This window comes from Diorhabda sublineata, chromosome 3, assembly GCF_026230105.1.
Source record: "Diorhabda sublineata isolate icDioSubl1.1 chromosome 3, icDioSubl1.1, whole genome shotgun sequence".
NCBI lineage: Eukaryota > Metazoa > Arthropoda > Insecta > Coleoptera > Chrysomelidae > Diorhabda > Diorhabda sublineata.
This window is the reverse complement of record NC_079476.1, coordinates 25,018,228-25,272,977: the sequence shown is the minus strand read 5'-3', so window position 1 is coordinate 25,272,977 and position 254,750 is coordinate 25,018,228. Positions and strand designations below refer to the sequence as shown.

Below are 254,750 nucleotides of genomic sequence, written 5' to 3'. Positions count from 1 at the left end.
AAGATAAATCATGATTTTTTTTTCGAAAAAGGGAGTTCCCATGGGAAAAAGGTGATTTATTTTTCAAAAACAGAGCTTCCACAAAGATAATTCATGGTTTGTTTTCGAAAAAGGGAGTTCCTGTAGAAAAAAATGATTAATTTTCCAAAAACAGAGTTTTCACAAAAATATATCATGGTTTGTTTTCGAAAAAGGGAGTTCTCATGGTAAAAAGTTGATTTATTTTCCAAAAACACATCTTCCACAAAGATAATTCATGGTTTGTTTTCCGAAAACAAAGTTTCTACAAAGATAAATCATGATTTTTTTTTTCGAAAAAGGGAGCTCCCATGGGAAAAAGGTGATTTATTTTTCAAAAACAGAGCTTCCACAAAGATAATTCATGGTTTGTTTTCGAAAAAGGGAGTTCCTGTAGAAAAAAATGGTTAATTTTCCAAAAACAGAGTTTTCACAAAAATATATCATGGTTTGTTTTCGAAAAAGGGAGTTCTCATGGTAAAAAGTTGATTTATTTTCCAAAAACACATCTTCCACAAAGATAATTCATGGTTTGTTTTCCGAAAACAAAGTTTCTACAAAGATAAATCATGATTTTTTTTTTCGAAAAAAGGAGTTCCTATAGAAAAAAAGATGGTTAACTTTAAAAACAGAGTTTTCACAACAATATATAATGGTTTGTTTTCGAAAAAGGGAGTTCCCATGTGAAAAAGGTGATTTATTTTTCAAAAACAGATCTTACACAAAGATAATTCATGGTTTGTTTCCAAAAACAAAGTTTCCACAAAGATATATCATAGTTTTCTTATGAAAACGCAGGTATCCAAAGACAAGTGATGATTTTTTGCCCAGAAAAGAAAGTTTTCACAAAGACGAAAGGGAGTTTCCATGGAAAAAAGATGGTTTGTTTGCCAAAAACAAAATTTCCACAAAGAAATATCATAGTGGTTTTTTGAAAGCGACAGTTTTTTTCGAAAAAGGAAGTTCTCATAGAAAAAATATTGTTAATTTTCTTAAAAACAGTTTCCACAAAGATTTTCTTTTGAAAACTTGGGTTTCAATGACAAATGATGGTTTGTTTTCTCAAAAACAAAGTTCTCACAAAGATATATCATAGTTTGTTTCCGAAAAAGGCAGTTCCCAAAGAAAAAAAGGTGGTTTGCTCTTTAAAATATTTCACAGTTTTAAATGAAGGTTTGTCCTCGAAAAACAGTTGCCATTGAGAAACAATTTCTTATAATTTGGTTGGTTTGTTTGTGATTAAGACTTTCTAAAGTTATATATTTTCAAAGCACATTGGAATTTATTGTGGGGCAGTAGAAAACAGTATATTTCGATTTCAAACCCCAAAAAATTCAAAAAAAATTAGTTTGGAAATAATGAAATTGCTTCTAAATTCATCTATTATTGTTTGGTCTTATTTCCTTATAAACTTCTTGATACATTCTCAGTCCGTTCCTGCAAGATCTTTTGTTACTTTCAGAATTTCTGCAAGCATGAATTTCTGGATTGAATGAGTGAATTGTTGGAGGCTAAATTGACAGAGACTGATTGTATTATGGTTCTTTTTTCTAAAATATATAGTTTGATACACATTTTCCACAACTTGTTACTTATAAAATACTTTTTTTAATAAATATCAAGAAGCTTTCAAATGAATTTGACACGTATAACCTTTTACTGGAATTATTTTTCGTTCATGGATCATAATCGCTATAGCCACAAGAGAAAAAAAAACCATAAAAGTTTATCGGATTTATTCAACATCAACAGAACGTTTCGCATGCATTCGTTTTGTTTTTCTTGAGGCTTACATTCAAATCTAACTGTCTTCAATTTCTTTGCTCGCCAGCCTATTTATATAAAACGCCATCTACATAATTCTTTTCTTCTGTTGGGGTTCCTATAAAACAGGGATAAGTCACACTTCATAAAAACAAAATCCAAAAATATTTTTTCAATACATTAGATGCTAAAGAATGAATTTTCAATTATTATTTTGAGAAGAATATTGATTTAAATATTCATTATTAGAATAATCAAATATGAAGCAGTTTAAGAGCTGTGTGCATGACTCTAACACAAGATGGAAGATTGGAATAAGAGATAATTGAGCAGCTGGAAGATTATTCAATGCAATTATAATGAGAGATGTCAATTTTAGATTTGGGAATACAGTTCTGCATGGAGCAATAACTAAGTGCGCTACACTAGTTTCAAATTTATCATGCCTTTTATAGATACCTATATTTGTAAGGTGCTTTACGTGATTTTTCAGTAAGAATTCGGTTTCTTCCATAACCTGAGCTTTATCAGAAACTAGTTGAAGCGATCTGTATTTTCATCTCGACTGTCTTAAAAGCATAAAACAAATGAATGGTCCTCGTATGTGATTTTAAAGTACGTATTAATCATGAGTAATTATACACTTTGACGGTCACCTGGTTTTTTTGCTCTAGAAAATCGAAAAATGGATGGATTTTAATGATCTTGGTCTCAAAATGTTCCATTTTACGGCGGATTTATAAAAAAAATTAGTAGAAATAGCTGGAATGAAAATTTCTCATAGTTTTACTGTTTTAAATCGTAAAAAACGGTTTTGCAAAATAATCCTTTACAAAAAATTATGGGAATTATACACTTTCGCGGTCACCTGGTTTTTTGGTTAGGTTAGGTTAGGTTAGGTTAGGTTAGGGTAGGTTGGCTCTAGAAAATCGAAAAATGGATGGATTTTAATGATCTTGGTTTCAAAATGTTCCATTTTACGGCAGATTTATAAAAAAAATAGTAGAAATAGCTGGAATGAAAATTTCTCATAGTTTTACTGTTTTAAATCGTAAAAAACGGTTTTGCAAAATAATCCTTTACAAAAAATTATCTCATTAAAAAAAATCCAAAAAGAATGATTTTTTTCAGTTTTCATAGCTTAAAATGAAATCGATGAAAAACAATCAATTTTCGTGAATAGTTTCGTACTATATTCTTATTCTTATAGTTTTTGGACCATTAATAATCGAAAAATAGATAAATTTTACAATTTTGGTCTCAAAATGTTCCATTTTACGTCGAATTTATGAAAAACACGGGGGTAGTGGCTGAATTTGCGGTTTTTAATAGTTTTAAACCTTAAATAGTAGAAAAACTTTTTTTTTCAAAATATTCATTTTTTTATGTAAATTGCGAAAAAAAATATACGAACTTGATTCCACGACGTCAGAAACAGTTACGAAGGATTATATGTAGAAAGTCATTTTTTTTGCATTTAAAGTCATTTATTATACACTTATTTTTTTTAATTTTCGTATTTTTTTATAAATCCGCTGTAAAATGGAACATTTTGACACCAAGATCATTAAAATCCATCCATTTTTCGATTTTCTAGAGCCAACCTACCCTAACCTAACCTAACCAAAAAACCAGGTGACCGCGAAAGTGTATAATTCCCATAATTTTTTGTGAGGGATTATTTTGCAAACCGTTTTTTTTTACGATTTAAAACAGTAAAACTATGAGAAATTTTCATTCCAGCTATTTCTACTAATTTTTTTTATAAATCCGCCGTAAAATGGAACATTTTGAGACCAAGATCATTAAAATCCATCCATTTTTCGATTTTCTAGAGCCAAAAGACCAGGTGACCGTGAAAGTGTATAATTACCTAAACATGAAACTAATTTCTTTGGACTATACCAGGAAAGAACATATATTCATTTAATTCTGAAATGTATTAATAACAAATAATAATTGAGAGGTTCAGATCTTTTATGATATCATGATGTTAAATCTGTTTTGATTTCAATACCATTCTCGAATTGAATTAGATCAACTTCTTGAGACAAAATTTTTGTATAATTTTCTGATATTTTCACAGCCCTATTCAATTTATTCAAATGTCAACTATCGTAAATGGTCGGTACATTTTTTATTTTCATTCTAATATTTGGTGTACGTGCTAGCGCTCATCAAAATCTATTTTTTGTTGTATAAAGTGACTTGTTCATCAGATATCAAGTTATATATTCACTCACCATCAAAAATAATCTTTTAATACAATATTTGATTCGAAAAACTTTGATTATGTATATACAATCTAATATTTGGCGGACGATCTAGCGCGTCCACCAAAATTTGAACTGAAAAACCAAACAGTAATTTTTTGTAAGAATTTGGAGTTTATTGAAATATTTGAAATGATAGGATGACTTATTATAATCAAGTTTTCCTGAAAAAAATCATTTACTTCTCTAGTAAGGATGTCTTAACCCCTATAACAGCTTAAACCTAAACTAACGCTTTTTGCGTTGTTGCAAAGTAGAAAAATGTGGCAGATTTGGGAGGTATTTCAAACAAAAACGATTTTCTTTACAGCTCCCTAATACTAAGGTCCCTTTATTTTTTGTAATTCATGAGAGAGGTGCTTGTTTTTATTGTTATCAACATTTTTTACGGAAACAAAACGAAAATTTTTTTGTTAAATGTAGATACTTCAATAAAACAACCAGCAAATCCCAAAATAAATACGCTTTATCAGAATATTTCTAATCATACTTTAAGTCTTTTCCATCTACATTCCTTATTTGAAGTTATAATCTGTGAGCCGATGGAAAAATGATCTCAAATAAAGTTTATTCTTTGAATTGTATCATTTTTATTTCATAATATTATCATGATTTCAAAACAGAATCGTCAAGCTCCTCATAATCTTTTTCATTTTTGTGATCTTAGATTTTCCGTCTTTTTGTTCCTTAATTACTCGTTGCTTTATGACCTTCTTCTTTCTGTCTCCTTCTTTGGTCACCACTTCTGTGACTTGTACTTTAGGCACAGTCTCTTCAGGTGCCTTAAGCTCTTCCACAGTAACTGTTGTCTCTGGTTTCTTGCCTTCGACAGTAACAATTTCTGTCTTTTCTTGTTTTCCGTCTTTCTGTTTCTTGATGACGCGTTTTTTCATGACCTTCTTCTTTTTTTCTCCTTCTTTGGTAACCACTTCTGTGACTTGTACTTCCTCTGGAAGTTCTTCAACTACATAAGCTGGTTGTTCAGCCACAGTCCCTTCAGGAACCTCAAGCTCTTCGACAGGAACTGCTGTCTCTGGTTTCTTGACTTTTTTTTGACAGTAACAATTTCGGTATTTTCTTATTTTCCGTTTTTCTGTTTCTTGATGTCGCGTTTCTTCGTTACCTTCTTCTTTCTGTCTCCTTCCTTGGTCACCACTTCTGTGATTTGTACTTCCTCTGGAAGTTCTCAAACAACGTAAGCCGGCTGTTCAGGCACAGTTTCTTCAGGATCCTCGAACTCTTCGACAGTAACTGTTGTCTCTGGTTTCTTGCCTTCTTCTTCGACAGTAACAATTTCTGTCTTTTCTTGTTTTCCGTCTTTCTGTTTCTTGATGACGCGTTTCTTCGTTACCTTCTTCTTTCTGTCTCCTTCTGTGGTCACCACTTCTGTGATTTGTACTTCCTCTGGAAGTTCTCAAACAACGTATGCCGGCTGTTCAGGCACAGCCTCTTCAGGAACCTCAAGCTCTTCGACAGGAATTGCTGTCTCTGGTTTCTTGCCTTCGACAGTAACAATTTCTGTCTTTTCTTGTTTTCCGTCTTTCTGTTTCTTGATGACGCGTTTTTTCATGACCTTCTTCTTTTTTTCTCCTTCTTTGGTAACCACTTCTGTGATTTGTACTTCCTCTGGAAGTTCTCAAACAACGTATGCCGGCTGTTCAGGCACAGCCTCTTCAGGAACCTCAAGCTCTTCGACAGGAATTGCTGTCTCTGGTTTCTTGCCTTCGACAGTAACAATTTCTGTCTTTTCTTGTTTTCCGTCTTTCTGTTTCTTGATGACGCGTTTTTTCATGACCTTCTTCTTTTTTTCTCCTTCTTTGGTAACCACTTCTGTGACTTGTACTTCCTCTGGAAGTTCTTCAACTACATAAGCTGGTTGTTCAGCCACAGTCCCTTCAGGAACCTCAAGCTCTTCGACAGGAATTGCTGTCTCTGGTTTCTTGACTTTTTTTTTGACAGTAACAATTTCGGTATTTTCTTGTTTTCCGTCTTTCTGTTTCTTCATAATACGATTCTTCCCCTTCTTCTCACCAGCTTTCGTATCTTCAGATATGTCAGTATCACTGTTTTTTGGAGCAACTGATTGCTTGAAATGAAGAAACAAAAAAAGACGGAAAATCTAAGACCACCGGGGGGTTGGATCTGGCGCATAGGATGGATGATATAGCAATTCAAACTTTAATTTATCAATTTTGGTCATTGCAATAAGGTCTTGATGAAATGCGGCCGTTTATACTTGATTTCTTCGCTGAAAGTTCGCATAAAACTTGCCGTTGATAATTTTTTCTTTTCCAAGATAGTCAATGAAAATTATCACAAGCGAGTGAAACATTCAATAGAAACATCTTTCTGGAATGTCTTCTATGTATGCTAGTTCGCGTATTTTCAATCGACGATCATCCACCACCGATTTGTGGATACTTCTGGAACCATCCTCTTACTATAATTACTTACTATATTTAAAAAACAACTTTTAAAATGTCAATGGACATAAATATTAAGTTATATTTTGTTGATTTCTTTTGCTTTTGAAATAAAAATTCATTAAGATTAAGTTAGGTTAGATCATTACGAATGACGTTAAATTTTGATGGAATCTGTTATTCAAAAAAGTAAAAGATACGCATTGATCATTTTTTTATTAATATACTGATCATTCTGATATTTTTGGTGATTGTTTGTTATTCATAGTAGAATCGCTATGGGTCTAGAACCTCTTCTTGCTGAAGTTAAAAGTGTTGTATTACCGCTAGATGGCGTCAACTAAATGTCAAGCTAAACAATAAAAACAAATATTTAAAGAAACCATGAAAAATATCTGACTTCTGGATAAGGCAGCAGTTTCAATTTCTGCAATTGAAATACTTCGTGTTGGTTGTCATATTCTTGCAATCATATCATTTCTTATCGTGAATCCATAGGCCCCACAAAGAAAAATCTAAGTAAGTTAGGTCTGGAGATATGAATGGCCATACTTACAAGTAGTATATTTGGAATAATGTGCCGGGCAATCATCATTTTTTAAGATATATCGGAACAGAAAAAACATATTGACATGCCGTTACCCCTATTTTGATTTTATTTTAACTTACTTTTCATACATATACTTAAACTTTTATTTAAATTTGTGAAGAGAAATCACAATATCTAAAATATATGAAGCAACGGCCCTCTAGCATTCACTTTGCTAATTAAATTACATCGAATTTGTTCATTTTGTATTGTTGATTAAAAATTCTTTCATAAAACATCAAGTTTATGAAAATCAATTGAACAGAACCAGACTTACAGACATTTTTTCATATGACCGACGACATTTCTTAGTTACCAAGCTGGTACATCATAACGTGATTTTTTCTCTGCATATTTCTTTTCGTGCTTGATTTTTCTTTCATTTCCAACTATAAATAGAGACAAAAATATAAGGAATTTTCACACCCCAGGAAGTGGAAACAAGTCAGACGATGATAGGGAATAAGAATAAAGGAAATATGCAGTAATGACGATAAAATTCAATATAAAGGAAGAAAATTGAAGAAATTTGGTTAGACATCAGAAATAATTTACGACTAAATATACTGAAACAACTATTGTACACAAATAAAGGTGAAAAAATAAAGTACAACATTGAATGCAAATCAACAACTACATTTCGTCGTACGAAATTTGGTTGCATAGACACTCCATTTTTTTTATTTATCCATTGTAATTTATATTCATGGGATGAAGTGGTCTGCTAAAGTGATAGAGTGCAGCTTGCTAGGTTGGCGGCGTGATGATATACAGGATACGCCGTTAGAACCGCCGTTTTGTTGTATGAACGCTAGTCACGTCTAATTTTTCTCTACCCTTTTTATGAGAACGTTCCTCAAAGTAGCAGAACAGAACTAGGAAAAACCAGTTGTTAGTTCCTTGTATTCGGACCTAATTGCGAGGGTTCATCAAGTATGAACCGAAAATTCCCTATAAAAGTTTTCATATCATTTAAGTTACAGAGCTTAAATTTCTTACAGTTTTTATAAATAATCTCCCTCACCCTATACACACTCCAAACACCTTTCAGGAAGCTTTTTTTCGTAAAAATCTACATAACTTATCGAGTTCAAAGTATTTAATTCTTCGAATCGCAGTCTATGGTGGTTGTTAACCCCAAAGGTCATAAAAATTTGAACATAAGCAAAGTACAAGGTTAATAGAAATTATAAAACATCTAAAAGGTAGTTATTGTACAGTTAGGAATTTAGATAAACATAAATATAAAACGCAATCTCCGTAATTAAACAAAACGCGTCAGAATTATAAACGCGGTTTGAACGCGTGTTGGAATTTTGAAAATTATCAACGTTTCGGAGCCATCAACAAGCGAAGGGTGGGGATAGAGTGTTTTTTCGTTTATTTTCGTCTTTTTGATCTGTAGACAGACTCTTCTCATGTCCCAAACTAAGGTACCAATAGAATCAGTACAAATCATATTAAAAATATAATAAAAATTAATGGGGGTTGTATAACATGAGAAATATTTGATATAAGAACTGTAGATGAAGGATGTTATATTATAAAACCGTTCTCCTTTAGTAGGGATCATTCTCTTCCAGTTTATTTTATAATTGTCATAAATATAGGATTCAAATTTAACTTTCAACATTAATTCATTTATATTTCAATTAATTCTAATTCTAATTAATTTCAAATGCATAATTTACGCTTCAGGATATTACTTTATACGTAATATCCGCAAAAACCATTGTGTTATTTTGCTTTTAATTCATCATATAACAAACAAAGTCTCTTTTGGTTCGCTCACTCATTCCCACAGCTTTTATTCTTTTGAGTTGTCCGTTGCCTTTTAATTCCCTTGAAACGCCAACCTCTTTCCATTGTTGTGTATTCTCTCACCCTCATCTATGTAGCATCGGTGGTCGTAGAATGAAATCTAACGAATGCATCCTATAAACGAACGAAGGTCAAAGTTTATATCACTAGCTTTCTAACCAACTGTGTAGTGTAATTAACATTTTGTCTGTTAACTCAACAAAAAGAAGGATTTTAATTTGGGTCGAAAATTTAGCTTCGGCGAGGTTTATTTTCTAGATATACTGACATGTGAGAATTAGACGAACGGTAATAATAGTATATCAGAATACAAGTTACAGAAGGATTTTCATTCCGGCAAAAGTTCCAAACGAATAGGAAAATGATTGGAAATATACATTAGGGAAATTACACTGTAACGTGGGGGGTCAGTTGGTAGCACTGATTTATGGTTGACAGTTGACTTTGGAAATATTATTTGATGTACCACCATAAGTCTTTGGAGTAATAATTATTTCAATATATTAGAAATTTTTTCACTGCAGATTTGTTTGTTTTGTCAATATTTCATTACTACATTCACTTTGTCTCTAACTTATTATAATTTATTGTAAATATTATTTCAATATTTATATAACCTCACTCATGACCGAAAATGCATCGTCCTGTCAACGTCAAAATGAAACTGTTATTCAGGGACACCAACCCATTACAAAAAATTATCAAAGATCGTTTAAGAATGGAGAGAATTCTCACACGTAAATGTCAGTCTCACTGACTTACTGATGGATTTTTATCTACACTAAGACACTACTTTATACTTGAGACTTTTAACTTAATTTAGTTGAAATATATTTGCGAAGACGAAGAATGAAATGTCTATGTGGCGTCAAGCAATCACCATCTTCATTTTCACAAAATAATGATTCTCGTTAAAATTATCGGGTATGTAAGTACTGGAGTTAATTTTTTACAGACGTTGTTATACAATACCAAATAATTAAGTTTAAAACCTGAACGATTATATTCTAGCGGTGGATAAGAAAATTTATCCTCGAGATCCTTCAGAGATTCCCGACGAAAAACTTTTGATTGATATTAATTGAAATCAAATATCATCTTAAGTATTCTCGTTCAGTACAAAGAAACTTTTTAACGAGTCTGTATGCTGTCTAATATCAAATTGTAATAGGCGTAACAAGACAAGCAGAATATTTTCATTGTTTTCAACTTTCTAATCAAGTTTCCTTCGTATTTGAATTGTAAACATGAAAACAAAGTTGGGTTTTCAAGTGAAATTAATTTGATTACATTTTATACCATCAGAATGATGTTTCTGCTTCGTTTTTACTAAAATATTGATTATGAGGTTTCGTAATAAAGTTTTTGGATATATTTCGTTGGGGTTGTTGCGAACTTATTAAAAGCAATGTTCTTTCCATATTATTTTATGAATAAAGATCATCAAATCTCCGAAAAAATTCCAATAAGTTTCCGTGTGAAAAAGCCACATTGAACTCTCAAACACCATGAATATTTGGTAACCATCTTTATATTCAATTCAAGATATCGAGATATCGAGACACTCTTAGAAATATAAGCTCAATAAAGACCTTGTTTATGAGCGTTGTACTACCTACTTTTATATATAGAAGCGGTATTTAGGCCTTAAGAATAGTTTCTGGAAAAACCTGCTATTTCTTCAAACGCCAACATCAACTTATGTTATTAGAAGCGAAGTCCGGCTCTGTTAAATGAGCTGCTTTATAATCTCTAGGATCAAAACCCCCATAAAGCACCAATTGAAGGACCCTTCTTACAACTTTTATCAAAAATATAATTGGGTTGAACAAATTTTATCTCAAAACCTCCAGAAAAAAAAAAGATTTTTTTTTCTACATACGAGGATGATCCCAGAAGTACCTGGTCCAACAAAAAAAATATTTTTGATATAAACCCTTCATTGTTGGAAAATATTTGTCAACTTCAAACTAGAATCATATACTGTATAGATTAAGTGCTTTTTGATACAGTGGTATTTTTCAAACAACTAACGCCATCTCTATGTCAAGCCTGGTATTTCTGGGACAATCCTCGTACACCCAAAAACATATATTCGAAAAATTAAATAAAAATATAATAATTGAAATATTTATCTCAAAACAAAGCAACGTAAATTATATAATAAGGACAGATTCGGGCTCTTAAGTGCCAGAAGATTAAGAAGTAAACACCCTCAAACAATAAAATCTTTTAGAAATGACGATAAACTTTTGATTCAAATCCGCCCCCTTTCTAACAAGATACTTACAAGGGAAATATAACAACGAAGGCGGTTTGCAACCCTTCATAGTGTAATTTAGATTTCATATTTTGTTTCTTATCTTTATTATATAGAGCAGGACCGTTTCTTGACATAAACATTCATTTACAGAAAATTTAAAGATAACGTTGCAGGGGAGTTTCACATACTAGTTAAGGCCATATTTAACATAATCCCTCTCCGCCTTTTATCAAAGTAGCACTATAAATAAACGGTCTGGTTCATTTCTATTGAACTTTATTAATATACACGCGCATCATCGACTTCCAATACAAATCAATATAATACCGAAACTAATTATTCCTTTCAACCACATCCACCCTATGTAATGGCGAGTCGTTTGATAAAGAGAATGACATAGTTACTCAAATGTACGAATTCTCTTCCACTGATAGCAAAGTTAGGAAGTTAGGGCGAATTCCACGAAGTTAGGACTGAAATAATCACGCCAAATTCGTAGTAACTTCATTTATGTTGAAGTGACAAAGAATTGAATTAACTAGAGATAGAAAAGGTGGCATGAATTGGATTATTTGGAAAAACTGTAGAAGTGTTTTCGTTAACGTTGTTACTAAAACATCTACTACAATTTTCAAATTAAGAAACATCGATATTTGTGTGCTAAAGATCGATAGAAAAAGAACAAGCTAAAAATATATTATTTTATTGTGCCTACTGACATAAACCGTCAAGTCGGCTCTGTTCAATTATATTAAAAAATGATAAAATTTGTTGAGTGCGTTCCGTTGTATTTGTTTTCACAAGTTGTTTACATTATATTTTAATCGATTTTTTAGAGACAAATCCTTTTTATTTGTTTACGGCATTCCAGAGCCCGAATTATTCCGTAAATAGTGAACACACCGAGATAGTAAAAAGGACACAAAACGCTTAATTTAAATCAATTGTTTACTGATAAATTAGTGAATAGTTATTGGATAATTTAGTGAGTAGTGGATGGTTTAGTGGGGGTTATCTAAAAGTGACAAAACTAAAAGCCGAAATGGAAAATCGCTGATTGGAAACGTCCGGTAAGAAGAGTGAATCAGTAAAAAGACGGGTTTGATCCAGAAATATTTCTTTCTACAGTTTAATCTCGTCAATTTCTACTAATACGAGATTTTTAGAATCAATTTTTGGGTAGACTTTCTGAATAATGATTTGACAGAACTATAAAATGTGGATAGTGCAAATTACTTGTGATTATTACAAAGTTATTCTGCTACAAAGCTATCAGATATCTTCTAGGCTTCTGCCCTTAATGATGATATTAAAAGGGAGCTTAATACATCGATCAGAAGTATTGATTATGATCTAATTCTTCGTTATATCTGAAACAATTAATTAACATCGTACAAATTTTGTTAAAAACATTTTTTTATATATCTGAGTTCCAGAATCCACGCGGGAGACTGAGATTGATAATCCAATTCAAAAAATTTATCTCAATTATTATAAATAAAATAGTTTTGATTAGTTTGTAACCCATTTTCGAACAACCTAAATTATACGTGATGCGTGTTCAAACATGTACCACAAATGTCCTCGTCATAATTTATTAGAAGTCAGATAATAGCTTCATTGTTATTTGTCGTTTGGAAATAGAGGAACAGACCATTCAAACATCGCATAAACTAGGACCGGAATTATGATACCAAATATACAAATTGATTTCTTCAAATATTCTCTTTAAAATTTTATTCGAAGTTCTCTTATTTAGAACCTCATAAAGGAAGGATTAATTTGATGTATCGTGTATCGAGTTCATGCAAACAAAATAGCCGACAAAGTAGAAATGAATGGAGAAGGAATTAGAAGAAGAGGCAGACCAGAAAAGAAATGAAAAGAGGAAGTTACATCAGTTCTGGAAAATAAATTACTCCAAAACTACTCGATCGAATACTGAGCCGAAAGAAATATAAAACGAGCCTAATATCACAATCCTAGTCAAAGCCTAAAGTGTGAGTAAAAATGAAAGGAGAATGAATTAGAAGAAGAATAAGAAGACACCAGAAAAGAAATGGAAAGAGAAGGTTACATCAGATTTGGAAAAGAAATTGTTTCAAAAAATACCGAAAGAATGAAAATGGATAACAATTAATAAAGATCGAATGTATGCGGATAGAGAAAGTAAAAATGGAAGAGGGAATCAGAAGAAGAGTGAGACCAGAAAAGAAACGGATAGAACACTAGAAATAACTTTGTGTAGAGAAAGAACAGATGATGAAAACGAATTGGTAGTAGTAGGTATAAGAGAAGTAAAAAGTTTATAGGAACTAAAAAACAGAATTTGAAAAATCTAAATATACTCAAGGCAATAAAATGTTGTTACTTTATGAGGACAATTCGAAAAATTGGTATCATCAAAAAAAAAACTACATTTAATCTTTCATTTGATTTCATCAATTTATCAATCAGTTGTAATACATTTTATTAATTATTTTTGACAAATGTGTCTCAGATCTTTATCATCAGTTAACCGCTGTTCTTAGTACGGGGATGTAAGGAGGACATTGAAATATATCCCATTCAAGTGATTTTGCATCAATTTCTACGGTAAACAGTAACGATTTGAGTTAATTAAGAACTTGTAGGAAATAAGTGAATACTGTCCTGGAATAGAATGAACGAAAGCTCAAATATTGGACCTATCGCTTGACGTATCCTAACGGACATGTGGTTAAAGCAATTTTATCTCTTAAATCAATGTCATGCATCGTAATTTAGTGAATGCAAACGTTAAATGCTTTTTGGCACGTAAGCCCAATGGTAATTTGTATACACAAGAGGAATGTATCAATGTAAAATAGTCATAATAATAGGCTTGGATATTGTCGTGTCGGCCCTATGTACCACAATAATATGATTATAATGATTTTTTTATTCGTACACCGAATATAAAACAATTTCTAATTGAGTTTAACATTCCCCGATTCCGAGTTATCGGGGTTATTTCGTTGACAGATGCGCTCTCCTATTTTAAAAAAATACGAATCCAAAAAATTAACAATACTATTTAAAAGTTCCTAAATTGACAAAAAATCAGTTGTCTTTCATTTCTTTTGATATGTTCAAGCTTGATTTTGGGTCTTTTCTGTTTTAAAATTAATTTCTTAAAGACATTTGAAAAAAACTAATTTTAAATCAGAAAAGACCCAAAATCAAGAACATCTAAAAGTATAAAATCAGTTTTTTGACATATGTCACTGTATAATAAAAAACTAAATGAAATAAACATTATTATGTACCTGAAACAAGTCGATTTTTATTATTTAAATTGACAATTTACTGTATAAAAATATTATTCCACTGCAGCACCTCCTCTGAATTATAAGCACCCCCTCGAAAATTTTAAATAAGAAAAAGGGTCGCGATGCACTGTTCAGTGATATGAAGTTTTTGGAGTTTACTCCTTAAGAATCGATTTGCATATATAAGGGGCCCGGTATGAGAAAAATGTGAGGAGTAAAATCTATCGATGAATGACCTCGTTACGTTTTTGGTGCGCAACTTTCTAATTTGTCAGTGTCAACATACTTATATTACTGTCATTGTGAAGTTTTATTATCATTGTGTTCCGCTAAAGTGAACTGAAAGTATTTTCAAATAACTATGGCAGAAAGAGGTGTAGATGATATTGCCGGAACATCTAACAAATACGTGGTTGCAAGGTACGTTATAATTCATGTATTATATGTATGAGCATGTGCAGTTTGTATTTATTAAATATTTTAATAATTATCGATGTAGTTCATATAAATATATATTTGAAAACAACACATAAAATTAGATAATCAACCCAATATGAATTATCGAGCGCATCCACATAAAATAGAAAATTTCTAACCTAACCAAAAATTAATTTTTTTGTCGATGTCTATAAATTCCTCCACGTTATTATGATTGATTTTATAAATAATTGTTAAATATTAACAACTGTAGTCAATAATTCGATAATATTATCAGAAAAATCGACAATGTTTTTTCATTATAATAATGTTTTTATATAATTTTCTTTCGAAAAGTTATTTTTTAGCTTATTTAAATAATTTTCATGTACTATTTATTATTGTATGTAAAAGATTTAGTGACATAATTATCTTTTTATAACAATTTTTGTTAATTATTAAGATAATATATTTTAAATAAAAAATTAATTATAATAATTTAAAAAAAATGTTCATAAAAACCTTTTTTTATCAATTTTCTTAAAGTCGGTTAAAATTTTTATAATTATGCATTTATAAATTTGACAGCGAGCATACAGATTTAAAAAAAAATGAATGAAGGAAGCCTAAAATATTCTGGCAATCAACCAATCTTTGATGCAATCATAACCGTGAATTTAGTCCAGAACTTCTCCATGGAGGCTTCTCCAGAATTAGCAAAACATGTGTAGGAATCTCAGTAGTCAAGTAGCTCTTATTCAGCTACCACATGTATATTCTGAATATTTTTCGTCCGTGACTCTTTTGGAATTTTTGAATTGTTCCTTATAAACTTATTTTTCAACTAGATTGGTGAAAAACCAGTTATGTTTCCATTGGAATTGTATGAAGATTTGGCTAGTCTATTAACTGACTATCTTCTATCCTCTGGAACATCAAATCGCAGCGATCTCAATAAACTTTTACTTACAAGTATCCACAGCTTTTGGAATATCCAAATGCGAAGCTGATTCAATGTCCTCTATCATCTGAAATTTGAAGATGATGATTTGGTAACTATCCAATTGTACTTTAAACCAAAGTCATTTACGCAAATCTCCAATGTAATGACCAGTTTTTCAATGGAGAACCTACCAGAAATTCATAGTTATTGGCAGTTTCTTCATATTCTTTAGAAAGATGGAGTGGCCACCAAAACAGTAAAAATTGAAACTACAGTCAAAAGAAAATAAACTTTCTACGTTTGTAAGATGATTCAATAAGAAAAAAGAAAATATCGAGAGTTTTAAACTGTGCTCAATTATTGAGTAATACTTTATCTGAGAGATACGATATTGGTACGATATAGAACATTTTCTAAATGCAGTTGATTGATGCTTTTCCCTTAGATTCATAATATGGCTGCCAAACAAGTGAAACAAAAAGGAAAGAAAAGTGAGTAAAATGAATAGATGAATACAAAAAGGATATTTAATGCAAAGATTTGAACTACAGCCATTATTAGCGATGACATCTAACATACAATTCCCGTGAAATTTCGTCCTTTTTTCAATTAAAGTAGCCTGACATCGAAAATGTTATAAATACAGAAGGAATTTCGAACTTATTCCATCCAAATTGGATATTAAAATATATATGAAGAAATGATTTTGAAAATCAGTCACTTGGACATCGAAATATGTGGCGACATTGATTAAATATGTCCAAAGGATTAATCCTGATTATCTGATAGAACGCCGCTGCTCGGAAAATTTGTATAAAGGAACTACTTTAATTTATCCTAGAGATATTTAGTTTACAGGAATTTTTATATTGCTTCGGATTTCTGAGGAATTTCTTAAAGAATATTTCCCTATACCTCTTTTATGAAATTATTATTATGATGTTTTAGAATTTTTTATAAAAGCAAAACTTATGTCGAAAGTTCAAAAATAGTTCGGTAAGGCTTAAAAGGAAACTAGCATATTTTTACTAATTCCTTATTCTTTTAAGAAAATATTCTACTTCGTCGAAATATAATTTGACATTGATAGTTATATTAATCAAAATATAGGACAGACATCTCAGTATTTACAAAATAGATTGAAAACTCATTAATTGAAATTCTTGAAAAAAAATCAAATATAAGAAAAAAAGAATTCTTAAAACTTTGAAAGTTGCTACTTATTTGTGAGAAATGACAACTGGTGATAAATAAAATCATTTGGTGCGATTATTCGCGAAAACTACGAAGTGGGTGGCATCTGTTGATGTTCTTTCAAACTTCAATAGTTGTGAACAATACAACCAGAATACGAACTAGTTTTGTTGTTTTCTAAACAACAGAAAGTGTTATTTGAAATTTTAATCTAAATAGTGAAATAATATACTTGTTTAAAGGGCTTTTCTGAAATAAAAACAACCACACATCCATAAGGTGCACTCGAAAAATAATAAAAACGTAGTAAAAGTAAAAGATTTGTCCTGGAAATTCTGTAACCGCCTAAATTTATGAAAAATAGTGTGATAGATCTAGATCAATGCAGATATGGCAACTGCTCATTACGCAAAGAACTAATACGCTCGGATACATCTTAACATAACTTCACCATACTTTAGGCTTCTCTCTGCGGTTCAAGTATTTCATAATTTCACGTATAAGGAATTGTTGAATAGAAAATTTATTTCCTAGTTGAAAATTATAGGAGTCATATTCAATAATTCGTAAAAATAGATGAAAATATTTTTAATCCGTCTCTGGTTGAGTGGAAATATTCCACTCATGATCAGATATATGGAAGGACAAATGACATTTCCCTCACCCCGTGTGGCTATTCGAGAAATATTACTACCGAACAGGGTTGAGGAAATTGAAGAAATTTTCTTACTCATTCAGAGAAATGTTCGATTTTATTGACAGAAGGTCAAACGGCATCACAAATTGGCAAAAGCCCTTGACTAATTGTAAAACGTTTGAAAATTTATATAGGTGGTTATTTTAGTTAAAAATCAGTATCTTCTTTTATATGAACTTCGAATCATTGATTCTTTAGTTTTTTTAATGCGTATTCGGGAAGATCGGTCTGCTAATATACAAAAAAACATGGATTTTATAGATTAACACAAAAAACACTTAATGACTGCCTCTGGGATTTGTTTATAGTCAAAACAAAATCAAGTCGTACTGGAAACTGCAGTCGTTTAAACTCAAATCATACGTCAATCGGAATCATGGAATGGAATAAATAATTTAGAGCAAAACTTTCAGCTTTTGATTCAGATAACTGACAAGAACTTTCAGGAAAGGTCATGCAGCCAATCAGTATGTTTATAGGAAATTTCCCATTACCAATATCAACAAGTTACTTAGAGAATTCGTCTCTAGATTGACATTTTACTTGACACGCATATTCTTGCTCAAATGTAATATCTTGACATGTTTTCGCAAATTAGAAGACTTTAAACATGCATTCAGCTCATCAGCTAGCGTTGAATGTGGAAACTCTGGCCGAAAATGTCGTGCTAATAAAATCAGTCACCAAATTGGTTAGTTTTCCCTGTACCACCAGACCAGGATCGTCCAAGAAGTAAATGCCTCCAGTTTCATTATTCATACCTTTTTTTTTCGCGCAATAGTGGAAGATTTATTCTCTCAAAGTATTTAGATCATACAATTTTTCATGTTGTAGCTCTTTTCAAAACCGACGTTCACCGTAATTGGTGTCTATAAGATGACGTTCAAATTTAGCAAACCAATAACAAATGGTGCTTTTCGATGAGACATTTTTGAAGCCGATGCTGAACTTATGAAGATTTGACAATGACAGCGCCATCTGTGTGTCAGTCACCCGACCTATCGATATTTTTCTTAAATCAAGTGGGAAATGATTTCTAGATCAGTTTTTCCATTAAATTTCATTCAAAATCGTTCCGTATGAAATTTTCTAAATAAATAATCGGCAGAATCGATTTCGATGGCGTTGTAGATTCGAGAGCCCGCTAATGTATTTCAATATAAAGGAAAGGCAAGGTAAGCAAAAAAAAGCGACGTGCTGGGTTAAATTGTGCGTTCCAGATAGACGGAAAATGGTGAAAAAATGGGAAAACCGCTTTGTCGTTACTCTCATAAACCATCCAACTATCTGTTAAAACGACATTTTTTTTTCTGCAGCAACTGACATTTTTCTACCGATAGGGATAATCTGACGCCGTTATAAATTATTTTATCGTTAACTTCAAAACCACTCGTATATTATAGAAATGAATAAAATGGTTTACTTTGCGTGCCGATTTCATAAGAGACGCCGTTGGGTTATCTAGTTAAAAAATTAATTAAATTTCAGGATTTTGTCATAAATAATTTAAAAATGCAAACAAAACTCCTGCATTTGAATTTTCTTCATCACTTTACATGCAGCTTTGCACTCATTCAATATGAATAACACAAATTTTGTTATGGAATAGTTTTTTTACAAATATCAGTTTCATAATCTAACGATATCCCTTTATTTAAATCAAACAAACGTTATATTTTCTTAATTCTAACTTATACACACATAAATAATTATCATACATTATTCACTACAAAAGTCACTACACTATTCATTACACTATTCACTACACTATTCACTACACTATTCACTACACTATTCACTACACTATTCACTACACTATTCACTACACTATTCACTGCACTATTCACTACACTATTCACTACACTATTCACTACATCAAGTTAGTTGGTAATAGACGTTTGAATTAAAAAGTGATTCTTAAAAATTCCCTACTTGAAATATTCTATGACGAAGCTTTTGCTCCTTTTCAGTTTTCGAGCCCTTATCATACAATTTTCTACTGAGCATCGCTCAAAATTCCTCAATATAGTGGCGTGAGGATTATCTTCTTTCGGTACAAATGGTAAATCGTGAGTACCTTGTCCCGTGATTCCCAAACCACGGGAGACTCTACGAATATCAAGGATAAACGATGGATCTCCTGTCATTGTCAGCGTTATCGCCAGTTTACAAGCAATCTTAAATGAATTATACCAGAGGTAACTGCAAATCACTGTTTTATCCACCAGCAACATCTAGTAGTGAAAAATTTGAGTGATAGATTTAATTTCGTTCACAGTTTTCAAACTTGTCGCAGGTAGAATGTCTGATGAAGATAGTCAGACATACATTCAATATTTGAAGGCTGTGCTTGATGATTTTGAAATCAGGTCAAACAATAATTGTCTAGAAGAATCCTTGTTCGACATTTAGCAGATATTCCTGTCCTATCCGGATTCAATACAAAAAATAATCAACGGGAAATCACAGTTAGAAAATGAAAATAATGGCAACCCACTCAAGCAATAATAGACAGTAAAACCATTAATTTAACGCATCCAATGGTATTGACTATGGATCCAGCTGAATAACATCCAAATATAATGAATCCACAACCTTCTACTTTTGACTTATCTAATCTCTATACATGGATACCCTTTATGGAGTGCCAAAAAAGAAGGAAAACTTCGACTTCAAATTCAGCTGCGGTTCATAAAGTCCTTGTACCTGAACTTTAAGTAATTCCTAGTAACAAAATAAATATTGGAATTGACATAATCAGGTATGGAGACGTAGAAGATAAATCTCCAATTGGAACACGTAGTAGAGGTTGATCACGAAATTATAATCTAGAGTCTGGATGAAGAAGAAGAAGAAAATGAATAATTGAATCGTTTCTGAACAAAAAAACACGGGAAAATATTTATAAAAGCAACGAATGAAGATTTCTTTCACCTCGCAACTTGTTTCATCAAATCCCTTGGAAGCAAGCTGCCTCCATTTGTAGCTTTTAGAACAGCCTGATCTTCAAGAATTCTTTGTAACAGGAGTAGAATATGAAGAAGAAACTTTTAGCTCCACGATCTTGGTAATAGATTGCCTCAACTACCACAGAATCATTAAAAGAAGCTGATCAATTAAAATAATTAAAAAAAGTGAAATAAATAAAAGCTCCTTATATAAAAGACTATTTCTCAAAATCGTCGCCTTCTATCACGTTTTGTTGTTGTTGTTCAGCCATTAAAGTCCGATGAAAATTGTTTTCCACCTTCAGGTCAATCGATTCCTTTTATACTTTGTATTCATTCATATTAATCATGAAAAGGGTCCTGAATAGTGTTTTTTATACGCTGCAAATAACACGGAAATGCTTTCAGGACGTTTTGTTATACTAACTAAAATTGAAGGAGGTGATACACATTTCGAGGAGTTATATGCAATGTTTGATTAAATTAGTTAAACATTCCTCATCATTATTTAATTATAATAAAATGAGAACAACAATTAAAAGACAAAATAAGGGATAAATATCATTTCATGCTTCAACTGATGGTATATTTAGATATAATTCATTATAAATCAGTATGTAAGGTGGTAAGGGTTTATTCAGAATTAGAGGAATCATGTTTATTTAAGAAAAGTCACATGGTCATATGCTATCTCCATATTGAAAGTCCGATATCAACCTTCATTGCTTCGTAAGGTTATGAAAGAAACAACTGCGTTAGAAAAAAGAGAAACATTCCACGTTTTTTTTTGTTCGCTTGAATTCTTTTTTTCTATCGAAATATCTGTTTATCCTGATGAGATTCGACAGGATTTATGGTTATAAGCACGTTTTTTTAAACTATAACTTATATCAAAGTAATATATCTATTGAACTTGTCCTTTTGCAAAGATAACCCGATTAAAACATCAGGATGTAATTTTCTTTCGCTGAAACAAGAATATACTAAGAAAGAAATATGGCTACTGATTATGCGATGGCGTGACGATGATAATTTTATTTCAAGATGGCGTGATAAGACACAAAAATGAGAGAAACCAACACACGGTTATCTTACTAATAGTAGATTTTGATAGTTTATAGACACGTCAACTAGTTATTTGTTAATTATATTTATTATTTGATTATTTGAAATGTGCGTCAAGATTCATACTGTAGAACGAGTTCATAGGCCATGGAGTCATCTGAAGTTTCTCTAGGATTATTTCGTCTTTTGAATGCCAAAACCATAACCAAAAATCGACAATCATTCCAACGCTTCTCTAACTTCTCGATGCCGTGCTTGTAGAAAGATTTGTTTTGCCTCCGTTTCAGCAATTGCTTCTTCATTTGATCTGAATTTCTTACCAGCGATCATTTTCTTGAGATCAGCGAATATCCAGTTGCTATTTCCATGGGCATCTCAAAATACCTTCCCAGCTGTCTATTGGACGTGGTTCACCGGCTGCAGTTCATTTAGATGATGTTAGTTTTGACTGTGAGTAAACGCGACACCCACTTTGAAAAAGCTTCCTCATCATAAAATTTTGATACATAATTATAAACACGCAGCCTTCTTATATCTTTTCGGCCTAAGCTATCTCACGAAATTTCACTTTTTTGATGTTTTCTGAAGCAACCACCTCAATTGGACAACCAGAACGTTCACCATCATCAGAGTCTATACGACTGCGTTTAAATTCAACAAACCAAAAATAAATAATTCTTTTCGATGGAGCAGAGTCTGGATAACATATTTGAGCTTGTGCAGTACTTTCTTCATCAGGAAGCAATGATATTTGACATCGTTTTGAATCTATTGTTTAAAAAGAAACAAAAGTAGTTTCACTTAAATGGCTGTCACTGTTTTCTGACTAATCGTACACGTAGTCTTTTGAAAGTTGGTACTTTATAAACGTCATTTGGATTTGACAATGGCAGCGCCATCTATCTGTCAGTCAGACGACTTATTGATGTAATACTTTACTAGTTTCTTGGTAACATTTGATTAAAACTATTACGATTGGGAAAAAATTGTTTTTTGTTAGATTCGATGTGAAACTGTAAATTTTTTCGGTTATCTTCTTAAGAGACCTTCTTCAGAAGCGCAAATTCTAAAATACGTTATATAATTACATTAATACCACTACAAAAAATGTGGAGAGCAATATTTTCGAAATATGTGGTTCGTAAAGTAACATTCTTCACATCCCTACTTCAATTTTCATCATATGTTAAGAGCTATTACCCTTAAAACGTTGTCGGATGAATATTGAAACCCTTTATATGATTTCAGTGGAAATGAAATATTTGTTTTCGAGCTTTATTAGCATTTACCTTAATAAAGGTGGTTCTAGTATATTTATGTAACTAATTATATTTCTCTTCTGATATTAATATTCCATTAACGTTATCTCATTTTCCATAGAACTAATATTGATTCAAACATCAGTCTCAACCGGGTTTTTTAACTTTAAATATTATACTGTATGTAATTATAATACAAATATATTTTCAATTGCTGTGTTAGCTCCTGCAAACACAAATCAAAAACCGACTAACGAAATTGATAGAATTGAAAGACAGATGTCTCAAATACCAGTTTAGTTAGTCACTATTGATGCAGCACTGTCAGTATTACAAAGAAATTCAAAATTTTCGACTAAGAACATCTCTAAATAACTTATTAATTGAGTATCTAGTTCTAGAAGACAAGGAAACAGTTGGTGTGAGCTCAAGAGGTTCTTAGGATTCTTCACTAGACTCAACTTTGTTGAAAATCAATGTCAATAAGAACTTGGAGCGGATCAATATATGGATGGAGGCTAATGGCTACCCACAAAACTGAAGAACGCTGGTAAGAGGCAACAAGAACAGGAATGCTAGTAGACAACAGACCAAAAATATATAGCACATAAAGCAGATGAGAAGATGTCAAACTAAACGGTACTGGATGAGGTATCTTTTAGAAACAATGAATGAGATAAATCTGGAAGAATTTCTAGAAGACTTCTTTATATTGGATGGTCCGAATGGCAGATATTGTGGGTATTATTTCTTACCCAATTACAACAAATTTTCCTTTGGAAACGTGGCTATGTTTTGGTATTTTTCAGCATCGAGCAAATGCTCTGCAGTCTAGAAGGTTTGAAAGTTTCAAATAAGCAAAAATTTCGTCTTTTCTCCAAATCCATCCGTTTCGTGAATAAACTATAGATACTTCCGCACCTTAACTTTTATTTTCCGGATCTGCTGCATTAGTAGCTTCGTGAGGCACATCTTCAAGAACCATTCAATATTTTTACTCACTTAGATTGCCATAATAATTCGTTATTCGTATTTCACTTTCCAGACTAGCCTATATTAGAATTACAAGGTTTCAAATTTGCAAACAAAAATATAGAATTTATCTATTATTTCTGATCTATTACAATTTGATACGCCCCGGTAATTCAAATTCTGATGTATAAAGCATAATCCTTCAAATAAAAACCTTGTTTCTAACAACTGTATGGAAATTTTCTTTCGGAATATATGAAACAAGTTTGCCAATATGAAAACAAACTTATGGCCCATCAAAATTGCAAAAGATCTTGTACAATCCAGCAAAGAACGAGATGCATGGGAAATTCGCATGAAAAATTAATAGTAGTCACGTGTGCATGGATAGTACGGTTAATTTTTTTTTCTCATTTACCAGTGGAATTTTTGTATTGAGAGAAAAAATGAACTTCTGTTTAAAATTTTTTAACAGTAGTCATTTTCTTTCCGGATAACGTCATCTACCATTCGATTTGAAGAGCTTTTATTTAGTTTTTTTTATGCAACAAATGAAGCTCGAAGTCATCAAAAACGTGCCCGTTGTTTCGTTTAAACTTAATAACAACATCCATTATTTTGACAGGAGGAAATTGTGATTTTCATCGATCGTCAATATCGTACCTTGTTTGTTTAGTACGGGAGATTAGGCAACATTTCTATTTTCAACTAATTCACGAAACGAAAGTTGATATCCACCAAGAAACACCGAAAGGTTCTCATTGACATATAAAATTCTCGAAATCATTTTCCGAACATCATTATAATATCATTTAATTTTTTTAAACATATTTGTCTTTATAAAGAATATCAATACTGCCACCCAACTATAAAATGGGCTTCTAAGAAATTCGATTTATTCTCATTCTGATTTCGGCGTTACGTCAAGCAAAGAAACCTTCATAGTCGAAAATATTGAATGCTGGAAAAGTAGGTAATTCAGATAACGAATTAAATCTAATAGAAAAGATTTTTCCTTCAAAAATTGCCTGAAATGCGTCATAATACTAGACGATATTATTATATTATTGGGGTATATTTCAATATATCTTTATACTACTAGGGCTGCTCGCTAAAATCACGTGAATAACGCGGGGTTCCGCCATCTTGTTGTATTAAGATACTATCATTTGAATCCGGTCAATTTAGACATTCGAAGTTACATAAATTCCCATCAAGCTGAAAATCAGTAAAATTGTTTAAAATTCAATTGAACATAGAATTTGAATGTTATCCATCATTTTTGATGATGGAAAAATTTTATTCAAGGTCAAAGGTCAAAAAAAACGAGTTTTTCGGAATTTTCAGTAAGTTTTATCATAAAAATACTTCAGCCAAAAATTATAGATCATAAAATTATCTACAAAAAACGACTCGATACTTTTTTCCTACAAGCCACCGTTTCTGAGATATAACGAATCAAAAAGTTGTATTTAATGGTTTCGTCATTTTCAGCAGTAAACTTTTTTTACAACATTGAAATGAACCGAGACTTGTGAGTATTTGTAAGAAATTTCTGTTGACTAATAGCTCATCAAATGAATTATCAATTGACTGAGATGTTTTGGTATTTATCGTGCAATCATTATAGCCATTAAATACGACAGTAAATTTGAAACATTATAACTTTTACAACTTTTTGAATCATTATATCTCAGAAACGGTAGCTCGTAAGAAAAAAAGTATTGATACATTTTCTGTAGATAATTTCATAATCTACAATTTTTTTCCAAAGTATTTTCATGATAAAACTTACTGTTTTGCTGTTAATGGCGAAAAACTCATTTTTTTGACATTTGACCTTGAATAAAATTTTTTGGGGAACATTCAAATTTTATTTTCAATTAAGCAATTTCACTGATTTTCAGCTTGATGGGAATTTATGTAACTTTTTGGTCTAATTTAACCGGACTAATTTGGTAAGTTGGCATTTGGTAAGGCTTGTAAGACGCTGCACACGCTAGGAACGCAGTCAGGTGGAATTTGACGAAGCTACCGTGTAGCTTGACTCTTTTTCTTCCAGTTTCCGTCCAGACGAACTGTCTACAACGTTCTTTCTTATCTTGATAGTCAAGAAAGATGGAGCTTCCGTTTGATTCTAAAGTGCCAGAGGTTCGTTCTAAATTTACAAAAAACGTTACTCCGCTCGATCCTGAAAATGCTGACAACAAATGACAACGTGTGAAAGCGGCCCAATGATCACCACCTCTTTCACAATCGACAAAGAGCTGGAAGAAAAGGTTTTAAGTTACCTTCTTAGCGCAGTGTCTAATCTGTATTATTCTATCAATAAACGTGTTTTTCATTGTGAAAATTCGATGACAACCTTATTTTATTGACAAGCCTTGTATTGGCAGAGAGTTTGATAGTAAAGGAACAGATTCAATTAAATAACCACATAACAAATCAGCGGAAAGGTTAATTGGTTTGAACAAAATCACGACTTAATCCTGGTGGCACTGTCAAACTGCTATTCGCCCTAAAAGGCAGTACTATTCGAGGCGACAAGCGAATATGCCGAGGTATGTGACTTGGGGTCGCGAAGCGACTTCCTCAGGTCGTATTAACGACTGTCCTCTGCCTCGATTTCTTTTTTATTGAAAATTTTTCGCTGTGAATAGAATTCGAAGAGAGTATTTGTTAAAAAAAAAACGAAAAATACTAAATATATTGTTTCAGACGTAGACTCTGAACATATTTTATGCTTGATTTAGTTTTGTATATTAATGTCAAGTTTTGTCTGGCGTTAATTAAACAAATAACCAACTATGTAGAATTCTTTGATTTCATTTACGATTGCAGAAATTTCTTGCGTAAGAATTTTGATAATGTTGAGTCATTTAAGAATCTCGAGCTTAATCACAAATTCTAATTTGTTTATCCAAATAGTACAAAACTGTATCGTTGAGCTCTTGATGTAACTGAAAATAATTTCATGATTTATTGTATGATTGTAAAAAGAAAGTATCCAGTTATTGTGATATCCCAACATATTTTTGATGCATTTTTCTTGACTAAGGAATAGTTTTTATATAAAAAAAACTGATATGAAAGGAAATGAAAGAGATGGGGAATGTCATTTTATTTATCTTTTATCTATCTAGTCTCTCAGCAAATCGAACTTACGATCCACATTATTGACTTGATATATTTGCTCTAATAAATTGGTAAATATTTCTCTAGAGAATATCCAGGATCGGACTTGGAGAAAATTATTAAATAGCTCTAAACATGGTAACCTTTTTAAGTTCAAACTAAAATTCTTGTTAGTATAATAATTTGTTCAAAATAAACTTTTGTAATTGTAAAATGACGATATCAAAAATTGTTTTTTAAACATAAATATGAGCACAGCAGATTTTCTGTGTATCCATGCTAAGAAATTAGTCTATTGATACATAGATGACGCTACTAGTATCAAATCAATATGATTTTCAGTTAGCCCTAACCTTCAAAAGACACGTGTTTTAAATTTGACAGCTGTCATACTATTATTTAGTTAATTATGGAATTTTGAGTAAAACAACTTTTGATATTTTGAAAAAACGACCAAAAAGGAGTTTCATGTTTTAATAAAGCATTGCTTTTTTGCATGAAATACTATTAAAACCAAAATATGTCTTGATAAACATCATTCCGACTTCATCCTTGGTAAATCAAAGAAATTTCGATAAAGTGAAGCTCATTGAGATAGCTGGGACCCAAAAAGCTTTGACAGAAACGTGTTAGGCATATTTAGAATTAATATTTTTGGATGTGAACAATTTATATACCTATCTGTAGATGAAATATAGTATTTAACTCGTGCATAACGGCTACCACCCACTCAAATATTACAATTTCATTTTCGTGGGTGATAACCGTTGAATAATACACTATTAGTCTTGTTATAAACTTAGATAGTCGAGATTTGCGGTCCCAATTCGGTTTCATATTAATGAACTGTCTGTATACATGCTTAGTACATTCAATAAATAATATGGCTGTCGTATACCGGACAGTTAACAATGAGCTATGACTAACAGCTGCAGCTATAATTATATGATATATGCAGTTCTAAGATATCTCCTTTAACAGGGTGGTTGTAGGTAACAAGCTAATTAGTGACATAACCTCAAACACAATATTTTTTTCATTTAACATCATGTAACATATAATTATAATTAAGTCTATTTACGAGGGTACTTATTTTGGTACTGTAAATTAAATTTGTGTTGTTGGGTTCATCTTTAACCGAAGACACTAGAAGATTTATTTCTATGATGGAATTGGGCACGTACCACGCGGCATTTACACTTCTAAGTTACTTAGAGTACCCCAGAGTTGAATTCCAAAGGTCTTAATGGATTTCAAAAGTCTTATAAAGAAGTAGTTTATTTTCAATGCTTAAATCTCAGCCTATGTCAATTAACCAGTGCATTTCTTTAGATTTAACACCCAACTGTGTCCTGTTTGTGAAGATGTGCTTGTTAATCTCCAATCTAAGTACATATCCAGATATTTTCTTATCTTAAACAATGTTGTTTAGTGTCACTGTAACTTTGCGTAAAGTAAATGTTACTTAAGTTGACTTATTTCTATTGAGCTCGAATTTCCTGTTGTTCATCCAGATTTAAATGATATTTAAGCTCACTTGTGAAAACTTCGATTCGGTTTGAGGATTTGGAAGTCTTGCAAGACTGTTGAAAGGGTGTAATCCCGTATGGAATCTTGACATTTGACATCTAATTGTCTATCCTAACCTAACCTAACCTTCGTGTCAAACATCACACTTATTTCGATGTAATCGTGAATCTAATTAAGACAGAAACGTACCAGTGTATAACTAGATTGTCATCGTTAAAATTAACTAGCAACATATTACGTTAAAAAAATGTGGTTGAAACAAATACTATGTGTCCAATTTTCAATGTATTTCTCTCGTTTCCTTCACAAATTTTTGTGGAGAATTTCCATTCGGCCATCCAGATATAAACGATATTTAAGCTCACTTGTGAAAACTTCGATTCGGTTTGAGGATTTGGAAGTCTTGCAAGACTGTTGAAAGGGTGTAATCCCGTATGGAATCTTGACATTTGACATCTAATTGTCTATCCTAACCTAACCTAACCTTCGTGTCAAACATCACACTTATTTCGATGTAATCATGAAGCTAATTAAGACAGAAACGTCCCAGAGTAACTAGATTGTCATCGTTAAAACATATTACGTTGAAGAAATGAGATTGAAACAAATAATAATTTTCTTCGCACATTTTTGTGGATACGATCACCCTGTTATATCGAGAGATTCCTACTTTATAGCATCAGAATATAATAGAGAGTACGTTAGGTGTGGCAGTGTAACTGCTTGTATTTATTGGAAAACGTGGGCGGCATTTTCAAATGCCTAATTCATAGAAACGACCTTAATTAATTGTCTACGTGCATTAATACCAGAAATATGCTGAGGATAAGAAAAGTATAATTCGAAAACGGTCATATTAGGAAATAAATTGATTTAATTGAGAATTATTATAGTATGGCGCAGTCAATGGGATTATTCTTACCACTAGAAATATTTCTTGACTAAATTAATTTTTATTTAATTGTTAACAAAATAAGTTTTAATATAGATTTTTATTTGATCAAATTGAGTAATATACGTGGTGTATACAAAAAATATATTATTAATAATGAAGTAAAAACTGAATTTAACTCAATATTTAACATAAAAGATTGAATATGTGCGTTTTTTCCGGGCTAATTGCCAAGAATTTTTCTTTCATTATAGTTTAAAGTTTACAGTTTTGCCTTTATCTCTGATGTGAACAGTGTATTGTAGATTGTATTTTTCTAACAATCCAACCAACTAAATAAATTCATTCAAATATACAAAAATCCCGAGATGAAAATTGAAAAAAAACTAGCAAATCAACCGTCGTTTTCAACATCCATGGATTCTCGTACCGTATACCGAGACACGCTGTCCTCGTATAATAAAGATGTATTATACGGTCCTTCGGGCTTGGAACGTCCGTTGGACATAATTGAGAGTTAGAAGTCAGTTTATTACTGAATTCCATTCGCCTTCGCAATAGTAATGTGGTCGAATGAAATGTCGAGCTTACTTTGGGTTATTACCATGAAGAGAAGGACTCAATTGTTGTTATATATACTTTAAATAATCGATCTTTCCTCTATAAACATTCGCTTTTATCCAAACAGTAATGATACTTCTGGAAAACAATTTTTTTATCTTTATATCCATATAACATCGCTAGGGGATAGATTTTATTGATTATAAACTAAAAAAGTTTTCAAAATCTTGTTAAAAATAAGAACAATACAATTTATTTCTCCAATTCCGCAGACCTGGGAAGAAAATTGCATACGAAATAATTCTCCAAAGTTGGAATGAGTTGTATGTAGTTTTCCGAAACGTCTGTCCTATTTTCGACCATGATATATTGAAAGTTTTCCTACAGTTGGATAGAGTAAATGGCCCTCTCTATTATCTACGGTTTGTGCTTTGTTATACTATTTCCTCGGGCAAATTTCTTGTTGTGGCATACATTTACAATTCCGTATACAAACTACTGAATTATTGTGCAATTTCAACGTCGATTTTCCACTAAATAAAAGTTTATTTACTGATCATATAATAACTATAATAATAATAATTTACACACATTTCTTTGTCTATAACCACCATGGAAATAAAAAACGCAAGAATGGACAAGAAGCTCCAAAAAGGAGACAAAACATGTCCCACAACGTCGAAGTAAAAAAAATAAATTAGGGAACAAAGAAGAGAAAATAAAACTAAGGATAGAAACGTGAAATGAAAAGTGTTGACACTGGAAATATATAGATAAAAGAGGATAGTTCCAGAAGTATCTGGCATGACCTCAAGATGGTGGTAATTGCTTGAAAAATACCACTGTTTGAAGTTTGAAAACGCCATGTTGTTTGGCGTTGATTGGTAATTGTTATGTCTCTTTGTGAATGAGATAGCAGTGACAGAAAAATCACTACACAAAGAACGTATGGTTCAAACGTAGATCACCATCGGTCTGATGAAAAGTTTTGTAAAAACTATGCCTGAAGATGACAGTAGATTCTTCCAACTGAAAGAGAAATTTCCCAAACTCAGCGAGGCATAAATTAGAGAGGAAATATTCGTTAGTGCACAAATACGGAAAATAATAAATGATACAAACTTCGAAGGAAAGCTGAATGATCTGGAAAAAGACTCCTGGAAAAAGACTCCTGGAAAAAGACTCCTGGAAATGTTGTACAAAATTTTCTAGGAAACCATAAAATTACAATCAACGAGCTTGTAATTTGTTCTTTGACAACATTTCACCAGGACATTTCCGTGGTAGAAGACCGCTATCAAAGGAAATAAAGTCCAGGAACAGATTACTGTTGGTGACTTGACCAAAAACCAAACAATCACGAAAATCATAACTTTTTATTGTACATGTTAGTGATGTTTATACTTTTTATAAAAATATATGACTTTTTGTCAAAAAGAAACCTGGTGTGTCAATTTTTTTTCATTGGTATATTGTTGTTTGTCGACTATAGTACATTCAAAATTTCATATAAGCTATCGTCTGACGAATAAAATTTGACCACTATAGTTATATCTAAAAACCTTTTATTTATTTGATTTATTTCTCACTCTAATGTAAATTTACTGAGTTTTTACTCGATTTCAATCACATAGGGTTTTGCAAAACTTTCGCAGATATATCACTGTATTAAGCGGAAAAAAATCGATTGAAAATCACATGTCTATAACTCATAGATTATTAATCGCAAATTAACAAAAAGAAACGTTTAAGTTCCTCCCTATCGAGCGGTCGAAAGAGTCATACCGCATTTTTGAACTTTGCGCTATAGACATGTGATCGTTTGGTGATTTTTAATCGATTTTTTCCGCTTAATGCATTGATATAACTCGCATGCGAACATTTTGAAGGACCCTGTATTCACTAAATAATAAATTGATTTGAATTCCATTTCTTGTTTCCAGTCGTTGATTGGCCGATTGGCTCGACGATCCTTTACAACCCATCGACTCAATTAATTGTATTTCGGATGTAAAACTCCAACAACCTCGTGCCTGGAGATAACATTGATTAATCATGATATTCAGCACACGACTGACATTTTGCGGTAATGTGTTAAATCTACGGGATGTAACTTTCTATTAATTCGACCATGTTCACAGGATCCCGTTTATTCATATACTACTATCACTTAATCTATGGTTTACTATGAGAATATTGATAGGTATTGACAGTTATTATCCTTGTCAATTGAATAATATTGACAAATCAACGATGTTATTCATACTACGAGGGATGTAAGATGTTAATAACGTTTATTACATCCATGAGTGAGTAAATGACATGAAAATGCTGTTGCGTTGAAAAATTTACTCATACGACAGCTCGTTTTTGAGTTATAAACGTTTAAAGTTGCGAAATCGTTGAAATTCTGATGAAAATTATCATAAATTGTAATTATTTATTGAAAATACTTTTTAATAGAGTACAATCAAATATTTCTAGTTGAACTACATAGAAAAAACTTGTCAAGATCGATGAAGGATACCTAAGAAGGTTAAAGAGAGGGAAAAAAGGCAATATAATGTCAGTGATAATGACCTTGACATTGAACAGGTCGTGGAAGGAAGGTTGAAGAGAAATGAGAGATATATCCTTTGTTTGTGGCTGAAACTTTATGAATATAAGATATTTTTTAGTAAATAAGATGTTTTATATGGCATAAAATATCCATTCAAGGGCAATCGATATCTTTTTTTTCGTGTCCTTCGAAACAGAGTCCAAATGAATTGTTAGAAATATAAGGAGAAGAAAAATTAGATTATTCAATCTTCACGTTATAAAACACATTAAATAATTAAAGTTTTTTGTACTGGTAACATTCACACAAGTTTTTTTTTTCGGCAAGCTATGATCTATAAAAATCACTGCCGATTTTTCCTGCGATCAAAATATCGTTCTCCACACGTTCCCTTAGTGAAAAGCCTACTTTCAGAACAGACCCCGTATAGTTTATCACTTGAGTTAGAATTGTCTTCTCGAAAATATGACCTCGAACACATCGGAATTCCAAGATTTGCGCGATTCAACCTCTAGACACATATAATTCTAAAGAATGAGAACGAACGTTTTTAGTTCTATAATTCTGTGACACACTGTATAACGAATTGCTTCTCTAACTAATGTGCATATTTAGGTAGAGAGATTAGAGTCAAAAATATGAGTCTCGATTTTCAGGTCGTTTTAAATACATTCAGTTTATCCTGAAACGAATTTAAATAAATGGGATGTGATGGAAAAGAAGAAAGCTCATTTTGACCTCGGGTCATCACGAAAATGATGCATTATTTATATGTTATTTGCATTGAAACTCGCGACGGTATTCAAGAAAATGAAATATGTTTGTTGTTATGATAATCGGCGAAATATATTTAAAATTTGGTGGGTGCTTCATCAGCGCGCGCCAATTTTTGAGATAAAATTTCTTCAGTTTACAGTATTATATATGTAAGATGATTTTCAAATTAATTGAAATAAACACATGTGTTGCTCTAGAAAACAGATTTTATTTTTATGACAAATACACTACATAAGTGATAACTTTTTCTTAAATAAGCAATTTTTCTTAACCTACATTAATTAACCTCTATTATCTTATTCTAATCAATAAAAATTGACATTTGTGACAGTGACATTTGTGACAGTGACATTTGTGACAGTGACATTTGTGACATCCATGACAGATCTATCATAGACATCATAACCCACAGATGAGTAAAGTGAACCATATTAAAACTAAAGAAAAGCTATTTCTTTACATATATATTCATATAGAAATTAACATTTTTACAAGAATTTATGCAACTGGAAGCCACCACAAATCTCAATTAATTATTTCCCAGACGACGAATACATAAGTATTCGAAAGCTCGGAAAATACATCAAAATTAGTCTACTTCGGAGTTTAATTGCCACGTTCCCAATAAGAAAACGCTCACTCAGAACTTTCAGAACCATAGCATGGAAGTGATTCCCTCCTACTGTTTCCCATTTTTTGCTTTCGTTCTGAATTTCTCTTTCTTGGGTCTTCCATCTTCTCTGGGTACCATCTATTCCTTGGTCTTCCTTTTTTCTTGTTCCTCCTTGTTCTATGCCCATAATTTTTTTTGTTGATCTAAAATCTGACATTCTCTTTATTCTCCTTTCTTCATTGACTCGTAGATTCACTGTCTTTACCATTTCTATGAAGGCTCTGAGAGTTTCCTCAAGCTAGTTTTCCGATGTTGAAACATCCTCTGCGTGTGCCAGTAGCTGCCTTGTTTTTAGTTCTGTTCAAACCGATTTCACGTACTTTCCATTCTAATACTACATCCAACAGCGTAGTGGATAAGAATCTCCCTTTTTTTGGTCCTGTGTTGGTCTGGAAACATTTTGATATTCTTTGATTTACCTTTGCCTTCGTTTTTGTATGTTCATCGTTCATAATGTTGTAAGCTGTTTGGAAATCTATGAAGACTGAGTAAATTGGTAGATCGTATTCATAATTTTTTATTTGACATTTTGGTTTTTCTGGAGCTTCACGTGCTATTTTAAACTCGCCAAAACATGTGATTTGAACGGACCAATCGCTTCTTTAGGCGTAGAAAAACGTTGATGTGGATCTGCGAGATTGAGGAGAAATCACTGGGTGTCAAACAAGGACTATACAAAGGAAGGCCCATCAATACAATGTTTTTACTGTTCAAAAACGTTTTCGTTTGAATTGATGCGCGAGAACTTGCGTTGTTGTGCTTGAGAATGATTCGTCTTCTGCGATTGGTTTCACTGATTGTTTACTGTCTAACAAATATAATGATACCATTCAGAATTGAATGAGTATCCGTAAACAACTCAACTAGCACTAGTATAACAACACGTTCTGGGTACGTTCACCATTAAAAATGTCAAACTTCACGAAGACATATTCAGTGCTGCCATATGTCAAAACTCAAAAGTACCAGCCTCCGTATATTGAAAGATGCATTTTTTATTTATATTAGACTAAGAACTTATAGACCGCATTGCGTATTTAATATTTTTGTGTCAAATATTCATGAGAGAGAGATGGAAATTCTTAATTGTTGAAAAATTGTTACAATTTGGAGTCAAAAGCTTGGAAAAACTCAAAAACTTAATTATGGAAATGTCAGATTTGACATATTCATATCAGTGTTGCCATAAACTTAAGTAGCAGCCCTCATATACGTTTTTTTATAAACTATAAATAATTTTGAAAGTGATATAACTAGGTTTATACTTCGAAGGTGATAGATCCGATATTTTTTGTGTTTTCTAGTGAATTGATTGCGAAAGGACATTCGTATCTCCCGATTGAAATCGTTAATTAATTTGTGGGTGGAAGCGGTGAAGCTTGTTTAGCCAAAGTCAATCCTTCACATGGTTTGTCAATTTGAAGCGACCGCAAATTCTCCAAGTAGCCAGTTTCCTGATCCGCTAATCCTGAACCCTACTATCCCATAAACCATCCAACTATTCACTAACCGCCGTTTTTCTGATACAAGTGATGCAGAATTGATTGAAATGCGATATAAAATTATGACTGCGATTTTTTTTTTTCTAATAAACCATCATCATTATACTTCAACAAATTTCATTTCATCTAATGCTTTTCTCATGAAAACCGCACGTTTTCTCGAGGAAATTTATCAACTTTATATCTGAAATTTGCAACACACTCTAGCGATAGGCTTTCTAAATTAAACAGACGCCCTTTTAAACATCTGTCTTAGTTTCTGCGTTTTCAGATTTAAGCAGATGTTCTCCATTCCGACAACTTCTTCGTGGGGCGTGTTTGCAAAAAATTATGCCGCTTTCTATTCCATTAATGTCCCTTTTGGTTACAAATTTACATAAAATCCAATTTATCAAATTTCTGTCTTTCTTAGGTACATATATATTAAAAAAATCATCGTATACGGTCTCTAGTAGGCAAATGGTGATATTTTTCAAAATCGTTTTTCTCATAGCCATATTAACAACAATTACTATTGTAATGCAACAGTTTCAGACACACAGAATGTTTCAAAATTAGTTAAACAAATAAAACATACGATTTTAAAAATGGAAATTCCTATAATTGATAACATTTTTTAATTTCGAATGAGGTTTCAAGTACCTAGTCTGTATAACCCATTTTCCCACGTGAGACTATAAGAAAGAGAAGCCATTTTAAAATATCGCATCAATCAACGGTTTGGGACATTCAAAATAATTCTTTTGGGACACCACGAAGCATTGGAAATAGTTTCTATGTTATTTGATGTCCCAAAATGATTCGCTAAATCAAACGGGTCAGCAGAAATTTATGCGGATTCTATTTTTGAACCAAAAATAGGCACTTAAAAAATACTTTTTTAGACGATGCCATCTGAAAGTTGCGTTTTGAGTGTTCCATGTAGTGAAAGTGACAGTTCCGTACTGCAAAACACTTTGGAGTCACTCTGAAGTGACTCCAGCCACTTCAATGTTGACAGTTGACAGTTTCACTTCGATGATTTTGCTTAACCTCAAATATTTAATTTTCTGAAACTATTTGTTTTATCCGAAGTTTTGTGTAAATTAATGAATAACAATGAATGATGATGAATAAGAAAACAATTAATATTGACATTGCAAATATCATTAACTACATTATATTGTTCAATAAATAAAATGTTTATAATTCTCTATTATTCATTTTCTTTCCTCGGTGTAAAGTTTTGGATCTTATGCGTCGTTTAAAAAAAGTTGTGTAAGCCGTGGCTGAAATACTACTTTGTTGGATTCGCAATTTTCAGACTCGTCCAACAAAGTAGCACTTTCAGTCCTTGACATACAAATAACTATTTTTCCGACACGTTGGTAAAGTTAGGTTAGGTTTTTTGATTTTTTTTTTGTAGAATAAATCCCACTAAGTTAAAATAACTTGAAATAATGTACCTAAAACTGTTTGAAAATGGATAAACTCTATTTTATTAAAAAACGACGAGGATTTAATTTCTTATTTTTTTCATTAACATTAACATTCTAACCTAGCATAATACCTTTTTACTTATCTGTCATCTGTCGAACATGGTACTATTTGAATAAAACAACTTGTGGAAGTGGTTGACACATGACAGATGTCTGTGTCTTTAGAACAGAAGTCGTGAAATATATGTTCTGTGCTCCATTCTGTATAAACTAATCGATTCGATTCATAGATTTTATGTTTAATACTAGTTTCCAGTGTTTGAAGTTGCATATGCAAAGCACCCGCGGCGAAATCAGCCCAGCTTCAAACCAGTACAACAGTTTCACTGTGTGGTTTATCATTTTAATTTATTCAAATTTATAAATGAATAAAGTTGAAATGGGATTTAGATGAATCCGTAGGAACGCATAGGGAAATTTTATTCTAATTTCCGACGAGGTTTTGTTTCGATATTGTTAAATGAACAATTTGAATTTCTATTTGATAGAATTATACAATTAAGAAACTTTTTTGAGCTTCTGTAACTCATTTTAATTAGTTATTTCTACTATGCAACATCAAAAAATTCACGATATCCCGAGTGGTGCTTCATATTAGGTACTCGTATATTTAGTAAACAACATAAAACAAATTTATTATCAAATATCACGTCTCAAAACATGAATAACGAAACTTTTAATTTATTTACTTTTCGTAATACTTTGTCGAGGGTAGTTATAAAATTTTATTATTCATATTACTCGCAAGTCATAAACCACGTGTTTGTGGTAATTCGCCACGCGTGTTTTGTTATATTCTCGTTAAGGACCTTACTTCGAATTTTCCAACCAAGACAAATCGTGGGTGTCGAAAGTATTTACTAACCATCAATTTGGATTTTTAAGTAACACAAATGTCCAAATGATGCTAGTTTCTCCCACCTTAATAATGTGTACTATAGCCTAAACAGCTATCACTTCACTACAATAACTTTTTGTGATTTTTCTAAGGCTTTCGATTGTGTTAATTATTAACAATTAAAAAATTGCAGCGAATGATCTCTCGCATGGTTTAAATCATACCTTACCAACAGAAGTAAGCTTGTAAGAGTTGATGCAAATCAATAGAATGTGGCCCTATTTTGTTTCTTCTGTTTATAAACCACACCGTCTATTTAGAAATTAGTCAGGAGTTTCTCTTGGAGCAACCCTGACGTCAGGACACTTCATAGGACCATATCTAGTGACCTAAATCATGGTGCGATTCTAATAAAAATATATTACAGCCTTTTTTATCGAATAACACCACAATTGACGTCGTTGAATCTGTAAAATTCTTGGGGCTAGTTGTTGTTATCTAAGAAAATAAGTTCCACCTGTTTTGCTCTGAGAACAGTTTCCAAAGAACTGAACTTATCCACCCCCTTAACAGTTTATTAAGCCCTTATTGAGTCGCATCTCTCTCCGATATACCTTTCCCTTCTGGGGTACGTTCATCTTTGAATCCGTTTGCCTAATTCGTAAGCCTGCTTTACCAATTTCAGAAAGATTAAGAACGAGGTGCACGAGCTTTATCCGCCTACTCCACATTCAGAATTAGTTAAGGGCTCAATATTTTACAATGCGAAAAAATGCACAATCACTTGCCAATTGGAATCATCTTCTCCCGCATTTCGCAATAATTTGAGGGCGTATTTACTGGAAAGAAAGTGCCTTCTACTCTGTAAATGACTTATTCTAATTGGAATATTTAATTCCGGGCATGCATTGAGATTTTTTTATGTATATTGAAATTTTATTTTATTTGTATCATTATTTAGTGATTTTTATGGATTTTTTTATTTTTTCAAGTTTTTCTCAACAATTTTTTTAAAATAAAACATTTCCATCTGTCTCAAGAATATTTGACACAGAAATATTAAATACGATCCATGAGTTCTAAGTCTAACATGGGATGAAGGATATAAATAAAAAAATGTGATTATCTTTCAATATACGGCGGTTGGTACTTTTGAGTTTTGACATATGGCAACACTGAAATGTCAAATCTGACATTGTCATCGGTTGATATTTTTAATGATGAACGTACCTAACCTGTTGTTATATGAGTGCTATTTGAGTTGTTTACAGATACTTAAAACGTTCATCTTGATCAAAAGAGGGGTCCCCTCGTTTTTCAGCTCTAGAAAATGCAGTTCATATATTTTGTTTTTGGTAATCTACACAAAAAAACGAACATTTTGAAAAAAAACATTGAAAAATGTTTCTTTATAACCTTCAAAAATCCATAACTCCACATTGAATGTCCGCGCCTAGCTCCTCTCCAACTCAACCGATTTAAGTGCTCAAAAACTCAAAAGAAAGAAGGTGTTTCAGCGAGTGTTCTTAAATCAAAACGAACTATGTAGCTATATAAGAACTTGAGATATAGATCTTTGAATGTAGAAAAATTGCCAAAAACCTACAAAAATCCATAACTCCACATTGAATGTCCGCACCTAGCTCCTCTCCAACTCAACCGATTTAAGTGCTCAAAAACTCAAAAGAAAGAAGGTGTTTCAGCGAGTGTTCTTAAACCAAAACGAACTCTGTAGCTATATTAGAACCTGAGATATAGATCTTTGAATGTAGAAAAATTTCCAAAAACCTACAAAATCCATAACTCCACATTGAATGTCCGCGCCTAGCTCCTCTCCAACTCAACCGATTCAAGTGTTCAAAAACTCAAAAGAAAGAAGGTGTTTTAGCGAGTGTTCTTAAACCAAAACGAACTCTGTAGCTATATTAGAACTTGAGATATAGATCTTTGAAAGTAGGAAAATTGCCAAAAATCCATAACTCCACATTGAATGTCCGCACCTAGCTCCTCTCCAACTCAACCGATTTAAGTGCTCAAAAACTCAAAAGAAAGAAGGTGTTTTAGCGAGTGTTCTTAAACCAAAACGAACTCTGTAGCTATATAAGAACTTGAGATATAGATCTTTGAATGTAGAAAAATTGCCAAAAACCTACAAAAATCCATAACTCCACATTGAATGTCCGCGCCTAGCTCCTCTCCAACTCAACCGATTTAAGTGTTCAACAACGCAAAAGAAAAAACGTGTTTCAGCGAGTGTTCTTAAATCAAAACGAACTCTGTAGCTATATTAGAACTTGAGATATAGATCTTTGAATGTAGAAAAATTGCCAAAAACCTACAAAAATCCATAACTCCACATTGAGTGTCCATACCTAGCTCTTCTCCAATTCAACCGATTTAAGTGTTCAAAAACCCAAAAGAAAGAAGGTGTTTCAGCGAGTGTCTTGAATAGAACCTGATATATTGAGGATAGAACGTGTGTATGTGAAAAGCTCCCATAGGTAATGTACAGGGGGAAATCGCATTTGAGTATAACTTGAGAATGGTGAAAATTAGATGAAATCCGATGGTTGATGACTGATCTGTGCATCAATACCTTTCATTGAAAAAAAAAATTAAGCAAATCGGTTGGGTAGAACGCCTGAACGGACTCGGAATGGAAATCATCAATTTTTTTAATATATAAGATTGTTGTAAAAACATCATGATTCAACATTTTTTTATAAATTTTTTTCTCAATTTTTTCGTTTTTTTTTGTGTAGATTATGAAAAAAAATATAACACCTTAATTTGATTATTCGGAAAAAAGTTATCAACAATTATACGTGAATATAAGTTTTCATATTTTTTTATTTCCATAATATTTTTCGTAAATCCGCAGTAAAAACGAAGATTAAAAAAAATTTATCGAAATCGGATGATTTTTCGATTTTTTCAAGCCAGAAAACGAGGAGACCGCGAAAGTTCAAAATTACCAAAAGTGGAAATGAACATACGAAGGTCTTGGCCATATCGAGCAACTTATAACGATGGGAATGTAGAAAATGCTTCCAAAAATCGTTCAAATGCTTCTAAAGGGTATTTATCTTAATGGAGAATACAATTATAAAAATTTTTAAATAGTGTTAATGTGATTAATCATAATCAACTACTGTTAATATTTCGCTACATTGGAAAATCTACAAAAACTCGCATTCTCTTTTTTATACGATCGCAATTTCAATATCTAATTACCCGTCCTGAACTATTCTTCTGTTTAATCATTTAGCACACTTATTAACCTTTCATTATTTGGCTGTTTCATCGGACCAAATCTAGTATTAGTTGGTAAAAAAGTTTAATCAAAATCGTTCAATAAAAACTCATATATTGGAAAAACTAAATCCACTAATTTCGAGATTACATCAATACGAAATAAGGTTCGTTTTGAACTAGGAGATGATGAAATTCAAACTAACAAATATTTTGTAATCAATATCTTTTAAGGCCGCTTGACATGATGCAATACAACGTGCGATGCAATGCGAGTCGCAATATTTCTTGATAAAAACCGTGCGCAGAAATCTAGCTCATCGTTTCATGCAATATATCGCACTTGCAAAATTATCGATTCTATTGTAATTCTAGGGAAAAGTCTGGTAAATTTTCGCGTAACAACTATTCTGTCAATCGGGCTCCAAAAGCTAGACAGCGGCCTGACCATTTTTTTCTTATTAATTTCATTTTTTTTTCATTATTAAACTACCAAAAAATGTTAAATAAAGTTTGAGGTTAGGGATCTGCTTAATTTCCTTACGGAAGCTATAGTCCAGTGTTAAGAGATTGACATAATGTCAAACGACGCGACGTGAAATATTAATCTACGAAAGATTTTGACTTTTGGACCTAACCTAACATCTACACTGCATTCAGTTTTAGATAACTGCATGGGTATTGTCTTCATATTATTTGTAGCTAAAGTTCGAATTCTCTCACTGATGTTTGATTTTCTTTGTTCTACTGAGTTTTAAAAACAACCCATTGTTTTTTTTTTGTAAGTTTTTGTTATAACAACGAATCTAATCAGAGCCGGATTAAGATTGATAAGGCCCGGTGCTAAAATAATGACGGGCCCCCTTAAAGAATTCGAAAACCCGGAAAAATTCACAAAATAATATCAAGACGTTAGATTTGTGGTATCAACACATCAAAAAATACAGAATGATTTCCAAATGATGGGGCCCTCTTGGACCTGGGTCCCGGGGCTATAGCCCCCCAAGTCCCTAGCTTAATCCGGCCCTGAATCTAATTCAATAGGGAATATTGTGATATGTTTTCTTGCATGTTTGGAAGCAAATTAGGCCTTTAGTCAATAAATATTTTTCACATAAATCACTATTTCATAACAAATCGTTATATTTACTGAAAGAGAATTATTTATAATAAGAAATTGCTTGTGAAACAAGGAGAATTATGTGTGATTAATCATTTTTCCTCAACACACATTCCAATATTTTTTCTAAAGAGTTTTTTCGTCGTTAATCAATCATACTCTATTGTCTGCACATCTATTGACTACAATAAACAATTTACTGTAAAACTGAAGTGAATCCATATCCATTTTCGAGAAAAAAAAACTAGAGTCATTATTATAAAAGGAAAATAAAAAAAGTATAAGTTGAGATTATGAATTATGAGTTTGAAACGCTAGATAAAATTTTTTGTTTATTGTTCAAGTGTATTTTTGAAATCAAACAACTAGACTAACGTTAAATCCTCTATTTCTGATTGTGTTTTCGCTGGAAAGAGTCTATTTCAATAAAAAGAAGCGATTTTGTATTAAGGAGAAGAAACTAGAGACATACACTAAATACATTTTAGTCAAATAAAACTGAAACCGAAAACGGATATTTGTTAAATTAAGTTAATGATCAAGATCTGTCTCAAGCTTGTAATACTGTATTCAGGTCCTAAAATCTCAGATATTGTTCCGAGTGGTGATTTGATGATGACTTTTATAGTCAATTTGTAATTGTAGGTTCAGATTAGCATCAAATAAGTTGTGTGCGGCCTAGACGGAGACGCGTTAGAACGATTTTTTGGTAGCACTAGCCATGGTTTCACGGAGTCTTCTACGTGGACGTTGACCATTTGTTCCATTGAGCATTTTACGTTTCCATTAGAAAGTTCAAGCACTTCCTACATCGTTATTCACAGCTTCTTTTCTACCTCTTCGTTTCCTTTTATTCCAATATGTGAAGGGATTTGATAAAATGCAGTTTTTTTGTTGTCACGAGGATGTATTGATATCTTGTTAGCCTAGACCAGTTCCATGCATAAACAAAATATTGCGTTAACATAGCAACGAACAATAACTTATTAGAAGTGTCAGTGTAAAGTTTGACGTCAAAAAAGTAACCCAGAGTTAAGCAATAAATTAAAAAAAAAGAAGTTCACCGAAATTGTGAAAATCGAAAAATTGGAGTATCGAGCCAACATCAAAAAACCTGTATTTAAAAGGGCAAGAGATAAGCAAATTTACGAAGATATGTTTAATATCCTTGGTGATCAATGTCCTTCGTATGCGATCATGAAAAATTGGACTGCAAGCTTCAAAAGAGGTAAATTTTCCATCGAAGATAATGACCGATCGTGAAGACCAGTTTCTGTGTCTGTCCCTGAAAATATCGATGTAGTTCATGACATGATTTTATCAGACCGTCGAATTGGGCTAAAGCGGATATCTGAAGCACTGAATATTTCATACGAACGCGTTCATCATACATTTCACGCAATTTGGACATGAGAAAAACTGCTGCAAAATGGATCCCCAAATCAAAAACGTGCAAGGGTAGAAGCATAGCGTTCGATCTGTGCTCGATTTGAAAACGATGTAGACTTTTTAAACAGAATTGTTACTATGGATGAGACTTGGGTACATTTCTACGATCTAGAAACAAAGCAACAATCGTTGGAATAGCGATACTCTGATTCTACAAGACCTAAGAAGTTTCGTGTCCAAAAATCTGCTGGAAAAGTTTTTGCTTCAGTTTTTTGAGATTGCCATGCAGTAATCCTTTTTGATTTTTTGGATAAGGGTAGGACAATAACTGGAGATTACTATTCGACATTACTGACCACTCCACGGGAGAAAATTAAAGAGAAAAGATGCGGGAAGTTTTACAAAGGTGTTTTGTTTTTGCAGGACAACGCTCCTGCACACAAATCTCATGTTACCATGCAAATAATTCGTGATTTAGGATTTGAATTACTAGATTCGTCTCCGTCCGACTACCATCTCTTTCCTTAAATGAAAAAAAGTTTAAAAGGTCGTAAATTTTCTTCCAACGAGGAGGTAATAAAAGCTGTGGAGGTCTGGTTTGCAGAGCAAAAAGAAACACTTTTTTTGAAAGGTCTAGAGACGTGGCAGGGTCTCTGTAATAAATTTATCCAATTAAGAGGAGAATATGTTGAGTAATAAAATATTTTGAGATTGAAATTTTGTTTGGTTGTATAGTAGGTTAAGAATTTTTCAATATATCCTCGTATCTTGTTCGAACGGTTTTATCGAAGGTGGTTTATTAACTTTTAAATCTACTCGTTCCGGGTAATAACATAACAACATTAATGCTGATGTTTTTACAAAATAATAGATCTTCTTCCTCGGAAATTACCATAATAGTAATGAATATTGCAAGTTCCATTCCGGTTCTGTCTTCTTTTTGTTTTCTTCATAAAGATATTAAAAAAATATGGAATTGATGGTATTGCAGAAAATGGTGAAAACATGATGGTTACATCTCGATTATATCATTGGGAACTAAACCCGATTGAACTGATTTAAGCACAGATAAAGTTCCAGAAATTCCAATAAAAAATAATTCTTTCAAAATGGGTGATGTTGAACAGTTGTTTTTGGAAAGTCTGTTAAAGCAGTTAATCGTACGATTAAATGAGAAGAGAAAATTTGAAAATTGGAATTTGAAGTTTTGAGATGCGTTTGAACAGATTGTTGAAGCATTTTTTCCATTTCGTTTGAGGTACATTCAAACCATGGGATTGAATGCATTAAGTGTAGAGAAAACGTTGATCTTGCAGTTTACTTTTGATCTGCGGAAATAAGAAGAAATCATTATTGCTAAGGACGGGGGGTAATCCCTGAATTCAATGTTTTGATTGTTCAACAACGTTTTTGTTTGAACTGATGTGTGAGAGCTCGTATTGTCGTAGTGGAGATCGATTCGTCTTCCGCGATTGGTTTCTCTGATTTTTTGTCAAATAAATGTGTACCAATCAAAATAGACCGTTATAGAGCTACTAACCAATGGTGAGTCCAGTTATTCTAAAAAACGACCATTTGATTTGAAATGCTTATGTTTTTCTTGATTTTACGTCTCTTTCATATGAAATCCATTTTTTTCTAATCCAAAGATACCTAACGAATAACCTTTGAATATTTCTTAACTATATTAATTTATCTGTAACAATTTTTTTATATTTGCTACTTTTACTTCAGGAATGATCTCCCAAATTTGTAATTTGCATAGAAATGCAGTGATAACTTGTGGTGAATAAGCTCAGGCGTTCAAAAGCACTTTAACAATCAATATATAAAATAATCAGATCGCATAAAGACAATTAACAATTACCTTAGTATATTTTTCAGCATGGAGATTTGTCATTAAGATAAAATGAGTCAAAATGTACTTGTTGGTTCAGATGAATATTTTATCAAATGTTTTTGACTAAAAAAAGGTTCATTCAAGCGATTACTACTTTCATTTTTGTTATATAAAAGGACTCTCAAGTATTTCAGATTGATTTTTTATCTTTTTTAATTACAAAAAGTGGAAAATTCGGTCTAAATTAATAAAATATGCTTTTCAATAGAAAATATTCGAGTCAAATCAACACAGTTCACTTATTTTTGTCTCACTACTGTTTCCAATTGAGATTTCATACGATCCAATCCTCTATTCATTGTCAAGCTTTTGTTCTGTGTAACATAGTAGACAGAAGACCATTATTCTGCCTCGGTGGTTCTATTTGCATTTTCTCAGTTTAGTTACTCGTATGTTAACCAATAATGAGCATTTAGGGCGCTTCTGTTCCGAGAAGACGAAATCTTGATATGATTAATAATTTGAAATTTTCTTCTCGGTCATCAAGGCATATATTTATCATGACAAATTTGTTTCCACATGCTTAAACAATTTGAGTTTTGATCTGAAATTTCAGGAGGATATTTAAGAAAGTTGACTGTATGAATAAAAAAATCAGACCGTTTGTTGTCTTCTTAGTATTGAGAAGAAGATGGTTCAAATTGTTCAATTTTTTTTGACAAACACATGCGTGTTTGGAAATTTCCTCACGCTCAAATAATTTAGGTTTTGAGCTGAAATTTCAGGAGGATATTTAAGAAAGTTGACTGTATGAATAAATAAATCAGAACGTTGGTTGTCTTTTTAATATCAAGAAGACGATGGTTTAAACTTGTTCAATTTTTTATGATAAACACGTGCGTGTTTGGAAATTTCCTCACGCTCAAATAATTTAGGTTTTGAGCTGAAATTTCAGGAGGATATTTAAGAAAGTTGACTGTATGAATAAATAAATCAGAACGTTGGTTGTCTTTTTAATATCAAGAAGACGATGGTTTAAACTTGTTCAATTTTTTATGATAAACACATGCGTGTTTGGAAATTTCCTCACGATCAATTAATTTAGGTTTTGAACTGAAATTTCAGGAGGATATTTAAGAAAGTTGACTGTATGAATAAATAAATCAGAACGTTGGTTGTCTTTTTAATATTAAGAAGACGATGGTTTAAACTTGTTCAATTTTTTATGATAAACACATGCGTGTTTGGAAATTTCCTCACGCTCAATTAATTTAGGTTTTGAGCTGAAATATCAGGAGAATATTTAAGAAAGTTGACTGTATGAATAAAAAAAATCAGAACGTTGGTTGTCTTTTTAATATTGAGAAGACGATGGTTCAAACTTGTTCAATTTTTTATGACAAACACGTGCGTGTTTGGAAATTTCCTCACGCTCAAATAATTTAGGTTTTGAGCTGAAATTTCAGGAGGATATTTAAGAAAGTTGACTGTATGAATAAATAAATCAGAACGTTGGTTGTCTTTTTAATATCAAGAAGACGATGGTTTAAACTTGTTCAATTTTTTATGATAAACACATGCGTGTTTGGAAATTTCCTCACGATCAATTAATTTAGGTTTTGAGCTGAAATTTCAGGAGGATATTTAAGAAAGTTGACTGTATGAATAAAAAAAATCAGAACGTTGGTTGTCTTTTTAATATTGAGAAGACGATGGTTCAAACTTGTTCAATTTTTTATGACAAACACGTGCGTGTTTGGAAATTTCCTCACGCTCAAATAATTTAGGTTTTGAGCTGAAATTTCAGGAGGATATTTAAGAAAGTTGACTGTATGAATAAATAAATCAGAACGTTGGTTGTCTTTTTAATATCAAGAAGACGATGGCTTAAACTTGTTCAATTTTTTATGACAAACACGTGCGTGTTTGGAAATTTCCTCACGATCAATTAATTTGGGTTTTGAGCTGAAATTTCAGGAGGATATTTAAGAAAGTTGACTGTATGAATAAATAAATCAGAACGTTGGTTGTCTTTTTAATATCAAGAAGACGATGGTTTAAACTTGTTCAATTTTTTATGATAAACACATGCGTGTTTGGAAATTTCCTCACGATCAATTAATTTAGGTTTTGAGCTGAAATTTCAGGAGGATATTTAAGAAAGTTGACTGTATGAATAAAAAAAATCAGAACGTTGGTTGTCTTTTTAATATTGAGAAGACGATGGTTCAAACTTGTTCAATTTTTTATGACAAACACGTGCGTGTTTGGAAATTTCCTCACGCTCAAATAATTTAGGTTTTGAGCTGAAATTTCAGGAGGATATTTAAGAAAGTTGACTGTATGAATAAATAAATCAGAACGTTGGTTGTCTTTTTAATATCAAGAAGACGATGGTTCAAACTTGTTCAATTTTTTATGACAAACACGTGCGTGTTTGGAAATTTCCTCACGCTCAAATAATTTAGGTTTTGAGCTGAAATTTCAGGAGGATATTTAAGAAAGTTGACTGTATGAATAAATAAATCAGAACGTTGGTTGTCTTTTTAATATCAAGAAGACGATGGTTTAAACTTGTTCAATTTTTTATGATAAACACGTGCGTGTTTGGAAATTTCCTCACGCTCAAATAATTTAGGTTTTGAGCTGAAATTTCAGGAGGATATTTAAGAAAGTTGACTGTATGAATAAATAAATCAGAACGTTGGTTGTCTTTTTAATATCAAGAAGACGATGGTTTAAACTTGTTCAATTTTTTATGATAAACACATGCGTGTTTGGAAATTTCCTCACGATCAATTAATTTAGGTTTTGAACTGAAATTTCAGGAGGATATTTAAGAAAGTTGACTGTATGAATAAATAAATCAGAACGTTGGTTGTCTTTTTAATATTAAGAAGACGATGGTTTAAACTTGTTCAATTTTTTATGATAAACACATGCGTGTTTGGAAATTTCCTCACGCTCAATTAATTTAGGTTTTGAGCTGAAATATCAGGAGAATATTTAAGAAAGTTGACTGTATGAATAAAAAAAATCAGAACGTTGGTTGTCTTTTTAATATTGAGAAGACGATGGTTCAAACTTGTTCAATTTTTTATGACAAACACGTGCGTGTTTGGAAATTTCCTCACGCTCAAATAATTTAGGTTTTGAGCTGAAATTTCAGGAGGATATTTAAGAAAGTTGACTGTATGAATAAATAAATCAGAACGTTGGTTGTCTTTTTAATATCAAGAAGACGATGGTTTAAACTTGTTCAATTTTTTATGATAAACACATGCGTGTTTGGAAATTTCCTCACGATCAATTAATTTAGGTTTTGAGCTGAAATTTCAGGAGGATATTTAAGAAAGTTGACTGTATGAATAAAAAAAATCAGAACGTTGGTTGTCTTTTTAATATTGAGAAGACGATGGTTCAAACTTGTTCAATTTTTTATGACAAACACGTGCGTGTTTGGAAATTTCCTCACGCTCAAATAATTTAGGTTTTGAGCTGAAATTTCAGGAGGATATTTAAGAAAGTTGACTGTATGAATAAATAAATCAGAACGTTGGTTGTCTTTTTAATATCAAGAAGACGATGGCTTAAACTTGTTCAATTTTTTATGACAAACACGTGCGTGTTTGGAAATTTCCTCACGATCAATTAATTTGGGTTTTGAGCTGAAATTTCAGGAGGATATTTAAGAAAGTTGACTGTATGAATAAATAAATCAGAACGTTGGTTGTCTTTTTAATATCAAGAAGACGATGGTTTAAACTTGTTCAATTTTTTATGATAAACACATGCGTGTTTGGAAATTTCCTCACGATCAATTAATTTAGGTTTTGAGCTGAAATTTCAGGAGGATATTTAAGAAAGTTGACTGTATGAATAAAAAAAATCAGAACGTTGGTTGTCTTTTTAATATTGAGAAGACGATGGTTCAAACTTGTTCAATTTTTTATGACAAACACGTGCGTGTTTGGAAATTTCCTCACGCTCAAATAATTTAGGTTTTGAGCTGAAATTTCAGGAGGATATTTAAGAAAGTTGACTGTATGAATAAATAAATCAGAACGTTGGTTGTCTTTTTAATATCAAGAAGACGATGGTTTAAACTTGTTCAATTTTTTATGATAAACACATGCGTGTTTGGAAATTTCCTCACGATCAATTAATTTAGGTTTTGAACTGAAATTTCAGGAGGATATTTAAGAAAGTTGACTGTATGAATAAATAAATCAGAACGTTGGTTGTCTTTTTAATATTAAGAAGACGATGGTTTAAACTTGTTCAATTTTTTATGATAAACACATGCGTGTTTGGAAATTTCCTCACGCTCAATTAATTTAGGTTTTGAGCTGAAATATCAGGAGAATATTTAAGAAAGTTGACTGTATGAATAAAAAAAATCAGAACGTTGGTTGTCTTTTTAATATTGAGAAGACGATGGTTCAAACTTGTTCAATTTTTTATGACAAACACGTGCGTGTTTGGAAATTTCCTCACGCTCAAATAATTTAGGTTTTGAGCTGAAATTTCAGGAGGATATTTAAGAAAGTTGACTGTATGAATAAATAAATCAGAACGTTGGTTGTCTTTTTAATATCAAGAAGACGATGGTTTAAACTTGTTCAATTTTTTATGATAAACACATGCGTGTTTGGAAATTTCCTCACGATCAATTAATTTAGGTTTTGAGCTGAAATTTCAGGAGGATATTTAAGAAAGTTGACTGTATGAATAAAAAAAATCAGAACGTTGGTTGTCTTTTTAATATTGAGAAGACGATGGTTTAAACTTGTTCAATTTTTTATGACAAACACGTGCGTGTTTGGAAATTTCCTCACGCTCAAATAATTTAAGCTTTGAGCTGAAATTTCAAGAGGATATTTAAGAAAGTTGACTGTATGAATAAAAAAATCAGAACGTTGGTTGTCTTTTTAATATTGAGAAGACGATGGTTTAAACTTGTTCAATTTTTTATGACAAACACGTGCGTGGTTGGAAATTTCCTCACGCTCAAATAATTTAAGCTTTGAGCTGAAATTTCAGGAGGATATTTAAGAAAGTTGACTGTATGAATAAAAAAATCAGAACGTTGGTTGTCTTTTTAATATTGAGAAGACGATGGTTCAAACTTGTTCAATTTTTTATGACAAACACGTGCGTGTTTGGAAATTTCCTCACGTTCAAATAATTTAGGTTTTGAGCTGAAATTTCAGGAGGATATTTAAGAAAGTTGACTGTATGAATAAATAAATTAGAACGTTTGTTGTCTTCTTAGTATTGAGAAGACGATGGTTTAAACTTGTTCAATTTTTTATGACAAACACATGGGTGTTTGGAAATTTCGTCACGCTCAAATAATTTAGGTTTTGAGCTGAAATTTCTGGATGATCTGTATGTGGAAATAATTCAGGATGTTGGTTGGCTACTCAGTATTAAAAGTACCAGGCAAAAAACATCTAAAGTCATGTGTTATTATGAATGTTTCATTGTTAACGAAGCACGGTCCCACGAGAAAATTTGGATTGTTCATAAAACCAAAACTACTAGCAATCAAAAAAAAAAAATTGTAGATTCTTGCCCCATGTCTAGCACTTGACTAATTGTCCTGCAAAAAAGTTTGGATAGTCCAAAGACCCTGTGGATTAAAAATTATAGGAAGAATATTAAGTATCCATCGTGGTTCTTTGAGAAAAGAACTGTTTTTACAAATATTTAATACGAAAATACCTCCAGTATTATTTTAAAAAAAATTTAACCGTTTACTAAAAAGGTGATACGCCTCTAGTTACGAATGCTTCATCATTTTATTACTCCCTACTATTAAAGAAAAGACGATATAACAGATAGAGGTGATTTGTGAGTACACAAATTCTGAACTCATTGCTGTTGTCAGAATAAATTAACACAAAAATGACAATATAAAAAATCATTTTGACATTTAGAAGATCTACGATCTTTAAATGGTAAAGAAGAAGAAGTGTTAGGTAAGCAGAGGTGATTTGGGATAATTTATGACTGCCTTGTCTTCGTTTTTCTTGGTATTGTCATTTTAATCGAACTCGCTGGGGTGAAATCTTCTCAACCAATCGTTTAGAATATTTGCATCTACTAAAAGAAGTGATACGCCTCTGGATTACGAATGCTTCATCATTTTATTACTCTCTACTATTAAATAAAAGACCATATAACAGATAGAGTACACAAATTCTGAACTCATTGCTGTTGTCAGAATAAATTAACACAAAAATGACAATATGAAAAGTAATTTTGACGTTAAGAAGATCTACGATCTTTAAATGGTAAAGAAGAAGAAGTGTTAGGTAAGCAGAGGTGATTTGGGATAATTTATGACTGCCTTGTCTTCGTTTTTCTTGGTATTGTCATTTTAATCGAACTCGCTGATGTGACAATTTTCCAACCAATCGTTTAGAATATTTGCATCTACTAAAAGAAGTGATACGCCTCTGGATTACGAATGCTTCATCATTTTATTACTCTCTACTATTAAATAAAAGACCATATAACAGATAGAGTACACAAATTCTGAACTCATTGCTGTTGTCAGAATAAATTAACACAAAAATGACAATATAAAAAATCATTTTGACATTTAGAAGATCTACGATCTTTAAATGGTAAAGGAGAAGAAGTGTTAGGTAAGCAGAGGTGATTTGGGACAATTTATGACTGCCTTGTCTTCGTTTTTCTTGGTATTGTCATTTTAATCGAACTCGCTGGGGTGAAATCTTTTCAACCAATCGTTTAGAATATTTGCATTAACTAAAAGAAGTGATACGCCTCTGGATTACGAATACTTTATCATTTTATTACCCTCTACTATTAAAGAAAAGACGATATAACAGATAGAGTACACGAATTCTGAACTCATTGCTGTTGTTAGAATAAATTAACACAAAAATGACAATATAAAAAGTCATTTTGACGTTAAGAAGATCTACGATATTTAAATGGTAAAGAAGAAGAAGTGTTAGGTAAGCAGAGGTGATTTGGGACAATTTATGACTGCCTTGTCTTTGTTTTTCTTGGTATTATCATTTTAATCGCTCTCGCTGGGGTGAAAACTTCTCAACCAATCGTTTAGAATATTTCCATCAACTAAAAGAAGTGATACGTCTATGAATAACGAATGCTTTAGTATTTTAATACTCTCTTATTCTTATAAATAGACTATAATGCCTCTCCATCCCCAAATAAAATTTTTCGAAGGCAGATTGAAAAGATGCGGTCAAAAACTTTGGAACTATCTTCAATTAGATTTGATTGTTCAATTCTCATTTCGTTCAATTTGATTTCAGGTTTTACTTTTTGGAATAATCTATATTTCTCTTGATGAACAATATGTTAATGGTTTCGCATATCACGTAAAATATTTATTTTAGTAAAATAACAAACGGAGAACGCCGCTGAAGTTGTGTGCAGCATTAAATTGGAAATTACTAGTCAAACAGATTAATATCGCAACTTAAAAGCACGATTGACCTCACCGGAGTCCTCTAAACAGCACCTGCTGACACATGCAATTTCCATTTAGAGAATGAAAACTGCGAGTATGTTATGAGAAAGTCTATCTAGAAGGTAGTTATAGCTTCTGACAAGTATCAACAGAAATCAATCACGATGATTTAGGGGTTGTTTCGAAGTAAAAGGTAATTTCAGGAAATGATGAACTGCAATTTATTGATAATGGATTGAACGACGGATTGTTTTGGTGTTAGGAATAATCCCTGTAGGGTAAAAGCATGGAAAATATGAGAAATTTTTACCTTGCGTGGGATATTGAAGGTGCAGATGAAGTAGTACAAACAGTAAGTACTTAGTACCACTCCCTTGGACCTTCTAAAGATATTATATACATCGTGATATTACCATTTAAAATCATTAGTTGAGATCTATAAATGATTTAGAATAGTGCAACATGAATTAACTGAGATTCAATAATAATTAAAATATCGGGTAGCGGAAATTAAGCTAGGATTTACGATCTGCAAGGACCAGCATCGCAGTTATTAACTAAATGAGGTGACGACGCTAGAAATTTTGAACAAAATCCGCTGGATGATCGTCAAGCTAGCAGACATACTAGGCATTTGAAAAAACGCAGTAAACGCATATCAACTGATAGCTGTATGCAAAATGGGTGACGCGTTTCGAAACAAACAAACAATTAAAACAATGGATTGGAAAGGAAGAACCGGCTCCCAAGAAGGCGTCGGTTTTTTGATATGCAAGTGGGATAATTTTGATGGATCAACTTGAAAAAGGAAAAACTATCAATTACGCAAACTTGGTAGTATGTGATGAAGCTTAAACAGCCGCATTTGGTTAAGAAGAAAGTGTTGTTTCATCGAGACAATACACCAGGTTACACATCTGTTATTGAAATGGTCAAAATTAATTAATTAAAGTTTGAATTGATACCTCATGCACCCTATTCTACAGATTTAACCTCCTCGGACTATTTTCTGCTCTCAGACTTGAAAAAATTACTTGGTGGTCAAAGATTTTACAACAATGAAGGGGGGATATCGGAATGTAATAGCTAGTTTAAGGAACTTGACGATTCTTATTATACAACTGGTATCGAAAGAAAATTTTTGTGTTTTCTTTCGATACTAGTCATCAAATTACTATTTACTAAGAGCCATGGCGAAAATTTTGCGTAGGAAAAAGAGCAAACAACGATATAAGTTGTCATTATGACATTTCGTATCTATAAACACCATACATAATGTCAAAATCAAATCAATATAATATTTTGTACGTATGATAAATAAAAATAAAATTATCAAAATATCGTTTTTATTATACAATGGAAGTTCTGACAACTTATACAGGAGAAGAAGAACAGTTAGTATCGTCGGCACTGAAGAAGAAAGAAGAAAAAATCTACACGAATCGTGTTTTAGAAAAGCATTTCATTCTTCGTAATACGTCGATTCAGTATTATTTTCTACGGCTGTCGGTAGAAAGCAAACGAAAACTTATTATAAAATTTGTGAAACGACTCAACTCTCCTGCAAGTCTTTATCAAATATTTAGCGTCATGTCTTTGGGTCACGCCAAAATGGACGTCTACTCGATAGTAGATCCCGAAACCAATTTCGTATACGATAAATTAATCCTGGATCATAACAGAATGTTGGGAGAGAAAACTTTGGAGGAAACCATCGAAAATGATTTGGAATGGTTCGAAACTTTAGACGACTATCAACAAATTAACCTTACCTTAGGATTGATAAGGATATCAGGAGGAAATGTTAAAAGAAATTTGTACATACCTCTGTACAGGATCTACATAAAATCAATATGTAAGTGTGTGAGGAAATATTGGAAACGCAGACTCATTTAATTTCCGTAGGTGAGTTGCATTGTAAACAATTCCCGAAGAGTGGTAAATCAACGGTTGTACTCGAGGAACCACCACAAGAAAATTCCCAAATTTACGATCCCAAACACCCAGACACCATCGAAGTGGAAAAACAAAGAAAAAAATGGTTCGATTTAATACAAAAATATAAACAAGAAGTTATGCAAGAAACAAGCAAGAAAAAAAATAAAGACAAGAAAAAAACGAAGGAAAAGAAAAAGAAAGCTACAAAGTCCAGTAAAAAAGAAAAAGATAAAGGGAAAGGTACAGTATGTGTGATAAAATATCTATAAAAAAAAATAAAACTGTTATTTTTTAGCAAAAAAATTCGTGGATGATATTGTTACCTTCAAACAAATAGATCTAATCCAGCTTCTACCAATTTGGATTGTTAAAAAAATTTTCGGTTACATCGATACCAAAATTCTAGTTAAACTAAAGCAGGTCAACAGTTACTGGGCTTTCGTGATATCCGAATTGATTAAAGAAAAAAATGCTAGGCAAAAACTCGATGCCGCTCTGGATAAAATGAAAGCTGCTATGGACCCAGAAGTTTTCGAAAGAGCCGAACAACAACCCGAAGAACAACAATCCAAACCTATTGGAAAAAAAGTTTTCTACGAATTGGGAGCTATAGATAAAAAAATAGTTCCTAAAAACCTCAAAGGATTAGTCGACGCTGGTATAGATACAGATGCAGCTAAAGCACGCGTTGATGAATATAATATGATTACGGGAGAATGGGTGCATTTTCCAAGGTTCATAAAGGAAGATTTGGAATTGTATAGATTTAGACCTGGATTTTTGCAAGACGTTGGTGTTGAGTTCGACATTGTGAATGAAATTGAAAGGCAAAAATCCTTTCTCACTTACTCGTTATCGAAATCTGTTTGCAGTTTGAAGATTTCTATAAAACCTGAGATGCTAGATGAATGGTAATACTGGTATGCTTTTCATTTTACGTTAAATTAACATAATAGCGTCTTATACTTTTTTCCTAAGTTTAAAAAAATGAAAAAAGGTTTTCCATGAAAATTTTCTATTTTGTTTAATGGAAAAATCATTAAAGAACTTCTGAACAAAAATTTGAGATATAATTTTAATAGGTTAAGATAGATGATGATTAGAAATACAGAAGACATCCTCAGCACAAATTTTTCGCCTTGTTCCAAGTGTTTTCTTTCGTGGTAGGTGTTATTGGTTATTTGGATCGCCTTGTGGTATCTCTTCCATAGAGTCTTGAGGGTGAAAAATAATGTTTGCTCTCGCTGGTTCATTGCCAGTTCTTATTACATATCGCTCATTTTTATACAGATACTTGAATAATAATTAGCCGGATGGACACTAAAGTACTACGTGCAATGCTAAGCTACACGTAGAATAGATAGGGCCGAAAACATTGAAGTATCTTCAAATTCGGCGAGAACCACGAAATCATCTCAAAAACTGCTAAATTTGTAACTTAAAATCGTGCTAAATGTCGGTATGCAAGTTGTAGATACGAGGACGATTTCCGTAGCGACAAGAAAAGCTATATCATTTTGTAAATCCGTCCAAAATAAGTCAAAAATGAAGTTTTTCGATATCTCGCTTCGGTTTCGAAATATCTATACTTAAAGTCAGAAAAACCTAGCAAAAACTGCTAAATTTGTAACTAAAAATAGTGCTAAATGTCGGTATACAAGTTGTAGACATGAGGACGATTTCCATAGCGACAAGAAAAGCTATATCATTTTGTAAATCCGTCCAAAATAAGTCAAAAATGAAGTTTTTCGATATTTCGCTTCGGTTTCGAAATATCTATACTTAAAGTCAGAAAAACCTAGCAAAAACTGCTAAATTTGTAACTAAAAATAGTGCTAAATGGCGGTATGCAAGTTGTAGACACGAGGACGATTTCCATAGCGACAAGAAAAGCTATATCATTTTGTAAATCCGTCCAAAATAAGTCAAAAATGAAGTTTTTCGATATTTCGCTTCGGTTTCGAAATATCTATACTTAAAGTCAGAAAAACCTAGCAAAAACTGCTAAATTTGTAACTAAAAATAGTGCTAAATGTCGGTATACAAGTTGTAGACATGAGGACGATTTCCATAGCGACAAGAAAAGCTATATCATTTTGTAAATCCGTCCAAAATAAGTCAAAAATGAAGTTTTTCGATATTTCGCTTCGGTTTCGAAATATCTATACTTAAAATCAGAAAAACCTAGCAAAAACTGCTAAATTTGTAACTAAAAATAGTGCTAAATGTCGGTATGCAAGTTGTGGACACGAGGACGATTTCCCTAGCGACAGGTAAAGCTATATCATTTTGTAAATCCGTCCAAAATAAGTCAAAAATGAAGTTTTTCGATATTTCGCTTCGGTTTCGAAATATCTATACTTAAAGTCAGAAAAACCTAGCAAAAACTGCTAAATTTGTAACTAAAAATAGTGCTAAATGGCGGTATGCAAGTTGTAGACACGAGGACGATTTCCGTAGCGACAAGAAAAGCTATATCATTTTGTAAATCCGTCCAAAATAAGTCAAAAATGAAGTTTTTCGATATTTCGCTTCGGTTTCGAAATATCTATACTTAAAGTCAGAAAAACCTAGCAAAAACTGCTAAATTTGTAACTAAAAATAGTGCTAAATGTCGGTATACAAGTTGTAGACATGAGGACGATTTCCATAGCGACAAGAAAAGCTATATCATTTTGTAAATCCGTCCAAAATAAGTCAAAAATGAAGTTTTTCGATATTTCGCTTCGGTTTCGAAATATCTATACTTAAAATCAGAAAAACCTAGCAAAAACTGCTAAATTTGTAACTAAAAATAGTGCTAAATGTCGGTATGCAAGTTGTGGACACGAGGACGATTTCCCTAGCGACAGGTAAAGCTATATCATTTTGTAAATCCGTCCAAAATAAGTCAAAAATGAAGTTTTTCGATATTTCGCTTCGGTTTCGAAATATCTATACTTAAAGTCAGAAAAACCTAGCAAAAACTGCTAAATTTGTAACTAAAAATCGTGCTAAATGTCGGTATACAAGTTGTAGACACGAGGACGATTTCCATAGCGACAAGAAAAGCTATATCATTTTGTAAATCCGTCCAAAATAAGTCAAAAATGAAGTTTTTCGATATTTCGCTTCGGTTTCGAAATATCTATACTTAAAGTCAGAAAAACCTAGCAAAAACTGCTAAATTTGTAACTAAAAATAGTGCTAAATGTCGGTATACAAGTTGTAGACATGAGGACGATTTCCATAGCGACAAGAAAAGCTATATCATTTTGTAAATCCGTCCAAAATAAGTCAAAAATGAAGTTTTTCGATATTTCGCTTCGGTTTCGAAATATCTATACTTAAAGTCAGAAAAACCTAGCAAAAACTGCTAATTTTGTAACTAAAAATAGTGCTAAATGGCGGTATGCAAGTTGTAGACACGAGGACGATTTCCATAGCGACAAGAAAAGCTATATCATTTTGTAAATCCGTCCAAAATAAGTCAAAAATGAAGTTTTTCGATATTTCGCTTCGGTTTCGAAATATCTATACTTAAAGTCAGAAAAACCTAGCAAAAACTGCTAAATTTGTAACTAAAAATAGTGCTAAATGTCGGTATACAAGTTGTAGACATGAGGACGATTTCCATAGCGACAAGAAAAGCTATATCATTTTGTAAATCCGTCCAAAATAAGTCAAAAATGAAGTTTTTCGATATTTCGCTTCGGTTTCGAAATATCTATACTTAAAATCAGAAAAACCTAGCAAAAACTGCTAAATTTGTAACTAAAAATAGTGCTAAATGTCGGTATGCAAGTTGTGGACACGAGGACGATTTCCCTAGCGACAGGTAAAGCTATATCATTTTGTAAATCCGTCCAAAATAAGTCAAAAATGAAGTTTTTCGATATTTCGCTTCGGTTTCGAAATATCTATACTTAAAGTCAGAAAAACCTAGCAAAAACTGCTAAATTTGTAACTAAAAATCGTGCTAAATGTCGGTATACAAGTTGTAGACACGAGGACGATTTCCATAGCGACAAGAAAAGCTATATCATTTTGTAAATCCGTCCAAAATAAGTCAAAAATGAAGTTTTTCGATATTTCGCTTCGGTTTCGAAATATCTATACTTAAAGTCAGAAAAACCTAGCAAAAACTGCTAAATTTGTAACTAAAAATAGTGCTAAATGTCGGTATACAAGTTGTAGACATGAGGACGATTTCCATAGCGACAAGAAAAGCTATATCATTTTGTAAATCCGTCCAAAATAAGTCAAAAATGAAGTTTTTCGATATTTCGCTTCGGTTTCGAAATATCTATACTTAAAGTCAGAAAAACCTAGCAAAAACTGCTAAATTTGTAACTAAAAATAGTGCTAAATGGCGGTATGCAAGTTGTAGACACGAGGACGATTTCCATAGCGACAAGAAAAGCTATATCATTTTGTAAATCCGTCCAAAATAAGTCAAAAATGAAGTTTTTCGATATTTCGCTTCGGTTTCGAAATATCTATACTTAAAGTCAGAAAAACCTAGCAAAAACTGCTAAATTTGTAACTAAAAATAGTGCTAAATGTCGGTATACAAGTTGTAGACATGAGGACGATTTCCATAGCGACAAGAAAAGCTATATCATTTTGTAAATCCGTCCAAAATAAGTCAAAAATGAAGTTTTTCGATATTTCGCTTCGGTTTCGAAATATCTATACTTAAAATCAGAAAAACCTAGCAAAAACTGCTAAATTTGTAACTAAAAATAGTGCTAAATGTCGGTATGCAAGTTGTGGACACGAGGACGATTTCCCTAGCGACAGGTAAAGCTATATCATTTTGTAAATCCGTCCAAAATAAGTCAAAAATGAAGTTTTTCGATATTTCGCTTCGGTTTCGAAATATCTATACTTAAAGTCAGAAAAACCTAGCAAAAACTGCTAAATTTGTAACTAAAAATAGTGCTAAATGTCGGTATACAAGTTGTAGACATGAGGACGATTTCCATAGCGACAAGAAAAGCTATATCATTTTGTAAATCCGTTTAAAATAAGTCAAAAATGAAGTTTTTCGATATTTCGCTTCGGTTTCGAAATATCTATACTTAAAGTCAGAAAAACCTAGCAAAAACTGCTAAATTTGTAACTAAAAATAGTGCTAAATGTCGGTATGCAAGTTGTGGACACGAGGACGATTTCCCTAGCGACAAGAAAAGCTATATCATTTTGTAAATCCGTTTAAAATAAGTCAAAAATGAAGTTTTTCGATATCTCAGTTCGGTTTCGAAGTATCTATACATGAAGTCAGAAAAACCTAACTTAATCACATGGGGCTTCGCATTCGGAGCTTACTTCTGGTTTGCTAAGCTCTAAATAGCATAGTTTTACATTTAATTATCAATGAAATCTTCAAATTATCGCTAAATATTTCAAAAAACAGACAGATATAGAGTCTGGAAAAAAATATAGTCCAGTACTCATGGTACCTCGTGACAAAATTATCCTTCCACCATTAAATACAAAATTTCTTCTAAGTTTGTTAAATCCCTTGATAAACGTGAGAACTGCTTATCTCACCAATTTGCCAAACATTTCCTCAGCTACAACTAATATTTCTTCGGCAACAGATGTTCAAAATATGTAGTTTCTTCCAGTATTTATGTTTAACACTTTTTTTATCCCCCCATATATTTTCGTCGTATGAAAACACAGTAAAATCGATTCTGATTAAAGCGAATTCAAGTTCACTGATGAAATAAGTGCATTTTGAGTTGCATAATTGATAAATTTGAGAGAAATTACTTTCCAACAAGACAAACAAAATCACAACGAAAATTTTTCGAAAACGAAATTTTCCAATGTCTTTTCATTACCGGAATTAAAGGACTACCAACGATTAATTAAAAAGTTTCATCTCGCAAATCTCGGAAGAAATATTAGGAAGCCCCAAAGTTCTTTTCATGTTCGTTTATTACTTTTCGCAGTGCTAGGAGTTTAATAACCAGTTAGTTCTTTGAAAAATTTAATTAATAGGCTAATGACGTAATTTAAATGTAGTTTTTGGGCGCTCGTTATTTTAATATGCTTTCAAATTCAAATTAGTGTTAAGACTGAAATCTAAGCAGTTGACAACCATTGGATGGAGGAGTTATATATATTTATTGCACCGAAAACCAATAAGGAGTTATACATGTTGAAACTGAAAACTATCCCGAAGAAGCAGACGTCGTAATATTTTTTTAGACGACGCCATTTAAAAGTTGTTCGTTCTGTATACATTTACATACCGAAAGTTGCGTTTTGAGTGTTCCATGTAGTGAAAGTGACAGTTCCGTACTGCAAAACACTTTCGGGACGCTCTGGAATAGACAACTTTAACTTCATTAAATGTGACTCTAGCCACTTCAATATTGACAGTTGACAGTATCACGTCGATGATTTTGCATAACCTTAAATTCTACTCAATAAAATGCCCATGGATGATGAAATATTTGGCTTTAAAACAATTGGAAAGTGAATGAATTAATTCTTAAGACTTTTTTATTGAAAAATAAATATTGAGTCAAACCGTTCTCGTATCTCCTATCATAAAAAACAAAAATTATACTTATATGAGTTATTGGTAAATAATTATCGACACTTTCCATTTCGATTATCGATCTCCATTTCATTTGAATCATTTTAGGTTTATTCTCCAATACAAAATTCATATAACGACTTGCAATATTTTCTGTGCATGTACAAACTATTTATATATCTCTAATTAGCGTTTTTAGGCCAGTTGGTGGTATGTTTTTAAAGATTTTATGTGTTTTTAAATTCGAATTTATAAATTCTGTGAAAACACTAAGAAATAAGTGGATTTTTCAAACAAAAACGAAGCAATATTAAACTATTAATGATTGTAGTATTGTATTTCTTTTACAACAATGATAGGTAGCACAAAATACAAGTAACATTTTTCTTTTCCTTTATATATATATATATATATATATATATATATATATATATATATATAATCAGTGCTCTAAACTACGCTCGATACAAAAATTCAAAAAAATTTTTTTTGGTCATTAACTGGCCTAAAATTAATTCAGTGCATATTCAAGAAGCCTTTGTAATTTACGAAAAGCCCCGCATGCTTGCAATCATTATAAAAGCTTTGAAACCACCACACCTAGCAGCACTCCATAACGCGCCTAATAGCCTATGCAACCAATACATCATCGTCTTCCCATCTTAGATCACACACATACACACACAGTATAATATTGCGAAACACACGAACTTAACCAGTCTTCATCTGTTTGTTATGTGAGACGGTATTGCGCGATAAACTACGAATAGTAAAACATAACCTATAAATCGGCGTTTTTAAGTGTATAATGTACAAATTTGACTGTTATAATTCGCAGTTTTTTGTGAGTGGTTTGTAAAATAAGTTTGTGTGTGGTATTTAAACTGTTATTTCAAGATGAAGACGATTTTATTTGTATTTGGTGTATTATTCGTCCTTAAAACACGTAAGTTTTTATTTTTAGACGTGTAATTTGTTTTGCCAAATATTCGGATTGTCAACAGCAATGGTAATTGTGGTTTTTTTGATTCGTCTATTATGAAATATTCACACCTGTTTATTTTTATAACACCGAAATTTAAAAAAAATCCAGTGATATTGGTATAAATAGTTTAACCATTACGTGAAAAAATCAATAACGACTTTGAATTGTATGATTTGTGTGTGTGTGTGAATTCGTCTATTGAATTTTTTATTATTTTTAGGTTTTCAATGATAACATTATTTAATGTTATTCATTCGAATTAATCATGTTTATGATGTATAAGCAGTTTAATTTGGGTTTTAAAATTTCAAAAAAAAAATAAATGATAAGTGGGTGTTATTGTTATAATAAATCGGCAAAATTTATTTATCTCAGATTATTTTTAGGCCTGGTTTTAGACAATAACCGCCATATTTTGTGTCAATATAAATTGTCTATTATTATTGGGTGTAGTATCGATAAAAAGTGTTATTTACTATCAAAATTTATTATTATAGAAATTAAATAATCAAAAAAAATTAACCCCATAATTTGTTATAAATAAAAATATAAACTGGAATTTACAGATTTCTATATCATTCTTGAATTAAAACAAAATGGGTACGAAATTAAAAACTCTGAATTTATAAAGCACAGTTGAAGTCAAATAAATTTGCTGATGAAGGAAAAATATTATCAAGTGAATATGAACCGTTAACTTTTAGCAAACTTGCAAAAAACTTTACATAAACTTAATTAGAATAGCTAAGGGATTTTTTGCAGGTGTACGAGGCTTACGTCAGAATTATTTGAATACATAATTAACTAAAATTGTTTAAGTATTATTGAAATAGTTATTTTTCATTTTAATTATTAATTTGAGGATTTTTTCACTGTTTCGTTGTAAAACCCAAGGCGCATCCAATCTATTATATTTACTTCAACAAGCTGCTACTTACCCTTAACTTCAATTGAGTAATGCTTCATAATATTGATATTCTGGTGAATACACTTAATCTCTTTCAAAATCGACCGATAAATTCCCTTCGTAGTCCAGAAAATTCTACACAATCTCCTGTAATTTCGAACTAGACTGAGACTCACGATGGATAATAAATTTCTTTGGAACAAACACGAAAAAGAGATAATCACCAAATCCACAAAAGCCCTGATGGTGTACAGGGAGGAATCGGGGCTGTAACCCAAAGATCCTACGGTTGATGTACATGGCAATTGTTACATCAATCATCACATATGGGACTGTGGTTTGAGGTACTAGAACCTCGAGGTTGCTTGCTTATGTGCGACTTGTGCCATTAAACCTTGCCCAACAGCTGCACTAGAAGTGCTTCCAAATCTCCCATCTCTCCACAATTAAATCATCAAAGAAAACCCGTTCTTAAATAATGATCAACTCTGGGACATGCTTCTGGATGTTGCAACGAAAACTTCACCTTAATAATAAACTGTAAAAGCAAGTGAGGTCACACCAGACAAGAAATGAACAGAAATGCCATTAAATTGTGTACGGATGGATCAAAAACAGCAAACAGAACTGGAATAGGAGTGTACGGGTCCAGAACCAAACATTCTGAAAGCCAGGGCAGCCCACGGCATTTTTCAAACAGAAATTTGTCTTCCAATATCATAAAATCCAAACTCATTTGGGATTGCTTTGATAAGACAAATAAAATTACCCTAAACTAGCTGATAAGTCCGCTAAAGCGGGGATATACAAGCCCTTCATGGGATCTGAACCCTTCTGGGGTATCAGCTACAGATCAATGGAAAAAGCACTGGAAAATAAGGTAGATACGAACAAAACCACTTATTGGGCAAAGGCAAAGACTCTTCTGGGAAACTATAACCAGAATAGATCTGCCGAATGTATTTAAACAATCTACGATTATTAACAAGAGTTCTATCGAGGCACTGTCGCCTCAACAAACACCTGAAGACCATAGAGATAGCAGATAATGCGATGTGCAGATTTTGTTGTACAGAGGACGAAACCTCTATCCACATTCTCTGTGAAACACTAAGTAACTTCAGAGCACTACACCTGGGTGCGTATGAAATAGAAAACTATGATCTCTGGCAATTAAAACCATACTACATTCTAGATTTTTTGAAAGGAGTGGGATTGAAGGATCAGCTGTAAACACTGGGTTCTCCTGCAAGACACGATGGATCCTTTGGATCGCAGTGTATACGAGACCCAAAATTAATACATGCATACAACTATTGCTTAATCAAATCATCAATTTCATAAGTCTTGTATGTAGGTATATGTACACGTCTGTTCATTGAATTAACATCAAAGTCTTGGGACAGATTTTTATCTGTGTCAATTTACTTGACAGTTGCCATGTTTACCAATATTATCGCTTTTTCACTATGACTACCATACTCGCATTAAAACCTAGTTGAGTTTACAATCTTCTGATAGACCAGCTATCTTCCAATTTGTCCATAATGGCAGTTTTTTTAAATTTCTGTTAACTAAGGAGGTATTAAGTACACTTTTACTTCAACTGAACTGAAATTAATTATTTATCTGTCATTGACAATGACAGTGACATTAAGTTGGAACCCTGATTTACGCAGGCAAAATTTAAGTGTATTCATTTTCAGTTGACAGGAAGTGTATTTGTATGACTGCGTATTAAGAATCGAAGTCCATTATTTCGACTGCATTTTTCCTTTGGGATGTAATGATTGAATCAACTCACTTTCAAAGATCGAAATATTCTCCGACGTACAAGGCTATAGATTTTATCAACAAATCTGAAATGTGAAATTTTGACAGATGACATTAGACACGTGGCGGAAATTAACAGTATAAATACCAAAGCGAATGTCTAAACGTTTCTGTATGATGAGAAAGTTTTAAAAAAATATGTAATATGACAATTTGTGACATTATCAATTATATATTAACTATGATAAGAAGTAACATATTATATGGTAGCAAACAGAAAATTTAACATGATAACCTAAAAAAACCGTTTCAATTGTAATCTCATCCATCATAACCATAATAACCATCATAAAGTATATCGATGAAATTAATAGAAAATGAAGACAATTTCTAATGAAAACTTTGTGTTCTATTTATTTATGAACTGTATAACTTGAACGATGGATATCATGTTGTGTATTTTATAATTTTAACTACCTCGTAAAAGTTTGTTTTTAACTTTTATCTGAATTCTTTATTCAAATGTCACGTTTTGTCCTCGATATATATCTACGGATTATTTCTCTCGTGCCAAAAAATTCGATAAAAAGCTAAACATGTCCAGCCAAGGTGTCAAATTTATATGCTAACAAACAAGGTTTACGTTTACAGCTAAAAATTACGGAGATATGGGTCATTCCGTATCAAGTGATTAAATGCCAATTACCTCACTATTTTTTATGTATATTACTTAAGTGAAAAAAAGTTATTCTTAAAAGTTCTGCATGGTCCAAATGTTAAAATGCAACCATCAGATATTAATTTTTTAAAGTAGTATACGAGGTTTGTCAAAAAATGTGTATTTTGTGCAAGTATCTTTATTTTTCACAATTCAGAAAAATGTTATAAGTTGTTCTGTCCTACAGCTTCGACATATCCACCTTCTCTTTGTAAACATTCAATTATTTTTTTGTCAAACTCTTGTATTACTTTCCTTATCATATTTGGACTAGTATTTTGGCATTCTTCAAAAATAATCCTCTCCAAATGGTCCTCGCTGATAAACCTGCTGTTTCAAGTAACAAAAAAAGTCAAGGTGAGTCAAATCAGCAGACCTAGAAGGCCAATAAAATGAATACCTGTGAATCACCTTCCCATTAGACATATTTTCAAGGAGTACTAATAAAATTGTTTAAACTTAAGTAGACACACTGTATATATCGAAATCGATCAAACCAATTCACACGATTCTTTATTATCAACATGGGTTGTCAGATTCGTGATATACATTCTCGCTTCATTTGGTTTTGTTCTTGCAGGTTTAATATTTGAATGAGAGAGGCGAATCGCATTGAAATAGCCTCATTTTCTTAAACTACCGTACTTCCGCATTGTTGAATGTTGTTTTTAAATTATCTATATACTTTATATAGGACGTCTCGTAACGAGAAACATATAAATCAAAACTAACAGAACGTTTACTGTAGATATTTAAACAACTAAAAAAAATTCACTTGTCTATTCAAATGACGTTAATAAATGACGTCATAACTATACAGAGTGTCCCACATACGAACCGGTACAAATCAAATTTATTTCTATACGAAGTTAGATAGCTGAAGAGGTTAGATAGGGCTCAAAATTGTTGAAGGCATTAAATAATGGTAAGTAGAAGACGATTGAACCATTCAGGGGGTTTTTTCTTCTTCTTTTAATCACTTAATGACTTTAACAATGTCATACAGTATTTTTAAGACAAAGGATTGTAGAGAATTGAATGTTTTTCAAAATTTTGGACTCTACTTTAAGACCCTATAACTATTCGAGGTTTTATTTTGGTATAGAGGTAAATTGCTCCCAATTGTCGTATTATATTGTACCCTTTATCGGTCTGTTTAATATTTAAAATAAAAAAAATGAGGTTATGTTATTCGGTTAGAAATAATTAAACTCCGGCTGTATAATTATACAAAAATTAAACACATTACAAGGATTAAAATCAGACATTGAACCTCGAGATTTATGCAATTAAACAAACGGTTTACAAGAATTTTATTTTGTGCTTTTTAATTCATATCTACTCAGTGTATAATTTCGTTGCTATAAATAATGGCAGATGATGATGCCATACGTTGAAATTTTAATAATTTTGCAGTTGTTTCATTTTCATTGAATAAATTTCGATTCATCCAATCATTAGAATATATTAAAATATAAATTAGTATCAATTAGTATAATGAATTGCTAAATACATGCGGTTTACGTAAACAGTAATGAAAAAATGTCGCATCAACTTCTTTCAAAATTAGTTCGATGGAAAAAATCCAATCGAACAAAGCAAATATGAGTGCTTAATCAAACGGTAAATTACCATACCCAAAATTAATACTAACCTCAATATTTTAAAAAATCGATGCTCCAATTAAACTGATTGAAATCTTTGAAATAACTAACAAAATCGCAATATCGTATAATTTAAACCTACTAAATTCATTTTTGATCTCAAATGATTTATGAATACAATTCGGCCTATCGTCTAATTCAAATCAAGACTGACAAAGTATAAAACTGATAAATACATACGATTCGAAATTTCGCCGCTAAATAAAACGTCACCGCCATTTTGTACTCAGTTTTTGTTGCTGTCACTCACGGTCTTACATACGAGGATTGTCTCAGAAGTATTTTTCGAAGACGTCACGAAAAAATGACGTTTTCCGTGTTTTCTCAGCGGAATTAGGAAAAAGACATTTATTTCGTAACGTGTCCAAAAAATCGATCTATCCTGCAGAATTTAATTAGATTATTCAGACCCTAATAATAGAATAATGTTGGAAAAACTCGGAAAAACTTATTTCTTTTACGACGTCTCTGAAAACCAAATTTTTTAATGAGGCCCCTCAAAACTCGAAAAAAGTTATTTCTTTTGTGACGCCTATTGATTTTGCACTATTAACCTACGGCAATTACAAATTTTCTAATAATTTTCTACATTTTTTTATTAAATTGGATAAATTTGCTTTACAAAGAGCTTCCATTCGTCAAAATATTCATAGAGATTATAAATTGTTTTACCTTTGGAGTCACATTCGTAACCAAAAGCATTTTTTTTAGTTCAGCGAATATCCAGTATTCATTGTGGGCCAGATCTGGTTTATACGGTGGATGAAAGTTGGTATTTCGTAAACGTCTTATGGATTTGACAATAGCTGCGCCATCTGTGTGTCAGGCGCCTTTACTAGCAACAAATTAACATCGAAATTTCTTCTTTAAGTACCATCTCGACTTGATGAAGTTTGACGATAATTAAATGATGATGTGTCCAATCGCGACCAGGTCCACGTTTTCCGTCTATTATTAATTTCAGTCAATCATACGTCTAAGCACTTCATCGTTAGGTATATATTGAGTCCATGATATTATTAGTAGTCTACGGAAGATCCACATTTCAAAAACCACGAGTTTGTTCATGGTATCCACTTTTAATGTCCATGTTTCTGCTCCATACAAAAGAACTGAGTGCCCGTACGCTTTTACAAAACTGTTATTTTAAGTTCAAGTTCAAGGTTCGAATTATTTCAATAACTATATTAGTATAAGACATAAACACTAAATTAAAATCTAAAACACCAAAAAACAAACTAAGTAATATTATATATCAAGTGCCTTGTACTAATTGTGACGCTGTCTATATGGGACAGACATCACAGTATTTAGAAAATAGACTAACGAATCCTGAAATATCAAAAAAAAACATGAGATTATAAAATGGAGTCACATTCGTAACCAAAAGCATTTTTTTGAGTTCAGCGAATGTCCAGTATTCATTGTGGGCCAGATCTGGTTTATACGGTGGATGAAAGTTGGTATTTCGTAAACGTCATATGGATTTGACAATAGCTGCGCCATCTGTGTGTCAGGCGCCTTTAGTAGCAACAAATTAACAACGAAATATCTCGAGACTACGTCCTATTTTTCATTTATTCCTTTCTACACAGGCTCTAGTTAACCTAATTCCGTATTAGTTGCTGATTTGTTGGAAAGTAGGTGACGTGTTTAAAACAACAAAATATTCCGCCAAGATGATTTCGATAATTGCTTTTAATCCTATACGACAACTGGAATAAAATCAATTATTTAGCAGCTAATTATAATCCTATTTTCTAATTTACTTCCCAAAAGTGTTACCGCAACTTAATATGTTTCAAGAATGTTTTATAATCAGTTTTAGGGTCACCAATTTCCTTTATTATATGCTATAGTTTCTAAAAATAACTTCTCTGCATTTTTTTGTTCAATAAAAATGAACGTTGTAAATATCTGCAAGCATAAAAATGTCTGTATCAGCACTGTGTATAGTTTAATAATGTAGACAAACGAAATTCCTAACATTCCTCAAATAGGATGTATCTACTAATTTCGTACAAATATTTATATGCTATAAATATTAGCGGTTTGTATGAGAGAAAAAAAACATCCACAACAAATTTTGCGAAGTTTGCATGTTAAGATTTATGTGGTTTTAAAAGTTGTTCACGTGTAAGAAATAATACAAAATGTAGATACAAATTTAACTAAAATATTCTATTTTTCTTCTGGTTTAATGCCCTCATATATTGAATTTGGTTTTTATTTTTGTTGTATTGAAAATTAAAATATTATAAAATAAAAGAGACTATGGCAATCAAACACAAAAGTTTACTCTTTAATATTTATTCCCCGCATTCGAATAACTACGTATTCATCATCAGGGAATTATCTTATCGAAACAACGTACTTTGAATATGAAAATGAAATATATGAAAAAATTGATGGTTGTGCTATGGGGCTTCCATTTCAAGTGTTATAGCACAATTGGTAATGGAAGATCTTGAGGAAACTAAGCAAATATTCCATTCATGATTCCAATACTGCCGTAACAAAGAATCAAATTGAAAAACATAAATAAAAAATTAAATTCGTATGATGTAAAACTTCAGTTCAATCGAACAAAATAATAAAATCAATTTTCTTGATGTCACATTATATAAAATTAACACAATGTATATGAAACTAACTTGATCCTCAAGATATTTGAACTTCAATTCCTAAATTTAGATGTTTAGCTATTCAAAAAGTAAAAACTACGTTGAAAGAAAATAATTATTAGGAAAAAATGGTAAGCAACGTATTCAAGAGACAGATACTATAAACAATTAAAAAGCAAAACAGAAACGAAACAATTTCTTCTTTAAGTACCATTTCGACTTGATGAAGTTTGGCGACAATTGAATGATGTGTCTAATCGCGACCAGGTCCACGTTTTCCGTCTATTATTAATTTCAGTCAATCATACGTCTAAGCACTTCATCGTTAGATATATATTTAGTCCATGATATTATTAGTAGTCTACGGAAGATCCACATTTCAAAAACCACGAGTTTGTTCATGGTATCCACTTTTAATGTCCATGTTTCTGCTCCATACAAGAGAACTGAATGCCCGTACGCTTTTACAAAACTGTTATTTTAAGTTCAAGTTCAAGGTTGCGTTACATAATAGATTTTTCACCTTAAGAAATACGGCTCTAGCTTGTTCTGTACGTGATTTTACTTCGACTTTCCCAAAAACGATCGAATTATTCCAATAACTATATTAGTATAAGACCTAAACACTAAATTAAAATCTAAAAAACCAAAAAACAAACTAAGTAATATTATATAGACGCTGTCTATATGGGACAGACATCACAGTATTTAGAAAATAAACTAACGAATCATGAAATATCAAAAAAAAAACATGAATTCAATTAAAAATATTCAAAAATTCTCTAAAGAGGTTCATATTCATAAGAACGAAAAAGCTAGAAATGATTAAAAAGACCCAAACAATTTAAGTAAAGTCGAAACGTCAATTTTCATCAAAAATTATTAAGAAAAAACTAATTTTAAAACAGAAGAGACCTAAAATCAGGAAGATATAGTATCAGAAATAAGAAATTAAAAACAAATATTTATAATTGGATATGTTTATTGTTTTCCAAAACATCATTGTTGCCATATCTCAAAAATTAAGTAGCAACCCTCGTATAGAAAATGTGAATTCCTATAATTTTATATTCTAGCAAAATATTTGAATGTATCAATTATTTTCTCGTCCCCATCTTTTCAAAATTTATCACATAATAAAACTTCTTATTAACTACCATTTCAACTAAGTTCTTAAGTTCATTATAACAAAACAATTAAATTGGAATTTAGAAACAGACGACATGAAAAAAATTTTTTTTGTATATACCAATAAATTGTTTTGATACATTTTCTTAACAGTTCGTTATAAATTATTTTCATTACAACAATACCAAACGCAAATTATTTTTAACATTACGTGCATTATATAAACTGTGTCGTCCGACACGTGACGCCAAACACGTTCAATGACCATGGACTTAACAAGAATTCTAATTAAAATAGTAGACTCACACCTTGGATTACCAATGTTTACATTATATTGTTATTATTATTATTTTATTTGAACGTTTAATTAAACCACGGTTTCGTAATTTGGCATCAGAAAATATATAACAGTAAGCTCTAGGATAGAGTTTGTGCTAGGAAATCTTCTTTTTAGCTCATCCCATAAATGTTCTATCGGATTTAGGTCAGAACTGTATGTTGGCCACTCCATAACCCTTAAATCGATGTAATCTTGCACGAATCTGGTGGTGAGCTGTATTGCATTGTCTTGCATAATGTTCCTAAAGAAATTGCACTCCAGATCCACCACGACCTTAAGCACAATGCTCTTCAAAGCAACGATCTTCAAATTGCTCTCTTGAGATTATGAAAACCATTTTTTCGAAGCTCTGGAATCGAGTTTGTGCTAGGAAATCTTCTTTTTAGCTCATCCGATAAATCGGATTTAGGTCAGAACTGTATGTTGGCCACTCCATAACCCTAAAACCGATGTAATCTTGCACGATTCTGGTGGTGAGCTGTATTGCATGGTCATGCATAATGTTCCTAAAGAAATTGCACTCCAGATCCACCACGTCCTTAAGCACAATGCTCTTCAAAGCAACGATCTTCAAATTGCTTTCTTGAGATTATGAAAACTATTTTTTCGAAGCTCTGGGATCGAGTTTGTGATAGGAAATCTTCTTTTTAGCTCATCCCATAAATCGGATTTAGGTCAGAACTGTATGTTGGCCACTCCATAACCCTAAAACCGATGTAATCTTGCACGATTCTGGTGGTGAGCTGTATTGCATGGTCATGCATAATGTTCCTAAAGAAATTGCACTCCAGATCCACCACGTCCTTAAGCACAATGCTCTTCAAAGCAACGATCTTCAAATTGCTCTCTTGAGATTATGAAAACCATTTTTTCGAAGCTCTGGAATCGAGTTTGTGCTAGGAAATCTTCTTTTTAGCTCATCCCATAAATGTTTTATAGGATTTAGGTCAGAACTGCATGTGGGCCACTCCATAACCCTAAAACCGATCTAATCTTGCACGATTCTGGTGGTCAGCTGTATTGCATTGTCATGCATAATGTTCCTAAAGAAATTGCACTCCAGATCCACCACGTTCTTAAGCACAATGCTCTTCAAAGCAACGATCTTCAAATTGCTCTCTTGAGATTATGAAAAACATTTTTTCGAAGCTCTGGGATCGAGTTTGTGCTAGGAAATCTTCTTTTTAGCTCATCCCATAAATGTTTTATAGGATTTAGGTCAGAACTGCATGTGGGCCACTCCATAACCCTAAAACCGATCTAATCTTGCACGATTCTGGTGGTGAGCTGTATTGCATGGTCATGCATAATGTTCCTAAAGAAATTGCACTCCAGATCCACCACGTCCTTAAGCACAATGCTCTTCAAAGCAACGATCTTCAAATTGCTCTCTTGAGATTATGAAAACCATTTTTTCGAAGCTCTGGGATCGAGTTTGTGCTAGGAAATCTTCTTTTTAGCTCATCCCATAAATGTTTTATAGGATTTAGGTCAGAACTGCATGTGGGCCACTCCATAACCCTTAAATCGATGTAATCTTGCACGAATCTGGTGGTGAGCTGTATTGCATTGTCTTGCATAATGTTCCTAAAGAAATTGCACTCCAGATCCACCACGACCTTAAGCACAATGCTCTTCAAAGCAACGATCTTCAAATTGCTCTCTTGAGATTATGAAAACCATTTTTTCGAAGCTCTGGGATCGAGTTTGTGATAGGAAATCTTCTTTTTAGCTCATCCCATAAATGTTCTATCGGATTTAGTTCAGAACTGTATGTTGGCCACTCCATAACCCTTAAATCGATGTAATCTTGCACGAATCTGGTGGTGAGCTGTATTGCATTGTCTTGCATAATGTTCCTAAAGAAATTGCACTCCAGATCCACCACGACCTTAAGCACAATGCTCTTCAAAGCAACGATCTTCAAATTGCTTTCTTGAGATTATGAAAACTATTTTTTCGAAGCTCTGGGATCGAGTTTGTGATAGGAAATCTTCTTTTTAGCTCATCCCATAAATGTTCTATCGGATTTAGTTCAGAACTGTATGTTGGCCACTCCATAACCCTTAAATCGATGTAATCTTGCACGAATCTGGTGGTGAGCTGTATTGCATGGTCATGCATAATGTTCCTAAAGAAATTGCACTCCAGATCCACCACGACCTTAAGCACAATGCTCTTCAAAGCAACGATCTTCAAATTGCTTTCTTGAGATTATGAAAACTATTTTTTCGAAGCTCTGGGATCGAGTTTGTGATAGGAAATCTTCTTTTTAGCTCATCCGATAAATCGGATTTAGGTCAGAACTGTATGTTGGCCACTCCATAACCCTTAAATCGATGTAATCTTGCACGATTCTGGTGGTCAGCTGTATTGCATTGTCATGCATAATGTTCCTAAAGAAATTGCACTCCAGATCCACCACGACCTTAAGCACAATGCTCTTCAAAGCAACGATCTTCAAATTGCTTTCTTGAGATTATGAAAACTATTTTTTCGAAGCTCTGGGATCGAGTTTGTGATAGGAAATCTTCTTTTTAGCTCATCCGATAAATCGGATTTAGGTCAGAACTGTATGTTGGCCACTCCATAACCCTAAAACCGATGTAATCTTGCACGATTCTGGTGGTGAGCTGTATTGCATGGTCATGCATAATGTTCCTAAAGAAATTGCACTCCAGATCCACCACGACCTTAAGCACAATGCTCTTCAAAGCAACGATCTTCAAATTGCTTTCTTGAGATTATGAAAACTATTTTTTCGAAGCTCTGGGATCGAGTTTGTGATAGGAAATCTTCTTTTTAGCTCATCCGATAAATCGGATTTAGGTCAGAACTGTATGTTGGCCACTCCATAACCCTTAAATCGATGTAATCTTGCACGATTCTGGTGGTCAGCTGTATTGCATTGTCATGCATAATGTTCCTAAAGAAATTGCACTCCAGATCCACCACGACCTTAAGCACAATGCTCTTCAAAGCAACGATCTTCAAATTGCTTTCTTGAGATTATGAAAACTATTTTTTCGAAGCTCTGGGATCGAGTTTGTGATAGGAAATCTTCTTTTTAGCTCATCCGATAAATCGGATTTAGGTCAGAACTGTATGTTGGCCACTCCATAACCCTAAAACCGATGTAATCTTGCACGATTCTGGTGGTGAGCTGTATTGCATGGTCATGCATAATGTTCCTAAAGAAATTGCACTCCAGATCCACCACGTCCTTAAGCACAATGCTCTTCAAAGCAACGATCTTCAAATTGCTCTCTTGAGATTATGAAAACCATTTTTTCGAAGCTCTGGAATCGAGTTTGTGCTAGGAAATCTTCTTTTTAGCTCATCCGATAAATCGGATTTAGGTCAGAACTGTATGTTGGCCACTCCATAACCCTAAAACCGATGTAATCTTGCACGATTCTGGTGGTGAGCTGTATTGCATGGTCATGCATAATGTTCCTAAAGAAATTGCACTCCAGATCCACCACGTCCTTAAGCACAATGCTCTTCAAAGCAACGATCTTCAAATTGCTTTCTTGAGATTATGAAAACTATTTTTTCGAAGCTCTGGGATCGAGTTTGTGCTAGGAAATCTTCTTTTTAGCTCATCCCATAAATGTTTTATAGGATTTAGGTCAGAACTGCATGTGGGCCACTCCATAACCCTTAAATCGATGTAATCTTGCACGATTCTGGTGGTGAGCTGTATTGCATGGTCATGCATAATGTTCCTAAAGAAATTGCACTCCAGATCCACCACGTCCTTAAGCACAATGCTCTTCAAAGCAACGATCTTCAAATTGCTCTCTTGAGATTATGAAAACCATTTTTTCGAAGCTCTGGAATCGAGTTTGTGCTAGGAAATCTTCTTTTTAGCTCATCCGATAAATCGGATTTAGGTCAGAACTGTATGTTGGCCACTCCATAACCCTAAAACCGATGTAATCTTGCACGATTCTGGTGGTGAGCTGTATTGCATGGTCATGCATAATGTTCCTAAAGAAATTGCACTCCAGATCCACCACGTCCTTAAGCACAATGCTCTTCAAAGCAACGATCTTCAAATTGCTTTCTTGAGATTATGAAAACTATTTTTTCGAAGCTCTGGGATCGAGTTTGTGATAGGAAATCTTCTTTTTAGCTCATCCCATAAATCGGATTTAGGTCAGAACTGTATGTTGGCCACTCCATAACCCTAAAACCGATGTAATCTTGCACGATTCTGGTGGTGAGCTGTATTGCATGGTCATGCATAATGTTCCTAAAGAAATTGCACTCCAGATCCACCACGTCCTTAAGCACAATGCTCTTCAAAGCAACGATCTTCAAATTGCTTTCTTGAGATTATGAAAACTATTTTTTCGAAGCTCTGGGATCGAGTTTGTGATAGGAAATCTTCTTTTTAGCTCATCCGATAAATCGGATTTAGGTCAGAACTGTATGTTGGCCACTCCATAACCCTAAAACCGATGTAATCTTGCACGATTCTGGTGGTGAGCTGTATTGCATGGTCATGCATAATGTTCCTAAAGAAATGGCACTCCAGATCCACCACGTCCTTAAGCACAATGCTCTTCAAAGCAACGATCTTCAAATTGCTCTCTTGAGATTATGAAAACCATTTTTTCGAAGCTCTGGGATCGAGTTTGTGCTAGGAAATCTTCTTTTTAGCTCATCCCATAAATGTTTTATAGGATTTAGGTCAGAACTGCATGTGGGCCACTCCATAACCCTTAAATCGATGTAATCTTGCACGAATCTGGTGGTGAGCTGTATTGCATTGTCTTGCATAATGTTCCTAAAGAAATTGCACTCCAGATCCACCACGTCCTTAAGCACAATGCTCTTCAAAGCAACGATCTTCAAATTGCTCTCTTGAGATTATGAAAACCATTTTTTCGAAGCTCTGGAATCGAGTTTGTGCTAGGAAATCTTCTTTTTAGCTCATCCCATAAATGTTTTATAGGATTTAGGTCAGAACTGCATGTGGGCCACTCCATAACCCTAAAACCGATCTAATCTTGCACGATTCTGGTGGTCAGCTGTATTGCATTGTCATGCATAATGTTCCTAAAGAAATTGCACTCCAGATCCACCACGTTCTTAAGCACAATGCTCTTCAAAGCAACGATCTTCAAATTGCTCTCTTGAGATTATGAAAAACATTTTTTCGAAGCTCTGGGATCGAGTTTGTGCTAGGAAATCTTCTTTTTAGCTCATCCTATAAGTCTTTTATCAGATTTGCACTCCAGATCCACCACGTCCTTAAGCACAATGCTCTTCAAAGCAACGATCTTCAAATTGTTCTCTGGAGAATATAAAAAGCAATTTTTTCGATCTGATGAATGATTTAAAAAAAGTTTACAGTGGGCTGTTTTCTATGCACGTAATTTCCACATATATTAGCTTGGATTAACAGAAAAATAGTCTAATTGAGTATTTTTATTAAAGTATACGGATGCAACGTATATTAATCTTTTATTATCGTTTGATTCAATCCAGAAATTACATTTTTTAGATTCGTTATCACAACAAAACCTTATTCAAACTTCCTCTCCTATGTTTACATCAAATTAATCATTCGATGTTTATAATGCAACAATTGTTTATGGGACTAATTACCCTATTTTATGATTTTCCTTTTCATTTTACGTGGCTTTCATTCGAGCTGTCACTTCGCGATTTACAATTTCCTTTTTGCACTTAACCTCATAGTATACAAATGCGTTTTGAATTATCTGCGTACAGTTTATAATGTAATTAATCTCGTAGTGGGTTTGTGGAACAAAAAAAAACACTGGCGCATTTAATTGTATCTGTAGATCGCCCTCTACCCTGTTAACTTTGTTACGAAATGAAATATATACAGGATGGGTAACTTTCTTTTTTTTGCAAGTTAGGTTATGTCATAAATCAAGTAATCAAATCACCGTTTTTGAAAGCCAAACACTTTTTTCATATTTCATTAATATATTAATAATTATATATATATAATATAATATAATATATTAATAATTTAAAAAATTTCTTAATGGACTTATTTGGAAACTTCAGTTAAGAAACACTATTCAAGCGTGAACGAAGTTGATGTAGCTGGAGAAGAAGAAATTGAAGTTTCTAATCCATCACTTGATGACAATCATGATATGATTACTTGTAAGGCATCTAAAAATGATAAACTAATTGATATGTTAAAGAAAAAAATTGTAATGTATGAGGCAACTTTTTTTAATGAGTTGCGACAGATTTAGACTTCTTTCAAAACTGGTGATTTTCTGGCTACTCTGTTGCCAGACGGCGACTGGTTGAGTGGTTGTATGGTCTAATAAGTGCCTTATTAGGCCAGGTATTCAACCATTTACCTTCAGAATTCTTTAATGCAGCACCGATTTATTTGAAATTTTGCGAATTCTACATGGACGCCACCCCTTTTCGGGAGCGGAAAATTTTTCGCCCAAAATAACCCCAGAAATCGGAAGATCAGCAAATTTAAAGTAAAAAATGTCATATAATTTTTTTTCGCCTGATCAATGGTTTTTGAGTCATTTGCAATTAAAAAGTACCGTATTTTTCAATAGTTTTTTACGTATAACTCTGTAATGATGCATTTTATCGAAAAAAGTGCAATGAACAAAAATGAAGCTTATAAAAAAACAAAGAAAGTAAGCTATGTTTTAAGATATTAATGTTCTACCTAAGTTATAGATACTTGACAGCTTTTGTTTTACGTAATTGAGCATTTAACCTAAAATAACGGGAAAAGGGTACATTTTTCAACAAAAAGTCTTAGAATACTTTTTAAAGAGCTTAAAAAAACCTTTCAAATGACCATTGATAAAAATTGTTTCGACTGAAATTTCAATGACATATGATATAAAATAGTTAAAGCTAAAAAAATGCACTAAAATTAATGCCATTTCATTGAAAATCAAAATTAAACTTATTCCTTGTACCAAATACTTTATTTAGATGTTATTTACATGTTATCTGAAAGTTTGGCTGATAAGAAATCCATAATTTTGAAAAAAAGAGAATTAAATAACTTTTTTTTTATTTAAAAAAAAATTTTTGCTCATTTTTCTCGATAACTATAAGAGATAAAAAAACAAATAAACAGTCAAATTAAACATCTTTTATGACGATTATCTTCATTTTTTTATATTTTTTTGTACCGTAAAAATTGACGGAGTTATAACTAAATTAACCTGTCACTATAGTGCGAGGATTGCAAGGGACCCTTGGACCCTTTATTAATAAAATGTGGAGGGTCTCAAGCCCTTCTAACATACATAGGCTTGTAGCCCTGAAAATTACCTTTAAAATGGTTTTTTGTATGATGAGATAGCTTAAAAATTAATGGAGTTACATAAAAAATAAGAATTTGAAATTTTTTTTGTGAATTATAGGATATGAAAAAGTTTCTAATTCTGACGCACGGATTTTTTTCTGTTGATTTTCACCCCTTATCAACAATGTGCACACCATTTAAATTTTTATATAGAGAGAAAGATGAACTTGATTCTAAATTTTTAGGAAAATCGGAGCTGCTTTAAAGAATTCGGAGGTTTGACACCATTTTGACCCTTTTGAATACCTGCACCTATCAAACTGTGGGTGGAGTGTGTATCATACACACGGGTATGTAGAGGTCAAGTTCTTTCTTGGTTGCTACGACGATCAAAACTCGAAAAAATGTTATGACTCTCGTTAAATTTGAAACTTTCCACATTGGTGTTTTTATGTTGTAAACCGTCAATTTTTGAGCTAATGATTTAGCGGTTTGAGGTTAACATAATTCACGTTGTGGAAATTCGTTTGATCGAACTTTTAGGAAAAATAAAAAACAAAACCCAGATTGCGGAATACTGAAAAGCTGATGGTCGTGAAAATTATAATTTCGGTGTCGCTTGGTATGTTAATATAAATATTCCGATAAAATCTTCAAGTGAATATAAATATCTGTTCAACCACTGTGAGTTTAATTCAACGCAAGTATGCGAGTAAAATTAATTATAGTACATGAATCGAAATTTCTAAATTATCCGTAATTGGATTTTCACCTAATAAATTATTTGAACTATACAAACGCGTTGTTTGGGAAAACTAAGAGACAAACGAGAAAATTGTTAGCAAGTTTTCCCTTTTTCCTACCGTCTTGAAAAGAAAATGATTGTCTTGGAAATTGAAAGATTTCGAGGGGATTTTATAGAGCCCCTGAAAAGTTGTGTATTATTAATTATTATTGTACGGGTGTTCCGACAAAATATTTTTAAAAAGATCTTTAACAAAATCTGGAACAAGGAAATATAAGTTGACATAAGACCAGTATAATGAGTTGGGTATTATGGCTAGAGCAAGTTTATGGTGCTTTTAGCCTTTTATCATTTATGAATCATCATCATCAAGCCTTTCAATCCCATGTGGATTATGGCTATCGCTTTTGGCGCTTCAAATCCTTTTTCTTTGAGGTGAATTACTCCTCGTTTTCTAATTTTTATTTTCTTCATAATGTGTCGTTCGCTTTTGCCGCTTTTGTTGTTATTTTTCATTCTTTTCGGTTTCGGCATTTTACTTTCCAAGTTTTTCTCTTCTCTTGGCCACAATGGTATCCATTGCGTTATTCTTTTGATCATGTCGAGGTTGACCGCGTGTTTGATTCATAACAGAAAAATACTGAAAAAAAAAGTGGAAAAATATATGCTAAAGAATAGGAATTCTATAAGTGAAGCTGTGTCTTTCTATAATAATTGAAAGCACTGTGGAAATCTGCATATTTGGTGGTAACTTTTAATTTTCATGAAAGATAACCTCAAAAATGAAATGCGAGATTTGTAAACAAATCAAAGTTAAAAATAAGGACCTTTTTGATTGTGATGGATGTAGAGATGCAATATGCAAAGATTGTGGAGGGCTTACAGCATCAGAAGTAAAAGTTTTACAGCTTTCTTCTCGAGTAATGAAATTATACTGTCAAAAATGTAATAATGGAAAATCCTTGGAGTTATTCAATAAGTTATTATTGAGTAAGGAAACAATAATAGATGATAAAACAACAATAATTAACCTTCTACAAGAAGAAATTGATGAATTAAAAAAGAAGTTAGCTAATGGACAAGGTGATTACAGTCTGGCAGTGAAAAAACAGAAGGAAGAAGTCATAATAGTAAAACCAAAGGATAGTGCCCAAACAAGTGAATCTACAAAAAAGACAATAGAAGAAAAAATTAATCCCAGTGGACTTGGAATTGGTGTATCAAAAATTAAGTACATACGAGATGGAGGAGTGGCAATAAAGTGCAATGAGAATGGAAAAGAAAAGGTACAGAATGTGTGCGAAAGCATTAAAACTTCTTTGGGTCATTCATATAAAGTAAATATACCCGAAAAGAAAAATCCTAGGATAATAGTATTTAATGTAGATCCAAAAGAGTTAGAAGATGAGGACAGTCTCATAGAGAAAATTATTTTACAGAATTTGATAAATACTGAGCTAGAGAAGAGAGAATTAAAGATAGTGCATAAAATTAAAACATACAGAGGAAACATGAATCTCATTCTGCAAATGGATGTACATACATACGAATACATTGAGAATAGGAGAAAACTACATATAGGATGGAAAAGTTGTTTTTTCAATGACAGTCTAAATGTAAAGCAGTGCTATATAACTGCTGGAAGTTTGGACATCTCGCGAAAGAATGCAAAAAGGAAACACCTACATGTCAAATATGTGCAGGAGAACATAAAGCAACTGAATGTAACTCAAGAGATATATGTTGCACAAATTGTAAATATGCAGCAGAAATATTAAAAATACCACACATTGATAGTAAACATAAGGCATATGAAAAAACCTGCGAAGCGTATAAAAGAGTAGTAGAACAGTTACAAGAAAAAATAAAGTATCCTGAAATACATAGAAGAAACAACGTAATATAGCAACCAGGACCAAGTATCTTATATTTAAATATACAGGGATTAAATACACACAAAACAGAGCTAACGTGGATTGCAAATCAAAATAAACCAAATATTATATGTCTCTCAGAAACTCACGTTACTCAAGATTTTACCTCAAATGAAATAGAGATTATAGGATATAACTCGGTAATTAGTTTTTCTACAAGTGCTCATACAGGAGGAACAATAATATACATAAAAAAAGGATATAGGTATAAAGAAATTCTTAATATAAGTGATAATAGAAATGTATGGATAACAGGAATTGAAATTGTCTTGGAAAAACAAAAATATTATCTATATTCTTTATATCACTCACCGAGCACAAGTGATGCAGAGTTCTTAAATAAACTTGATAACTTCATGGAAAACCTGAACCAGGATGCAATTATTATAATATTGGGTGATTTCAATATAGATCTAGCAAGTAATCACTTTTATAGTATTAAACTTAATGATCTAATCGCAAAGCATGGTATCTACCAGCTGATTGATAAGTATACTCGAGTAACAAGGATATCATCCACAAAAATTGATCTTCTTCTCACAAACCAAAAGAATATTAACTACGAAGTACTAACAACCCCTAAAATTACCGATCATTCAATTATTACAGTAGATCTTAAAAGTAAATATATTGAAAAACGTAAAGAAAAAAGTTATAGAAACTACAAATCTATGGATGTAATGGGATTCCAACTTAAACTTATGGACATGGCATGGCCTCAGTCACAAGACACAAACAAATTAGCTGAATGTTTAATCGATAATCTACTATGTGCACTAAATCAGTTTGCTCCAGAAAGAACAGTGGTATATACGGAAAAATTTGGAGATAAGAAGTGGTGGAATGAAGAGATAAGTAATGAAATTAAACTAAGAGATCATCTATATCAAAGAGCCATAGTAACAAAAGTTGATGAGGACTGGAACAATTATAGACAACAAAGAAACAAAGTTGTATCAATGATCAGAAATACGAAAACTAATTATTTCAATGATAAGATTGACTTGTTGAAGGACGACCCCACAGAAATGTGGAAAACAATAAAAAAAACTTATAAATTCCAAAACAAATGAGGGACCTAAACCCGAAATAATATTTGATAATAAACGAATCACAGGTAAAGAAATAAGTGAACAATTTAACATATTTTTCCTAGACAGTATTAAAGAAATAGTGAAAAATAATAATCAAAATGAAATTGTAAGTAATATAGAAGTTAAATGCGTAATGGAAAAATTTTAGAAATGACAGATCTACGAAAAATAGTAAAAAAGATGAAAAATAAAGAAAGTAATACAGATGGTATCACGGTACAAATATTAAAATACGGGTTTGAAGCAATAGGAGACAAATTTCTTAAAATAATTAACAGCAGCCTAGAGAAGGGAATTTTTCGTAATGGAAAAATTTTAGAAATGACAGATCTACGAAAAATAGTAAAAAAGATGAAAAATAAAGAAAGTAATACAGATGGTATCACGGTACAAATATTAAAATACGGGTTTGAAGCAATAGGAGACAAATTTCTTAAAATAATTAACAGCAGCCTAGAGAAGGGAATTTTTCCAAGCTCTTGGAAGAACAGTATGGTCATCCCAGTTGAAAAAGTTAAGGATACTATTAAATGTGAGGAGTTCAGGCCTATCAATATGGTACCACCATATGAAAAACTCCTTGAAATATGTGTTAATGATCAAATAGTGAAATATATTGAAGATAATAAAATCTTTACTGACTATCAGACAGGTTTTAGGCATAAAAATTCGTGTGAAAGCGCTTTACAAACTGTGATGTTTAATTGGAAAGAGGCATTGGAAGAGGGTCATCTTGTCGGTGTAGTTTTCTTAGATTTTAAGCGTGCCTTTGAGACAATCTCCAGGCAGCTACTACTATTACACAAAATGGAAAAATATGGGTTTGGATCATCCGTTCTCAAGTGGTTTCAAGATTACTTAACTGATCGGACTCAAGTAACTAAGTATAATAATATTTCAGCAGCTGCTCAAACCACTTATGGTGTACCACAGGGAACGGTGTTGGGACCCACTCTATTTATTCTATACATAAATGACATTGTTAAGGCTATAAAAAAGTGTAGAATCCAGCTGTTTGCTGATGACACTATGATATATACTGTGGGTGATAATGTTGATGAAATAATACAAACACTAAATGAAGAACTCAGTAATTTATTTGAATGGTTGAATATCAACTCTCTCAGACTTAATATAAATAAAACTAAATTGATGATTCTGAAAAATAAAAATAAGGTATTGACTCTCAATACAAACAGTGTAGTTAAAATAGACAATGAAATGGTTGAAAGGGTAGTACAATATAAATACCTAGGTTGTATAATAGACGAAAATTTATCGTTTTCTGAGCATTATAAATTTATAACAAATAAAATTGCTAAAAAAAGTAATGTATTAGGACGTACGTCACAAAACTTGAGTTGCTGGTCTAAGTTAACTATTTATAAAACTATCATTGCTCCACATTTTTATTTTTGTTCCACATTGTTATTTTTGATGAATAATACCCAGATAGATATTTTACAGAAAAAACAAAATAAGGCATTACGTATGATTTTGAACTGTGACAGATATGCTAGAATAACTGATATGCTAAAAACAACAAATTCTTTTAAGTGTAAGGCAAATTATAACTTATAACACTATGATATTTATTAACAAGTTGTTGAATGATTTAGTACCTAAACACCTACTCCAAAACTGTAAATTTGTAAGAGATATACATAAATATGATACACGGTCACAAAATAATTTTTATATAAATAGGGTATCTACTAATTTCAGCCAGAATAGCTTATTTTACAAAGGCTTAAAGCAATACAATAAACTGCCTGAAAGCGTCAGGCATTCGGGTAGTCTGTCGCAGTTCAAGAATTTGTGCAAAACATTTATAAGAGAGAATATTGCTATATAAGTGGTAGCTATTTATCTGGAAGTACTGTATTTGATTTATTTATCTTCTTTCTGTGTGAATATGGAATTTTGTATATGTATATGTTCTAGCCAAGTGCTATTAATAAAGATTATTATTATTATTTCAATTGGTTTTCTTCTCATTATGTGCCCGGCACAGTTGAGCTTTTGTGCTTTCGTGTATCTCACTTTATTCTCCTTCCCCGGTTCTCTCCCTATTTCTCCGTTTTTCTTTGTTCTTTTTTCTTCTTCCTGTGTTATGTTTCTTTCGGTTATTTTCTTCTTCTCTTTTATTTATTACTGTTGTTTCCATCGCATACCTAATTACTGGTCTTATTAGTATTTTGAACATTTTTATTTTGTTTTGTTTGGTTATGTTTTTTAGTATGTTTTTGTTTCTTCCATAGGCTTGATAACCTTTTTGTATTCTTTCCTTTATCCTGTATCTGATTGTTTGTCCCATCGTTATTCCTAGATGGTTAAAGATAGATACTGTTTCAAAATTGTATTTGCTAGTTTTCAATTGGTTCCTGTTCTGGTTTTCCTCCTATTTTCATATATTTTGTTTTCTTTGCGTTTATTTCCAGTCCGTCATTTATGCATGTTGGTAGTACTCCGGATATTGTCATCAAAGCACTCACGATTTTAATTAACACTCGAAAAATATCGACCAGGACTGATAATAGTTTAAACGGTCTTGTTGTTTTGTTTTTCTACCCGATATATTAATTATATTTAAACAAATATTATGTTATAGTAAAAGAAGTTATTCTTATTTTTCTCAGTAAAAAGTTTCGCCATGGATCAGAATAAACAATAATCTAACGATGTTAGATCCAGACTAAATGCTGGAATTCAAAAATACTAAGTTTGTCGATCTTTTTCCGCGAAACTTTCGCAGTACGAAGATGGTTCCAGAAATACGTGGCCCAATAAAAAAACACAAAAATTTTCGTTTGATACCCGTTGTACAATAAGCTCAAACTGAACAAAGACAAATATACCTGCAGAGTATGTTGAGGTTTACAAATCAGATCGAAAAAAACCAAAGCCGTTGGCAATTATTTTTTCATTAAAAAGTTTTCTGTTAATTTATAGTTTTTATTTGAAATTTTTCTAAATAGAACAACTACTATCTTATTTTTTGTACTGTAAAAACAACTCAGAATGAGTTAGCAGGTTTAAACTCTTTCTTAGAAAAATGTGCAATTACACATTTTTGTTAATAAAAATGACTAGAAAAAGTTTTCCGCTCCGATTGACTAATTCTCAAAATCCCCAATTCGGCGTCCCTACTACAATGGAGATCGAAAATAAATATTATCTTCAGACTGTAACGGTGTTTTTTTGATCTCAAATATGTCAGCTGGCAACTCAGCTTGTTAGATACAGACAAAAGATTTTCTTCATTTTCTTTACATAACAATGAAATCTGATCATTTATTATCGACATCTTGCATTCGTTGCAGTCACAGTTTTACTCCAATTATTAGGAAACTACGTTTTTATAAAAGACTGACTCAAACAATCTACACAGTAAAAAATACGAACTATATTTGTAATTTATTGGATTGGATTTCAAAACTACATTCAACGAATTGTGTCAGTTGAAGAGAATCAAATCAGCTAACTTCCTATAATAATGGCGGATAAACCCTTCATAGTTCCTGAACCCTTTCTTGGTAAAATCACTTTCTGGGACAATCCACAGGGACTGGGATAGACAAAGATATTCCTGGTAAACGTTAACCACGTATGATCTGTAGGAATCTATGAAAGAATGATTTACGAATATTAACTGTAGTCTTGTCGGATAAACTACAGATTCTGTTACGTAAAGAACGAATCCACATTATCTCGAAGTATGAAAGGCTAAGGAATCCAGAGTCGTATTAAATAGAAGACAAAAATCTGTGGCAGCTCGAGTCATTCCACATAGGTATTTACTGGGTTTTTTCACAATGGACTTGCGCAGAAACTGATCTTCAGGCAACTGATTCTAGTCTGTATCCTGTCTTCGCTTTAGGTTGAGTGGCCCTTCGAAAACTGTCTTTGGTTTTCGAAACATGATGACTACAATCAGTATTTACCTTCTATCAATCCAGCGCGGATTCTGGTTGGAAAGAGCCAAAATTTAGAAGCGCGGATGTTGAGTGGTGATCCCTATTTAAACAAAAACTGTTTTGTGTCTTTTGTTTCCATTCCATATTGAAAATTTAATCATCAAAAATTCCATAAGAGACTACTAGAAATGTTGGATCTCATTCAAAAAATTTTCGATGGTTAAATTATTCTTAACAGGAATATCTTGGACTTAAAGAGAAATCCTGTTTGAATGGATTATTGCTGAGGCCATTTGATGAGAATGTGCTCGGTGGAATGTCAAAAACCTAACCCAACAAAATTAAGGAATGGAATCGATTTTAAATATGCTTAAAAACCACCAATTTATGATAAATTTTTCACTCGGGCCAGCCAATTTTATAAGGGTTTCAAAAAAGTATACTACTAATTGAATCTTTGTATTTTGAGGTGGAATTTTTGCAGTGTATATGCAGCTGTTCTTCTAGCAATTTTTCCTGTAATCTTGTTCGAATTTGGTCGTAACGCGCCAGTGAAACTGTCTATACTGCCATTTTCCGGTTAATTGTAAGTTCGGATACTCTTAGAGGTGGAAAAAAAGGATTTGATCACGGCAATCAAAGATTTACGAGGTTTTACACGTGCACCACGTTGAAAATCGATCCAATGAAACTCGGCGATAATACGGATAAAAGGAATATGTTTATTTTTAGTGGAATTTTACAAAATACAGCAATTTTTCAACTATTTTCTAATCAGAAATAAATGAAATGAGTTTCAGTAGATCAAAACATTTAAATAATGCATGACACGTAGATGAAACTTCCAAATTTTACCCTGTATAAATTATAAAAACCCTTGCCCACAATATTGTTTGATCTACCATAGGCGTAGGTACCTCATTTTATAAATTTATTATTTTTATAAATACTTTCCCAGCGTCTGCCAAGTCCTTAACCACTAAATATTGTGACATCATCAGCAATCATCAATACTTAATGTTAACATAGATCAACCGGGGATTTCCTGATTAATATCATCAACGTATGGACTGAATCTATAGAGAAATATGGAAAATCTAGAGGAATCATGTTAACAGGTTTTGCATTCCAAACTTAGATCGTACGGTTTGTAGTCCTCACTTCTAGACTAACTTTGTAGCTTTCTTAAAGACCGATTCATCCTCTTTACTTCAACGATATACTCTACAAAGTTCAATATTGATCTTAAAAACATTCTGGAATGAATGGAAAGCAATCTAATTGAGTTTGATGTTGCAAACACTCAAGCTGGTGTTTTTACTCAGGATTTGGTCGTGTCTAAAAATAAAATATCACCCCCAAATTCGTTTTTTGGGTGTTGGGAGAGTTATGTCGTAGCATTGTCACGTGGACCAATTAACTTGGAGCCCTTTTTAAGACTAAAAAGATACAGCCTCTTATCGTATACAATTCGTCAATCTTTGAAGTATTGCTAGGCGATCCAGAGAAAAACTGGAGCAAATAAGAAAGTTCACTAACTTGTCTCTAGTCTAGCGATACTACCACGGCTGATACTCTTCCGAGCTGTCCAATCTAATCCCACTTAGAGCAGTATTTTCAACTCAACAAGCAGACTTTTTTCTTTGGAGATGTACAAGCATGTGGAAACAGCTACCAAAGCACGTCTTTCCCAAATACTAGATTGCACAAAAGTTCCAGATCGATATCGATAGGCTAGAATAACATTAAGCAGGTTTTGACTTGGATAAACTAACAAGCTTGTACTGATAGAAAGGATTATCCGGAAGAGGAAAATTAAGTTATACAGATAAGCACGAAACCATGGAAATAGAAAAGAAAGGGAACTTGCACAACAGATCTAGATGCAAGCAAGCTCCTTAGAAATAATTATTATATAACTTTCTTTGTTTCTTTGAAACTTCGAGCTTCTCTCTTCGGTTCAAGTGCTTGTTACCTCATTTTAAACTTTCGTGTACGAAATTTCAGTTGAGACAACTGAAATAAAATTAAATTCGGGGTAAAGAGTTGAATCGATCTGGGCATGTAAAGAGAAAGTAATCAAGTTAAAGAAGAAGGTGAATCAATTAAAAAGTGAAGAAGAAAATCAAACGAACACTGGGTTAACCAGTTAGAGTATAGAGGGTTTAAATAGTAGTAGTATAATTCAAGCTTAAAATCGACCGAAACCGAAAATTCTTCCGTTGATCCAATAGTTTCTGAGATATTTTGAAAAAATAACTTTTTTCAAAATATACATGTTCCAAACCATTCAAACTTTTGGAACGTGTTGTTAGGGCTTAAACAAAGATAATTTTACGGATTAATTTTAATTTTACCGCACATGGTGTCAAATTTACCCACATTTTTTTTAAAATTCGAGTTACTTAACTTATTTTCGTTATAACTCGCTTAATTTTCATGCTACACGGTTTTATAAAAGCTCATTCTAAGGGTCTGAAAAAGTACTTTAAAAATGTTTATTACATTTTTTTATAAAAAATTGATCGTTTTTCCGTTATTTGAGCTTAAACCTCTGCATAAATTTACGAAATAGAAAAAATTGGCTTTCAGTGACTCACTTTGCTTTTTTATAAGCTTCAATTTTGATAGGAATAATTTTTTCCACAAAATGCGTAGTTTTCGAGTTTTTCGTGAAAAAATGTTGAAAAACGTATTTTTTTTTAATATTCAATCGCGAACAAATCAGAAATTATTGAGTTAAATAAAAAACTTCATTCTACATTTTCTTCATAAAATTCAATGCTCTATCGATTCCGGTTTTATTTTGAAATTTTAAATTTCTACCCCCGAGTAAGGGTAGAAGCATACATTGGCATCAAATTAGGTTTGTTATTTGCTTCATTTTTGAACTTCTGTCAAAATTTTAAACTAATCCACGAAGGTCTTTAAAATTTCGAGATGTTTTGCTTGGTTCACTGTACTATAGTTACTTGTGCATATTATATTAATGCACAACAGCATTTCATTAGTGTGAAAATTCCATGGAAACACATATTTTCTCCTGGAAATACAATTTTCAATTAAATAAAATATATAATACAGTAATATATCAAATTGATATCTGTACAATATATATTTGTAACACACCGAACCCTATCAATCATAAAAGACAACAAACATATCTGAATAACGGTAAAATAATGTGTAAACAACAATCAGCAAACAAAAAATTAAACGAGTACAAAATGGCGTTTCCGGCTACTGATATTAACGAAGGTCAAAACTTCAAAAATGTTTATAAACGTGTATCAAAATTTAGATACTTCACGTGGTGATCTATCATAGTTACGTCGATGTTGATAATATTTGTTTTTCTACATATCGATTCCATAAGTTATCACAATCATTTTCACATTTTATTTCGTTTTTTGTTTCATTACTAAGCTGGAATTTCTAGAATTCTTGGTTATATTCATACTGAACACACTGTTGCAGATAAACTTAGTAATTTGTAAGTATTGGTGTAGTAGTACGGGGACGGTTCCAGAAGTACTCGGCTTGACCTAGAGATGGCGGTAGTTGCTTGAAAACTACCACTGTATTAAAAAGTACACGGTCCGAGATATTCAGATCTACGAATTTTCAAAACAATGTTAAGACTAATGAAAAGAATTTTTGAAGGAAAGCAGACAGAGCTAGGATGATAGAATGGACGAAGACAGGCTCTTAAAACGTGTTGCATAGAAGATAGACCAAAAAACGGTGGAGGGAAACGGTGGAAAAAAGCAAGGAATCAAGAAATTATGGACCTAAATGGTATCCAGAAAGTACACATATCTGTACATCAATAGTGAACGTTTACACTGAATATAGAAAAAAGTTGATCTAGATTCTGTTCTTGGTGAGATTGTTCCTTCGCTATCAACAGTGAAATATTAGGTAGCAGTGTTTAAACGAGACCGTACGATCTACGAAGACAACGGCAGTGGTTAAACAAATGAGGTGACGACTCCAGAAATGTTGAAGAAAATCTACAAATCGAGTTATCAGACATAGTAGGCATTTCGAAAAGTGCGTTACATCGCTTTTTAACTGAAAATTTGGACATGAGAAAACTATGCGCAAGATTGGTGACGCGTTTATTTACAAAAACATCAAAACAATGGACTGAAAATGTAGAACCGGCTCCAAAGAAGGCAATAATATAATAATCTCGTATTTTACAACTCGAATTGTTTAGAATATTACCCAAAGTCTTTTGGTCTGAGAAACGAGCTAGGCAACGACAAGAATAAATATAACAGTAGAAGAAGAGTAAGCAACGAAGAAACTTGATGATCTTTTTCCTTAAAGTTTGCATGATTGTTCAAAGGAGGGTCGAGTGTGTTTTATAACAAATTTTGATTCCCTCTTATCAGGACACCGTTTAAATAATCAATCACCGAGATTGCGAAGAAAACTATAATAAAAATAACGATTACAAACATCATTCGAATAGGTCATATCGAATATGGTAATCTATATATTAAAATCTACGTTTTATCGTCATTCACAGATAATGATCCGTGGAAATTGTTGGGTAATAAATTCTCGTGATTAGTCTAACCACGGCGAGATAGCGAGAATAAAAAGTAGGTGATGGATAGATGAAATAATTATTAATGACTCTATAACTAACTATGCGTTATTAAATAACTGATTTTGTACGTCGATAATAAATTAAATTGACTGATCGATCGATTTTTTTTGTTTAGAATTCCAAATGTGTATGAGGTTCAATTAATACTTCAATACTATAAAAGGAACCTTTTCTGCTGGTTTAACTATTACTTGCTTCTGTTCTGTTCTAAAAATAAAGTCACTACAAATTTAAATTATGATTTGACATTCTTTAACGTGAAAATCCGTTTAAATACCTTTCGAAATAGTTGCAGGTGGAAGATATTCGGTTTTCTTCCACTTGATCACTTGCTATGAATAAGTTTTTCTTTTTGTCTGATATATGTCTTCCCAAGGTCCAAAAGAAGAGCTTCTAGTATTGCTACCGCTCTTGGAACAAACTAGAGGGGAAGATATAGCGAATGCCGTGCAAAATTAGTTCAAAAGGAACTGATGAAGCTAGGAGAAAATAATAATACGAGGTCTGGCTATTAAATAACGAGACTGTGCGTTGGGTATCTAGATATCTAGTCTATGCACGTTCCAAAACACGTTTCCGTCACTAATATAGTATTTGTGCAGTCTCGGATTGAAACGAACGTGTTTTTTTCTCGTGGAGCAACGTATCAATCTCAAATTTCTCGTTGAATCGAAAAAAACTTCTCCTGAGTGCAATAAATTGTTGCAATAAACCAATAGGGACAATTCTCTATCTTGTACGCGTGTTTTTGAGTGGTGTAAGCGCTTTAAGGAGGGCCGAGAAAGCACTGAAGATGACCAGCGCCCAGAACGCCCTGTGACTGTTTCAACTCCGGAAACAGTGACCAAAATCAACCAAATTGTGCGTGCAGATCGTAGAATGAGCATCCGGATGATTGTCGAAGAAGAAAAAGTAATTTAGAAGATTGAAGGTTCATAAATTATATTCGTCGCACGGAATAGTCTCCCAGATTGCGTGGTGAAGAAGTTGGTTTTTGGAGTGCTGGTAACTTCGGAAAAATTATGTTTGAAATTGCTCCCATTGAATTTGAGTGCCGCCCTATTATTCATACAAGGCTACAGAACATAACAATTATTATATTTATAATGACATTTTCACCGATGTAACCCCATTTTGCTTTTATTATTTCGATGTACAATTTTGGCATCCCCTATAACAATATTTTTGGTTCTATTCATTTTTCATGATATTCCAAAATGGGAAGTGGATTTTCTGACTTTCCTGTTCGATTTGTCCCACAAGTCAATCGAGTTGAGATCTGCGACAGACGGTTAAATAATTTCTTTCCAAATACTCTTTGCACAACTTCGAGGAATGCTTGGGATCGTTGCCATGCTGTTAAATGTTGAGTTAAATTTTCTGCTGGTAGCTTTCTTTTATAGAAAACATCCACAAACCATTATCGCACCTCCGCCGTATCCTTTTTCCTTTAACATTCTTTTCTTAGACCCAAAAACCTCAAACTTGGAGTGTCCACTCCTAAAAACTCTCCCCCATTCTTCATGTGTCCATTATTTTGACGTATTTAGAGGTTTCTTCCAAAAAGGCCAGATTCTCAAATGCCCTAAACGTTTTCTTTTGCCTAAACTCCTGGTGGATGCGTATTGTTTACGTTGTAGTCCACGGTCCAGGTACGATACTTACTTGGTTTCACCCATAAATCAGACAAATCTGAATTTGCGAGAATGAAAATTCGTATACGAACAAAATCACAACACGTTCTTGCGTCTCACAGAGACTAAACTGCAATCATAAACACCAAACACTTGAATTTTTGACCGATAGTGTATATTAAATATGGTTTCTGCTATGTAATCGTTTTTATTGGAACATCCGGTATAACATTGATTGTTTTTCTGTCAATAGAAAAAAAATTTTCTGGTTATACAAAGAAAATTAGAAAAAACATTGAGTGAGTTGTAGAAATAAAAATATTTTTCTTACAATATTCATCAAACGCGCCAAGAAATGTATAACCTCAAAACCCTTTTCAAAACAAGAATATTTTTTGAAAAACTTTTTCTTACTTAACAAAACATTAAAAGTAACAGTGACAGTTAAAAGTGAGTTTTGTGAATCGAATTTATTTTGCCTGATTCACTTATAGGTGACTCAACCATTTAAATAGAATACTTCCATCCTAAATAAACATTCACTTAATTTTATAATAACACTCTTTGTTTTTTCTTTGGGGTTTTGAATTATTAGTGTTTATATTCATATATTTATGAGCATCAACGAAATGACGAGAACTTGATTGTTTGTTTTAACCGTTTTTGGAGATTGCTGTTGACGCCAAAAACGTATTAACAAATAAAAGTGTGTGTGTGTGTGTGATACATCGAGAAAAAACATTTACACAATAAATTATCAACTACATAATAATATATTATCTATTTTTTAACAAAATTAAACTAATTGTATGAGATGCAAAATGGATATTAGAATTTTTTTAATCAAACATAAAATACGTCGCTGGGGACATGGTAACTACGCACTTTTTAAGCTCATACACTTAATCCACCCCCTTTTAAACAATATTCGTCGTTTTTGACGTTCTGATGAAAATTTAAGGTTATGAGACATAAAAAACATCGCTGGGGGCAAAAACAGTTACCATCATAATAAGTCTTGGAAAATGGGCAGTCCCCGATACGGTAACTACGCTCTTTTTAAGCTCATACACTTGATCCACCCCCTTTTAAACAATATTCGTCGTTTTTGACGTTCTGATGAAAATTTAAGGTTATAAGACATAAAAAACATCGCTGGGGGCAAAAACAGTCGCCATCATAATAAGTCTTGGAAAATGGGCAGTCCCCGACATGGTAATTACGCAGTTTTTAAGCTCATACACTTAATCCACCCCCTTACGGTAACTATGCACTTTTTAAGCTCATACACTTAATCCACCCGCTTTTAAACAATATTCGTCGTTCTTGACGTTCTGATGAAACTTAAAGGTTATGAGACATAAAAAACATCGCTGAGGGCAAACACAGTTACCATCATAATAAGTCTTGGAAAATGGGCAGTCCCCGATACGGTAACTACGCACTTTTTAAGCTCATACACTTAATCCACCTGCTTTTAAACAATATTCGTTGTTCTTGACGTTCTGATGAAACTTAAAGGTTATGAGACATAAAAAACATCGCTGGGGGCAAACACAGTTACCATCATAATAAGTCTTGGAAAATGGGCAGTCCCCGATACGCTAACTATGCACTTTTTAAGCTCATACACTTAATCCACCCCCTTTTAAACAATATTCGTCATTTTTGACGTTCTGATGAAAATTTAAGCTTATGAGACATAAAAAACATCGCTGGGGGCAAGCACAGTCACCATCATAATAAGTCTTGGAAAATGGGCAGTCCCCGATACGGTAACTATGCACTTTTTAAGCTCATACACTTAATCCACCCCCTTTTAAACAATATTCGTCGTTCTTGACGTTCTGATGAAGCTTTAAGGTTATGAGACATAAAAAACATCGCTGGGGGCAAACACAGTCACCATCATAATAAGTCTTGGAAAATGGGCAGTCCCTGATACGGTAACTACGCACTTTTTAAACTCATACACTTAATCCACCCCCTTTTAAACAATATTCGTCGTTCTTGACGTTCTGATGAAGCTTTAAGGTTATGAGACATAAAAAACATCGCTGGGGGCAAACACAGTCACCATCATAATAAGTCTTGGAAAATGGGCAGTCCCTGATACGGTAACTACGCACTTTTTAAACTCATACACTTAATCCACCCCCTTTTAAACAATATTCGTCGTTCTTGACGTTCTGATGAAACTTTAAGGTTATGAGACATAAAAACGTCACTGGGGGCAAACACAGTCACCATCATAATAAGTCTTGGAAAATGGGCAGTCCCCGATACGGTAACTATGCACTTTTTAAGCTCATACACTTAATCCACCCCCTTTTAAACAATATTCGTCGTTTTTGACGTTCTGATGAAACTTTAAGGTTATGAGACATAAAAAACATCGCTGGGGGCAAATACAGTCACCATCATAATAAGTCTTGGAAAATGGGCAGTCCCTGATACGGTAACTACGCACTTTTTAAACTCATACACTTAATCCACCCCCTTTTAAACAATATTCGTCGTTCTTGACGTTCTGATGAAACTTTAAGGTTATGAGACATAAAAAACATCGCTGGGGGCAAACACAGTCACCATCATAATAAGTCTTGGAAAATGGGCAGTCCCTGATACGGTAACTACGCACTTTTTAAACTCATACACTTAATCCACCCCCTTTTAAACAATATTCGTCGTTCTTGACGTTCTGATGAAACTTTAAGGTTATGAGACATAAAAAACATCGCTGAGGGCAAACACAGTTACCATCATAATAAGTCTTGGAAAATGGGCAGTCCCCGATACGGTAACTACGCACTTTTTAAGCTCATACACTTAATCCACCCGCTTTTAAACAATATTCGTTGTTCTTGACGTTCTGATGAAACTTAAAGGTTATGAGACATAAAAAACATCGCTGGGGGCAAACACAGTTACCATCATAATAAGTCTTGGAAAATGGGCAGTCCCCGATACGCTAACTATGCACTTTTTAAGCTCATACACTTAATCCACCCCCTTTTAAACAATATTCGTCATTTTTGACGTTCTGATGAAAATTTAAGCTTATGAGACATAAAAAACATCGCTGGGGGCAAACACAGTCACCATCATAATAAGTCTTGGAAAATGGGCAGTCCCCGATACGGTAACTATGCACTTTTTAAGCTCATACACTTAATCCACCCCCTTTTAAACAATATTCGTCGTTCTTGACGTTCTGATGAAGCTTTAAGGTTATGAGACATAAAAAACATCGCTGGGGGCAAACACAGTCACCATCATAATAAGTCTTGGAAAATGGGCAGTCCCTGATACGGTAACTACGCACTTTTTAAACTCATACACTTAATCCACCCCCTTTTAAACAATATTCGTCGTTCTTGACGTTCTGATGAAGCTTTAAGGTTATGAGACATAAAAAACATCGCTGGGGGCAAACACAGTCACCATCATAATAAGTCTTGGAAAATGGGCAGTCCCTGATACGGTAACTACGCACTTTTTAAACTCATACACTTAATCCACCCCCTTTTAAACAATATTCGTCGTTCTTGACGTTCTGATGAAACTTTAAGGTTATGAGACATAAAAACGTCACTGGGGGCAAACACAGTCACCATCATAATAAGTCTTGGAAAATGGGCAGTCCCCGATACGGTAACTATGCACTTTTTAAGCTCATACACTTAATCCACCCCCTTTTAAACAATATTCGTCGTTTTTGACGTTCTGATGAAACTTTAAGGTTATGAGACATAAAAAACATCGCTGGGGGCAAATACAGTCACCATCATAATAAGTCTTGGAAAATGGGCAGTCCCTGATACGGTAACTACGCACTTTTTAAACTCATACACTTAATCCACCCGCTTTTAAACAATATTCGTCGTTCTTGACGTTCTGATGAAACTTAAAGGTTATGAGACATAAAAAACATCGCTGAGGGCAAACACAGTTACCATCATAATAAGTCTTGGAAAATGGGCAGTCCCCGATACGGTAACTATGCACTTTTTAAGCTCATACACTTAATCCACCCCCTTTTAAACAATATTCGTCGTTTTTGACGTTCTGATGAAAATTTAAGGTTATGAGACATAAAAAACATCGCTGTGGGCAAAAACAGTCGCCATCATAATAAGTCTTGGAAAATGGGCAGTCCCCGATACGGTAACTACGCACTTTTTAAACTCATACACTTAATCCACCCCCTTTTAAACAATATTCGTCGTTCTTGACGTTCTGATGAAACTTTAAGGTTATGAGACATAAAAACGTCACTGGGGGCAAAAACAGCTGTAAAGAAGGTTGAAAAGGGTTCATCGAAGCAGTGTTAAGACGCCCAGACAACCAAGAAGACAACTATAGAACTCAGTGTAGATGAAGGAGTCTACTCGCGAAACTGCGAGGCGTACGCCGATGAAGATCTGACGAAAGGACAGAAGAGGGTGGAATGTCCTTCTTCGCATCTACTCGTGGATTTATCCGGGAGTGGATGCTTTCTCACGTGCGCATATGACAGAAGAAAATATTGTCAACATTAACACTAGCAGTGGGTCTTCAGCAGAAGGCACCAAGAACAATGTTGTGTATTAGTTTTAGACTTTTTAACGGATATTTAGATACAACAACCATAGTCACGTTTTTAGCCTTTGAGAGCTCTATAAACTCTTAGCGGTGTAGTTTCGTTGGAGTCCCATTGATGTTGGCTGAAGGCTTTAATTGTGTTCAACCTCTTAGGCAAATGCATGCAAATACATCGTGAATATGGTGAGCCGGATCCAATGTAAAACATTCGAAGATCAAAACAAAAAATTGAAAGCGATATTTAAAAAAAAATGAATAGTTACTTTAAACCCGTATGCACATGAGAATTCCATCGTTATAAATTATAATTCATTGATAAATGTATCAATTATGAATAATTCATAAGGACAACACCAAACCGTACATCTCAATTACAATTGAAAAATGATGACGAAAAGATTGATTACAATGTCGTCTCGATTAATTGATATGGTTATACCAAGAGATCTTATCAAAAATAGATCGTCCCATAGATGGCGAAAAGATGGCCAAAATTAAGATAATTAATAGTCGAGGGTTTTCGGGGGTATTTGATTACAAATTAGGCAATGGTTTTTCGAAAAAAAAAATTACGAAATTGATTATTTTATTAAGTTATAGATTCTGTCCACAAATAAAGTAAATTTGTACCTACAACTTTAACAATCGCTCTAATTCTTCACCGATGATTTCTCAATAATAAGTTTCTCAGAAACCTAATTTTCGACGATGTTTAACATGACTACTTCATCATTTATATGTGTCTTCAGTAAGGCAAACAACCACTTTCTAAAAACTTTCGGTTATTTGTATAATTCAATAGAATTTCTTGATGAAATGTGTTGAAATAACACCATAAACCGAACTAAACGGGCCGTTATTTTTGACATCTTGGCACACTCAAGATTTCAAGATTGCAAATTGACGCACTAAATTCTTCGATTCGGCTGTAGAAAAAATAATGTGTACAACATGTGCACTAAGTCTTTTTAAGACTATTTTTCTGGCAAATTTACTGGTATTAAATAAATGTACTCATGAGTGTTTGGGTAGAAAAAGCATTCTTTCAGATAGTCGCGGCCTTCAAGGTCCTGAAATCAAACTACCGGGCAATGAGAAAACTGACAGATTTCCAAAAAAAAGGAGCAATTTAAGACCAGTGCCCTACTGTGGCTTCATGAGGTGACACCTCAATTATGTAATTAACGAATAGCTAAAGAATCAAAATTAACAATTCAGATCTAAGACAGTACAAAATTTCCATAACTATATCAACTAAGAAGTCTGAGGAACTTTACGTGTTGACCAAAAACGACATTAAATTGGTGGTAGGACTTCTAAAAGGTTACTGAACATCTTAAGGCGATAGGCATGTCATAGAACGACGACTACAGATTCAGCTAGTTATAGAAACAGCAGATATCTAATCTGCAAATGTTCTGTCCAAGATTAAGTACTTAAAGTGGCTAAAAAACCTTCCCAAACAATTAACAAGAAATTGAAAGATTTATTATTATACTCATAGATAAAGTATCTATCGTAACATTTTAAAAACCTCTATTTACTTTATTTATCTCTATGTATCGAATGAAAGTTTAAAATTAACTTTGAACTATTCGCTTCCGCCTCGCCAAAATTCGTACGGTAACCATTATAATATGAAATGTCATACTGTACAATTTTGTTTTAAAGGTCACACACTGTTAATTACTTTATTGATTGGAATCAGCCTCGTATACCACACCATCTAAGAATAAAAAAAACGATAAATTTTCTCGACAGACATTCATCGTTGGCAGGAACGTTGTGCTGTCAATAAATAACATAATAGAGATGTACGATAATGAGTAACGGTTATTTTGAAATCACGTTCAAGTGAGAAGATTTTCTATGATTCTTTTTGATCTTTATATATTAAAATATGGAAGTGTTTTACTACAGATTTCATCTCCGTACATTGATATGTTTTTAATATTGTTGAGAATTGATCAAATTGACAGCTGACACTATTTTGTTTTATGCAGAGTCAAAGTTGGTAACCATGTTGATGTCAATTTTTAATTTCATTAAGTTGGCAGCACTTTTTGATATGTTCACGTGACAGCTCCAATTTGTAATATCGAGAATTGTTAAGTATTGTGCTAAATTTGACGATTGTTTAGCAAGAGTTTTGTTAATCAAAACAACTATTGTCAAACGATTCAAAAGGTATGTCATTTCGTATCAAATTAAGCTTAATTTTTTTATTAAAATCTTGTCACCAAAACTTTCTTCATTAATTTTCTTTCACAGAATTGTAAACAAACAAACAAGTTGCTTTTATTTAAAGTCCTGAATATTTTTCTTATAAAATTGTAAAAGTTAAATAGTGATTGACATTGACAGGTGCCTTTAGAAACTCTGCTTAATAATCTGAACATTTTGTCCACTTTGGACTTCATCATCTCTCAACAAAGAACCGAAACCCACTGAAAATAACAACAAATATGTAGAAACGTCAATTTTATTAAGAATGATTTTTTTATCTTCGTATTCAGTATCATCTGGACCTCCCACATCCTTCCAGAATTGGTAATTATATGTAAATACAACCAAATAATATATAAAAATAATTTTGTACTACCATAATGTATTGGTACGACATGAAGGTAATTAAAATTAATTGATTTACACCTTGTATATAACCGTAAGATTTTTAATACCCTACCCACGCTCGTGAACTGATTTAACCGATTCAATTGTTGTGATCCGCAAAAAGAATCTCGAAATCATTCTGAACTTTCACCTTTTCTCTCTAGGAATGTGAGATTAAGAACGATACTTAGAGATGCTTGTATTAGCTATTTTGGTATATTTTTTTGTTGACGTGACGTAACTATATTTTGACATAAAAATCATGATGTGACAGCTGACATGTGTCAGAAGCATGGTTTGAGGTTATACGTATTTGCAGCTGATGATCTGAACTTTCTATCAAATTTTCATTCAAAGCAATTACTTTGAAGATTAGGAATATTCATACCCAAAATATTTTGAATAGTGTTGAAATCTCTGGGATTCTTTAAAATTAGTCAAAAGAAAACACTCGCACTACCAAAATATTGTAGCCATCATTTTTTTAGTATTTTTCGAGATCTTTCTCTATTCTCTATTCTGTTTTTTATTTGTGTTGGAGTTAATTCTTCTTTAGTTAAAAATTTCATAACATTTTACAATAAAAATTCGACCTCTACTATAATGAAATGGATCCAAGCAGCAAGTGTAAACTTAGTATAAAGCTTCCTGAGACTTGTCACCTAGGGAACAGCATTAGCATTAGCTTTTACATAGAATATTAGTAAATACCAACGTTCCCTGGTACTTAATTAAACTATTAGACACTTAGAAATAATGTGGCGCTTGGGAGCAGAAACTCAAAACAACAATGACATCTCAATCACACTGATTTAGATCCGAAACTCCTTCTGCTACTGAAATTTTTAAATTTTTGTCTTGACCTTCAACGATGAGTCTTTTGGAGTCATAATTAGCCTAAATGCACGTTCGTTCATCTGCGTGGCGATTCCCGCAGTTACCCTGCGAAAAGACAATCTACGATTTCACAAAAAAGTTTTCAAAAATAGCTTTCGTACTAGACAATCACCTCCAGTTTCCTTATAATGAATCTATAATACTCAGTGATCCTAAAAAACATTTAGCTTTGAAAACCGGTAAAATAACGGGAATTTAACAAAGCCGGGAAAATTCAGTAATTTTGAATGAGCCAACAAGGCATAGCAAATTGGTCTTGGTATAGATGAAAAACCTTCTGACTGATCTCGAAAATCGCATCATCCAATCCAAATAACATGTTGAATCTTCCTCGTAACTGCACTCTTACGTGCTCACGGCTGCCTAATTTGTCCTTCCAGACGAGGAAGGTTCTTAATCATTACTGGTTGGTCTGAGTTCCATCTGAAATTCTGTTTAGTACGTTGGTTAGTCACTATATCATGTGAAAGTTTTGAAACGGTGAAAAAGTCTTTGAATAAGAACTAATATTCGCTGAACTAGCATTCTTCTAGTCCTCATGCGAAGAACTAGAGTCATTCCTTAAAAGTAATTGACCCCTAACTCCCAATTCTTTATGAACACCTGATTTCGGATCTGAAAAACTTGATGGAGAGGTTCATTGCAGGCGAAATTCTTCAAAGCACTCCAATTGATACCAATGATTTTTTCTGCAACCTCAAAAAAGTGCAGTATGTCAATTTAGCAAGAAAAAATTCCTTGGAGTCAAAGATAGGGACATCTACAAGGATTGTAGAAACTGTTTGATGTATACGGTTTCAAAACTTTTGGAAAAACGCCCCTTCAAGCATTCAAATTAACTGAAACAATTAGTTTCCCCAATCTCAATAGGACTGGTAGAACAATCTGTGCCAAGCATTTGACATTTCTTTGATTGCAATACCACTACATTGGAAAAAGGCTTTTAGACATATTCCGACTAATCAAATCACTCTAAATAAGATGGAAAACTATTCCAGACGTACTCGTAGTAGTGACTTCACGAAATTTGAACCGGGAAAACGTGAAAACTAATCTGGAAAGACGTGAATTTGATTTCCAAGTTTTGCTAGAACGATTCAAAGTTATTCCATAATTAATATTCTTATTATAAGTTAATATTTTCATTTAAATAATCGAGAATAAGACTTTCGTTGAAAAAAATAAACAGTCAACAAATTGCAATTTATTCTAATTTTACATGTAAGACATCCGATATATCATACGCCAGTCACGTATTCCAGTGCGAAATAAGCAGGTTTCTCGTATTTCTCGAAACTTGAAACCAATCTTTTTCAAACACTTTGTCAACCCGTTTGCATAACACAGATATTACGTATGTTGCTTACAAATTTTCTAAAGTGTCTTGTCATCAATAATCGTTAAAATATTCATTTTCCAACCACAATTCCTTTAGACCTGGAAATAAGTGGAAGACATTCCATGGATGTCGTACCAAATCTAATCATGAACAACGTACTACCTACTTACTCCACGCTCAGAATTAGTTAAGGGCTCAATATTTTACAATGCAAAAAAATGCACAATCATTTGCCAATTTAAATCAAATCGATATAATCTTTTCACACATTCCGCAATAATTTGAGGTTATATTTACTGGAAAGTGTCTTAGCATTGAGCAGGTGGGGAAGGGTCATGGAAAAGGCTACGTGCAAGGAGGTAGGGTTCCTAAAAGAACTACGATATAATCACGTGATTCATGGACGCTCCCAAACAAGTATACTCCGAGCAAAACAAACATAAAATATGAGTCGTTGGTAGATTTTTTTATACATTAAATTCGGATCTGGTAAAAACTTTGCTAAATCATTTAACAAACATAGTGATGTTTGGTATTTCAAAAAAATAATTCCCAATATCATAAAATAATAAAAGAAGGGGTATTATTAGTCCTCGGATCCATTAAGTTATCAAAGATCCTCAGTTTGAAAGTCTCTTATCTGTCAATGGAAAAGCTGCGTGAAAATCATTTAAAAAATTGACGTTTTGTAATTACCGGTGGTGTGGCTGGTGCATTGAGGAAATGATACCGCAGACCACGTATTCTGTGAGTCTAATGACATCAAAGGGCTCAACCCAATCGCTTCGTAAAAGACATCTGCCTTTGGTAGCGTCAAATGGGGCACGACGGTCCTATTTATATACTCAACGGCCCCTTGGTTGCAACCTTGAACTATGAAGATGTGGATTGTATATGTGATTGAAGATTAATTTTCTTAATTTACATTTGACTTTTCATAGTAGCTGTACACGAAACTATGTGGTCAAGATCAATTAGTCTAGTTTCATCTTTGGTAAATATATACATTACTTAGTTGTTTTTCCACACTGTATATAGTTGGAAATATTATATAGTAGAAGTTTAGGAAAGAAAGATATTTTTTTATCCACATGTTACAACATGATAATTCACAGATAGAAAGATAGATATGTATATAACGGTCTTGGTTAGATACATGTAACTAGGTCACGGTTTTGTTAGGTCTACTTATTCAAAATGTAAAATGATATCATCACAATAATAAAAGATAACAGATTTATCGAATACATTGAAAAACGTATACTTTCATTTGTGTAGTTAGAAGAAAATTTAATGGAGATGGGAGGTATCTAAGTTAAAGTATTCCTAAACGTATGATATATATTGAATGTCCCATAGAAAATGGACAGAAAAAACTTCATTTGAATGTTCAGAAACGGAATTACCAAAGGAACAACCGTCCCTAAATAATGACCAAACTCTAGGACATGCTTGGATCGGAAAATTTAGTTTTGAAAATAAATTTACCTCAATACTAAGCTTTAGAAATAAATGAGATCAAAACACCAGACAGAACAACAGACAAACAGCGATTGAAGGTTTTAGCTGCAACATCAATCAAAACTCGTTTGGATTCATGGACACACCGGAGTGAACGAAAATTAAGTAGCTGAAGCAAGGGCAGACAAGCCTTTAATTGGACCTGAACCCTTCTTTGGTATCAGCTTCGGAACTAGTACTATTTAACAGATATGAATAGATAAAATAATATTTTTAACTTGTTTAATTTCGATTTTTTCGTATATAGCGTTCACCATGTCGAATCAAGACAATAAAACTGTACAATTACATAACACTCATTCTCTTTATGACCGTAAATCACAGTTTGAAACGATCGTCGAGGTTGAATTTTAAAACGACGATAATTATAAAAGATAAAAGTCGATTGATCTTAGCCGTAGCAGTTCGAATAAAACATTCCTTCCACGAAATTATCGGCGGTTGTTGATAAATAATTATTTGACCAATTCTTTGTCTAATAGCGAAGTTTCAGTTAGGAGTGTGACGTTTTATATTAAACAAGTTAATAGGGAAATTCTTTGTCTTTAATTTTTTATCAATTTCATCTGTAATTAGGAAGTTATTTACAAGGGCATCGTCTTTTCTTATATACGAGGATGAACCCAGAAGTACCTAACCAAAAAAAAAAAGAAAACAAAAATGTTTAATAACTTCGATACCCTTTTTATAATAAGAATTGTGAAGCTCCTCAAAATAGTCATTAACTGATGACATTACTTCTTTATTGTTGGAACATCTTTGACCATCGAACCATTTTTTCAAGTATGCGAACAAAAAATAATACTTTGGAGCTAAATCTGGCGAATAGAGTTCATCAGGTAGCAGCTCAAACTTTAATTTGTTAATTTTGGCCATTGCAATAAGCTGATGCATTATCTTGATGAAACAACACGTTCTTCCCAGCCAAATGCGCACCTTCAGCTTTTTTTCTTCGCTCAAACGTTGCAATTATCTCACATAATATAATTTTTTCTTTGTCAAGATAGTTAATGAAAATTGTCCCACGCGTATCCCAAAAAAAGCCGACGCCATGACCTTGTCTGCAGATGGAACGATCTTTGCCTTCTTGGGGATCCATAGTTCTGATTGTTCTTTTGTTTCGGATGTAAAGTGATGGACTCACGTTCCTTCTTTGGCTTTATTTCTGTGAAACATTCCCAAACACTCGATGCAAACGTCTTCACAACGCTATTTTTAGTCAATTGTGAGTCAACGCGGCACACAGCTTTCTCATGTCCAAATTTTTGGTTAATATGCGATATACCACACTTTTTTAAATGCCTACTATGTCGCACACTTTCAATCGACGATCATCCAATGGATTTTCTTCAATATTTGGTCGCCCACTACGATTCTGGTCTTCGCAGGTCGTGTGGTATTTTTCAAGAAACTACCGCCATCTCTAGATCAAGCCAGATACTTCTGGAACCATCCTCGTGGTTGTGTTGGGTGCAGATAACATAACTCGAATAGTTTTCCTCTCTTTAATTAATTTACGACAATTAAATTAATTTATGCAATACGTATATAATCAATTATCAATAACGTGTCATTATAATATGATTAATTACACGTTTTGAATCAATTTAATATAAAATGATTATCTGATAACTATTATTTAAAATGTAAGTTATCGTATGAGATGAGCGAATTTTCACTGAATGAAATATCTCAATTAGAAAATAAAAACCACAAATTTAGTGATGTCCTTGATGCAACAAGGCCAGACCTTCAAAAATATGTTGATCGGAATGATACAATTTGTAAATATTCTTTCTAAACTCAACCCTTTCGTATCAAGACAATTCCATCATTGAGATTTCCATGAGGTATAAGTCTTGACGGCTCTAAAGTTTTACGAGGTGAGGGCGAGGCTGCATGCTGACAGGGATTTGACGATCATCTCATTTTTTGTCAGTTAATGAATTATGAGGAAGACCAAGTAATCAGACGCAGTATCCAACAATAATTTATGTCTTTTCTTAAAGTGAAAAGGCGGCAATCATCTAGAAAGTTTTCTCAGCTATATTATAATACTATAATGTCAAGTAAGGCCACGGCTATACTGATTTAGAGTAGAGAGAGGAACTGCATTTTCAATAGAAGGAGGTACGACAAGTATTTAATCGTTTGACAAGGGAAACGACAAAAATGGATAAAAAAGTTTGATAAACTTGTTTGTTGAAACAGACTATTTTCTAGTTTTTTATCCGCTTCATTTACCAGATTTGGTATCATGTAACTTCTTGTTTACAAAAACGGAATGAGTACGATGAAAAAAACGACATAGAAGATGAAAAATAATAACCAAAGATTCATCATTAGGATAAGTCCGTTGCTGACGCGTTTTTTAACGATTCCCAGTAAATCAAAAAGCTTTAACGCATCTACGTTTTGAAAATAATTTTGGGTTCTTTTACAAGAAATTTAGAAAGATATTTTCAAAATAATCGGATTCTTTTGAAGCTATCCAGATCAATAATTGAATGTTTAACGTTCGTTATCTAATTATATGGATTTCATCTTTTCTACCAGCCCATGAAGCTAAAAGAAAATAACGCAATTTGTTATTGGTTACGCGTGATTGACGAAAGTAGAATGCAATTCGCATAACTTATTATATCCCACATAAACATTTTAAAATTCCGTACAAATCGGTCAAGTTTTTTTTGGGTCGATCATCAATTTATTCGGAATGCTATTTATCAGCGTCGTTTAGAAGTGTTCTTTCGCTATTTTTAGAAATTTCATCTTAATTACTCATTGATTGTATTTAACGAGAAAAGTAATTGTATATAAAAGTTGGCAAGCTGAACGGTTTAATCTCTATCTAAAGACGACAAAAAAATTTAATTAAGTATTAAAGAAATTTCTATCGATTTAAATACTGAGCTCAATTTTTTTTGGTGATTTTTCCTGATTAATTTGATATAAAAACTGTACGAAAAATAATTTTACATGTTTTAAAAGATTGTGATTATTCACGACGCTTTCAGTGATAATTGAACAATTTTTCAAAATTGGAATCACTTTTTAGTTTATTTTTTTCTGAAAATTTAGTTTCTCAATATTTTTGTGAAATTATGGATTTTTTTATTTCAATTTTGATGAATTTCTAACGATTTGGAAAATCCAAGCAATTACTCGAAAAACTAATGATACTATTGACGTTCTGGAAAATTTATCCAAATCCTCTGAATTGTAAGTATAATTTTGGATTTTTTTTTTCAAATTTAAACGATATTTTCAAAAATTGAAATTGATTTCCAAAGATTATTAAAATTTCTAGAAATATTGATTATTATTTCCGCGTAATTTAAGCATTTTTTGAAAATTGCAATAAAATTTTTAATACTTTCCGGAAACCTGAAGCACTGAATCAAATGTTAAATGAATTTCCAAAATTCAAGTGATATCCCAAAAATTAGATGATATTCTGGATATTTTTGAAAAGTTTGAGAAAATTTTTCTATATTTAATTGACCTATTGACATTTTTTTGAAAAACTGATACAATTTGGGCAACCTCTCGAAAAACTGATCATGTTCTGGATAATTCTGAAAAATGCGGACCATCTTTTGAAAATTCAAAGCGATTTTCTCTCTTTTCAGAACATCTAGTCAAATTTTTAAGAATTTTTCACAAATTTCGAGAAATTTCAAAAAACCGGTATTAGACTAGATATTTTTGGTAAAATCCTGATATTTCACTAAATTATTGACTATTTTCAAAAAATTCGTGCAATTTCTACTGTAGATTTTGGAGAATTGTATCCATTTTTTTTTAAATTCAAAAGTAGTTTTGTTTCTTTTCATAACATTACATCAAATTTTTCGACAAATTTGACATTAACAGCAAAATTTTGGTAAAATCATGAAATTCGAGCCATTTTTCAAAGAACTGATGATTTTCTGAAAAATTTTGAAAAGTTCAAGTCATTTTTTGTTAAATTGAAAGCGATTTGATCACTTTTCAAAACATCCAATTTTGATAAACGTCGAGAAATCGAAAAATCGATAACAAGTTTTGTCTCAATTTTTGATCATTTTTGAGTAAATATGAGATACTTCTGATTTTTTGAATTATTTAGTTCATTTTTTGAAAAATTTTATAAATTTCCACTAAATCCAACAAAATTTTGGAAAACCTTCGATCAATTTCAAGAAAAGCAAAAAATTTCCTGTAATTTTTCAGATTCATAATAAAGCCTTCCCACTTTCTAGAAAGTTTGGTAATAATTTTGATCTTTCTGAAGAAAACAAAAAATTTTTAGAAATTTTGTTGCATTTTGTCTAAATTTTTGTAAAATTCTTGAAATTTCACTGAATCTGTAACTTTTTCTTAAATATTCATGCAATTTCTCAAAAAATGGTATCTTGATAAATCGTTATACATATATTTTGTTAAAGACTGAAATAGGTCGAAACTTCAGCTTTTTGAAACTAATTTTCTATCAAAAAAGACCAAAAATCAAGTTGATTTATTAAAAGACATATATAAAAATATTTAAGAAGTAAAAAGTTGAAAGTCAGATTTTGAAATTTTAATAAATTCTTGAATTTCCAGGCGTAGATGATTACTTCTGGAAACAACAACAAAAATTTTGAGCAATTCTAGAAATTTCTGGAAAATTAGAGAGAAGAATTCCAGAAATTTGTTGAAAGTTTGGTAATTTTCTGGTTTTCCATGCAAAATTCATACAATTTTCGAAAAAAATTCCAAAATTTTTATTTCGAACTAAAGCAATGTCTCGAAAAGGTTCTAGATATTTGTGAAAACAGTTTTTCGAAATCTTATTAAATGATTTATTTCAAGAAATTTTTTGGAAATCTGATAACTTTATGAGTTTCTTTAAAAAAATCAAAGAATTTTCGAAAAAAAATTGTATTACACTGCAAATTATCGAAAATATTTTAAATATAATATTTCAATTTGGATCTCAATAAAGGTCTCGAAACGCTGTTTATATTATAAATATTTCTGGAAATGCGAAGAAATTTACTGGAAATCTTTGAATTTTCTGGGCTTTTATGAAAAATTCAATCAAATTTCGAAAAAAATTTGTATTTTTGAAAAACTTAAACAATGTCTTGAAACGCTGCTAATTTTTCTAATAATCTGAACGGTTTTTTGAAATTTTAGTCAATTTTGTTTTATTTTTTATAATCCAAGATATTTGTCAGAAATCTGATAATTGCCTGTGCATTTGAAATTTTAATTTGGTTCTCAAACAATGTCTTCAAACTTCAAAATATAATGAATGTTTTGAAAACGCAAGGTTTTTCGAAATTATAGACAACTTTGAGTTTTTTTTTTAAATTTTCTAGAAATCTGGTGATTTTTTGGGCTTTTCTAAAAAATGCAACCAAATTTCGAGATAATAAATATTATACAGCTAATTTTTCGAAAACTACAACATTTTTATCAAATTTTCATCTTCAACTCAAACAAAGTCTAAAAAAACTGCTAATATTCCACATATTTCTGAAAATTTGAGCAGTTTTTCGAAAGTTCAATAAATTTCTGATTCAGTGAAAATATTTTTAGTATTCGGAAAAATTCTATGAATACTTCAAAAGATTAATGCATACTTAGAACAACTGGAATTTCCATATAAAGTATTTAAAAAAAACCTGCATCCTTTAGCATTCAAGGAACCGTTCTAGAAACTAATTTTTAGAACTGCTAATTATTATATATATTTATTTCTCTATAAATAAACGGAGGTGAACATCCTTTACCATTTTGAAGAATTATCATTTTGTTCGCAGAATAAAAACATCATATCTTATTTTTTTTTGTAAACACTCGATGAATTATTGACACTAATAACGAAGCACCTCACGTAATCTGTCTGATAATAAATTACTATACAATTTCGAGTTGAAGAAATACGGGGGTTGTTTGAACAATTTCCAACCTTCTATTATCTTCAGAGATGTTTTTTCAACCCTATTTCCGCTCAAAATAAGCGTTTACGTCAGCAACTGATTAAAATGTGTGAACCTCTCGAGCTCGAATGATCTCCACTATTATAGCGCCTTCTATTGGTGAAATTTTGAAGTTTGAATAAAAAATTCTATATCATTCAGTTTCAAATAAAAATTAAGCTAATTAATTCGTAATTATCGTTAAATATTTCATCAATTTTTTTCATTGAATCATATATTGTCATAAAAAGTAAAAAAAAATATGAAATTTCACGTCAATAGTTGAAAATATCTAATTTTAATACCTACTCGCAAATTTCAAACAAAATACGAATTTATTAGACTTACCTCATCTCCTAACGAAGCTGCTGGAAGTATCAGTTAATTTTCCTAATTACCCCTACCGGCTCTCGACGTTAATTAGACGTGTAACAATATACTGAGTGTATACTAACTGGGTTAAGTAAAACCATCAGCAACGTGATATCCCTCATAATTGGGAGAATCCATATTTATGAAGGAAAAAGGGTTGAAAGGGTTATCCAAATACATACACTTAATTTTTAACGACGGTAGAAAATTTTTAGAGGACGCACTATATACAGTAAGAACTTTATTCTACGAGGGTTATCTGAAACGTTTCAAACTTAATAAAGACACAAAGACATTTTTTCCTGCATTCTTTTTATATACGTATCGTCTATTGGAGTTCCAACCTTTTAAATCCTTCCGAATAACATCTTCGTTTAGTTAAAATTTCTTTTATGCAAGTGAAGCTTTAAGTTTAGGAAACAGAGAGTCAGATCTGGTGATGACGATGGATGGTCAACCAATTCGTGAATTTCTTTAAAGTCAATCACCTAAGTGTAAGAAGGTGCGTTGTTCTGATGGAAAATCACTTTCGTTTTCTTCAAATTCTGTCGTTTTTGTTGCAATTTCTTCCTTCACTTCTCCAAACTCTTCTCAATTCTTTTCTATTCGTTACTTTTGACTTCAATTCGTTCCATTCAATGTTTTTTGGTCTGCCGGCTCCTTAACTGTTTACCTCGGCATTTCTTTTCGTTTATTCCTTCCTTTTTCAATTTCTGCCATTCCTTTAATATGCCATCTGGACCGCGCTTCTTCTATCTTATTTTCTAAGGGTTTAATTCTTAGATTTTTTCCTGTATGTTTTATTTCTAATCCTTTCTGTATATTATTTCCTTGGCTTCATGTTGTGGTCCACGTTTCTACCCTTAAAGTTAATGTTTTTATTGATTTTGGTGTATCTTCCTTTTCCAAATAGTCTTCCTGCTATTCCCTCCGATATTCCAATCACGATTCTTTCGTAATTTTCCATCCTAGATATTTAAAACCGTTTCGATCTTCTCATTCATCTTCAAATTGATTTTCTCAAATATTCTCATAAATATTTCTTCAGAACTCTTTCTTTTTTAAAGATTAGTACCAAATCTTCACGAATCTTTAATGTCTTTCATTGTCTCACTTGTAATATGTTGATTGTTTTTATTCTTTTATCAAAAACGACCAAGAAAAGCACTGGACTTGGTCTACATCCCAATTTTACTTTTCGCGTTCTCATGAATGTTTTTGACATTTTTTATAGCATACTAATTTTTAATTTACGTTTATTTCCTATTTCAAAGAAAAAAAATTAAATTGAATCTACTAAAATTTTCATAACATCGATGACTTTGATTTGTTGATTTTTTCTCTATCCTGAACCAAAGTTTGCTTCTAAAACAACCACCTAGAGGTTCACAAAAAACGATTTATGCAAATTACCTCCGGCCAAAGGCCGTGTATTCAGTGCATTCTCTCTCTGTTACCGGAAATTCGAAATGAAACAGCTTTTGTCTAATTAAAAAACTAACTCCTTTGAAATAAAACGAAACTAACGGTGCAAAATCGTATTAAGCACGTCACACACGACCCGGTAAATTCGTGTCCGTGAAGCACACTTTGTTGTGACACGAAAACAACGAATTTCATTTAAAATTAAAGATGTATCCACAAATTCTGTCTCTATCGTCCTGTTAAATTTATAAATATGTGCATAAATTACATTTTACTTATTACTAGATATTATCTAGTTCATTTTCGCTATCACTACTATCTTGAGAATCAACTAAACTATTTATAATTTCGTACATACATGTTTATAATAATTTTTTTCAATGCAGTTTTTGAATGCAGTTTCTCCAGTTTTCAGAGGTTACATTTTTAATTTTCGTCTTTGTTATTTCTATTACACTACTGTTTAAAGTAAGCGTATTTTTATGATTTTATGACATTAAACTTTAATACATTCCGTATCAACTTGATCGGATTCTTTTGGAACAAAAAATACGGCGGATTAAGTCTTCTTGAAAGAAATTAATACACTTTGGTACACCATTGTCTTTTCGTGTTTTTTTAGAAGCTATCGGATTATTTAAGTTATACAGTTTAGACGAGACCGTACGACTTGCGAAGACCAGCATCGCAGTGGTCGAACAAATGAGATAACGGTTCCAGAAATCCACGAATCATTACTGAATGATCGTCGACTGAAATTGCGCGAGCTTGCAGACACAGTAGACATTTTAAAAAGTGCTGTACATCTCATATCAACTGAGAATTTGGACATGGAGAGCTGTGCGCAAATTGGGTGCCCCGTTTCGAAATAAAAAATCAAAACATTGGACTGGAAAGGAAGAACCGGCTCCAAAGAAGGCAAAGACCGTTCCATTTGCAGGCGTCGGTTATTTGAGATGCGCTTGGGATAATTTTGATGGATCAATTTGAAAAAGGATAAACTATCAATTACGCAAACTTATTGCGAAGGAATCAAGCTAAAACAGCCGCATTTGGTTAAGAAAAAAGTGTTGTTTCATCAAGACAATGCATCTGCTCACACATCAGTTATTGCAATTGCCAAAATTAATGAAATGAAGGTCGAATTGATACCTCATGCTCCATATTCGCCAGATTTAACCTCCTCGGCTATCGAATTATTTAAGTTGCACAGTTTAGACGAGACTGTACGACCTGCATCGCTGTGGTAAAACAAATGAGATGACGGTTCCAGAAATACATTATTGCAATGGCGAAATTTTATGAATTAAAGTTTGAATTACTATCTCATATATTAACTGGACACTAGTCATTTCCTTATATCGTGAATAATTCTATATATTACTGTTGTTATTGAAACGCTGAAACGTCGTCAACTGAAATATTTCAGTTAAGTGTAGAATCACTATAATTGTTCGTAACTCTCGTTTATGTGGCTTCGTTAAACACAATTGAAATAAAACCTCAGTTTTAAAATAACATAAAGGAAGCTTCGGTAATATAAATAAAACAGTTACGTTAGAAACAATTAAGTCTGTTATGTAGAAATTATCTCATAAAATATTCATCTTTTTATTACTTTAGAAACAGTTTACCTTTTTCTAAATTATAACCACCAACAGGTTTTTGTTGTAAAGTTCGTCTGTCTGACGCGCTTTTCGATAACCGAGTTATCGTCTTCAGAGACTGAAGAAGGTAAACTCTTTACCTCCAGAGCACAAATCCTTGTTATATCTTCAGAAGATCAAAATAAATAAGAGCCGATACAAATTGGTCTAGACGTCTAGAGTTAAGGACTTAAAACGACTTGAATTTCAAACTCATTTTTTCGACTAACTGCTTGAATATTAATTTTTATCTTGAAACGTCCTCCAAAGCTTTACGTCTTCCAAAATTTGATCAGTTATGTATATACACTGAATGGAAAACAAATAGAATTGGTGCAAAAATACAAGTATCTTGGCTCAGATCAAGATCAGAATTGAAATAGGCATTTGTCAAGTTTTACTCAATGTTTGCAAACAGAAATCTAAACCTCCACGTCAGAATAGGATTCATGGAATGTCAGTACTGATGTACGGAGTGGAAACCTGGACCTTAAAAGCTCATATGATCAAAAAACTTGAAGTATTTGAGATGTGACTCCATAGACGCGTCCTGGAAGTACTAAGTCGCAAAAGAAAGCTGTTGACTATTATTAAGATAAGAAAAACATCTTACAATCAACAAAAGAAAGGCATCGACAAGAAGAAGAAATACTGGCTCCGTAACATAAGTAAATGGACAAATCTCAGCGTTGGAGAATTGTTTCATGTTGCGCTTTGCATATTTTCGTCGCTCTATTCACTTGAAATATCCCTCTAACTTAAATGCTTTGTTAGTACATATAGAAACGGTTTTCTCAATCACCACCAACCCCAATTAACTTCCCAATGGGGTGGTAAATACCCCTTGGTCCTCAGGTTATAGTAAGGGATATGAGAAAACATATATCTCTGTCCTTTTATAACGCATGAGGATTTTTGAAAAGATCTCAAAAATTCCGGAATGGTCTAGATACACATTCTGAAATGTGTCTACTAATATAATCGATGTAGAAAGTTCTAATAATTTGATATGGAAAGTTCTAAATTGGGTTCAAACTATTTTAATCGATTTAGAATATTCTAGAAAGTTCTAGAAATTTCTCGAATGATCTGGAAACTTCCAAAATCAGTGCAATTTATTATGATCTATATTAAAAAAAATTTTCTTGTAAATTTTCTATAATATAAAATTTGCCATGTATTCTAACCCAAGCAACGCCGGATTTCGCTGCTAATATTTATATAAAAATTAAAAATATGAATACAGTGTTTTGTGGACTTCATCTACAACTTTTTCAATACATTAATCCATTTGAAATTATTGATTAGTTATACAGACGTGTAATTCTTTTTCTGTGTTTAGTGTCTAGTATGTCTGAATCAATTCTCACTCCTACAAGACATCACTCAAATCAACGGTTTTGACGTAAAGAACTCTCGAGCTAATTTGCATAAAAATGTTCGAAATAGGAATAACCGGTATGTTCATATTACGCAACGGCTATTGAAGTTTTTTTAGTGAATAAATATTGATAGAAAAAACAAGTTTAATGTTGAAAAAAAACTTGTTGGCGCCATATTTATATAATATTTTAAATCCTTATAGCTTGATTATTTATTTTAGATGGCCAAGAAAAAACAATTCTTGTGTCTTTTTAATACAATTGAAATTAAACAGCCATTTTCTTTAATTGATCTTAATTTTGCTCGACGCTTTGCATTATATTCGTAACATCCTTAGCATACACTTTTCCACTTAAAATCACCCAAAACTCTTCAATATGACGAGCCTCCAACCAATTTCTGATTATACGTTCATACAGGTGAACTATGAAGCATTCCAACAATTTCATCTATTGAAAATGTATTTACCGATCACCCGATCGTCCTACCAACCTCTAACATCCCAAAAAATAATAGTTACTATCATCTGGTTACCTTCCCTGGGAATGGACCGGGATAAAAGAAGCAGGACAGTTATTTAGACCAGCTCAAAATAGAGAGAGTTTTGCCATGCTGATCTCAAATTTCAAGGGGACTTGATACGGTAACCAATTGGCAAAAAGTGCTTTAATTCATACCATCATCGACAAACAAAACCAGAATAACGTGATGATTCTTCGCCCTCAGCCAAATAACTTCGCAAGCCTCTCCAGACAAGATCTAACCATTTTAAGAAGTATAAGAATCGGCCATTCAAGACACCCATGGATATCTAATGTTTTCTACCGCCAGACCCATTTGTAAGATTATAAGCTCATCAAAGATCATCAACTCAGGTCTAATTACATCGTGAAGAAAATTTCTTTCACTTTATTATATTCATTTATATTCTCTTCACTACGATGTTATAGTTGAATAATCTTAATATCGTTTGTTATAAAATAATAACGGTGATAAAAGACATGAAAAAAATTTTGACAATTTCAATCGCGATAAAGACTAAATGACATTTATTATCATTCAAAATTCTATTACTATAATCGGATTATCCTTATAATCCAAATTGTAATGTAATCGGCTTGGAAACTCGATAAAAAAATTAATACATATATGAATTTAATGTGTACGTCGAGTTGAAATGACAAAGAAAAACAACGTTTTTATCTTGATTTGATTTTTAACTAATTTAATAAAGTTAATAATCAAATTTTTCACAATTAGTATTAAAGGTGGATAATATTCAACGTAAACTATTTAATATTAATTTCATTCATTCAATATTTAGTTCCTGATCTTCGCTTTGACTCCTGAAGGATAAGAATTACGTCGGTTAAAAGTTTTTACCGCCCTGGAAGCGAAGTGAAAAGTCGCTTTCAATGTACTGGTGGAATGGATCGAGAAGAAGAGATAAGGAGACACTATGAAGACTTATCAAAGCCTTTGAGTGCAGTAAAAAGCAATGCTGGCGCAGTCGACATACCCACACTTTTTGGAGACAATTTTGGAGTCTTTTTACCCCAAAAACCGAATCACCACTTTCCTAGACGGGATATCAAACGCGCGTTAAAAGCAGCTGTCAACAGGATTGTTCCTGGATGTATATAACGCATATCTTCCTGGCATGAAGAGGCAGATGGTTCTAGAAAAATGAAAGAAGACACTGGACTAACCAAAATCTTACTACTGTATTTTAATTTTTGATTTATTGATGTAACTCTCTTTTGCTTTTATTATTTTGTCATTCTCTGGAACAATTTTGATAAAAAATCGTTTTCTGTTTGGTTCAATTCGTTTTTCAAGATATTCCAAAGATCTTTCTGACTTCCCTGTCCAAATTGATCCACAACTCAATCGAGTTGGGCTCAAGTGACTGTGTGAGCCAAAACATCACTTTCAGTACATCCTTTCTTTCCAATTCTTTCAAAAACTCTTTGCACAGCTTCGAGGAATACTTGGGACCGTTACAAGGTTCTGGCCAGAACGTACTATATTCTATTTTAATATTTTTCCTTCTTTCTTCAAAATATTTTCAATTTTTACCAGGTCTTTGATCGCCGTTCTTCTAAAACATCATCGAACCTCCGGCGTGTGTAAAAATCAGGATTTCACATCTCTCTTTCACTGTAGAAGGCAGATTTCTAGATAGACTAAAACAATTCGAATACGGACTTCAAGAAAATATGTTTTGGTTCTAAAATTATAAATCACAGCACGTTTTTGCGTCTCACGAGGCTTACTAGGACTAAACTACAGTCATAAACACCAAAGAAATAATTCACAGATAAATAATAATAAACAAATCAGCCGGTTACTTGCAATCGAATCGATAGAGGATGTGAATCGATCTTTTTATCTACTTTTAAATGCGTACGCAGTCAACTATTGAAGAAACTTGATTTCTCATTTAAAAAAGGCGAAATTAATAACATTGGAACTGCAAAAAGCACGATAATTTCCAATAAATTCACTTCTTATATGGAAATTATAAATAGGTGTATCTGCCACTTACTAATGATCTTATAAATACCTTATTGCGAACGATCTTATCTACTTGAATTAATCTGTAGCATCAATTAAATGATAAACAAAAAATGTTAACTCAATCTACATCAATTATAATTTTTTTTTTATTGAACTATAATAAAACGACATTTTACATATCAATTCCCGAATGAGGAACGGATTTTTTCAGTTCCACCCGTATGTTTATATGTTTTTCGCACATCCTGATTAATTTATCCAAGATATTTATAAATTTCTTGTAGTATCCTTTGCATGAGACTAAGTAAGCGTGCAGTCCAAAACTTACAAAATTGAGATGCAGCCATCAACAGATATTGAAGACGGGTATAAAATAGAATCAGTTTTTTGATGATTTTAGCGAATTTTCAAGGTCGCAGAAGGGTTCCATTTAAATGATTTGCATTCGCGCATTTCTGCTTATTCGTTATCTTCATCATTTGCCATGTCAGGTGTTTCCATTTCTCTACGATCATGGTATCATTTTTAATTTTTTACTTTATTCTGCAGTTTCTTTATTTCTACGTGGTGATTTCTGATTGTTTTTCTTGTTTTTTCCTTCTGAGCAATAATCTGGAATAGTACTTCAGTCTTTTTTCAATGGCTGTTGTTGATTTTTTGAGGATTTCGTTCGAACGATTTGTATTGACACGATTTGTTAGTTCTCTGCCTTTTTATTGATTTGTCGATCTCTAAAAAATCGAAAACAAGTGAAGGAGATCAAAATATAAGTCACATATTCGTTTCGGAGTTGATCCATCCGGTATAGTATTGCATTTCTCTTTGCAAGATGAAATCGTCATTTTTTAACAAACGTAGGTATATTTTTTTCTGTTTAACCATCTTCGTTTATCAGAAATCAATAGTTCCTTTCAATAATGCTTTACCTCAATCTCAGTCTCAAATATTTGCTCGCTGCAAATAACAAACGTATTGTTTCAAGATTTTTTCACCTCGAGACAATAGCGGAATCACCTTTGTCTTGTTGTTGATAAAAATCGTCGTTGAATAGGAATTTGCTTTTAGGTAACGGTACTTTTGAAAAATAATGTTAGACTAGTTTAATGGCGCTATATAAAATCCAAGTTTTGCATTTTTAGCGTCAATTCCACAATTATATACCAAAAAACTCCATAATTTTCCATAAATAAAAACTGCCTTTATTAAAACAGTCTATGATATCGTAGTTTTGGTCCACTCTATAGTTTACTCATATTTAGTTTGAACCGATATCCCGCTTTGAGCTTACGACATTGTGAAATTGGCGCAGTCAATAGGAAATATTTTTATCCATATGACGTATGTCAGTATATTTTGATTAGGACTATATTATGACTGATTCATATCTGATTGGTAAGACCCTATATTTTGTTACTACTGTGATAAAATGGAGGCTGTAATTGTTTTCTTCGAATCTTTTTTACACAATGTTTCAACTTATTTCCTTAAGAAGGTAATATGTGTGCTCTGTGCCGACTTTTATTATAATTTATGGCGAAATAAAGAGTTTAAGATGAAAATAGTGAAGTAATAGAATACAACGTTGATGTGGTAGTGAAATACTCCCGAGACGGACGCGCTGAACCGGAAAATACCGAAGATTAGTGTCTCCGCTGAATTTTTCTATTTCTACTATCACAACGTAATGTTATTCGTAAATAAAACGTTTTATATCTTTTGAATCCCCATTTTCTAATAGGATAATACGTGGAAATCACCATTTTCTCGAAACAAGTTACATATTCTTCAATTGACGTTTGGACTGAAATTTGAAAGTGGAGATATCATTTTTTATGACTTTTATATCTATATATTTGATGTAATATTTAAAACTTTGGTGTTTTATCGTCATAAAACAATTTAGTTTGAAAAATCTATTTCGTATTATTACTTCCAATATAATCTTCAAACTTCCAAGTTACATTTAACAATATTATGATTAGCTTCCATCAGCCATCCATTTAGCAATCTGTATATATGTTATCCTTCACTCTATTCTTCTGTTTCTTGTCGATTTTATTAAATTCTGAATCCATGTCATCTACAACTTAGAATATTTTGTCTATAATGTCTTTCAAATGCGTTAGTTCCTTCTTCAAAGTTAATTAAAGATGTTGTCTAACATCTCTTATAGTGATTTCAAATCTACCAAGTAGAAATATTTATTAATATTTTCTTTAACGTCTTCTTCTCTTTTAGCACCATCTTTATTATCTCCTGATTTACGCCTTTTCGTTTGCTTTTCTGTGGTATTTTAATTATTCGTTCACTAAAGTTGTGATGGGGTGTATTTTGGTTTCCCTGTAGCTCATCAAGGAAAATCTTGGAGTTCCATTATTTGTTGCATAACCTGTGTTTAAGTGATTCTTTTATTTTCTTACACGAATTCCAAACTTTTTTGTCTTTTCTAGATCCACCGCTCCATTTATAACTCTTGAATGATCAAATTTAGAAAATCATGGTAATTAGTGATGACGTACGTATCGTTTATGAGAAATAATCTACAAAAAATGCTCCTGTAATTACCTAAATTTAAATATGACCCACACGCGCTCTACATGAATGCGATTACCATGAATTTCATTAAAATTCCAAATATATGATTCAGAGATACGAAAAAAAAATAATAATAAAAACCAAGATAAAATCGACATTAATAGTTCGATTTGAAAATAAACAAGCAACTTTGTTTGGGTAATTAATAATTCTAATCGAAATATTCAATGTTTAATTGGTATTTCGCTTTTGTTTGAACGTTTTCCATTATTAACTTTTTAATTTTACGTAACTCACCTTTGAATTGTTCGTTGGAAAACGAAATATCCATTTTCGAACTTTTTACAAAATATTGTTGATAAAATTACCATATTTAATATATAATATAATATATTTATAGAATTAATATCCCCGAACCGAATTGGCATATTCTTATCTCAACGAATTAAAAATTGTCTCGAGTTGTATTATGCACTTGGACTACCTTTTCGTTTACCTGAAATTTCCCCGTTCCGAGTTGGCGCCCCACAGATTTCACAGTGATCAGAAAAATGTCTCAACGATACTAAATTTTTCTCGAAATAACAAATAACGATCAAAATGGTTCCCACATTTATCAAATAACTTGTACGTACGGTTCCGTTCGGCATATACTAAAAGCTGATAATAGAACAGTTAAAAAATGCCGAATAAATTGGACATTTTCAATGTTGTTTGGCTCCGAAAAAAATTAAACGTGAAATATGAAACGTCGAGTTCGTTTCATAACAACGAGGCGGATTTTAGATAGATTGGCTTTGATGTTTCGGAAAAAAATTTCCCACAATTATTGCCGCTGACAATATTGTCATCCTATTTGATGTACAAAGTGGGGTACTATTAAATCGAATGAATTTAATTATTATCTTCCTTCTCGATGATTAATTTCGAAACCTACAAATTTGAACTTTGACATTTGATAGCGCCCAAGTTGCGGAAGATGCATATGCCAAATTATTCTTCATTTATTCAGACTGGTTCGTAAAACACTTTTCACCAAAATGGGCGTTGTATTTTATGATTTCTATCTATCCATCCTACCAAAACCTGTCCGACAACGAAACGCCTATATCTATGGAATTGTGTTTTGGACAATCTTATACAGTTGATTACAACTTCTTCAGTTTATTACAGACTTCAACTTTTCTTACATGACTCACCCAGAAGCTGAAGGTAAACAACCATAGACGTATGTTTGCAGATTAAGCTTTGGAACTATTAGGAAAAGAATCTTAAGAAAATAAACGTCAGTAATGGAGCTGATTTTTGAGAATATGGACACAAAAATTCAGGTCAATACCAACCAGATGTGATGGTGATGTGTAAAACGTCCAATTCCTTTAAAAAAAAAATACTCCTGGATGTGGATTTTGTTCAAAATTCTTTGAGAATCGTCGTTGTACAGTGATCCAGGTCTTGCTGTCAAAGTCTGTAAAAAATTTCATAGAATCTTCTCGTATAAGACATCTGCTTCGATTTAGGTTAGACACTCAATATCTAAAACATGTCATAATATTTATACCAACAACGCACTCCAACCCTTGTTTTTTAATCCTTTATTTACTTTGAAACATTATTGTTATTAAAAAAAAAACCATGACAGTAAAAGAAGTAGATCAGATATCCAAGACTATGACTAACCTTGTCATTTCAACGTGATACTTTGACTTAATCAAAGCAAAAAAATCCTATTTAGTTTGTTCAAACCCAATCCCATGGTCTTCCTGTAACATTTGGTACATTTTCGATGATATTTCATTCTCAGAATACTTCAACTATCGAATTCGAAATATTAAAAAATAATAGAAATTATATTTGGTACTTTTTACATTGGACAAACATATCAATATATGGGAAACAGATTGAGAAGTCATCAATTAAGTCAAAATATTTTTATCGGTGCTGGAGAAACTAAAAATCTTATATAAGACAAACATATCAATATTTGAAAAGTAGAATGAAAAATCAACAATTATGTTTTATAGTAAATGGAGAAAATGAATTCTATTAACGATGTCGAGGTACTTTTCTTTAAAATTTCAGTAGTTTTAACTGAATTTTGCACCTCAAAAAATAATGCAGGCCGTCGTACTGCATAGCTGCTTGGTTTAAAAGAATGCTTCTGGACTATGATCGATTCAAACTTCATAGATCAAACTGGTCATAGACATATTATGAGAAATATAGAAAAGATAATATTATAGCTGAAAACATTAGACACTAGCCCTAAAATAAATAAATAAAACTACCCTTTAATCGTTTTTTTTTGTTGTATTCTATCATAAAAAAGCAAAATTCTCGTATTTTATATGGAATTCAATCATTAGTACTCATTCGAATACCATTTTCAGTGGACTCCGTGGAGGTGTATGTGAAGTCTATGGTTTGCATATATCGGTTTACATAATAACAACGATAGTACTAATAAGTCAACCGGTTTTTCAACCAGATTTTTTTTAAAGTGACTACACAATCAGGGTGGTCGTTCGCCAGTACGTTCGTGTTCGATTGTAATTGCTTTTTGGACTTTCTTTACGACTTAAAAAATTAATCGAACCACACATTATACCAGAGATAGTCGAAACTATTTAAACATTCGGATCAGGGGCGGTTTCAGCGTCTCAGTTTGGGGAGTCACGAATTGAAATAAAAAAAAAATAGCAAGATAAGAACTTTTCGTGATTCATAGGCTTTTCTAACATTATAATACGAATCCAATCTTCTCTCTGATTATTTTGAAAATCTATTTATCATCATTTCAAGACCTTCTTCAATGGAAGCTCCAAATAAACTGACAAGAAGATAAAATTAAATGTTAGTTGATGGGCAGATGGTTCTTGTCACATTCTTCTATTGTATTAGGACGACAATGGGAAAAATCTATTCCTTATGTTTTTCTTCACCACTTCGCAATCCATTCTAATACGACTGAAGAAACTGCAACATTATTAAGAATTCCTCAATTTTCTGCGACTTAACTTACCATTTTTATGTCATCATCTGACGAAAATCGGTCTTTCATATCAGAGACTATATTTTCTAGAAGTGGGAATTGAACCACCATTCTAAAATATTCTTCAGGAGTTTTTGCGGATATATTTGCTCGCTGCATTTACCGCGATGTTATTCTAGGCATCTTTATTTCTGTAGCTAATTTTTCAGCAAGAATCTCTAAGAAAACAGCCGTCGCATTGAACCTATTGCTTAAGACATGAATCTGCTTAGAGAAAATAAATTACATCAAAAGATTGATCCACAGTTAATGCCTGTTCACTCAGCAATCTTCTGTAAGGTTCCCGATCGTGATGGTAACTTCGTCAGCCTCTTAGACCTGTTTCTAACAATAGATCCTGAACTCCGACCATCCAATCACAAATTAATTACAGCAACGTGCTAATTAGAAATACGAACTCAGGATACATTTAGACCATGTAAAGTTTGGCGAAATGGAAGAATTTGAAGGATTTCCTGTTTATGTTTACTTGGAATGATGTTTGCTTCATTTTCAATGACTCTTCAGTGTCTACAAACCAGATTTTGAAAGGTATGGAAGCTTATATTTCTTAATCCTTCAAGGCTTCGCCGACAAAAATTCAGTATTTGATAAAAACTGCACTAGAGCAATCAACAACAAAAACAACTGTTCAAGATCTATCTGGTCTGTAACAAAAGCAGTCAGCTAAAGTTTTTGTGAGTCGAAAATTCCACAGTTGAATGGAGAAGAGAGGTCAATCGCCGGGGAAAACTACCACCTAGACTGTCTGGAGTTGTTACATCTATGCCAAAACATCTCGATACCGAGATGTGTGCAAAATAAAAGATTTGAACATTAATAAAGCGGCTGGCCCAGATGGAATACGAACAATCGTATTGAAGAATTGCGAAGCCGAACTACCAAGATCTCTGGGCTTTTCTTTGACATATAAAAGAGGTCTCTTCCTTGTATATTGCAAAATTACCAACCTACAGAAGTTCAAGATCATTATCCACAGGTATCTCAATTATTAAATTTTTATTATTGTAATAACGAAAATACGTTAAAAAACTTATACAGCATAATTATATAATTTTCTAAATATAACTTATGTTTCGACCACTTTATTTGCCAAAATCTAAACAAAACTGTAGTTCGTAAAGGCAATCAAAGCCATTCATTCATGAAATTCCGCAGCGATAGAACGGTCGCGTCCTCTAGGTCAGTTGTGTGGTTATTTTCGAAGGTTTTGTTTATTTAAGTTGGCACATTGAGTTCAGCCACGACGCACATACACACAACAACCGGCCGAAAGATTCAGAACTAAAAATAACAATTTTATAAACGTAGTTTTTGAATTTAGACCGAGCCAAAATAACTTCGTGAAGGTCAAATATAGACAAAATATGTTTCAAAAAAAAAAAATTAATTAAAATGCCAAAATTTTAATAAATATAAATCAATTTAAACATTTCGTATCCACTAGTTTCATATATATAAATAGTACAATACACTTGCAGTACATTTTTATAAAAAATTTGTCTTTACTTTCAGTACATTCTTCCTTCCCAATTCTTTCACACTTTTGGCATTACTTCGAGGAATTTTTGGGATCGTTATTAAGCTGGACGATGAGTTTTCTGTCCATCAAGAGCTGACCAGAATGTTTTCCGTTTTTTATAGTTTTTTGTCGTCAAAATCCCTTCAATTTTTACCAAATCTTCAGTCGCTATTTCTCTAAAACATCCCTAAACTATCACTGAGTCTCCATCGTGTTTTGAACAAGAACTTTCTTTTGACCTGCGTACAAAAACCCTTTTCTTAGATCCAAAAACCACAAATTTTGATTCATTCATTTATAAAACTGTCTCCCATTCATCGTGCGTCCAACTATTATAGTTTATAGGTCGCTGCCACCCTTCCAAACAGCCCAGTCTCCTAATTTCCTTCCACTTCCACTGTATAAGAACTCGAAGGCAGATTCTTTGATCTCAACTGTTATCTCTGGGACCGTGAGTCGTGGATCACTTCAAAAACAGATGTTTTAGTCCAAAAAATACAATCTAGCGTCTCACTTGGACTAAACTAAAATCATAAACACCGAGAAATAAATCATAGTCAAAGAATAATAAACAATTCAGCCAGTACTTGCAAGTTTTAATCGTTGGACGGCGGATAGATGTTTTCGTTATTATTGGGAAATGGAAATACATCTACTATTCATTCATTAAAACAAAAGGATAAAACCAAATCGCAGTAGGTCAATGAACAGTTAACAATACGATGAAATCTGTGTCTAGCGCCAATTGTTATTTTTCTGAAAAATCTATAGATATTTTAAGCAATTTAAAAGAGTTGTAACATCTTCAGTTATATTTTTTCCACCTATAAAGGACTAATACGACGTCCGGAATACGGTTAGCACCTGGTTGTTGTTACAAAAGCCTAAGCACCTGCCGGAAGGTACGAGGGAGTACCCAAAAATAACCTGAATTATTTTTTAAATGCTATATATTTACAAAACAATCTTATCCCCTTCAAAATACTCCCCATCACAAGTAATGCATTTGTCCCAGCTTGTCCCAGCGGTGCTTCCACTGTTCGAAACGTGCTTTCAAATCGCCGTCCTCTCATGCCCCTTTTCATGCGTCGAAACAAGGAAAAGTCGCACGGAACCGGATCAGGCGAGTAAGGTGCGTGGGGCAGCTATTTTTAACCAAAAACTGGCTAACAGTGATGGTGCGTTGTCATGGTGGAAGAACCAGTCACCAGTTTGCTAAACCGAGCTCCAAGATATTCCACTGAATTCAGACAGTTGATCAATTGTCTGTCGACGGTCTGTGCGCAGAATCTCTCGAATTCTTTCAACATTTTCATCGATTCGGTCAGTTGATGGACGTCCAGAGCGAGGTTTGTCATCGATCGACATGTCGCCATTTTTAAACCGAGAAAACCACTCATAAACTTGAGTTTTGCCCATAGCATCATCTTTGTAAGCAGTTTTCAACATTAAAACATTTTCAGCAGCTTTTTTACCGAGTACAAAACAAAATTTCACGGCTGCACGTTGTTCAGTACTACAAAAGCTTCACCCATGGAAATGCTGTTCCGGTTACTTTTGAATGCCCGTCTTATATGTTTAATGATTTTCTACTTGTTATTTCATAGATTGCGACATTTTTTGTTATAATATTTGAATTATTATCGTATTTTTTCAATTTCTACACGTCAATCTAAAAAAGGAATTCCTAATTTTTTCAAATGAAGAATGGAGGAGCTCAAGCTGAATTTAACAACATGAAGAAAAGCAACAAAGATATTCCTCTACAACTTAAATTAAGACTAGTAAGACGTTACATATTTTCGTTTTTTTTACTATGGTGTAGTGATTTGAACCACAACCTAGTCTTTACAGTAAAAAAATGGAAACAGGAGTATTTTGCAGTTGATTGTCCAAGTGAATCAGAAGAAGACGGCATCCATTTGGAGGGTCATCTGTTGATTTGTTTAGAAACGCAGTAAACAATATAAAACTAGCCTTGTTAATATACAACGGATAAGAAGAAGAATTTGCTCCAACATACGCTATTCATCTATAAAAGTTTCCAATTTCAAATTATAGTTTGCTAAAGACCTAAATTAGGTCAAACATTCAAAAATAACCTCAACAAAATAACTTTTCATTTAATAAAATCAATTTTATTTGTTTATTATTAGAACGTACACCATAACCTATTTTTTTTTTGTAATTGATAGTTATTGTTCGATTTGATTGACTAGAAAATCATCACTCATCATTCTAATTATCAATAGTGATTATAATGAGTTTATTAATGTATAAATGAGCGGCAATCTGTCAACATGTATCCGTACATATGTTATTGCGTGCTATATTCTTTTAGTAGGGGCGATTGGTGAAAATATAACATTTACTATTCAACGTATGTACTCCGGTCAATTTAGACATTCGAAGTTACATCAATTCACAATAAGCTGAATATCGGTGGAATCGTTCAAAATATGATTATAAACAAAATCAGAAAGTTCCTCATCTCTCCCCTTTTTGCAAAAAAGTCGAAAAAATGAGTTCTTTGCGATTTTAACCAAAACGGTAAGTTTTATCATAAAAGTACCTAAGGCAAAAATTATAGATCATAAAATTATCTACAAAAAATGTATAAATACTTTTTTTCCTACGAGCCTCCGTTTCTGAGATATAACGATTCAAAAAGTTGTAAAAGTTGTATTTTCACGGATTTTCAGCTTATTGTGAATTGATGTAACTTCACTCTTATTTTTTTGGTCTAATTTGACCGGACTATTAACTTTCATCATTTAATTTGTTTCCACTGCAGTGAGAGAATCGAAATATGAAAAAGAAGTTAATTTTTTTTGTGTTATTGGGTAATAAAGTATAAATTACGTACAAAAAAGAAAACTACGAAACTAAACTATACAGTATTGAATTTTTGCCTTTAAGAAGCTAGTTTTTTGTTAAACGTTTAAAAAGAAATAACCCATTAACTAATCTAATTTCTTAATAGGTTTTTTACACATACTTTATAAACAAATAAGAAACATCTAATTAAAATTTAGTTACATAATCTTTCAACGCATTCCTGCTTTACTATTTGAAAAATGTTAATAAGTTTGATTATTAACATGTAGAAACTATCATCAAGTAATTTGTCTGTCATTTGGTAATCGCGTTGGGAATTAGATGATTTGTTTGAACTCAACCGATGTCAGAATATTCAGTGCATATGTAGGAGGAACTGGAAATTGTGTTACAACCTTTAAAACACAATAACACTGTAAACTTTACTGGTTAATAATTAAATTTTGGTTTGAATTTAACGCCCTGTGTCTGATAACCAATTTTATCAGTAAAATAATAAATAATGTTTGATTCCCATCGTTCTTTATTTTAAATTTTACTTATGAAAATAATCAAGCAGAAAAAGTCGATTAAAACAGAAACAAAGTCAGAAAAGAACTAGTGAGTGTCTGTCGAGATATTTTGGGTCAAAAAAATAGGTTTTTGTAAGTAAAAACAAGCTTTGATAAAAGTTTAAGCTACATCCTTTATATTATGTTGAATGTTTTAATTTAAATTTGGTTCAATAAACGAAATCGCGTTCTTATTTCGGGCTACTACAAAAAACCAATCGTTTGCACAACGTTTCGACTGAAAAATAAAAAGAAAAAACCATTTTAGTGATTCACAATTGACAAGAACAATGTGCGAAGGCATATGATGGTTTTTCGAAATAACCCAGTCAATTAGAAATCTTTTTTGCGCCTGTTCTGTTTATATTTTTCGTTAATTTCAAATATTTGTAATGGAAAAATCCACGGTAGTGAACAGGTTGAGTTATTGATAGTTTTTGAAAAATTTTAGTCTTTAATAAACAAACAATAATAGATAGAATAAAAGATAACAATAGACAAAAACGTAAATCATTTCCTTTCATTTAAGAATACTCAGACAAAAATTATACCAAACATAGATAAATAGGTGGATTGGTAAATCTCTATAAAGCGTATAAAATGTCTTTTGATCACTCTGTAGCAGCAAAAACGATAATATTATTAAAGAGAAAAGGATTGTGAAAGATCTTCATGATAATCTGGACAATTTAAAAATAATAAAACAACTGAAATAGATAAATGAATAATTATTATTCAACTTATAGTAGAAAAGAATTAAAAATGACAATATTCACCTCAATGATCAAACCAATTCAGTATCACAGGGTCCATGCATACGTCTCCAACTTGAAGTCCACCTTAAGATGTAACCACACAATTCGAAGCCATGAGGACAATATACAAGCCGAATACCATCAAAGAATTGCAGGTTAGACCAACTGGCTATGTGAAAAACTGGATACAGATCGTAGTGACCAAATTTTGCCAAGACTTTGAGGCGATAATTGAACAGCAATTTGATGACTCTAAGCCCGCTATATCAAATAACGTAAGCACGTGATATACAGAGGACTCTAGGTTGGATGCTTTGACTATACCGTCTTCCTAGCCGAGGTATTCGCTTTGATAGACGTAATCTGTGAGTGCCCAGTACTCAAAGCACAGTCAAAGATGGAATCCATAATTTATTATTGAAAATACTAAAGGAAAAGTGTAAAAAGTTATAAAAAATGAAGAAAAACGTAAAACCACGAAGATTATTCCACCACCACGACACAATTTCCGATTATTGTGTGAACAAAAGATGATTCTCCTGGTCTATAATACATACTCTCAGTCTCGGGTGAAAAACGTGTCCAATATTTTCGAACAAGGTAAAAGAACCGTTTTTTGACAAGTCATTCGTTTGTTGGCGTGAAAGCATATAAATGACAACAACGTCGTTGTTGTTGCTAAAGTTTTTCTCTTCATTTTTTAAACTCAACCCAAGTAATGAGTCTTGCGCTAATGATGTAGTCGAAAATTCACCAGAGGCGCATCGAGTTTCGTAACCCGATTCTTTTGGTATGAAACTTTAATATTGAATAAAAACGTTTGTTGGTCCGTATCGGATCCCTCTGATCAGCATCTTCAGATTTATCACTAATACGCACAACCTCTGGTTCTCAACGGTAATTCCAATTAAATTGTCAATATTCTACAAATCCCGCTTCTATTTTATTAAATTTTCAAATTTACAATTAGATTGTTTTACCAAGTATCATCATAAAGATATTTCTCGATATAAAAATGATACCAAGGAATATGGCGGATTCCTATTGAGGATTATAACGCGAATATCCTGATTTGAAGTATAGGATAAAGTAATAAATCGAAAACAAGCTTTCCGGATCCCTTTTCAGGAAAGTCTCAATACCAGTCTTCTTACACCTTGTTTACTAATCCTATTCAATCTTAACTTGTCAAAGGCTTGTTGTAAGTCTATAAATGGAAATATCTGTATCTATGTTTGGTTCTTGGGTCTTATCTATCACTTCCTTTAGCATATGGTTTTCTACACCTATAGAAGCGGTCTATGCTTTCAAATAACATATTTTGAATGTACCTCAAACGCAAGCAATTGTACTAATCATACTCTAAAAATAATGAAGCCGTATCCAATTATAATTATTTGTTTTTATTTGTCTATTTCTTAAACTTAAGTAGCGATCCTCGTGTTTTATTTTGTTTGTTTTCGTTCCTTATAATTTTTCTCTGTTCTTCATACAAATAAAGTTTTAATACCGACCTGTAGATGTCTGTAGCATCAATTTAGTAGACTCGATTACCTTAACTGGTTAGGGTGATATAATGTATGTGCTCGAATAAATTGACATGTCACTTCACGTCCATTTTTCTCTCTATATATATATTTAATAATGACATAAGATTGTTTTTTTTTTGCTGTTGCATTATTTAACATTTTTTGTGTACCTTCACATCAGATTTTAAGAACAAGTCTTTTGAATGCCAAACCTTCACTTTTTCAAAACAACATGGGAGGCCTTCATATATTTTCAGCGACAAAATGAAGCATCTGCCATTATATGATAATAAAATGCAGTAGATTTTGATGGAACGGAACGACTCAATTATAATTTTCATTTTGAAACTATGTTCTTCAATGGTTGATAGATTTAAGAAAACCGTATTCATATATTCATTCGCAAGACAGTTTCGTAGCTAACGATGCTATATGGCAGTGAATGTTGAATAATAAAAAAGAAGAAAACAAAATAAACATACGGAAGTGAAAATACCAAGGAGGATTTTCGAAGGATCGCAAGACGAGTGGAGATAAAAGTATTGTATGGTCAAGATGAGGTGGGTTATGTGGTTATAGCAAAAAGGTTCTGTTGGATCGGCCTTAAAACCAAAATAGACGTAGATAGTTGGAAATTGAGGGGAGAAGAAGCGAAAATAGAAAGAGGATATCCACGGGGAAAAAGGTTACAAGCATATAGAGAAGATTTAGAAAGAATAAGAATTCAGAAGAAGCTGGTAGCAATCATAAACAAAAATACATGGAGGAAACACCACAAAAAGTTTTATCGGTCCTGGAAGATGCCTTTGGAATCCACTAGACCATGTAGGCTTCTTCAACCAGATCAAACTCATATTTTCCTTCACGAGTTCATAGGAGTTGTTGAGGATGTATTATCTACTGAACTGTAGTATTTCAGTCGAAAGTCTGAAGTTTTTGTCCCACTTACGAAGGTTTTGGCTTATCTGCAGTAACTGGATCCATGCTGTATAGAATTCCTATTCCAAATTAGATCCTTTTCGTTGGTCTTCTGCTTTTCTCACTACCAGTAGAGTACCAAAGAGAAATTACATTTTATTTTGTACTAGCACCTCACTGACGCCTCGAGATTTGCATTTACCACCTTAAAGACAATGCCAGAGGCTACAACTGTAGAAACTCCTGCTCGTTTCAGCAAAAAACTTAGGTACGTCAAAGGACTAGCTCTAAGACCTGGCAGGACAAAAAAACCTTCTTTGTTTGCAGAGGGGTTAGAAAGTCAAAATAACTCTCCACAACAATTACGAAGTAATTATAAAATTTGTAAAATCAAGTTAATACGATTATAGAATGAAATAAATGCAAATTAAAACATTTATTCCATATAAAAATTAATTTATCTTGATATTATTGAAATTTTTTTAATGAATCTTGCTTTCGATATTTTTAACTTTGACGCCGATTCTTTCGTTTAACAAAACTCAACCAATCACCTTCTAAAAGATAGCGACTAAAAATATTTATTGTAAAGAATCGAATGTTTATTGATTTATTTTAGACATCACCTCGTAGCCTCGCGATTGTATAATGTTACCTTATCGCTGGACGTAATCTGGCTGTAAAAATAAACAAAAGATATATCGATATCTCCCTATAAATCTCGAAGGTATCTCCAAAACCGTTGATTAAAAAAAATGTACGTGTGCAATAAATCGTTCGTTCAAGCTTATATATTAGACAATTTTACAAATAAAAATTACATGTATTGTAGTATCAGTTCCAGTGGCGTCTTCCTACCAAAAAAATTGTCTATTTTTTATCTGACAATGAGTGTAGTTAATATATTTTATAGTCGACGCCATCTGAAAGTTGTTCATTCACATACCGAAAGTTGCATTTTAAGTGTTCCATGTAGTGAAAATGACAGTTCCGTACTGCAAAACACTTTCGGGACGCTCTGGAGTAGACAACTTTAACTTCTTTAAACGTGACTCTAACCACTTCGATGTTGACAGTTGACAATTTCACTTCGATGATTTTGCATAACCTTAAATTTTTAATTTTCATAAATTATTTGTTTTATCTGAAGTGTCTGAAGTCTAAATTAATGAATTATTATAAAAAAGAAAACATCAGCGATGAAGAGTTACTCGAATCTACGCCAATCTAACAAGTTTTCCTTGACTTGGTATATACATATATATATATATATATATATATATATATATATATATATATATATATATATATATATATATATATATATATATATATATATATATATATATATATATATATATATATATATATACTGACGTATTGAGAGTTGATTTTATAAAACTTCTGAGGCGCGTGGTAATGTTTTCTTCATTTTTTCATTTGATCTACTATTAAATTACAAGTTGATCTAATTGTTGAGCTAATAAATTAAACCAAACCTAGCTAGTTGTAAATGAAACATGTGTCTAGAATTCTATTAATAACAACAATTGTTTCATTAAGTTGATAATGTATTCATATATGTTTATTTTGTAAGCAGTCATGGCCGAGCGGTTAAGGCGTCTGACTAGAAATCAGATTCCCTCTGGGAGCGTAGGTTCGAATCCTACTGACTGCGATTTTTATTTATTTCAATTCACATTTTTGTATTTTCATTCAAAGTACTTGTTTTTTTTTATATTGTTAATAACTTTTTACATTATTATAAAGAATATTCCAGTACTAAAATTTGTTTTAAATCAACTTTACAGTTTATTAGTGTGAAAAGTATGACCAGGAAAAATGTTTATTCAGTAAAATGACTAATTTATTCTGTAAACACATAAATAACCAATTATTTTGGGACTGACATTGTTTTTAAGTGCAATATTCACTTAATCGCTAAATGCGACGAAAATTGCAGTTTTGTTTATTCGTAATGTTTAGTCTGCTTGCTTTGACGTCACGTAAAAAAGAAAATATCAAAAAGCCGATTCATATTTTCCCTTTTTATTAATCGATTTCAAAAACACGCCATGATTATGTACTTATTACATAAGTACATAAAACATATTATAGTCTAACAAATTCCAAATGAAATTAATCAGCTAAATTATTAGTAATGAGAAATATTTGAATTACAACGGCAAAGCTAGTGGATTTGCCTTTTGCCTCTTAAATGTATCAACTTAATTAAATGATTTTTCTTGAATTCGACATCAAAATATATAGACTACTGATTTTGGGAGAACCAACTTCACGAAAAGATGTCTTAGTCCAAAAAGTACAAATCACAAAACGTTCTTGCGTCTCACAGGGCTAATTGGGGACTAAACTACCATCATAAACACCAAAAAACAATTCACAGTTAAAGAATAATGAACAAATTAGCTAGTACTTGCAATTTCTCTTCGTGGGTTAACACACAGTCAGTTGAGGAACCAACAGTGTGGAAACTGTTCGAAATTTATATTCAAATGGGTAGTTCATGTTAGCTAAGTTTCATCAATGTTAAATTTACTTGGAGATATTCGTTTGAATTTTCTTTATCTCTCTGTATATTTATATATAAATGTTTAAATAAATTGTTAAACATGTAGTGGCGATATGATAAATTAACACTGCCTGCCAAGTAAAATTAACTGAGAAAGGATAGACCATAAATTAGTCTAATATAATAAACAAACATATAAAAATGATGTTGCTTACAATGAGTAACGACAAAGAAACATTCTTAAATCACTAAAATAAATAATGCCGAATTGCCATACTCGTACAACAGTATCTAAAAAGGTCACTCCCAAAAAAAAATTCCAAACCTACGGAAAATCATAAAATTCCAACTTAAAAACCTACGCGAAGCAATCAATTTTATAACAGTAAAAATTTCGATTATAGAACGAAAAACGGTCATATATATTGTTTGAAATAAAAACAATTGATGTTGGCATTGGATACCGGCCAAAAAAGTTATTTAAAACAAGTTTTCAACGAGCTATTACCATAATGTACATATTTGTCGATAATTTCGTTCAAAAACATAACAGTTCTAAACCTTTCAATTCCTTCTTGACGCATCTTTATCTTGATTACAGTATTTCCGGTAGGTTTCTTCCAAAATACTTCTGCTGCGGAATTAGCCATTAATAGATTATTTCACAACCGTATATTCTCAAAATAAAAAGCATTTAACACAAAATTGACGCAGAAGTCATCTATCGAATTGTAAAGTCCCAAAAATGATCGTATCAAATGTATTCGAACAAGGAAACGTTAACTTCAAATGGAACTGGACGGGCCATGTGGTCAGAAGAACAGACAAATGAATGAACCAAAAAAATTATTGACTGGAAACCGAGAGGAGACGTCCACCAACACGCTGGTTTAATGATATTTAGAAAATGGTTTCCAGTTGGGTGACTAAGGAGATTAAGGAAAGCATATGTACAGCAGAGGATGCGACTGGCTGTTTGATAATGATGATGATCTTCATATCAGGTTGACTGACGATGAGCGTTCTGGATGGCTAAAAACTGCTACAACCAGCAATATCGTCGAAAAAGTGAACAGGATTCAGGTTAGGGAGATAAAAGAAACGTTTTGGACCAAAAGCGTATTCGAACGAACTTTTTCCAGGTGTAGTTTAAGAATATGAAACCTCAATTCACAACTACAAAATTCTTTGGGATAATCACGGTGTTCATCGACTACAAAAAAGGTAAAATGATAGCAGGGGAATATTACGCATTACTACTTAATAAGATAAATGAAAAATAATAAAAAAGCATCCGCATTATTAGGAAAAGTAAGAGCTTTTCCATCAGGACAGCGCACCTTACTACACGTCGGTGATTGCCATAGCTATAAGTCATGAATTGGTTAACAACCCTCCGTATCCACCAGATCTGGTCTCCAACGACTTTTTTCCGTTTCTTAACCTCAAGACGCCTATTTTGAGTAAAGTTATCGGTTAAAATAGTTAAAGCAGTTCATAGAATTAGAGACTTGTAATTTTTTGAGACAATCCGTTTATTTAATAAAAGAAATATATAGAAAATAATTGATTACAAAATTGGGGTTATAAGCTAATTGCAGAATTTATTTAATATGAAACCGAAGCTTCATATTCCATAACTCGTTTTGATTTTTTTTAAACAGACACCAGAACTGCATCAATAGCACATAGTTAACCCAGTTAAGTTATTTAATAGAAGAAACAAAGTTCTGACACGATTGTTTTGTTTGATTTGTCAGTTGCCAAGGTAGTTTAAAATTTATATTATCATAAAACTTGTTTGATTTGTTACAAAATATTTACACAGAAATAAACATTTATTATTGTACCCAAGTAATTACTTTTTATCGCATATTTACGATTATGACCCGGAGAGAAGAAAACGTTAAGATATGTTTATACGAAACATGGACGCGTGTCTTAATCGTTGTCTGATTATTTTAAATCGTTTGTATAAATGTTTCTAATCAGCTTCTATTTCCACCCGAGTTTCCATACTTATTCAATATCACATCTCTTCTTCTTATTGTGTCTCCCTGATGTTAGCAATTCCAACGGGAAGACAATTGTCCGATTTTATGTCTACCTATCCATTCCTGGATATTCTTAATACAGGAATTGCTTTTGAACAATTTCCTCTTAGAATATGACCGAGATATGAATTTAACTGTTATCAAAAGTTGGCGAACCGCATTTTCCCTGTTTTAGACTGCTTATTTCCTTGCATAACAACTCGTGGTATTCGTCTGTATAACCTCATTACAAATGCTTCTATACGGTTGATTGTATCAGCTTCCAGTTTCCAAATTTCAGCTCCGTACGACCAAATATAACATTTAATCATTATTAGTCTCCCTTTCAAGTTTAGTCTATCAGTTACAAAACATCTGGAACTTTACACAAACCAAATCAATCTTGTATCTAATTTTCTTATCCGGTTCCAATTGCTCGCAGCTGTAGCATCCGGTAAAACTTCCTTGGAACGTGACTAACCCAACGTAAATTCCTGACATACGACTTTGGATCATGTTACAACGTCTCATGGAAGCACGCCACTCATCTGTGTATATTTTTGTACGTTCCTCCGGTCTCCCTATCTCGGCGATTCTCGGCACAAACTTCTGATATGAAATCTTCTGAACCATCCTCGATAATCCCCAACATTTTGGCCTTTAAAAATCTTGCGTCTGCTAAATGAAGCCTCATCTATCTGCACCACAGTACCACCTCTAACTTTGCTGATTTAGGTACTACTCTGTTATGATTTCTTCACTGTATCAATCAGGAACGTGAGGCTCGAGTTGGGACTTGTCCATTCATTTGTCAGCTGAAGACCATGAACTTTATCTTAACAACAAATATATTCAAATTGTTTGTTACGTTTCATGGGCTCTTCCTCCCTCCTAACAGGATCGGATTGTGTATGGTATCAATAGCTTTGTCTGTGTCAGTTCATTTCGAGCCATGAAACAGTACAGATCCATCTGTACATGACTTTCTAGCAGATTTAATCTCACTATATCGTGTGATATAAAAAATATGGAAAAAGCTTCCGTTTGACACAACTAATTAAATTTCTCACCTTTATATTTATTTATATAAAATCGTGACTAACAGTTTTACGGGATCACTTTGGAGGTTGATTACAAAAAAGTTAGTAATAATAATAATGATGATGATGAGATGAGATAAACATTGTAAATAAATAATGTCATAACAATGAGTCATACTGCACGTCTGCAGGCCAAATATATTTTTAAAAACCTTGTTGAAAACGAGGTTTGATTGCAGTTAGTTGAAACAAAGCCAATTCGGTTAAATTGATAGGTATTGGGGTCACTGCTAATTGTGTAACTAGCAAATATTTATAATTGGATATGGTTTTATTGTTTATCAAAATATTCAAAATTAAGATCAATACACGCGTTTTTTCCATTTCGATTAAGGTACCTACAAAACATCCGATTTGAAGACATCAACCGCTTCTTCGGGTGTAGAAAAACAGAATTTATTTTTAATCTGCGAAAATTGGAAGAAATCATTGGGTTCCAAACAAGGTTTGCACGGCGGATGACTCATCAATTCGATGTTTTGACTGTTCAAAAACGTTTTTGTTTGAACTGATGTGTGAGAGCACGCATTGTCGTGGTGGAGAATGATTCGTCTGCAGTTGGTTTGCCTAATTTTTTCGAAAACTTCTAACAAAAAAAATGCTGGTGTACCTCGGAATTGATCGTTCTACGTTGCTCTTATGGAACGGTGTTGACATGTCTAATTATGATACAAACTTGTAGCGGAACAATCCATCTCACCATCAGTTTCTCGCAACAATCTCCGTGAAAGTGAAAATTGTTCGCAATTTTCAAAATTGCACTTTCAGGATGCTAGTTAAAGCATCAGTACTTTGCTACCAGGTTTTTTGTCATACTAACTATGGTTTGTCTCAGATACTTCATTTTCCGAAGTTTACATATCAGAAAAGCATTGTAACAAAGTTTTTGAGTATTTCGAAACAAAAAAGGAAAAAACCTCAATCATGAATCTGTAATCTAAAATTTTTTGGGAATTTAGTTCTCTGGATACCATTAGACCTGATAGTCAATTTCCAAAGTCTATTCATAAAAAAAAGCATAGACACTAAGTTTTTGAGTACTCCGAAACAAAAAAAGTGAAAATCCTTAATTATGAATCAGTAATTTGAGATTTTTTGGGGAATTTAGCTCTCTTGGGTACCATTTAATCTGATAGATTAGACTTCCAAAGTCTATACATCACAGAAAAGCATAGAAACAAAGTTTTTGAGTAATCCGAAACAACAAAAGTGAAAATCCTCAATTATGAATCAGTAATTTGAGATTTTTTGGGGAATTTAGCTCTCTGGGTACCATTAGACCTGATAGTCAATTTCCAAAGTCTATTCATCAGAGAAAAGGAAGATTTCAAGTACTCCGAAACAAAAAAGGGAAAATCCTCAATTATGAATCTGAAATTTAATATTTTTTGGGAATTTACTTCCCTTGGGTACCATTAGACCTGATAGAGTCAATTTCCAAAGTCTATACATAAGAGAAAAGCATTAAAACAAAGTTTTTGAGTACTCCGAAACAAAAAAGGAAAAAACCTCAATCATGAATCAGTAATTTAAGTTTTTTTGGGGAATTTAGCTCTCTGGATACCATTAGACCTGATAGAGTCAATTTCCAAAGTCTATACATAAGAGAAAAGCATTGAAACGAAGTTTTTGAGTACTCCGAAACAAAAAAAGTGAAAATTATCAATTACGAATCTGTAATTTAAGATTTTTGGGGAATTTAGCTCTCTGGATACCATTAGACCTGATTGAGTCAATTTCCAAAGTCTATACATAAGAGAAAAGCATTGAAACGGATATTTCAAGTACTCCGAAACCAAAAAGGTTAAAATCCTCAATTATGAATCAGTAATTTAAGTTTTTTTGAGGAATTTAGCTCTCTGGATACCATTAGACCTGATAGAGTCAATTTCCAAAGTCTATACATCAGAGAAAGGCATTGAAACGAAGATTTCAAGTACTCCAAAACAAAAAAGTGAAAATCCTCAATTATGAATCTGAAATTTAATATTTTGGGGAATTTACCCCTTGGGTACCATTAGACCTGAAAGAGTCAATTTCCAAAGTCTATACATAAGAGAAAAGCATTGAAACGAAGTTTTTGAGTACTCCGAAACAAAAAAAGTGAAAATTATCAATTACGAATCTGTAATTTAAGATTTTTGGGGAATTTAGCTCTCTGGATACCATTAGACCTGATTGAGTCAATTTCCAAAGTCTATACATAAGAGAAAAGCATTGAAACGGATATTTCAAGTACTCCGAAACCAAAAAGGTTAAAATCCTCAATTATGAATCAGTAATTTAAGTTTTTTTGAGGAATTTAGCTCTCTGGATACCATTAGACCTGATAGAGTCAATTTCCAAAGTCTATACATCAGAGAAAGGCATTGAAACGAAGATTTCAAGTACTCCAAAACAAAAAAGTGAAAATCCTCAATTATGAATCTGAAATTTAATATTTTGGGGAATTTACCCCTTGGGTACCATTAGACCTGAAAGAGTCAATTTCCAAAGTCTATACAGCAGAGAAAAGCATTAAAACAAAGTTTTTGAGTACTCCGAAACAAAAAAGGAAAAAACCTCAATTATGAATCAGTAATTTAAGTTTTTTTGGGGAATTTAGCTCTCTGGATACCATTAGCCCTGATAGAGTCAATTTCCAAAGTCTGTACATCAGAGAAAAGCATTGAAACAAAGTTTTTGAGTACTCCTACACAAAAAAATTTAAAATCCTCAATTATGAATTTGAAATTTAAGATTTTGGAGTATTTAGCTTTCTGGATACCATTAGACCTGATAGAGTCAATTCACAAAATCTACACATCAGAGGAGAGCATTAAAATTAATTCTGTATCATACCTGAACATAGCTGAAACTAGAGCTGATGAAAATTCTGAACTGCAGATTTTCCACGAATTTTTAGTGAGTCCAAGTCAATGGAAACACACCAACTAACCTAACATAACCTAAACTAATTTAACCTAATCTAATTCTAACCTAACCTAATTTAACCAACTAGCCTCATTTTTTTTCTGCCAAACAAAACACAAAAAGGTTTTTATTCAAATATATTAAACTTTCAATACCTCTAATCGATTGGCGTATATCAGTACCAAGCTAACGATGGTCAAATCATATTTATACAGATATTTTCGAGAAAATGAAATGAAAATATCATATGGAAAAGATTCTCTGTTCAGAAAATGTCATATAAATTAAATTAAACAATCCAATTTTCACCTTATTTATTTAACGGCGTATTTCATGATTCGTCTTGATGATATCTCGTCGGGAAACGATGATAACTAACTAAATAAAAATATAAGGAATTAAAAAAAACATCTCGACTCGAAAGCTATTTCCCAACAGTTTCTCCTCTCGAGCGTCAAGCACTGTTCAAATTGCACGTGACCTTTGAGTTCTTATAATAACCGTCGAAGGGTACATATGAAAAATAAAAGGAAGACATAGGTAATCAATGTTAGAGTGCGACGAGAATAGGAACTCCTATACACACGAGAGATGTAACAGTTGACCTTGAACTTGAATAGCAGTCAGTGAACACGCGTTTTACATGCAATATTTGCGCCTTTTCGCTCGCGTCATATGCGATTATTGATTCAACGAGAGTTTTATTAGTAGTGTCTACAAAACCGGTTTTCAGTACAGCCAAAAAATCTAATTAACAGATATACGATAAATACGCATACAAATATCAAGCGAATTGAATTATTTATATACAAAAAAATCACCTCAAAGTCAAAATCCACGTTTCGTATGAAATGTTTTAATGGCAAGTGAGAGTCGAACAAACAAAATTGATCAAAATTTTTCGATAACTTTCTTATAAAAATAGAAACCGAGAAATATTGAATTTATACACGGAGATACGTACAGATGTACAGGGATGCTTACTAGATTTGATTTTTGGGAACTGCAAACTTCAAAACACCTTTTGAAGCGAGTCTAATAGAGTTTTAAGGGCGTGAACACAAAAATCGTAATTTTAAATAGCTCAGCAAGTAAACTATGCGTTGACTGAGGATGTTGGCAGTTGTCAAAATTATAAACATAGTTCCATTGATTAAAGTGCAAATAATTAAATTAAAACAAACAGTCCGTAAGTTTTTTTTTTGTCCTCACACCCTTATTTATTATCATATATTGACTAATTATGACAAACGAAACACCCAGCTTTGTAAAATCAATTGTATACACATACAACTGAAACGAAAAATTTACAATCCACGGGTTTAATACTTCAATGACGCTGAATCGAATATCTGTCTGTTGTTATAGTTTCTGAACATAAAAATCAATAGAGAATCAAGGAAACAATCCTCAAAATCATTCGCAAAGGAATAGATCTTCATCTTCAAGTTCAGGTCCTTTATTGGAATGAAGACTACAAGTTCCACCGTCAGTCAATTTCCAGATAGAATCCTGCTTGATGCGATCTTACTCATATTCCCTTGGAAGTTTTTGCTTCTATTAATGACACATGATTTAATTTATCGACTCTGGTGATTTACCAATCCAATGTCATGTCTTTAGATCTCACCTAGACAATCTCGTCAAGTTTGGTTCAGTTCATATACTTCATTATAGAACAAGACAACTAACTTTTCGAAATTCTCAATTTACTCAATAGACTGATGTTGCACATCACCACAGTATCTTGATTTCCCCGGGCACCTCATCTATGCATCAAAAATTGTTAAAAAGCTTGTAAAAACTATAAAACAAACATAAAAATAACTAAATAAAGATCCAAATGAAATAAAAATTCAATATACAGAAGAAAACCACAATGAGTAAAAAAGTTATAGTGAATATTCCGTCAAATTATTGCAGGAATGCGGGAAAATATGATTCCAATTGGCAAGTGATTGTGCATCTTCTCGCATTGTAAAGTATTGAGCCTTTAACTAATTCTGAACTTAGAGCAGGTATATTTTAGGGAGTGTGGTTAATTTTGGAATTGTCTAGATTGAATTCGCTGATAATGAGCACGGTATTGAAATCTAATAAATTAATATAATTTCATCTTATTTATTGTTATAAATTCGTCAGTTTCTCCATCTGTTTTCAGTTTCCATTTAAGCAAAACAGACGGGACTGACTCAACAAATAAATCTGTGTCCGAATCAATTCCTGAGTTGTCTTGAAATTAGGGATGCAGCTCGCGTGAGGCGAAGTATCGAGACCTATTTCAAGGGTCCTTTTCTTGTTAAGAAGTATCTGGAGTGAAACAAATACACGGAGAAGATGTCGAATTCCCGTGAAAAGAGATAAATTATGGAGTGAGGAGAATTTGTTGGTGAAGTTATCAAAAGTTTAGGAGCGTTACTTTATATTATTTTTTAAACATTTTTTTCAAATTAATGACGCCTTTTACATCAATTTTTTTTATTATTCTGATCATATTACAAACAGAATTAATTATTTCTCAAGAAATTAATCCACTATATCAAAAATTATCGGTCTGCTTCGTTACTGACGCCTGCTGAAGTATTGAACTCGATCAATACATTTCATGTTGGTTATACAAGCACCTGATGCTTGTAAATTCAATATAAAAGAAAAGTTTTTGAAGTTGTACACGAAAAACCATAAAATTTAGCTCCCTTGGCTTCCATTTCATATGAAAGAGTGAATTTCCAAAGTCTGTACATCACATAAAAGCATAGAAATGAAGTTTTTGAGTACTCCGAAACAAAAAAAGTAAAAAGTATCAATTATAAATCTGTAATTTAAGATTTTTTTGAGTTTTGAGTACTCCGAAACAAAAAAAGTGAAAATCCTTAATTATGAATCAGTAATGTGAGATTTTTTGGGGAATTTAGCTCCCTTGGGTACCATTTAATCTGATTGAGTAAATTTCCAAAGTCTATACATCAGAGAAAAGCATAGACACTAAGTTTTTGAGTACTCCGAAACAAAAAAAGTAAAAATTATCAATTATGACTCTGCAATTTAAGATTTTTTTGAGTTTTGAGTACTTCGAAACAAAAAAGTGAAAATCCTTAATAATGAATGAGTAATTTGAGATTTTTTGGGGAATTTAGCTCCCTTGGGTACCATTTAATCTGATAGAGTAAATTTCCAAAGTCTATACATCAGAGAAAAGCATAGACACTAAGTTTTTGAGTACTCCGAAACAAAAAAAGTAAAAATTATCAATTATGACTCTGCAATTTAAGATTTTTTTGAGTTTTGAGTACTTCGAAACAAAAAAGTGAAAATCCTTAATTATGAATCAGTAATTTGAAATTTTTTGGGGAATTTAGCTCCTCTTGGGTACCATTTAATCTGATAGAGTAAATTTCCAAAGTCTATACATCAGAGAAAAGCATAGACACTAAGTTTTTGAGTACTCCGAAACAAAAAAAGTAAAAATTATCAATTATGAATCTGCAACTTAAGATTTTTTTGAGTTTTGAGTACTTCGAAACAAAAAAGTGAAAATCCTTAATTATGAATCAGTAATTTGAAATTTTTTGGGGAATTTAGCTCCTCTTGGGTACCATTTAATCTGATAGAGTAAATTTCCAAAGTCTATACATCAGAGAAAAGCATAGACACTAAGTTTTTGAGTACTCCGAAACAAAAAAAGTGAAAATTCTTAATTATGAATCAGTAATTTGAGATTTTTGGGGGAATTTAGCTCTCTGGGTACCATTAGACCTAATAGAGTCAAATTCAAAAGTCTATACATCAGAGAAAAGCATTAAACGGAAGTATTTGAGGAACCAGAAACGAAAAAATTGAAAAATCATTCAGGATTTTTTGATAAAGCTTCAGGTTAGCTTCTGGGTGGATCCTTTTCAACATCCTTGGGTTCCATTTGACCTGTTAGAGTCAATTCAGACATTCTTCTCCCAGGATAACGCGTTTCGCCCTAGATACAATATCAGAACTGCAGTGGGAGATATTAAAGTATCCACCTACACTGTTTGACGCGCGTTTCGATAGTCAAGTGATCATCTTCAGAGACCGAACGTAACAGTTCTCTGCTTTTTGCAAATTTTTCCACTCACAAACTAAAAAGTAACACTTTTATTTTAAATAACTTTGTATTATTTTAAGCACTAATATAATTTATTCGTTGTTTCAGGTAAGTTGAATTTCATTTCCGTAGTATAAGGTAAGAAAATCTTAAAAATTTAAGACAAAAACATCATATAAGAAGTAGTAAACGTTCTCTTTTGCACCTCTTTATTAATCGAACGATTTTTCAGTTTTTGTGAGCATATATAAATTTTAAATACACTCGTGAGTAAAAAATCTACAGCTTCCACTTGATTCTAGCATCTCTCTACTGTAATTATTGCCGTACGGAACCTGCTAGATGTAAACGGGGATTGTCCTACATTAGGATGTAATTAATCCCGCTCCAACGCCAGTTTCAATAGAAACCAACTCGGTTTTTGCTTCCAATGAAACGTCCACTCATATCTCATCCAAAAACCTTCTCATAAAACCAGGTTTTGTCTTATACAACACTGAAATCTTCCTCCTGGTCTTATGTAGACTTGTCCCCTTCTATCGCGAGAACAATCTGCTTTCGTCTGAGAAAAGAACGAAGCCCCATTGGTTATTAATCCAATTAACGTGTTCTCTCGCAAATCGTAATCGGCCTGGGGTCTTTTTGGCTTCAGACTAGCTGCCTCAAGTCGTATTCGTCCAGCAACTCCTAGCATTTCTTTGAACTCTTGTTGGACTTGAACACCGATCATGTGGATTTCTAAACGATGTCATTTATTTTTTGTTTTTCTTCTGGAGATGAAAGTTTTTTAGGTTTTTCAAACTTTTTTTAGTAGATTCTATAAAAGACTTTTTTTTATTTTTCTAAATTATTTATATCTATTAAATGAAAAATTTTAAAGTATTTTTAAGAAAATGACTAATAAGAGATGAAAATATAGAAAAAAATTGAAATTTCCTTAAAATCCAATAAAAGGATGGCGGTTTCTTTGGTTCACTGTGTATATCATAGAGCAGCGAATGAAGTATTATCAAAAATCTTATAAAATTATCGAAATAACAAATTGTACAACAAATTCTAACTACGAGTCATGATTCACATTAGTAAGAATTGATGTTAATTAAACAAAGCGGCATTGAGATTAAATTCCGTAAAAATCTTCGTAAATTAAAACTTGCAAATACGTTAACTACTTTACGTGGAAACGCATTTTATTGCAATACATACCTTAATTAAACGTTTATTCTGTTTTAATGAGATATGCTACTTGAGTAAATTTGTTTAAAAAAATAAGAGTAAACGTTTTAAATAATTTATTTTTTAATAATAATATTAAGAACATGGAACCTATACAGAAGCTATATACTTATGGGGGTATTCTGGTCTAGAAATTTGGAAAAATCGATTCTTTTTTAATATTCTCAAAGCTTAGACCCTTAAGAATATGTCCTCGAACGGATTTTTTTAAAAATTTGTATTTTTTACGAAGATACAGTGGATTTTGTGAGTGTTTCTCAAACTTTAAATGCGTTTTTCTCGAATTAACTTTTTTTGAAATGGTTGATATGATATCTTAAGTTCTACCAGACCGATATCTTTATCGCGTCTGCCTTGGATTTTAAAAAATTTCAAATTCAAAGGACAAAAAATTTGATATTTCATGTCGACGCCGTTTTGTGATTGATATTTTCTACCAGGGTGCACCGTTTTTTATTGAAATTTTGATTTTTTCTTTACAATTTTTTTATATTCTCAAAAAGTTAATGTATATCATTAAAAAAAATGATAGTAGAAATGTTTTTCATTTTTTTTGACGTAAATACCTGCTTCTAGACCAGAATACCCCCTTTTAATCGAATATATGTCGATCCCCCATCATTTTTCTAAATTTCCTAATAAATTTCATTCTATAAGTAGATTTAAAAATAGTCTTCTCAGCGCTTAATTTTACTCAAAATCGTCGAAATACTTACGGATATATAAAAAAACTAATTTTTCAGCCGGAATTGATAATAATGCGTAAACTAGTTTTGTTATCTTGGAAACTCGCCCTGGTATATCAGTTTTGCTCACAAAAATCATCAAAATTGTTAAAAATCTTATTCCCTAAACATTGAATAAGTAGATTTAAAAAAAATCTTCTCGACGCTTAATTTTACTCAAAATCGTCGAAATACTTTCGGATTTATAAAAAAAACTAATTTTTCAGTCGGAATTAATAATAATGCGTAAACTAGTTTTGTTATCTTGGAAACTCGCCCTGGTATATCAGTTTTGCTCACAAAAATCATCAAAATTGTTAAAAATCTTATTCCCTAAACATTGAATAAGTAGATTTAAAAAAAACCTTCTCGACGCTTAATTTTACTCAAAATCGTCGAAATGCTTTCGGATTTATAAAAAAAACTAATTTTTCAGTCGGAATTAATAATAATGCGTAAACTAGTTTTGTTATCTTGGAAACTCGCCCTGGTATATCAATTTTTCTCAGAAAAATCATCAAAATTGTTAAAAATCTTATTCCCTATAACATTGTATAAGTAGATTTAAAAAAAATCTTCTCGACGCTTAATTTTACTCAAAATCGTCGAAATACTTTCGGATTTATAAAAAAAACTAATTTTTCAGTCGGAATTAATAATAATGCGTAAACTAGTTTTGTTATCTTGGAAACTCGCCCTGGTATATCAGTTTTGCTCACAAAAATCATCAAAATTGTTAAAAATCTTATTCCCTATAACATTGTATAAGTAGATTTAAAAAAAATCTTCTTGACGCTTAATTTTACTCAAAATCGTCGAAATACTTTCGGATTTATAAAAAAAACTAATTTTTCAGTCGGAATTAATAATAATGCGTAAACTAGTTTTGTTATCTTGGAAACTCGCCCTGGTATATCAATTTTTCTCAGAAAAATCATCAAAATTGTTAAAAATCTTATTCCCTATAACATTGTATAAGTAGATTTAAAAAAAATCTTCTCGACGCTTAATTTTACTCAAAATCGTCGAAATACTTTCGGATTTATAAAAAAAACTAATTTTTCAGTCGGAATTAATAATAATGCGTAAACTAGTTTTGTTATCTTGGAAACTCGCCCTGGTATATCAGTTTTGCTCACAAAAATCATCAAAATTGTTAAAAATCTTATTCCCTATAACATTGTATAAGTAGATTTAAAAAAAATCTTCTTGACGCTTAATTTTACTCAAAATCGTCGAAATACTTTCGGATTTATAAAAAAAACTAATTTTTCAGTCGGAATTAATAATAATGCGTAAACTAGTTTTGTTATCTTGGAAACTCGCCCTGGTATATCAATTTTTCTCAGAAAAATCATCAAAATTGTTAAAAATCTTATTCCCTATAACATTGTATAAGTAGATTTAAAAAAAATCTTCTCGACGCTTAATTTTACTCAAAATCGTCGAAATACTTTCGGATTTATAAAAAAAACTAATTTTTCAGTCGGAATTAATAATAATGCGTAAACTAGTTTTGTTATCTTGGAAACTCGCCCTGGTATATCAATTTTTCTCAGAAAAATCATCAAAATTGTTAAAAATCTTATTCCCTATAACATTGTATAAGTAGATTTAAAAAAAATCTTCTCGACGCTTAATTTTACTCAAAATCGTCGAAATACTTTCGGATTTATAAAAAAAACTAATTTTTCAGTCGGAATTAATAATAATGCGTAAACTAGTTTTGTTATCTTGGAAACTCGCCCTGGTATATCAATTTTTCTCAGAAAAATCATCAAAATTGTTAAAAATCTTATTCCCTATAACATTGTATAAGTAGATTTAAAAAAAATCTTCTCGACGCTTAATTTTACTCAAAATCGTCGAAATACTTTCGAATTTATAAAAAAAACTAATTTTTCAGCCGGAATTAATAATAATGCATAAACTAGTTTTGTTATTTTCGAAACTCTTCCTGGTATATCAATTTTACGATCGAAATTCTTTTATATTGTTTCTTAATGCCAGTCAAAAACTTTTGGTAAACACAAAATCACATCTTTTGATTATGAATTAAATGTTTCTTGAAAATAATTGAAACGAAAAACAATGTCGATAATAAATTAATTTATATTTCGAAAAACAGATCCTAATGAAATTCCTCGTGTCCCACGCACGTGCCGTAACGGACATATGTTCATTTTCTGACTTGATGCCAAAATTACATCACTCATTAAATCGGATAGACGGGCAAATCGCTGATGCATCGATCAACTTTGGCATATCCTCATGTGGTTGATTGAAAGGTATTCGTTGTTTTCCGTTATAAAACATTAGCAACGGTTTCGTTCTGAAATTTATACGTGAACATAAGATTTCCACATTTTTTACTAGTCTTAGAAATGATTTAGAAGCAGTAGTTAAGAAAATCGTTTTGAATTTACGCGGATTTTGTGCACTAATCTTGGGCATCAAATCGTGCCGTATCAATTCGACATGTAACAATTCATGGTTGGCTTACATTATCATAATAATTAAACTTTACAGGATCTTTAGTTCGAGCTTTGAATATCTATTACTGTATCTAAAGCTCGATACTCAATTTTTGCGATTTATACGATTTTCAAATAGTATCTAATCGTTATTGTTGCGATGGTGGTAGTTTCAAGTCCAGAACTTGCGAAGGTAGAATCTCTGTTTGTTTATCACCTTAGATAGATAGTCAGATAACGAAATTTCAATTTATAGAGACTTAAAATCAAGATAATTTATCAACAAAACTTTATAACAATTTGGTGTTTAATTTTGCCACAATCCCACTACGAAAACGCTCATAATCTAGCTGGCATATAAATTGGAACAAAGTCTTTACCAACTAGATTACGAGCGTTTTCGTAGTAGGATTGTGACAAAATTAAACTTATGTATTCATCGTATGGGACTCATATTGTGGTCAAATACAATATAAATTCAATTATTTTTTATGTATTTAAGTCTACTCTAAGATTTCTCTTCATGTGTTCGCCCATTTTAACCATTTCTATAAAAACCTGGTATCTTTTTTCCAGATTACCACATCATGTGCATAGTCTAGCAACGGTGGTGTTTTTTCCGCTTCTTGAACGATGAATCATATACAGGGTGTCCAACGACGAGTTAAAACTAAAATATTTATAATAAAATCATGAAACTTTCTACGTTTGAGTTTTCGTATACGATCTTTTTAACTAAAATATTTTCAAAGATGACAGACTTCAGGTTCTACTGTATTTTTGTTATTTTAAATAGAACACCCTATATAATAATACATTTTTGAAATCTACGTAAAACTTTAGTATACTTTCGTCTAAAAACTTTTTTCGAAAATCGCATACATTTGAGTTATTAATTTTTTTGTAAAAAATTCGACCATTGCAGACCCTTATAAATTATTTTTTTACTAGGATACCCTTAGAGATCTGAAACATGTTTCTGTTCTCTTGGTTTAATCATGGTTAGACGTATTTGAATCTATGCTGAAAAATTTTTCATTTTATACAGGGTGTGTATAAAAAGTATTAAAAGTTTAACTTCATAAATATCAAATTTCTTTATTTTTTTAAATAAAACCATCCGGTTTTTTCTAATGTATTCAGGGGTAAAAAATAAGGCAAATAGATTAATAAGAAATTTTTGTTTTGATACCCTGTTTTTAGATGGCGGCTAGAATATTTGAAGAAAACATAGAAAGGGTTATAATTTCTCATGTTAGGTTCATATGAAAGTCCCTTATCAAGTTTCAAAATATTTATAAAAATCTGTTGTATGCATTCTCTCTAATTTCATGCATGCATACGTTTGCATTTATAAGCGGCGTCAAAAAAGTCAAGTGCTGCTAAAATAATTTATTCCAGCAGATTGTTTTGATAATGTTTCCATAGAAACCTTGACTAATTGAGATCAGTAGCACATCTGCATTTTATATTCGGACATTCTTAAAATTTTTACTTGTCAAAACAAACACCCTTTTAAAATTGCTGTGAAACATGCCGTAAACTCGAAATTAAAAGTAGACACTTCAATCTAAACGACTACATTTATTATTTTCATTTAATAGATACAATATAGTTTTTTTGCTCTAGAACATCAAAAAATCAACTGATTTTGATGAATTGTTTTTTAAATCTCCGTTTTTAAGGTGGATTTAGGAAAAAAAATATGGGAATAAAAAAAATGAAAACTTATATTGGTGTCAGCGCTTTAAACGTACTCATCCACGTATAATTGTTAATAACTTCTTTCCAAATAATCGAATAAAGTTGTTGTATTTTTTTTCATAATCTACACAATAAAACGAACAAATTGCAAAAAGAATTTTAAAAAAATGTTGATTTATTATGTTTTTACAATTAAAAATAATAACAATTTTTCTTAAAAGTAATTATTGAAGTTATATGAACAAAAACATTCTTAAAATCACTTATTGTGATGAAATGTACAATATTAAAAGTTAACTTTCAAAAATTGAAAATTTTCACCATTAAAAAAATGGTATCTAACTAAGGTTCAATGTTAATGAGATAAAAAATGAATAAACAAATATTTTTCCATTTTTTTTTCAAAATATTCGTTTTTTTGTGTAGATTTACAAAAAATATATGTGAACTGCGTTTGATGCTTTGTAAAAAAGTAATGAACAATTATATGCAAAAAAGTGCGTTCATGATCACATTTAAAGTGGTAAAACTATACGAAATCTCCAGGTGGGATATTTCCGCCGTAAAAACGGAGATTTAAAAAAAATTCATCGACGATTTTTCGATTTTCTAGATCCAAAAAAACGAGGGGATCGCGAAAGTATAAAATTACGTTACTAACTTATAAATATTCTCAGATTTTGGCAACGTGGCAAGTCTTGAATAGCATATGGAAGGTATGACATAGAGACTGACAGTGATAACGAAGTTTTCTTTGGTTTGACAATCGGCTGGACGTATCGAAATGAAAGAATAAATATTTTTGAATAAATTGTGCAACTAAATACCATTCATAATTAATTCAATTTTGACAATAACAGAATTATTTACGATTATCTATGTACAATTTTATTGGTACTTAAATTTATCTAATAATTCAAGGTTAATAATAAATATACGTTATACAGACAGCATTGTTTCAAATGTACAAGTACGTAGGTTAGGGTCAAGATCATATTTTTTTTTAAGGACAAAATGTAATGGTCTTACTTTCTTGAAAGAGAAATCCTTTATTGTCAAACAACTGTTCACAATTTGTAGACTAAAGCTTGTTGAAAACTAAGAAACAAATATACAAATAATTAAATACAATATGCCTTCAAATTATTGCTAAATCCAAGTTATAGATTTGATTTCAATTGGAGAATGATTGTGCATTTTTTCGCGTTGTAAAGTATTGAGCACTTATTCTGAACGTCGAGTATGTAGGTAAAGAAAATTGCCGCTATGAATCTGCCAACGAGTAGCCCGGATTTAAATCCTATCGAGCATTTATGAGATGAATTTGTGAGAAAAGTTCGAACTGCACCAGTCACGGAATCGGATCGAACAAATTCATTCGATCTATGAAAACGCGATCGGTAGCTGCTATTAGAGCATTCATTATAATGCTAAAACTAATAGCTTCAAGATGTTGAAATGAAATAAAGAATGGAAGCTAGTGATTTTTTGATATGGCAACACTGATGTCACTATGTCAAATCTGACATTACCATCATGAAGTTTGACATTTTTAATGGTGAACGTAGTCAGAACGTGTTGTCATACGAGTGCTATTTACAGATCCTTGAAACACGCATTTTGCTGAAAAAAATCGTGCGATGATTTTCTATGACTTTCGACGTGAATGAATATTTGTTTTTATTAGTTTATCTCGAAACTTGAGTAGCAATTTTCGTACTGCAGTCAAAATAGGCGAAGACGGTTTATTTTGTAGAAAAGACGCTGGCGCGGTTTTAGGATAGCCGTGGAAATTTGCTCGTACAATTTAAAAGAGAAGAGACTGTTTTGAATTTTTATTTAATAAGATAAATAAACAAAAACTTACACAATTTTTTGTGCATGTGTTTCCTTGTATTACGGAATTGGTATGAAAATATTCACGACCTGTTTTTGGGACAAAACAAATAAGCGTATCGCGTGTGACGAGACATTAAAAACAATCGGTCAATAACACCGAAACGAAATAATTCAAATCAATATTTGTACAGCCTCTGGTTTGTTTCCGATAAATAAGAGATTAATTTTCAATTAAAATGTCCCAACAGAAACATTATTACAAAATATTATTTCAATAAATAACAAAAAAAATTTAGTGTGTATCTGAAATAGTATTTTATCTAACGGTTCCTTGCACGTCATGTTTTTTTTTTGGATTCCAAAATCTTGTTAATGGAATACTGAAAACTGAATTTGAAATATCGGAAAATCTGTTAAAATATTTGTTGTAACAACTGACAAAGATATTAGCAAATACATTTGTTGATGATACTATTAGTATTAAAACATAACAGTGATCATTTAGGGTTTCCAGTGACGTTTTTCTTAGAAATAATCTATTGATTTCAATATTTACTTTCAGTGCACATTCTTGAACCACCTTGGCCAGTCTTGCTGAATACAGGGTTGTATTCAACTCGATTTGTTAGAGAACCATCGTTGTTTGATTTGATATAACAAAAGCAGTCAAGCAAACAGCTCCCCCACCTCGTCAAGCTAATTCTATAACGGCTGGATGTGATGGAATTTCCATTGCAACCCTTCAGGGGTATTTTAATTCCATAAATTTATCACGTTCGTTAGTTCTATGGAACTTAATGATGTCGAAATTTGTTTCCTTTTTCTGATCGCAGTTTTTGTCGTATAGAATCGCGAGCAGCTCGCTCTTCAAAGAAAGTTGCCGCCAATGAATTCAAACAGACCTTGAAACTTCTGGTAATTCCTTAGACAAAGCACTAATGGCGAATCTGAGGGTTTTCTTTAACCATTCTGTCAACTAGTTGAACCAGGTCATCTGATACGACAGATTTGCATCCTTGGTCCCCCTTCATCATGCACATCATTACGGCCAACTTCAAACTTTTGGAACCATTCACGCACAGCGCCATCACTCATGAAGTTTTCCCCATACGCATGACTCATTCTCCGATAAATTTTACAGAACTATTGCTTTCAGCCTGTAAAAAACGAATCACACTTGGCGGGCTATAGCACAGCGCCGACTGACGCCTGAATGTCAAAAATGGCGGAGTTTGTAGTGCCCACTTTCATTTCTTCATAATATTTTTCTTCAGTTTACTTGTTTATTTCATGCAATTTTTTTTACTGTAAACAGTATTTTTTGATGTTTGATTCTATAATTTAAATAATATTCTTGTCAGTATTTTTATACGAGGGTGTTTCCGAATGCAGAGGTGATTTGTGTGCATAGTAGACGACTGGGCATCTACCCCGGTCAAACAGATAACTCCCCGTTGAGTTTCAGTCACATAAACATGGCTGACGCTATTGATTCTCCAGCCAAGTATGAATGGTGAGTGTTATTCGTTTCTTGCAGGCTGAAGGAAACAGAAAATTCCCTTTATGAATTGAGGCTTTGTTCATGAATGATGTCAAACATTTAATAAGGGCCGAACTTATATTTTTTGACGAAGAGGGTCAAGGAAACTAAAAGTTTTAAGATCCGCATGGATTTTATATCGAAACAACAATCACAAACGAGACCCACAGTTTTTTGGGACCAAAAAGGTGTGTTGCTTATCGACTTTATGCATCCTGGTACAAAAATTAATGCAGATTCATGTTGTGAAACATTGTGACGCTTACAAAGACTACTTCAGTGGGATATTTTCGTACAGTCCCGACCTAACATCGAGTGATTTTGATTTTTACCCCGAATTGAAGCAGTGGCTTGTAGAGCGGCGATTTCAAACTGACGAGCTTAGAGGAACCCGCACAACTCACTTCCAATGATTGGCGGCGACATTTTATGAATAAGTCATTGCAAAGCTATGGCACGTTAATTATATCTACTGTAATTTCATATCAACATTAATACCATAATCATTTGACTTGTTTTCAAATAATTTAGGGATTAAAACCATGTCATAAATCGAACAAAAAATTCCTTTGAAATGTGATATTCAAACGAAATCGAAATACGCAACATCAAAGGTAGGCGTTTATACGAGAATTCATATTTTAACAGAAAAAAAAACGAGAAATTTTTCAATTACATCATACAATAATCTCATAAAAAGTCAATCAACTAGAAATATGGACTGAAATCAATTTTTTCGTATAGAAAAGTTTCGCTTATGTATTATATTTAATACAATGCAATGCGTAAAATTTAATTTCAGGAAAATCCTGTAGAAAATAGTTGAAAAAGTTGATGAGAAGAACGAATTTCACGACAGGAAATTTACTTCTAACACAAACAACAAACAATGTTTTATGTATAACTATCCCATTGTGAAATGTCATCTTAGATGACGCAGAATAACCTTCGTTAAACGATATTATGTGAAAATTATTTCTGTTATTTAATACTGAATTCGTAAAGATTGTGAAACAGCTTCTACTTCTTCGTATACCATCTCCATAATCTATTTTAGTTGCGGACCTAAATAAGTCAGAAAATATGACGTTAAACCGTTTCCGCAGGTTCCCAAGCCATGATATCTTTCCAAATAATCTTTTTCCTATAATTTTCCCCAGGATTATGAGCCTTAAGATGTGATATGTGATCGAGATATCGAAGTTTTTTATTGTCACTTCATGAAGAATCTCTCGGACTTTCCACATTCTTCTCATAACATCTCGAAGGCTTAAAGTCTTCAAAATGCTTTGTGAACCGAAGCTTCTACGAGGGAGAGACAAGGAATGATCCTTGAGATAACGTACACCACCAAGGACCTCGCCTGGAACTTGAAATAAATCATTATTTTGATGAATTTCATTGTTTGTGATTTCTTTTGTTGTTGAGATATTAAAATGAGACAAAGAAAGGATTTTTTTGCTTACTATTGTGTATTAAATAGTATGAATGAATAATAATTAATATTTGCGCATCTATAACATTTAAATAATATAAAATGAGGTTAGGTTATTGCCATTAATAAATAATCTTGATTTTATTTCTATATTTGAGGTTTCGTCGTTGATAAATTAGTAATCTCAAAATCTACGGTCAAATAAATCTAATTTTCCAGTTACAATTGCTTTATAGATTTGTCAACTGTCAACTTTTCTTCTTAATATTCTTACTAATTGTTAGAAGGCGAACGACTGTGTTTATTTAACTGCCAAGAACGGTTTTCTTGCGCCTGCGACTGATTTTGTCAATTCAATATATCTTTTCGTTTTGTTGGTACCGATTCACAATAGCCTGCTATGCTTTCTGATCATTAATCAAATTAATTACAATCTGGAACAGTGGCGTTAACACCAGTAGCTAGAAACATATTTTTATACGACCAATTCTGATTCTTCGTTTGATTAGTAGATAATATTTCAGAGATGATCCCATATATAAATTTGTGTTTTTTAAGTTTTAGCGATTTTCGCGTTCACTACTTTTCTAATGACTTATAATTATAGACTAAACTCATAAATAAACTGCCTAAACTAACGTAATCGCCAAATTATAGATTTCCATTATAACCGAACAGTACCGGCTTCACGGTCCATGAACATTAGACGAGTATTTGTTTCATCATTTTTCTAATATTTTATCACTTATATATACTTTTCAATGTGACGCTCATGATTTGTACAGTTTCAATATTAATCTCTCTTGTGTCATAAACCTGGCGTCTCGTTCTTTCCTTTTCCTATAAGAAATTAATCACTTTTTTTTAATTGTGCGAGATAATTTGTAAACCGTCAATGTTAAATTGGAAGTATTCTAAAAAACTGTTTTTGTATGAATAATACGCCGCCATATTCAATATTTTATAGAGTAAGTTTATTATAGTGTCGATTTATGATCTATTCAAGAAAATTTCTTCTTTATTTATCGTTTTTCTTATTCCTCGCGTATTTTCGACCTAACGAAGAACCATTTTTTTCCATCTCTAAACTTTTTAAATCATTCCAAATATTAATTACTATCTTTCTTCTTAAAACTTGGTTATGTACATAATAACGTCCACGTATTATAAAGTGAAACTTTGAGGTTAGAAAACAGAAAAAAGTCACTGGAGAACAGATATGGTAAATACGCTGATTCCACTCATGGTGATCGCCCAAGTGTGAAAAGATGCGTAAAGCCAATGGAATGAAATTTATTTTTCCTCAAATACAGGCTTTTGGCCACATTTTTGAAAAGACGGTCGCCATAACTTTATGTTACCAACTGTCTTGATTTCTTTCAGGAGTATATAGCAAATACATTCTTTAGATTTGCCCATAGAATCTCTCTAATCTTAATTCGACGATACTCCATTTCCATTTGGTGATCTTTGTAATCTTGTCTCTGTACATAAATCCATGACCAATACGGCTAAAGTTGAATTCCATTGCCTAAAATGGAAATTTAACGTATCGCACTGGAAATTTGTCGTTTCAACGATTAACCGGAATATTCGAATTTGTGTTCGCAAACTGTGAATTCGAGTGCATATCGAAGAACTGCAGATAGTTCGCATGGACATCGAGCGATTCCAGTAGACAAAACCAGTGAATAACTTCTGAAGAGCTAGAAAACGACGACCACGATTTTCCTTGGCTAAGAACTAACATCGTTCCAACCTTTAGGATCCCTAGAATATGATAGATGTAGCTTGTCCAAAATTTTAGGGTCATAAACTTCTATCTGTTCCTATGCCAATGACCAATAACATCAAGTTTGACTTCAGTTGCCCAAAACTTTAGGGTCGTAATCTTCTGAAATTGTTAGCAAAAATATTTTTTCCAGTGTAGAAGTGAAAAAAATGTAGTTTAAATGGCTATCTCAAATTTAAAGTACATTCCTGTTGGTTCTTTCGAAGTGGAAACGGGACATGTCGCGTCGCATTAACAAATCGGTTCCGTTGTTGGTAGGAGGCAGACATATTAAGGCAATTAAGTAAAACAACGAATGCGATGTGGAAACTAATTAATCGTTGAGATACATTTCAGTCGTTCATTTCGCATAGATCACACTAAATCTAGATCTAATTAATGATTAAGCGGAAAAAAATTTCAGCAAATTTGATCTAAAACATAACTAAATATAATATATTCGTATATGTGTTAACGTATTGGATAATATCAATGAAATAACGATAATATTTGACAATCTTCTACTTATCGACATGTTTTAGTCTGCATGGTTCAGCCAAAAGCTGTTCTGAAAAACCGTTTGGTGTGGAACTTTGAAAACACTCAATTCGGCTTTTTCTTTATCTTATCCACACCAAACCTCTTCTGGTCTCGACAAAACCTTAACTCCAGATTATTAAAGAAACCCTATAAGTCTAATATGTAGAAAATGATTTGAGGATCACCATTTAGATAAATCAGTGAAGCTGTTTATAAAAATATCATCACCACAAGGTATCGTGCGTGGTAATAATGATGATGCTGTTGACATCTTCTCCATACCTAAAATAATCTCCTCTGAACTACTGTTTTGGTATGCATGCTTCAGCCAAAGCTGTTCTGAAAAACCGTTTGGTGTGGAACTTCGAAAACACTCAATAATTAATCCACATAAGTAATTTCTCTAGTACCTTTAGAGATTGATTCGGCTTCTTTTTTATCTTATCCACACCAAACCTCTTCTGGTCTCGACAAAACCTTAACTCCAGATTCTTAAAGAAACCCTATATAAGTCTAATATGTAGAAAATGATTTGTGGATCACCATTTAGATAAATCAGTGAAGCTGTTTATAAAAATATCATCACCACAAGGTGTCGTGCGTGGTAATAATGATGATGCTGTTGACATCTTCTCCATACCTAAAATAATCTCCTCTGAACTACTGTTTTGGTATGCATGCTTCAGCCAAAGCTGTTCTGAAAAACCGTTTGGTGTGGAACTTCGAAAATACTCAATAATTAATCCACATAAGTAATTTCTCTAGTACCTTTAGAGATTGATTCGGCTTCTTTTTTATCTTATCCGCACCAAACCTCTTCTGGTCTCGACAAAACCTTAACTCCAGATTATTAAAGAAACCCTATAAGTCTAATATGTAGAAAATGATTTGTGGATCACCATTTAGATAAATCAGTGAAGCTGTTTATAAAAATATCATCACCACAAGGTGTCGTGCGTGGTAATAATGATGATGCTGTTGACATCTTCTCCATACCTAAAATAATCTCCTCTGAACTACTGTTTTGGTATGCATGCTTCAGCCAAAGCTGTTCTGAAAAACCGTTTGGTGTGGAACTTCGAAAATACTCAATAATTAATCCACATAAGTAATTTCTCTAGTACCTTTAGAGATTGATTCGGCTTCTTTTTTATCTTATCCGCACCAAACCTCTTCTGGTCTCGACAAAACCTTAACTCCAGATTATTAAAGAAACCCTATATAAGTCTAATATGTAGAAAATGATTTGTGGATCACCATTTAGATAAATCAGTGAAGCTGTTTATAAAAATATCATCACCACAAGGTGTCGTGCGTGGTAATAATGATGATGCTGTTGACATCTTCTCCATACCTAAAATAATCTCCTATGAACTACTGTTTTGGTATGCATGCTTCAGCCAAAGCTGTTCTGAAAAACCGTTTGGTGTGGAACTTCGAAAACACTCAATAATTAATCCACATAAGTAATTTCTCTAGTACCTTTAGAGATTGATTCGGCTTCTTTTTTATCTTATCCACACCAAACCTCTTCTGGTCTCGACAAAACCTTAACTCCAGATTCTTAAAGAAACTCTACAAGTCTAATATGTAGAAAATTGTTTATGGATTGTGGTGATATAACTTTATTCTCTTTCCCAGTGCTGTCATCTTCTGCTTCAGCAGTTTCTACTTTCTGGCTTGTAAAGTCATATTCTTCCAACAGTTTCAATCTTTTGAACCACTCTTTGATAATCTTGTACTTAATCGAACGAAATGAAGTTATTGAAGTTTAGTGAATTTTCAATTGAAACTGAAAGACGCTCCTTCACTGCCACCCTTCCAAAAACATATTATATCAACGTTTATATGAATTTTAAATAAAATTACGATGATGCTGATCCTAATATTTTTTTCTTTTCATATAAAAATGACGATGAGCATATTGAAGAAGTTTTCTACATCATAAAACTCTAAGCTTTTATGTATATTTTCCACTTGAGTTAGAAGAGCTTCGCTTCAATTAAGCCTTAATACATACCTTCGAGGATTTCTCTAAATAATAAATGACGTATTCTTGACTTTAGTATACGGGGTGATCCCGAAGTTACGAGGTATAATTTTCAAAATTTTTTGTTCTAAATTTTTTAAATATAAACGTTTCGTTTACATGTACAGCACGATATTTCGTAATTTAATGTAATATTCCTTTAGGCAGCTGAATTCATACATGGCCGTTCATACTTCATAGTAGCGTAGTGTTTCAGGACATAATCCATCTGATAAGCTCGTCCACGTTACCAAAGTCCTTTGAAAAACCGATTAGGCGCTTTGGTTTGAACCTTTTGATGTCATTAGGCAAGCTGTGAGTGGTTGAACCGTGCTCATGAGAGTGATGGGCACTCATAGATAACGTGATTCCTGATCGTCCGTGGTTGGCGTCTTAGATAAGCGTTACCGTTTAAAAGTGCTGTCACTACTCAAATTTCGCGCCTGTATATTTGATACGAGTTCGCAAGATATCTAGGAGCAGAAAAAAGATATTAATTTAGTTTATTTTTGAAAAATATACTCAAGCTTTCAAGCTTCTAATCAAATTTTTCAAGAAAACTCACGATATATAAAATATACGAAACAACGCCCTCTAGCATTCACGTTGCTGATTAAATTACTTCGATTTTATATATTTTGTAAAATTTATCAAAATCTCTCTCAAACAACATCAAGTTAATAAAAATCGGGTAAGCAGGACCGGACTTATAGGCGTTTTTACAAAATAAGTTTCCCAATCTCCCCCACCTCTTATTTGAAGAGATAGACTAAAACTTGTGAAATGAAAAATACGCAGAATTTATTGGAGAATTCGATTATTGTATATAAAGTACCACTTGATTGGTTAGAATTTGAAAAAAAATCAATTTTATATTTTCAAATACGTCTTTTAGTTGTGTTTTTCGGAACCACATCAGTAATAATTCTTGATAATCCGTTCGTGAGATAGGGCGGTAGTTCTTAGATGTTCACTCGGTACAAATATCGCATCCCAAATTTTTTGGCCGAATTCACCGCACCAAAATGTTATTCAAATTAACTACAGCTGATTTAATTCTGTTCCACCCTGTGTTATTAGAAGTATTGAAACCCAAATATCTACTACAATTATCAAAGAAGAAAAGACAAACATTTCTTTTCAGAAAAACACTTGATAATGTTAACACGTGTTGGTAAATATATGTCAAAATTTCATTAAAGAAATCTTTTCTTTATCGTTCAATGTTATAATATACACAAAACGCTGATTATAGCCCGGTCAAATTTGACCGAAAAGTGTGAAGTAGAGTGAAGCTACATAAATTCCTATCAAGCTGAAAATCTGTAAAAGTTCAAGTTTTTCGCAATTTTTAGCAAAACGGTGAGTTTTATTATAAAAATACCTCAGATGAAAATTGTAGATTATAAATATATCTACAAAAAACATATCAATTCTTTTTTCTTACGAGCCACCGTTTCTGAGATATAATGATTTAAAAAGTTGTAAAAGTTATAATGTCTCAAATTTACTGTCGTATTTAATGGCTGTAATGATTACACGATAAATACCAAAACATCTTCGTCAATTGATAATTTATTTGATGAACTTATGACAGTTCCAACATGTCCAACATGACAACAAGTCTCAGTTCATTTCAATGTTGGGTAATTATACACTTTCACGGTCACCTGGTCTTTTGGCTCTAGAAAATCGAAAAATGGATGGATTTTAATGATCTTGGACTCAAAATGTTCCATTTTACGGCGGATTTATAAAAAAAATTAGTAGAAATAGCTGGAATGAATATTTCTCATAGTTTTACTGTTTTAAATCGTAAAAAAACGGTTGTGCAAAAGAATCCTTTACAAAAAATTTTGGTAATTATACACTTTTGCGGTCACCTGGTTTTTTGGTTAGGTTAGGTTAGGTTAGGTTGACTCTAGAAAATCGAAAAATGGATGGATTTTAATGATCTTGGTCTCAAAATGTTCCATTTTACGGCGGATTTATAAAAAAATACGAAAATTAAAAAAAATAAGTGTATAATAAATGACTTTAAATGCAAAAAAATGACTTTCTACATATAATCCTTCGTAACTGTTTCTGACGTCGTGGAATCAAGTTCGTATATTTTTTTTCGCAATTTACATAAAAAAATGAATATTTTGAAAAAAAAAGTTTTTCCACTATTTAAGGTTTAAAACTATTAAAAACCGCAAATTCAGCCACTACCCCCGTGTTTTTTATAAATTCGTCGTAAAATGGAACATTTTGAGACCAAAATTATAAAATTTATCTATTTTTCGATTTGTAATGGTCCAAAAACTATAAGAATAAGAATATAGTACGAAACTATTCACGAAAATTGATTGTTTTTCATCGATTTCATTTTAAGCTATGAAAACTGAAAAAAATCATTCTTTTTGGATTTTTTTTAATGAGATAATTTTTTGTAAAGGATTATTTTGCAAAACCGTTTTTTACGATTTAAAACAGTAAAACTATGAGAAATTTTCATTTCAGCTATTTCTACTAATTTTTTTTATAAATCTGCCGTAAAATGGAACATTTTGAGACCAAGATCATTAAAATCCATCCATTTTTCGATTTTCTAGAGCCAAAAAACCAGGTGACCGTGAAAGTGTATAATGACCCAATGTTGTAAGAAAAGTTTGAAATTGATGAAACCATTAAATATGACAAATTTTACAACTTTTTGAATCATTATATCTCAGAAACAGTGGCTCGTAGGAAAAAAAGTATTGACACGTTTTTTGTAGATAATTTTATGATCTACAATTTTCGTCTGAGGTATTTTTGTGATAAAACTCACCGTTTTGCTGAAAATTGCAAAAAACTTGACCTTTGACCTTGAATAAAATTTTTTCCATACTTGGAAATGATGGGGAACATTCAAATTTTATTTTAACTTTTATTTGAAACAATTTTACTGATTTTCAGCTTGATTGGAATTTATGTAACTTCGAATATCAAAATTGACCGCATTATTATGTTGAAATTGATATAAAAACACACCGACACACAGACACACACAACATACAGAAGCTGTTTTTCAATCGTCGTTTGTTGCTTTCTATTAGTTCTCACTTTCGTTTGACGTATAGTTCTAGTTATGTATTCCGGCATTAATTACAGAGATTCTGTTTCTATTGCCGCTCCTTTAATTAATAAACAGAATTTCTATTATCAATTAAAACCCGCATACATGTCATCACCAGACTATTTTTAATTATTCACCTCTGGTATTATCGAAATTCGAACGCGACAAGTGTAACGGGTACGATACAGGGCTGGCGTAAGGACAAAATAAATTCTTATCATTATTATTATACCAAGAAATTGTTGACAGATATCGAATCCAGCAATATATTTCTATTGAATCCAGCACACCTGTATAAAATAAAAACTGGATGAAGTGCAGTATTTTCTTCATTTTTCATCAGTCACTACTTTTTCCACTGATATTTTTTTGCTACTACGTGCAAGCCCTCATCTCTAACTTTAAAATTTAAAAAAAAAGTTTTGTTCCTATCAAATCCACGCTGCAGTGGTTTCTGAACTTGTTTCATAATAGAATACCAAATAGATGATCTAAAACGTTTTTTTTTCTCAGTACTTTCTCAGTATTTTGAAAAACGTCTACATCTGTTTGATATTTGATCATCCTCAGACTGGAACCAAAAAATTGTTCTTGTCCCGGTCCCGGGGGCAGACAAGGCGGGCTCAACGCATTTAGACAATCGTCTTCCAAAGACAAAAAATACGATACTAAAGCAGGATAAGATTTTGAAGTTTTCCCAAAGCTGGGCCAACTACCTAGTACATGTTTGACAAGCTCTTGTCATTGTATTTCGGCAGATCGTTGAAAGTGATTTCGATTTAGTAGCAAAACGTCAATTTTCCCATTACATTTTCCCAAACTCGGGAAAAGCGAATAGGAATCGAGACCCAGGACGATTGGCAACCACCAGTATACGCAACGTGGAGGATTAATGTAAAAAATCTGTACCGTGGTCTATTCCCTGGGTGCGAAAAAAAAAACCATTAACCTATCCAGTTTGATACTGCACGAATGGTGATTTTGGATTGCTCAGATGCGGCTCAGCTGGCTTAAAATCTGACACATTTAATGTATTAAGCACTATAGCTAACGGCCAGCTAAACGAACGATGTCATTCGACCAAAAAAAAATTTCTGATGAATATGTTTCGATTCCAATGTATAGTAGAACCGGTTTCTGGTGAATTAAGTTGACGATGCGGTGTAGCATGGATATCTAGTAAATCCAGTAGAAGTTGTGATGTGAGCAGCTGGATATTTTTACAGTGTTTCATTTACTAGTTTGATTTAAGTGAATTTTCCTCTTCAGGAAACGTGCCATAAATCCATAGAAGCCATAAAAAGTAATTCGCTCAATATACTGAAAGCTATCCCAATCGGGGTTTATAACAAGTGTACGGGAAATTTGATTAAGCGTTGGCATGCTTGTATTGGTTCGAAAGAAGCCTTTTTTGAAGGTTATTTTTATCTCAAAATATAGTTGTAGTCTATTGACTTTAATCTACACTACCGTTCAAAAGTTTGTGCCTTCCCCATAATCAATTCACTAAATTTAGAAATAAACTTTAATAAAATTTCATCATCATATTTTCAAGCAAAAGTTGAAACGATGATTATAGTTTAGTCCCAGTTAGCTCCGAGTGACGCAAAAACGTGATGTGTTTTATTCTTTGTGGTCCAAAACATCTTGTTGTGAATTGTTTTCTTTCTGGTAAATTCAGACTTGAAAGTTCTAATGGATAAAACAAACGAATTATCGGTTGAAACTCATGCAAGTGTTTAAAGTCTGGGTTGACATAACAGTACCATTGCTGCCGAATTAAGAATACCTCGACGTACAGAAGACTATAATTTGATGGAAATTACATCCCTAGGGACTCTGGCGATAAAAAACGTTCAAAGCGGCCTCGCAAAACCACAACCCCTGAAGATAAACTCATTGTATTGATCAGAGCAATGAATCTAGGAATCTACCTTTGATTACTTCTACAGTGTGAAAGAGACTGATAGAAGGAAGCATTTTTTGAAGGTTGACAATGAAGAAACCTCTTTTATAACGTCAAAATAAAATTAAGAGGTCCAGTGGGCTAAAGAACTTAAAAATTGAACTGATGAAAAGTGGAAAAGTGTTTTATGGAGTCAAAGTTTGTTGTTTTTTTTTGAGTCTAAGAGAAGATTTTTTATGCAGACAAGATGTTTATCATAATTCATGAGACATCTTCTGTATTATTCATCCACCGTAGTATTATCATTGTTTCCTGGACTAAAAAAATCCTAAGGTGTGAAATGGATGAGATCAGGTCATTTAATCTAAGTTTAAACGTCTACTTTTCGAAAGCCTTTTGATTATTTTGTGTTGCCGTTTCGTATAACACGTAAAAATGCGATTCCATCCGTGAGACAAACCTTTTTGCGCGATTAGCTGGAGAAAACAATTGAATGGATTGCGAAGTTTGCCAAATACGCTTTTTTTATCTCGTCGTCGGGGAGAACGACGTTGATAGTGTTTTTTCAGTCAAGATTTGGGTGTGGTGGCTAAAAATCGCGAGTTCGTATTTCAATTAGTAATAACTTAGAACCGTCTTATTTTTTTTTTCAAAATTCACTATAACGTTCTCAGTTAATAATCTGTATTGTATAACATGAATATCTTCAACATAGTGATTAAAATCTACTTAAGAGTTGACGGAGATTTAAAAAAAAACACTCAACAATTCACAATAAAATCATCACAATGTTAATGGACGAAAAAATTGGTAAAATAATCGCCGATGCTGGTTTCCAGCATTAAATAAATATGTTTATACACAAATTCGGTTTTTTATGTAAACAAGTACAGTATTTCAAAGCAGCTGTACTTGCCAGACAGTTTTCTATCTTCCAAGGTTAAGTTCGTATTGAAATGGATTCAAACAACTGACAGAAGAAGAACTTTAGTACGTGGAAAGTGACAAAACTTCTGTTCATTCAATATGGACAAAGATTTGTGATCGAAACTTTCGATATAACGGTCCAGAAACCCCATTGGAAGTTGAATAAATTCTCAGGTATGAAGATAAGCGGAATGAACTAGTTCGTGGTGTGTAGTGACTACCCAATCGACAGTGAAACTAGTATTAGTAGCAATTTAAGGACTTTTTAATGAAAAATAGGATGCTAGGATTTAAATTAGATTAGAATTTAAAGGACTAGAGGATACTTTAGCAGCAGGCGGACCAAACAGAAGCACTCTTAGTCTCCCGGACCAATGGCTATTTTGAATTTAGAAAAATATTCACCTTTAAAAATGAAATGTGGTACGTCGCTGACGAATTAAATATTCATACAGTGGGCAAAACGCGACCATTATTTACATTTGTTGATTGCTCCAAAATGTCAACAAGTGTTTTTATATTATCTCGTCTTTCCCAATTATATTTATTTCGGGCGTATATCGCGTATTTAACAAATAAAAAAGTTCAACGTTCGTAAAATTTTAATTTATATATCTTGAAATCAAAATTACAGACATAATTTATTCTAAAACTATGAATATTTACAATGTTTGAAATTTTATTGAATCGCCTTGATATTATGGCGAAAACACATTATTATCACGTGCTACAACATTTTATGCGATAAGAAATATGCTGAAGATACTTAATGTCACGTGTGTCTATAGTGTCCATCTTAAATATTATTGGAATTGCAAGTTTTTTTATGTATGTGAGGTTAGGTTCTACCAGTTAACTTTCGAAATGGATTTGGACGAATTTTTTGTTAAAAATGTCGAGAAATGCAGATAGGACAAAAATCGAGCTCTTCTCTCAATTTTTTTTGTCTTCGTCACATTTTTCCCACTCGAAGAACTTGAGTTGGAAAAATAAAAAAAAAACAAAGGGCGTTTCAAATAATATCGGTATTCAATTTATTTTCATCGAACGTTTAGTAAGTTATTTGGAACTTTGGTAAAACCACTCTAGTTTAAAAGCGAAAAATTATCTCATTGTATATTCAACGTCTCATTTGGATTATTAATTTTTGCCACGAAAAAGTTTGAATAAATGGGAATCTGACGGTGCGAGGACTGACTGAAGTTTGTCTTGTAATAGAACCCGCGTTCCATTAACTAAACCTGGAATTTAAAGCGTAGGAATTTTGAAAAAACTTATGAGACACTCTGTGTAATAATTAAAAAAAGTTACACCAAAGTGTAATTCTTCGTTTACACAATTACTGAGACATGAAAAACATTGCTATAATTTCTAAACTACATATAAACAAAGAGGAAACTGCAGTGAAAGTGACGGATGTTGAAAAGCTATGAGGGATATTAAACACGCGCCAACATGTAAATAAGTAGCCACAAGCTTGCTCTGATATGTGTTCAAAATCCCATACCAACTTGTATCGGCGAGAATGTCAAACTAGCCTTGCCAAGCACTCCGTGTACACTTTTATGTTTTGGAAACTAGTTTAGACTATAAAAACAGTTTCTAACTACTTTAATGAGACTTTTTAGTAGTCTTACTTTCAAATTCTTCTTCAACTTCACTGTTCAAGTTGCTTGTTGGAATCAAATGGATCCTCCACTGTTGGTGATTCAATATTAGAGCACGACCGGCTTTGACAAGGTGTACAAATCGGTCTGATTTTTTTGCAACCACATTTAACATTTATTCCGATGCAAATGGGTTCTAATGTATTATTGACCAGACACATTATTTTGTTTACTGACCTGATGGACAACACGTTGGTCAGTTAGTACATTGATAGTAATGTCACTGTCCAAAACTACCTGTGTCTTTATCTATTTATTTATTTATAAGAATTATTTTAGTATCATGTTGTTATATTCTAATGGTATGTGTCTTTTGATTACAGTTTACAGTTAACCTTACTGTTTTTAACGACTTGGGGATGTTTTTTCACGAAAAATCAGCATCTATTTGTTGATGCTCATTAATCTATTCAACAAACTCTGTTTATTATTAAACTCTATAATAAAATTATGTAAATTTGATTTATAGACTTTCGAATTTATATTTTTTACACACCCTACATAAATTCAGTTGTTGACATATAAAATATTTCTTTTTATATCCAAATGAAAAATTCAACGTCATCATCAATCATCTGCTGTGACCTTTAACATCGTCTCCGAAAAACGAGGTTAACTTCTCTCGCCTTTTTTTTGTATTTGCGACCGATTTTCGCAGTCCACTAGGTATATCAAATATTAAGATATAACCTTTCAAAAAACTAGTTTTATAATGAAATGTGAATGCAAACAAACTAAAAGATTAGATAATTAACAGATAAAAAAAGTGTTGAAATATAAAACGGATCCGAACAGGTGTTTGTGTTTGTTAGAATGTCGAGCTCTACCTTATTGTTCCAGGTGTACCCGGCATAAATCTGAACAAATATTGCAGCACGGTGACATTCCAAATTCCCCAAGTTTTGAATGTATTCGTAGAAAATTTTTCTACGTATATCTAAAAGAAAAAGATTCAATCCCATCTACTATCCAAACCAAAAGTATGCAATTGCAAACAAATGAATAGAGTATTTTAATGAAAAAAATCATTCTGCTTTATTATTGACGCGTGCTCATAAAACTAGTCGAAATATCTCGCAAGGATCAGTACATTTCTTTTTTTCTTTTCAGTTAGTACACAAAACATTTGTTGATAGATCTAGAAAATCTCTTTACATTTGAGACACTATCATTTTTGTATTGTAAACACTTTTTTCGCTTCTATCTGCTTAAAACTTTTGCGGTTTTGCTAAGAATCAGTTTCATTCGATTCCCTGCACTTACTTCATACAATTTTTTTACAAAACATGTATGTAAATTATACAATGCAAATTCTGGTGAGTTCTATACACATTCCCGAGTGCCCCCTATTCATTCAACAGTAGGATCCAATTCAGCATGCCCGAAAACCCTCGTGAACCGATTTTTCTCGAATTTTTATGATCCGTGTAAACCCGCTAACATCCCCGAGTACCCATAGCGAATTTTAGTGTCAGAATTGGACTCAACAAGCCCAAAAACCCTCGTAAACCGATTTTCGTCGAATTTTTATGATCCGTGTAATCCCCCTAGCACCCCCGAGTACCCATAGCAAATTTCAGTGCCAGAATTGGACTCAACAAGCCCAAAAACCCTCGTAAACCGATTTTCGTCGAATTTTTATGATCCGTGTAATCCCCCTAGCACCCCCGAGTACCCATAGCAAATTTCAGTGCCAGAATTGGACTCAACAAGCCCAAAAACCCTCGTAAACCGATTTTCGTCGAATTTTTATGATCCGTGTAATCCCCCTAGCACCCCCGAGTACCCATAGCAAATTTCAGTGCCAGAATTGGACTCAACAAGCCCAAAAACCCTCGTAAACCGATTTTCGTCGAATTTTTATGATCCGTGTAATCCCCCTAGCACCCCCGAGTACCCATAGCAAATTTCAGTGCCAGAATTGGACTCAACAAGCCCAAAAACCCTCGTAAACCGATTTTTGGCGAATTTTTATGATCCGTGTAATCCCCCTAGCACCCCCGAGTACCCATAGCGAATTTCATTGCCAGAATTGGACTCAACAAGCCCGAAAATCCTCGAGAAACTATTTTCGAGCGATTTTTCCGGGCTTCCATTTTATAATTGTTTGTGAAATTATGGAATTAGAACTGAAAATGCATTTATTGCATCAGAACGCAAATTTCTGACAAAAGGCGCAACTACTATATGTAATCTTTTTTGGCGAACGCTTTATGAAGATAATGCAGAAAACTGCATCTCGATATCTACTGTTTAGAACCAATTTTTTTATTCCTATGAATTTGGATCTAAATATCCCGGACTATAAACTAAAATAATGAAAATATTTTTAATTCCATATTCAAGATTTATATTTGAAACTCTCGCCAACCAATTCTAACACCAAAGTAGAAAGATTAATTTATTCAATAAAAGTAATATATGTTTATAAAAAAAAATTAATAGTGTGGACGCTTGTCGGCCAATCTTGAAAATAGTTAAGCTGATAAAGTTATTTCATTATCATACTAAAAGTGCGAAACATTTTTTTTGCAATTACCTTCATCAACACGTCGTCACAAGAAGCGTACTACTTTTTTTTAGTAAATCTACAAGCTCAAGAGATAGTCATTACTTTTATGTAACCATCGCTACCTTTTCGCACTTCTTTTGACCACAATTTTTCTGCGAATCTTCTTCTTGGGAGATAATTTACGAGTCTTCATTGGTTTTGACTATTCAGATTAATATTCCTCTACAAAATCTTCATTCTCATGCTAATCGTTCTCCTCTCCCTCGTCTTCTTCTCCAGAATATCTCCCTTCTTTCCTCTACCAGAAACTATATTCAAATTTGAATTTACTGACAACATGTTCAACCGTCAAGCTTCATTAATAATAATATAAATAGTTTCAAAACGAATCAATCCGCTATGTTACTTTTAGAGTCCAAATCAATTTATGGTCTAGAAATCCGGCAAAATATGTTAGCTTCAGCTTCAATCCGATATATGTCGCTAGCTATGCCGATTGCATTTATGTTTGACTTTAAAAAAAGTGACTGGTGCTGTGATAAAACATTTAGAAAAAGACAGTTTCTCATAATAAATGACGGTTTCTTTTTGAAAAAGACAGTCTCTAGCGACAAATTTCAATGAAAGACTTTTTGTTTTCGAAAAACACAACTCACAACAACAATTGATGGTTAGTTTTTGGAAAATACAGTCTCTAACAAATGACCGTTTTTTTGTCAGAAATACAGTCTTTAAGGACAAATCCTGAAAAATTATCAGCTGTGAAAATGTTGATTTATAAATTCGATACAACTGTAGGTTTTAATTGTTAAAATCGGCATCACTGCCGAGTAATTATTTCGAAACATTTCATAAAACAAACTTCAAAATTAAAAATGGTTATTTTCAACTTTACGGAATCTAGAACTTTCCAGCACATCCAAATATGCCTAGAACTTCAGTTCTACTAACACATTTCAACGTCGAGGCTTAGTGGTAGCGGCGATGAAAGTTTTTAATTCGATAACATTTTTTTTCAAACAGTTTCCATCCGATGTGTATTTTTCACATGCCAAGTTATGTAAAATCGTAAATTGTAGAATTCAATATGGAAATTATCCAATTTTCAACTTATTCTTTTCGGTTTTAATTAGCCATTGCTTCTTATTTTTCCTATAGTTTGTTTGACAAAGTTTAGAAGCTTCTTTCAGAAAAGTAACCCTACTCATAGTCCAGTTTTCAACGGTGTTTGGTAGATGAGTACCTCAGAGAGTAATCCCACGATTATGATCAATCATCCGCTATTAGTAGCAACAGAAACAATATGCTTCCAACCCCAAGGATACAATGAAGAAATTCAGAAAGCAACTCCAGATTTATAACTTCAGAAATCGAAAAAAAATTTATATAAATAATTGGAAAGAAAAAATGATCTGGAAAAAGAAATTAGTCCAGTCACCAATAGTTTGTGACTAGCAATTCTTGAGAAAAAATGTGGAAGAGATTTATTGGACGTGGATGAAGTTGCTCCATCTTTTGATCACTTTAGGTGAATATGTAAAGGTTCTGATGTTTGTATTTCGAATTGATTGCACTCTACTAGCTTTGCTTGTTGACGTGTACATTAAGATGAAAAGAAACTTCATCTAAAAACAATTTGTTGGCAAACGTTGGAAAGCGCTGGTTTACAAAGTCGAGATTCTGACCGTTATCCTGAGGCTTTAATTTTTGCATCAACTGCATTTCGTTACGGTACAGCTCCGAATTTTTGCGTAAAATGCAAAAATAAAGAGACTTCGCGGCCAAAGGGCGTCCTAAACGGGTGGGATGAGAAACGAATAGTGCGTTGGCTGTAAAAGCCGATAAAGAAACGGTGAGAAAAATTTTACTCGAGGAATTACACATGACAAAAGTTGATGCCAAAAATCTGACTCCTGACAAAAAGCTCTTGCGTCAACGGGTCTGCTCAGATTTCCTTGAAAGTTTAGAAAAATATTTGCTTTGAAAAGGACCCGATTTGAGTCGTTGGAAGCGGTAAAGCAAAAAAAGACAGAGCTCGTAAAGGCACTCAGCAAAGAAGACTTCCAGCACTGCTTCGATAAATGGAAAAAACGTACGGAAAGGTGTGTGGCGAGGGGAGGGGAGTATATTGAAGGGGAGCATTCGAATGTAAAATAATTTTTATAATAAAACCCTTTTTCGTAACCAGTCTCGTTATTTAATAGCCAGACCTTCAGAATAGACAAGTCAGAACACTGTCTACGTTCTCGACCATTATAGAAGATCTTGGACGCCCAGGTTTTGGTTTGTCCACGGAATACGCAATACCAAGATGAATGATGAAAAATCATGTAAAACAAAGCTTAAGTATATAAATTAGCAAGTTATATTTTGTTAAAGTAAAATTCAAATTCGCTGTTGAAAATTTGACATCTCAATGTTGAACAACTTGAAAACGGTCAATTTTTTAGAAATTTGTAAAAACTTTAGAAACAACCAGGAGCCGGTAACACTGAAAGTCCTGTCATAGCATCAATGAAATTGATTTCGATTATTCCTGTCAATTATTTCAATATTATTTCATTGTTTCAATTATTTAAAATAAAAATTCTTCTAATATTCCTTGAATCATATATTATTTTTAATCTAAACAGAGGAAAAGACATCTTATTCCACAAAAAGCATTTACTCCAAATATTGAACATCGTACATTTTGGAGTAGATGCTAATTTGGTTTATGCACTTCAAGGTGATATGGGGTTTTTTCCGGCAGTTTTTGAGTGCGACTATCAAAATATTTTCGAAAATTTACGCATACCGAGCTGAATTTTAGTCCTATACTGATGTTCTATTTATTTAAATAAAAATTTTTTGATTCCGCTATGACGGGACTTTCAGTGGTTACCAGCTCCCCACCTATAAGTCTAAAAAGACACTGACTATAATAAAATATCGACTCTGTGGTGAAAAGTTTATACTAAAATCCATCTCTATAACAATCGAATTGGATTTAGTTTGGAACTCCATTCGCTAGTCTTATTTCCTATGAAAATTATTTAACCTGATCTCTGGTCATGTACGGTAAGGAAAATGCGATTTCGAAAAGCGGTTAGCTTCGGTTTCGGTGTCTTTATTGAGTTTTCGACTTGTTTCGAGCATTCTTCCGTCTCGTGGGAGAAAGAATCATCCCTTGTTAGTCCTATTTTATTTGGTTAGACTATGGAAGATTTCTTTTGACGTTTTAAAATGTTCAACCAAAAACTTATTCCTGTAAAATTTGAAACACGAGTATCGTGTAGTGATTTACAAGGGCTATTAAATAACATGACTGTTTCAAATCCGAAAACAATGACCAAAATCAACCAAATTGTGCGTACGCCGAATGAGCATCCGGATGATTGCCGAAGCAGTAAACGACGATAAAGAAACGATTACAAAAATTCTACTCGAGTAATTACATATGACACAAGTCTGTGCGAAGTTGGTGCCAAAAAATCTGACTCGTGACCAAAAGCTCTTGCGTCAACTGGTCTGCTTAGATTTCCTTGAAAGGTTAGAAGAAGATCCATTATTTGAGTCGATGGAAGCGGTTGACCAGAGCTCCTAAAGACACTAACCAAAGAAGACTTCCAGCTTCGATCAATGGAAAAACGTATGGAAAGGTGTGTGTGTGTGTGTGTGTGTGTATCTTGAAACTTGCTATCCAAAGATGTATTAAAAGACAAATTTGACTAAAAGCTTTTTACAACTTATGGTATCTTCATACGTCGATTATTTTGGGTATTCTGTTTTCTACGAGGATTGCTACTTAAGTTTTGACATATGGCAACACTGATGAAAAAAAACTGTGATTATTATTTAGTATATTCTTCTTCATTTCCACAAACTTGTTATAACGTCTGATTGAAGTTTTTATACAACTATCATCATTATTGATTCATCAATATGCCGTTCAATCTCCTGGATCATGGCTAGCGCTTTGGCTCATACAAATTATTGGGGTAGATTACTTCCCTTGCTCTTTTCCTGCATTTCGCATCTTCTTCAAATTGGTTTCTCCAGGGCCTCTGCCTCTTAGCCATCCATTACGTAATCTTCTTTACCATTTCTTTAGGTTTTCTTTCCATGATGCGTCTCTACCCAATTTAGTCTTTGTACTTTATCATACCTTATTATATTTTCTTCATATTCTTCTTCTATTTCTTAATTTTTCTTCAATCTTCTCTCTATTTCCCGTAATATTTGATTGAGTGGCCGTTCGAGCTCTACTATAATAAAATGGATCGACTCAGCAAGTTTAAACTTTATGCAAAGCTTGTTGAGACTTGTATCTGACGCGTGCATAAATATTTTTACGAACCTACTCTAAAGGAAACTAATAGCGATGGAAATAACGAAAAAATTGGTGTGGCTAATACAGGTTTTCGTTTAAAAGCAAGAATTGTAGAAACTATTGTTGGAATTTGCACCAAAAACCGTATGAGAAAATAATTTCAACAATTTCTCACAATAAACTCTGGTTAGAAAAGTTTTATATTATACTCATTATCATATTATACATTATTTCCAATCAACTATGTATTTTCATGATAACAACTTTATAAAACTTTAGATAAACTTTTAGATTCTTTCCGAAGTGGAAGTGTGAAAAGTAATTTCACTATAATCGTTGAGCAAAAAGTCTCAATTCACGAAACATCCCCCTTTGAAAGTTAACACAAGACAATAGCTGATCTAAACTGAATTTAACTTTGGTCGTATAAGACATGAAATATAAACAGTTTCTTGTTAATCAACAAACTTTTCTAAAAACACGCGTTAAATAGTGATACTGGTAATTGGTAAACCACTATCTAAAACTTAAATGCAATACGAGTTGTATGGAGTGACTAATATTTTCAACGTAGACCTTTCGAGGTCCAAGGGCAAAGAAAATCGACGAGTCACAGGCATACGGCAATAAAAATTATCATTGAGTTAATCCTATAACCCCAATAACACAAACAACGATTATTGCTTCATTCCATCGCACAGCCAGTTCTCTCCGAGCAGCCATAGCTCGGCGATAGCATTCAGTCGGGAATAAGACGCAGAACGACAAAAGTCAAAGACGACTAATGTAAAATGTAGTGGTAATCTCGCAACATGGGCAGCGCTCCAGAACAAGGTACAATGTCAGTTCATGTTGGGAGTTCGACGCAGTACTGTAAGCGATTTCAACTAGATGGATGCCAAGACTTCTGATTTTGAGCAGAAACTTACTCGCCGGGAAGTTTGCACGCGTATTTTGCAGCGGTATAAAGAGGAAGGAGAAAATTTATTGTACTGAATATTCACCACAAATAAAACTTGGGTCCACAACTATATTCTATCGAGTGAAGGAAGAAAGACCAAGGCGCACCAGTCGGCTGTCAAACCTGTCAATAAAGTACGTGTAGTGCGATATTACTATAAGAGAACATAAAACTCACCAGTTTACGATGGAAAAGTTGAACGAAACAGGTTTGGAAACGCTCCTTATAGTTCCCATTTGTCGCCATGCGACTATTATGTATTTGGTCAATTGAAGGAGGTACTTGGCGGATCCGAAATCAATGCCGAGGAAGAATCCTTCGTGCGGCAAGCCAAGATTAAGATCAAAATTTATTGCTGACGTCAGACGTTTTCTCTAATTTACACGAAACGTTATTTAACCTGCATACGCCATTACATTGTTTTGCCCGACATCTTGTAGTATCATTGAGCAGTCAGGTTGTCTAAACTAGGACCGGACAATAAGTGAAGTTCAATTAGGTGTTCAAAACAGTCTACAATACAAACTTCTCTGTCTTTAGCATATAATATTTTTTTTTCAAACATTAAACGCGGTCAGTCGATATGTTTTTCTTAATCTCCATGTCTTTGGTACACTCAAATTTTCAGATGATTTCTTTGAACTTCGTCTCTGCCTTCCTAGGTATCTTGGAAACAAAAACATAAGGGTGGGTTCAGTTTTTGAAGGCAAGTTTATTTGTAATGGAGAGTACTGTATTAAATAATCTATTGGAACTAAATTTTGGAATAAGAATTTTTATATGTGCGGTAAATATCATTATTTTACAATATACATAATCGCAAATTTGCAATTTGCCTTTCCCGTTTTCCATTATAATAATCCGTAATAAGTGAATAAATATGTACGTTATTATCAGAAGGCTTACAACTAGTCCAATTAAAAGTAATGATGGTTTGTATCCAGCTGCATAATCAACCCTTTGAATCCATCGTTTAATGAACGAAAATATTCAATTTTGGCTATTAATATTTGGCTGTGACAATCTAAATTATTGATGAAACAAAAATTTGTATCGGAAATTTAATTGATTTTGAATGTTTTGATTACGCTTTAGAAATTTGTGTCAACATATACACTACCAATGAAAAGTTTTTTTTGATACGAGCGCAGTCAAATACAAGATGATTTGTTCGGTGTTTATGATTGTAGTTTAGTCCCTGTTAACCCTGTACGCAAGATCGGACTTTTTGTACCAAAACATCTCGCTAATTCAGACTTGTTGGTTTTAAATTGGATAAAACAAAAAAACTATCGGTTCGATTCGTGCATCAATCGCAAGTTTTCATAGTCAACGAAAAAATATGCATCCACCAGGATGTTTGGAGACAGAAAACAACCTCGAAAAACGACAACCACTGAAGATAAATCTATTGCATTGATCAGTAAGCGTGAACGAAGACCCACATATAGCAGTTCAGATCAATTTTGTACAGTTGAATAGTTAAAATGAAATTAAGCAGTTGCAGTAGGCTAAATCACGCAAAATATAGAGTGGACAAAAAAAATGACCTGTAGAATAGATAAACTACATGACAAAAATGAAATATTCCATCCAGATTGTCTCCAAAGAAAATTTAAATTTCTTTTCGGTTAGGTTAGGTATAAGGAGTTAATGTTTTTGCCCATGAGAAAATAAACTTTTACCCCCGGGGAAAACAACATTTCATTGTCAGAATGGGTTTTAAATAGCTCTAGCATATTCCCAATTGAAACTATATAGAATAAAATAGAGAGGACCTCGCGAGATTTGGAAGATAAGCTTCGAGAAACCTAACTAGGTTTCACGCACTAAATTGTCAAAAATTTCATTAATGTTTTTGTTCATTTATACATAATTATTATTATTGTAACGGGTACACAGCTACACGCCATTTCACGTCGAAGGACATAACTTAATCTAGTGGAAACAGTTATCTGTCTATACTAAATACACATTTCTATTACCAAGTTGTCGTCTTCAGAGATAAAAGTTTGGTGCTTTATTTTATATTTATGAATAAATTCGTTTTCGGTAGGCGAATCACTTCTTTTATTTTATAGTCTACAATATCGCATTTATGACGACTTACTCTAACTAACAAAGAAATTACAATTAGGAAAGGAATTCGAAAAAAGGCAACTGTATATTGTGTTGATATTGTCTTGATCAATGCATTTACATGTTAAGTTGTACTCAAAGAATTCTAAATTCGTTAATTATATGTGCGGCGCGTCGGCAACAGAGCCTTTTTTTGAAAACTCTCGATACATCTTTCACTTTTTCGATAGTGTTACTTTTACCGATTTTTCGAGAGCCTGATGCGAACCTCTGTATTCTAGATCAGTGTATGTGATATTTTGAGCATATTTGCTAAAATTATTAGATTGTACAGCAATTTTTCATAATCAATTTCATATTTAAAAAAAATGAGAAGGAAAAAATAGATATAACACTAAGCAGTCTTTGCAATAGCGGTGGGTTATAAAAAATAAAAAATAAACTCACGACGCGATAAATTTTCGTATATTGAATTACCTATTAAACAACATTTGCACCATGATTTTTATTTTAACGAAAATGCGATCCAGTTAATAGACGTCATCGACAGAATAAAATCCCTCAATTAACCAACGATAGGCTCAATTGAGGGAGACCGCTGTGTGAAATTGTTTATGTGATTATCTGTAGAATGTTGGTGGTGGTGGATTTAAAGCAACGAAGTGAATTCTATATTTTTGAATTTAAATAATCCACATATAATTCTACCATAAAACTTTTTTCTTTCGCAGTTTTTTTTGCTCCTTTAAATAAGAATAGAACTATTAATAGTTTGAACTTGATAATTGATAATCAACAAAGAAAAATTTAAGTTGAAAATTTATTGTAAATAATCAAAAGCTGCTAATTTTTTTATAATAGTACAAATAACGCTTCTTATAGTTTTTTATATCGATATAAGAGTTTCAAAGGAAAATTATGTACTTAGGAAGGTCCTTATTAACTTCATACTGTCCTTTCCAATTAACAACAATGTCAAGAATATTCTTCAAATGTTATGGTGCAAACGGCAATAAGTGCAGTCCGTTTTACATCAATTTTAGGAGTTCGGTTCCAATCATATTTTTCACTGTTCTCGCGTATACACACACACACACACATACCGCCCATGAATTTTCAAAGTATACAAAGGGCTACGGCTAAATCGAATTAGAATGATGTTAGGATTGTTGAACCGTCATTTTCATTTATATTGGAAATTGAGTGTTTATTGACTGAATTTTCATCGGTTCAAAGAAAATTTTTACACTAACAAAAATATCGTACGGAAAAATGTAGATTCCTCAGGATGTTTATATGACAAATGATCCCGTAGCTGAAAATGTCCTTTTTCGTTTTTTGTATTGATTAGTACGTCTCGGTCGCTCAAACTCGAACCGATTGAGGTGTTGAGGGACAGGGAAATAAGAAAGCTGTTGTTTAAGATAAGATGCATCTGTTGGGTCATTGACTATAGCCTTGTTCCAACTTAGCAGCTGTGGAACAACGAAAAACATATAAACCAAAAAAAAACGATGTTTCTAGGAATTGAGTACATAAAATCAAAAATACCAGAACTTTTGTAAGCTTTATAATGTAAAAAGCAAAGTTGGAAAGAGAAACTTTACTAGAATTAAGTTTTATCTTTGTTAGGCATTCTAGATAGAGGACGTTTTAGAAACAACTCTGAGGTTTATATAACTCAAGCAATTTCTTCTCCATACTACAACATCGTGTCTTACTAATAAAATAGATTTTCTGGGATGCTTTTTCCAGCAAAAACCTAAAATATAAGGCTTACAGGTTGGGTCATTGATTACATCTACGCTTCAATCTAGCAGCTGTGGAACAGCGAAAAACATATAAACAAAAAAAACGATGTTTCAAGGAATTTAGTACACAAAATAGAAGAAACGAGAAATTTTGTAAGCATTACAATGTAAAAAGCAAATTTGGAGAGAAAAACTTTACTAGAATTAAGCTTTACCTTTGTTACATAGAGGACGTTTTAGAATCGACACTGAGATTTTTCAATCTTTTCGAATTGAGCTGGAGATCGAAAACAAGTTAATCTCTTCAAACGGAATATGAAAAACTTAACAGGCCAATTGTCATATTACAAGTTGTATGCTGCATACTGGTTCATCTAGATGTAATATTTTTCACATTTAGGGTAGTTAAAGTATTAAACTCCAAAATAAATTCTTCAAGATGTAGTAGTTTGTTTTTTAAAGTAAATATCCCATTGATGAAACCACTTTTCACAAAGTCCATAAAATATTTCATTATTTTCCGATCAATTCATGCAAATACAAGCTTGTTGATTAAACTTTTGAAAACAAGTAATACATAAATAATACTAAAACGTTGTTCCGGCTTATGTAATACACCGAAATTTCCATATTTTTATGTTGTGCAGGCTGCTATGAATATTAAAGCTTAAGGCATTTCGGTAAATATTGATTTTCGGTTTAATACACTCGACTTTTATCATAAACAAAATGAGTAGTACTGAATGAGTATTTCATCAATAATAGCGTTGTTGCCATACGGTGAATCATTACTCGTCAATAATTACAACTTTATCGAAATACCTCTCTCAATTTGAGGAAATGATTTTCAAAACGCATACATATGTATGAGAAGTCAATACAACACACAGCTAAGAAAGATTTAAACTTTATCGCTCTTTGTTTGTGTCAAACTGATTACTTTATACAGTTCTGATGAAGAAGATCTATCATTTGTTAGAAAAACATCAGCATTCAAGTCCTGATGGTAATCATCGAAACGCGTAGATTCAAAATTCAATAAACCACCTTTAACAAAATTTTTTGATGCCGATCTATAGTAGTATCTACGTCTCTTTCATGTTGGTATTCTCTATACTAAAATATCGTGTCTTACTAATTAAATAGATTTTCTGGGATGCTTTTCTAGCAAAAACCTAAAGGCTTACAGGTTGAGTAATTGATTATAGCTACGCTCCAACTTAGCAGCTGTTTGTTTCAAGGAATTTAGTACACAAAATAAAAGATACGATAAATTTTGTCAGCATTATAATGTAAAAAGCAAATTTGGAAAGAAAAACTTTACTAGAATTAAGTTTTATTTTTCTAGGCATTCTAGATAGAGGACGTTTTAGTAACAACTCTGATGTTTATATTCCTCAAGCAATTTCTTCTCTATACTACAACATTGTGACTTACTAATAAGATTTTCTGGAATGCTTTTTCCAGCAAAAACCTAAAATATGAGGCTCACAAATATTATGATACGGCTATGTATGTTCAAATGGGCCCCAGCTGCTGATAGGAAGAGGAAAATCATTTGTATACTACTGATTGATTTTCTAATATTGAATTCATTCATATTTATTTATTATATAAATTCCATGTTCTGTTCTGTTTTTTAAAATTTTTCTAGCTAAATTCGGTATCTCATCTGCAAGAGACATGAGTCCTGAAGGTGTTGGCAGAAGAAGACTTCCAAACAGTGTTTCAAACAACTTTGTTGACCTAAATATATGGATATACTTCTTTTTCCTTTTCGTGAACTCTTGTGTTTACCAGCGGATTGCGAGTGCAGAAGATGAAGAAGAAGATATTGTCGAAGATACAAAAGAATTCCATTATTGTTTTTAATAACAAACTCTTTGATATTTTTCCACACATATAGTATGTTCAACTACATCCAAGTATAATTATTCATACTTTGTTCAATATTACAAACAGGGGTTGTTAATACTTCCTAATTTAATATTTTTGTAACTGGCAACACTGCAGATAATTTAAAATCAATTCTGTCCATTTAAGAAGAAATCATTAGCATATTTCGTGTTTGGAGGAACGAGATGCGGACTATCTTGCAGCTGATTATCCTAATATGAATGATTAACGAGAAAATAGATACGTTCATGTCCTGAGGAGACCACCGAGAAGAAAGATCGATACAATATTACCTGGAAAACATTTTGCTAGAAATGTTTTCTGTGTAAAACATTATTTATTGATATTCATAAAGAAACAATACGTTCCAAGCATGTCATTGATGATATTTACTTCAGAAGTAGTTTCAGAATTATAATAAAAGTTTCCATGTCCAAAAATCCAATCAAATCAATACTGACAGTTCAAAGAGATGTGACATAATCTTTGGAAAGTTGTTACTACGAAAACGAATTCTACAACAACACCAAACTGACTTTAATTTAGAGATGTGCTGCTGCTACAGAAAATGTACACAAGGGTCAATTGTTAGCTTTGGTAATGCTATTTGTCCTTTCATTAATTGACTATGTTGGATTGAAAAATGTCTTCAGTGCTTCATCCAAATCAATCTGAGTCTTTTCCAGCATAACTATTGTGGTTTGTAAGTTAATTTATGCATTTTTTAGTAAATTTGAACGTTTGTTTAAAAAAACATGTAATCAAAGTATTGCCCATCTGAAGCTACGATTTTTTCCCATCTTTCCGGCAATTTATGGATCCCATCCCAAAAGCACTGCGCCGGCTTGGCAGCCAAGAATGAATCAAATCCATTTTTGATATCTTATGTGAACCGTTTTCCAGTGAGGGCGATCTGCATCGACCTGAACAAATGGTAGTCATAAGGGGCAAGATCTGCGTTGTAAGGCGGGTGAGGTGAAACTTCCCATCCACTGTTTTCCCAATAGTTCTTAACTGCAGTAGCAAGGTGGAGCCGAGTGTTGTCATGATGGAAAATTATTACTTCGTGTCTGGGCGTTTTTCGGCTACTACTCTTTTAAAACGAATTAATTGTGTTCGCTAGAGTTCTCCACCTGGATTTAGCAGCTCATAATACAACACACCCTTCGGATCCCACCAAATAGAGAGCATTACCTTCGCGCCATGGATATTCGGCTTTGCCGTTGAATTAGCTGGTAGGACGGATTTCACATATGATTTTTTGCGTTTGGGGTTATCGTAATGGATCCATTTTTCAGCACCGGTAACAATCCGATGCAAAAATGACTTCTTTTTGTAGCGTTCCAACATATGCAAAACCGCTTTTGACGTCTCTCGGCTTGAGTTCATGTGGAACTCAATTTCCTTACTTTTCAAATATCCAGCTGCTTTTAAACGTTTTGAAATGGTTGCTTGATTGACCACCAAAGATTCTGCGAGCTCTTCTTGTATTTGGCAATAATCTTCATCGAGTAATGTTTCCAGTTCCTCATCTTCAAACTTTTTTGGCTACCCAGGAGGCCCAAGCCAAAATCGCCACTTTTAAATCGTGCAAACCACTTTTAGCATGTTTGCCTAGTCAGAGCATCTTCTCCATAAACTTCCACTAAAATACGATGACTGTCAACAGCATTTTTCTTCGTATTAAAGTAATGAAGAACTCCTTGCAAAAACACTTTTTCAGGAACAAAGTTCGACATATTTGAGTGAAACAAAATTATTGTTGTTAATGCTTCAAATGAATGACATATACTGAAAAGACGTACAATAATAGTATCTTTCCAATGCAGGTTCGGAATATTGGAACGATGTAATATTATACAAGTTACGCCATCTCTTATCAAACCGAACAAATTATTTTATAACCGCTTTGGGGATAATAGTCTCTGGAACCAGTCATACACTTAAGTTTTAGACAGTATTTACAAGGTTTATTATGGATGGAAGCGGTAAAGCAAAAAACAGTAGAGCTCCTAAAGGCACTCACCAAAGAAGATTTCCAGCACTGCTTCGATCAATGGAAAAAACGTATGGAAATTTATGTGGGAATGTTTCTAGAATATCTTTGGAGAATAAAAGATTCCAACCAAAACTAGAACTTGCAATATCACCAAAAACTGCTGCTTGTTCACGTAATGTTATGTTTTTGAGTTCTACTGCAAGAAACAAAAGCTTCTGAAAACCATTTAAAGCGATTGTCTCCATAGAAGTTCTCAGATTTCTTAGTTGAGCGTTCATTTCCATATTTCGACTCAATATCCTCTTTCATCTTTTCTTTTGAACCGGATATCTTTCTCCTCTAAGAACGTGACCCAAGTATCCAACTTTTCGCACTTTGATCAAGTTGAACAACTCTCTCTCAGTCCCCGCTCTTCTTAGTACATCCTCATTCCTCATTCTGTCTGTCCATGGTATACGCAACATTCTTCGAAGGGTCCACTTTTTCGAAGTCTTCAAGTGTATTGATGGACATTCTTGATATTATCAGCATTATCACCATACTTGCGAGCTCCTCAAGTTCTTTTTACCATTCCAAGGTCAACTCTTCAACACGAAGATCAGTAGTAAGAATCTGTTTTGATAGACAACCTCTCAAATGTGAAATATGACAACACTGCTTATTTATCACTTAAATCTGTGACTCCAATTGATTCAGAGTGGTTTTTATTGTCGCGTTAATTTATTGTTCTAACATCTTTTTACGTATTAAATTTTACTACAATCATTGTTTATTGAGATAATTTTCTATTAAAAAAATATAGTTAAACTTAACGTAATTAATATCAAATTATAAAAAAATAATTCTCTTCTTTATGATTTATAAACAATTCGATTGAAATCGTTCGGTAATCGAATGACAAAAAAAAACGAATTGGATGTGTTCCCATTGGAATTTTTATGCAATTGAACGTCGTTTGGTTCATTATTCTATTCAATATCAATTGCTAAATCTTCTATATATTGTAGGAATGATATAAATCAAATACATCATCGGTACTAGTAGATTCTTTCAAATGGGAAAAATTATTTTAGAATGATAATAAAACGAATAGAGAAAAGAAAATACTTACATATAGTTTGTTTTCATGTAGAAATGTGAAGTTTCAAACTAAAGCTCCAGGAAAACCAAAATTTCAAATAGAAAATCATTTGAAAGGAAAGTATATGCGGTCTTTAGACAAGAATTTCCAACAATAGACAGACTTATTGTCGAGATGATAAGGATTACCCACTATGCAAACTTGGAGGGTTTTCCAAAAAGCTTTCGACTTTAACGTAAAGATTCATTTTGGAGGCTTAGTTCAAATTAACAAATTAAAGATGAGTTAGAGCGTAAGATTTTAGGGAGCTCAATGAAAAATTGGTTGACGACGAGCGTTGGAAACGACCGAAAAACTTCTACAATTAACGATATCATCGAGAAAGTTTACTATTGGACAATGTTTATAGATTTAAAAGGAGACTATGTTGAAAAATAAAAAAAATATTGTGGAAAAAAATTTTTATTTTTCTCTCAAGTCTGTTTTTTCCCCACAAAATTGTTCTTTTGTGAGGATGAACTTCTCTTGCAAACCCTCTTCTTTCTTATTGTGGTTAACAGCCTTGCAGAGGAATAATTACTATATCAGGGCCTACTCCAACAAACCCGCCTCCTATAAAAATTTTCCTTCCAAAATCTCTCTCTGGTTAACCAGATGAGACATTTTGGGAAATGAATATTTTTTTGATAAACTGAATAAAGATGAATGAATGGGTCAACGAGTGTACGAGAGAAAAACAAAAAACAAATTTTTGTCTATTGAATTATAAAATTTATTAAAAACAATTTGAGTTTACTCTTCCAATTTAATTAATAATATAGATTATGATGATGAAAACGCATTAAGAGCATTGATATCTGAAAAGTAATTATGTCTTAATCAGAAACGTCATCTTAATTACCACGTTGATGATGTTGAATGGAGGTCTTGAATGGAGATTGAGAGGAGATTTAACTTAGAACATGATATACGTTCGAACCTAAACAGGGTAGCAAACAAGAATAAATCGTGGTCCTGCAGCCTTGTACGCGATACTTAATCCCTTGAAAAGGAAATTCTCCCTTAATAATCGTCCTTCCGCAAAAGCAAGGACATAACAGACATTGCTGGTTTGCTTGCGGTCCTTCCCTTTCTCCCGCGTAGTTTTGATCCTTTACAGAAACGGCTTCACTCGATGAAGAGACCCTGGAATAAACAGAATAGATAATTTAGTTGACTGCAAAATAAAAAATTTTTAACGACCTCTCTTTATTGATAAACATGAATTAATTTTAACCTTTTGATTGCAATTTTTTCATTGAATCATCAGGTACATAAGATAGAGTTAAATATGAAAAACACGTCGTCCAAATGGCCTCAAAATTTTCCATGACCATTCTGCACAAATGCGGCTGAATATCGTTGAGTATGTTCCTTTAAAGCACGCGTGGTTGTGGGTTCGTTGACGTAGACTTGTGAATTTAAATAACCCCGTAAAAATAAATCTAATAGTGTTAAAATTAAATGTCTCTTACAGTAGTGTTTCATGGACTTTATGGAATGTGGTACCGTCTTGTTGAAATCACAAATTGGCCACATCAATATCATCCAATTTCGGTAAAATAACTGCTCGACTGGGATGGTAAAACAAAACAACGTGATATGGATGCTGTTGTAGCTTGTCGGGCGAAGCTCGATCGGCGCTGGTGACGTAACCAAGCTATTGGTGCGTTGCAAGAAGAAATGAGGGCAGGATAAAGACATTAACTCCAATATTGACGTTCATCGACTTTTTTAAGCATGTCAGCTGTTAATTTGTATTTTTTTAGGGTTGTCAATACTTATTACTGCATAAATAGTAACAGATTTGAAATGTGTGATAGAATGTGAGGGTGCGATAGATTTGGAGACAAAAAGTAGCGAGTGAAAAAGCTTCAATTAAACGGGAATGAATACAACTGGGTGAGATTCTGTAGAGATGGCGTTGATTACAAATTTTTTACAACTGAAACTCATCCTCTTTCGTAGTTAAAATACGTTCATAACTCGCATGTTGTTTTACTAGGATGTCGTTTCAATCTTAACGTTTATATGAAATTTGTTGTTATATTATTATTTTTACTTTCAAAAGAGTCCACACCTGCTTTTCGGCCTTTTGTCGTTTCACTCGCTGGGCAGTCTTATGTCGGTCTAGACTAGACGGGTAGTGATTAGATTTTGGCTTGACAAAAGGCGGATCAGAATCTCGTGTTGGATGGTGAACAAAAAAACATAAAGATGACCGCTATAATTTTTCTTCTCTTCTCTTTTTTTTCTATTCAAACTCGTTCTTAGCATGTAGGGTATTGAAGTTCTTTATTCAGAATCCTCTTATTTCTTATAAAAAAAAAATAATCTTTATTAACCTCTCTTGAAGGTTTTTTAAAAAGGATTTTATATATATTGTTTTATTTAGAATTATGCCGTTTTTGTATAAATTGTGAAAAATAAATAACGTATTTGTGGGTTCGTCCAAATGCATTAAGGTTCGTAAATGCCAAAGATGTTTCTCTAAGCTCATATCTGATAATTCTAATCTTTCTTATCGATCAGAAAGGATCAGCAACATTAGAAAATTACATGATAAAAGCAAATCCATGTCAGATTTCCTTAAACAACATAATCGTCTATCCAACAATTTTCGTCGCAGCTTAAAAACATTCTTGATTGATTACCAAGACTATAATTGAGGAATGGCATTTTGAATTTATCAAATCTTTTTCCCCCAGCCTTTTTTATTTTTTCCTTACTTCTCTTTCTATTTTATGTGAAAGGTTTAATAGCAAGCTCTCAAAGTATGTATTTGTGCCCAAAAAAATAACTGTTAAGACTAATATGAAGTTTTTTATTCAAAACAATAAATTAGGCACTAATAAATCCGTTCGAAGTAAATTTGAAAAGTATTTGAGTTGTGAACTCATTCATAAACAAACAACGAATCAAACTTAACAAAAGGTTGTAGAAAATGCGATTTTCAACCCCCTAAATCAAATAATTCACCGAAAATTATTATTTAAATGCATCGGAAAAAAATATGATTTACATAGTTGTTTCATGTCCCCATACAACAGTATCTTATAATGTAAATCATTTCTTCTAGCCCCTGTAAGTATTAAATGACTTCCATCAATAAAAAAAACTAAACACTTAAGATTCCATGTATGCAGGCTAGTTTTTCTTCTACATATTAGAACGATGCTGTGAACAAAATATGTTAAACACAAAAAAAACAATCATAATTTCAAAATAAATAGTTTTAGTACCAGATGTCATAATAATTTAAACCTTAAAATGTTTCCCTTACACATGTTTTTGTGTTGATAGGATTTGATCAAGTTTCTACCTCTCCTAATGCTTTTAAAATGATTTTTAATCCTATCTAGGAGCTGAAATGTTCATTCCACCAAAACTTGAATGCTGAAGATTCAATATTTCACATTCAAAATATATACGATTAAAAACCTTATTATTGTTATTTCAAGTACTTCGAAGCCGTTATCATGTTTTTAGGAATTTTTTCTGCGAGGATGCTCCCAGATGTATCTGATCTGACCTAGAGATGGCGGTAGTTGCATATGTTTCAAGTTTGACGTTACGTCGACTGAAAGTGAGCGATCTAGCAGATAATAATGATTCGATTGCCTTTTAAGATATACATTTAGTTAAAAGTATTGATAAAAATAATAAATTTATAAAATTAGGTATTTACGACTATGGTAGATTGAACGAAATTGTCGGCAAGGATTTTAATAACCTGGAAGAACTAACCAAGTGGTTCTAACTTCTAACAGGCAGAAACGCTGATTAACAAACAGAATATAACCTTGAATACAACGTTCTCGATAAGCCTCTACCAACACCATCTACCGTAAAAAACTTTAACTACCTTATAGATAAGTTAATAATACTAATGTCGATGGAAAAGAAACTGCGCTCTTCAATTTTATTCCATAAAGTCAAATATTTGCATTGAACATAGTATTGCGAAGTTTTATTACCGATTTTAAAATTTTATAGTGTTGATACGACGGTATATAAAAAGTAACAGGTACTACGTTATACAGGTAAAAAAAATAATGAATAAAAGATGGATTATTAGGTATTGAGATAATTTTTTTATAGTTAAATACATGCTTAGTTGTGTGAAAGTTGGGATTATCGTATATAAATCACAAATGAAATATTCTTCGCACATTTCCTTAATCTACATTTATCATTCTATCAGGTATTCGTTTATTATTTAAATCCGTTTAAATATATATGACAAAATAAAAATTTTGTTGTACGCTCATGAATTCGTTGTATTTGCTACACCGAAAACAACATAGACCATCTCAAAACGATAATTATAATTGCCGGTGACCGTAGTGCCCCTACAATTAAAATTCTTGAATTCTCTAAGTTGTTACTTCCACGAATTTCCATTAGTGGGATTCCGAAATTACACACTCTCTCACCTCTAAACTATTCCCCTTTTTTTTCAGCTTTTTCATAGATGACAAAATAATTTTATCTTTCAAACTTCTTTTATCATATTTTCAGCTCAATCAAGTCATAAAAACTATGATGGTAACTTATTTTGGAAACGAAATCTGGAAAATTGATAATCCCCTGAATAATTTCTATTTAGTTTATGTTTGGGGAAAACGATGGCCACTTTAAAAAATCTACATTTCTTGTTAGAAAGTGGTGAATAACAACATGAGTCCGTGCTTTATCCTGTTGGAATGATTAATTTTTTTATTTCGAAATAGAATATTTTTCGAGAAAGTTGGGGTATTATTTATTGCCACCTAAGTTATTTGGGATAGACAAATTAAAACAAATATTCTCCATTAAGATCAATATACTTTTGCATGCGTTTGAATTATCAAAGAATTTTTTCCGAAAAACGGTTTTGTTTTAATTGATATCTGGGAGATCGCATTTTCGCGCTTGAGCATTATTTGTCTTTACGATTGATTTGCTCGATATTTTCGAACACTTTTAGCAAGTAAATGCTGGTATACCAATCAGAATTCACCGTTCTACGTTGCTCTATTGGAACATATCCAGTTATACCTAAAAAACAGTCGACCATTTGCTTTGAGGTTAGATTTGGTTCGTCTTTGAAGACCCATACAGTCTATTGTTGTTGAGAACCATGATTCGTCGCTTGTCACAATATTTTTGACGCCTTTCAAAGCAGCGCAATTGAATTTTTCCAGCATTTTATTGAGCAGTTATCAAATTATGCGGTATCAAACGCGACAAAATATTTTTTGCAGCCAAATGTTCATGAAATATTGATTGCACGTGAGTGGAGCTTCACGAAATTCAACCTGTAAGGAAGTGCGACCACTATTGAATACGGAAAACCAGAGAAACACAGTGTTTCGAGATGGTGCCTCATCACCAAGTCGCAGCGAGTTAATCTGCACACTGGTTTTGGTTTCATCCATCTCAAAAGTCATCGCAATCATCGTTGAGAAATGTTCACCATTTAATTCCATTTTTAGACCAAGATGAATGTTTCAAGTATTTTTAAATAACTCAAATGGTACTCGTTCTGAGTACGTTCACCATTAAAAATGTCAATGTCAAATTTGACGTATTCATATCAGTGTTGCCATATCTCAAAACTTAAGGCAGTCCAGATAATTCGGGTTCCACCTTAGAAATGTTTTTCTGAAAAATACTTTTTTAAATCGCACTTTTAGTCATATTCCACTGATATACTTTTACATATTTTTGAAGTATTGTTTATTACAATAACAATTTTTCAAGTTAATGGTGGAATGTCCTTTTTGTTGGTGCCTTTTTTGTCAGATCATAGTGAAAATTTCCTAAATAACACGTCACAACTTTTCGTGATTAATCTATTATTTTTGAAAAACTTCTCACAAGTATGGGATGTGTGTTGACTTGTTGGAATAATATGAAATTATTTTCTAAAAAAATCGAATATTTTCGATAAAATCAAGTTTCTTGAAAAAAATCGGGGAACAAAATTTTATTGTCATTGGTCCTTTACAAGTCCAAATAATTTTGTGTCGATTTATTTGAGTAAAAATAGACATTTTTAGACTTGAAGCGTGTGAGAATTTCTTCAAGAATGTTGTGATGAACAAGAAGAATGTAAATTATTTCTGAATTGAATTTCACTGTTAACAAATTAGCGAAAAATCGTTTACGAAAAATTAGTGTTGAATCTCGTATATTTTACTAAAATTTTCCGATTTGTTCAAAATTTTGCAATAATCGGTGCATATTTTTAAAAAATTCATATTATTTATTGCAAATATATCGTTTTCTATTGCATTTACGTCAAAATTGATTTAGAACCGTTTCACAGAGAATTTTGACCACTACATTTTTTCTCCTACAATTTTTTCCATATATTTTTATGTTTATGTTTTAAAAAAACCGGAATAATATCTTCCTCCAAAAAGAAATAAAACCATTTAATGTATTCTAAAATTCATTGCTTTTAGATACTAATTCCAATCCTCATTTTATTGAACTAAGAATTGCGCATTTAATTAAATATTTTTGTTTAGATTGCAAATATATCTCGGAAGACATCGTCGATGATTGAAAAAAAAAACGAATTAACAGTCGATTTAACAGCCTAACAAGCAGTTACCGGCGATCCATAATTATTCGACAATTAAATTTAATTAGAATTTTAGCATCTCAATTAGAGGGAAAGTAATTGACAGGGAACAATATTAGAAGCCTTTCGACGAAAGCTGAAAATTCAATTTTCGTTTTTCATCACTTCAACTGTTAGGACTAATATGAAGTTGAATGGAAATTGCTCTCGAAACGTCTGAAAATTCTTAACAGGTTCAACGATAGCTAGCGTTTTGAACATAAAAAACCAAACTATAAAACATGGGGCTTCAAAAAAAAATCATCTTAAAATTATATCACGCCTCGTATAGAAAATGTATAAACTGTTTGCTTAAATTCAGAAGCGACTAAAAAAAACTTGTTTTTACAATCAAATTGATGTTGTCTTATAGATTTCTGTCAAAAATAATCGTTTTTTGCCTTATATATTTCCATTTTACATATTGTAAATGATCAAAAGCCTTTTTGTAGTCAAAGAACTATTGCGATAACTCTATTTGAGTATGAAATTATAACAATTAATGGCTTGTGTATATTGAGTATAATAAAAATGGAATAAATTTATTAAATTAGTATACGAGGTGTATATAAAAGGTTCGGAAAATTATATAAACAAACTACACAGAAAATATGAATAAATTACTTTTGTTTGCCTTCAAAGTGAGATCGCCTTCGTACATAAACAAACTTATAATAACGTGTTTGAAAGTGTCAGAAGTGTCAGAAATATCTTTTCCCGAATCGAGCCTAAAAAGCAAAAATAAATCCGCAGGTGCTAGATCAAAGGAATATGGTGGATGACCTAGATGGTTTACGCAACGCTGAGCCAATAATTAACGCAGTCTCGACCACCTTTGGACGCAATGACCTCGTAGAATATCGTTCTCAGTTTGACCCTAATGTACTTTTAACAGCGATACTTTTTGGGTAGCGAAGCGCAATTCCATCGATTGTCGCTTGGAATCCGAATCGTTCTGGTAGCACCAGGTCTCATTCCCTTTGAAGATGGTTTCCGATCATCCATAGAATAGATGTAACCCATATCTTAGCGAACGATGATGGAAACCATCAACATTTCATGTGTTTCCTTAGCCGTTTTTCCTTGATTTTTCTTAAAATGAGTAGAAATATTCCGTTCCATGCTTGCTAGTGACCTAGCAAGGACAATAGTACGAATTTATGAAATTATCATATTTAATAACTATATAGAATTTCAAATTAACATAAATACGGTAATAATACAGTGTAATTATTTAAAATTGCAATTTACAAGTATGATTTTTCTTTCTTCTTGTATCATCTTATGATTAACGCTCTGTATTGAATTTTTTCTTATTCTATCTACTCCGAGACGCTTTTAATAATAACAGTAATTTTCTTGATATTCCTGAAAATCATCTTAAATTATTCGAAGAGGGTATTAAGCCATCTTTGTCTCCGTTTTAAAATCCAATTCGTCCGATGGGAAATCTTTGGAACCGTCTGGTCGATGAAGAGAACAAAACCAAGACGAGAACTTTGGTTAATAATGAGTTAGACAATTAACGGTAGACATTCCAACGTTGTTGCCAAGTTTTAAGTTAAATAATTTAATCAACCTTTTTAAATTGAAAATAAAATGAAGTGACACAGGACCCAATCTGGTAAATAAGGTAGATGGTGCAGCAGTTTGAAGTCCATATCGACCAATTTGGCCGTAGACTTTGGAAGAGCATTCGTTTCAATTATGTTTCGTCGACTGTTACGAAACTATACAGAAACTCTTAATTATCTTACGGATACGATTGTTGTTTGTGAGTAAACTCGGCTGTTTCCACATGCTTCAGACTGCCCTTGTAGCTTCCATTTTAATACAGTTGTTTCATCAAAAATTTGGATAGTATCTCAACAAAAGTTAACACGTACACAGTCTTAAGATACAAAGAAGTTCCAGCAGATCGATCCCTTCTGAACGATCAAATATATATTTTTGTTTGCTCACGACTTCTTCCGATTTCCAACCGCCGTCTATATCTGCCATCTTCTCTTTTAGCTTCTTATCCTTTTCCTTCGTGGTGTACTCTTTGGGTATTCTATTGTCTGACATTCTTTGTACTATACACCAAAAGTTGTTTGGTTTTGATGACTCTTATTATCTCCCTTTCTTATACTAGATTCTCTAGAAGTTTCGATCATGTTTAGTATTTTTTCTGTTTGATATGCAACAATATTTTTAAAAAATCGTCTTTTGTTGACTTCTGATATGGTCTGGTTCCATAATATTCCATTCATCATAGATATAGCTTCACTCCTCTGTATATTTCCCTCTTCATCACTTTTTTGAGTGTTCCATTTTGTGTTATCTTCGTTACTAATTGTTTTATTTGTGTCCCGGTCTCCAGATTGGTGTCTTGTGTCGTGGCGATAAGAATTGATAATAAATGAACCCAGAAGATCTAATTTGAGGGGAATCAAGATATAAGAAATCGGCTTAAATAAAAGATTAATATAAAAATATGTAGTGGATGCCACCACTTGAAAATTCGTTTCCGCAAAGTATCTCGATTCATGTTATTCCCGAGCCTATGACAACATTGCATTGATCATATATATCTAGAATTGTCTTAGATATAATTTAATGAGAAGTTTTTCTTATCTTTTCGAATTACCTTCGTAATTTGTGACTGTCATGGGTAACCAGAAAATTATATTAGTACAATTTGTATCTCAGGAATAATGTACAATGGAAAACTGCGGTTTTGCAGAATTTATAATGGTACTTTTGATATTAATGATCTTCTTGGAATGGTGTATCTCAATTGCTTAAGATTGACTATAATTTCAACACGAATTAGATTCAGAAATGGAGAGAATCGGTTATACGGAGCGTTTGCGTTTAAAGAAAACAAACATTTCATCGAACAATCGTTGATGGATTATTTTTAAAACAATGTAATGTAAACAAACTAGAAAACTGTTTTTGAAACTCTGAAAAACGTGCGCTTATTACTAATTAGTCGTCTAATCGCTTCGAAGATCTCTTCCATACAGCTAGGTAAGTCGAAACAAATTAAACAGCCACCAAGATCTCCTTAACTCAATTCTATGGGGGTGTGAAGTCGTGCCATTCAAGCTAGACGACAGATATTTGCTAGAACTTCCTTTGTAAGCCATCCGGTGAACTTTAATCATAGTTTTTTACAATATTTCTGACCACTTCATTTGTCTGAGCTGCAAAACTCTGTAGATCGCTTATTTTGGCTATACGTTCTTTTCTGGTATTCTCAAAAACTACTTCTTGAAATTGATAACTTGTAAATACTTTTTCTGTAGAGGTTTTGCGGAAATATCGAAAGCACAATCTTTAAGAATACCTTTAAAGTGTTGCTTCGAAATTTGTCAAAATAATAAATATTTTCGCTCATCATAGATTGCTTAAAAATTTGATTCCTTTGCTTATTTCTAAAGTCGTAGCGATTTTAAGATTTTTTGAACCTAACCACGTCGATTGTCTATACTATTTGCTTATTATAGCACTTATTGTATGTATGTTAGTTATTTTTTAATCCAGTTTTACTCCAATAAAACGGCTTTCAAAACGCCATTAAGAAAGTTGTACCTAAATCAAATTTTAATATAAAGTGGTGTAATTTGAAACTTTAAGCAATAAACGTTTATATATGTTGTTAGTCCACAGAGAACCATTACGAAAAGCTTTAGCTTATTCTACAGTGTATTAGTTAATATGTGAAAGAGCTTTTATTTAAAAAAAAAGTGATTCTCGTAGAAGATCCCAAACTATTTCTCCGATCTTTTTTCATGTCAAATACATCAGTACATCTGATTAATACCATAAATTAATTTTTTTTTGGAACGTTTCATTTTTTTTGAATATGTATCATTTGCCAGTTATTCGGTTTTTATTTTCATCAAGTAATTTTTCACATGACTGGACGTAGACAATTTAATGGCAATATTTCAGGCTTATAAGAAAATTGATTGAATCGGGGAGAGTCTGGGAAAAATTGATATATTTTACGACTGAAATCCTTTATCATCTTCACGTATTATTGAACACGGTACTAAAACGTATAAAAGGACGCAATTCAACATAAATTTATGATTAATGCGTGAGATTGAATTTTAGTAATATATTTAAAAATGCCACAAAGGCATTAAGAACGAAATTATATAAGTGAATACTTTATCTAGTACACTAGATAACAAAAAAATTTCCTCGTGGATAACATTATGTGATTCGTGATTATAGAAAAAATAAATAAAAAAGAGGAAAAAAATTTGTATTTTTTTGAAAATCTTCAGGAGTATATCTAATTAAAAGCGCTTTTCATGTTCGTCATTTAAAGCGCCCAAATTTTCTAGAAAAAAACTTGCTAAAGGACTAGTTTTTGATATTCGGTAGTTCAGACTTGTTTATAATGTAGGCCTCATGGAAAATCCAAAATTTTGACCTGCAACTATGTCAAAAATCGAAAAAACTCCAAAAAATCGTTGTTTTTTCCAAATTTTGGCGATTATAATCCTACAGAACTAGTTTTTGACATCCGGTAGTTCTAATTTTTTCCAGACTTGTTTATGATGTAGACCTTATGAATAATCCAAGTTTTTGACCTCGAATGCCAAACGCAACTATGTCAAAAATCGAAAAAACCCAAAAAAGGTTGCTGCTTTTTTCAAATTTTGGCGATTATAACAATAAAGGAGTAGTTTTTGATGACCGGTAGTTCTAATTTTTCCCAGACTTGTTTATGATGTAGACCTTATGAATAATCCAAGTTTTTGACCCCGAATGCCAAACGCAACTATGTCAAAAATCGAAAAAACTCCAAAAGATTGCTGTTTTTTTCAAATTTTGGAGATTATAGCCCTAAAGGACTAGTTTTTGACATACGGTAGTTCTAATTTTTCGCATATTTTTTTATTATGTAGGCCTTATGAATAATCCAAGTTATTGACATCAAATACCAAACGCAACTATGTCAAAAATCGTAAAAACCCCAAAAAGGTTGCTGTTTTTTTCAAATTTTGGAGATTATAGCCCTAAAGGACTAGTTTTTGACATACGGTAGTTCTAATTTTTCGCATATTTTTTTATTATGTAGGCCTTATGAATAATCCAAGTTATTGACATCAAATACTAAACGCAACTATGTCAAAAATCGTAAAAACCCCAAAAAGGTTGCTGTTTTTTCAAATTTTGGCGATTATAACCCTAAAGGACTAGTTTTTGATGACCTGTAGTTTTGATTTTTTGCAAACTTGTTTATAATGTAGGCCTTATGAAATATCATAGATTCTGACCTCGAGTGCCAAACGCTACAATGTCAAAAATCGTAAAAACTGTAAAAAATCGTTGTTTTTTCCAAACTTTGGCGATTATAATCCTAAAGGACTAGTTTTTGACATCCGGTAGTTCTAATTTTTCCCAGACTTGTTTATGATGTAGACCTTATGAATAATCCAAGTTTTTGACCACGAATGCCAAAAGCAACTATGTCAAAAATCGAAAAAACCGTTGTTTTTTCTAAATTTTGGCAATTATAACCCCAAAGGACTAGTTTTTGATATCCGGTAGTTCTAATTTTTCCCAGACTTGTTTATGATGTAGATCTTATGAATAATCCAAGTTATTGACCTCGAATGCCAAACGCAACCATGTCGAAAATCAAAAAAAAAACGCAAAAAAACCTTTTTTTCCAAATTTTGGCGACTATAACCCTAAAAGACCAGTTTTTGGAATTCAATATTTCTTATTTTTTGCATACTTGTTTATGATGTAGACCTTATGAATAATCCAAGTTTTTGACCTCAAGTGCCGAACGCAACTACGTCAGAATCACCAACGACGAGGTACTAAGACGCATTGGTCGCAAAAGAAAGCTGTTGACAATTATTAAGATAAGAAAAACATCTTACAATCAACAAGTTGGAGAATTGTTTCATGTTGCGAGGGAGAGAGACGCAGAGAGACGAGAAGAAGAAACAGCCACCGAAATCCCCATATCTTAATTCTGTGGAGTTACTTAATAAGCAAAATAATACTACTCAGCATAAGGTTGCTTCTTCTACTTGACTTTGAGGAATCAATGAAGAGTCTCCATTCTTCTGAGCTATGATCATAATCCAGTTTCAACATCAAGCCCCCAATGTCATTACAGTAGTTTTCTCTTTAGAAAACGAATTAACATATAAAATGTGAGGTTTACGATACACGGCAACTTCAACAGATGCAACTGTTTCAATCTCTTATCAGATCATTGGGCTCCAATTGATAATTCAAAGGCGATGCTTGAGGACTGACAGTCATTTCTGCTTCAATTTCTTCAACTGCTTCAATTTTCTTCAGCGCCATAAACTGGAGAAGGCGCAGCAACTTCTTCCGATCGAGGAATTGTTTTTGTTACAGAAGACACCTTCTGTATTTTACTGTATCCTTCAATTTCCTCGAAAAGCATTTGATGAATAGCTTTATGTTGTCTTTTAAGTGTATATTCACTACAAAATTTGGGAGAATTAACACATTTGCGTGTTATTTAACACGTCAACTAACTTCCAAAGGTGAAAATATCGATACCAACTTACAAAGTTTAAAGAAAAAGTGACAATTTTATGAAAAAAGTATTGAAACGTTATTCTGTTAACTTTCGAGGCGTTACCAATAAAATGCACAACGGATTTGGTTCGAGTAACTTCGATGGTGTTATTTTAAACCTTTTTATCGACATTTCACCTACCAACCATAAGATTATGAACCGCGACCACAACCATTGAAGCTTTGTACATGTTTCAGTATCAAAAAAGTGATTCCCAAACTTGTAATTTTAGAATTTACAAGATTCGTGGTGCAAAAGAATGTCCAACACTTGTAGCGCCATCTTTTAATTACTTCTGTAGATGAATCATGTATCAGTTTCCTATAAATCTATTATATAAACAGTGTGGTAAATATTTTCGTTGCTACTTCAAAATCCTTTGTAATGTATTCAACAAATTAACTTCGATGGTATCGACAAATTGTTATTTTCGCATTCTAAAGAGATCCTTAGACGAAACATACACACATACAATGTTAAACAATTATTATATGGGACTTTAGGACCGCATTTACGGTTTCTATCTGCCGGGGTTATCTCTTGAAATACCTATCTACATAATACACTATGTTGGTACAACGTTTATTCTCTTTTGCATATACACTTTAGACATCCTGTGGATTTATATGTTGTCATTAAAGCGTCGGGTGCAATGCACATCCAGGAAACTATGGACTTGGAAAACTGGTAACTTTATGGGATGCTCCATTTGAATTTATACGTATTTGGGAATATTGTGTGAAATAAAATGAATATTTCAACTTCTTAGATTATTTTAACTATAAAACTCGTCATTTAATAATAATTTGAAATTCCCATGACGATAATAACACAGAAAACTAATTCTGCGGTCGATTTATTTGTCCATCTACGTAATCAGCCTCATGCTTCCATTTTTTAACATAGATTTTCTTTTATCTTGGAAAAGTAGCATCCATGTTATCTGACCAACGCTATTTATTGTCTTACTGGTTTTCTTTTATAGTTTCATCGTCTCCAGTTTATCAATATCTTGTTTGATATTTTTGCTTTATTCTCCGTGCGACTCCAACCTCTTTTAAGGTCAAATCTGCATTTACAAGAGCAAGATTTAAGTCTATTGAAGCTCTGTCAAGAAGAAATTGACGAAAAAAGACTTAGAAGTCTCTGGGGGGCAGATCTGGTGAATACAGTGGGTGGCCGAACCAATTTGAAGCACCTTTGAGAAGGTGAGCTGTTCTGATGGAAAAGCATTTTCTTTTTCTTCAAATCTTAAATGATGGTGAACCATGAAGACGGTACTAACTTTATCAAAAGCAGTAGGTCTGTTATTTCTTGGAAAATCTACTATTCTGAAGTAAAAACGTCTATCAACTGATTGGTGATCTCTCTAATCCAGTGTTTCCAAACCTTTTTTGTCCGATTTTAGCCCACTTTGGGAAACACTGCTCTAATCCATCCGAAAATTCCAAAATGCAGTTGAAGTAACAACATAATTTATGGTGTTTTGTATATTATGATAACGGACAAAAGATCAAAATAATTTTATTAACCAGAAATAGATAACAACAAAAACGATGATACGGTGAATTGTGGTTTTTTCTTAAACAAAACGATATTCAACAACTTATCATCTGGATTCGATGCCTTAGTAATAATGTAAACAAAGAACTGCTGATATGACCAACGCTGGCTTTTATTTAATAATGGCGTTATCAATTCTACAAAGAATTGAATAAGGCGCCGCGTCGGTCGACCAGGAAAAGAACAATGAGCCTGCTAGATTCTATTATCGGAATCTATAAAACTCATTAATCATGATTTTATGAACAAAACCAGATGAAGTAGGCTAATTGCCTTATTTTTAGCGCACAAACGATTATCGTTCTTCGGTCGTACACTGAAAAAACAAACGATAAATAGACACTGAAAATAAGTAACAATTATACCATATGGGTTAATCTTATAGACTGCAACTCAAAAGTTCAGAATGTTACATCGGGCGATTGTTAACTTTGTCCAGTAACTTATATAACAGCAACTATGTAAAAAAAACGGAAAACCCGTGAAAAAATAATTTTATGATGTAGGCCTAATGAGTAATTCAAGTTTTTGACCTCGAATGCCAAACGCAACTATGTCGAAAATCGAAAAAATCGTTTTTTTTTTCAAATTTTGGCGATTGTAACCCTAAAGGACTAGTTTTTGATATCCGATAGTTCTAATTTTTTGCAGACTTGTTTATAATGTAGGCCTTATGAAAAATCTAAGTTTTGACCTCGAGTGCTGACGCAACTATGTCAAAAATCGAAAAAAACCCCAACAAAATTATTGTTTTTTTCAAATTTTGGCGATTATAACCTCGAAAGAACTAATTTTTGAAACCTGGTAGTTCTGATTTTATGCAGACTTGTTTATGATATAGGCCTTATGAAAAAACTAAGTTTTGACCTCAAGTGCTGACGCAACTATGTCACAAATCGAAAAAACCCCCCAAAAATTGTTGTTTTTTTCAAATTTTGGCGATTATAACCCCAAAGGACTAATTTTTGAAACCTGGTAGTTCTGATTTTATGCAGACTTGTTTATAATGTAGACCTTATGAAAAATCCAAGTTTTGACCTCGAGTGCTAAACGCAACTATGTCAAAAATCGAAAAAAAAACCCAAAAAAATTGTTGTTTTTTTCAAATTTTGGCGATTATAACCCTAAAGGACTAATTTTTGATATCCGGTAGCTCTAATTTTTCGCAGACTTGTTTATGATGTAGGCCTAATGAGTAAATCAAGTTTTTGACCTCGAATGCCAAACGCAACTATGTCGAAAATGGAAAAAATCGTTTTTTTTTTCAAATTTTGGCGATTGTAACCCTAAAGGACTAGTTTTTGATATCCGATAGTTCTAATTTTTTGCAGACTTGTTTATAATGTAGGCCTTATGAAAAATCTAAGTTTTGACCTCGAGTGCTGACGCAACTATGTCAAAAATCGAAAAAAACCCCAACAAAATTATTGTTTTTTTCAAATTTTGGCGATTATAACCTCGAAAGAACTAATTTTTGAAACCTGGTAGTTCTGATTTTATGCAGACTTGTTTATGATATAGGCCTTATGAAAAAACTAAGTTTTGACCTCAAGTGCTGACGCAACTATGTCACAAATCGAAAAAACCCCCCAAAAATTGTTGTTTTTTTCAAATTTTGGCGATTATAACCCCAAAGGACTAATTTTTGAAACCTGGTAGTTCTGATTTTATGCAGACTTGTTTATAATGTAGACCTTATGAAAAATCCAAGTTTTGACCTCGAGTGCTAAACGCAACTATGTCAAAAATCGAAAAAAAAACCCAAAAAAATTGTTGTTTTTTTCAAATTTTGGCGATTATAACCCTAAAGGACTAATTTTTGATATCCGGTAGCTCTAATTTTTCGCAGACTTGTTTATGATGTAGGCCTAATGAGTAAATCAAGTTTTTGACCTCGAATGCCAAACGCAACTATGTCGAAAATGGAAAAAATCGTTTTTTTTTTCAAATTTTGGCGATTGTAACCCTAAAGGACTAGTTTTTGATATCCGATAGTTCTAATTTTTTGCAGACTTGTTTATAATGTAGGCCTTATGAAAAATCTAAGTTTTGACCTCGAGTGCTGACGCAACTATGTCAAAAATCGAAAAAAACCCCAACAAAATTATTGTTTTTTTCAAATTTTGGCGATTATAACCTCGAAAGAACTAATTTTTGAAACCTGGTAGTTCTGATTTTATGCAGACTTGTTTATGATGTAGGCCTTATGAAAAAACTAAGTTTTGACCTCAAGTGCTGACGCAACTATGTCACAAATCGAAAAAACCCCCCAAAAATTGTTGTTTTTTTCAAATTTTGGCGATTATAACCCCAAAGGACTAATTTTTGAAACCTGGTAGTTCTGATTTTATGCAGACTTGTTTATAATGTAGACCTTATGAAAAATCCAAGTTTTGACCTCGAGTGCTAAACGCAACTATGTCAAAAATCGAAAAAAAAACCCAAAAAAATTGTTGTTTTTTTCAAATTTTGGCGATTATAACCCTAAAGGACTAATTTTTGATATCCGGTAGCTCTAATTTTTCGCAGACTTGTTTATGATGTAGGCCTAATGAGTAAATCAAGTTTTTGACCTCGAATGCCAAACGCAACTATGTCGAAAATGGAAAAAATCGTTTTTTTTTTCAAATTTTGGCGATTGTAACCCTAAAGGACTAGTTTTTGATATCCGATAGTTCTAATTTTTTGCAGACTTGTTTATAATGTAGGCCTTATGAAAAATCCAAGTTTTGACCTCGAGTGCTGACGCAACTATGTCAAAAATCGAAAAAACCCCAAAAAAATTGTTGTTTTTTTCAAATTTTGGCTATTATAACCTCGAAAGAACTAATTTTTGAAACCTGGTAGTTCTGATTATATGCAGACTTGTTTATGATGTAGGCCTTATGAAAAATCCAAGTTTTTGACCACGAATGCCAAAAGCAACTATGTCAAAAATCGAAAAAACCGTTGTTTTTTCTAAATTTTGGCAATTATAACCCCAAAGGACTAATTTTTGATATCCGGTAGCTCTAATTTTTCGCAGACTTGTTTATGATGTAGGCCTAATGAGTAAATCAAGTTTTTGACCTCGAATGCCAAACGCAACTATGTCGAAAATGGAAAAAATCGTTTTTTTTTCAAATTTTGGTGATTGTAACCCTAAAGGACTAGTTTTTGATATCCGATAGTTCTAATTTTTTGCAGACTTGTTTATAATGTAGGCCTTATGAAAAATCCAAGTTTTGACCTCGAGTGCTGACGCAACTATGTCAAAAATCGAAAAAACCCCAAAAAAATTGTTGTTTTTTTCAAATTTTGGCTATTATAACCCCAAAGGACTAATTTTTGAAACCTGGTAGTTCTGATTTTATGCAGACTTGTTTATGATGTAGGCCTTATGAAAAATCCAAGTTTTTGACCACGAATGCCAAAAGCAACTATGTCAAAAATCGAAAAAACCGTTGTTTTTTTCAAATTTTGGCGATTATAACCCCAAAGGACTATTTTTTGAAACCTGGTAGTTCTGATTTTATGCAGACTTATTTATAATGTAGACCTTATGAAAAATCCAAGTTTTGACCTAGAGTGCTAAACGCAACTATGTCAAAAATCGAAAAAAAACCCAAAAAAATTGTTGTTTTTTTCAAATTTTGGCGATTATAACCCTAAAGGACTAGTTTTTGAAACCTGGTAGTTCTCATTTTTGCAGACTTGTTTATGATGTAGGCCTAATGAGTAATTCAAGTTTTTGACCTCGAATGCCAAACGCAACTATGTCGAAAATCGAAAAAATCGTTTTTTTTCAAATTTTGGCGATTGTAACCCTAAAGGACTAGTTTTTGATATCCGATAGTTCTAATTTTTTGCAGACTTGTTTATAATGTAGGCCTTATGAAAAATCTAAGTTTTGACCTCGAGTGCTGACGCAACTATGTCAAAAATCGAAAAAAAACCCAACAAAATTATTGTTTTTTTTCAAATTTTGGCGATTATAACCTCGAAAGAACTAATTTTTGAAACCTGGTAGTTCTGATTTTATGCAGACTTGTTTATGATGTAGGCCTTATGAAAAAACTAAGTTTTGACCTCAAGTGCTGACGCAACTATGTCAAAAATCGAAAAAACCCCCCAAAAATTGTTGTTTTTTTCAAATTTTGGCGATTATAACCCCAAAGGACTAATTTTTGAAACCTGGTAGTTCTGATTTTATGCAGACTTGTTTATAATGTAGACCTTATGAAAAATCCAAGTTTTGACCTCGAGTGCTAAACGCAACTATGTCAAAAATCGAAAAAAAAACCCAAAAAAATTGTTGTTTTTTTCAAATTTTGGCGATTATAACCCTAAAGGACTAGTTTTTGAAACCTGGTAGTTCTGATTTTATGCAGACTTGTTTATGATGTAGGCCTTATGAAAAATCCAAGTTTTTGACCACGAATGCCAAAAGCAACTATGTCAAAAATCGAAAAAACCGTTGTTTTTTCTAAATTTTGGCAATTATAACCCCAAAGGACTAATTTTTGATATCCGGTAGCTCTAATTTTTCGCAGACTTGTTTATGATGTAGGCCTAATGAGTAATTCAAGTTTTTTACCTCGAATGCCGAATGCAACTTTTTCAAAATCAAATAAATAGCGAAAAAATCGTCACCCCTTATTACAATAATTTATCCTTGTAACTTACACAAGCTGTCGCCACTATATGACATCTGTCAACCCGACTACAAAAACTTATATACTGTGTATCTCAGTTACAGCCACTTTAGTTGATTTTATGACGCGGCTATCATTCAAATACGGTCTGTTATGGCCCATTTTGAAAATTGAGTCGCTTTTATAGAGAGCTTGAATGTACTCCTTCCTTTTTAAAGGTTTCAGGCTAACCGTCGAACGCTTGTATCTTTTGTAGTTTTTTTTATAGAGTAGCATCGACGGCATGTCGTTTTCTAGGGTAAGAGGAGTTTTCAGAAAATATGTGACGGCGAAGAATTTCCGATAAAACGTTTGTTATTACTGGAATTGCGGACGAAAAAAGTGGTTCTGATAAAACGTCGTTGATTATATTTAAAAGCTTTTTCATCACGTCGTTATCTCTAAAGATGTTAATTATACGTCAATTTGAAAAACATAAAAATTTAATGATGTCAAACATGATTTTAACAATATTGCATCATTATCTCGTCTCGTGAAAGATGTCATTATCATTAAAAAAATCTATTTGATGGGCAAATTTCTGATTTTTTTAAAGAATTACATTTTATTTTTGATATATTTTTAGATAAAAAAATTTCGAGTAAAATCCGACACGTATCTAGTCAATAAATAATTCAAGCGTTAAATATATATGTTGGGCGTATTCCAACTAATGTCAAAGTATTATGTAAATTACGATACAATCAACAAGTTGAGCACCGAAATTTGTTTTCCTACAAATAAAAATAGATAGTAAATCGACCACCTAAAGAATGTGGAAATATTTATATACATGTATAATGTATAACTTATAAATTTAGATCCAATGTCAACGCAAAAGTTGATGTCAATTACATAATCGTAAACAGAAAAAAAAATAAAAAGTTTCTATCAAAGAGTTTAACGCGATGCCGCTTCATCATTCAGTAGTTTCGAAATCATTCCTACTTATCATTTATCGTAGATTCATAACAACTTGGATCCACCAAAGTCTTCTGAAAAGAAATAACAATCAAAACAGTGGATTGCTTCTTAGATCGAAAACTTTTTACATTACCCTCGTAAGACGTAAAAAGAACAAACTCGTATTCCATTTTGCAATATTTCCATATTGTAAAGAACATTTTGGTTAAAAGGAAGTTTTATATTAACATCAAATAAGAAGAAATCATAATATTAATTGAAGAACTATGGAAAATCGGAAAAAATATTTATCAATCTTTCACAACGTCAGTTAATGACGTAAACAGAGTTTATCTTCAACGTGAATCGAGTACTTTGCAATCAGACCAAGGAAAAACTGAAATTTTCTCAAGTTACTGCCAGAATAACTAAATTACCAAACTGAGGAACGCATATATTTACGAAAACAGCTTGTATAACGTGGAGCTGGACATTGCCTCTTTGATAACCTATTGTTGTTGCCAAAAAAAAGAGAATCATTCTCTAAATTTTTAAACATTATACTGAACAACTTATATCTTTAAGAAAACGGCTTCTCTAACGTGAAATTATTAATACCGACATCTGGATATTATCTCGTTGATAAATTATTATTTCTGTTAAATTAAGAACGATTCTTTAAATTGCTAAACATCATATTGAAGAATTTATAACTTTACGAAAGCAGCTTGTCTAACGTGAAAACATTAAAATCAAAATCTGGATATTGCCTCTTTGATAACCTATTGTTGTTGCCAAAAAAAAGAGAATCATTCTCTAAATTTCTAAACATTATACTGAACAACTAATATCTTTAAGAAAACGGCTTCTCTAACGTGAAATTATTAATACCGACATCTGGATATTATCTCGTTGATAAATTATTATTTCTGTTAAATTAAGAACGATTCTTTAAATTGCTAAACATCATATTGAAGAATTTATAACTTTACGAAAGCAGCTTGTCTAACGTGAAAACATTAAAATCAAAATCTGAATATTGCCTCTTTGATAACCTATTGTTGTTGCCAAAAAAAAGAGAATCATTCTCTAAATTTCTAAACATTATACTGAACAACTAATATCTTTAAGAAAACGGCTTCTCTAACGTGAAATTATTAATACCGACATCTGGATATTATCTCGTTGATAAATTATTATTTCTGTTAAATTAAGAACGATTCTTTAAATTGCTAAACATCATATTGAAGAATTTATAACTTTACGAAAGCAGCTTGTCTAACGTGAAAACATTAAAATCAAAATCTGGATATTGCCTCTTTGATAACCTATTGTTGTTGCCAAGAAAAAAGAGAATCATTCTCTAAATTTTTAAACATTATACTGAACAACTTATATCTTTAAGAAAACGGCTTCTCTAACGTGAAATTATTAATACCGACATCTGGATATTATCTCGTTGATAAATAATTGTTTCTGTTAAATTAAGAACGATTCTTTAAATTGCTAAACATCATATTGAAGAATTTATAACTTTACGAAAGCAGCTTGTCTAACGTGAGAACATTAAAATCAAAATCTGGATATTGCCTCTTTGATAACCTATTGTTGTTGCCAAAAAAAAGAGAATCATTCTCTAAATTTTTAAACATTATACTGAACAACTTATATCTTTAAGAAAACGGCTTCTCTAACGTGAAATTATTAATACCGACATCTGGATATTATCTCGTTGATAAATAATTGTTTCTGTTAAATTAAGAACGATTCTTTAAATTGCTAAACATCATATTGAAGAATTTATAACTTTACGAAAGCAGCTTGTCTAACGTGAGAACATTAAAATCAAAATCTGGATATTGCCTCTTTGATAACCTATTGTTGTTGCCAAAAAAAAGAGAACCATTCTCTAAATTTCTAAACATTATACTCTTATATCTTTAAGAAACCAGCTTCTCTAACGTGAAATTATTAAAGCCGACATCTAGATATTACCTACTATACTGGAGAGCACATACCTTTACGAAAGAAGCTTCTCCAACGTGGAATTATTAGAGACAAAATCAAGATCATCTTTGATAAATTTTTGTTGCTGCTAAATCACAGATCTTGATTAGAAACTTGATTCACATGCATATCAAGTGTCAAGTAACTCAAACAGTTTCTTTTTCTTTCTTACACAATATCATTATCGTAGCTAATAATAAAAATTATGTTTGTAATGTCAAAACTCACCGTTTGAAACTAAATTCCAATATAATCAAAATGATGGACGGCTTGGGCGACCCTTATTTACTTTTCTATTAAAAAGCAAACATACACCAGCATCCAGAAAAAAATCTAATGGAGTCACACGAAACTTTGCGGTCTAACTTTCAAGAATATCAATGGCAATTCATCTCGGTTTAATTAGAAAGGTTTTTGTTTATGTTTGGGAGGAAAGTTGAATGACGCTGAACCGTGTGAGTGGAATTTCCGTAGTGGGTTTCCGTTTTCGGCTTTTTATTCGAGATACCGTCATTATAAAAGTGAATTACCAACTGAGAAGAAAAGGATTTTGTTATTCTGAAAATTAATTAGCTATTAGGAGATTTTTAGATTTGTTTTCCGGCGTTATTACTAGATTATTAGACTAATGAAACGAGAATTCTTATGATCAAGCCAATAGATATAAAACTTTGAGCAAAAGAGTCGAATTAACAGCTGTCAAGTAATCAAAGTATTACAAGAAGATTCTCCTTAACCTCCGGATATCTACATGGTATGAAAATTGATTTTGAACCATCAACCTGGGTCAAAACCAACCTCAACTATTTTTATAAGCCGAAATAAATTTAGAACTTCTATAAGATCTTCCTGAATTACTAAAGTTGAAGTAAAAGAATTTTTCTTGCCCTGAAACTACTTTTTCTTGGTAAAGAAATGGTTAGGAACCAAATTAGGAACATGTATATATCCTGGAGGTGGCTGAGCACGAATATCAAGACGACGATGACCTGGAAAGTACCTGATGCCCGGGGTAACTGTTTTATACGTTATATTCTGGAGCCCCGTGCTAATTCGTCATTAATTTGGATACATGTTTATATTCTGGTGGTTCTCAAGGTCACTGAACACGAATATAATGACAGAAAGGATGTACGAGGTTCTCAATATTAAGGATTGTATGAACTCTGAGTTATACTAGTTATAAAAATAATGAAGAAATAATTCAATGTTAATTATTTGTCATTTCTTCAACTGCAGTTTCTTTGGCAGAACTTTTATGACTTTTTAAGGTTATTAAATCGATATCGGTACGTAGCAGGTCGATGCCGTCAAGATATTAGTGTAAGAGGCCCCGAATAGTAAAATTGAATCTCGGTAATATTTTCCGAATTTTAAATTTTTCAACTATTGGAGATGCCCTTTCCGAAACGCATTTTCCCCTTCGCGAACCTCAATTTTCATTTCTTATTCATAATTTTTGTTCAAAAAGTTTCTCAAGGTTCTGCCTAAGCGAATGCATTATCAGAAATTTCTCAATCAATTTTGTAAGTGTTAAAAAATGCAGGCTTTTGCAAGTAAGTAATATAATAAACAATTCAACTGAATATTATTAGGTAACAAAAATACAACTTATTTTCTTCTTTCTTTACTGTTTCCTATGCAAATTGAAATGACGGAGATAACATCTGCAAATACTTTTTAGACGCGGAATCTGCATTTCAAACAGATCTCATTAGTTATTCTCGCGAATTCTATGATTCGATCGAATGGAATTGAATCGTTTGCATTAATTTTTAATTGGTTATATCTTCATTCGACATTACGGAATGATGAAAAATTCGAGATGCAATTTAAAGATTAAAAGTAAAAGTTCCGTTTGTCTAATTGAAGGAAAAGTGCCTCTTAACCAAAAACTGTTCATAGTACAGTCAACAATTTGAGATACCTCGTCGATATAAAGAAATGAGAAGGAAATAGGCTTTTAGTTACCCTACGGATTCCTAAGAGGTCTAATCGGTTTCTCAAGCGTATAAACAAAAAACTGAATAAACATCTTAACAAACCTTATCTCATATTCATGCAAACTCTTTTCCCTCTCATATAGAAGAGATCTTGTCCCTACAGATTGGAAACTTGTTCAGGTTCAACCCATACCAAAAAACGACAATTTCAAACAACTACCGTCTGATTGCTTTAGTCCTGGTCATTGCCTAGGTCATGGAGAAAGTCGTTAATCAGCAAATCTTGAGATATATTGAGTCGACGATTATCAGTACATCTACCGGGGATCTTCTGGTCTACGTCTACATTATATTGACTGAAAGCATTTGACAACCTTATAAATAATTAATATCATACGGTATGTCGTCCTGGATTAGTAGCTTTCGCAAGAACCGATCCATCCAGGTTGCTATCGATGGACACGTCCCACGAGAGGTTTGAAGTCAACTCTGGTGCTACCCAGAGATACATCTTGTTGCCTAATCTCTCCTGTACATCAACGATCTACTTGACAAAACTGCAAACCGAAATTGAAAACATTCTGGAGCAACCTAATTGAGTTTAACTGCAGCTCAGGATTTAGTCGTGTCTAACCATAAAATATCACCGCAAATTCGTTTTTTGGGTATTGAGTTTGGGAGCAATATGTATAGTCACGTTAATAAGCTAAGACAGGTCCATAAAAACTTGGACCAAAAAGCTATATACTTCTCAACAGCTTCCACATGATCCAGATCTATTTTTGGAGTATAGCTTGCACATTTGGAGCTTGGCTCCAAAGCAAACTCTGAAGATTCTCGACTCAATATAGATCCAGAGTGGACTGGAAGCTTGAACAGCTTAGAGCATAGAAGAAAGATCTCTATCGAACGTTATCCCACCTAGAATAGTATTTGCAAGACCTACTCGACAGGCAGACGTGGCTGATGAACATAGGAATCAACTGCAAACGCCCAGAACGTTAATTAATCACATTACAACCTACATAAGTTCAAAATTAATATCTACAGGCATCTTCACATTACAGGCAACTAGTCGTGTGTAATAGGATTTAGCCTCTGTTCTTGTTTTTACGTAAAAAAAGTAAAGATAGTCAAATTTAATTTAATCAAATAATCAATTGTGGTATATTTCACATGAAGTTCTGCGTTCTATATCCATAAAGGAACGAAATCAAAACCGGAAAAACACTAAAACCCGAATCAATTAATCGCCAAAGCGGTGTAGGAGCTCAAGAATTTTTAATTGAAAGGAAAATCAAGTACCATAATTTTTATGGAAATTTAATCTCTTTCCGATGGTTTCCTCATTGATTTCATGATAAATTTTAAAAAATAATGTATAAACTGATTAAAGACCCACCTTTTTCACCTACATTTTATTAACTTACTCTATTAGTTTGTCTGTTCAGATGGAATTGTCTTAAACAAAATTAACTCGATATTTAATCATTCTAATAGCTCAAAATTTCCCATGCTTTCTTGTTTTTCATGACAATATGTAATTCATAACAAATTTCTACTGATCACTTTTTATTTAGTCGTTTATTGTGATATATTTCGATGGTGTATACATGGGAACAAAAAAGAATCCAAAGAACATATTGAGTGGTTAGACAGACATTGTGTACATACGCCTTCGGATAGCTTCGGCCAATAGAAATATATTTAGGATTCGATGTTTTCATTGGTAAACAGAGTCCACGTGGACTGACGGTTTGCTAGATGTTTACCGAATTTTATACGGAGATTAAATATTATTTTTCATTTGTTAATTTGGTATAAGTTCCGTGTGTATATGAAATATTGATTGATCCTTGCATAACTGTCTTGTGCAATTGATATTGGAATAATTATATGTATTAGAGCTTTACGAATTATTCGAAAGGTATTGTGTTATTTATTTTGATGAAAATTTTGAAATATTTCATTTAAAATTCACCTTCTATAATAGCTATACTCTTTTTGTTGAAAGATGAGTGGTAAATTTGGACTTTCTATAGATTTTTGTAAATATTTTGAAGTACGTGCTCGAAAAAGCAATCTTCCTCCATAACGAGTCTTTGATGTCTTATGTATCATCTATACAGCTGTATATCCACTTTAGAAAATATACAGTTTTCACTTAAACCTCTAAATAGACCGGTCTAAGATCCTAAAGTAACGAATACATTTATTTTTCACGTTCAAAACTTATGATCTTATATTTTCAAATAGCAAAAAACAAAAAACAAAAAAGTGAAAAATGTTTGCTACAAATCCAGAAAAAATATATTTCAACATGTTCACTACCATGATTATGCAAGCATCCAATTCCACGACTTTTTCATCGCCCCCTGTAGTGAAATTTAGATTTTTCTATAATATATCCATTCTTTGAGAGAAATTATAAGTAAATGAGCTTCATATCTGATAAATTTTGATTTATATGAGTTTTTTTAGTACAAAAATATATAGGGTTTCCCTAAAATACAAAATTGGAGCTTCATTTTTCAAAAAAAAGAACATAAACGCCTTTAAACCTTATTGTTTTATATTTTCAAGTAGCACAAAACTTCTTCGGTGAAAAATGTTTGCTACAAATCGAGAAAAAATCTATTTCAACACGTTCACTACCATGATTATGCAAGCATCCAATTCCACGACTTTCTCATCGCCCCCTGTAGTGAAATTTAGATTTTTCTATCATATATCCATTCTTTGAGAGTAATTAAAAGTAAATGAGTTTCATATCTGATAAATTTTGATTTATATGAGTTTTTTAGTACAAAAATATATAGGGTTTTCCAAAAATCCAAAATTGGAGCTTCATTTTTCAAAAAGAAAACAGTAAACGCTTTGAAAACTCATTATTTTATATGTTTAAGTGGCACAAAACTTTCTTCGGTGAAAAATGTTTGTTACAAACCCAGAAAAAAATATATTTCAACACGTTCACTGCCATGATTATGAAAGCATCCAATCCCACGACTTTTTCATCGCCCCCTGTAGTGAAATTTAGATTTTTCTGTAATATATCCATACTTTGAGAATAATTAAAAGTATATGAGCTTCATATCTGATAAATTTTGATAAATACGAGTTTTTTTAGTACAAAAATATATAGGGTTTCCGTAAAATACACAATTGGAGCTTCATTTTTCAAAAAAAAAGAACATAAACGCCTTTAAAACTTATTATTTTATATTTTCAAGTAGCACAAAACTTTTTTAAGTGAAAAATGTTTGCTACAAATCCAGAAAAAATCTATTTCAACACGTTCACTGCCATGATTATGCAAGCATCCAATTCCACGACTTTTTCATCGCCCCCTGTAGTGAAATTTAGATTTTTCTATAATATATCCATTCTTTGAGAGAAATTATAAGTAAATGAGCTTCATATCTGATAAATTTTGATTTATATGAGTTTTTTTAGTACAAAAATATATAGGGTTTCCCTAAAATACAAAATTGGAGCTTCATTTTTCAAAAAAAAGAACATAAACGCCTTTAAAACTTATTATTTTATATTTTCAAGTAGCACAAAACTTTTTTAAGTGAAAAATGTTTGCTACAAATCCAGAAAAAATATATTTCAACACGTTCACTACCATGATTATGCAAGCATCCAATTCCACGACGTTTTCATCGCCCCCTGTAGTGAAATTTAGATTTTTCTATAATATATCCATTCTTTGAGAGAAATTATAAGTAAATGAGCTTCATATCTGATAAATTTTGATTTATATGAGTTTTTTTAGTACAAAAATATATAGGGTTTCCCTAAAATACAAAATTGGAGCTTCATTTTTCAAAAAAAAGAACATAAACGCCTTTAAACCTTATTGTTTTATATTTTCAAGTAGCACAAAATTTCTTCGGTGAAAAATGTTTGTTACAAACCCAGAAAAAAATATATGTCAACACGTTCACTGCCATGATTATGAAAGCATCCAAATCTACGACGTTTTCATCGCCCCCTGTAGTGAAATTTAGATTTTTTTGTAATATATCCATTCTTTGAGAGTAATTTCAAAGAACCTCATTTGAAAATGTAAACTAATTAGAACTCTAATTCGCTTTTTACTCGACATTTGAATTGAATTGAATTTGAAACTAGATATTGGATGTTGAGTAAAAATTGACGAATATCAAACTTTAGTCACCAGGTAATTGAAAAAAGTTGAGTAGCTATCTATAAACCCTTGTTTCGAGGTATATGGAAAAGCCAAAGACATTTGTACCAAATCTCACCTTCGACCTCAAGCAATAACAAATTAACACTTGACACAATAAAGATGTATTGAATATTGGCCTATTTTGACAGAAATAAACTTACAGATGCGTACCTGTAGGATACAGACATAGAAAGCGACTTCGAGCTTAGAATTTAATATCCGGGGCATATTTTCCGACAAGCATACACTCGCTAAATACCTAGGTGGCATCGGATTCTTCATGGAAATTTTTAAAACGATTGAGGGTAACGCTTGTAAAAAAATTTCCGTAGCCACTGAAACGCTTAGAAATATTTTTTTTTTCAAATAAAAAAATAGTTTTAATATTCACATAAAAATACAGACGAGTTTGAATGCTTTTCTTCATAATTATTATAAAGAAAGTACTAGCAGAAAGGTGATAAAAAAAGTAACTAACAAAAAATCAACTTCCTTAGGTATTTACATTTATTCCAGTCAAACCAGACCTAGGTGTCATAAAACTGTTCTGGAATTATAAGGAAAGTTTCAGGATCATTTGGAACAACTTAGAATGTATAAAAATGTTCTGGAAGAGTCTAAAATACGTTGCAATTGTTCTGGAACAGATTATAATGTTTTAAATATGCTCTGGAACTGTTTGAAATTATCATAAAATCGTCTAGAGCCATTTATAATATTTTAAAATTACCCTGGAAGCGTTTGGAGTCTTCTAAAATGATTTTGTATGATTTAAAATGAACTAGAATAATTTAGAATATACAGGAAGTATTTTGAACAATTTATAATGTTTTAGATTAACTTTCAAACCATTCATAATTTCATATAATCACATAAATCAATTTATAATAATCTAAAATTGTTCTGGAACTATTAAGAATGTCCTAGAAGGATATGGAACAACTTAGAATGTATAAAAATGTTCTGGAAGAATTTAAAATACGTTGCAATTGTTCTGGTACCATTTGAAATTGTCATAAAATCGCCTAGAACCATATATAATGTTTCGAAATTATCCTGGAAGCTTTTAGAATTTTCTAAAATGATTTTCTACCATTCAGAATGTTCTAAAATGAACCAGAACAATTTAGAATATACAGAAAGTATTTAGAACAATTTAGAATATACAGAAAGTATTTAGAACAATTTATAATGTTTTAAATTAACTTTCAAACGATTTGTATTTTCATATAATAATATAAAACAATTTATAATGTTCTAAAATTGTTCCGTAATTATTAGGAATGTCTTAGAAGGATCTGGAACAACTTAGAATGTATAAAAATGTTCTGGAAGAATTAAAAATACGTTGCAATTGTTCTGGAATAGATTATAATGTTATAATTTGTTCTGGAACTATTTGAAATTATCCTAGGTGAACGACGGTTGAACATCACTATGGTCTGCAGCAAAATATTCCTTGATAGGGTTATAGGGCCTGAAGGGCATTCCTTATCTCGAAGGTTAATACATGGATGTGAACAAAGCCTCCAAGCAGCATATGATGTCTCCAAGCATTCCCTTGAATTTATATGGGCTTTTGTATAGAAGGTGGTGGAAGCTGATCACAAAACTATAAAAGAAGCCATACCTGTACTTTTCATACCATCACTGATAGATTGGGATAGAAATGAGGAGTATTTCCTTTCTGTTAAAATAACCAGTACACTTAGTTTCGTCTCTTAGTTCTAGTAGTTCTACAGGATGTTATAATTGACGATGATAAACAATTAAACTCGATAATGAGGTATGGCAATACTACCCTTGATCTCCTCTAAAATTGCGCTTTCAACTGCAAAAAAGGTGGTCTTGTTAATAGAGAATAGGGGAAATTATCAATGCTGATGCTACCTTCTCCACCACTGGTCCCTTATAACTCTAGGTCGCTGCAAATTTGAAACATACCAAGTCCAACCGAACATCAGAAGATCTTCGTGGATCATTCACATCCTTGTTTGTTTTGCAGATGAAGCGCCTCACGCAGAATTTACGAGAACATATGGTGCAATCACTTTGAAGTGGAAAAGGTCGTATTCATAGGTGCTGGGATGGGTCCACAAGCGAGCTCTTCCATCTACCCTTTTTCCCTCCAAAATCACACATTTTGACCCTTTAGACAAGGATATAAATAATTCCACCAAATGTTATGGCCTTCATTTTTCACAATAGGTGTACTGAACGAGAAGATATTCTTTTTTCAAGCCAATTTGATTGGATTACTTCGGATTAGAAACTTCTGTTACCTTTTTTTACGAAATTAAAAAAAAAATGGATGATGAACTTGACGAGTGAATAGATACCGGGTGCGATGCGTTGCGATGCGGAACGTAACTCCTTCATTCGAGATTGTCGACGATACGCGGTAGAAACGACGGAATTTAATATTCACAGACCACGTTTCAACTCTTCTTCTCTTTCTAACATATAAACGTACAGGGAGGTCCTCTTAAATGTCATGAACAAAAATTATTCGGCGAAATGGGAGTTTATGCGATATATTTATAAAATTGTATGAGCTACTATGTAATATTATACGGCTACCGTCTTGGTAATAATAATAACAGGCGATAAATCCGAGGAAAATAAAGAAAAGTATATGAAATACGGATAAAAGAGACAGCTTCGCAAGTAAAGTAGGCGATGACTGAGACTGTTATTGTTTCTATTAATTTGGTAGTTGTCAAATATGTCAAGTATGAACATTACTTCGCTGTTAGAAATTTATTTTCAAGTATGGGAAAATCTAAAAGAAAAGTTTTATGAAAAACAACAAGATATGAAAAAATCGTTTACGGTTAATCACTTTGTAACAATGTGAATTGCTAGATAAACAATTTACGATATCTCTCGGCATGTTGAGACAGGTATTTCGATGAAAAGAGAATCAGGATTAAGCAGAAAAGAAAAAAAAAACAGAGAAGATTGCGAAAAACTAGAAGTCAATTTGCGAAAATTTGGTAGAAAATTCGAAATCGATAAGAAATATGTAAGTAACATTCAAAAGAAACTGAATTTAGTTCAAAAATCGCTTATCTAACTTCTCGATGCCGTGTTTGTAGAAGGATTTGTCTTTGACCTCACTTTCAGCAATTGCTTCTTCATTTGAGTTTAATTTCTCACCGGCAAGGATTTTTTTGTGATTAGCGAATAGCCAGTAATCACTGGTGGCCAGATCTGGATTATATGGTGGATGGGAAAGTGTAAGTCCACTCAGATGATGATCGTTTTAATTCGGGAGTGGTTTTCACTTTGATAAGAGCTTTCTCTCTAAAAGCAGAGTCCGGATAACACTTTTGAAGCCATTGCTGAGCTTACACACCATTTTTTTCATCAAGAAGCAATGATAAAACACAGGAAATTGTTTTAATAATAACTTGAATAACTGTCACTTTATTCTGATTAATCGTCATAGTATTTTAAAATTTGGTATTTTATAAACGTCATTTGGATTTGGCAATGGCAGCGCCATCTATGTGTTAGTCGCACGACTTATCGCGTGATGGAATTTATAATATTTAGTATGATTTCTATTTATTTTACGATTTTCTTTTTTAATAGGTAAGTCAAAACGATTTTCTTCACATAGAAACAAAAAAAAACGTATTTGGTGAGTTGAAAATAACTACGTTCCACATATATTTTCGTATTGAAGTTAACTTGACAATAACTATGCTTATTTTATTCATGAAACCTAATCAAAAACTTATATTAAAAGCGGCCTTAGAAAGCGAATAGAGTAAAATTTTAAACCCGATATAGAAAACCTGATGTGAAATATATCATAAAACGAGTTTTCATTTACGATCGACTTATATGCATGCGCTTAGAAAAATATTCAAAGAACTGTTAAATGTTAAAATCACTTCATAGAAAAAGCTTGAATAGATTTTAGACACTATGCACTCCAAATCAAAGGAACGTACATTTACGTCTTGTTTTAAAGGTTTTTCTTGGAAAAAATTTTAAAAAACATTACAAGAATTGTAATATGAGTATCGGAATTTGGTTTGTAATAAAATATTTGCTTTACATCATCATATGTATCTTCTAGAAGAGATTAGCACATCAGAAACAATTATCAAAACCAGGATTCCAGATTCCTCACAGACAATATTTTTTCTTGATGAAACCATTTCATTCCAGTTAGTAGATTAAGACGGAAATCTCTTAGATTGTCCAGATCTTCAGGTCTTACTCCATGACATTTTTGAGAAACCTAGTAAAGAATGTCCTATGAACGAAAATGTTTCCGCCTTTCCTGGTCAAATGATGAATTTATTCATTACCATGCATTCTGGTGTGATTGACCCACATTACAGTCATTTTATTTTTTGCTTCCAGGGAATTTAACGGTCTTGTGAATTCCCATACTTGCTTTATTGGTGGTGTGCTGTTACCTTTGATTCCTTGCAGAATTTTCAAGAGCTATCGGGAGTTTCTTTACTAAACTAAACTATTTAGATCCAGTTCGTTAAGTTAGTAAAATAAAAAGAATCTCTTCGATTTTTTGAGACCTGGTGTTTTTTTGAGAAACCTATGGTGCTATGAAAGCAGTTATCTCGCCTTTCCTCTTCAGGTGATTAGCTTGTTCATCGCCGTGCCTGCTGGAGTGGTTAATAAAACTTTACTGATCGTAAACAAAACTTCAAATATTGGTTAATTTATAACCAAAATTAGATTATCAAATTTCTCAACAATATGTGATCTGTTTATATATAGAGAGTTTACATTTGAAAATATGCAAATGCCAAAACCGCATTCCATCGTTTTTTAAAGACCCACAGCTGTTCGCTACTCCAACAATAAGATTTGATTAAACGAGTGTCTATTATATCGCGGGTGACTAAAACGTTTAAGTTGGTAGTATATATATATATATATATATATATATATATATATATATATATATACTATATATATATATACTACTATATATATATATATATATAATCATTGTACATGATTATATTCTCTGATAAACGCGAGTGAACAAAAGGTGGCCTTTCATATATTTTGACAGGCTACCGCACAAACGTCCGCGATTATCGAAATATTTGCATTACAAAATGGCCGTATCTAATTTCCAAAATAAAAAAGAAAGGATGATGAATGGTAATGCGAAGAACTCTTTGTGGCGACTCAAGATATTCTTTAGTTCATTCAGAAGATACATAATTACTCAACTAAATTCAAAATACAAGTCCATTTAGATCATTAATACCAATATAGATGAAGACCATCTTAACATCTATAGTTTCGTAAAATTATTTTAAACGGTTGAAATAAAGACGAGGAAACGTATTTTTTTTATTGATAAATTTGAGGTACCTCGAAAACTTGCGATTTGAATACTCAATCACTTCTTCAGAAGTAGAAGCTGCTGCTGGTACTTGTTGACTTCGTGAGTGGATAGTCACGTCATTTTCCTTTGGTGATATCACGTTCAGGTTTCAATCGGTCGATCGTTACAGTTTTTTCTTTTCTGCGGACTTTGAGTTTTCTTCCCTCGCTCAATCACTTCGTAAGGTCCGTCGTAAATCTTGAAAAACGAACGGTGTATTTGTACCATGCTCTGTGGAAACGCTCGACTATCTCGTTGGATGGTATGCTGTCGTGTGGATGTGGTTAGTGTCCGTCAACCGGTCAAGTGACAGTGACAGAAATAAATACGATTCCTAATCCGTTTTTAACGTCTGACCAGCCAAAAAAACTCAAGTCGAGCAGTACTTTTTCCCTAAGACATCGGCATGATGATCGAGTCTTGCTGAAGGTGGGAAAAAACTTCCTAAAGGTGCGAACACATGGTAACTTTTGGTCGCAAGCTCGTGTTTGGAAGCGGCAATCTTTCTTAATCGATTGCCAGACAAACCTCTTGGTAACAAGCTTTGTAGTGATTTTTATATCTTGGTGCTAGAGGCGACGGGTTAACTCCTCTTCCGTCCACTTTGGCACTGTACCTAACTCTAAAAATAAACTAAATGTGCTGCTCTAGGAGCATAGGAGAATGACCGTATAATGGTTTTTCCTAAAACGTGTACCAGGTATATCGGAGAGGACTAAGTTAATTGCCACATTGGTGTACTCTAGTGACCTGGTAGACACATTAGGATTACTTTTTTCCTATTAGCTAGTACTTTTAGACATTACACGTCTTTACTAGCTTAGATTTCCACTTAATAGCCTTCAGGGCGTTCAAGGCCTCTTGACTATCGAACAGAATATGCCTGTTGCACTAGTTTCTAAGAATCTGTATACCACCGAGGTGCATTTCAAGCTAGTAGAAAATCTTTATTGACCCATGATTGGTAGTTCTTAGAATATGTCTATCATCTTGTTTGTTTAGTATTTAGTCTCTGCAAATTTTTCGATTTTAGAATTATTTGGTGATTTGTCTTTTTAAACTCATTATCAAGATGGAAAACGATTTTCCAGCGATGTTTTTAGTGATGAGTAAATGTAAGAGCAAGTACAAAACTGGGTTAGTCTTGATCGTGGTTTTGCATATACGATCTTGGCCTTTCATCGGTCTTACACTTTTATGGTGTATTTTTAGATGATTCTTATGGTTTGTTTAAGATCTAATCGAAATTTTACTTGATGTTGACCATTCATTAAATTGTAAATTCAAGACATCGTCGTATATTTTAGGCCTTTATTCGTACTAGTTAATAACACATCTCGTACAATTTTATTCGTTATAATTCAAAAAAGTGAGGTAGTTTTTCTTATATATTCAGTGCTATCTTTGCACGGCAGCAAAAAAAATGCGTATCATCGAGTTAACTCATAAAAAGCAACCACGGCAAGATTATCTGACACTTAATCAACTCTCTCATTGTTATTTCCTTGCGCTTGTAAAATCGTTCGTTGCTGTCCGCAGTCGGAACCTTATCATAAGGCCCATCCGAACAACGTGAAAAATGGATTCAGTTCGCCTTTTTTTGTAACTTCCTTACCTATTCAGTTCGCTCTTTCTTAGCCGTATCGAATTAGTTATTAAGACAAATATAAACTATTTGAAATCGTTTTTGATTCATTTTATAGCAAACAAGTTTTTAGAAGCTGATTGATATTTAATTTAGCTACAACATGAGCGTCGTTTCAAAAGAAACAGACTTTTTGATTTGATGTCAAATGTCAAAATCAACTGAAGCCCGTTCAAAAATGGCCTTCGTGGGGTAAACAAACGCTTACTTCATAAGTTCCTGTGTGGTTTGTACTGGATTTTATACCTTATTAAGTCCAGTTTTATTTCGAAATGGCTTCCGAAATCCCGGAAACACTTGGTTTTTTTTTTCACTTTGGAATGTTTACTGCAGATAAGCTGTGAATATAGTCACTTAATTTTGGAAATTACTCGGAAGCTTACTTGTAGACTAACTAAAGAAAAAACTTGCAAAATTACTCAGTACTAGCTGTATCAATTCCTCTAAAACAGATCTAAAAATAATCTATACAACAACTCTCACTAATGAAAAAAACTTGTTTACCCCACGACCGACATTTTGATATAAATCACCTGCTTTCTTATATTGCCTAATAGACAGTATGTAGCGAACTTTTCCAATTAAACACGCTAATGTGTCATCGTAGGGCATAGAAAAAGCGCGCATAACAGATTCATGTACCCCAGAATTATGTTTTTATCATTTTTTTAGTTCTAAATATTACGAGAGCTCTACAGCACTGCAGCGCTTACGTACTAGCCACGAATGTACGTATGTCAATACGTCCATTAATTAAAATCCTTCGAATACCAATATGTATACATGAATCAAATATCAAATTTTTTCAATGAACTGGTTTTATTTTCAACTATTTTCCTATATCCTGTAGCAAATTAAATTCAGGTATATCACAGCACGTACTGTAAATTAGATTGAAACAAGCTCAGTTGGAGTATCGCGTGTATTTTCCGGGAAAAAAAGAAATTGATTAATGCCTCGATTAGTTCGTTAGTTTTATGTAGAAACGAAGATACAACACTTTCATGTCCAACGCTCCAAACGCCATGATATACCGCAGTGTTCATTGAATAATTGAAAACTTGAGTTGTCTGTATAAAGGAGAAAGGCATAGTTTCCGTGGGATTGGAAATTTGACAATTAGAAGTTCGGAATTTGACCGATTAATGTGTTTTTAGTTCGTATCAGCTTATCGTACCTATATTATCATTAACTGTATCGCAAGTCTAAGCAAGTCAAGTTTCCGTAAGATATCATACGTAAGGTACCTGCTGGATTTACATACTCGATATATACAGGTTAATGGCACCTGGATAGTTCAAAACAAAGCTATTTAATAATCATGACATACTTTATATTGTATATTGCGCTGAACTGAATGCAGCCAACTTCTACAGTTAAACACGCTACTGCTTTAGATCACGTTAGCTATCGTAGGTCATAGAAAAAGCGCGCAGAACACATTAAGTATCCCAAATGTATAATTGTTGTCGGTATGTCGAGATTGTATACAAAAAATAATTCAATAGATATCATATAATATTTCTCACTTATCTGCTTAATCAACTCACAGCTGTAGCTCATAAAATGTAGGGTCGAAAAACACCCTTAGATAATAAAAATATTTCTCATCATCGTAAATATTTTTTTCTACCGATTTCGATGCTGAACTTCCTCGAAGTCTTCGTATCAGAAGAAAATAAAAAAGACATCGAAAACAACGACCTATCATACTACGAACGTAAAACTCGCCGAAGAGCTATTTTCACGACATAAACCATTTTTTTTATATATTTTTATTTTGATTATATTGCAGAAATCGTATTTGCAAATAAATAATATCGAGATTAAATACGGATATATCGGTTTCTATATATTTAGTTAAAACATTATCTATGTATCTTTGACTGACGTTTGACATATGATTTACATCGAACGTCATCTGTCATATATCAATGAATAAATCCCTTGAAAAATAATTCATGATAGCAAAGAATCCTTAAGAAACATAAAATGCATCCCATCAATGGTTTCACATTTAGTGAATGATTTTTTTTTTGATTCGGTGCTTCTTGTAGATGAGTCAACCCATAATAGCTAATCAAATGTTTAGTGTGGAATTGCAACTGATCACGTGATAGGACCGTAGTTCTTTCAATTTGTTCCACAACTCAATCGGATTAAGATCGGGCGTCTATGAAGGCCGTATCATTAGTTTCAGTACATTCTTCCTTTTCAATTCTTTCAGAGCACTGCCGGAGCCAGATTTTACTAGGGCTCCAGCCGCTCTTTCTACAAAACATCCTCGAATTGTAATTTCCTAATTTTATTTCTTCTTTTCTTCACTATCACCATTCCAAAAATAATAATAATTCATTGGAACGCATAATGATATTATCTTCTTATTTTGAAACTGATCGATTTCGATTCTAATAAGTATTTTATTCAAAGAGTTAAATGTAGATCTAGTTGAACAGTTATTATAAGTGATTGACATTTACGTCAGTACTTAAAGTTGATTTTTTATGTTATGTAAATTTTCCCAATACTATGAATATCCAATAACCAATATCTAAGTTTCCATTGAAATATTTGGTTTCCTCTCGGAAGCAATTTCACATTCTTTTCTTATTTCGTAGGTATTTGAATGAATCTTTCATAAAACTACCTTTTATGTAAGTATAGAGATGGGCTCACCTATTTGTCAATTTTCAAATCATAGATGACCATTTTCCGAATAAAAACTATTACTATAGACAATTTTAGATATTTTTGTACCTCATCAGTACAATACGTATATTTTCTCTTGAGTATTTCTAATTTTAAATCATTATATTAATTAGTTTGTTGAAAAGTTCACTGGATATCTTTTAGTTTTCTATTTTGCAACGATTTTATGATTTTCTCGTGTGAAAGAAACGAAAAATTATCTTTCCTAGAAATTAGAGTGTTGAAAAAACCAACAGTGTATTTAATTAAAATTAACAACGAACAAGGGATTTAAGAGCTTGCTGGCAATTTTCTCGTCCACTCTTCCTAATGTTGGACCTTATATCGCCACAATACATGGCGCAGTCCTACGGGATACAAAGAAAACGGTTCTCATTTATTTTCGCTAAGAATAACATTAAAACCGATGTAATGCAACTCCTTTATTTCTGTAATTTAAAATTGTCGAAAATGTTTAATTCTCACAGGAAGCTTAACAGTGTCTTTAACGGCTTTATAAATGAATCTAAATAAGTAGTGTCTAATGTTCCAACACAAACAAAAAGGTAAATAAACAGAATGAAGATATTTTGTTAAAAACGTAGTGATTATATGAAGTGACTGTTTGAGGTGTAGAAATTTGTCGCAGCCAGATTTATACAGGTTGTACAAGTTATCGTCGATACAGATGTTAAAAATATGGCAGCTGTAGGTTTTGAATGCGCAAAATTATATACCAAAAATGAAGTATAAAGTACGTCATTTGCAACAATAATAACTCCACAGACCGGCAGTGCTCTAAGGATTCTACACGAGCATGTGACGCATATTTTAACGAAAAAGTGAATGGATTCTCATATTACAAATTTCTTATATTACCTATTGTAAATAATGGACGATAAAAGCATAAAGAAACTACAAATTGCGCGATATAAAGGATATAAAATGTACAAGTTCCATAGAAATACCTCAAATCCTCGTGTGAGTGCACCTTTAAACGATGCAATAACCTAACATTTCCTGAAATATGGCGATGTCGCAATTCTATAAAAAACTGTCGTCTCACTTGGATGGTAAATCGACGAATCGAAACGGTGAGCGGCGGATTTTGTCCGTTATAACTTCACTGAATCCATTATTATTATACAGTGTGTCTAAGGCAGAATGGAAACTGTTGTTGTTTTAAAGTTTTAGAAAAAAAAGTTATTTTCTAAAATCTATCAATAAAATCAATTAAATATCAAAATTTACAAGTAGTATACGAAGTTTATCAAAAAATGTGTTTTTTTGTCAAGGAAAAGGGGAGACTGGGGCAAGACGAGATACAGGGGTAAGCTGCGCTTCTGAACTCGAGAGTGCTGCAGCCTAGCGGTAGTATTAGTAGTCGGGTATAGTAAAAATATCCTCAAATAAGTGGGAACCAGTTTGAGTGAATACTTTGTCTCATACACATGTTTTTTTGCTGAATTTCATCGTGAAAAAGTTTTGTTTAATGCCAAATTTTCAAACTACTCTATATATCATTGGAAAGTGTACTTTTCGTTCTCTAACTCTAACCTAACGTCTAAAGAAACGTTTGATACCAACAAAGTAAGAGTGGGAAGAGATTGTGATATATCAACGAGGTAATTTTTGAAAAATTGAGCTCTTTCGAGATAGCTGGCCAAACGGGCGCATTCTTTTCTCTGATCTTCTTCAGCTGGAATCGTATGCAACCTCTAACACTAGAAATGTCATCCGTTTATTGAGATGACAATATATTAGATATATTTCCAACGGAAGAGTTTTTTATCATTTTCCGGTACTTCCTTGACCTCCAAATTTGAACCCTCTTGATTTTTTCCTTGTAGGGTTTCCTAAAGCTAAAGGTATACCTCGAAAAGTCATTGTGGGATCGAATTTATAATTTTCAATTGTGATTTCTAACATTTTCATAGAGAAAACAATTTTTTCAATCCAATTAAAATGTATCAAATATATATTTCCATTTCCAAACTTTTTTTCAGTTACGATATTGTTAAAAATGAAGATAGTTTTGTTTAAAAATCACATTGTGGAGAAATCTTATAGAGAAATTTTGAATCTTTTGGTATTTCGGGGCTGCTATTCTTAAAACTAAAGTATGTAACTTTTTCAATACTGAAAAACTTTCCGTTTACCTGACAACAACTCTGCTTAAGGGAATTTTTGAGAATAGCTTCACAGGCGTATCCAATCCGTTTGTTAGATGCTTTCTGTATCCTTGTTAATTACATTTGGAATTTAAACGGGCCTAAGGCACTCTGCACGTCATTATTATTTAACTTGAACAGCCTCGGTTATATATCTAAAACAGTTTCTCTCTTTAGCCTTCTTCACTACGCTGCAGGCTATCCGGATTTTGCTTTTACAAGTGCTTGTTTAAATTTCTCGAAAATCCATTCGCCATTATTAGAGCACTAGACGTCATCTACAGATCTTAAAACGGCTGTTGCTTTATTATATCGTTTATATACTGACCATTCCTATGTTTTAGTGGCCACTCAGCTAACCCCGGGCGGGTATTCAATGCATACAAGTTAAATAACATTTCCTATTTCAAATATACTGATAAAATACTAAAATGTCCTTACATAGAATGTAGTGATTTCAAAATAAAATGGTCAACTGTTGCAATGGATCAAAAGGAAACGAAATAGCTGACAGACTCGCTAAACTAAGGGCAAACGAACCCTTCATAAAACCTGAACCCTTTTGTGGTATCAGCTATAGAATACTAAAGAAAGCAACGGAAAAAAATAAATAGGAATAAAATCAGTTACTATCAGGGATAATCTGCAGAGGTTAAGGCAGGAAGCTATAACCAGAGAAGATCAGAATGTTAACAGGAGTCCTGTGGGGACTCTGCACCGTGCGGATTCTATTCCACAGAGGACGAAACATCTATCCACATTTTCTTGAAGTTTAAAACACCAAGGAACTCCAAAACATTAAACCTGGGAACTTATTAAATGGAAAACGGAGATCTATGGCAGATACAACCATCCAACTTTCTGAACTTTCTAAGATAGTTCAACTGCAAGCCCTGGGATCCCCAGTATCACAGCTGGAGGGGGATCTTTTGGTTCGCGGTTGAACTGTAAATTATCGTTACCAACAACTTTTGGACTGAATATAATGATATTGACAATATCATTATTGATTTCTTGATTTCTTTTTTTCAATTATATAAAATATAATTTAAGCCATTAGTCAAATTTAGTCTGATGCATGCCTCATGTTGCGGGAAATTTGCGAATTACATCATTCAGAAATGATTCGATACATTAAATTTGTTTTATCAGTTCGGCTTCATATTTATATAAGTAAATGCATTTGCGCGAATTTTACTAGATGTGTGTCTCATTATGCGAAACGACAACGTCCGGAATAGAAGAAGATTGTATCTGTATAGATGGCCGTTAGGTGAAACGTGCATGATATTCGACAAGAATACAAATATAAACGACCTTTAGGGTCCGACGTATTTTGTTTATGAGGGAGTTTAGCTATGAACCTGAATCATCTTTTTTTTTTTCTCCAGAATCAATTTTGTACATAGAAAAAAATAAAGGTATTCATTTTATGCTTATTCTGAAAGGTATGCAAGTATAAATTATTGAAATATTGGGTTTCATCTTCATGATTCCGCGCTCATAAAATTTCTGGTCTCTATCAGCAAAATACTGAAACCAGGTACGATTGAAGATCCATTTGTGAAAGTTTGACCATTCAAATTCAATTGTACAAACTTCGCAAAATCTAATAATTTCCCACGATATGCCAAAGATATGGAAGATTAAATCTTTCCATCCAGTTTCATTAATTCTTCTTCCTCTTTAAATAAGATCAGGTCCTGTTCAATCCTGTACGTTGGTTCTCTACTTGGATCTTCCTGAGAAGCTGAAGTTTTAGCCCATCTGTGTTCTGGCATTATTTCTCTTGTTGTTGACAGAGAACATCAGAATTGATCGTTTGGTTTCTTGCAAGCAGCTCAAAAAACACAATTCCTTTGAAATCTCTTGAATATTGAATATTGAAACTTGAGAAAACAAATCTGCATTGTAAGGATCAAGATTTAAGTCTGTTGAAGCTGTAAAAGAGAAAACGACGCGCATGGTAAAAGAACTGACTATAGTTTTCGCACAGTTCCGAACAATGGAAGAATCACATGAAGCGATGAAGGGATAGAGGAGGTATATGTTGAATTTAAAGAGTAAAATATTTCAAATAATCAGTATCGATATTTAACAACCACATATCGTACACTCCAACTCATATTCTCATTGTGATGTGGGAGCAATTGGTGAGAACATTGAATCAAATAAGGTTGAAGGAGAAGACGAAGTTATGCCGATTTCTTTGGATCTATCTTTGGTTAATTAAACTCGAGCTACTTCTTTTCCTCAAAAAAAGTCCCTTATTTCCAAAGGATCCTTATTTTGAAGGCCTTAAGATATTTCATCAAATCCTCTTAGACTTACTTTTGTTCAAAAATGCTTATTCACAGATTGGAAAAGTTTTTTATACGACTTTATACGTAAAAATGTTCAATATAACTTTTATTTCTGTCGTCTATTTTTTCTGCGCTACAATGTGAAATTGAAATACAGTATGTATTCCAATTAATTTGTTATCCGGTTTCTATAATATCTATTGGAAATTCATCTAGGATTTGTAAACTGGAAAATGGACTATTAAATTCCACAGCCTATCGATTTCAAAACGTAAATTGAACCTTAATGAATACTTGCTCACATCCCGATTCCTTCCCATCTGCAACGTTAGTCGTATGGGATATTAGAGATCCCATACAAACGTTTTGAATTAGACCAGTCTCTGAAGAAATGTATATCGAATAATTTCATTTTGAGTATTTCTAAATCGCAGTTTAATTTCTGTGTAAATATTTGGAGTATTATCAATGAAAATATTCGCTTTCTTCGTTTTTCCTCTTATCCCCTAGGGAGTTTGACTCTTTTCCCTTTACCAATGACGGAGAGCGTGCCGGTACGCTCATTTCCCTTCACTTTACAACTCGACACCAAACTATTCGTTACAACCAAAGAACTCAGTTTTGTACTCCCGTGATTCTCGATGAAACAGTGTACAATACGCCGTTCACCGTTTTAAAATCGGACAAGTGAAAGTGTGCCTTTTTTAAAATTGAATTTTGGGTAAGTGAAAAACATTTTTCATAGATTTTACTTTTGTAATAGCTATTAATTTTTAAATTCCACCTGTATATAAATAAATTCATGTTAAAAAACAACAACTGAATAACTAAGTCGTTAACATAAGTTGACATTTTTTCTAATTAAAAATATTTAATTTCAACATTTCGTTCAGTCTATTTTATAAAACTAATTTTGATAAATAACTTCGCAAGTTGTGTATAAATATTCTTGTAAATTGGACCAAATATTTATTTTTGAGACCATTTTCAGAATTATCATCATTTTTAAATTCTTTGTTTTGTTTTGTTTTAGTTATTTTTCAAGTTTTGGGATATATTTCTCCATAAAACATTCTGTTTTTATTTTTTCTGATTTCACTTTATCCCATTCTAACTTTTAAAAACAATATCGTTTCTATATTTCTCACAGTTTATTTTTATTCATTTTTTAATCCAAATAAACCCCTCTCGTGCTTAGTTGTCTGTTTCGTAAACTATCATAAAAATATGGAGAGTGCATAAGTGTATTGTTAGTAAATATAATTTTAATTGAATTTATATAAATTTTCTTATGTTAATTTTAGTAAATAAGTAAGTTTTTGAAAACTTGTACATATAATAAACGTTTTATAAAAAAATGTAAATGGTTGTTTATTTATTATATTTCCTACAACACTTTCATTTGATTGACAATAAAAAAAGATGAAATATGATTTTAAGTAAGTGTTAACGTAATTAATATACACAATTACATTTTTTGAAAATGTCGTTTTCGATTTTTTTTTATTGGTAGTTCAATATCTCGGTCTTGGAGCCAACAACGAATTAGTTACAGAGTAAGTCTCACGAAGTAGGCTACCCGCTACACAGGTGAACTGATCCCTTTACCACTGACGGAGAGCGTGCCGGGACGCACCCGCTTAATTATCGGAAATGAGACCTCAGGATTTTTTTAATATTTTAATATTGGATCGAATAATTTGTATCAAAAAACCTTTCCGTCAGAGCCAAAGGTTTATCTCAAATAGCCCCTTACTCAGTGGCAATCTGTGAAAATGGCTGCCGTATTGAATGAGTTTTAAAAATAATATGGGAATATATTCAGAATCATTTCCAATACGACGAAAATATGATGGAGGACTATTTTTGAGTGACAACTTCTCCAAATTTTTTGGTTGATTCGTGGTTTGAGACTGTACTAATCAAACGTACACTATACATGGAACATTCGAATTAATAGCCTCATTATGGGCATTTACATGAAAACTAATAGTTTCGATGAACGTTTACACGGGTGCGGATCAAAAGGAAATGTATACCTGGCTCGGTCTTAAGTAAAGCCCATTACAAAAACCGCGTTGATGGCTTCAGAAGTTCTGAATTAGGAAAGCTATGCGTTTGAGCGATGATTTCTCAACTGGAAATGTTTGACTTCAGAAGTTCAATTTCATAAATTTCATTGCTGCGAGTTTCTAAGTTTCGAAACTTTGTTTAGTGTATTTCCAGTTAGAAAACTCGTGAAAATATGTTTAATCGATAATAATCATTTCTGGAAATCGTAAATTGATGGATTTATTAACCTTATATATACGAGGTATGATAAAAAAGTTGATTATTCTATTGACTTTCATCTGATGCGTCGTGGTTCTTTTTTAGAACATAGATTAGAAATTTTTGTATCTGCAGATGTATACAGACTCACGGTATTCGAAAAATTGCGAATTAAAAGCGGTGCGTTGTCACAACGAGCCATTTAAACTACCAGGTGTACCACAACTTTATGAATTATTTCACTAATCTATCAGATGCAGTATAAGCAAAAATTTCATCACACATCGCACCTTGGTTATACTAAAAATGGATTTTCCATTAATCCCGTTTTTGCGTCGATTCGATTACCTATAAAACCGATCTGTTTCAATTATCCCATCATTAATTTTAATTTTAAGTCATTACACGTATCCCTTAGAGGCTGCAACAACTTTAATTTAAATTTTAATGTTTATTTATTAGAAAGCAATTGAAGTCTTGCAAAGCTTCGTGTTCGATCATTTCAAAATAATGATCCTTCTTAATCGTATCATAAATTTTCCAGTCGCAAAATTATCTAGATATATATATTCTCATACGGGGATTAAGTGGTCTCCGTAGGGTTCAGAGGTATTTAATCAGTAGCGGAGTTACCCAGGTGTACCGAGATTCTTCTTTTTGTTTGTATTATGCATGAGGGGTCTAAACAATCACATTATCACTCAATAAATCGTGTGACTGACTAACAAAAACACCTTTTTTCCCAAAAATAGATTTCAAACATCAATGTAATCTCCTCCAAAAGCTATGCGATCTTTCCAACGCTTCTCTAACTTCTCGATGCCGTGCTACTAGAAGGATTTGTCTTTTGCATCAACATAGTCTTCAGTTTCGTCAATTGCTTCTTCATTTGAGCTGATTTTTTTACCAACAAATATTTTATTGAGATCAGTTCTCACTGGGGACCAGATCTCGACTGTACGATGGTTAAGAAAGCAATTCGAAGTGTAATTCCTTCAAATAGGCATTTGAGCTGAATGTTTTACTGGCTAACATTTGTTTGAGATCAATACTCGTTTAATTTAATTATCGTTGCCCTAGACTTGTGAATCGATGCATTACCTTGGTGAAACAGTGTTATGTTCTTGATTATTGCATTTAAACGATCCAACAACTCTATGTAGTATTCCCTATTGATGGTGTCTCCATTTTGAAGATGAGTTCATGAATAATATTCCAAGCGCATCTCAAAATACTGAAGCCAAAACCTTCCCAGTTGACTGTTGTGCCTTTGGACTTGGTTCACCAGCTGTAGTCCACTCAGATGATGATCGTTTTGATTCCGGAGTGAAATGATGAATCCACGTTTCATCCATTGTCACATATCTGATTTATTACGTGTTAATATGTCCAAATTCTGCTCTAAATCATAAAAACGTTGTTGTTTTTGATCGATTGTGAGTAGCTGCTGCATTTTGGAAAAAATGCTTTCTCTTGGTCAAATTTTAAACACGCTGACTTCTGATATCTTTATAGCCTCAGCTATATCACGCAATTTCAATTTAGGATTAGATATAACCAATTTGTTGACTTCTTTGATATTTACTGGAGTAACCACGCTGTTTTTTATCGAGAGGCTGGAATACGTATATTCTGGCGATGGTTTGCTCCCCAGAGTGTGGTAGCTGGACCAACAACCCTCCACCCTATTGTGGAAACAATATTGTTGATTATCTCTCTAGAAATGAATGTACATTATTTGGATTTTTAGGTTTAGTGGAATAGGAGGGTACATCAACTTGTTTTTGAAAATATTGAAGAGGAAGTTGAACCAGTTTTTGGTCTGTCTTTACCGTCCAAAATATCTAATCAGATTGCTTATATGTTGTATAATATTTTTTCTACTTTTTATTTCAATACCTTCAGGATAAATATTTATATGCCACTACTGATTACATGTCAAATCAATTTATTCAATTAAGAATAATTTATGATGTGTCAGCTAAGGTCCTTTAACATAATTTTATTATAAGAGTTATCTGTTAACTTCATAAAAGATAAATTAATCTCATTTCTCCTTATAAGGTAATAGATAGCCAGAAATTTAGTTTCACCTAGTTTAAAATGTGACTTTCCGTGTACTTAGGATACTTTCTGGATGTGACGCTTTATCCACAAAAGGCGTTGCCGCGAGTTCTCTCTCTCCCGTTTTCTATTCCTCCACATTAAAGATTTATGAGTTTGTAAGAAGAAAAGTTTGTTTAGTAGATTTTTTTTACAGTCACATCACAAAATGAAAATGCATGTGAAACACAATGTTGATGAAAATTTGTTCTATGAGTTAATTTTCTATGGAAACAATATTTTTTATTATCTGGCGTGAAAAAAATTTACGCTCATTTCTCATTTGGGGTTTTAGATAGCAAACATACGACGTTTTGGTTTTGGATACTTCGTTTTTCAACTAAAAAAAGAAATGTGAAGGATTGGGATATAGATATTAAGTTTGCTGAGCAAAAAATCGCCAAAAAATATTATTTTCTTATAATGTCACATGTTTTTTAAGTAAATAAGATTAGTCCAGTCAATGAACAGAACCAAAAGTTCTATTTGTTTTCTATATCAAAGTCTATTTTGTTCGGGGGGTTTATTTTTCCATGGAGGATTGAAAATAAATGCGGAAATCGTTAAATTGATTCATTCTAAGCAAATTTTGATCTAAGAAGTCTTTTCGACTTATTGACGGTTTTCAGGCAAAACAAACCAAGTTTTCAGACGGTTTTTCGTGAATAACTTGAAAAATATACATCTAGTCAACGCCAAGATGGATAAATAATGAAAAAACAATGAATTATTCGGAGGAAACTTTTCTAAATTCCTGTGAAAAACCTTTTATAAAATCAAAACTAATAATGTCGAATTTTATTTTCAGAAAATCATTTCCGTAATTTAGCGAAATATCGCCTTTTCTTCAAAATAACTCAAAAACTATTTATGATAACCAAAATTTTGTAAAATATTGAATTTTTTATGAATATGAAACTAAGCCAATTATAGGGAAAAAACCAAAATCACACGAGGATTAACACATGAGAAATTATCCATCCATGTTAACTCAACATATTTACAGATGCTTGCATGCTAGTATTTGATGAATTTTTCGAATGAGGGTATTTTTTATCTCAAATTAGAAAAAATCAACCCCTGACGCAGAGTGAACTTTGAAATAGAGAGTAAGCAAAACCTGGATCCAAAAACAGCTCAATATCTTTATTAATTTTTCCAATGATTTAATTTGATTACATAGGGCTAGTTTTTACCTATAAAAAAGGAACCTTCAGCTCAGGGTAGATTTTGGAATAAAGGAAGTAAAACCTAAATCCAAATTTACGTTGACTTACAACTCGTGGTCAAGAGAAATCGATATCTTTTTGGTAATTATAAATTACGTCCATCAAAATACGATATAGGCAAGAGAAAAACTTTTTTTTCATATTTTAAATATAAATTTTATGATTTCTGCGACTACACAAGACGTGTACGTGAAGCAATGTTGAGGTGAAATTTTCTTACCTACTAGTCCCCAAAGAAAATAATCTAAATGTATCAAGTCACATAAAATCGGTGGTCAATGTGCATTTTAGTTTAGTGAAATTAATACTTGGTAAAATGTTTTCTTATTTTTTAATTGAGGCTTAAAAAAATTGTATAATCTATATCGCTAAACATTCACTGCAACCTTCTAATTACCTTTTCAGAAAAATCAATTATTTTTTCGAAAGTTTCGTATAGTAACTTTCAAATTTAATGTTATAAAAAATTAATTATCATATTTAAGCGCGAATTAATGAAATTATCGATCCGTTAGATGGCAGTACATCGACATTACCATCACCTCTGTCTTCATCATGTGACTCGGAACCAAATTGGAGATTGTATTGGGCGAACTAGTTTAATTATGTTAATTGCGGTTGAATTATTAACGCATTGTCACAGTAAATACGTCAATTACACCAGTTGATGGTGAAATTATCATGACGTTGCCCCAATAATAATTCAACTTTCAGAACAACTTTATTTGTTCTACATACACCGAGAAAAAATATGATTCAAACATCTAGAAATCATAATTACTAGTGAAAATAAGTGTTTACAATGATGCTTTTCATCAAAAAATCAGTTTTTCACAGGTGTTGTTTCTTGTATTAGAAGAACGGACTTGTTAAAATAATAAGGATTGTGTAGTTTGAATAATCCAATAAAAATCGTTTTTACAAGTATTTTGACTCAAGTAATAGCTCTCGCACCCTCATGGAATAATATATTTTTATACAACAGGAACTATGAGACGTTCAAACAAAGAAAATCGGATGTACACTTCAAGTAGTCATTTCGACAAGTCCAAAATCCATTAGAACGCATTTATGGGTATATTTTAGTTGGTTGTGGAAAATCTTGCATTTTAGGGGTGGTCCGCAGCACGAAACATTCGTCTGGAACTACTAAAATGGCGCAAATCCAGGAAAGCTTCACTGGCCTGACTATAAGAGGGCGTCGCAGTGAAAAGATTAGGTGATACTAAGTGTAGTATTATGAATTTTCTGATACATTACTGTCCAAAACGCACTGAAGCAAAGCGAACGTCCTTTCATGTCGAAGTTTTAAACTGGTTCTTAGAATGATACATGTACGTGTTGATCAACATAAGCGAATGATTTAGTTCATTTATTAGGCTTTACAGATGACAAAGACTTCGTCAAATGCACTCGCGCAGTAGTTGGAGCCAACCTTGAAGCCCAATCAACAAAAAAATACTAGTCGTGTTCGAAATCGAAGTACTGTGTTCTTAATTCACTCTATTTTTGTTCGTTTTCTCTATCAAGAGGATCCCTTTTTGATTGTCTCCTTCCATATTTCTAATCACCATCCTGATCAAACAATACGTGAAGGGGTTGTCTTATTGTGTCTTATTTGCTTGATCAGATCATCTTCTAACCTAACCTCTAATTCTTATTCCTGTCTATATTGACATCTCATATTCGAGCTTCTAGTTGGAGATTTTACCCATCATAATCAACTAATTCCTGCATTTAATGTTATTCACCAACTCACGAACCGCATTTTCTCTGCATCGTTTGTTTGCAAAGCTGTCCACGGTACTGCAGCACTTTTTTCATTCTTGACTTTTCCAGTATTTACTCATTAGCTCTTTTCTCAGTTCATGGAATCCTAAACAATAACTTGTTAGCACCACATTTCAAATGAATCAATATATTTGCTGTTCTTAACTGTAAGTGACCATAATTCTGACCAACGTTCGGACCAGATTCAATTTAACGTTTTTGGTTATGTCCGAGCTTTTCCAGCTGTTAACCCTTTCGAGATCGTCAAGAAGGTGGATATTTTGGTTCTGTTTATTGTTCGTTATATCAGATATGATGGTGTCATCAGCTCCTTAGTTCTAAGTGACCACGATTCTGAGCTGTATGAATAGATTTGGAAGACCAGTTTTAGAACCAGATTCAATTTAGCGTTTTTGGTTATGTCTGAGATTTTCCAGCTGTTAACCCTTTCAAGATCTTCAAGCAGATGGATGTTTTAGTTCTGTTTATTGTTAAACGAAGCTTTCCACTCTCCTGCTCTGTTCTGTATAGGAGAACTGCCATTTTCTCCTTCGTTGTAACCAATATGATGGTGTCATCAGCTCCTTAGTTCCAAGTGATCACGATTCTAAGCTGTATGAAGAGATTTGGAAAACCAGTTTTAAGACTAGATTAATTTTAGTGTCCTATCTCCATAAAATCCTTTCTTAACTATAACGAGACAAAATATTTGTTGAATCAGTAGTAATTTTAACAGCACCTGTATTATTGTCTGTTATAAGATGACTTTTGAATAAAGAATTATTCTTGAACGTACTATCAGCTCTACAAAATTGTAATTTTACATAATTCATCATTATTTGATGTGACAGAAGTTGCATTGAAATTGGTTCACATTTGCATGCGGGTAAAAACAATTTTTCAGTGTAGGCGTAAGTTTATCCATTTTATTTAGCATGCATACCTACACATTTCATAAGTTTTTAACTGTACACTTCACATAAGAAATACAAAAACGACGTTTGACTGCTGTAAATGACATTTAAAGGTTAAAAAAATGTTATTCCAGTAATCAGTATAACAGCTTCTTCATAAACAAACTGTGTGGGTTTTATTTAACGTCTATCATATTTGCACATTAGCAAAACGAATCGCATTTGTCAACTAATTGCACCTTTGTCTGTCTTTGTAATCAGATATTTATAGAAAATGACAATTTTGTTCATATGGGAATTAATAATAATGGAATTAAACATTTCAATGACAATTGTTACTATATTTATCTATTTCATTCATTTTCTCGCTTGTATAAAATACATCTGAATACAATTCAACGTTTTATCCACAAAAACTCCCAATTTAGAATCAAAGTTTTCTCCAAATTCAATATAAATGACCTTCAAACACCTCTGGAAACTATTTTATTCCTTGTAATTACTTTATGTTTAATTCTATATTTCTTGAAAACTCTCTAGAACCTTGTATACCTTCTGGACATTTCTTTATACCTAGTTAGCCTTCTAAAAACTCTATTACTTCTTTTAAGACCTCTAGAGACTTCTTTAATTATCAATAAGCCGCTTGAGACTGTTTTCATACCTTCTGGAGATTTTAATATTTCTTGTAGACTTTCTAGAAACTTTAATGGTTCTTTAAACATCTACGGAAACTATTTTCTTTCTTGTAAATATTTCATATTGTTTGTTAACCCACTGGGGACTTCTTTATTTCTTGTAAACTCTCTATAACCTTATTTCTCAATCGTAAACCTCTAGCGACTTCTGTACTTCTGGTGATGTTCTTTGTATACCTTGGAAATCTTTTGGGAACTTTTTTATACTTAGTTAGCCTTCTGGAAACTCTATTACTTCTTATAAGGCCTCCAGTGATTTTTTTAATTGTCTCTAAACCGCTGGAGACTGTTTTCATACCTTCTGGAGATTTTTATATTTCTTGTAGACTTTCTAGAAACTTAATGGTTCTTTAAACATCTGCGAAAACTATTTTATTCCTTGTGAACACTTCATATTATTTGATAATCCACTGGGGACTTCTTTATTTCTTGCGAACTCTCTAGAACCTTATTTCTCAATCGTAAACCTCTAGAGACTTCTGTACTTCTTGTAGAGTTCTTTGTAAATCTTCTGGAAACTTATTTATTCCTAGCTAGTCTTCTGGAAACTCTATTACTTCTTTTAAGACCTCTAGACACTTATTTAATTGTCTTTTAACCTCTGGAAACTATTTTCATATCTTCTGGATATTTTTATATTTCTTGTAGACTCTCTAGAAACTTTAATGGTACTTTCAACACCTCTGGAAACTATTTTCTTCCTTGTAAACACTTCATATTGTTTTTTAACCCCCTGGGGACTTCTTTATTTCTTTTAAACTCTCTATAACCTTATTTCTTAATCGTAAACCTCTGGAGCCTTCTGTACTTCTTGTGGAGTTCTTTGTAAATATTTTGGAAACTTATTTATTCCTAGTAAGTCTTTTGGAAACTCTATTACTTCTTTTAAGACCTCCAGACACTTAATTGTCCTTAAACCTCTGGAGATTGTTTTCATACCTTCTGGAGATTTTTATATTTCTTGTAGACCCTCTGGAAATTTCAATCATTATTTAAACGCCCTACTACCTTCTTTTTTAGTCGTAAACCTCTAGTACCTTTCTGTACTTCTTGTGAAGTATTTTGTATGCGTTGAGAATCTTCTGGAAAGTATTCATTTTACCCAACTATCTTTTATCAAGTACTTTGGTACGAAGACATCAGATCAAGAATTGAGCAAGAGCAAGCTCCGAACAACATAAAGACACTTCTAGCAAACCACAACCTCAGCCTGGAACTCCGGACCAAAATGCTTCGCTGTTACTTCTTTCCTGTACGGATGCGGAAGTTGGATCATGGACGCGGTCACAAAGAAGAAAATTGATGCGTTCGAAATGTACGCCTACAGGCGAGTGCTGCGGATATCTTGGACGGAACATAGGACAAAGATAAAGGTCCTTCAACAAATGGGTAACTTCTCATGACAATCAAAGAGAGAAAGTTGCAGTACCTAAGACATATAATGAGAGGTGAACGATATGAGATAATAGAAGAGAAGATCGAAGGAAAACGGTCGGTCGGCCGTAGACAAAATTCATGACTGAAAAACTTGCATAGATGGCTCGGACAGACGTCTACAGAAATATTCAGAGCTGCGGTTTCTCGTGCGACAATAGCCATTTGGATCGCTAACCTTCGTAGGGAGATGGCGTCGTAATAAGACGACTTTAGTGCAGTTTACAGTTCTCTGTTTTTTTTGTTTATTGACTAGAAGTTACATGCGTAGGTAACTGATAAACCTATCATTGTTTGGTACGTTTCTTATTTCAGTTGCTCGTGATAAATATTTTGATTTTAACATTTTTCTACTCTTTTCTGTATTTTCTTTGTCCTTTATTTTATGTACTGGATGATGGATATCTGTGAAAACTAATACTTGAAGAAACTGGTAATGCATCTTTAGACGAAAAAGTATTTACAGATTTCGATAATTAGAAAAAACGTAATTTATTAAAACAAATACCTTGTAAAACTCATTATTCCATACAAAAAAAACACACACATATCCTTTTCCCTATTTTTCACGACGTATATTTTTTTTCTCATCCTTATAAATCTTTCAATGTAACCTTACGGAAATGTAAATTAATTCTAGTATAACCAATTACTTAAAGTGGCTCTTTCAAATGGATTGCGAAATCTATCAATCTGTTAAAATGGCACTTTATTAAAGCAGCTGTTGACACAGAAAGAACCTCTCTACACAACTTCGTGGTATTCAACACATGGACTTGTCTTGATTTTCATTTACTTTACACAAATAACCTTATTTTAAGGTACCCAATCCTATTGAAATCTGATGGAAGGTAACGCTTTTTTGCAATATATTCAACATTTAAATAAATAAATACGATGTCTACGAATGTATACGACTAAATTTACTTAAAAACAAAATAAATGTAGAAATATGAATCGTTAATACCAATACTTTCAGAAAATTCAGGATTTATGATGGCTCCAGCCTATCTAGGAAGTTTCTGAATTGTTAAAAAGTACCTAGAATTACATTTAAAATAGTTTAAGGCAATTTTATGCCTACTTCATCATAAAGTGTTTATGATATTACCTTGATCAACGCAGTTGTAGAAAAGAATCTAGAAACGTACAACTTGTTAAAAATGGTTTAGTAAGTTCCAAAAAATGTCTACAGAAGCTTCAATCTTCAAGAAATTTTATAACGAAACTTAACTATCTAGAAAGTTTCAGTTCATAAAGAGAATGTCTAGAAGGTATAGAAAAGGTTCTAGGAAGAATCAAATCGTTAAAAAGCATATGGAAAATGTACATACAGTAAGTGAAGAATGCTTATAAGGGCCTCACTCTATCATAAACTATTTATTGATGAAACGCAGTTTTAAAAAAGGCTCTAAGAACATCCGTCTTGTTAAAAAACGTTTAGTAAGTTCTAAAAAATGTCTACAGAAGCTTAAATGTTTATAATGAAATTTGAAAACCATCTAGGAAGTTTCAGTTCATGAAGGAGGTATAGAGAAGGCTCTAAGAACATTCATCTTGTTAAAAAACGTTTAGTAATGTCTAAACGATATAAACTAATCGGCGCTATATATATAAAAACAAACCGTTTCCGAGAACAGCCGCAATCGCTAAACTTAAGACTCTTCAATTATAATCGAACATGACTGGCTTCACGGTCCATGTCTTGGACGAGTTATTTACCCCATTCTGAAAATCGAGATTCGTCCAGATTTTTGTTATGCCCTACTTTGTGTTATAAGTCTTTCGATAGTCTCCGTCATTTAAGGAAAAAAGTGAAAATAGCATGTATAAGTTCAATAAAATCACTTGTATAGCACCATAATTAATCAGTTACTCAAGTAAGCGGAAAATCATTTAGAATTTTCCACATTGTATCCGTCAGAAGGTTAAACAGAGACCGAATATTCAAACAAGTGCAAAATAAAGCTCAGTTTATTAAAGTTAGGTTAGATTTCGAATGTTTTTACGTACTAGTAATATAGCAATCAATTTCATGTTTAGTTTTTTATATTTTAAATGTAAAACTTGTCCATTATAAGTTTTTTAAGACACACGAGGTGAAACCCAAAACAATAGAGGCATCAAACAGATTATAATGAATAATGTAGAATAGCATTATCTTCAAAATATGTCTCTATAGTAGCGTACGAAACGCAATAGCTTAATCATCAATTTCATAAGAGATTTTCTAGAACAAATTGAATCATTCAAATCCCGCGTAGCAATTTCTCCCAAAGTTCAACTTCCATCTTCCTTATTCTATTTGTCTTAAAGACGAATTAATTTATTTTTCGAGTGCAGAGATTTTCCGGACGATAGTTGTAATTTAACAAAATCCTTTCGTTAAAATTATCCCATTTGAAACAGGGACGTACTACAGAAAATCATCTATATTTTCAAAATATTTTCATTATTTTTCTTATGATAGTTTTTCGATCGATTTTCAAAATCGGCATGTCGAGAATTAGGATAAAAACAGCGTTTAAAAGTTATAACTGATTAGTTGGGCGGAGACCCAGATGGCGCTATTAGTATTAAATCCACATTTTTCCATTCAAAATATACGTGTATTGATTTGACAACTATCATAATAGCAGTTTACGAGCTATTGCAACTTTTATTAGTCTGAAAAAACTGATAAAATCATAATTTTTGTGTTAAAAAATACTATAGAAGCCAAAGCTTAGCTTCACCCCACGTGTATGTAAAATTTAAACGAAGCGAAATAAGTTTCGAAGACGATACACGCAGTGGACTACCAATGCGGCTTTAACCGACGAAAACATCAAAAATTTCACAAAATAATTCATTATAACCGTAAAGTAAACCTGAATGATATAGTTGAAACCTTGAAGTTATCAAAGGAACGTCTATATGTGACAATTGATGAAACATAGCATTATAATTCCATAATGAAGTCTAATCGATGGTCAACCGAGTGGTCTGCACTTGGTGAACGGATTTCAAAACGTGGAAAGACCTGAAAGTCAGCTGGTAAGTCGATTATTTTAATAAGGGAAAAACCATAAACGTAGCGTTATTGGAGCCGACGAAAGCGCTAAAAACGGGTCCTTTTAAAGAAGAAGAAAGTGCTCTATTACATACCAACGAAAATCATGCCAAAATTGCATGATTTCGTATCCATCAGTTTGTCGGTCTGGTTTGTCTGGTCCCCCAGCGATTTTTTCGTGTTATCAGACCTCAATAGACAGAAATTTTGCTCCGATGAAAATCGTATCACCTTTGATCTTATTAGTCACTAAAAATACCAACGGATCAATGGTGTAGTAAATTTGAGTCTACACTATTTGTTGTAGTTTATATTTCTGTAAATCTAGAGATAAATCTAATCTTGTTTTCGGTTTTTTCACCAGTGGACAAAGTTTTTTGAAAAATTGATGAACGACGACAATTTCACCAACAACCCCTAAAAACCGTTCAGATGCCTCTGGCTGTGGCATTAGATAACGTTTTCTATCTTGTTAATAAAACTCGAGACGTCAGTAAATTGCTGGCAAATTTGAATTTTAAACTAATTTTAGATTAACATGCCATCGGATAAAAGGAAAGTGTAACGGATATAAGGGTAAAACGCGGTGTCGAAAAAAAAAAATTCAATTCCCATCCCTCTCGAAACCGTTTCACGCTACCAAGGATTTATTTATAATTATACTTATTAAAGTACAGCTTGTTACAAAATGAACGGAGCGGATGTAAGGAAATTATTATATTTCGAGCAAATAATCTCGAGAAAATTGAAATCGTATGAAATTCTCGTAGTAATTAGCGGTATGTTGATTATAGAATTACCCTCGTATACGTATCTCTACGATCGCACGAACATAGAACATGTAGATAAATTGTATTACTCAAAGAGATACGATCTTGTTGAGATTATCTGAAAAGCTAGCTCGAAACATAAATGCGCCATAACATGCTCCAAGACGATGACGAAATTGACAATATAAGAACTAGTTATTTGTATCACGTCTCGGTATTGATTTTCCCTTTCGATATTTGTAAAGAAAATTCAATTCCGTGTAGATTTAATACAATTATCATTTTCATTAGTTGAAATATATGTGGGAAATATTATTTATCTCAAACCCCTTGTAAATACACAATTTTCAATTATCAATTTTATAGTACAACCATTGTATTTTATAGTACCGAATATGTTACTAACTTCCATTCAAACGTACAATCAAATATCAAACATTAGCTGTTTGATTGAAATAAATCAGTCGAGAGATAACTTGAAAAAGAGGAAGAAAAGTTAGGTTAGATTTACAACGTGGCTAAATAAAAAAAATACCATACTATCTTGAAAAAGGAAAAACGTTTGAGCTAAGAAATCATGCAAAAACGCCGCATTTGATTAAGAAGAAAATATTGTTTCAAGACAATACACTAACTCACAAATCCGTTATTGCAATGATCAAAATTAATGAATTAAAGTTTACCATGTGGATAAAATTAAAAATTGTGACATAAAAGTCTAGGAGAAATTAGATATACCAATTTCTTAATGAAACAATTAATATAATCACGAAATATGAAACAATATCTCATAAATTCATTAATTTATATTCAAAAATTGAAATTTTTTTACAGCGATACTTGCTGCGCCATCTATCGAGGACTGCCCGCCCGATAGCGTCATCTTTGAAGATAACTGTAAATGCGATCTGTCTACTTGTTCGAAGCCTCCATGTTTTTCACAATTACAGATAGCTACAAATGGAACCGGTCTACCGGGTCATTGCTGTCCCACATATGAATGTATAGGATGTAACGAAACTGAAAAAATCAATGGAAAATGTCCGTGCGGAAAGGGCGCTGTAATTAATGGATATAAATGCGAATGCGTGGACAAAGAAAAACATTTGGTAAGAAGATTAAATATTTTTCTCTATAAATATGTAATAACTCTGTTGGTTAATATTGTGAGTAAAATATTCAAAAAAACCAACCGGAACCAATATTCTCAATATTGTTGTTGCGATTTTTGTTTTTTTAACGGTTGGACGCACTGCTGACATATGTCAATGGTCGATTACTGCGTTCGGTGATGACTCTTGACTGTTCGATATCGTTCGGTAATCCACTTTATTTCAATCTGAACGCTCGGTGTGCGTTCACTTATATAAACTTTTGACGTTTCGTTTGACATTTCAATGCTTATTAATTAGCAATTTTATGCGACAGTTAAATTTGAAAATTTACGTGACCATGCTTATCAATGTGTCGTTTATAAATTATTAGTAAGAGCAATATCCCGCATTTAAAACAAAGGTTATCATAAATTTGGAGTATTGAAAATGACGCTAGGTAAATTTTCAAAGTTATCTTTATACTGGATATTGTTTTTACGACTATATATTGAAGGTAATTGTGATCTGAGTTGTTTAAATGGTCGGTGGAAGTGATTGATTTAAAAAAAGATGCCGATTTATGTGGAACAGAATTCGATCACGATTACAAATAAGTGAATATGTATAAATAGAACTACTACATTCATTCTTAAAACTGTTTTACATGTTAATTTGTCTACGAGGATGGTCCCAGAAGTACCTGGCCCAATAATAAAAACACAAAAATTTTGCAAAATAACATATTCATTTTTCAACGTAATCTCCTTCTAGCTCAAACCAATAAGTTCGATACCACCGAGAAATTTTTTCAAGTCTCGGTACAGAAAATAATCCGAGGGGGCTAAATCTGGCGAATAGGGAGTATAAGGTACCAAGAAACCAAGCAAATGCGGCTGTTTTTGCTTGATTTCTTCACTCAAACTTTGCAATAAGTTCATATAATACTCTCCGTTGGTAGTTTTTCCTTTTTCAATGGAAATTATCCCACGCGCATCTCAAAAAACCGACGACATGACGTTGCTTGTAATTTGAACGATCTCTGGCAACTTTGGAGCTGGTTCTTCCTTCTTAATCCATTGTTTTGATTCTTTTTTTGTTTCGGGTATGAAAAGATGGTTCCACGTTCCGTCCATGGTTATGAAACTGCGCAAAAACTCTACTTTATTTCTGTAAAACACTTGATGCTGTTTTCGATCGATTGTGAGCACCCATCTCGCGCACAGCTTTCTCATGTCCAAATTTTTAGTTAATATATGATTTACCATACTTTTTGAAATGCCTATTATGTCTGCTAGCTCGCGTACTAGTACAGTAGACGATCATCCAGTATCGCTTTGTGGATTTTCTTCAACACTTCTGGAGTCGTCATCTCATTTGGTCCACCAGTGCAATGCTGGTCTTCGCAGGTCATACGGCCTCGTTTAAACCCTGCTACCCAATATTTTGCTATTAATAACGAAGGAGCCGTCTCATGCAGAGTAGAATCTAGAATCTTTTTCCATGTTTACAAATTCACTGAAAACGTTTACTATTGATGGCTGCCAAACAAATACTAAAGCACGTGGGGTCTTCAAACTTTAAACATATTGTGTACCTTCCAAGTAAGTATCGCCATCTCTAGGTAAGGTAAGGTACTTCTAGGACTATACGTATCGTAATGCCCTCAGTTTATGAAGCAATTCAATCTACAAAAAGTCCTAAAATTCATCAATGATCATTATGTAGCGAGTTGAATAGAAGAAATGTCATAGGTTAATGGCGAATGCGTTTGTGATCCACGTCTTTGTCCACTTCCAATACTGTGCGACAAAAAATCAGTACCAGTGGTTCATACTGAAGGCTGTTGCAAAATTACAGAATGCACAAAATGTCCGGCAGACAGCGAATCCACAAATGTCGAAGGAGATGAAATTGAGGATCATTGTGTCTGTCTCCCATGTAAGACAGAATGTGGATTTAACAGGACAGTAAGTAATTTCTTATACTCGTTGTGACTTTATTAGAACAACATTTTAACATAAATGAGAGTAAACCGATACAAATGTTTTATTTCAAGCCTGTTATTAAGAGACCTGGTAAGGGAATTCCCGGCAAATGTTGCGACCTCTATGAATGCAAACAAAATGAAGAAATAAAAGGATGTATCCATGAAAATACCATTTATGAAAATGGTGAACAGTGGTTCATACCTCCTCTACAATTATGTAGATGTGATAACGGCTTAGCGCTTTGTTCTAACCAAAAAGAAAAAGACTCTGCATCTTGTTTTGTTGATAATCAATTCCATAATCATTCAGAAACTTGGACTAAGGACGAAGGATGTACTTTGTGTACTTGCATGTAAGTATTATGTATCGATGCTCTTTTAGAAAAGCACAAAATTAGAAAAATCGAACGTCAGATTTGTTTCTCTGGAGCAGACAAAACTTTTCAAGCAATTTACTTTTAAAACCACTTTTAACCGGTTATCGTCACCGACTGCGGGGGCATGTCCGACCTGCAAAGGGTCAAATTTTTTCAAAAATCGTGCTCTTTTGAATTTTCAGTTGAAGCCTTATGCAACCTCTAACATAATAAGAGTATGTCGCATGGGTGGGTATACACAGTTTAAGATATAGAGCTGCAAATAGTCTAAAATAATATTTTCTAAACAACTTAAATTACACAAACTCAGTCGTTATGAAAGTTAAAAATAAGTCATTTCGACAATCCTTGACGCATAGCAATAAATCAATTAGAGATAAGGGGGATCATCGGGCTTTTCGTCGTCGTCACTTTTTTCCATCCAATTTTACAGCCCTTTGTGAATCCACAGCGAATTATCTTGAAGAGGCTGTGAGCTAGGTCCACCGATGGTACAGAGAGCCAGCCCTTTTCTCGAGTAAAAATTACAATTGGATTTTCAGTGACGATTTCAATATTCGGCCCTTTTCGACATCAGTTTTTCAAAGAATCGGACAGGACAAACGTAGCCGTCGTTTTTCTCTATTAAAAATTTACTTTCAGTACCACTTTGGGAAGTCTTGCTGAATCAGGGTTGTATTCAACTCGATTTGTTACAGAATCATCGTTGTTTCTCTTCAAGGGTATTTTCAATCCATTAATTTACCATTTTCGTTATTTCTACGAACTTAATGATGTCGAACTTTTTTCTTTTTTCTGATTGTATTTTTCTTCAGCTTAATTGTTAGGTTCCATATGATTTTGAACGAGGTTTCTTTATTAAACTCCGTACTATCTTTTCTTATGTTCAGAACCCAAACCTTTAAAATCAACGCCAATTCCTCTACCGTCCGATTTTCTTCTAATTGATACTTTCTATCATTACAGAAATATTTTCCATACAAATTTGTTACTATAAACTATAATTTCTTCGTCAATATTACAACGAAATCGTTACATTTTGAAGTATTGAATATTTAAAACGTCAAAATCAAAATTAATCAATATGACAACATGGCAAGTGATAATCAATGATCTACATTCAGATAATGTTGTATTGATTGATTGTTTTCAATCAGATGATTTCAAATTAATTGATTTCATCGGATTTCTACTGCAGCAAAATATTTTCAAAGGAAATTTTGACAGCAAAAAAATCCGTCTTGCGATTTTTCTAATTTTGTGATTCTAAGCAAACCCTGTAATTTTTGAGACTACACGATTTTGTTCCAACCTTGCAAATTGTTTTGTAGCTAAAAGTCTTGGGCTATGTTGATGATACAGATATCTCTATAATCATCTGGAAATTTTAGTTTTTCCAAGTTTCTACAAAAGCCGTTGTTAAAATAATTGTTTCTCCTTTTTAAGTGTTTATTCTTTAGTTTCTATCTATTTTGAAACTTCATTTTCTTAACTACATAATGCACAGTCTAATTTTTTTGAAAAATTTCCAACTATTCATTTCCAGAAAAATGAATTTTCTTATGAATCTCTCAAAATTTCCATTTTTTAATAATAACATCTAAATGATAGCCTTCTCGAAGACGGCACTCCTCAGATTTGTGAAAACTCTTGTCAATAAATCTGGGGTGATTGCTGCCATTTCCTGGCGAATATATTTCTTTAGCTCACCGATGTCCCTGGGATTTGTCATGTTGATTTTATGTTTGAGGTGTCTCAACAAAAAGAAATCAATAGGCGTCAAATCAGGGCTACATGGGGGCCAAGGGATATCACCTCTTTTGGAAATTAGTCTTGCAGTAAACAACCGCCATAGAGTCATTTGATGTGTGATAGGTCGCTCCGTCTTGTTGGAACCAAGTTCTCGTATTTGCTATTCTTGATCTCGCAAGTTCTGGAGTTAAATAATTCCTTTGCTTGAGATTGCTGTCCACACCGTTACTTTCGGACTATACAATGGTTTTTGATGTTTCATTTTTGCATTTTTTTCGGTCCAATAACAACAATTTTGTCAGTTTACGAACTCATTTAAATGAAAGCATCATCTGAAAAAAGGATGTTGTCAAAAGTGGAAAATCGACTAAGCATATCTTCAGCAAATGCCAAGGTTGCTCCAAATTCGGTATCTTTTAATTCCTGTGTTAACTGGAACTTTAAAGATGCAGTTTAAGATCCAACTTCAAAATTCGCTGCAAACTTCGTCGCGACAAGTTTAAAGTCGCCGATCGCTTTTGAGTAGACACACGCGGATTTTCTCGTACTGACACCTTCACCCTATCAATATTGTCTGTGGTCCTAGATATTCTTGGACGACTTTTTCTGGTGGTTTAAACGTGGAACCGGTGTATTCAAAACGCTTAACGCATATTTCAATTAAATTTGCACTCGGAGCTTCATTAACGTGTCTTAATTAACGACACAGTCTTGTCAAGACGTATGAACGACCGATCACGTAAAACAAGCGCCACGCTTTCCGTCGAAGTGACTCCTCGCGAAAAAAGATGATGCAATAAGCCCGTTCTCTATTATTTCTATTTTTCTTCGAACAAATGTTATTATTTTAAAAATCCAAAGTTTCGCCCCATCCTTTATTAATAATTTTATAATAATCCTGCTATTATTGCAGTACATAATATTTTATTGATAAATTTTCCATGTTATAGTAACGGTATAGAGAAATGCATCTCCCACTACTGCGATGTAAAAGTAAATTTAGTGCATCGAAACAATTCTTGTAACAGCTCAGACAATGTATCTCGTCTCCATTTGGAGAAATGGATAGAACGTGATAATTGCACGACATGTTTGTGCGACAACGGTTTGATAGATTGCAACCGAGAATTGTGCGAAGATTCAATACCTACAACGACCTCGATAGCAGAATGTCAACCTTTAGCTAATTGCAACAAAACTTGCATAAATGGTTACAGAATTAACAGAAAAGGATGCGAAATATGTAAATGTAATTCTGTCAAATTACAACAAGACATCTTAACGAGATATAATATTTCAATGAACGATCTTATTAAAATTTTGGACGAATATAAAACGAAACGACTACCTACGACTATTCCCATTACTAGTTCCACTGTTAGTACCAGTACTTCTTCGGCGACTGTCGATAAAAGCGTTGAAATCGATAATGACATTGCACCAGTTGTTATTAGTAATAGAAATGCAGAATTTTACGAAGGATACCCAACAACTACTACAACTGAACCTTCAGTAACGCGTACAGATAAAGAAAATGGTAAGAAACTTTTTTATATTTCTAAATTGTTCAGTTCTTTCCCCTCTTAACTCATGTTTTATTTGTCTTTCTTTGTGCGTTAATGATAATCAAATGTTTTTGGAAAAAAATAGCCTCTACAGACAAATAACAGATTCGTTTTTTAAAAATGACAGTTCATAAAGAAAAATTACAAGTCTATTTTTAAAAATGACAGTATTGAAGATAAATGATAGTTTTTTGAAAAAGACAATCTCTAGAGACAAATAACAGATTTGAAATGAAATGACAGTGTCTAAAAACACATAGCAAATTGCTTATAAAGAAAAATGACAACTTTTTTAAAAAAATGATATATTCTACAGACAAATGACAAGTTTAGTCTTGAAAATGACAGTCTCTAAAGAAAAATGATAGTTTCTGGATATAAATAATACTTTTTTGAAAAAATCAGTCTCTAAAAACGCAACGGCAAGTTTGTTTATGAAAAAAATTGCTTATAAAGACAAAAATAACATGTTTTTAAAAATGAGAGTTTCTGCAGACAAATGACAAGTTTCTTTTTAAAAATGAAAGTTTCTACATACAAATGACAAGATTCTACATACAAATGACAAGTGTCTACATACAAATGACAAGTTTCTACATACAAATGACAAGTGTCTACATACAAATGACAAGTTTCTACATACAAATGACAAGTTTCTATTTAAAAGTGAGTTACTAAAGAAATATGTCAGTTTTTTTAAAGACAGTATCTAAAGACTCATCGCAAGTTTGTTAATAAAAAAAATAGTTTCTAAAGACAAATGACAAAAATGTCAAAAATGACAGTTTCTAAAACCACATGACAAGTTTGTATATGAAAAAAATAGCTTCTGAAGACAAATAATATATCCTAAAAATGACAGTTTCTACAGACAAATAACAATTTCTTATTAAAAATGACAGTTTCCAAAGAAAAATGACAGTTTTTTTAAAAAAACAGTGTCTAAAGACACAGACAAGTTTGTTTATGAAAAAAAATTGCTTCTGAAGACATATAACACATTTGTTTTCAAAAATGACAATTTCCAAAGAAAAATGACAAGTTTATTCTTAAAATGACAGATTCTACAGACAAATAACAATTTCTTATTAAAAATGACAGTTTTCAAAGAAAAATCACAGTTTTTTTAAGAAAACAGTGTCTAAAGACACAGGACAAGTTTGTTTATGAAAAAAATTGCTTCTGAAGACATATAACACATTTGTTTTCAAAAATGACAATTTCCAAAGAAAAATGACAAGTTTATTCTTAAAATGACAGATTCTACAGACAAATAACAATTTCTTATTAAAAATGACAGTTTTCAAAGAAAAATCACAGTTTTTTTAAGAAAACAGTGTCTAAAGACACAGGACAAGTTTGTTTATGAAAAAAATTGCTTCTGAAGACATATAACACATTTGTTTTCAAAAATGACAATTTCCAAAGAAAAATGAGAAGTTTATTCTTAAAATGACAGATTCTACAGACAAATAACAATTTCTTATTAAAAATGACAGTTTTCAAAGAAAAATCACAGTTTTTTTAAGAAAACAGTGTCTAAAGACACAGGACAAGTTTGTTTATGAAAAAAATTGCTTCTGAAGACATATAACACATTTGTTTTCAAAAATGACAATTTCCAAAGAAAAATGAGAAGTTTATTCTTAAAATGACAGATTCTACAGACAAATAACAATTTCTTATTAAAAATGACAGTTTTCAAAGAAAAATCACAGTTTTTTTAAGAAAACAGTGTCTAAAGACACAGGACAAGTTTGTTTATGAAAAAAATTGCTTCTGAAGACATATAACACATTTGTTTTCAAAAATGACAGTTTCTAAAGAAAAATGACAAGTTTATTCTTAAAATGACAGATTCTACAGACAAATAACAATTTCTTATTAAAAATGACAGTTTTCAAAGAAAAATCACAGTTTTTTTAAGAAAACAGTGTCTAAAGACACAGGACAAGTTTGTTTATGAAAAAAATTGCTTCTGAAGACATATAACACATTTGTTTTCAAAAATGACAGTTTCTAAAGAAAAATGACAAGTTTATTCTTAAAATGACAGATTCTACAGACAAATAACAATTTCTTATTAAAAATGACAGTTTTCAAAGAAAAATCACAGTTTTTTTAAGAAAACAGTGTCTAAAGACACAGGACAAGTTTGTTTATGAAAAAAATTGCTTCTGAAGACATATAACACATTTGTTTTCAAAAATGACAATTTCCAAAGAAAAATGAGAAGTTTATTCTTAAAATGACAGATTCTACAGACAAATAACAATTTCTTATTAAAAATGACAGTTTTCAAAGAAAAATCACAGTTTTTTTAAGAAAACAGTGTCTAAAGACACAGGACAAGTTTGTTTATGAAAAAAATTGCTTCTGAAGACATATAACACATTTGTTTTCAAAAATGACAATTTCCAAAGAAAAATGAGAAGTTTATTCTTAAAATGACAGATTCTACAGACAAATAACAATTTCTTATTAAAAATGACAGTTTTCAAAGAAAAATCACAGTTTTTTTAAGAAAACAGTGTCTAAAGACACAGGACAAGTTTGTTTATGAAAAAAATTGCTTCTGAAGACATATAACACATTTGTTTTCAAAAATGACAGTTTCTAAAGAAAAATGACAAGTTTATTCTTAAAATGACAGATTCTACAGACAAATAACAATTTCTTATTAAAAATGACAGTTTTCAAAGAAAAATCACAGTTTTTTTAAGAAAACAGTGTCTAAAGACACAGGACAAGTTTGTTTATGAAAAAAATTGCTTCTGAAGACATATAACACATTTGTTTTCAAAAATGACAATTTCCAAAGAAAAATGAGAAGTTTATTCTTAAAATGACAGATTCTACAGACAAATAACAATTTCTTATTAAAAATGACAGTTTTCAAAGAAAAATCACAGTTTTTTTAAGAAAACAGTGTCTAAAGACACAGGACAAGTTTGTTTATGAAAAAAATTGCTTCTGAAGACATATAACACATTTGTTTTCAAAAATGACAGTTTCTAAAGAAAAATGACAAGTTTATAATTAAAATGACAGTTTCTACAGACAAATAACAATTTCTTATTAAAAATGACAGTTTCCAAAGAAAAATGACAGTTTTTTTTAAGAAAACAGTGTTTAAAGATACATGACAAATATGTTTATGATTGAAAATAGCTTCTAAAAACAAATTTTGTTACTTTCAGATTCTTTGATTTACATCGTAATAATAGTTTTGTGCTCTCTGCTGTTTGTGACAGTTTTGGTAATATTACTGGTATTTCTATGCAAGAATCGTAGAAAAAGCAGCCTCGATTTGTCTCAATGTCACTATCACACTGTCAACAACAACAACACAATCAAAAAAACTGATCAACTTCTTTAAAACGATTTCTCCGAATTTAATGTGATATCAGATTACTTACGTAAATATTACACAAAATTAGTTTTGTTCGAAAAAAAATCCAAGGTGAATTGGATTTTTTAATTATTGTTGGGTAAAATGTTTATTGTTTGAACAAAATTTTTTATATATTTACATAAATACTTGACGATATGTTCAAAAAATCGAATGTTACCACAAAAAGGTACCGCTAATAGAAACACGAAAGGATGTGACAAAGTAATTATTTGCTTTTATTTCTGAATATGCGACTGTTGCTGAGATAGATGTTAATTTATTATTTTTTTATGTAATAAGGAATGTTGAAAATATGTATTTTTTTAAAGGATACTTTTATTAATTGTTATTTGTTCCAACCTCTGTATATTTGTTTGGAACCGTTGGTGATATTCATACTGAACGCACTATTTATTTTTACCATTACAATAATATTCGCAATTACAATGTCTGACGCTCGTTTCGATAACCAAGTTATCGTCTTCAGAGACTGACTAGTTTGCCTTGTCCCCAGCTTTTCCCAATTTCCCTTTTCTCGTCATCCCACTAGATTCCAATCAAGATTTTCTTTTGTTCGTCATGCAATGAATTTGTTTCTTTATTCCAATTTCTTCCATTCTTCCTTTCTAACTTCGATCTGTCTTCGGCTCTTGGTCTAAAATCCATTTCTGTCGGTTCGATAGTGCTTTAAGCTACAATATGTTTTTTATATGTTGTTTTTCAAAGTTTATCATAGTTTGATCAGTGGTATGTCATCTTGAACTCTTTTTAGGCCTACAAACAGTAGGCCTAGTAGGCAGTAGTACAACTAAATCTATTAATTGCCTCATTTTGACAACAAAAAATCTAATTCTGATGCCAAATGGCTGCCATAATGTTGAAAATAGCCCTTAATGATTTCATTTACATTTTTTTGTTTATATTTTATTAATCATCTACAATATATGTCTATATGACAATTTTAATATCCATTCGACATATTCAACTTGCAACTTGTTTTTTTTGATATCCTTTAAAAAAATTGTACTTCTTATATATATATTTTTTTATTAGAGTCGGTATGCAGGGTATTTGAGAAGTATGTTTATTGTGTACATATATATATATATATATATATATATATATATATATATATATATATATATATATATATATATATATATATACTTTCTAGAAATGAATGAATTCTTAATTTTCATATACAAAATCCAAATTCTATGACTTATAATTTTCAATATCTATTTGTAGATTTAGAAATAGCCCAGTAAAAACTCGATTCAATCTTGCTCTATAACTTTTATGACTTATTATTGATAAGATCTCGAAAATTGAAAAGAAAAACATATTGTAGTATTATAATGATTTATTTGATTTTAGAATTGATGTTAACATCAAGTTTATATAGTTTAGTGTTAAATTAATTTAAAAGACTCTAACTTGAACGAAGTAATGTTATGTATCATGAACAAATTAAAGCGGGATGATTAATGATTAAATAATAGTATTTAATACATATAATTTTTCAGTTTTCCTATTAAGTGAAAAACAATGAAAACATTTTTGACTTGACCGTTTCACAATGAAATAAACAACCATTCAATAACCTTTTCCGTGTACTATTTCAAGTGCAGTTCAATAGTAAATACTTTTAATCAAACACCTTATAAATCATTCGAAATTCTGATCTACACAATTAACTTTTATTAAGAAACTACAAAAAGTTAGATAGTTTGCAGTATTTTCTTCTTCTAGGTATTTGAATGCCCCTACAACTGTCTTTATTTGTCAATTAAGTTGTAAATGAATTGTTAAATTCGTTCAAAATTCTGCTGGTTCTTCCTAAGATCCAACCTGTATTAATTTATGTTTTTATTTGTCATTCACTAATTTCCTATTTGCTTCCTATAATCCACCGTAAAGTCAAAAATAATCATAATATTTTGATATAACCACCTTTTATTCGCATATTCACTGTTTTTCTAATTTAAATATGAAAATATACACAAAAAGGAAAAATTCTCTTAAATGGCATCTAATTTTCTTCAACTTTTTACTTGTTAGATCATTTTATTTGTTTAGCTTAATGATTTTTCTTGATTTTAAGTGTCTTGTATTATCTTAAATTGATTTTCTATCAAGAGAGATTGAAAATAAAGCAATTCATCACGAAAAAAGTAAAAATGTATAAATTAAAATCATTGATTATCCCTCAGTAATATGTCTAGTTGAGTAGAAGTAACATTGATAGTGTAGTTCAATTAATAAATCGAAAATAAAGGGACTTCTTCCTTTTAAAAGGTTTTTTAATTAAGTTACTTATACTTGCCAATTAAAAAGTACTAACTTTTTGGTAACGAACTACATTATTGATAATCTAATGTCTTTATAACAATCGAAAGCTACATTTAACGATATTGTTAATAATATTGTATAAATTGTGTTTTGTAAATATTATATATTTAGATTTTGGAACTAAAATAATTTTATTTGATTGTGATAAGTCTTATTTTTCCATGTTTCTGTACTAATAAATCAGATTTATATGTAGATTGTTCCTATTGCACAGTTGCAAATTTTTGGGTGGGTATATGAGGGACTTGCTGAAAAAACGATTAGATACTTCACCCATTTGTTGCAACTGCCATTTTATAGACTTTAAATAAATGTTAATAATATAGTTTAACTATATAGACAGGAAATGTTTTATTTGCAGTATTCAAAGAGTATTTTTTTATGAATTATTTTTTGGCCGTCATAATTTATTTCCTTGTTCATTTTTGTTGTGTGAAAGAACTTTTAATTATTGATTTTTTTGAGGAAAATATTTTGCTTACCCGATCATTATTTGGCAAAACAATATGATACATTTGAACTACTGCTCTTTCAACATGGCGGCTGCTGCCTTTTATATAAATTCTACAGATTTTTTAAACATTTTTCAAGTTTACACTGACTTATACTATAAAGCACTTCTAAAGGGAGTAAATTTCTTTTCAAAGGATTTCCATAATAATGTGGTAGAAAAACAAATTACATTTTTCTTTTGAAAAATAAAATGAAATTCACTCTTCAACTGATAAGTGACAACTAACCTCTATTTGAAATGTATGACATAAGAACAGCGCTACCAACATATTTACCATAGGCACCGCCACATGTAGAAAATTCTTCTTTTATTTCCATGCTAATTCTATGAATGAGTATTGAAAAGTGGATGTAAAACTAGTTATAGGGTGAGTCAGTATAATAAAGTAGATGGTAGCTTTTGGTTTAAGAATGCTTGAATTAGTGACGGCCACTTTTACACTAAAATAACTATTAGTGTTTAACACTTTGAAGTGTATTTAGGTATAATATTTATTAAATTAGTGTACACTTTAACAATGTACATACAAAAATTACAATAAATAACTATGTTTAATTCATTTTAGCGTTTTATTTCAAAATAACCTTATAAATTTTTTTGAAACTATTTTTCTGTTGGAAAAAACCAAAAATCAATACGATTTATAAAGAAAAGGAATAACCCTACATAGATAAAAAATACGGGAAAGAATTTGTATTTGTAGTGGAAGGCCAAACATAAAACATGTAAATCTGTTTTGTCCTAGTACTATATCCACTTCAAATGCCCCCTCCTCTCTAGATTTCTTGAAATTATGTTTTTTCCACTTCTATCTAATTATCAAATATCCTTAAGAATACAGAGACTCAACGAATAGATCCCGTGGACTCCTTAAAATTTCTCTACTTGTAAAGATAATAACTTATTTAGTTTTGTTTTCATGAATTTGTCAGATCAGTGGATAACAATATGTATATTTTCAAAAATCAGAAAATCGTGAAAATAAAAACAAATATTGTGAGATCTGGCAACCATGCACAGGCTTGATAATAACAAACGTCAATGATCACACATACAGTGGTGCCACTACAGTGGCTTGATAAAGACAGTGTGGCCACATGTTTAACCCAAACTATTATACAAAATAAATTATTTTCGTATTATTTTTAGCTAATAATACTTTTGGGATCTTGAAAAGCTTTTGATTAAGTATTAGCGAATATAAATTACGATTTTATAAGTATTATTATAATAAGAACAAATGCTAAATCAGTCGAGTTTGCGTTAAACATTAACGCAGCCTATTGTTGGATTGTAAAAACTTAAAAAGCAACCCTCGTAGTGATATACCGTGTCTATAAATTTCATTGTTAGAATGAATTTGTCTTTAAATGTCAATTTATAGAAAAATGAACATGTCAAACGATAATTTTTATACAAAAAATTATTCAGATTCTCCATGGCACATATATATCAATTTTTTGAAGAATCCGAACATACAGAAGCTTTCATAGTATCATCTTACAAGTAAGTATAAATCAAACTATTATTCAATTATATTTATTTGTATATAAATGTTATTTCAATTAATTAAAGAAAATTGCATGAAAAACTTTGCAAAAGTTTATTAACATTTTATGCATTTAGCATATATTCGTATTAAATTTTTAGTAAAGTGATTATATTGCGGAAAAATTAAATAAATATAAAAAATCGCAATATTCATTTCTTCCTACCTTTTTAATAAAATGTTTACATTAGGTTTTACAATTTCATCATAAAAAGAACTTCATTAACAAATATTTCAACTTCTAACCAATGTTCTCGGTCCTGCTCGTTTTTTCTAACAATCTAGATATAATGATTCACACACTATAGCACAATATTCACAATTGATTGAT

The 254,750-nt window shown here is 32.3% G+C and overlaps 2 protein-coding genes and 1 non-coding gene across 3 annotated transcripts; all 3 read left to right on the top strand.

Moving 5' to 3' along the window:
- The first annotated feature begins 54,547 nt into the window (after window positions 1-54,547).
- On the top strand, window positions 54,548-55,810 carry LOC130441733 (uncharacterized). The gene is made up of 3 exons (XM_056775515.1): window positions 54,548-54,812; window positions 54,863-55,135; window positions 55,233-55,810. Exons 1-3 carry the CDS (start codon window positions 54,548-54,550, stop codon window positions 55,808-55,810), a joined length of 1,116 nt encoding a protein of 371 aa, XP_056631493.1.
- Window positions 55,811-62,052: 6,242 nt separating this feature from the next.
- LOC130441275 (cysteine-rich motor neuron 1 protein) lies at window positions 62,053-253,423 on the top strand. The gene is made up of 6 exons (XM_056774876.1): window positions 62,053-62,376; window positions 240,670-240,944; window positions 242,681-242,896; window positions 242,986-243,269; window positions 245,996-246,582; window positions 249,811-253,423. The coding sequence occupies exons 1-6, from the start codon at window positions 62,328-62,330 to the stop codon at window positions 249,987-249,989; spliced, it is 1,590 nt and encodes a 529-aa protein (XP_056630854.1). The 5' UTR covers window positions 62,053-62,327; the 3' UTR covers window positions 249,990-253,423.
- Trnas-aga (transfer RNA serine (anticodon AGA)) lies at window positions 132,347-132,428 on the top strand. The gene has a single exon. It is a non-coding gene; the product is annotated as a tRNA-Ser (tRNA).
- Window positions 253,424-254,750: the final 1,327 nt, after the last annotated feature.

What these genes read in the sequence shown, in the direction of transcription:
- LOC130441275 (XM_056774876.1), top strand. Translation starts at nt 62,328, where the DNA reads ATGAAGACGATTTTATTTGTATTTGGTGTATTATTCGTCCTTAAAACA. An exon ending in TGTACTTTGTGTACTTGCAT is followed by an intron (nt 243,270 to 245,995) that starts GTAAGTATTATG and finishes TCCATGTTATAG; the next exon opens with TAACGGTATAGAGAAATGCA. An exon ending in GCGTACAGATAAAGAAAATG is followed by an intron (nt 246,583 to 249,810) that starts GTAAGAAACTTT and finishes TGTTACTTTCAG; the next exon opens with ATTCTTTGATTTACATCGTA.
- LOC130441733 (XM_056775515.1), top strand. Translation starts at nt 54,548, where the DNA reads ATGTCTTTGGGTCACGCCAAAATGGACGTCTACTCGATAGTAGATCCC. An exon ending in GATCTACATAAAATCAATAT is followed by an intron (nt 54,813 to 54,862) that starts GTAAGTGTGTGA and finishes TAATTTCCGTAG; the next exon opens with GTGAGTTGCATTGTAAACAA. An exon ending in AGAAAAAGATAAAGGGAAAG is followed by an intron (nt 55,136 to 55,232) that starts GTACAGTATGTG and finishes TCAAACAAATAG; the next exon opens with ATCTAATCCAGCTTCTACCA.